General features: G+C 43.1%; 3 protein-coding genes and 1 long non-coding RNA gene across 9 annotated transcripts; 2 read left to right on the forward strand and 2 right to left on the reverse strand.

Annotated features, from left to right (window-relative positions):
• The first annotated feature begins 8,694 nt into the window (after positions 1-8,694).
• SPAG9 (sperm associated antigen 9) lies at positions 8,695-159,560 on the forward strand. 6 transcript variants are annotated; one of them, XM_059047186.2, is made up of 30 exons: positions 8,695-9,255; positions 54,835-54,955; positions 82,673-82,743; positions 88,579-88,673; positions 94,395-94,545; positions 112,051-112,258; positions 112,769-112,868; positions 117,623-117,744; positions 124,170-124,227; positions 125,897-126,049; positions 126,512-126,563; positions 128,788-128,918; positions 131,285-131,341; positions 132,705-132,878; positions 133,423-133,552; positions 134,264-134,353; positions 134,604-134,771; positions 135,237-135,408; positions 137,126-137,344; positions 137,625-137,820; positions 139,339-139,464; positions 140,661-140,741; positions 141,443-141,510; positions 143,428-143,576; positions 144,812-144,983; positions 147,119-147,232; positions 148,596-148,634; positions 149,549-149,725; positions 153,433-153,582; positions 155,910-158,486. In XM_059047186.2, the coding sequence occupies exons 1-30, from the start codon at positions 8,953-8,955 to the stop codon at positions 156,023-156,025; spliced, it is 3,963 nt and encodes a 1,320-aa protein (XP_058903169.1). In that variant the 5' UTR covers positions 8,695-8,952; the 3' UTR covers positions 156,026-158,486. The 6 variants fall into 6 exon arrangements, with proteins under 6 accessions (XP_058903169.1, XP_066878264.1, XP_058903172.1 ...); XM_067022163.1 differs by having other exon boundaries at positions 137,670-137,820; XM_059047189.2 differs by lacking the exon at positions 148,596-148,634 and having other exon boundaries at positions 155,910-159,560.
• An 85,089-nt stretch (positions 159,561-244,649) lies between these two features.
• On the forward strand, positions 244,650-245,877 carry TOB1 (transducer of ERBB2, 1). Its single transcript, XM_059047230.2, has one exon. It carries the CDS (start codon positions 244,749-244,751, stop codon positions 245,787-245,789), a length of 1,041 nt encoding a protein of 346 aa, XP_058903213.1. The 5' UTR covers positions 244,650-244,748; the 3' UTR covers positions 245,790-245,877.
• A 12,447-nt stretch (positions 245,878-258,324) lies between these two features.
• On the reverse strand, positions 258,325-260,042 carry LOC131746174 (uncharacterized). The gene is made up of 3 exons (XR_009332538.2): positions 259,818-260,042; positions 258,970-259,054; positions 258,325-258,539 (listed from the first exon to the last, which is right to left on the reverse strand). It is a non-coding gene; the product is annotated as an uncharacterized lncRNA (long non-coding RNA).
• Positions 260,043-265,203: 5,161 nt separating this feature from the next.
• WFIKKN2 (WAP, follistatin/kazal, immunoglobulin, kunitz and netrin domain containing 2) lies at positions 265,204-270,219 on the reverse strand. The gene is made up of 2 exons (XM_067020642.1): positions 269,681-270,219; positions 265,204-267,116 (listed from the first exon to the last, which is right to left on the reverse strand). The coding sequence occupies exons 1-2, from the start codon at positions 269,882-269,884 to the stop codon at positions 265,596-265,598; spliced, it is 1,725 nt and encodes a 574-aa protein (XP_066876743.1). The 5' UTR covers positions 269,885-270,219; the 3' UTR covers positions 265,204-265,595.
• Between the last annotated feature and the right edge of the window lie 18,139 nt (positions 270,220-288,358).

The raw sequence follows: 288,358 nt of genomic DNA on the forward strand, positions 1-288,358 counted from the left end.
GTCTGCCCGCTCTCCCCTTGAGAGTGTACTATCACTTAATAAATCCTTGCTGTGCTTTTTCGAGGAAGAAAAAAACTACTTTCCTTCTTGAATTAACTCTCTCTTTCTCTCTCTCTCTCTCTCTTTTTTTGGCTGCACCAGACAGCTTGTGGGATGTTAGTTCCCTGACCAGAGATTGAACCTGGGCCCTTGGCAGTGAAAGCTCTGTGTCCTGACCACTGGACAGCCAGGGAATTCCCCTGAATTAACTCTCTTGATTGGTGATGCCACCATTTACCCATTTGCCCAGACCAGAAACCTGTGGGTCCCTTTCTATCATCCTCTAAATGTACCAAGTTCTGTCCACTGGATTTCTAAAATATTTTTCACACCCATACCATTGCCATTACCTTAACATAAAGGATGGAGAGGCAGGGAGGGAGATTAGGCAGATACAGATGGAATGCGAAGAGTAAGATCTAAGTAAGACCAATTTAAGTGCGTGCACCAAGACATTAGTCTGGCAAACCAGACAAAGTTCTTGACCCCTACCCATAGCACTCTACCTCCACCACCACTTTTTAAATGTATTTTTTTGTTTTTGTATCAGCTTTTTTTTCTTTTTTCTTTTTTTAGATGTTGGGGATAGGAGTTTATTAATTTACATATTTATTTTTGCTGTGTCGGGTCTTCATTGCTGCGCGAGGGCTTTCTCTAGTTGTGGCAAGCGGGGGCCACTCTTCATCGCGGTGCGCGGGCCTCTCACTATCGTGGCCTCTCTTGTTGTGGAGCACAGGCTCCAGATGCGCAGGCTCAGTAGTTGTGGCTCACGGGCCTAGCTGCTCCGCGGCATGTGGGATCCTCCCAGACCAGGGCTCGAACCCGTGTCCCCTGCATTAGCAGGCAGATTCTCAACCACTGCGGCACCAGGGAAGCCCCTCCACCACCACTTTTTAACATATCAGTAGCCTAGCCTGCAGGGCTCCCAAAATGTAGAGAAAATACCTCTGTTCACTATTAAGATTTAACTTGCGGGCTTCCCTGGTGGCGCAATGGTTGAGAATCTGCCTGCCAATGCAGGGGACACAGGTTCGAGCCCTAGTCTGGGAAGACCCCATATGCCACAGAACAACTGGGCCCGTGAGCCACAACTACTGAGCCTGTGCGTCTGGAGCCTGTGCTCCGCAACAAGAGAGGCCGCGATAGTGAGAGGCCTGTGCACCACAATGAAGAGTGGCCCCCGCTTGCCACAACTAGAGAAAGCCCTCGCACAGAAACAAAGACCCAACACAGCCAAAATTAAATAAATAAATTTATTTTTTTTTTTAAAAAAAAAGATTTAACTTGGAGTTGAAGTTGAGATGGAGAAAGAATATATGGGAAAAGGCCTCACATTTCAGACTGAAAGATTGGTAAGAGGGGGACAAGGAGAACAGGAATAGAGAATAAAACGATTAGACAGGCATCCACATTTTTGGAAGTCCAGGCTTTGTCCCAGGGAGTAGGAGGAGTGTTGAATAAATGAAAATAACATTGAGGGCTCTACCCTCCTCTTATCTGGGGCTCAGGATGATGCTGCCTTGAAGACCACCCCATGTCAACCTAGGGAACAAGTACCTCAAGTTGGCTGTGTTGTGGACTTGGGTGGTGGGAAGCTTAGAGGTTTAGCTTTCTTTTTTTTAAGTTTTATTCTTTATTTATATATTTATTTATTTTATTTTTGGCTGTGTCGGGTCTTAGATGCAGCACCCGGGATCTTCGTTGAGGCATGCAGGATCTTTCATTGAGGCTTGTGGGCTCTTTGTTGTGGTGCATGGACTTCCCTCTAGTTGTAGTGCGTGGGCTCCAGGGCGTGTGGGTTCTGTAGTTGTGGTGTGCAGGTTCCAGAGCACGTGGGGTCTGTAGTTTGCAGGAGGGGGGGCTCTTGTTGAGGCATGTGAGCTCAGTAGCTGTGGCATGCGGGCTCAGTTGCCCCATGGCATGTGGGATCCTAGCTCCTTGATCAGGGATCGAACCTGCGTTGCCTGCATTGCAAGGCAGACTCTTTACCACTGAACCACCAGGGAAGTCCCAGAGGTTTAGCTTTCTTAATCTGGCCTGGGAACTTGGGGTGGGGATGGGCAGTAGGCAGCAGGTATCTCTGAGGTGAGGGCTGCAGGGAAGGCTACCATCATAGCCAGACCTCAGAGATGTCTCAGGTAACATCAGAGTCAAAGAAGGCCAAATTAGATGGGGAGTGATGCCAAAAGAATGGACCCTGTGTTCCAGTAGCTCAAAACTTCAATCCTTTTTTTTTTTTTTTGGCTTCGCCTCATGGCATGTGGGATCTTAGTTCCTCAACCAGGGATAGAATCTGCGCCCCCTGCAGCGGAAGCATGAATTCTTAACCACTGGACCACCAGGGAAGTCCCTCAAAACTTCAACTTTGAAGGCCAGCTGGATATCTAGAGACTAGGCAAGCAAGGAACATTGCTTAGAGACCAGAAGAAAAGAGCAAAGGTCACTTCATGGATCCAAAGACCCCAAACACCTTTATCTACCTTGATCAAGTGGCTGAAGAAATGCTTCTTCCCTATAATCTAAATAAAGGGGAGGACCAGGAAGGGGAGAGGTTAGCTGAAAAGACTCATCATTCTTATCCAAGAGAGACTGCACATGACCTAAAGTTACTGTTTCAATAATCCCTTTAGACCAAGCTTTCCTTTGAACTTGGTCAATTCTGTGAGTGAGGTTTCAGAAAGTAGGCCAGATTAGGTTTAGACAAAACAAATAAATCATTTTTCTCTGCTTATCTGAATCTGTGAGTTAACTCCCAAGCCAATCCTCTGCTGAGATTACCTTCCCCTTGGCAAAATCTTCCAGGAGAACTTCACCTAAATAACCTCCAAACAGAGTTAACTATTCTTTCTTCTTTATCACTGCACTTTATACATATTTAGATTGTTGCACTTGCACAAGACTTATGCTTCCAGACCTGCCTTCTTCACTAGACTGCTTGTCTTGGGGGAAAATATTGTGCCTGACTCATCTTGACCTTGGCCTACCACCTTCAACTTGGGCCTCACACAGGACCAGCATCTAATAGGCAACAAGTGCTGGCTGAATTGCACTGAGTTCTTAAAGATGGTGGATTTCAGGTGTAATGTTTTGGGTAATTAAGACCTTCCCCTCAAATCATATACATAAACTAATTGGTATTCAGAAAAATCAGACGGTTTCTTCTCATCTCCATTCCTTTCCCAGCATGACTGTTAAAAAGTATGTCAAAATTAATTTCTAAACTAGAATGGATTGATAGTGTCATCCCCAGTGAAATCTGTTTAAAGACTTTTGGAAATGGGCTCTGGGTTTGTCTGATGTTTCCTAAAAATCTAATGTATACGTTTCTCATCTATTTACCTAGGAGACTCAAGTGAGGGGTGATGGGGTGGGTGAACAAAATTCAGATTTCTTGCTGGTGAGTCTCACTGGATGCTTACTTGCTCCAGACAAAAAGGGTCCCCTTGCACTTGACTCTTCTCCCACAAGAACAATGATTTCCTGGATCACCTTACAGATTGTTGAATATTAAGCATGTGATATCTTGGAAATGGGATTTTCTGGGTGGTTTTAAATTTCTTTGTGCTTTTCTGTATTTAGCTAATTTTCTATAGTGAGTATACATTTTGTCTATAATTTGGAGAAAAAAATCCAACTAACCCACTGTTTTGAAAATATGTCTTTTATTCCCAGAGTGAACTTCAGCTGTAAAAAGTATACCGAGGGAATTCCCTGGTGGTCCAGTGGCTAAGACTCCACGCTACCAATGCAGGGGGCCCAGGTTTGATCCCTAGTCAGAGAACTAGATCCCACAGGAATGTTGCAATTAAGAGTTCACATGCTGCAACTAAAGATCCCACATGCTGTAACTAAGGAGCCCACGAGCTGCAACTAAGACCTGGTGCAGCCAAAATAAATAAATAATTAATAAATAAATATTTTTTTAAAAAAGTATACTGAGAGGTGGGTGATGGGCCTCCTTTTCCACTTCTTCCACCAACCCAGGTCAGAAGTAGGTGGAGAGAAAATAGACCTGAACACAAATATGACCAACATACCTTGGTCCCATCTAAAACAGACTCTATAATGGGATTCTTGCTTCAGCCAAATGTTCAGCCTCCTTATTTTAGAGGCATTTCTGGTAGTCTGATGTTCTGGATGGGGGGGTTGGAGGGTGGGGGAGGGTGCTACAAGGGAATAGGCCTTCTTGCAACTTCAACCTGGACAGATTTAGCCATCTTATCCTGACACCTTAAAAGGCTTTCAAAGGAAAAACTGAGGGCTCAGAAAAGTCCTCTGGCACTTTTCAAGAGTCCTGAATTCCATAGTTGGACTGCCTCACCGAGCATGTTCTAATTTGTAAGGGGTGATAAATCACTTATTTCACATTGCCATAGATGGAGGGTTTTGTGCACTAGTAGCCCTCTTTTCCTCTTCCAGCGACCCACTCTCCCCATGTGGGAAAATGTAGTTTGTGAAACCAGAGAAATTGAGTTACATAGAAACAACTGTAAAAGTTCCAGAAGTCTAGACAAACAACAAGACCAGCAATTTCGCTCTTCCAGTGATTACAGTAATTGAGTTTAGGAAGAAACTCCTCCCTTCCTTCCCTCGTCAGCTCCTCCCCTCTGCTGCTCCCATTAGTGTCCTCACTATTTGTGCAAGGCCAAAGAATCTCTTAAAATGGAATTTCCTTCCATGTAGGAACCAAAAGTAAACATGTACTCTTTTTTTTTTTTTTGCAGCGCCGCACAGCACATATGGGATCTTAGTTCCCTGACCAGGGTTTGAATCCATGCCCCCTGCGGTGGAAGCGCAGAGTTTTAACCAATAGACCTCCAGGGAAGTCCCGTAAACATTTACTCTAAATCCACAACATAACCTGTTTTCCTGAGTGACTCTTGGTCTTTAACAATAATCTCAGCCCGTGGGGTTAGAGGTGGGTGCTGGAAATTTATCCAGGTGGTTGAGTATAGGAGGTAGTATTACTGCTTACAATGTTAGGAGTCGACTAAAGGAACTCAGTCTCAAGGCCCTCTCTCCCGTCTTTCACTCCCACCTACAAACCAGAATCATAGGATTTAAGAATTGCAAGAGGTCTTTACAGATTCTGTAACACACCTCTCCATCATACAGACGAAGAAGCTGAGGCTCACAGTCCTTATCACAGTGACTGGTACCCAGTAGGTATTCAGTAACCATTAGCTTATTTTTTTCTATTTTTTTTTTACTTTTATTTTTGCGGTACGAGGGCCTCTCACTGTTGTGGCCTCTCGCGTTGTGGAGCACAGGCTCCGGACACGCAGGCTCAGTGGCCATGGCTCAAGGGCTTAGCTGCTCCGCGGCATGTGGGATCTTCCCGGACTGGGGCACGAACCCGTGTCCCCTGCATCGGCAGGTGGACTCTCAACCACTGCGCCACCAGGGAAGCCCACCATTAGCTTTTTTTGTTTCTGGTCTAAGTTCTTCAAAATGACAAGTCCATACTAAGGGTATAAGGTTCCCAATTTAAAAACTGTTTTCTTTACACTCTATCACAATGAGTTATGTGGTTCTATTGGGTTTACTAAAAGTCATTATAGCCATAAATTTAATTTATAACAGCTTCATTGAGATACAATTCCCATAGCATATAATTCAACTATTTTTTTTTTTTTTTTTTTTTTTTTTTTTTTTTTTTTTTTTTTTTTTTTTTTTTTTTTTTTGCGGTATGCGGGCCTCTCACTGTTGTGGCCTCTCCCATTGCGGAGCACAGGCTCCGGACGCGCAGGCCTAGCGGCCATGGCTCACGGGCTTAGTTGCTCCACGGCATGTGGGATCTTCCCGGACCAGGGCACGAACCCGTGTCTCCTGCATCTGCAGGCGGATTCTCAACCACTGCGCCACCAGGGAAGCCCACCATTAGCTTTTTTTGTTTCTGGTCTAAGTTCTTCAAAATGACAAGTCCATACTAAGGGTATAAGGTTCCCAATTTAAAAACTGTTTTCTTTACACTCTATCACAATGAGTTATGTGGTTCTATTGGGTTTACTAAAAGTCATTATAGCCATAAATTTAATTTATAACAGCTTCATTGAGATACAATTCCCATAGCATATAATTCAACTATTTAAAGTGTACAATTCGATGACTTTTAGTATATTCAGTTGTTTATCTATCACCATAATCAATTTTAGAACCTTTTCATTAGCCCCCAAAGAAACCCATGCCCATTAGCATTCACTCTTATTTTCCCTTGTTCCTCCAGCCAACCCTAGGCAATGATTGATCTTTCATATGTGGTCCTTTGTGACTGGCTTCTTTTACTCAGTATATTTTCCAGGTTCATCCATGTTGTAGTATGTGCTACATTTCTTTTTATTGCTGAATAATAAATATTCCTTTATATGCATACACCATGTTTTATTTAAGAGTCGATGGACATTTGGCAGAATTTTATTTTAAACAAATGTGATCACTGAGCTAGCAGAAGCTTAAAATCAAGATAAATATGTATCTCATATATTTCTATCTTGAATTTATACCTGAAGAAGCATACTTACTATGAAGACTTTATTATTATCTCAGACCTGAAAATCAACAGACATTTTTTCTCTAAATTTTCTGATGTGTATGATAATACTGTGGAAAGACAAAGTAAAGCCTTGGCCTAAGTCTTCCTGCTCCTCTGACTCCTAGGAAAATAGAGGCATATATATAGGTATATTGCCCAAGTAAGCGCCCTCAGGAAGAGAAAAAAGAAGAGAAGAGAAAAGAAAAGAACGATTCAGAGTAAGGCTCTTCTGGTTTTCAAATGTGAGATTTAGAAAAGAAGGGGCATTTTGGGCACATACCTAACGAGCTGATAGGTGAAACTAAGATCCAGACATATACACAAACAATATAAAGGTGACTGTAGGGTGAGGGTGAGAAAGGGGGACAGTACAGGGCACAAATTCAGTCATGTCTGAGCTCGTAAGGCTTCGTATTTTCATTTTTGTCTTTTTATACCTTGGTCCTTGCCCAACCTCCATAATGCTTTTGTGGGTCTCCATGGTACTTATGATCCTGGGAGGTAGCTGATTCCCCCAGTGAACCCTTCTTTATCCAAATCTTGCCTTCCCTGGCCCTATTCTTAGAGGAGTTGAGGCCACAGTACTCCTGAATCACCTACTGTGGAGATAAGTGGCTTTTGGGAGTGTCTTTTGCCCCATTTGCAGAGGCTATGATGCCAAAAGCTCAGCTTCTCTATACATCGGTGATGAATTAAATCTCGGAGACAAGAGTTTTGGGTGAAGTAGAAAAGGATAGTTTCATTACTTTGCCAGGCAAAGGGGGACACAACGGGCTCCTGCCTGGAAAAACTGTGTCATAACTTGGAGACGATAGTGAGAAGTTTTATGGTAATGTTTCAAAGAGGGCGTGATCAGCTCGTGGACATTCTTCTGATGGGTTGGTGGAGAGGTTAAGTAGGAATCAGCATCATCAACCTTCAGGTTCCAACTGGTTTGGGGTCTAAATGCTTGTGGGCCACATACCATCGTTAACTTCTCCCACCTGGAGGAGGTTTCAGCATCTGTAAAACAGCTCAAAGATATTATTGTGTGTATCCCTTGATGGGTAACCAGGACCTTGCCCCAAGGCTCCACTACTGTTTCTCTCTTGAATTGATGAATCCCCTCCTTTCCCTAATTAACAGCTGCTTGAAACTACCCATTGGAAATGTGGGAAGATCTTGGAGGCTAAATGAAGCCTGTTTCCTGTAATCAAAGAAATGGGGGACACAGAAAGGCTTTTGTGCCCAGGAGCCCCAGAGGGCCCCCCTCGGTATCAGCTAGAAGAGAACACCAGAAAGTGATCCTTGACTCAGCCCGCCTGAGGTTTGGGTGTTGTCATTCCCCACACGTGATTCTCTCCCAGGCGGCTGAGACCTCACGTATTATCGGACTTACCCCAGTGACTCCACCTCTTTCCTCCTCTACTCCCCAACCCCCCATCAGCCTGCCCTGCTTCAAGATTAGAGGAAAGGAGGGTGGCTGGAGCCAGGAAATGCCACTCTCCCAAGTTGGCCAGAGAAAGCAGAGAAGCCCGTTTGCCAAAGCACAAGATGTGGCGTTCGTTTTACCCTTCTGCAGAATGCTTTGCAAGGCCTCTGTTTAAGGCTATCCATACTGTCTTTAACCCCAAAATAATTCTATCCTATTCAAAACCACCTTATCACCGAGGCAGACCTTGTCCCAGTTAAGGTTGCTTTCCCTTCCCATATGTTTTCCTCTTCTCTGAGTACGGAATTCTCAATCAGAATTGGTTTGAGTCCCTGATCAGCCTCCTTCCCGTTCTCGCTGCGTGACCTTGAGTGAACCATAACTTCTCCGGGCCTAGTTTCCTTGTCTGTGAAACGAAGGCCAAACGTCTACCGCACCAAACATCCTTGTGGTGAGGAACAAATGTGAAAGCCCTTTGTGAGCTGTAAAAGGTAATAAAATTCTGGCTATTCTGGACTGCTGGTCACTCTTCCAGAACCTCTCCCTTTCCACTGCGGTTCGCCCTACAAATCGCGCCCGGGGCGGGCACTTCTCACCACCCTCCTCTCGCAGTCTTTCCTATTGGCTTACGGAACGACCTCGCGGCGCCGAGAGTTGACGCCATGCCGCCTCCGCCGGCGAAGGGTGACGCATTGGTCCCGCCCCCGGCCGCTCCCGGCCTCCCGCGGGGCCCCGCCCTACGGGCCGACGCGGCGCGGATCCCGCCCCGCGGGTGACGTGTGGCGCGCGCGGCTTAGCCGCCCCGGCAGTTGGTGCAGCGGCAGTAGGGCTGAGTGCGCTAGCTTCACCCCTCCCCTCCTCCGTCCCGGGCCCCCACCCAGCCGGGCCCAGCCGCAGCCCCAGCGGCCCGTCCCGTGCGGGCCCTTGTCGTCCCCTCAGCCGGCGACGCCCGGGCCGGCCGCCCGCCACCATGGAGCTGGAGGACGGTGTGGTGTACCAGGAGGAGCCCGGCGGCTCCGGGGCCGTGATGTCGGAGCGGGTGTCCGGCCTGGCCGGCTCCATTTACCGCGAGTTCGAGCGGCTCATCGGGCGCTACGACGAGGAGGTGGTCAAGGAGCTGATGCCACTGGTGGTGGCCGTGCTGGAGAACCTGGACTCGGTGTTCGCGCAGGACCAGGAGCACCAGGTGGAGCTGGAGCTGCTGCGGGACGACAACGAGCAGCTCATCACCCAGTACGAGCGAGAGAAGGCGCTGCGCAAGCACGCCGAGGAGGTGAGGGCCGGCCGGCTGGGAATGCGAGGGCCCGGCCGAGGGCGGGCCGGGGGCCGGGGGTCGCGGTCTGTCTCAGGATGGGAGGCGCGCCGGCCTCCTGGAGGCAGGCCTGAGGCCGAGGCCAGCCAGACCGAGCCCGGCGGCCGCGAGGTCCTGGGACCCCTGGCTGGCGTTGGACGCCCAGGCAGGCTAGTGAGTGTCCAGGGGAAGAGAGTGAGATGGGGGAAGCAAGGCCCGGGGAGGAAGCCACAGCCTGGCCTGAGGGCACCTGGGATTGGCTGAGAGCGGAGATTTTAGGGTGTCTGCTTGCCTCTTGTAGTTTAGGGAAGTTTTTGACCACCGTGGGATAGTCAGATGGCGGTTCAAACTTTTACCACGGGCCGGGGGGGGGGGTGCGCATTTAAACACTACTGCCCTGGATATGTAACTTCCGCTGGTTCCAGCACCTTTCCTGGGGGTTGCTGCTTTGGGAAGTTAAGAGATCTCCCTCTTTCGGCCAGTTTCTTGTTGACGTTTTAACCCTATTGAGAAAGAGGTTTTATTTTATGTTTTAAGTGCTTTGCTTGACACTTTGTCAACAGTTAGATGTTGTATAACAATACTCTGTAAATATGGAGAGTATGCAATTTTATTTTATTGGTATCCCACATCAAAGCTTTCTTCATTGTCAGGTGGTAACCTTGGACAGTTCCCTTTAAAAACCCTTTGTTTAGTTATAAAGAGGACGGGAACGGGGTGAGGGGCAGGTTGAGGAGGTGTGGGTGACAGTTGGCAAGCCTTTTCAAAGACTACAGTTTACAGGTGCTCTTGGCCAGCTTTTAACTTTAGTGCCTCAGCAGTGTGACCTCGGTGCCCTAACCTTGAGTCTGTGAACCTTTTGCAGCTCTGGAGTGCAATTGATAGGTCTTTGACTTCTTGAGACAGTAGAGGATTTTAGCTTTCAGGATGTGTAGGCATTATTTCTGTGGAACTTACCTAATACAGGTGAAGTGTCCTATTCATCTTTGTTTCTTGAGCATCTAGCAAACCTGGTTAAATATATGGTGATTGAAAGAAGCTAAATAACTAATTATTGAAGGAACAACATGTTGTATTTCAAAAATACTTGAAAAGTTTTTTTTCTTTTTTAAAATAAATTTACTTATTTATTTATTTTTGGCTGTGTTGGGTGTTTGTTGCTTCACGAGGGCTTTCCCTAGTTGTGGTTAGTGGGGGATACTCTTCGTTGTGGTGTGTGGTGTTCTCATTGCGGTGGCTTCTTTTGTTACGGGGCACGGGGTCTAGGCGCGCGGACTTTAGTAGTTGTGGCACGCAGGCTCAGTAGTTGTGGCTCGCGGGCTCTAGAGTGCAGGCTCACTAGTTGTGGTGCACAGGCTCACTAGTTGTGGCACACAGGCTTAGTTGTTCTGCGGCATGTGGGATCTTCCCCGACCAGGGTTCAAACCCGTGTCCCCTGCATTGGCAGGTGGATTTTTAACCACCATGCCACCAGGGAAGCCCCAATACTTGAAAAGTTTTAAGGATATGCAGCTCATTTCCTAAGACTAAGTAGTACCACCATTTAAACTTTTTGTCACTTACACCTTTGTACCAGGTCAAATAGTTCTTTTTTTTTTTTCTTTCTTTTTAAAAATAAATTTATTTATTTATTTATTTTGGGCTGCGTTGGGTCTTTGTTGCTGCGTGCGCGGGCTTTCTCTAGTTGCAGCGAGTGGGGGCTAGTCTTTGTTGCGGTGCACGGGCTTATCATTGCAGTGGCTTCTCGCTGCAGAGCAGGGCTGTACGGGCTCAGTAGTTGTGGCTTGCGGGCTCTAGAGAACAGGCTCAGTAGTTGTGGCACACGAGCTTATTTGTTCCGTGGCATGTGTGATCTTCCTGGACCAGGGATTGGACCTGTGTCCCCTACATTGGCAGGTGGATTCTTAACCACTGCGTCACCAGGGAAGTCCCTGTTGTTGTTTTTCTTGAGTTTGACTGTATGATGAATTTTAGTTCTGATTTTGTGATCCATTTGTCTCAAAGGAACGCTATTGAATTTGCCAAACAAAATTGACTTTATTTCAAGAGTATTTCCAAGTATATAGGGAAGGAAGGGTTGAAAAAGAAAATTTAAGGATGGAATCAAAATTCCCACTGGTTTGTTAGCTGTTTACGGGACTGTTTATGGAACGGAGGTTATGAACTGCTACTCCTGAGATGACTTGCCATGTCTTCATGCTCAGACAGGTCCTTGCCATTGTGCGGATGTAAATGGAAAGACTGTGGAATTAACCGAATATACACACAGGTGAGGAACAGGCCCAGCATGACCTGCTACTGCAGATAAAAGAAATTACTCCTTTAAGCCTTAAACTCCTGTCAGTCCATGTAAACACAGGCAAAATGCCAGGGTCGCACGTGCCCAGAAAACCATCTGCCACAGGTTGCAGAATCAGAAAATAAAACTAAGCTGCTAGACTCTGGATTGTATATTAATTTCTTAAGTAGATGACTTTAAAAAAATAGATTATCCAATGACTTTCTTTGTAATTTATGCTTTTTCAAATATGTCTATAAATTTTCTATAATGAAACCTTTGGGCAAAGGGCCATGATCTGAGAATACAGAACATTGATGTAATGCTAAATGAGCCAACTTCCAGGCGACAAATGTAAAACCATCTTATCAGTTTTCATGTAAGATCATAAATCAAGTTTTACCCAAGTACTCAGAAATTCAGTCTCTCTTAGGCCAATATGCAGAAATGATTCTGTGTTTAATTTTCTTTCAGTGTTTGTGGCTTTTAATATGCAGACTATTTCCATAAACAGTCTGGTATTACAGCAAAAATGCCTCAGGGTATTTACAGCAAGAATATTTGAAAGTATGGAAATTGACCATCACCAGAGAGAGTTAAGTAAATTCTGAGCACCTGTGTGGAAATTTAGGAAGATATGTAAATAATGAGGATGTTTTAGGAGGTGTGAAGTGCTTTAATCTCTTGCTTGCAGGAATTCTCAACAAGGAATCAGGAAGTTAATCTTTATTATAATGGTACTACTTAGTTTGAATACCTTCTGTCTTTTTAATTGCTTATTTGAATTTGTTAGCCTGATGGTTATGAGTCTATAAAAACAATCTGAAGGTGGGCTGATTTTAGATAGATTTGTAACCAGCTTCAAATGCTAATCAAGAAATCTATCATTTTATAGCTCTCACCATTCTCCCCTTTGGGCTCCCTGCTCCAGCCCTGTATATTTTTTCCATTCTTTAACCAAGTCCTTTCTGATGTCTTTGCCCATGCTGTTTCCTTGGCCTAGAGTGCTTTTCCCCCAGAGCTTCACCCTGGCTAGCTCCTCACTTTTGGCTCAACTTAAATTTCACTTCTTCTGCTAGACTTTTCCTGTCTACTCTATCCAAAGTAAGCCTTGTGAATCCATGAACAATTTACCTGTAAATCAGTAATTAAAAAAAAAGTCTGGAGACGGAATTCCTTGGCAGTCCAGTGGTTAGGACTCAGTGCTTTCACTGGTGGAGCCTGGGTTCAACACCTGGTTGGGGAACTAATCCCACAAGCCGAGTGGTGCGGACAAAAAAAAATCTGGAGAAAGATGTTATTCTTGGGGAAGAATATATTACTGATTTTTACGTTTTTGTTTGTGTAAGTTCTGATTCTTTAAAAATAGACATGATTTGTTTTGAGTAATTTTAAAAAAAAAGAAAACTTCCCTGAAGTAGGCAAATGAATTAAAGAACTTTTTTTTGTAGGAATTTAGTTTTTAAAAATTAAAAAAAAAAGTTTATTGACATACAGTTGATTTACAATGTCCTATTAGTTTCAGATGTACAGCAAAGTGATTCAGTTATACATAGGGAATTTAGTTTCAAAGTGAGAGTTTATTTAGCATGATTGGGTGGTGGGAGATTGCACATAAAAATGAAGATGTACCCTCTTCATCCTCCGTGAGTTGTAGGAGCATATATGAACAGAGAATATCTTTGCTGGGAAGATGTTGTGATTATGTGATTTTATGACTGCTTTTCTGTGGCTTTTTGTCTGAAAAAGACTGGGGGTGATTAAGTGCAGAGATGAGAGATATTACTGAGAATATTCTAATTAACTTTTCCCCAATGAATCACCACTTAAAGAAGTAACAAAATGGATGTTTTATATTAAGACTTTAATCAGGGTGTTTTCTTTGGAAGTCTATGAACATGGGAGTGAGTGATAAGACTTGTGGGCAGGAAAGCAGGCATTGATATTAATTCTTTTAAAATTGATGTTATAGTTCTCACTGATTCATAAAAATATTTTAATCAAAAGTTAAGGAAATTAGGGGCTTCCCTGGTGGCGCAGTGGTTGAGAGTCCGCCTGCCGATGCAGGGGACACGGGTTCGTGCCCGGGTCCGGGAGGATCCCACGTGCCGCAGAGCTGCTGGGCCTGTGAGCCGTGGCCGCTGAGCCTGCGCGTCCGGAGCCTGTGCTCCGCAACGGGAGAGGCCACAACAGTGAGAGGCCCGCGTACCGCAAAAAAAAAAAAAAAAAAAAAAAAAAAGTTAAGGAAATTAATTTTGATTTGTTTGCAAAATAATTTACAATAAAAGTTCACTTCTTTAATAAACGCTTAAATAGGAATATTTGAAGTCTTTTCAATTTAGTTTTATGATTTTTTTTAATCAAGACAGGAGTGAAGAGTAATTTTGAATACTTCAGCTTATATTTGTTGATGGTGGCTATTGAGGACTTAGGATGCTAAAAGTGGAAATTCCCTATTTGCTTCAACATTAAGTTTATTTTGTGTCTTTAGCACAGTTGTTATTTAAATTGGTAATTATGATGTTTATTCAGATTTTTAGCCTTAATTCTATTACTCTAGTGTCAAAAGAAATTTAATTTTCTGTTAAGTAGATGGGGATTCCCTGGTGGTCCAGTGGTTACAAGTCTGGAGCTTCCGCTGCAGGGGTCATGGGTTCCATCCCTGTTCAGGAAACTAAGTGGAGCAGTAGGGGAAAAGTAGTTTGTTTATATGCACAGATGATCTGTTAGTAGGTCCATTAGTTGTTAACATTTGACATAAAGTTTTCAAACACTTTTAAAAAGTGAAGTCTCTCTGTGGCACCTGTTAAGTGTTTTTTTTTTTTTTTTTTTAAACATTTATTTATGCTGTGCCGGGTCTTTGTTGCGGCACATGGGATATTCATTGCGGCTTGTGGGATCTTTAGTTGCAGCATACAGGATCTTTTTTTAGTTGCGGCATGCAGGTTCATAGTTGCAGCATGCATGTGGGGTCTAGTTTCCTGACCAGGGATCGAACTGTGGCCCCCTTCCTTGGGAGCGTGGAGTCTTACCCACTGGACCCCAGGGAAGTCCCTGCATTTGTTTTAAATAGGCTAACTTGATTTTTCCTTCTGTGAAAATTTCACTTTATATATTTGCCACCATATTCTTTTCCTTGAAACCAGTATCTTGTGGTATCTTCAGGGAATTAAAGATTTTTGGTCCAAAGATTGACTGAGGTGCTGACTTCATTTCTCTCTTGATTCAGTTAGAGCAAGGGTCAGCAGCTTTTCAGAATGTTATGTTACCTCTTAATTTCTAAGTTTTAGAATGCTCAAAATACACTTTAGTGCTTCATTGATCTCTGTATGCCCAAATTATTTTGTATATAAAATGAGTACATTTTAAAACACACTTAAAATACATATTTTCATATTTTAAAAAATACCATTGCTTTTTCTTGCAGAACTATTTGAAATAAGCTTCACACTGCCCCTAGTCAGAGTAGATATGTCCTTGCGTCTAGTGAATCCCTTCTTCCAGGCACTTTCTGTATTTGTTCTCTAGGGGAATGTGTGTACATTGGTGGGAGGGGGTGTGTGTTACCTTGTGAAATGGTAATCAGTTAGTTAACCATTGTTTAGCTATTAAGACAGATCTTACCCTTTACCTTTAGAGGTTTCTGAATTTATAAGCATCTAACTGAGATACATTATGTGTCCTTGGGGTGGTGACATTCACATTTTACTTATTTAAAATCACAAAAGAGACTATCAAAATGGGTAAGGTACCAAGTTGGATTAGTAGAGTAAGAACTACTCACTAGATTACTGTGGTATAAGCCATAGGTCACTGATCCAATTCGGTGCCTATGTTTGGTACGTAAGTTTCTTGGACTCCTTAGCTTACCTTTAACTACACACTGCATACTTAAATCACATGGAACCTTTTGGTTCCCAGGAGAGCTAGTATTAGACTGTAGCCAAATACCTGTTCTTTTGTTCCCTTGACCAATGGTTGAGTTATTTTAAAAACACCTTTTGTTAAATTTTGCCCTGCTCAGTACTCATAATGAATATAGATGTTACCTAAGTAAATTACTAGGTTGAGGTAAGAAATATCAGCATAGACCCAGTTTAAAAATGTATGCAATGTGTTTATTCAAAAAGCTGACATTTAGAAATATATGTGTGTAGGGCTTCCCTGGTGGCACAGTGATTAAGAATCCGTCTGTCAGTGCAGGGGACACAGGTTCGATCCCTGGTCCGGGGAGATCCCACATGCCGTGGAACAACTAAGCCTGTGTGCCATAACTGCTGAGCATGTGTTCTAGAGCCCGCAAGCCACAACTACTGAGCCCACGTGCCACAACTACTGAAGCCTGCACGCCTAGAGCCAGCACACTACAACAAGAGAAGCTACCATAATGAGAAGCCCATGCACTGCAACAAAGAGTAGTACCTGCTCTCCGCAACTAGAGAAAGCCCGCACACAGCAACGAAGACCCAATGCAGCCAAAAATAAATAAATAAATAAATAAATAAATAAATAAATAAATAAATAAATATATATATATATATATAAAAAAGAAATATATGTGTGTAAATTCTATACATTTTGAAGTTTTGGCCAGTGATATTTTGTTATTAGCTTCAATACAAGTCTGTGGAATTCACTTAAGAATTCTGGTGTCTACATACAGACTGAAAGTGAGGGGATGGAAAGAGATATTCCATGCAAATGGAAATCAAAAGAAGGCTGGAGTAGCAATACTCATATCAGACAAAATAGACTTCAAAATAAAGAATGTTACAAGAGACACAGAAGGACACTTCATAATAATCAAAGGATCAATCCAAGAAGAAGATATAACAATTGTAAACATATATGCATCCAACATAGGAGCACCTCAGTATATAAGGCAAATGCTAACAGCAATAAAAGGAGAAATCGACAGAAACACAATAATAGGGGGGGACTTTAATACCCCAGTCTCATCAATGGACAGATCATCCAGACAGAAAATCAATAAGGAAACACAGGCCTTAAAGGACACATTAGACCAGATGGACTTAGTAGCCTAATACACTTTCTCCTCAAGTGCATACAGAATGTTCTCCAGCATAGATCAAATCTTGGGCCACAAATCAAGCCTTGGTAAATTTAAGAAAATTGAAATTGTATCAAGCATCTTTTCTGACCACACGCTATGAGATTAGAAATCAGTTACAGGAGGGACTTCCCTGGTGGTCCAGTGGTTAAGATTCTGCATTTCCAATGCAGGGGGTGCAAGTTCCATCCCTGGTCGGGGAAACTAAGATCCCACATGCTGCACAACATGGCCAAAAGAAAAGAAGAAAAGAAAATCAATTACAGGAAAAAAAACTGTTAAAAACACAAACACATGGAGGCTAAGCAATATGTTACTAAGCAACCAGTGGATCACTGAAGAAATCAAAGAGGAAATAAGAAAAAAATACCTACAGACAAATGATAATGAAAACACGATGGTCCAAAACCTCTGGGATGCAGCAAAAGCAGTTCTAAGAGGGAAGTTTATAGCAGTACAATCTTACCTGAGGAAACAAGAAAAATCTCAAATAAACAACCTAAGCTTACACCTAAAGCAACTAGAGAAAGAGGAACAAACAGAACCCAAAGTTAGTAAAAGGAAATAAATTGTAAAGATTAGAACAGAAATAAATGAAATAGAGACAAAGAAAACAATAGCAAAGGTCAATGAAACTAAAAGCTTGTTCTTTGAGAAGATAAACAAAACTGGTAAACCTTTAGCTAGACTCATCAAGAAAAAAAGGGGACAGGGCTCAAATCAATAAAATTAGAAATGAAAAAAGAAGTTAAAACTGACACAAAGGAAATACAAGGCATCATAAGAGACTACAACAAACAACTATGATGCCAATAAAATGGACAACCTAGAAGAAAGGGACAAATTCTTAGAAAAGCACAACCTTCCAAGACTGAACTTGGAAGAAATAGAAAATGTCAACAGACCATGCATAGGTACTGAAATTGAAACAGTGGCTAAAAGACTTCCAGCAAACAAAAGTCCAGGACCAGATGACTTCACAGGGGAATTCTAGCAATCATTTAGGGAAGAGTTAACACTTACCCTTCTGAAACTCTTCCAGAAAATTGCAGAGGAAGGAATACTCCCAAGCTCATTCTGTGAGGCCACCAGCAGCCTGATACCAAAACCATAGAAGATATCACACACACACACAAATTACAGGCCAGTATCACTGATGAACATGAATGCAGAAATCCTCAACAAAGTACTAGCAAACCAAATTCAACAATACATTAAAAGGATCATTGACCATGATCAAGTGAGATTGATGCCAGGGATCCAAGGATTCTTCAGTATCCACAAATCAATCAGTGTGATATACCAGATTAACAAAGTGAAGAATAAAAAGCATATGACCATCTTAATTGATGCAGAAAAACCTTTTGATAAAACCCAACACCCATAATAAAAGCTCTCCAGAAAGTGGGAATAGAGGGAACTTACTTCAACATAATAAAGGCTGTATATGACAGACCCACAGCTAACATCATTCTGCACTGTGGCAAGCTGAAATCATTCCAAGATTGGGAAACAATCCTATTTACCATCACATCAAAAAGAATGACAGGTTTTGGTAACTACAGATGTGATGGGAATAGGGAAAAATGAAGTATGGATAAAAATGGGTCCAGGCATTGGGAAGCTGTGGTTTCTCAAGTAGCTGCTTTAGTCATTAAAGCCTAAATGTCCATTCTCTTAATCACACATCTGAATTTCTAAAGTAGCAGTATTTTGATTCATCCCTCTTGTTAAGTGTGCTGATAGGATCATCCCTTCAAAACCACAGACCCAAGGGCCAGGTTTTGGGCAGGGAGGCTCTTGCCTACCAGACCTGTGGAGACATCCCACCGCCCCCTCCACTGCCTTGCAGGGTAGGGTGTAGTAACATCAGACTAGACATCAGGACAGTAAATCCCAGGGTTTGCTTAAGGGGTAAAATGGTGATAACTCAGTTGGTTTACACTTCTAATAGAAGCCCATGTAATCTAAAAATAAAACTGCCTATATCAAGTAAAGAAAAAAAATATATATATAATACCTAGGAATAACCCTACCTAAGGAGACAAAAGACCTCTACTCTGAAAACCATAAGGCACTGATGAAAGAAATCAGAGATGACACAAACAGATGGAAGGATATACTGTGTTCTTGGGTTGGAAGAATCAGTATTGTCAAAAGGACTATATTTCCCAAGGCAATCTGCAGATTCAATGCAATCCCTATCAAATTACCAATGGCATTTTTCACAGAACTAGAGCAAAAAATTCTAAAATTTATGTGGAAACAAAAAAGACCCTGAATAGCCAAAGCAATTCTGAGAAAGAAAAGTGGAGCTGGAGGAATCAGGGTCCCTGACTTCAGACTGTACTACAAAGCTACAGTAATCAAAACAGTGTGGTACTGGCACAAAAACAAAAATAAATCAATGGAACAGGATAGAAAGCCTAGAAATAAACACATGCACCTATGGTCAATTAATCTATGACAAAGGAGGCAAGAATATATAATGGAGAAAAGGCAGTCTCTTCAATAAATGGTGCTGGGAAAACTAGACAGCTACACGTAAAAATATGAAATTAGAACACTCTCTAACACCATACACAAAAATAAACTTGAAATGGATCAAAGACCTAAATGTAAGGCTGGACAGTATAAAACTCTTAGAGGAAAACATAGGCAGAACACTCTGACATAAATCACAGCAATATCTTTTGATCCACCTACTTGAATAATGAAAATAAAAACAAAAATAAACAAATGGGACCTAATTAAACTTGAAAGCTTCTGTGCAGCAAAAGAAACCAAAAACAAAATGAAAAGGCAACCCACAGAATGGGAGAAAATACTTGCAAACAAAGTGACTGACAAGGGTTGCTACGACACAGTCAAAAAATGCAGATCTAAATATACAGTTCTCCAAAGAAGACGTACAGATGGCCAAAAAACACATGAAAAGATAGTCAACGTCACTAATTATCAGAGAAGTGCAAGTCAAAACTACAATGAGGTAACACCTCACAGCAGTCAGAATGGCCTTCATCAAAAATCTTCAAACAATAAATGCTGGAGAGGGTGTGGGGAAAACGGTACCCTCCTACACTGTTGGTGGGAATATAAATTGGTACAACCACAATGGAGAACAGTATGGAGGTTCCTTAAAAAACTAAAAATAAAACTACCATATGATCTAGCAATCCCACTCCTGGGCATATATCTGGAGAAAACCATAATCTGAAAGGATACATGCACCCCCACATTCGTTGCAGCACTGTTTACAATAGCGAAGACATGGAAGCAACCTAAATGTACATCAACAAAGGGATGGGCAGAGAATATATGGTACATATGTTCAGTGGACTATTAGCCTAAAAAAAGAATGAAATTATGCCATTTGCAGCAACATGGATGGATCTAGAGATTATCATACTAAGTGAAGTAAGTCAGACAGAGAAAGACAAATATATGATATTGCTTAAATGTGGAATGTAAAAAATGGTATAAATGAACTTATGTACAAAACAGAAATAGAGTCACAGATGTAGAAAACAAACTTATGCTTACCAGGGGGGAAATGGGGTGAGTGATAAATTGGGAGATTGGGATTGGCATATACACACTACTATATATAAAACAGATAACTAATAAGGACTTACTGTATAGCACAGGAAATACTGTCTAATGACCTATATGAGAAAAGAATCTAAAAAAGTGGATATATGTATATGTACAACTGATTCACTTTGCTGTACAGCAGAAACTAGCACAACATTTTCAATCAGCTGTACTCCAATAAAAATTAAAAGAAAAATAATAAACAGTACATTTCAAGGGAAAAAAAAGAATTTTCGTGTCTAGTAGTTTGGCATAGTTCTGCTGAAAACGTTTGAACTGAAAATGTTTGAACATGGGAATTTACATGTTAATACAATAGAGAAGTTTGTAAGTTGAGGATTTAGAATTAATATTGGGAACTTTAAAAATACCATTTTTATTTTCTAAGAGGAAGGTGGTGAATTAACATTTTTGAGTACCTGCTCTGTATCATGTACTCTGCTACGTACTTTATTTTATTATTATTATTTATTATTTATTTTGTGGCTGTGTTGGTTCTTTGTTGCTGTGTGCAGGCTTTCTCTAGTTGTGGTGAGCAGGGGCTACTCTTCGTTGTGGTGCACGGGCTTCTTATTGCGGTGGCTTCTCTTGTTGTGGAGCACGGGCTCTAGGCGCATGGGCTCAGTAGTTGTGGTGTGTGGGCTCAGTAGTTGTGGCACACTGACCCTAGAGTGGGCAGGCCTCAGTAGTTGTGGTGTGGGGGCTCAGTAGTTGTGGCTCGCGGGCTCTAGAGCATAGGCTCAGTAGTTGTGGTGTACGGGCTTAGTTGCTCCGTGGCATGTGGGATCTTCCTGGATCAGGGATTGAACCCATGTCCCTTGCATTGGCAGGTGGATTCTTAACCACTGTGCCACCAGGGAATTCCCCCCTTTTATTTTTGAGGTCAGTAAACTTTTTCAGTAAACCACCCCCAGCTTTTTATTAGGAAAATTTTCAAAAATACAGAAAAATGAAAAGTATGTTTATTATCTATATATTTGTTACCTGGATTCAGTACTTTTATTTATCTACCTACACACCACATACATATGACAAAATATATATATATACAAATGCATATTTTTAAATTGCTGAACCATTTCAAAGTAAATTGCAGATGTTATGACACATCACCCTTCAGTACTTAAAGTACTTATCCTAAGAATGAAAGCATTGTACCATATAACCACAATTTTATTTACATAGGAGAACATTTTCTAATATCTAATATTCCATTTGAATTAATGTTTAGGAACAGAGTATATGTCAGTTGTAGAGGTAAGTTAATATTTTTATAGTGAACTAATGTCACTCCTCTAGAAGGAAGAAATGATTGCAGTTTAGCTACTTTTCTATAAGAAATTTAAATCTGAGATTTATAAAACAAAATTGGTTAAAAATTTTTATTTAGGATTATAGTATAAAAATATCACGGATTATTTTTCCCCTTGGAAATTTAGAGATGCAGAAATTGAGAAACTACCCTATATTTAATGTTTTCTCTATTAACTTTTTTTACCTTGTTTCTGACTGCTCCGCTAGGATTTATAGAACCTGAGAAGAATTTTTTCCTTGTAATTTGAGGTCCTGCTGATTGGATTCTCCACAGGGGATGGGTCTAGGATTTTTGTGATTCTGGATTCTGTTATTGTCCTTTAATATGTATTTTCACTTGCTTTTCCTGCAGGTATTTTTTAATGGCTGGGCAGAAACTCCATGATCTTTTAGTTCTTTCCTATCCCCTTCCCATAGGTAGATAAACAGGAGACATGAATAATCAGAAAGAACAAATATATACTGAGCCAGGCACTGTTCTAGACTCTGAGAATGTGGCCACAAATAGACAAGTAAGGTAGCGCTTGCTTTCTTAGAGTTTATATTGTAATAAAGAATAAACAAACCAGTTAATTACAGCTTGTAATAGGTGTTACATGGGAAATAAAAAAGGTGAGGTGATACAGAGTAAAGAGGCAGGCACTTTAGATGGAACAAGCAAGTTTATAAAAGGGAAGCTGTCCATGCAGGAAATAATTCATCTCATTATTTAGATATGAAGAGTAATTATTTAGATATGAAACTTTAGGTATAATAGAATTTCTCCTATTCAAATTCCTTTTTTTCATTTTTATTTTATTAGTTATTTATTTACTTTTGGCTGCATTGGGTCTTCGTTGATGCATGCAGGCTTTCTCTAGTTGCGGCGAGCAGGAGCTACTCTTTATTGCAGTGCACGGGCTTCTCATTGCAGTGGCTTCTCTTGCTGTGGAGCACAGGCTCTAGGTGTGCAGGCTTCATTCAGTAGTTGTGGCTTGCAGGCTCTAGAGCACAAGCTCAGTAGTTATGGCGCATGAGCTTAGTTGCTCTGCGGCGTGTGGGATCTTCCCAGACCAGGGATTGAACCCATGCCTCCTGCATTGGTGGGCGGATTCTTTTTTTATTTCATTTTTTGTGGGTAATTCTTTTTTTTTCTTTTTTTAAAAATTACTTTTGGCTGCAGTGGGTCTTTGTTGCTGCGTGTGGGCTTTCCCTAGTTGCGGCGAATGGGCTACTCTTCCTAGCAGTGCGTGGGCTTCTCATTGTGGTGGCTTCTCTTGTTGTGGAGCATGGGCTCTAGGCACACAGGCTTTAGTATTTGCAGCATGCAGGCTCAGTAGTTGCAGCACACAGGCCATACAGCATGGGGGCTTCAGTAGTTGCAATGCGTGGGCTCAGTATTTTTGGCGCGTGGGCTCAGTAGTTGTGGCTCGTGGGCTCTAGAGTGCAGGCTCAGTAGTTGTGGTGCACAGGGTTAATTGCTCTGTGGCATGTGGGATCTTCCTGGACCAGGGATCAAACCCGTGTCCCCTGCATTGGCAGGCAAATTCTTAACCACTGTGCCACCAGGGAAGTCCCAGCCTACTCATATTCTTAAAAATTCACAAAAGTGATGGGAATTCCGAGGCGATCCAGTAGTTAGAACTATGTGCTTTCACTGCTGAGGCATGGTTTCAATCGGTTTCAATCCATGGTCGGGGAACTAAAGTCCCGCAAGCCTCATGGCGCGGCCAAAAAAAAAAAACCAAGTAAGAAAATTCACAAAAGTGAATAACTCTCATAAATGCATTTCTTCTATTTTCTGTCTTACACATTCTTAAACTTGACTTCTCAGCAACATTTGACTCTTTTGCTCACTCTTTCTTTAAGAAACATTATATTTTGGATCTCTGACTTTGAAATCTCTTGATTTTCCTCTTACTTATCTGACCACTCTGTGGATTCCTCTTAGTCACCTGGTTCTCTTTCTAAGATCCCTGTAAGTTCTCACTCTGCACACTGTGTAGCTCATGTTATCCATTCTGATCAGTTCAATTTACCATTTGTTGAGTATTCCAGAATGTATATCTCATTCATTCATTTAACAGATATTTATTGAGTGTCAACTGTGTGCCTGGTACTGTGTCTGTTGGGGATACAGTGGTGAGTAAAACAGACAAGATTCTTCCCTCACGGAGCTGACAGGCTATTAAGAACAGCCTGTTAAGGCTAGATCTCTTCCTGGGGTTTCAGATCCATATTACTGTTGATTATTGGACATGAATGTCTCCTGACATGTCCAAAACTGAACTTAACTTCCAAGCTTTCTCATCCTCTGTTCCCAGTCTTCGTGAGGGATACCACTGTATACCTAGCCAGATACCAGGTCACCATTCTTAACTGTTCTCTCTCCTTCATCCACATTGCTGCCTTCTTTTGTTTTCAACTTTTAAATGTATCTGGAATCTCTTTACTTTTTTTCAAATCTATTTTTACTACTCTGAAGAGCTGGATCTTCTTTCATTTACACTGAATACCAGGTCTGGCACATAGGAAGTAACCATTGAAAATTTCTTTCTTTCTTTATTTTTAAAAATTATTTATTTATTTATTTATTTATTTATTTATTTATTTATGGCTGCATTGGGTCTTCGTTGCTACGCGTGAGCTTTCTCTAGTTGTGGCGAGCAGGGGCTACTCTTCATTGTGATGCATGGGCTTCTCATTGCGGTGGCTTCTCTTGTTGCAGAGCACAGGCTCTAGGCGCTCGGGCTTCAGTAGTTGTGGCACTCAGGCTCAGTAGCTGTAGTATGCAGGCTCTAGAGTGCAGGCTCAGTAGTTGTGGCCCATGGGCTTAGTTGCTCCATGGCATGTGGGATCCTCCCAGATCCCACATGCCGTGGAGCAGGCCTTGGACCCGTGTCCCCTGCACTGGCAGGTGTATTCCTAACCACTGCGCCACCAGCAAAGTCCCATTGAAAATTTCTGAATAAATGATTGTACAACTGAAACTGTCCTATAACTGATCTGTCTGCTTCCCGTATTGCCAACCTATAATCTGTCCACCACACTGTACCTGGATCTCTCCAAAATGGCAGATCATTTCCACACTTAAAAGCCTTTAGTGGCTCTGTCTAAAGTTCTTGAAATGACTAAAGTTTCTAACGTACAGGGCCTTGTAATCTGGCTGCTCCTTATTTTACCAGTCTAATCTTTTGCTTTTAGAGCCATACTGAACACCTTGAGTTTGTTATGCAAAAGGCATTCTCTCCAGGCATTCTTAAAAGCTGCCTGTTTGCTTGGCACTCTTTCTCTCTTCTATTGCCTGGCTACCATTATCAAGTTTCAATTCAGGAATGCCTTTTATGACACCCAAGTTTGTATTGTACCCATTTTATGTCTTCCCACAGCATACTGTCCTTCTCCTCTCATAGTACTTTCAGTGTTTTACCTAACTAACCTATTGCTTTAATTCCCCCACTAAATACGGGGATGCAGTAGGTATTAGATATTTGTTGGTTGGTTGGATGGTGGATAGATAAGTATGCTAAAGATCAAATTGCAAAGCCTAGCTGTTTAAAATTCTCTTTTGTGCATTCAAGTTATTGTCCTTACTGTTAGAGCCAAGTTATGCTAAATAAAACTTCCAAAAAGTTCCAAAAAGTTCTTCAATAAGTCCTTTGACTTAGGCATATACAGAAAAAGTGACTTCTCCTGAGTATAGTTATTAGAGACACTTTATCTACATTGTCCTATACATAGTAGATAGTCTAGAAATATTTAGGCTTTTTTTGTGTGTGTGTGTGGTACATGGGCCTCTCACTGCTGTGGCCTCTCCCATTGCGGAGCACAGGCTCCGGACGCACAGGCCCAGCGGCCATGACTCATGGGCCCAGCCGCTCTGTGGCATATGGGATCTTCCCGGACCGGGGCATGAACCCATATTCCCTGCATCGGCAGGCGGACTCTCAACCACTGCACCACCAGGGAAGCCCTAGGCATTTTAAAAATTGAAATATTAAGATCATTGGAACTATTTTCAGAGTACTGTAGAGATTACTTCTGCATTAGCAAAGGTTGGCCTAGGTGATCTTAAAAGTCATGTTAGCATCATGATCCTCTGGTTGTCTTTTTTTCCTTTTGGCTGTGCTACGCAGCTTGTAGGATCCTACTTCCCTAACCAGGGATCGAACCCATGCCCCCTGAAGTAGAAGCTCACAGTCCTAACCACTGGATTGCCAGGAAATTCCCTCTCTGATGTTTTTTTTTCCTCACAGCAAGAAATTTGGAGATAGGGAGTGCTGGTATCAAAGTCCAGGCCAAGACTCTGAGACCTCTTGTAATATACTTCATGGTTAAAAAGTAGTTTTCAGAACTCTGGACATCAAGTCTGCTTTCAAGAGAAAAAGAGGGGAGAAGAAGTGGTGTCAACCACATCTTCTCTCTTTGTCTGCTCAGGCTGCTATAACAAAAATACCATAGTTTAAGTGGCTTTAACAACAAATATTTATTTCCAGCTGTTCTGGAAGCTGGGAAGTCCAAGGTCATCATGCTGGCAGATTCGGTATCTGATGAGGACCCACTTCCTGGTGATATTCTCACTGTGTCCTCACATGACAGAAGGCTCTGATTGTTTTTAATTTATTTTAGCCACAAATATTTTTTTCTAAGTTACTGGTTGAGAAATAATTTCTTCTATCTGAATAAACTTGCAACAGAAATGACAGCTAAGTGCCAAAACTTAATTTTTAATTTTTACTTAGAACTTTTGATAGACACTTCTAATTAGCATACAGCAATAGTACCCTTTAGTAACAAATAAAATGGTTAGTAAAACAACATTGATATTTTTGAAGACAAGTTTATTCTGAAGAATAGTAAACATTTATTTCTTAGGCATTGAGATCTATATTGAATAAAAGCATCTTCTAGGCTAATAATGGAATAAATAAACTTTCTAATTTTAATTATCAGATATTCAATTTAAATTTTCTTTCAGTTACTTTGTTCCCTTGCCTCATTTTTTGGTTACTGCTGCCTATTCAAAAACAAATACCTTTTAAAAAGTTAAACAGGTTGCACAGAATTATGGAATCAAATAAATAGGCTTTTATAAAACCAGAAAAGTAACTTTATAAAGACTAGTGTTTGTCTTTGGTTCTACTGTGAAAATAGTCTACTTGTACTTATTTGCTATGATTTGATTTGGGAAACATTTGACAGAAATTACCCAGTCATCTGTTGCTCTGCTTAGCAGGTACTCTATGTACAAGATGCTAAAAGCCTAAGTCAACCTGCGGGACACTTCACAGAGACAGGGTGGCATTTAACTGCGTTATGTGTCTCTGAGTCAAAGTATGGCAGGTTTGAAAGTGTGTGATGTATTCAGAGAACTATGAAACATAATATTTATTTTTTTGATATATTTAAGTAGTAAATACTAGTTATCCATATGTTCTTTAAGAAATACATACATTCAGGCTTCCCTGGTGGTGCAGTGGTTGAGAGTCCGCCTGCCGATGCAGGCGACACGGGTTCGTGCCCCGGTCCGGGAAGATCCCACATGCCTCGGAGCGGCTGGGCCCGTGAGCCATGGCCGCCGAGCCTGTGCATCCGGAGCCTGTGCTCCGCAACGGGAGAGCCCGCAGGAGTGAGAGGCCCGCGTACTGCAAAAAAAAAAAAAAAAAAAAAAAACACAAAAAACCACACATTCTTCTGTGTATTTACATAGGTGAGTGACAGGAACTGAGGTTGAATGCTAATCAGGAGTCAGAAAGTAAAGGACAGTGCTGTCAAGTTTGGCTTTTTTTTCTGGCCGTTCCATGCGGCCCATGGGATCTTAGTTCCCCAACCAGGGATCGAACCTGCGCCCCCTGCATTGGAAGCTCAGTCTTAACTACTGGACCGCCAGGGAAGTCCCTGCATTTGTTTTAAATAGGCTAACTTGATTTTTTCTTCTGTGAAAATTTCTTTGTATAGTTGCCACCATGTTTTTTTTCCTTAAATTTTTTTTATTGTGGTAAAATATACGTAAAAAATTTTGCTGTTTTAACAGTTTTTTATTTTTGATGTGAACCATTTTTAAAGTCTTTATTGACTTTGTAATGATATTGCTTCTGTTTTATGTTTTGCTTTTTGGCCCCGAGGCATATGGGATCTTAGGTCACCAACCAGGGATTGAACCCACACCCCCTGCATTGGAAGGTGAAGTCTTAACCACTGGACCGCCAGCGAAGTCCCCCGTTTTAACAATTTTTAAGTGTATAATTAAGTGGTATTAAGTACATTCACATTGTTGTGCAACCTCACCACCCTCCATCTCCAGAACTTTCTCATCATCCCAAATTGAAGCTCCATACCCATGAAACAATAACTCCAGTTTCCTCCTTCTCCTACCCCCTGGAAACTACCATTCTATTTCTGTCTGAATGAATTTGACTATTCTAGGAACCTCATATAAATGGAATCATATAGTATTTGCCCTTTTATGTTTGATCTGTTTCACTTAGCATGTTTTTAGAGCTCATCCATTTTGTAGCATGTATCATAATTTCATTCCTTTTTAAGGCTGAATAATTTTCCATTATGTGTATATAGAAGTCTCTTATTAGATATACGATTTACAAATATTTTCTCCCATTCTGTGGGTTGTCTTTTTACTTTCTTTTTGTTTGTTTGTTTGTTTAAATTAATTAATTTATTTATTTGTCTGTGCCAGGTCTTAGTTGTGGCACGTGGGATCTTTGTTGCGGCATGCAGGATCTTTAGTTGTGGCACAGGGGATCTTTAGTTGTGGCATGCGGTCTCTTAGTTGCAGTATGAGGGAACTAGTTCCCTGACCAGGGATCAAACCCAGGGCCCCTGCGTTGGGAGCAGGACAAATTCTTGGAAAGGTACAACTCTCCAAGACTGAACCAGGAAGAATTAGAAAATATAATAAAGATCAATCACAGGTAATGAATTTGAAACTGTAATTAAAAATCTTCCAGCAAACAAAAGTCCAGGACCAGATGGCTTCACAGGTGAATGCTATCAAATATTTGGAGAAGAGTTAACACCTATCCTTCTCAAACTCTTCCAAAAAATTGCAGAGGGAGGAGACTCCCAAACTCGTTCTATGAGGCCACCATCACCCTGATACTGAAACCAGACAAAGATATCACAAAAAAAGAAAATTACAGACCAATATCACTGATGAACATAGATGTAAAAATCCTCAACAAAATACTAGCAAAAAGAATCCAAGAACACATTAAAAAGTTCATATACCATGATCAAGTGGGATTTATCCCAGGGATGCAAGGATTCTTCAATATACGCAAAACAATCAGTGTGATACACCATATTAACAAATTAAAGAATAAAAACCATATGATCATTTCAATAGATGCAGAAAAAGCTTTTTACAAAATTCAACACCTGTTTATGATAAAAACTCTCCATAAAGTGGGCATAGAGGGAACCTACCTCAACATAATAAAGGCCATATATGACAAACCCACAGCAAACATCATTCTTAATGGTGAAAAACTGAAAGCATTTCCTCTAAGATCAGGAACAAGACAGAGATGTCCACTCTTGCCACTATTATTCAACATAGTATTGGAAGTCCTAGCCATGGCAATCAGAGAAGAAAAAGAAATAAAAGGAATACAAATTGGAAGAGAAGTAAAACTGTCACTGTTTGCAGATGACACGATACTATACACAGAAAATCCTAAAGATGCTACCAGAAAATTACTAGAACTAATCAATGAATTTGATAAGGTTGCAGAATACAAAATTAATGCACAGAAATCTCTTGCATTCCTATGCACTAACAACAAAAGATTAGAAAGAGAAATTAAGGAAACACTCCCATTTACCATTGCAACAAAAAGAATAAAATACCTAGGAATAAACCTACCTAAGGAGGTGAAAGACCTATACTCTGAAAACTATAAAACATTAATGAAAGAAATTAAAGATGACAGAAACAGATGGCGAGATATCCCATGCTCCTGGATTAGAAGAATCAATATTGTGAAAATGACTATACTACTGAAAGCAATCTACAGGTTCAGTGCAATACCTATCAAATTACCAATGGCACTTTTCACAGAATGAGAACAAAAACTTATATTTGTATGTATGTATAAACACAAAAGACAGAGCTGGAGAAAGAAAAACAGAGCTGGAGGAATCAGGCTTCCTGACTTCAGACTATACTGCAAAGCTACAGTAATCAGGACAGTATGGTACTGGCACAAAAACAAATATAGATCAATGGTACAGGATAGAAAACCCAGAGATAAACCCACACACCTATGGTCACTTAATCTATGACAAAGGAGGCAAGAATATACAATGGAGACAAGACAGCCTCTTCAACAAATAGTACTGGGAAAACTGGACAACTTCATGTAAAAGAATGAAATTAGAACATTACCTAACACCATGCACAAAAATAAACTCAAAATGGATTAAAGACTTAAATGTAAGACCAGACACTATAAAACTCTTACAGGAAAACATAGGAAAAACACTCTTTGACATAAATCACAGCAAGATCTTTTCTGATCCATCTATGCGAGTAATGAAAATAAAAACAGAAATAAGTGAATGGGATCTAATTAAACTTAAAAGCTTTTGTACAGCAAAGGAAACCATAAACAAGACAAAAGACAACCCACAGAATGGGAGAAAATATTTGCAAATGAAGCAACAGACAAAGGATTAATCTCCAAAATATACAAACAGCTCATGTAGCTCCATATCAAAAAAACAAACAACCCAATCAAAAAATGGATGGAAGACCTAAATAGACATTTCAGCAAAGAAGACATACAGATGGCCAAGAGGCACATGAAAAGATGCTCAGCAGCACTAACTATTAGAGAAATGCAAATCAAAACTACAATGAGGTATCATCTCACACTGGTCAGATTGGCCATCATCAGAAAATCTACAAACAATAAATGGTGGAGAGGGTGTGCAGAAAAGGGAACCCTCTTGCACCGTTGGTGGGAATGTAAATTGACACAGCCACTGTGAAGAACAGTATGGAGGTTCCTTAAAAAACTGAAAGTAGAACTACCATATGACCCAGCAATCCCACTACTGGGCATACACCCTGAGAAAACCATAATTCAAAAAGACACATGTGGGCTTCCCTGGTGGCGCACTGGTTGAGAATCCGCCTGCTGATGGAGGGGACACAGGTTCCTGCCCCGGTCCAGGAAGATCCCACATGCTGCAGAGCGGCTAGGCCCGTGAGCCATAGCCACTGAGTCTGCGCGTTTGGAGCCTGTGCTCCGCAACGGGAGAGGCCACAACAGTAAGAGGCCCGTGTACCACACACACACAATAAAAAACCAAAAAACATGCAGTGCTTTTTACAATAGCCAGGAAATGGAAACAACCTAAATGTCCATTGATAGATGAATGGTTCAAGAAGACGTGGTATATATAATGGAATCTTACTCAGCCATAAAAAGAAATGAAATTGGGTCATTTGTAGAGATGTGGATGGACCTAGAGACTGTCATACAGAGTGAAGTAAGTCAGAAAGAGACAAACAAATATTTTATATTAACGCATATATGTGGAGTCTAGAAAAATGGTACAGATGCAACTATTTGCAGGGCAGGAATAGAAAGGTAGACATAGAGAACGGATGTGTGGACACTGGGGAAGGGCAGTGTGGGATGAATTGGGAGATTAGGTTTGACATAAATACACTACAATGTGTAAAATAGATAGCTAGTGGGAAGCTGCTGTATAGCACAGGGAGCTCAGCTCGGTGCTCTATGATGGCGTAGTTGGTTGGGATGAGTGGGGAGGGAGGTCCAAGAGGCAGAGGATGTGTGTATGCATATGCCTGATTCACTTCACTGTGTGGCAGAAACTAACACAGCATTGTAAAGCAATTATACTCCAATAAAAAAAATAAAGTGTATCTTTAATACTGTACATACTAATGTATTTGTAGTGAAATCATATGATGTTGCGGTTTGTTGGGGGAAAAGAGGATGAATACAGATACAACAAGATTTGCCATGTGCTGATAATTGTTGAAATTCGGTGGTGGTATGCAGGGGTTTATACCATTTTTCTCTCCATTTTAATGCATTTTTGAAAATTCCCATTAAACATTTAAGAAAATAGAAAAACAGCTGTCAAATGATTATTCACTATTTTTTTCTTTGTAGATGTTTTCTAAATGTTCTTCAATAATATTAGTTTTTTTCAGGATGACATTTTTTGATTATTTTTAGTAATAGAAGAATATTTTCTTAACAGTCAGGTTTGAAATAAACCACATTGTCAAGCTTCAAGATCTGCAAATTAATGTCAGAAATGTAAACTATTGATCACATGCCTGTAGAAGCACAAAACTGTAAAACAAAGTCAGTAAAGCATTACTTGGCTAATGTAGCCGACTTCATTGTTCTGCAGTTTTTCAAGCTTTATCAGTGTGGTAATCAATTCCTGCTTGATAGTCTCTGTCTTAGGCCAGTGAGTTTCTCTTCTTGTGTTTTTGGGTAAGACAGTAGAAAATAAATTGTTCTCTGTTTGCTGTGATGATTAGTCACAAGGACTATAAGGAATATAAAATACACAGATGCAAGAATAGTGAAGCTCATGTTGAATAAATGGTTGCATTCTACTACATTTATACAATTATGCGTGATATTTTGGGCAGTGAGTAAAATTCCTTCACATGGGGTACTTGTTTGGCTATTATTTCATCTAATGGTTTATTTGTTTTAATTTACTTATTTTTCTTGTTTACAGACAAAATATTACATGCTCTTATAAAAAAAGAAACAAAACAAAACAGAAACATTACTGAAATACTTCTAGAATCCTGCCTGTTAGAGAGCTTACTACTAATGGCCTGATACACAGTCTTTCAGATACTTTTTCATATATGAGTATATTTTAAATTAATGAAATCATAATGTATGTAGTATGTTTTTTTTTAAAATTTATTTATTTTTGGGTGTGTTGGGTCTTCGTTTCTGTGCGAGGGCTTTCTCTAGTTGTGGTGAGTGGGGGCTACTCTTCATCGCGGTGAGCGTGCCTCTCACTGTTGTGGCCTCTCTTGTTGCGGAGCACAGGCTCCTGACGCACAGGCTCAGTAGTTGTGGCTCACGGGCCTAGTTGCTCCGCGGCATGTGGGATCTTTCCAGACCAGGGCTCGAACCTGTGTCCCCTGCATTGGCAGGCGGATTCTCAACCACTGTGCCACCAGGGAAGCCCCTGTAGTATGTTGTAACATGACTTTTATTTTTTATTTATTTATTTATTTATTTATTTATTTATTTATTTATTTATTTATTTTTTCTTTGCGGTACGTGGGCCTCTCACTGTTGTGTCCTCTCCTGTTGCGGAGCACAGTTTCCGGACACGCAGGCTCAGCGGCCATGGCTCACGGGCCCAGCCGCTCCGCGGAATGTGGGATCTTCCTGGACCGGGGCATGAACCCGTGTCCCCTGCATCGGCAGGCGGACTCTCAACCACTGCGCCACCAGGGAAGCCCACTTTTATTATTTTTTTTAAAATACTTATTTATTTATTTGCCTGCACCGGGTCTTAGTTGCAGCGTGTGGGATCTTTGTTGCCGCATGCAGGATCTTCAGTTGCAGCATGTGGGATCTTTTAGTTGTGGCATGTGAACTCTTAGTTGCGACACGTGGGATCTAGTTCCCTGACCAGTGATCGAACCCGGGCCCCCTGAATTGGGAGCACGGAGTCTTAGCCGTTGGACCACCAGGGAAGTCCTTACATGACTTTATTTTTAACTGATAAGACATCTTGGACATCTTTCCTTGTCCACACTGAGCAATTTGATCATAACCATCTGTAGGCAAAAGGTAGTTAGGAATTGGTTTAAGGCCTCAAGGGGGAGTTTGAAAGTCAAGGTCCATCCTGGGTTCAGCTGCCCTTCCTGACTTCTCATTACAATAGGAAGTACCCCCAACCACCTGGGGGAAGGTTTCCAAATAATCAGTTCTTTAAACCTTCCCACCCACACCCCCACAGGTGTAGCAGACTGGCTGTAAGAAGTGCTGCTGTGCTGGCCTGTAATATTTGGAAAAAATCTGTCAGGGTATTTGTGATTATAACTGCCTCAATCCTAAGATGGAGAATGATTGCTTAAGAGAAGCTTAGACATATGCTTACTAGAAGCGTAAGACATTCGTCATTCTTTTAATTTATTTTTTTCCCCGCTCCCACCATGGACCTTTCTTCATTCTTTAAAAAAAAAAAAAAATAAAGTAAATAATAGAAGACTAAATACATTAATGTAAAAAATAACCATATACATACTATGAAGGGTAAAATTTTAGCAGTTTATTTCTACTTAAAATATTTATCTTAAGTAAAAGATACAGAACATTAAAGATAAAGGGAAAATCACCTTCTGGGAGAGAAGTGGTACTGGAAGGAGAACAAAGGTGACAGCATGAATTTGGTTTATGTCCTTCTATTTCTTATTTTTAGACATTCACTACATATAAACTATGTAGAGTATTGCTTTGGGATTATTTTGGCGATAAATATTTTTTTCTAAATCCTATTACATTTTCATATAATTTTGCAGTTTGCTTTTTTTATTCAATGTTTTTTAGATCCATCCATGATGATACATACATATGTATCTAGTTGTTTTAACTGCTGTGTATTCCATCATGTGAATATCACTGTTCATTCTTCAACTGATGAAAGTTTTGAGTTATTTCCTATATTTTACTACATAATGTACTACAGACATTGAATATGGTAACATTTAGTGCATACCTAAGAGCTTCTCAAATATGTATACTTTATTAATCTATTTATTTATTTTTAATGTTTCAGATATATAGCATTAATAGTTCAACATCTGTATATACTAGAGTGGTCACCACAGAGTGGTCACCACAAGTATAACCATCTATCACCATACAGTTGACCTGCTTCACCCATTGCACCCACCCACAATCCCCTTGCCTTGTGGTAACCATAATCTGTTCTCTGTATCTATGAGTTTGTTTTTATTTTATTTTGCTTGTTCATTTGTTTTGTTTTATTTTTTAGATTTTACACGAGTGAAATATGGTGTCTTTCTCCATCCAACCTATTTCATTTCGCATAATACCCTCAAGATCCATCCATGTTGTTGCAAATGGCAGGATTTCATTCTTTTTGTGGCTGAGTAGTATTCCACTGTATGTATATGTGTGTGTGTGTGTGTATGTATGTATGTGTATATATATATATATATACACACACACACACACACCACATCTTTTTATCACTTCATCCATTGATGGATACTTAGGTTATTTCCATATCTTGGCTATTGCAAATAATGCTGTAATGAACACAGTGGTGCATTTATCTTTTTGAAATAATGTTTTCATGTTCTTCAGATAAATACCCAGAACTGGAATAGCTAGGTCATATGGTAGTTCTATTCTTATTTTTTTTGAGGAATCTCCATACTGTTTTCTGTAGTGGCTGCATTGAAGATGTATACTTTGATGAAGAAATAAAGATGCCAGTTTTTAAGATATGTATTTGTAAACTTAAAAAAATATAGTGACATTTCTTGTCAAAAGGGGTGTAGTGATTTTTTTTTTTTTTGCGGTATGTGGGCCTCTCACTGCTGTGGGCTCTCCTGTTGTGGAGCACAGGTTCCAGATGCACAGGCTCAGCAGCCATGGCTCACAGGCCCAGCCGCTGGGCGGCATGTGGGATCTTCCCGGACCGGGGCACGAACCCATGTCCCCTGCATTGGCAGGCGGATTCTCAACCACTGCGCCACCAGGGAAGCCCGGGTGTAGTGATTTATATTCCCACCAATAGTGTATAAGAGTTATTTTCCTGTATTTTTGCCAACACTCAATACTGTCAGACTTTCTGGGTTTTGCTGCCACTCTGATGTGTGTGAAATAACCTCTTGTTTTAATTTGCTTTTCTCAGATCACTAATGTGATCCTTTTCTATGAATTGCTTGTTCAGTTTCATTTACTCATAACTGGCAACAACCTGTATCTGGATAGATATAAATTATTCTTTACAATAGTTTTATAGTATTCCCTCTAAGGTCATCAATGGCTACTAAGACCATTGGGTGAAAAGGACTGGGGAGTCTGTAGTTTAAGAGAGTCCTAAGAGATATATCATCCAAATGCAACATAAGGAGTTTGTTTGGATCCTGACTCTAAAAGCATTTGTGAGACAACCAGGAGAATCTGCATAGCGACTGGATATTCCCTGTTATTTCATTAAGGGTTGGGAAATGGTTCTATTCTAACTCAATTATTCATTCAGCATTTTAAAACTTAATTTTCTTTTCTTTTTTTAAAAAAATATTTATTTGTTTTGGCTGCACCTGGTCTTAGTTGCAGCATGTGGGATCTTTGTTGCGGCATGCGGTATCTTTTTTTTCAGATGCAGCATGCAGACTTCTTAGTTTCAGCATGCGAACTCTTAGTTGAGGCCTGCATGCAGGATCTAGTTCCCCGACCAGGGAGATAACCCGGGCCCCTGCATTGGGAGCACAGAGTCTTAACCCACTGGACGACCAGGGAAGTCCCTAGCTGAATTTTCTTATAAAAGAAAACTTCCTCCTCATCAATGGTTTGGTTACCCTAAGGTATAGTGTGTACAGGAAAGACAGAATAAGTGCTAGATTCTTCCTTCCTTCCTTCCTTCCTTCCTCACTCCCTCCCTGCTGTGTGCGGGCTTTCTCTAGTTGAGGCGAGTGGGGGCTACTCTTCACTGCAGTGCACCGGCTTCTTCTTGTGGAACACGGGCTCCAAGAGCACGGGCTTCAGTAGTTGCGGCACGTGGGCTCAGTAGTTGTGGCTCATGAGCTCTAGAGCACAGGCTCAGTAGTTGTGGTGCACGGGCTTAGTTGCTCTGCGGCATGTGGGATCTTCGTGGACCAGGGATCAAACCCGTGTCCCCTGCATTGGCAGGCAGATTCTCAACCACTGTGCCACCAGGGAAGCCCCCAAGTGCTAGATTCTTCGATTCATGCTTTTGTAGTTTCTAAGAGCCCTCCCTTGTTTTTGTTTCCCCTCTTCGCCGATTCTTTTGAAAATAGTATACTGTTCTGGTTTCAGGGATGCAATGACTTTTCTTTGGTCTCTGAGGATATTAATTATAGCTTTTGTTTGTTCCCTGCTTTGTCTGTTTCCTCAGGGTACCCCCCCCCTTTTTTTTCCCCTGATATTAGGTCTCTCTTTTTCAGGTTGGAGCTTCAAATGCCTGATAACCCTTAATTATCCCTTCACGTTTTAAGAGTAAGACACTAAAAAAGGGTGGCCAGAAGTTTTGTGTGCCTAAGCACAATTTATTTTGTCTTGGGAACTCAGATTTCGGTATTATCCCATGGTCTTTTCTCAGAGACATTTGAGTTTTTCCAAGGAAAGGTTAATCTCTCTGGGGGGCGGGGGAGTGGAGTGGTAGATAAACCTAGTAATTAGGAGAACCTGGGTGAGAGCAGGAACTGAAAGGGGACTGTCAGTATTACTGTTTGGTATATAGATTTTCATTTAATTTCTCTCTTTTCATTTGGCACCTGGCTGTGCTTGGTATCTCTCCCCTAGTCTAGAATCTCTCTTATTGAGTTTATTAAGAAAACAAACTTCTTATTTTCTGTGTGGGTGGGTAAAGAGGACCACCTGGCTGCTCTGGGATGATACTAGGGACCTGCTAGGGACGTTACTTACTAGTTCTTTTATTCTCCCAGTCATTTCCCCCTGTTTTCAGCCTTACCCTCCCTCTAATTCTCTAATTACATGGTTTCCATAACATGGATCTATCATAATTTACTTGTTCACTATCTATTGATGGACATTTAAGTTATCTTCTAGGTTTTTTTTTGTGTGTGTGGTACGTGGGCCTCTCACTGTTGTGGACTCTCCTGTTGCAGAGCACAGGCTCAGCTGTCATGGCTCACGGTCCCAGCCGCTCCGGCACAAACCCAAGTCCCCTGCATCGGCAGGTGGATTCTCAACCACTGTGCCACCAGGGAAGTCCTATCTTCTAGTTTTGAACTGTTACAAATAGCACTTCAGCAACTATCCTTGTACATGCCCCTTTGTGCATATTTATTTGATTTTTAATGACAGGAAGCTCTTACTACAAAATTTCATCATTCACTTAAAGGCTACAAGTAATTCTGTTCCAAGTTATTTCTTTAAACTTTTTATTATGGAAATATCCAAGTGTTAAAGTAGAAGGGAATAGTATAATGAACTCCCACATATCCATCACTCAACTTTAACAGTTATCAGTATCAAGCCAGTATTGTTTCATCTGTCCCTCCCCACTTCCCCTCACCATCTCCACCATAATTTTAAAGCATATCAAAGACTGTACACCAGCGTATCTCTAAAAGAGTTTTTTAAAAAAGCAAACATTATCATACTTAAGTTATAAATGATTATTCTTAATAATAGCTAATATTTAATGAGTGTTCACATTTCCCCAATTGTCTCATAAATGTAATTTTATAGTTGGTTGTTTCAATTAGGGTTGAAAGAAGATGGTCCACACATATTTATACTTGGTTTAAGATGCTTCTTAAGCATCTCTTAATCTCTAACTGTTCTCCTTTTCTGCCCCCTTGTTATTTAGTTTTGAAGAAATGGAGTCATTTGTATTAGAAATTTTTTTCCACATTTGGGATTGGGGGGGTGGGGAATCACATCCCTCAGGTATTGTTTAATAATATGGTTTATCCTCTTATTTCTTAAAAGATACTACATTGAAAAAGAATTACATTTAACTGAACTTAACTGATAGCAATAATTATTTAAAATAATGGAAATATTTTCCTTCCCCCACTCTGCAGAGTAAATGGGGGGTGGATAATATCTGGGTGGATTCTGAACAGTAAGTCAGCCTTTTATTTGGTGGTAGTTTTTAGAGAACTACTATATTCAAAGTTGCTATTTTAAAGGTTGTGGGTTTTTGTTTGTTTTTGTTCTCTTGACGTCTTTCTCCAATAAACAACAGTGTCTAGGGATTTTTTTTTTAAACTTAGGGAGCTTGCCTTTTCAGAGTATTTGTTTTTCTCCAGAACAGTAGGGCAAAACAGCCCCTATAAGCCATCTGGGCTTGAAACCATTTTGCTTGTTCTTTTTAGATCCTGACATGAGTGTGTATTATCTACTGCCTTGTTTTGTTTTGTTTTATTTTAAACAGTGTCTAGTTGCTCCCAGGAGAGTTCTGTCTGGAGTTACATTTGTTGCTGGCTAATTAGTTATTGAGAGGAGAAAGGGTATCCGGTGAAGATGTATTTATAACGCGTGCTAAAAAAGCCCATGAATGGGCTCTTATCCCACTCCCAACACTTTTCTTTAAAAGCGTGAGAGAGAAACTGAGAGAGGGAGAGAGACAGACAAACAGAGGGGTTGGGGGGAGATGTGTACTCTACACCAGCATATCTGAGGGATCTAACAAACTCTCTATGCTTGGAGGGAGTAACCAGAATTCTCCAGGGGTAGGACGGTTTTGTAATTTGAAAAACTGCCCCTCACTTGCCTTGATTTTGATTTTGCCCTACCTCCACCATTTGCCAAATGTAGTGGAGGGTGACAATCTTTATAAAGTTATGCCTCTGGCAGAAGTTGTCACATTAAATCAATTATGAATGTTTATAGGCTTCTTATGAGCATTCATTTACTTTTTTTTTCTTCTTTAAAATGTCTCTGGCTAAGGTAGAGCCTCCAAAATCCTAATTACTTTGCCTAAAAATACTGGGTTGTTTGTTTGTTTGTTTTTGTTTGTTTTCTTTCTTGGCTGCGATGCGTGGCATGCAGGACCATAGTTCCCTGACCAGGGGTTGAACCTGCATCCTCCGCAGTGAAAGCATAGAGTCTTAACCACTGGACTGCCAGGGAAAGACCCTACATTACTTAAGAATAAGGCTGTTAAAGAAAGATAAAGTCATCCTAAATCCCACCACTGCTAAACAGCAATTTTAATATATGCCTCCAAATCTTTTATTTTGCCTATCTACTTATTCCAGTTTGTAAATGTAGGATCATACTATATATAACGTTATACATCAAAGCTCTTAAAGTATGATAAAAGTAGCACTCTTTTTATACGTTCTTTAAGGACTTTGATCCATGTTGCTAACTTCCACGTGGGTTGTACCAGTTATACTCCTAATAATGAGATACCTTTACAAATAAATATTCCATATGGTGTGCTTGAATACCTCACAGGTAGCTCACCTTGATATTAAAAATCAGTTCTATTATATTACCCATACCTCTCCGCCATTGGTTTATCCTAGATAAGCGATACCACCATCCTCACCATTGGCCAAATCAGAAAGCTAGGCTTTTTCCTGAGCTTTCCTTCTCTCTTCTCCTTTACATTCATTCAGTCATCAATCCTGTTTATTTACCTCCAAAATATCTTGAATTCTTCCTCATCTCTCCATCCTCACTGCTACTGCATGTAATCATCTCTCATTACTGTGGTAACCTTTGGTCTCCCTTCAAATACTCTTGTTCCCTTCTCAGCACAGCCCATTCTCCGTATCCTCACAGACTGAGCTTTTCAAGGTATGAGTGGATTTAAACATCCTTAATGTGATCCAGTATCCTGTAAGGCCCTATATGATTTGTTCTTTATCTACGTTCCATCCTCATGTCAGGCCATTCTTTCTCCCAAATCTCTAAGCTTTGCCATTCTGGACTTCCTTGGTTTCTTTCAGCTTGTTGAACTTTTTGCTCTTTACTTTATAAACTTTTTTTTTTAGCCTTCAGGTCTCAGTTTCAACGTCTCAGGAATGTCTTCCTTGAGTCATATCAAGTTAGTTTCCCATTATATGTATAACTTTTCTGATATCTTGTACTGTTTCTTGTGTCATGTGATTACAGTGTGGTTGCATTGTGTGTGAACTTGAACTATGATTTTTTAAAGTCTCATTTTGTATTCAGAGTTTGAAATGTTAACTCCTCATTTCAGAAAGTCTTGGCAAGTATCACATCATATATAAGCCTGAGCCTGAGACTGAGTTGTAAACCAAGGTTGTGTTGTTATCCCATGTTGATGTCACTTAGAAAGTAACGGACTCTACTCAATACTCTGTAATGGCCTATATGGAAAAAGAATCTAAAAAAAGAGTGGAATATATGTATATGTATAACTGATTCACTTTGCTGTACACCTGAAACTAACACAACATTGTAAATCAACTATACTCCAAAAAAAAATTGTCTCTCTGAAAATAAAAACAAACGGTTAAAAAAGTGTTTTGCAATTTTCAACTTTTAACTCTATGAATACAATTCTCTGTATTGTGAAACATGTAATATAGTATAGTGTACTAATTTGATTTATTTACCAAATAAACTATGACTGCTGCAAAAAAAAAAAAAAAAAAAAGTAACAAATACCAGCCATCCCTCATCAGCATTAACCTCAGGAGGCAACTTTTGTGTTAACTTATCTTCACAAATCAGTCTTTTGTCACTTTTTTTTTGGGGGGGGGGCTGTATCACACAGCTTGAGGAATCTTAGTTCCCTAACCAGGGATGGAACCCATGGCCCCTGCAGTGAAAGTGCTGAGTCCTCACCACTTAGGCCACCAGGGAATTCCCATCAGTTACACATATTTAATATCTGTTTTCTTCTGCCAAATTTCAAGCAATGGAGCATAGGGAGCAGATCTGTTTTGTAATCTACTACATTCTCAGCACCTTAGAATACTCAAGTTGTGTGTTGAAAGGGTGGATGGATAAATGGAATCTTATTTGCCCACTTATTCCCTTTGTGAGTCAGAGGAGAGATTCCCCAACATATTCTTTGGCTAATGGTTTACCCGTTACATCATTTACTGAAATTCCAATCCCGAATTTTATCTCCCTGGACATGCCGGACATGCCGATCTTTATGCCTCTATGCCTTTGCATGTGCTGTTACCTCTGCCTGGAGTGTCTTTACCCCACTTTGTTAGATAAACTGTTTCTTTTAAAGTCAGCTGAAAGAGCTTCTCTTTTTTTAAAACAGATTCAGTTGCTTATTTCTCTATGTTTCTATTGCCCCTTATACTTGCTTCCATTGTAGTGCTTAACATGTTATGCTGGTAACTGTTTACTGTGTTTCTTTGATGGCTATCATGAAGTAAGTGCTTGGACTGGTTGGGTGGATAAAGAATTTTTAGTTAATATGTTATTTAAGTTAAGAGTAAATCTTATGAATGTCATTACTTAGTAGTTTGTAATAAATATCCTTGTACTACCTACTGCCTATTCTGTATTTCTGCCGGCATCTGGAGAACAGTCATTGTAAATAAGTGTGTGGTTTTATTTAATTGTGACAACAATTTTTCTTTGACTAGAAAGTGACAGAATGGGCTATGTTCCTATTTTTATATTATCTCAGTTTGTGTGTTAAGTTGAAAATATAGGAGTAGAAAGCGGACATGTTTTTTGAAGTAAGTTAAGAAGACTTTAAAACAAGAGTCAGACATGTTTGTAGTTACAAAGAGGTTCAGCAGTACTCACATATGCTAACTAGCCCACCTAGGATCTCTGAGCGTAGGAGACAAGTAGAAAGGTTTGTTGGAGAACTTTCTACGTAGTGTAATCCATGCCAGCTATTGCCTGATTATTTTCATTATAGTATGAGAAGGTTAGGAACAGAAAAAAGAAACAGTTCTCATTACCTCCCTTATGCTCTACCTGTAACCCACACCCAGGAAAAAGGACTCCTATTAGGACCAGGAATCTAAACCTTTTTCTGCTAACAGTCTTATTTTAGCAGCTGATTGAATTTCAAGCTACCTTCTCTATTTCTATTCCAATTTTCTTTTTCTTAAATTTTTATGTTTCTCACTTTCACATTATTGTGAAGTGCCATATAGAACCAGGTCATCTTCTGAAGTTTTTTGTACTTATTATCAGTATTGTGTATTTGAGTTACCCTACACTATAGCAACGTCTGTTCCCAAGATTATCTGTGTTATCAGGGATATTTCACAAAACAATGGCGAAAAACTAGCCTGTTTGACAGATATGTTTCTTGGATGACAATTTAGATAATTTCAATCATTTGTTACTTTTTCTTGATTACTCTTTGAAGGCTATTAAGAAGTGTTTTATCAGGACTAACCTGGTGGTCCAGTGGTGAAGAATCTGCCTTCTGGTGTGGGGGACACGGGTTCGATCCCTGGTCGGGGGAACTAAGATCCCACATGCTGAGGGGCAGCTGGGCCTGTGCACCACAACTACTGAGCCTGAGTGCCATGAACTACAGAGCCCACGCGCCACAACTAGAGAAGAAAACCTGTGCGCCACAACTATTGAGAAGCCCTCGCGCTGCGATGAAGAGCCTGCGTGCTGCAACTAAAACATCCCACCCTGCATGCTTCAACGAAGACCCAACACAGCCAAAAATAAAAATAAATAAAATAAATAAATAAATAATTTTTTTTAAAAAAAGTGTTTATCTTACCAGGCTTTCAGTGCCCTGCGTGATCTATTAACATACCTTATCAGAACTGAGGCATATTTATTTTTGTTGTGCAATATTGATTAGCATTTTTTAAAAATTTATTTATTTATTTATTTATTTTTTTGCGGTATGCGGACCTCTCACTGTTGTGGCCTCTCCTGTTGCGGAGCACAGGCTCTGGATGTGCAGGCTCAGCAGCCATGGCTCACGGGCCCAGCCGCTCCGCGGTATGTGGGATCTTCCTGGACCCCGGGGCATGAACCCGTGTACCCTGCATCGGCAGGCGGACTCTCAACCACTGCGCCACCAGGGAAGCCCAGTGATTAGCATTTTAAATGAAGGCAGCAGCTGTACATTTCCAAACAAGATTTAATACACATTTAAAATTGGGGGGCTTCCCTGGTGGCGCAGTGGTTAACAATCCGCCTGCCAATGCAGGGGACACGGGTTCGAGCCCTGGTCCGAGAAGATCCCACATGCTGTGGAGCAACTAAGCCTGTGCACCACAACTACTGAGCCTGTGCTGTAGAGCCCGTGAGCCACAACTACTGAAGCCTGCGTGCCTAGAGCCTGTGCTCTGCAACAAGAGAAGCCACCGCAACAAAGAGTAGCCCCCGCTCGCCACAACTAGAGAAAGCCCGCAGGCAGAAACGAAGACCCAATGTAGCGAAAAATAAAATAAATAAAATTTTAAAAAAAATAAAAAATAAAATAAAAGTGGGATTTTCTGGAGTTCCCTGGTGGTCTAGCAGTTAGGATTCGGCACTTTCACTGCCGTGGTCCAGGTTCAATCCCTGGTCAGGGAACTGAGATCCTGCAAGCCGCGTGGTGCAGCCCACCTCCTCCAAATAAACAAACAAACAAAATGGGATTTTTCAAGAGAGAAATTTTAAAACTTACTTTAAAAAATTATTCTTGATTTCTTATAGAGCTTGAAGATGCACTGAAATTGAATGAATAGTTTGCTTCATATATATTTTTTAATACTTTGTAATTCTTCACATTTATTTATTTATTTATTTTTGGCTGTGAGGGTCTTCGTTGCAGCGCACAGGCTTAGTTGCCCTGAGGCATGTGGGGTCTTAGTTCCCCGACCAGGGGTCAAACCCGCATCCCCTGCATTGGAAGGCAGATCCTTAACCACTGGACCACCAGGGAATTCCCTGCTTCATATATTTATTTTCTTGGGGGAAGGTCTATATTCATAAGATTCTCAAAGCAGTTCATGATTCCAAAAAGCTTAAGATCCACTGTTTAGAATAAGAAAAGAAAAAACATATATACTCTTGAGAGAAACAGTTCATTTTGAAGTCTCTAAGTTTATCTGTTTTAATTTGCTTGAAGGAGAGGTCTGGGATTATGTATTTGCTTTGGAATATTTTCATTATCTCCAGTCATTTCCTGTGAAGGGAAACTGCAGAAACAAGAGATTTCCATTTGAAGATAAATAACCCTGCCGGTCCAAAAAACGGTCACATCATTTTGGGGGGAAAAACATCTCTCTTCTTTTTGCCCTGTTTACTTAAGGTGATATTTACTTTAATAAAATGTGAAAAAAGCAGAAGCTTGAACCATCTAGGTGTAGGTCGGCTTGAAGAGTAAGCATATAATAGTGACTGCTAAATAGTTTTGGATTATTCATGCCCTTATGCAGCCAAACTGGGTCGCTAAGAAATGAAGCTGTGTGTCTGTGATGATATTTCTTCTATCATTCAGAAAGGAGTTTTGAAAAGGCGGGATAGTGGTAAAGTTGGATTTTTTACTAGCTTTATGGAGAAATAATTGACATATGGTGTAAGTTTAAAGTGTACAACGTAATGATTTGATAAATGTATATGTTGCAAAATGATTACCACAAAAAGTTAGTTAACACATTGCCATCACTTCACATACTCTTTTTGTGTGTGGTGGGAACTTAAAAAAAAATCTACTCTTAGCAACCTTCAAATATACAATACAGTAGTATTTTTAACTGTAGTAACCGTGCTGTGCGTTATATCACCAGGACTTTTAAGTGGAAGTTTGTACCTTTTGATCACCTTCACCCATATCCTCTACCTCCTCTCCCTGCCCCTGGCGCCCACCAACCTGTTAGGGATAAAAGTTTTGTTAGGAGTTTAATTAGCACAGCATTTTAGGTGTTACTTGGTAAACATCTGCTGTATGTTCTTTAAAACAACATTTTAGGGCTTCCCTGGTGGCACAGTGGTTGAGAGTCCGCCTGCTGATGCAGGGGACACGGGTTCGTGCCCCGGTCAGGGAAGATCCCACATGCCGCGGAGCGGCTGGGCCCATGAGCCATGGCCACTGAGCCTGCGCGTCCGGAGCCTGTGCTTCGCAACGGGAGGGGCCACAACAGTGAGAGGCCCGCATACCGCAAAAAAAAATCCCACCAAAAAAACAACATTTTATCCATAGCACAAAAGCCTGAAATGAGACTTTCTGGTTATTTGCCCAGATATGGGAGTTCCATTAGCCAAGGGAGCATCATTTTCAAAGCAGGCCAAAAAATAATTACATGTCCTTGTTAATTCTTAGTCTTTGCTTCTGTCCCCAGGTGAAATGTTGAAATAAATTACTCAGACTTCATCAGCAACATCCTGTTACATAATGCTACTTTTCTGTTCAGTGTAAGCTTTGTATCATCTGCCTGCATTCAATTTGTAGGCAGTGAACACCCTTGGAAGGCAGGGATAGTGTGATACTCACAGTCATATTCCATGTGCCTGGCACATAGTAAGTAGTTTAAGTAAGTAGTTTATTTATTTATTTATTTTTCCACTGCGCCACGTGGCATACAAGATCTTAGTTCTCCGACCAGGGATCGAACCCGCGCCCCCTACAGTGGTAGCGTGGAGTCTTAACCACTGGGCCGCCAGCAAATCCCACCCCTCCCTTTTTTAAATAGTAGTCATTTCCTGAGTGAATGATTTGTCAAGTTTACCTCTTTTCTTACATTTACTATAACCTTTACTCCTTTATGTAATCCTTTTTAGATTAATATTCTATAAAAAATAAACAATGACAAATATGGAATATTTTCACAGAAAAGTAGAGGACAGGTGTGCTAAATGTGGGGTTTGTGGAAGGGCTTTAAGGGTGTCTGAGCCTCTGAGAAAAATAGGTAGAATTTGGGTTGGGTAAGGGCATTTCTTCTGGGGAAACATGGTTCATGTATATATCAAATTCCCATATCAGTCTGTGGAGCTCCAAATGATTAAGAACCAGTGTTTCAGATGTTGGAGGTTTCAAGCTTCAAAGATAAGGAAAATATTGGCTAATAAAATGAGAAAATAAAATGGTTCTTGAGGGAAAGTAGCTGAATATATTAGGATGCTTTTAGTTTCTTGTGATAGAAACCAACTCAAGCTTATATAAAATAGAATTTCTTGGTTTATGTCACTGAAAAAATAAAACAATTGGGAAATGCCAGCCTCAGGAAATATTGAATCTAGGAACTCAAATAGTATCTTTAATTAGGGTTCCCCCCACCTTGTGGTTTTCCTTTAACATTGGCTTTGTTTTCAGGCATGCTCTTTCCACCTGTTGAAAAGGATGTCCCTCTGCAGCTTAAGCCTGCTAGATTCTTAAGAGTTTGGGATTCCAGAGGAAGAGAGATAGTATTCTTCCTAAAAACTGGCAAATGTCCCAGGGAGGACTCTGATCAATCTGGTTCAGGTCATATGCCCACCCGTAGGGAGATGGAGTCCTCAGGAATCGAATTGCATGGACTGAATAGATTTCTCATGAAACTGGGGAGAAGTTCCTCAAAGGAAGACAGTGTGTACAAGACAAAAAGCAATGTCCACTACAGTGATTAAAAAGTTTCAGGACAGATAAAGTAGGTAATAGACAGCAAATTTCATATTAAAACTAGAGTGTATTTAGTGATATCTAAGTTTATTTGTGAATTATACAGTTTTCTCTATGGGTTTTAGTTTTTTTACTGAGAAAGTTTTTTCATTTATTTATTCATTCATTTGTTTAACAAATATTTGAGCACCTGCTATGTACCATCATCATTCTTTGCACTGGGAATAACAACAGCAAGCAAAACAGATCCCTGCCCTCATGGAACCTACATTCTAGTGAGGCAAGGCAGATAATAAATAAGATAAATTACTAAAATATATAATATGTTAGATGAGGATAAGTGCAATAGAGAAAAAAAGCAGGAAGGGAAGTAGGGAGTGGGTATTGCAGTTTTAAATATGATGGGCAAAAAATGTCTTAGTAAGAAGCTGACATTTGAACAAAGATGTTAAGGAGGTGAGGATGAGCAAGCCACTTGGATATCTGGGGGAAGAGTAGTAGAAGATGATGTCAAAGAAGTAAGAGGATGATAGATTGTATTTGTCCTGGGGAGCTCTGGTAAGGACTTTGGGAGAATGCAAGCAATCAGAGGGGAGTACACTGATCTGATTTTTTTTTAAGGGTCACCCTAACTACTGTATGGAAAATGCATTGTAGAGGTACAAGGGTGGAAGTAAGGAGGCCAGTTAGGAGGCTATTGCTACTGCATTAATCCAGGCAATAGATAATGGTGGCACAGACCAGGATGGTGATGGAGATGATGAAGAGTGGTCGGATCTGAAGGTAGATTTGCTGTTGAATTGGATATCACGTATTAGAGAAAGAGTAGAATTTTGGACCTGAGCAACTGACCACAGTAATTTAATGAGCTAGGTAAGACTAGGAGGAGCAAGCTTTGACATGTTAAGTTTAAGGTTCTTATTAGACATTCAGATGGAGTTGTCCAGAAGGCAACTGGACATTACAAATCTGGAATTCAGGTCTGGGCTAGAGACTGGGCTAGAAATTTGGAGGTTGTCAGAATTCATTTAGTATTTAAAGTTTTGAAACTGGATGAGATCACAGGGAATAAGAATAAACAATGAAGAGAAAGAGTTGTCTAGGGACTGAGCTTGCCAGTGTTAAGAAGGTGGGGACAAGAGGAAGAACAAACAAAGACCAAGAAGGAGCAGCCAGCAAAGTGGAAGGAAATCAAGGAAAAAACCCAATTGGGAGAAAAAAAAGTTGTAAGGAGGAGCAAGTGATCGGTTGTCAAATGATGCAGATAAAACAATTTAAACAAGATGAAGACTGAGATTTACTGATAATCTCTCCATGATGAGAATGATTTTAGTAAATTAATTTGATTGGTGGAGATATTTCTAGCACATGGTTCAGGTAATTTAGAAGACTTTTATTGATATTCCATCCTTTAGTTTTCTCTTTTACATATTATATACAAAATTATGTAAAAAATTATGTATTGAACTCAGATGAATATGTAAGTATACTAGTTAAGTTAAAGGATTTACATATTTGGAGTAGGTATATGTTTTTTTTAACACAGTAATTCTGCTTTTTTAAAAATTTAATTAATTTTTTTATACAGCAGGTTCTTATTAGTCATCCATTTTATACACCTCAGTGTATACATGTCAATCCCAGGCTCCCAATTCATCACACACACACCCACCCCCCCCACTTCTTTCCCTGCTTGGTATCCATACTTTTGTTCTCTATATCTGTCTCTCTGTTTCTGCCCTGCAAACCAGTTCATCGGTACCATTTTCCTAGGTTCCACATATATGTGTTAATATATGATATTTGTTTTTCTCTTTCTGACTTACTTCACTCTGTATGACAGTCTCTAGATCCATCGATGTCTCAACAAATGACCCAGTTTCATTCCTTTTTATGGCTGAGTAATACTCCATTGCACATATGTACCACATTGTGTTTATCCATTCGTCTGTTGATGGGCATTTAGGTTGCTTCCATGACCTGGCTATTGTAAATAGCGCAGCAATGAACATTGGGGTGCATGTGTCTTTGAATTATGGTTTTCTCTGCGTATATGCCCAGTAGTGGGATTGCTCAGTCATATGGTAATTCTATTTTTAGTTTTTTAAGGAACCTCCGTACTGTTCTCCATAGTGGCTGTACCAATTTACATTCCCACCAACAGTGCAAGAGTGTTCCCTTTTCTCCACACCCTCTCCAGCATTTGTTGTTTGTAGATTTTCTGATGATACCCATTCTAACTGGTGTGAGGTGATAACCTCATTGTAGTTTTGATTTGCATTTCTCTAATAATTAGTGATGTTGAGCAGCTTTTCGTGTGCTTCTTGGCCATCTGTATGTCCTCTTTGGAGAAATGTCTATTTAGGTCTTCTGCCCATTTTTTGATTGGTTTGTTTGTTTTTTTAATATTGAGCTGCATGAGCTGTTTGTATATTTTGGAGTTTAATCCTTTGTCTATTGATTTGTTTGCAAATATTTTCTCCCATTCTGAGGGTTGTCTTTTCATCCTGTTTCTAGTTTCCTTTGCTTTGCAAAAGGTTTTAAGTTTCATTAGGTCCCACTTGTTTATTTTTGTTTTTATTTCCATTACTCTAGGAGGTGGGTCAAAAAGGATCTTGCTGTGATTTATGTCAAAGAGTGTTCCTCCTTTGTTTTCCTCTAAGAGTTTTATAGTGTCCGGTCTTACATTTAGGTCTTTAATCCATTTTGAGTTTATTTTTGTGTATGGTGTTAGGGAGTGTTCTAATTTCATTCTTTTACATGTAGCTGTCCAGTTTTCCCAGCACCACTCATTGAAGAGACTGTCTTTTCTCCTTTGTATATGCTTGCCTCCTTGTCATAGATTAGTTGACCATAGGTGCATGGGTTTATCTCTGGGCTTTCTATCCTGTTCCATTGATCTATATTTCTGTTTTTGTGCCAGTACCATATTGTCTTGATTACTGTAACTTTGTAGTGTAGTCTGAAGTTAGGGAGTCTGATTCCTCCAGTTGCGTTTTTTTCCCTCAAGACCGCTTTGGCTATTTGGGGTCTTTTGTGTCTCCATACAAACTTTAAGATTTTTTGTTCCAGTTCTGTAAAACATGCCATTGGTAATTTGATAGGGGTTGCAGTGAATCTGTAGATTGCTTTGGGTAGTATAGTCATTTTCACAATATTGATTCTTCCAATCCAAGAACATGGATCTCTCCATCTGTTGGTATCCTCTTTAATTTCTTTCATCAGTGTCTTATAGTTTTCTGCATACAGGTCTTTTGTCTCCCTAGGTAGGTTTATTCCTAGGTATTATATTCTTTAGTTGCAGTGGTAAATGGGAGTGTTTCCTTAATTTCTCTTTCAGATTTTTCATCATTAGTGTATAGGAATGCAAGAGATTTCTGTGCATTAATTTTGTATCCTGCAACTTTACCACATTCATTGATTAGCTCTAGTAGTTTTCTGGTGGCATCTTTAGGATTCTCTATGTATAATATCATGTGATCTGCAAACAGTGACAGTTTTACTTCAGGTTTTCCAACTTGTATTCCTTTTGTTTCTTTTTCTTATCTGAGTACCATGGCTAGGACTTACAAAACTATGTTGAATAATAGTGGTGAGAGTGGACATCCTTGTCTTTTTCCTGATTTTAGAGGAAATGCTTTCAGTTTTTCACCATTGAGAATGATGTTTGCTGTGGGTTTGTTGTATATGGCCTTTATTATGTTGAGGTAGGTTCCCTCTATGCCCACTTTATGGAGAGTTTTTACATAAATTGGTGTTGAATTTTGTCGAAAGCTTTTTCTGCATCTATTGAGATGATCATATGGTTTTTATTCTTAAATTTGTTAATATGGTGTATCACATTGATTGATTTGCGTATATTGAAGAATCCTTGCATCCCTGGGATAAATCTTACTTGATCATGGTGTATGATCCTTTTAATGTGTTGGATTCTGTTTGCTAGTGTTTTGTTGAGAATTTTTGCATCTCTATTCATCAGTGATATTGGTCTGTAATTTTCTTTTTTTGTAGTATCTTTGTCTGGTTTTGGTATCAGGGTGATGGTGGCCTCATAGAATGAGTTTGCGAGTTTTCCTTCCTCTGCAGTTTTTTGGAAGAGTTTGAGAAGGATGGGTGTTAGCTCTTCTCTAACTGTTTGATAGAATTCCCCTGTGAAGCCATCTGGTCCTGGGCTTTTGTTTGTTGGAAGATTTTTAATCATAGTTTCAATTTCATTACTTGTGATTGGTCTGTTCATATTTTCTGTGTCTTCTTGGTTCAGTCTTGGAAGGTTATACCTTTCTAAAAATTTGTCCATTTCTTCCATGTTGTCCATTTTATTGGCATAGAGTTGCTTGTAGTCATCTCTTAGGATGCTTGTATTTCTGCAGTGTCTGTTGTAACTTCTCTGTTTTCATTTCTAATTTTATTGATTTGAGTCCTCTCCCTTTTTTTCTTGATGAGTCTGGCTAATGGTTTATCAAGTTTGTTTATCTTCTCAAAGAACCAGCGTTTAGTTTTATTGATCTTTGCTGTTGTTTTCTTTGTTTCTATTTCATTTATTTCTGCTCTGATCTTTATGATTTCTTTCCTTCTGCTAACTTTGGGTTTCGTTTGTTCTTCTTTCTCTAGTTCCTTTAGGTGTAACATTAGATTGTTTATTTGAGATGTTTCTTGTTTCGTGAGGTAGGCTTGTATAGGTATAAACTTCCCTCTTAGAACTGCTGTTGCTGCATCCCATAGGTTTTGGATCATTGTGTTTTCATTGTCATTTGTCTCTAGGTATTTTTCGATTTCCTCTTTGATTTCTTCAGTGATCTCTTGGTTATTTAGTAACGTATTGTTTAGCCTCCATGTATTTGTCCTTTTTATGTTGTTTTTCCCTGTAATTCATTTCTAATCTCATAGCGTTGTGGTCAGAAAAGATGCTTGATATGATTTCAATTTTCTTAAATTTACTGAGGCTTGATTTGTGACCCAAGATATGATCTGTCCTGGAGAATGTTCCATGCACACTTGAGAAGAAAGTGTAATCTGCTGTTTTGGGATGGAGTGTCCTATAAATATCAATTAAATATATCTGGTCTGTTGTGTCATTTAAAGCTTGTGTTTCCTTATTAATTTTCTGTTTGGATGATCTGTCCAATGGTGTTAGTGCGGTGTTAAAGTCCCCCACTATTATTGTGTTATTGTCAATTTCCTCTGTTAGAGCTGTTAGCAGTTGCCTTATATATTGAGGTGCTCCTATGTTGGGTGCATATATATTTATAATTGTTATATCTTCTTCCTGGATTGATCCCTTGATCATTATGTAGTGTCCTTCCTTGTTTCTTGTAACATTCTTTATTTTAAAGTCTATTTTATCTGATATGAGTATTGCTACTCCAGCTTTCTCCCCCCCCCCCCACGGTACGTGGCCCCTCACCGCTGTGGCCTCTCCCGCCGCAGAGTGCTCCAGACGCGCAGGCTCACTGGCCATGGCTCTCGGGCCCACCTGCTCCACGGCATGTGGGAGCCTCCCGGACCAGGGCATGAACCTGCGTCCCCAGCATCGGCAGGTGGACTCCCAACCACTGCGCCACCAGGGAAGCCCCCCCAGCTTGCTTTTGATTTCCACTTGCATGGAATATCTTTTTCCATCCCCTCAGTTTCAGTCTGTATGTGTCCCTAGGTCTGAAGTGGGTCTCTTGTAGACAGCATATATATGGGTCTTGTTTTTGTATCCATTCAGTCAGCCTGTGTCTTTTGGTTGGAGCATTTAATCCATTCACGTTTAAGGTAATTATGGATATGTATGTTTCTATTACCATTTTCTTAATTGTTTTGGGTTTGTTTTTGTAGGTCCTTTTCTTCTCTTGTGTTTCCCACTTAGAGAAGTTCCTTTAGCATTTGTTGTAGAGCTGGTTTGGTGGTGCTGAATTCTCTTAGCTTGTTTGTCCATAAAGCTTTTGATTTCTCCATCGAATCTGAATGAGATCCTTGCCGGGTAGAGTAATCTTTGTTGTATGTTCTTCCCTTTCATCAATTTAAGTATATCATGCCACTCCCTTCTGGCTTGTAGAGTTTCTGCTGAGAAATCAGCTGTTAACCTTATGGGAGTTTCATTGCATGTTATTTGTCATTTTTCCCTTGCTGCTTTCAATAATGTTTCTTTGTCTTTAATTTTTGCCAACTTGATTACTATGTGTCTCAACGTGTTTCTCCTTGGGTTTATCCTGCATGGGTCTCTCTGCCCTTCCTGGACTCTTTCCTAGGTGGCTATTTCCTTTCCCATGTTAGGGAAGTTTTCAACTATAATCTCTTCAAATATTTTCTCGAGTCCTTTCTCTCTCTCTCTTCTCCTTCTGGGACCCCTATAATGCGAATGTTGTTGCGTTTAATGTTGTCCCAGAGGTCTCCTAGGCTGTCTTCATTTCTTTTTCATTCTTTTTTCTTTATTCTGTTCTGCAGCAGTGATTTCCACCATTCTGTCTTCCAGGTCACTTATCCATTCTTCTGCCTCAGTTATTCTGCTATTGATTCCTTCTAGTGTATTTTTCATTTCAGTTATTGTGTTGTTCATCTCTGCTTGTTTGTTCTTCAATTCTTCTAGGTCTTTGTTAAACATTTCTTTCATCTTCTCGATCTTTGCCTTCATTCATTTTCCAAGTTCCTAGATCATCTTCACTATCATTATTCTGAATTCTTTTTCTGGAAGGTTGCCTATCTCCAGTTCATTTAGTTGTTTTTCTGGGGTTTTATCTTGTTCCTTCATCTGGTACCTAGCCCTCTGCCTTTTCATCTTGTCTATCTTTCTGTGAATGTGGTTTTTGTTCCACAGGCTGCAGGATTGTAGTTCTTCTTGCTTCTGCTGTCTGCCCTCTAGTGGATGAGGCTATCTAAGAGGCTTGTGCAAGTTTCCTGATGGGAGGGAGTGGTGGTGGGTAGAGCTGCCTGTTGCTTTGATGGGCAGAGCTCAGTAAAACTTTATCCATTTGTTTGCTGATTGGTTGAGCTGGGTTCCCTCCTTGTTGGTTGTTTGGCCTGAAGCGACCCAACACTGGAGCATAACCTGGCTCATTGGTGGGGCTAATGGCGGATTCTGGGAGGGCTCATGCCAAGAAGTACTTCCCAGAACTTCTGCTGCCAGTGTCGTCCTCACAGTGACACACAGCCACCCCCTGCCTCTGCAGGAGACCCTCCATCACTAGCAGGTAGGTCTGGTTCAGTCTCCTATGGGGTCACTGCTCCTTCCCCAGGGTCCCGATGAGGACACTACTTTGCCTGTGCCCTCCAGGAGTGGAATCTCTGTTTCCCCCAGTCCTGTCGAAGTCCTGCAGTCAAATCCCTCTAGCCTTCAAAGTCTGATTCTCTAGGAATTCCTCCTCCTGTTGCCAGACCCCCAGATTGGGAAGCCTGACGTGGGGGTCAGAACCTTCACTCCAGTGGGTGGACTTCTGTGTAAGTGTTCTCCGGTTTGTGAGTCACCCACCCAGCAGTTATGGGATTTGATTTTATTGTGATTTTGCCCCTCCTACCGTGTCATTGTGGCTTCTCCTTTGTCTTTGGATGTGGGGTTTCTTTTTTGGTGAGTTTCAGTGTCTTCCTGTTGATGATTGTTCAGCAGTTACTTGTGATTCTGGTGTTCTTGTAAGAGGGAGTGAGAGCACGTCCTTCTACTCCGCCATCTGAACCAATCTCTATGTATTTTCTTTGGAATGCCTATTATAATGAAGTGGAAACACTTTCATAAATATTGTTTTGTCATCTTTTCCCTTCTATATTTGGAGATTTTAAACCTTAATCATTACATTTGTTTTTTTTTTTAAATTTTTTGGCTGTGCTGTGTGGCGTGTGGGATCTTAGTTCCCTTGACCAGGAATCGAACCTGTGTCCCCTGCAATGGAAGCACGGTTTCTCAACCACTGGACCACCAGGGAAGTCCCCTAAACCTTAGCTTTTATAGAGAAAGTAAAAACCTACGTTCATGATTCTGAGATCTTCTTGAGTAGTTAATGCCTAGTTGTGATTCTTGATACCAAGAAACACAGGGGTTTATAATGTTAAAAATTTTTCATTTATCTAATGAAAATAATGTATTTTTCTTCTTTATTAGAAATTCATTGAATTTGAAGACTCTCAAGAACAGGAAAAAAAGGATTTACAGACCAGAGTGGAATCTTTAGAATCTCAAACAAGACAACTTGAACTCAAGGCCAAAAACTATGCTGACCAGAGTAAGTAAAATATGTTAAAGAGTGGAATGACTCATCCTGACATTTGACTGCGGTTCCAGATATATCCTTGGGATTGTCACCCCACACTCAAGAGTGAGACCTGGGAGCTTGGTTTATTCTTTTTTGTTCACATTTTCATGTGGTACCCATGTCTGCAGAAATGACTAAGTTAGACACCTGTAGGACTCTCTTCTTCAATTTAGCTCTCAGCTTTTGTTTGTAGCTTACATTGTATAGTAGTTAACATTATGCTGTATCCATTGTGCAGGTTTCTGGGGTGTGTACATGTGAATCATTTCTTCAAATTTTGATCAGTTACACAAAGTTCCATTGGTTTCTGTGTTGCTTTGAAATTTTAAAATGTAAGAGAAACTTTAGCTTTGAAGTGTGTATAAAAAAATTACTGAATTCTTTTTCATTCCTTTCTTATGGAAAACCGAGGACATTTAGGGGAATAGAATGACGTTTTTCAGAATCATTTCATTTTTAATATAATTTCATATATTCTTGATTCAAAAATAGTTATTGTTTCAAATTCCAAGGACTTCTTCCCCTTTTTGTCTAATGAAAGTGGACCTAATTAAGTCAAAATTAAAAAAAAAACTTTATGGCATATTTTCATGTTTGATTCAGGCAGATCACTCTCCAGTTTTCCCTCCCAGGATTGTAAACTTCTAGATGGCTCGCAGTTACTCTTCCCACACCACCCATGAAGGTTACATAGTGAAACCTGCTGTAAAAGGACTGGCATTCATGAAGGATAACCTTCACTACCAGGCTTAGAGTGTGTATGATAACTGGCTGCTCCCTTTAGGACTCTGGAAGAGTCCAATAGAGCTAAACCTAGAATCCCTGGGAATCTGGAGTTTAGGCATTCTAGAATTCAAGGAGAACTCAAATGGCTATTAAGCAGCTGTCATAGAAGGGAGCCAATGGATGTTTGGTAATGGAAGGCCACCAGAGTGAGAAAAAATGAGCCATGTGTCATGTCTTTGTTCTTTTAGGCTTGTAGATACCTAGAGTGCTGTACCCTTCCTTTGTTAACAGTGAATCCTAACTTGATTGTGTTTTCATATCAGGGACTATAGTATTTTAGAACAAAACACTAAAGGTGCAGTTGTGACAGAACCAACCTCATACTTGTACCAAGTACATTTACCTCTTGACTTCTGAAGAGTATCAAGTTTGGATAAGGAAATTTTCTTTTGACTTAGAAAGGAACTCCTTTTCTAGAATCTTTTGATGTACTAAATAATCTGCTTCTATGATAGGAAAATATTAAAGGAAGAATTACCTTGTACTTGGTATAGTAGCTTTTTAAATAAAGATCGTTATCCAGTCCAGTGAGTCATACCTACCTTTCTTGGAATTGTCATGTTCTTTGGTGTCCATTCTCTCATTTCTCTTTCAGAAGTACTGATTACCATGTTTCCTATTTTAATTCAAAATAATTTCTTAAAAATAAGGTGTCATTTAAAAATAATTGATAATTCTCTATGGAAGTGATGAGTAAATTACTCACCAAGTATTAGATATGGTCTTGAGCTATATTTGATCTGAGAACTTTATTTTTGTTATTAATATAATATTCTTTCAAGAATTTCTCCCCATGGATGTCTGCTATCCCCCCTTTTCCCCCTGCTATTCCATTTTGAAATAAATCTTGTTGTCTAAGTAACAGTTAAAGAACTTAAAACTGTGGTTCGTCAGAATTGACCGTTGAGATGCACAAAGCTGATCATCTCTTGGTCCATGAGCTAAGGCTATAATGAGTCTCCTTTCATTTATGCTTTGGAACTTACTCCCTTCTCCTTTGATACCTTGGAATCTTTTTCTCTTTTCCTTCTAATTGTTTTCTTTGCTCTTCTATTTTTTTCTAAATGAATATAATATGTAATCTAAATATATCTAAAAATTTTCTTCTCAGTCTTTATTTTACCACATTTTAAACATCTGAAAAAAATTGGTGGGGGTGGAAATAGTTTGACTTTTTTCATTTTACCGCCTTAGCTTTCCCTTTCCCAGATCTCCAATATGAATCAAAGCCCCTTTATTTTTTAAAAAGGTGGTGGTAGGAGGTAATCTTTAAGTATCAGTGCCTTATCGTATTGGAAAAACGGGACTGGGAATATGTTTTTTAAAAAGATGAAAACATATTTAAATGGATGTATGTCAGAATATATTCTTTTTTGTATAATAGGATACAGAATATCTGGATTTTAATATTGTAATTTTGGTTTTTTAAGCCTGTATAGTGATTTTTATTAGATTTATTATAACCCAACTTTTTAAACTTTTAAAATGTTTTAAATGTGCTTTTTAGTGTTCTGAACATCTGTATTTAAATAAGCATTTAAGGTGAAAGAAATTACTGATGATGATACCTATAGAGAGGAAGGATGCATGCAGTTTTTTGTGTTTAGTGCTATTTTTTGAGTGCTGTATGATAACAATATCATCTAATTTCCATGTTTGTTTTTATAAATATGTTAGAGTCTTTAACTTTAAAAGACTGTCAGTTCTGATTGATGTGTTTTAGGTCACATATCCCTTTTAAAAAGTAGCCACAGTGAAAGTCCAAGTTCTGCTTTGGGACTACTTCTTATGTTAAAAGGGGAATTTTGGTTGTAGTTACTTGCTATTTGAGAAGCGAAGAAAAAGTCAAGAAATAGGAACTGAATTAAAGAACACACTTGACAGCTTTTAATAGTATGGAATCTATCAGGTTGTGATATGATTTTTAAATTTTTGATGATATAAAAAATTTGTTATAATTTTATGGTCATGTTTGATTTTGGAGATTTCTGGTTGCTCTCTTTTCAAAATTTGAACTACATAAGAATTATTTTGGCTTTTCCAACATAAATAAAGCAATTTTTAAAAGGCCACATATTGTTCCTTATCTGGGTATAATAGTAATACTTCTTGGTAGTTAACATCTTGTAAGCCTTAAGGAAGAATCTGAAATATATGTGGAGTGGAATAAGGAAGTTGTGGGTTGAGGCCTTTAGTGCTTTTCAGCTATGTAAGGTGTAAGCAATCAACCTGGCCATTCATAGTGTGGCAGCAATGAGTTCTTCATCAGAAAATACTTTTTGTATTCATTATTTCTGTTATGTACGGATTATTTCTATTCTTGTAAGCCAAATACTATCTTAAGTAAATACAGACATTTTAATATGTTAAAAATAAAAAAACTACTACTATCTGCCTAGCATTCAGCCTCTAGGCATGGTTTTGGCAGAGAAGAATATGATATGGTCATTACAGTAAAAGAAATCATAGTTTTGTGGGGAAAAAGGTTATGTGTATGACCGTCTCGTCTTTTCCATATGTACCATGCTTTTATATCACTGCAGAGTGTATACATAATTTTGCATCTTTCCTTTAACATTATCATAAGTATTTTCCTTATTGTATAATCTTTATTTTTTAAATGTGTCAACACCCATCATCCAGAAGCTATGCCGTCTATTAACAATTCTTGTTTTTCCTGAGGAACTGTGCTTTCTCCTTTTCTCTAATGAGAATTATTTAATGGCTACTTTGTTTTTTTTTAACTTGGCTACTCAGAAACTCAGAACAAATTTTGAAGTACAACCATAACAACTGGTTTGGGCTTTACTTGGGTGGCATCTTTAAATTGTTTTTTTCCTGTTCCACATTTTATACATATATAGTGAATTGTTAGGATATGTTCTTGTAAACTATCTCAAATCCTTTGTGGAATTAAGGAATGAATGAATTGGTAAAAATAAATATAGGCGAATTTTTTAAAAAACTCAAAAAATTTCTGTTGGTTGGTTGGGCATTTTTTCCAGTGTAGTGAATCATATTACAATGAATATTTTTTTACACCTGTAGATTGTCCTCTTTTGGTAATTTTCTTAGGATATAGTTACGGAAGTAGGGCAAGGAATATGAACATTGTAGTGGTTCTTGGTATTTAGTAGTGTTTGGTCATTTTTTATATGAACAGAATTGGAGAAGGAAGAATTAGTAGCAAATTCCACATTATTTATCATAACTTATGAATTTGAATCATTATTTACAACATATTAGCACCCAGAGCTGATGTAGAACCATTTATTATTTATTTGATTTTCTCTTGGGAAAATTCTGTTGCCCTCAAGCTACTTGAGTTTATAAGAGATGACCTTTTCCTTGAATTGTGGAGAAGATGGCAAGATTTAGATGGCAGTGATTGTTTTTTTTTTTTTTTGCGGTACATGGGCCTCTCATTGTTGTGGCCTCTCCCGTTGCGGAGCACAGGCTCTGGACGCACGGGCTCAGCGGCCATGGCTTACGGGCCCAGCCGCTCCATGGCATGTGGGATCTTCCCAGACTGGGGCACGAACCTGTGTCCCCTGCATTGGCAGGCGGACTCTCAACCACTGTGCCACCAGGGAAGCCCTAGATGGCAGTGATTTTAAGCTACTTAAATAATCTCCAAATCTGCCCTTTCTTCCTTTGAATGAAAATCCATTTTTAAAAATTAAATGGGGGCTTCCCTAGTGGCTCAGTGGTTAAGAATCCTCCTGCCAATGCAGGGGACACAGGTTCGAGCCCTGGTCCTGGAAGATGCCACATGCCATGGAGCAGCTAAGTCCGTGTGTCACAAATACTGAGCCTGCTCTCTGAAGCCCACGAGCCACAACTACTGAGACCATGTGCCACAACTACTGAAGCCCGTGCTCCTGGAGCCCGTGCTCTGCAGCAAGAGAAGCCAGCACAGTGAGAAGCCTGAGCACCACAACGAAGGGTAGCCCCCGCTCGCTGCAACTAGAGAAAGCCCGCAAACAGCAGTGAAGACCCAGCGCAGCCAAATAAATAAATAAGTTAAATGGAAAAATATTTTTGACACCTGAAGACATTTGTGCTAGAGTTTTATACGCTGACTTTTCTATACTTCCCATCTCCCATATAACATTAATTTGCTTTTTAAACTTAGTATAGATTTTAGTCTAATAAAATACCTTCAAGCCTTTACCTTGAAACATTATTGGAAGGAAAACTCTCCTTTTTGGTCATAAGAATTAGCACACCATTATGTGGAAAATAATGGGAAAGTAGTATAATCATAAACATGTTTTCAATTTTAAAGGAATAAATGGCTTAAAACATACTTCAGATTTGGGAGTTATTTATAAACGAGGGCTGTGTTAGTGATGTGATTGATAAATTGAGAATTTTCACAACACAGAAGAAAAATAATCTTTTTCAGTTAACAGGTATAGCTTCACACCAAAGTTAATAGTTGAGAGGGCCTAAATATTTTGTCACTATTTTTAAAGTTATTTAAAAAAATACCTTCAGGCCAATCTTTATTAGCTCCTTTACTGTACTTTGCAATTGGCAAAGAATGTTAATACTCAGAATTTCCATAATACTGTAATAGGTTACTTCTTTCATTTTAATTTTATGTTGTCAAGAGGCAGTCCCTTTCTACATTATTTTTAGAATGATGAAAGTAGACAACTGATTATTGATATTTTTGTTGAAAGCATGCTTATTAAGGCAGCTTTAGGAGATTCAGATTTATATCTCCTTATTTTAAAAAGTTACAAAAATAAAATTTGTTATATAGAAAGTTAGTTTTTTAGTTCATTTAACTTGACTCTAATATCTTTGCGATATTAAAAATACCTGTATATTTAATAAACTTTATGTAAGGATTTTTTTGAAAAAATTATTTATTTATTTATGGTTTTTTGGCTGCGTTGCGACTTTGTTGCTGCGTGCAGGCGTTCTCTAATTGCTGCGAGCGGGGGCTATTCTTCCTTGCAGTGTGTGGGCTTCTCATTGTGGTGGCTTCTTTTGTTGCGGAAGCACGGGCTCTAGGCACGTGAGCTTCAGTAGTTGTGGCACGTGGGCTCAGTAGTTGTGGCACAGGGCTTTGTTGCTCCGCACCATGTGGGATCTTCCTGGACCAGGGCTCGAACCCGTGTCCCCTGCATTGGCAGGCAGATTCTTAACCACTGTGCCACCAGGGAAGCCCAAGGATTTTTTTTTAAAGAGCTTGTGTATGAGAGGGAACGCAGATAATTGGGCACAAGATAATTTATGCAAACACTAACATTTTATTACTTCTGCTTCATTAGGTAATATCTATGTGGTCTTCAGACCTGTTTTATTATCTGTATTTGGACTGTTCATTTCTGAAATCTGCTGTTGTTTACTGAGACACTTAAGGTTGTAGTTCATAATTAATATCTAGAACTAAAGGTTTCATGGAAAATTAATTTTATGAGTAAGAGTTAAAGGATTGATGGTGATTTAGCTTAGAGAACAGAATAAACATGAGTGATTTAGTTATTCTTCAAACATAAAGGAATGAATAAGGAAGATACGAAGTTGTTTTTTTGTAAATTTGGAAGATTAAATGAGTGAAAATGAATTTGTTGTTTTTGGTTGATCATGAGGAAGTATTTTTTGACCATGAAGGTGATACATAGGAATATGTGCTGAGGGAAAGCATGGACTCTCCCTACATAGACTTTAGGTGGCATATAATATCTGTCTGAAAAATCTTTTTAAGTTCAGGGACATGGTGAAAGACTTAGTTGACAGAGAAGAGGTTTTTATTGCTGTTTTGATGTGGTTGTGCCTGCGATTCATTTGCTCTTAAGTGAGCACTTGATTCTTGCTTACCTGTTGAGATGTTTGGTGCTAAATTGTTTAAGGAAAGCTTCTGAAAGACCAATGTCAATCTTCTGAGGCCAAGTAACAGTTGGATTATCTGCCTTCCTCGATTAGTAAGAACTGATGATTCCTTTTGAGAAGGCAAATAATGAGTTGGATATGGCATTCTAGAAGGTCTGTTTCTCTTTCTTCCCCCCATAGGCCTATCAGCAGTCTGATGGGGCAGAAGACAACAGAGATGGAAGGTGTTCCAAACTTGGCAAAGGCCATCAATCTAAGGAGGTAAGCTCTGATTTTGAGCAGGTAGAGCAGGTAGCTCTTCCTGCCTTAATCATATCCTCTTGCTCTTTGGAACGATGAATGGAAAGAAAGAGCATTTAAAACGAGGCTGAAGTATCTTCATTAGCTATTATAAGGGGAACATTTTGAATTAGTCTTTTGACTCTTTTATCTTTCCCCCTACCCCCTTATTGTTTTCAATGCCTTGATTTGTTTGATTTTTTTTTCTCCCTAGAATAATAGCAGCTTAAAAATATTGGCAGATTATCTGTTGTTTGGGGATAGGAAGGATGAGCAGAATCTTGTTTATTTCAAGTTAATCTCAGGTTGTAGCTAGTTTGAGTAAAATCATATGATTTGAGGATTTTTCCTGAGATCATTTTGAGGTTTGGGTTCACATGGGAACTATTAAACAAGAAACGATCTTTTCTTGTTTAAACATTTCAGATATATACAACAGTATAGGTATAGGTTAACTTTATGATACTTGAGGTTTTGGGGAATGTCTACCATCTTTGCCCTGGTGGGCCTTTCTTTCCCAACTTTCCCTTCACTTCTACTTCTCTTTTCTTTTCCCCTTACTGATTACTGGGTAGCATTCAGGACTTTGAAGATAAGGCTCTTCCCAGCATTTAAAGGTACTTTTCAGTTAAACACTATACCATCTCATGTGACTTAGGCCTTCAGGAAACTTGAGTCCATTGACTGTGTTGTTGTACTGATGTAAGTATTTTAAGAAAAGAGCGAGAGGTTCTGAATTTGTTTTATATGATTGTGGTGGTTAACTCATATACCTAAAAATATAATACTAATATTCAGAATCACAGCACAGATAAAGAAGACATGAAATATGGGAAGTCATAGATAGTTTCTGTCAAGATACTTGCTGGAGATGTTAGGTTGGAGAAAATAATGGCCAAAACAACATTCAGAAAATCATCCAGAATAACAAAGATATAAACTATTCTTAAGCACCACGAAGTGACACGACTTTGATAATTTAGAATGCCTTTTAAAAGGTTTTTAATGTGTGTTTACAAGCTAATATATGAGTTAAGGTAACTCTAGCCAACAAGCTGCAAAAGACGTATATAATGATTCAGATGTTGTTATTTCTTGTAAATGTGAAACTTCCTTCCTTCCTTCCTTCCTTCCTTCCTTCCTTCCTTCCTTCCTTCCTTCCTTCCTTCCTTCCTTCCTTCCTTCCTCCCTCCCTCCCTCCCTCCCTCCCTCCCTCCCTCCCTCCCTCCCTTTTCGTGGCTTTCAGGATCTTACTTCCCAAACCAGGGATTGAACCCAGGCCACAACACTGAAAGCGCTGAGTCCTAACCACTGGACTGCCAGGGAATTCCCTCCCTATGTGAAATTTAAATTGGATGTTTCTGATACATGGGTGGCTCGTTTGGAGACACAGGCCCTTTCCAACTTTGCTCCAAGTTTGTCATACCTACATTGAGTTGGAGGAAGGGGAAAGAGAATGGAGGATTTTGTGTGGAAGGTTTTTATTGGGCCAGGCCTAGGAGTAGCACACATAACTTTCACTTCTACTTCAAAGCTCACTTACAGAGGCTGGGATATGTACTCTAGCTATGTGTCCCAAGAAAAAGAGAAACTGCTTTGGTTAGTATTGGCTAGTCTTTGCCTTAGCCTAACAGCCTTAATAGATGGTACATGATTTTGCTCAAGTATTGAGGCAAGGGAGGGAATGTAACTAAAGCTTAGCAACCATGTGCCGATTCTTTCTACTGTGAGTAACCTGAGGAAGAGAAGGTGAGGAAACTTTAATGAAAATATAGCATTTATGATTTGTACTCTCTGATTTTTTAATAACTTCAAGGTTACTCTGGTTTAATTTTTATTATCGCTTTAAAACTCTTCACTGAATATTCATTCATTTATTCAACAAACATTTAGTAAATGTTGAGATTTTCTTTTTTGTTCCCTTAACTTCTGACTTTTACTTTAAAAAAATAGGTTACTGTTAAATTGAGATGCAATTTTCTGATGCTTGTGTTAAGGAGTAGACTTTGAATGACACCTCCTGCCCCTTTAAAAAAATGTAATTTCCATACCATAAAATCCACCATTTTATAGTATACAATTCAATGGTTTTTAGTATATTCATAAAGTTGTGCAACCATCATCCCTATCAAATTCTAGAACACCATCATTCCAAAAAGAAACACCATACCTGTTAGCACTCATGGTTCCTGGCTTTCCCTCAGCCCTTAGTACCCACTAATCTGCTTTCTGTCTCTATGGATTTACCTATTCTGGAATTTCATATAAATGAAATCATGTAATATATGGTCTTTTGTGACTGGCTTCTTTTGCTTAGCATAAGGTTCATCTATGTTGTAGCGTGTATCGTTACTTAATTCCTTTTTAAGGCTGAATAATATTCCATTATATGGATATATACTACATTTTATGGCTACCCTCGACCCCTTTAATTGCCTGTTTATCCTGCTGGTCTCAGAACTAGAATCAACCAAAACTCTTCCTTGGCTGTCTGAAAGCCTACCTAGTTTTGTAGAGTTGAAAACAGTGAACATCCACTTTAGGAAGATATCCCTTGGGTTTCTCATTGGCATCCTGATTTGTCTAGTTACTAGTTCATAAGTAGAACTAGTAGAAGTAGATAACTTAATATTTGAACTATCTTTGAATCATATTCTTTTGAATATGGTTGTCTACTAGTTAACTGGTAATATATTAGTGGTCTTGTTTTGATTTGTATAATACATCTGGGTGTAACTATACAAAAGAAAAAACCTATTTAATTTTGTGTGTGTGTGTGTGTGTGTGTGTGTGTGTGTGTGTGTTTGTGTTGGGTCTTTGTTGCTGCACACTCTCTAGTTGCAGTGAGTGGGGGCTGCTCTTTGTTGCGGTGCGCGGGCTTCTCATTGTGGTGGTTTCTCTTGTTGCAGAGCATGGGCTCTAGGCACACGGGCTTCAGTAGTTGCAGCACGTGGGCTCAGTAGTTGAGGCACATGGGCTCTAGGGTGTGCGGGCTTCAGTAGTTGTGGCGTGCAGGCTCAGTAGTTGTGGCTCGTGGGTTCTAGAGTGCAGGCTTAGTAGTTGTGGTGCACTGGCTTAGTTGCTCTGTGGCATGTGAGATCTTCCCAGACCAGGGATCGAACCCGTGTCCCCTGCATTGGCAGGTAGATTCTTAACTACTCTGCCACCAGAGAAGTCCCAAAACCTATTTAATTTTAATGGGATAGAGAAATAAATTATTTTAGGGGCTCAAGTAAGTAGACTAAGTAGTTTTACTGGAGTGAAGAGGAAGATGGAAGTATATAATACATATGCTAGAGAAGCGTATTACCATTTCATTAATTTTGAAGTATAATCGATCTAAAATATATTAGTTTCAGGTGTGCAGCATAATGATTTGATATTTTTATGTATCACAAAATGATCACTACTCTAAGTTGTTACCGTCTGTCACCGTACAAACTTATTAAAATTTTATTGACTGAATTCTCTTTGTTATAATTGCATCCCCATGACTTATTTATTTTTTAACTGGAAGTTTGTACCTCTTAATCCCCTTCACTTATTTCACTCCTCCGCTACCACCCTTCCCTCTGGCAAGCAGTAGTTTGTTCTCTGTATCTATGAGTCTACTTCTGTTTTGTTATATTTCTTTTGTTTTTTAGATCCTACATATAAGTGAGATCATACAATACTTGTCTTTCTCTGTCTATTTCACTTAGGGTAATATCCTCTTAGGTTCATTCATGTTGTCATAAATGGCAAGATTTCATTCTTTCTATGGCTGAGCAATATTCCACTTCATATATATATATGCCACATCTTCTTTATCCATTCATCTGTTGATGGGCACTTAGGTTGCTTCCATATCTTAGCTACTGTAAATAATGCTGCCATGAACATTAGGGTGCATATACTTTTTGGAATTAGTAGTTTCATTATCTTGAGATAAATATTCGGAAGTGAATTACTGGATTGTATAGTAGTTCTGTTTTTTATCTTTTGGGGAACCTCCATACTGTTTTCCATAGTGGCTATACCAATTTACATTCTCACCAACAGTATACAAGGGTTCTCTTTTCTCCACATCCTTTCCAACACTTGTTATTTCTTGTCTTTTTGATAATAGTCAATTCTCACAGGTATGAAATTATGTCTCCTTGTGGTTTTGATATGCATTTCCCTGATGATTAGTGATGTTGAACATCTTTTCATGTGCTTACTGGCCATCAGTATGTCTTCTTTGGAAAAATGTCTGTTCAGGTCTTCTGCTTATTTTTTAATCAGATTGTTTGGTTTTTTGATATTTTTATGTGTTCTTTATATATTTTGGATATTAACCCCTTATCCAACATATCATTTGCAAATATCTTCTCCCATTCAGTAGCTTACCTTTTTGTTTTGTTGATGATTTCCTCTGCTGTGCAAAAACTTTTTAGTTTGATATATCCCTACTGTCTATCCATGCTTTTGTTGCCATTGCCTGAGAAGATAGATCAAGAAAAAATTACTAAGACCAATGTCAAAGAGCATACTGCCTGTGTTTTCTTGTAGGAATTTTATTGTTTCAGGTCTTACATTTAAGTCTTTAATCCATTTTGAATTCATTTTTGTATATGATGTAAGAAAATGGTCCAGTTTCATTCTTTTACATGTAGCTGTCCAGTTTTCCCAGCATCATTTATTGAAGAGACTGTCATTCCCCCATTGTATATTCTTGCCTCCTTTGTCGTAGATTAATTGACCATATAAGTGTTGGTTCATTTCTGGGTTCTCTATTCTGTTCCATTGACATATGTGTTCTTTTTTGTGCCAGTACCATACTGTTTTGATTATTATAGCTTTGTTGTATGGTTTGAAATCAGGGAACATGATACCTTAACTTTTTTCTTCTTTCTCAAGATTACTTTGGCTCTTTAGGATTTTCTTTGGTTCCATACAGATTTTAGGATTATTTGTTCTAGTCTGTGAAAAACACTGTGGGTATTTTAATAGGGATTGCACTGAATCTGTAGATTGCTTTGGGTAGTAAGGACATTTTAACAATATTAATTCTTTCAATCCATGAGCACAGTATATATTTCCATTTATTTGTGTTGTCTTCACTTTCTTATAGTTTTCAGAGTACAGGTCTTTCACCTTCTTGGTTAAATTTATTCCTAGGTAGTGTATTCTTTTTCATGCAATTGTAAATAGGATTGTTTCCTTAATTTCTCTTTCTGATAGTTCATTGTTAGTGTATAGAAATGCAAAAAATTCTGTATGTTAATTTTGTATCATGCAACTTTACTGAATTCACTTATTCTCATAGTTTTTTGGTGCCTTTAGGGTTTTCTATATATAGTATCATGCCATCTGCAGATAGTGACAGTTTTACTTCTTCTTTTCCAGTTTGGATGCCTTTTATTTCTTTCTCTTGTCTGATTGCTGTGGCTAGGACTTCAAATACTATGTTGAATAAAAATGGTGAGAGTGGGGACTTCCCTGACAGTCCAGTGGTTAAGACTCTGAGCTTCCACTGCAGGGGGCATGGGTTCGATCCTGGTCAGGGAATTAGGAATCCCGCATACTGCAAAGTGCAGCCAAAAAAAAAAATGGTGAGAGTGCCTATTCCTTGTCTTGTTCCTGATCTTAGAGGAAAAGCTTTGGCTTTTCACTGTCGAGTATGATGTTAGCTGTGGGCTTGTCATGTGTGGCCATTATTGTGTTGAGGTACATTTCCTCTATAACCACTTTGTTGAGAGTTTTTATCATAAATGTTGAATTTTGTCATACTTTTTCTGCATCTATTGAGATGTGTGATCATGTGTTTTTATTCTTCATTTTGTTAATGTGGTATATCATATTGATTGATTTGCCTATATTGAACCATTCTTGTATCCCTGGAAAAAAATCCCACTTGATCATTGTGTATGATTCTTTTATTGTCTTGTTGAATTTGGTTTGCTAATATTTTGTTGACGATTTTTGCATCTATTGTTCATGAGGGATATTGGCCAGTAGTTTTCTTTTTTGGTGTGGTGTCTTTGTCTTGTTTTGGTATCAGAGTAATGCTGGCCTCATAGAATGAGTTTAGAAGCTTTCCTTTCTCTTTAATTTTTTGAAGTCCTTTGAGAAGTATAGGTATTAACTCTTCTTTAAATGTTTGGTAAAATTCCCCTGGGAGGCCATCTAGTTGTGGGCTTTTGTTGCGTGGAAGTTTTTTCTTTTTTCTTTATTATTGATTCAGTTTCTTTACTAGTAATCAGTATGTTCAGATTTCCTAGTTCTTCCTGGTTTAGTCTTGGAAGATTGTATGTTTCTAGGAATTTATCCATTTCTTAGATAAGTTTTCTAATTTGTTGGCTTATAATTGTAGCAGTCACATTTGATTCTTTGAATTTATGTGGAATCTGTTGTAACTTCTCTTTCATTTCTGATTGTATTTATTTGGGCCCTCTTTTTTTCTTGATGAGTCTGGCTAAAGGTTTATTAAGTTTGTGTATCTTCTTTTTTCTACTGTTTTTTAAGCCTTTGTTTCTTTTATTTCCACTCCATTTTTTTTTTTTTTTTTGCACAGTATGAGGGCCTCTCACTGTTGTGGCCTCTCCCGTTGTGGAGCACAGGCTCCGAACGTGCAGGCTCAGTGGCCATGGCTCACGGGCCCAGCCGCTCCGCGGCATGTGGGATCTTCCTGGACCGGGGCATGAACCCGTGTCCCCTGGATTGGCAGGCAGACTCTCAACCACTGTGCCACCAGGGAAGCCACCCCCCCTTTTTAACATCTTTATTGTATAATTGCTTTACAATGGTGTGTTAGTTTCTGCTGTATAACAAAGTGAATCAGCTGTACATATCCCCATATCTACTCACTCTTGCGTCTCCCTCCAACCCTCCTTATCCCACCCCTCTAAGTGGACACAAAGCACCGAGCTGACCTCCTTGTGCTATGCGGCTGCTTCCCACTAGCTATCTATTTTACATGTGGTAGTGTATATATGTCCGTACCATTCTCTCACTTCGTCCCAGCTTACCCTTCTCCCTCCCCTTATCCTCAGTCCATTCTCTACGTCTGAGTCTTTATTCCTGTCCTGCCCCTAGGTTCTACAGAACCAATTTTATTTATTTATTTATTTATTTTTTAGATTCCATATATGTGTTAGCATACGGTATTTGTTTTTCTCTTTCTGACTTGTGTCACTCTGTATAATAGTCTCTAGGTCCATCCACCTCACTACAAATAACTCAATTTCATTTCTTTTCATGGCTGAATATTAGTCCATTGTATATATGTGCCACATCTTTTTTATCCATTCATCTGTCGGTGGGCACTTAGGTTGCTTCCATGTCCTGGCTATTGTAAACAGAGCTGCAATGAACATTGTGGTACATGACTCTTTGAATTATGGTTTTCTCAGGGTATATGCCCAGTAGTGGGATTGCTGGGTCATATGGTAGTTGTATTTTTAGTTTTTTAAAGAACCTCCATACTCTTCTGTATAGTACAGTGGAGAACAGTATGGCTGTATCAATTTACATTCCCACCAGCAGTGCTCCCTTTTCTCCACACCCTCTCCAGCATTTACTGTTTGTAGATTTTTTGATGATGGCCATTCTGACCGGTGTAAGGTCATACCTCATTTTGATTTGCATTTCTCTAACGATTAGTGAAGTTGAGCATCCTTTCATGTGTTTGTTGGCAATCTGTATATCTTCTTTGGAGAAATGTCTGTGTAGGTCCTCTGCCCATTTTTGGATTGGGTTTTTTTGTTGTTGTTGTTATTGAGCTGTATGAGCTGCTTGTATATTTTGGGGATCAATCCTTTGTCAGTTGCTTCATTTCCAAATATTTTCTCCCATTCTGAGGGTTGTCTTTTCGTCTTGCTTGTAGTTTCCTTTGCTTTGCAAAAGCTTTTAAGTTTCATTAGGTCACATTTGTTTATTTTTGTTTTTATTTCCCTTTCTCTAGGAGGTGGGTCAAAAAGGATCTTTTTGTGATTTATGTCATAGAGTGTTCTGTGTATGTTTTCCTCTAAGAGTTTGATAGTGTCTGTCCTTACATTTAGGTCTTTAATCCATTTTGAGTTTATTTTTGTGTATGGTGTTAAGGAGTGTTCTAATTTCAGTCTTTTACGTGTAGCTGTCCAGTTTTGCCAGCACCACTTATTGAAGAGAGTATCTTTTCTCCATTGTATATTCTTGCCTCCTTTATCAAAGATAAGGTGACCATATGTGTGTGGCTTTTTCTTTGGGCTTTCTATCCTGTTCCATTGATCTATATTTCAGTTTTTGTGCCAGTACCATACTGTCTTGATTACTGTAGCTTTGTAGTACAGTTTGAGATGGGGAACCTGATTCCTCTAGCTCTTTCTCAAGATTGCTTTGGCTATTCGGGGTCTTTTGTGTTTCCATACAAATTGTGAAATTTTTTGTTCTAGTTCTGTGAAAAATGCCAGTGGTAGGTTGATAGGGATGGCATTGAATCTGTAGATTGCTTTGGGTAGTGTACTCATTTTCACAATGTTGATTCTTCTAATCCAAGAACATGGTATATCTCTCCGTCTGTTTGTATCATGTTTAATTTCTTTAATCAGTGTCTTATAGTTTTCTGCATACAAGTCTTTTGTCTCCTTAGGTAGGTTTATTCCTAGGTATTTTATTCTTTTTGTTGCAGTGGTAAATGGGAGTGTTTCCTTAATTTCTCTTTCAGATTTTTCATCATTAGTGTATAGGAATGCAAGAGATTTCTGTGCATTAATTTTGTATCCTGCTACTTTACCAAACTCATTGATTAGCTCTAGTAATTTTCTGGTAGCATCTTTAGGATTGTCTATGTATAGTATGTCATCTGCAAACAGTGACAGCTTTACTTCTTTTCCGATTTGGATTCCTTTTATTTCTTTTTCTTCTCTGATTGCTGTGGCTAAAACTTTCAAAACTATGTTGAATAAGAGTGGTGAGTGCGCAACCTTGTCTTGTTCCTGATCTTAGTGGAAATGGTTTCAGTATTCCACCATTGAGAACGATGTTGGCTGTGTGTTTGTCATATATGGCCTTTATTATGTTGAGGTAAGTTCCCTCTCTACCTACTTTCTGGAGGGTTTTTATCATAAATGGGTGTTGAATTTTGTCGAAAGCTTTTTCTGCATCTATTGAGATAATCATACGGTTTTTCTCCTTCAATTTGTTAATATGGTATATCACATTGATTTGCATATATTGAAAATCCTTGCATCCCTGGGATAAACCCCACTTGATCATAGTGTATGATCCTTTTACTGTGCTGTTGGATTGTTAGCTAGTATTCTGATGAGGATTTTGGCATCTATGTTCATCAGTGATATTGGCCTGTAGTTTTCTTTTTTTTTTTTTTTTTTTTCTGTATGCGGGCCTCTCACTGCTGTGGCCTCTCCCGTTGCGGAGCACAGGCTCCGGACGCGCAGGCGCAGCGACCACGGCTCACGGGCTTAGTTGCTCCGCGGCATGTGGGAACTTCCCGGACCAGGGCACGAACCCGTGACCCCTGCATCGGCAGGCGGATTCTCAACCACTGCGCCACCAGGGAAGCCCAGTTTTCTTTTTTTGTGACATCTTTGTCTGGTTTTGGTATTAGAGTAATGATGGTGTTGTAGGATGAGTTTGGGATTGTTCTTCCCTCTGCTATATTTTGCAAGACTTTGAGAAGGATAGGTGTTAGCTCTTCTCTAACTGTTTGATAGAATTCGCCTGTGAGGCCATCTGGTCCTGGGCTTTTGTTTGTTGGAAGATTTTTAATCACAGTTTCAATTTCAGTGCTTGTGATCAGTCTGTTTATATTTTCTGTTTCTTCCTGGTTCAGTCTCAGAAGGTTGTGCTTTTCTAAGAATCTGTCCATTTCTTCCAGGTTGTCCATTTTATTGGTATGGAGTTGCTTGTAGTAATCTCTCATGATCCTTTGTATTTCTGCAGTGTCAGTTGTTACTTCTCTTTTTTCATTTCTAATTATCTTGATTTGAGTCTTCTTCCTTTTTTTCTTGATGAGTCTGTCTAATGGTTTATCAATTTTATTTATCTTCTCAAAGAATCAGTTTTATTGATCTTTGCTATCATTTCCTTCATTTTTCATTTATTTGTTCTGATCTTTATGATTTCTTTCCTTTTGCTAACTTTGGGTTTTTTTTGTTCTTCTTTCTCTAATTGCTTTAGGTGTAAGTTTAGGTCGTTTATTTGAGATTTTTCTTGTTTCTTGAGGTAGGATTGTATTGCTATAAACTTCCTTCTTAGAACTGCTTTTGCTGCATCCCATAGGTTTTGGGTCACTGTGTTTTCATTGTTATTTGTTTCTAGGTATTTTTTGATTTCCTCTTTGATTTCTTCAGTGATCAATTGTTATATCTTCTTCTTGGATTGATCCCTTGATCATTATGTAGTGTCATCGTTGTCTCTTCTAATAGTATTTATTTAATTTAATTTTATTTATTTATTTATTTTATTTTTTTATAGTATTTAAAGTCTGTTTTGTCTGATATGAGAATTGCTACTCCAGCTTTCTTTTGGTTTCCATTTGCATGGAATATCTTTTTCCATCCCCTCACTTTCAGTCTGTATGTGTCCCTAGGTCTGAAGTGGGTCTCTTGTAGACAGCATATATACGGGTCTTGTTTTTGTATCCATTCAGCCAGTCTATGTGTTTTGGTGGGAGCATTTAATCCATTTACGTTTAAGGTAGTTATTTGTAAGTATGTTCCTTTTACCATTTTCTTAATTGTTTTGTGTTTGTTAATGTAGGTCTTTTCCTTCTCTTGTGTTTCCTGCCTAGAGAAGTTCCTTTAGCATTTGGTGTAAAGCTGGTTTGTTGGTGCTGAATTGTGTTAACTTTTGCTTGTCTGTAAAGGTTTTAATTTCTCCGTTAAATCTGAATGAGATCCTTGCTGGGTAGAGTAATCTTGGTTGTCAGTTTTTCCCTTTCTTCACTTGAAATATGTGCTGCCACTCCCTTCTGGCTTGCAGAGTTTCTGTTGAAATATCAGCTGTTAACCTTATGGGGATTCCCTTGTATGTTAATCGTTGCTTTTCCCTTGCTGTTTTTAATATTTTTTCTTTGTACTTAATTTTTGATAGTTTGATTAATATGTGTCTTGTGTTTCTCCTTGGATTTATCCTGTATGGGACTCTCTGCACTTCCTGGAGTTGATTGACTGTTTCCTTTCCCATATTAGGGAAGTTTCCAACTATAATCTCTTCAAATATTTTCTCAGTCCCTTTTTTATTTCTCTTCTTCTGGGACCCCTATTATTCGAGTGTTGGTGCACTTAATGTTGTCCCAGAGGTCTCTCAGACTGTCCTCTATTCTTTTCATTCTTTTTTCTTTATTCTGCTCTGTGGTAGTTATTTCCACTATTTTATCTTACAAGTCACTTATCCGTTCTTCTGCCTCAGTTATTCAGCTGCTGATTCCTTCTAGAGAATTTTTAATTTCATTTATTGTGTTGTTCATCATTGTTTGTTTGCTCTTTAGTTCTTCTAGGTCCTTGTTAAACTTTTCTTGTATTTTCTCCATTCTGTTTCCAAGATTTTGCATCGTCTTTACTATCATTACTCTGAATTCTTTTTCAGGCAGACTGCCTATTTCCTCTTCATTTGTTTGGTCTGGTGGGTTTTTACCTTGCTCCTTCATCTGCTGTGTATTTCTCTGTCTTTCCATTATGCTTAACTTACTGTTTTGGGGGTCTCCTTTTTGCAGGCTGCAGGTTTGTAGTTCCCATTGCTTTGTTTGGTGTCTGCCCCCAGTGCGAAAGGTTGGTTCAGTGGGTTGTGTGGGCTTCCTGGTTGAGGGGACTGGTGCCTGTTTTCTGCTGGATGAGTCTGGATCTTGTCTTTCTGGTGGGCAGGTCCGTGCCCAATGGTGTGTTTTGGGGTGTCTGTGAACTTATGATTTTAGGCAGCCTCTCTGCTAATGGGTGGGGTTGTGTTCTGTCTTGCTAGTTGTTTGGCATAGGGTGTCCAGCACTGTACCTTGCTGGTTGTTGAGTGTAGGTTGGTCTTAACGTTGAGATGCAGATCTGTGGGAGAGCTTTCTCCATTTGATATTATGTGGAGCCGTTAGGTCTCTGGTGGACCAATGTCCTGAACTCGGCTCTCCCACCTCAGAGGCACAGGCCTGACACCCAGCCGGAGCACCAAGACCGTGTCAGTCATATGGCTCAGAAGAAAAGGGATAAAAAAAGGAATAAAGAAAAAAATTAAATGGAATAAAATAAAACATAATGTATTAAAAGTAAAAAATATTAAAAAGTAAGAAAAGAAAAATCAAACAAAACGAACAGACAGAACACTAGGACAAATGGTAAAAGCAAAGCTATACAGACAAAATCACACAAAGAAGCAAACACATACACACAAAAAGAGAAAAAGTTAAAATATAAATATATATCGTTGCTCCCGAAGTCCACCGCCTCAATGTTGGGTTGATTCGTTGTCTATTCAGGTATTCCACAGATGCAGGGTACATCAAATTGATTGTGGAGATTTAATCCGCTGCTCCTGAGGCTTTTAGGAGAAATTTCCCTTTCTCTTATTTGTTCGCACAGCTCTTAGGGGTCAGCTTTGGATTTGGCCCCGCCTCTGTGTGTAGGTCGCCTGAGGGTGTCTGTTCCCCTCCCAGAGAGGATGGGGTTAAAGGAGTAGCTGATTAGGGGGCTCTGGCTCACTCAGGCTGTGGGGAGGGAGGGGTTCGGAATGCGGGGCGAGCCTGTGGTGGCAGAGGACAGCGTGACGTTGCAACAGCCTGAGGCACGGTGTGTGTTCTCCTGGGGAAGTTGTCTGTGGATCGTGGGACCCTGGCAGTGGCAGCTGCACAGGCTCCCAGGAGGGGAGGTGTGTATAGTGACCTGTGCTTGCGCACAGGCTTCTTGGTGGCTGCAGCCGCAGCCTCAGCATTTCATGCCCGTCTGTAGTGTCCTAGGTGATAGCCGCGTCTCACGCCCGTCTCAGGAGCTCGTTTAGGTGGTGCTCTGAATCCCTTCTCCTCACGCACCCCAAAGAATGGTCTCTTGCCTCTTAGGCAGTTTCAGACTTTTTCCCGGACTCCCTCCCTGCTAGCTGTGGTGCACTAGCCCCCTTCAGGCTGTGTTCACATAGCCAACCGCAGTCCTCTCCCTGGGATATGACCTCTGAAGCCGGAGCCTTAGCTCCCAGCCCCCAGCTGCCTTGACGGGTGAGCAAACAAGCCTCTGAGGCTAGTGAATGCTAGTCAGCTCTGATGCTTTTTGTGGGAATCTCTCCGCTTTGCCCTCTGCACCCCTGTTGCTGTGCTCTCCTCTGTGGTTCCAAAGCTTCCCCCAGCCCACCTCCCATCTCTGCCAGTGAAGGGGCTTCCTAGTGTGTGGAAACTTTAACTCCTTCACAGCTCCCTCCCAGAGGTGCAGGTCTCGTCCCTATTCTTTTGTCTCTGTTTTTCCGTTTTTCTTTTGCCCTACCTAGGTACGTGGGGACGTCTGAGGTCTTCTGCCAGCGTTTAGTAGGTGTTCTGTAGGAGTTGTTCCACATGTAGATGTATTTCTGATGTATTTGTGGGGAGGAAGGTGATCTCCATGTCTTACTCCTCTGCCATCTTGAAGGTCCCTATTTCCACTCTAATCTTTATTATTTCCTTCTTTCTCTTAACATCGGTTTTTGTTCTTTTTCCAGTTCCTTTAGGTGTAAGGTTAGATTGTTTATTTGAGATTTTTCTTGTTTCTTGAATTTCCCTCTTAGAACTATTTTTGCTGTCTCCCATAGATTTTGCAATGTTATGTTTCCATTTTCAGGGTCTTAAGGTATTTTTTCACTTCCTCTTTGATTTCTTCATTGACCCATTGGTTGCTTAGTAGCATTTGTTTAGCTTCCACATGTCTGTATTTTTTGTGGTTTTTTTCTTGTAGTTGATTTCAAGTCTCATAGCACTGTGGTTGGAAAAGAGGCTTGATACGACTTCAGTGTTTTTAAGTTTACTGAGACTTGTTTTGTGGCATAGCACATGATCTGTCCTGGAGAATGTTTCATGTACAGTTGAAGAGAGTGCACAGTTTCTGCAGCTTTTGGATGGAACGTTCTTAAAAACATAGTTACAGGTGAGAGAAAATCAGAATACAGCAGTGATGCATCAGACTAATAGGCTGATGTAAAGTACAGTGTGGTCAGTTTACATTTTGAGGTGAATATGTTCTACTTTTAGCCTGGATCTTTTGCTGCCTTAAAAAATAAAATTAGTTGTGTTAAATACTGCAATAGGTAACATGTATTCAAACAGAAAGCTGAGAGCTTGATTTAAGTGTACTTGTAATTTATTTTGTATTAAGAACAGTGAAAATATGGAAATCATCTGTCCGTGTAGAAATGTGTAATATGCAGCAGTACTAACTGACAATATTTGTAGATTAAGAAAATTAACTCTAGTGCTTAGATGAGATGATGCGCATTTAAGGCTTATAGTTTTAGGACTGTAGCACTTATGAAAATAACAGGAATAAACTGTGGTGCATCCATACAATGGAATATTTTTCAGTGCTAAAAAGCAGTGATGTATCAAGCCATGAAAACACATGGAAGAACCTCAGAAAGGTATTACAGAGTAAACGAAGCCAATCTGAAAAAGGCAAAACTATAGAGACAGTAAAAAGATAAGTGTTGCCATGGTTAAAATGGACAGTGGGAGGGAGCGAGGGAGGGAGGGATGAATAGGTGGATTTTTAAGAGGATTTTTAAGGCAATGAAACTACTCTGTATGAAACTCTAATGGTGGATACATGTCATTATGTATGTGTCCAAATCTATAGAATATTCAACACAAAGTTAATTCTGATGTAAACTTTAGTGTTCAGGTGATTATGATGTGTCAGTGTAGGTTTATTGACTGTAATATATGTACCACATTGGTGTGGGATGTAGATAGTGGGGGAAGATGTGGGTGTTTGGCGGTAGGGGTGTATAGAAACTGTACTTTCAGTTTTTCTGTGAACCTTAAACTGCTCTAAAAAATAAAATCTATTGAAAAAAGTAACAGAGTCAGGGGCAAGTCACATGTAACCATATGTAATTTGCATGTGTTGAATGCCATTTCTTTTTTTTTTTTTTGGTACGCGGGCCTCTCCCATTGCGGAGCACAGGCTCCAGATGCGCAGGCTCAGCGGCCATGGCTCGCGGGCCCAGCCACTCCACGGCATGTGGGATCTTCCCGGACCGGGGCACGAACCCGTGTCCCCTGCATCGGCAGGCAGATTCTCAACCACTGCGCCACCAGGGAAGCCCAAATGCCCTTTCTTGTATGATACAGGCTTGCTAAGAAATAATACAGATACAGATAATTTATATGAGATTAGTAAATATAATGTAAAATGGTTGATTAGAGAATGGGTTGATAGTTTATCAAATTTACTTTTGAGGTGAAAGTAAGACTATGATGCCAAATGGAAATAAGTAGAACATTAAGTCTAATAGGTTAAAAAGCTGTGAATGGAGGATTAAGGAATTATCGATAGAAATGATACAAAATGCTTAAGGGGACAGAGTGATTAATAGAAATTTAAGAAATTTTTGTAGATTTCTACAAGATTTTATTAGTTTTGTAGCCAGTTTAAACAATGATCATGTTCGTTTAGATAAATGGTAGATTTCCCGCAATTAGTGGTATTTTGGAGCTTTATGTCTCCTTTCCCACATTCTTACGATTAAGTAGTACATTACAACAAAGCTACACAAACCAACATCGGTTAGCAAGCTGCCATAAAGTCAGTCAGGACCAGTTTCTATGAGCTACAAGCTCAGCTGTCTGTCCCAAGTCAATTGATAAACATTGTGTATAAAAGATTCTCTCAAAGGTTAACTTAATGATATTTATCAATAGTTCTTGTAGGGCTGCCATAACAAAATACCTCAGACTGGGTGGCTTAAATTACAGAAATTAATTCTCTCACAGTTCTAAAAGCTGGAAAGTGCTGGCAGGTTTGGTTTCTTCTGAGACTGCTCTCCCTGGCTTGCAGATGGCCGCCTTTCTCTGTGTTCTCACAGGACCTTTTCTCTTTGCGTGTGTGGGGAGAAAGAGCTCTGTTAAAATTTCCTTTTCTTAAAAAAGATACCAGTTCTATTGAGTTAGGACCCCATCTTTATGATCTCATTTAACCTTAATTACCTTTTTATTTTATTTTTTTTAATTTATTTTTTTGGCTGTGCTGCGCAGCTTTCGGGATCTTATTTCCCCCACCAGGAATTGCACCCAGGCTCCAGCAGGGAAAGCTCCAAGTCCTAACCCTGGACCACCAGGGAATTCCCCTTAATTACCTTTTGAAAGCCTTGTTTACAAACATAGTTACATTGGTTAGGGGTTCAACATATGCATTTGGGTCGGAGACAATTCAGTCTGTAACAGTTGGGTGGGGAGACAAGAATTCTCCATGGGAACAAAAGCAGTGTGGCCTGACACATCCTGAAGGGTCTTGCAGGCCAGAGTAAGGACTCCCTCCTTCACTCCTTCCTTTCTTTCTTTCTGTCATGGGAAGCTGTTGAAGGGTTTTGAGCAGTCAGTCACTATCTGACTCCAGCAAGGTTACCATTTAAACACAGGGGAGCAGAGACTAGAGCAGAAACACTAGTCAGGAGATAATTGTAATAATCCAGGCAAGAGATGATGTCTTATATCAAGGTGGGAGTGATAGAAGTGTTAAAAAGTTGTCAGATTCTAGATCTATTTTGAAGGTAAACTGGACAGAATTTGCTGATGGATTGCAGTGTGGGAAAAGAGAAGAGCAAAAGGATAGTTGCAAGATTTTTCCCTGAGTAAGAAGATTATGGGAAAGAGGAGGTTTGGGAGAGAAAATCAATTCGTTTTGACTTTGTAGACATCTTAGTGACATCATACTATGCATTGTTTTATATTTTTAAATTTCAGTATAGCAGTAATATTCAACATTCTTCCATTAAGTTCTAGGCACCATCCCATATCAGCATTTGTGATAATACTGCATTCATTTTAACAGTACCTTTAATTGTTGTATTTGAAAGACACACGTGTGTGAGGTCCTGTTCTACCGACCCTTTTCAAATGAATAGTAACAATGGGTCAAAGGTTATACACATTGTTTATTTTAATACATATCACCAACGTGACCTTCATAAGAGTAATTCCAGTTTATCCTCCAATGATGGCAATCATTTTTTCTTTCTTTCTTTTTTTAAAAAATTATTTATTTATTTTTTTGGCTGCATTGGGTCTTTGCTGCTGCGCGTGGGCTTTCTCTAGTTGCGGCGAGCGGGAGCTACTCTGTTGCGGTGCGCAGGCTACTCGTTGTGGTGGCTTCTCTTGTGGAGCACCGGCTCTAGGTGAACGGGCTTCAGTAGTTTTAGCACACGGGCTTAGCAGTTGTGGCTCGCGGGCTCTAGAGTGCAGGCTCAGTAGTTGTGGCACACGGGCTTAGTTGCCCCACGGCACGTGGGATCTTCCCGGACCAGGGCTTGAACCCGTGTCCCCTGCATTGGCAGGCGGATCTTAACCACTGCGCCGCCAGGGAAGCCCTATTTCTTTTTATAATTCTCCGATCTGGTAACATTTTTTGCTCATCTCCCTATACGTTTTAATGATGAATCAATACAGCTTATTTGTTATGGTCTGAATAGTCTGTTTAAATCCTGCGCTATATGTTGAATTTATAGGAGTTGTTGGAGGACATAAAGAATGATGAGTATTCAAGCCAAGGAAGGTGCTTGTGTGAATGAGTACACATGATGTTTGGACTGGGGTGGGGTTGGGCTGTATACACAGTAAATTCATCAGGTCATAACTCCTCCCTAAAGGTAACCACTGTCCTGACTTCTAACACGTTAGATTAGTTTTAGATTAGTTATGTATGTATTTGAACTTTGTATTCTTTTGCTTCTGCTTCTCTTCCTCAATATCCTGTTTGTGAGATTTGTCCATGATGTTGTGTACAGCAATAATTTTCTCGTTCTCATTATTGTATAGTATTCCAGTACATAAATATTTATCCATTTTGCCGTTGGTGGATATTTGGGCTGATTCCAGGTTGGGGCACAAATAGTGCTGCTTTGAGCATTGCCTTAAATGCCTTTTGGTGGACACATAGACATATTTCATAGTAATGAACTTGTTTTGTCATAGGGTTGGCAAATATTAACTTTATTAAATCTTGCCAGTTTTCAAATTGGGTGTACCAATTTATACTCCCACCAGCAGTGTATAAAAGTTCCTTACTAGAACTTGTTCCTTATCAACACTGTTTTTCATTTTAGCTATTCTGACAAGTATGTAGTAGTGTGGTGTTTTGTTTTTTTACTTTTTTGTTTGTTTGTTTGCCACGCCACCTGGCTTTATGGGATCTTAGTTCCCTGACCAGGGATCTCAAACCCGGGCCCTCGGCAGTGAGAGTGCAGAGTTCTAACCATTGGACCACCTGGGAATTCCCACATTTTGGTTTTAATATGCATTTCATCATGATTAATAAAGTTGGGTACATATTTTACTTGGCAGTTTGATACCTTTGAGTTGTAGTATCTGTGATTAGGTTCTTTTCAGACAGTAGGGTTTTTATTTCAAGTAATAAAGGAGTACTCTCTATACTTTTTTTCCCCAAAGTGAATTTTTTTTTTTTTTTTTTTTTGTGGTATGCGGGCCTCTCACTGTTGTGGCCTCTCCCGTTGCGGAGCACAGGCTCCGGACGCGCAGGCTCAGCGGCCATGGCTCACGGGCCCAGCCGCTCCGCGGCATGTGGGATCTTCCCGGACCGGGGCACGAACCCGTATCCCCTGCATCGGCAGGCGGACTCTCAACCACTGCGCCACCAGGGAAGCCCCCAAAGTGAAATTTTAAAGTAGACTCCAATATATAAAACAAATTAAAAGAGTATCTCTTGAGAGGCAGAATACCATGGTAATTGAAAGCTGATTCTGGATCTAGTGTCTTCCATTAGGAATTGTAGTTTTGCCATTTACTAGCTTTGTGAATTTGGGCAAGTTACTTAACCCCTATTTACTTCAGTTTCCTTATCTCTAAAATGAAATGTATTAAACTTTCATCATAAGGTTAATGTCAGGCTCAAGTTAGTTAACATAAAGTATGTAGGACAGTGCATGTTACATAACAAGTACTATATAATGTTAGCGGTTAGTAGTAGTGGTGGTGATGGTGATATAAATTTATCTTATGAATTTATACCAAGTTAGTTGACAAGAGTAATGGGGCTCTACTATTGAGCACAAATTTGAAATTGAGGGTTATGAATGATAGTTGGAATTTTATTTTAGTCTCAGCCTCTAATTTTTTGTTTTGGTTGCACAATACCAGGAAAATTTTGATTCATGCAGATGAGCAATTAAAAATACTTATGGTTCACCCAGTAGTTTTAGGATTATGCTTTTAGATTAATTTAATTGGTAAGTTGCTTGGATTTCCTGTTTTTAAATAAAAATCACAGAAGCTGCACTAAAATTTATTATGGTTTCAGTGTCTGTTGTGTTATCACAAAACAGCTGCCTTATAGGTTTGCTTTTTATTGCTTTCAGCCACAAGATAAGATGAACAACCCATGTCCTCAAGCCTTGCCTGGCATGATAAAGTGTGACTCTATGGATACTGTAGTGTGTTTACTCACTGTTGCAAATTTAATGAGCTAACACATAGGCTTGATTAGAAACAAATCAAAAGTCAAAGCTACAGGTTTCCTAATTAATGGTATATTTTCAGTATATTCAAACAAAGCTACACAAACCGAAAATGAGTTTACCAGGCAGCACAAGTTATGTGATATATGGTGTCTGGTATGTTAATATTAGGCATATGAAAACATTCATGCATGTGCTGTTATAGTTCATAGTAGTTACTTCTACAGCCAGCTGACATAGTCACTGGCTGTCACTTACAAACAGCCTTGCATGTATGTAGCTAGCTGACCCTTATACCAAGAGACCATTTCCAACTGCTCTCATGCTTTCAGACAGACTTAAATGAGTATCTTGAAAAGCTTCTTTAGCACCAGCTTTACTTCTCCTTAGCCAGTATGGGCTGCTCCAAGCTGGCTGGTCTCCCCTCTTCCTTGCCACCTCCACGGTTTTGTGTTCCCTTCTCTGTGATAACAATGCCTGCCTGCTCTACTGTCATCACTATCTATCTTCGGTACTGTAATTTCTTCGTGGTCCTGCTTGGATTCCGTCTTCTCTGAGAATCATTCCTCTCTGATACCATTCTTTCCTGTGAAATCCTGTTCTGACATTCTGTATCTCAGGAACTTAAAACTTAAAATTTTTAAAGTTTCAAAGTTGTACTCCATGAGCCACGTAGTGGCTCACACAAACTCCATCAGCAGAGGGAGCTAAATAAAAGAAGATGAGTCCCTGAAATTAAGACCTGACGTAGAGAAAGTACTTATAAATAGTGACATGTTCACATACTGCTCAGTAGTGAAAAAGAGCTGGAATAATATTAGAAGTCAATGATTTGGACCCTAGTCCCAGGTTAAAACTTCTATGAGGAGATTTGTAAAGTGTTTTTCCAAGAGGTAATTCTGTATCATGTTAAAAACCTACTTAGATGGGGATGACCTGATAAACATAAACATATTAGGAGAAGCAATCAGATGTTTAGTTTTTAAAAAAATTCTGTTTATTCCCTGTCCAAAAGTTTTATTAAGGATGATGAAATGAGGTCACTAACTTTGTGAAGAATTTCATATGGAGCAATGAGTTCTGAAGTTATCAAGGATTATGGATAACCCATTCCAAGTTTTAAAGATAGAATTTTCAAGTAAATTTCTTATATTTTGTTTTGATTAAGTGTATGTATCTTAATTTCAGTTAGCAGACTTGAAGAAAGAGAAGCAGAACTGAAGAAGGAATATAATGCATTACATCAAAGACACACAGAGGTGGGTTTCTAGGTTGTTCTTACCATGCTAATATTGAGATAAAGAAATTAACCTTAGAAAATGTGTCTTAATTTCTCTTTGAAAATCAGCTAGTATAATCCTTGGGGATTATTTTGAGAAGACTTTAAATTTCATGTAGCATGTACTTAGTTACCAAATGTTGACTTTTAATGTCCTTTATCTGGCATTAACTTTATGTGTGGTGAATTAGTGTGCCACAGAATAATGTAATTATTAAGACAGTTCCAATACTTGTGTCTTTGGCTGGTTAAGTAAAAACTTACTGTGTACATAACAAAAAGTATACGTGATACTAATATGAGAGGATAGATTAATTTGTTTTGTTACCTGTTGGGAAATGATGGATTGGTAAATTGTTGGTCAGAATCTCTACATTTATAATACAGTATAAAGGACTTATTTGCATCAAGCTCATAACAAATAACAAACAAATTGTAATGTCTTAAAGTGACTCTAAAACAGGTTTTCTGCATGAAATTTCAGTATTTTAGATGAACAACTCTAGCACATAATCTCTTCAAAGCAATTTAGAAAATGTACTTGAGGGATTTTTAACCTTCTTTTTATGATTCTCTGTCAGCCTTTTATATGTTTCCTTTGTTTCTTTCTATCTCCTTAATGTGAAAATTGTTTCTGTGTATCATGGTCATTCTGGGGTTCACATACCTAAATAAATAGAATTTTCATAGATGGATGCACTGTTACCTGAAAACAATAATTGCTCTCTTTCCCTTTCTAGTCCATGATACAGATGGTTCCAGTCTTCAGCTTCCATTTTCCTTTCACTAGTTTGGGTGATCTCTTATCCTGCCTCTGGTAGGGACCTATATTGTTGCTTTTAAGGAATGTAAAACCCCACTGCACTCAGTTTCATTTGCTTTGGAGAGTAGTGTGCTTAACACTTTCTTGGGGAGATGTTGGAATTTCTTCCTGACATGTGAGGTTTGATTATTACTGTTTTAACTTACATAACCACACACTAAGCATGAAGTGTCACAGAATTGATATTTAGTGGTGGAGGAAGATTGGCCACAGAGGGCTGGAACCATAGAGCTCTTGAAAAACAGGAATAGCTTACATAGCAGCCTTTTCAGTATGTAAAAAATAACCACATTTTAATAAGACTGTTAAAGAACAATTGATTGTTAAAGGTCTATTGTTGGTTCTTTTCACACCATTCAATTCAAGCATGTTTTGGGGGAATAGGTTTATGTGCCATAAATAGTTGATAGTGATGAATAATGAATAGTCATTTTGTTTTTTCATTGAAGTTTTAACCTTTGTAATAGCTGAGGATTGTTAAATTGAAATATGTATAAAATATGCGGTCTAGAAAAAAATCATTGTAAAGTGAAATTTCATATTTTCTCTCGTACACGTATTTAGCAAAAGTGAAGATGTGTTCCAGCAGAAAAAGCAACCTGACATCTTAATTTCAAATGAAAAGATATAATAATTTTTCTATTTCTGTTCCTTCAGAGAAGGACAGCCCAGTAAGAAGAAAAGATCTCAGGAAAATCCTGAATACCAAGGCAGAGATTTGGGTTTCTCTAGTAACCAAGGCAGATCTCACATGTAGCATTTTCATAGGGTCCCCACCCTTAGTCGTTAGCAGCTTCTATCCTCTGCCCTGATAGGCTCTCTGTATTTCGTTCTGCCTCAAGGAAGGTTTATATAACACAGATATGGCTGCTTTAAAATGTGGGTCTTTTCTATTCTAGCCCACATTTTTCTGTGTTTATACAGCTGTACTAGAAATACAATTCAATTAGCAATTATAAATAGCTACCCAATGCTACAGAACTAGGTGTCCTTTAAAGGTAAATTCTGAAAACCTTCAGGGAAAGGAAGTCTGAAGGATTTAACCTTAATCTTTCCACTGTTACTTCTAACTAAGGTAACCTTTGTTATAGGCTACAAAAAAGTTGTTTAAAAAAGCACTTTTATCAAAAGCATTGTTTGCTGCTTAAGGGAAATCTCTGGCTCTTTTTGTAATGTGAATAACTGTTCTCTAATTAACTTCAAAATTTTATACACATTACTGAATTTGCTTGAAAGAAGACATACCTTGAAGAGGGCATTGGAGGAAATATACATACTCTTATATTAATCACTAAAAACTTGAACCCGGGTCTTACATCAGGGACTGTTTAAATGCATTTTCATGTCATCCTCTGAGTAAATTCTTATCATCCACCCCCATTTTACAGATTGAAGCTTAGAAAGAGAAGATGGAGTGATTTGTCCCAAATGCCATGCTAGTATGTGACTGGATTTGAACCTGGGTCTGTCTGATTCCCTTGCCTGAATTTCAGTAATGCTTTTAGGTTATGAAATACATGGACGTTAAATGCAGTAGAAAATTTTCTTTGCCTCTGTTTTATGCCATCTCAACCACTTTAAGAATAGTGGCTTTGTGGATATACTTATAGGATTTTGAACTGCATATGGAAGGATTCAAGGCCAACAGAATTAAAAGGATTCATGCTACTTTCTTCAAAACCTCTGTTTTTGCTTTGCTTTTCTAATAACTATTGCCTTGCATTTCAGTTTTAGCCAAAGTTGACAGTCAACCTCTGCTGTGAAGATTTCTCTAAGTGGGAGGGGAGTTGGGATGTTCTAAACAGTGTGCTTGGGACCCTTCTTCATGACTCCAGCTACTTGTTGCTGAATTGACTCCTGGATATGTGTGAATTAATGTGCATACCTGAGAAAATTGAGAGTTGCCATTCTGAGACAGGAGGGATGGGGCTGGTGGACCCAATAGTAGGTTATCTAAAGCATATCCTATTTTACTCTACCTCTCTTTTCTACCTGGCAGCATTGCCCCCTACTCAGTTTTTTATTAAAAAAACCAGAGCTACTCTGTGTAGCCCTATAATTAAAACTTAAATTTTTATGTACAATTTATTATTTCTACTTTTTTGTGCATATATAGAATATAGTGCATATTTTATTTCAGACATCAGGAAATGCTTTAGGATGTGGGGTTTTGTTGTGGGTATGAGGAAGAAAGGACAATGAGCTTATTGCCTGCCTCCAGAATTGACTGAAAGGGCAGATACACCATGAGTCCTGTAATGCTTAACTACTCTGATGACTGAGTCAGATGGACCTGAGTTCTGGCCACAAAGCCAACTAGCTGACAGTTAGAGTACAGTTAATCATTAACTAGCTGGTCAAGTTGGACAAGTTATTTTAACCTCCTTAAACTGGAGTTTATCTAGAAAATCATATTGTTGTTGTGAGGATTAATTGAAACAATGTACATACATGCACTGGCTGATTTGTAGTTGGTGCTCAATAAACATTAGCTGCCATTTTGTTGTTGTTGTTCTGTCCTATTAAGTGTTAGTTTAATTGGGTTGAAACCAATTTCATTATGTAGACCATTTTGGAATGTCAGAAATAGTTACTTGGGTCAGTCATTTGAAGAAGGCTTGGAATTCAACATGTTCTAAATTAAAAATTTTGTAACGTATTCATTTAAGACAAGAATCAATCTATAGAATGCACTATTTGGGGTAGAACTGATTCTTTTATCTTTGCATTTTATTTAATCTTTTTATTTGTCTATATTGAATAAATATCAATAGATTATTATAAAAGCATTCTAGGGGAGATTTCTATTCATTTGAATGCTTAAAGAAACAGGTTCTTCCATTTGAATGAATCAAATTCATATAATCACTCTCCATTATAAAAGAATTTGACTTAGATTTTCTAAAATCTTTTGAAAATTTAAATTGGTATCTATTTGGCCCAACCATCACTTTGTTATACTAGTCTCATTTAAATTTTTTCCCTTAAAGTTTTCCCTGATACAAGAAGGAAACAGCTCATTCTTTCTGACTCACTGACACAAAGACAAAAACTGTATTTCTAGGGCTTCCCTGGTGGCGCAGTGGTTGAGAGTCCGCCTGCCGATGCAGGGGATACGGGTTCATGCCCCAGTCCGGGAGGATCCCACATGCCGCGGAGCGGCTGGGCCCGTGAGCCATGGCCGCTGAGCCTGCGCGTCCGGAGCCTGTGCTCCGCAACGGGAGGGGCCACAGCAGTGAGAGGCCCGCATACTGCAAAAAAACAAACAAACAAAAAAAAACTGTATTTCTGCAAAACTGTTATTTAAATGGTGGTAAAGAGAAAATCTTTAAATTTAAAAGTTTTTAAAATGCTTTCATATATCATATCCATGTGATTCTGTATTCATTTTTCCTTGTCTGATACATTTCTTATTTGGGCTAGTTTTAATTGGGGAACAGCCTGATTGATTCTTTTATATTTGATTTGATAGAATTACCCATCTTAATCCAGGCATCAGAGTTCATCTTTTTATTTGAAGTAAATAACAGTTTCAAATTGATTTACATACTTCTTAATTTTTGTATATGCACATATGCCAAGTAAAATTTTCACAACACAAGCATACTTTAAAAAATATATATTTATTTATTTATCTGGCCACACTGGGCCACTGCGGGATCTCAGTTCACCGATCAGGGATTGAACCCTGGCCACAGCAGTGAAAGCGCCAAATCCTAACCACTAGACCACCAGGGAACTCGCAACAAAAGCATGCTTTTTAAAAATAAATTTTAAAAAATTGTTTAAAATTTTGTTTCTTTCAGTAGTTATCCTTTTAATATGCTACAATGCATATTTTACGTTATATTGAGATTGAAACCCATCTTCATACAGCTAAAGGTTAGCAACTTACAAAGCTATTCCATGCTGTAGTTTTAAGAATTCTAGGAATATTCACCTTTTCTTGCCTACTCTTAATATTTACATTTCTTTAAACTGCTAACATAACTTTTCTTACTCTTTTTTTTTGCGGTACGCGGGCCTCTCACTGTTGTGGCCCCTCCCGTTGCGGAGCACAGGCTCCGGACGCCCAGGCACAGTGGCCATGGCTCACGGGCCCAGCCGCTCTGCGGCATGTGGGATTTTCCCGGACCGGGGCACGAACCCTCATTCCCTTCATCGGCAGGCGGACTCTCAACCACTGCGCCACCAGGGAAGCCCGCATTTAAAATGTTTCAGTGACAGATTTGGGTTTCTTAAAAGTGGAACTGTAGGTTATCAAGAATCAAATCAGACTAAAATTTCTTGATGGGTTATATACTTGATATTCTTGAAGTTTTCACTTCCATATTCAGCTTGTTCCTTATCTAAGACTCAAAGTGCTCTGATTTTTCATTTGTTTTAGTTTGTTGGTATTATATAATTATATTAAGTAATGCTTCCAGTAAATTAGCAGTCAAGCAAAGGAGAGAATATTTTAGCATTCTTTGAACTAAATCTGTAGACAAAAGAAATAAACATCTTGGTATTAAATTGAAAATGATCTTTACTCTGTGAATCCTTTCTAGAATGGAAAAAATAAGGGTATGATTTCTTCTCAAGTTTCATGATAATTTCTTTGTTGTTTCCCATTTTAGTAATGGATTTCTCAAATGCCCTCTATATCACCTTTAACCAGTAATCTCTTGTCAATTCCTTCCCAATGTCTATATCCTGATTTGTGTTATATGTCAAAATTATTTAATAGCATTACCATTTACATGGTAAAAAAATTTTTTTGCTATGCTAAGCAAGACGTTGGCTACTTTTGCGGACACTAGCATCCTTTGTAAGCATTTGCATATTCCTTTGCCGTTAAAAGAAAATTTCATCCTTAATATTTTTTTACATGGAACTGTAGTCTGATAAATAAGAAATTTATATTAAAAGGTTTCCCTTGCTATAACAGTATGTTTTTATTCCAGCTATTAGTCTTAAACTTTTGTGTATTCTTTTCTTTCTTCAAAATAGATGATCCATAATTATATGGAACACTTAGAAAGAACAAAACTTCATCAGCTCTCAGGGGGTGATCAACTAGAGTCCACAGCTCATAGTAGAATTAGGTAAGCTTTTACATACATTTTTGCCTTGGAAAAAGCAAAATAAAGTAATCTGTTTGTTTCTGTTTCTCTCTGTTCTTTAATCCTGGAACAATAGTTAAGCTGATTCAAAAAGCTCTCTACTGTAGTTGGAATGCTACAGGAGAGAGTAGCATGGAAAAACAGAACAGCTTTCACTAATGAAGAGGTAAATTGTGAGCCATGCTATATGGCAACATATCGAGGTATTTTGATTGATTTCTGATATTTAATGAAGATTACACTAGGTTTAAAATTGTCTGATTTGTGAGAATGCTGAAAAATGTTCATTTCTCCTGTATAATTGGTTTAAAAGTCCTTTTTGTTACAGAGAGGCATGTTTGAAAGGGTTAGTTAGCTAAGACTTCTGTTTGATGTAGGAGTGTGAATAAATTATGTAGATCTCCAAGCATTGTAGCCAATGAGCTAAGCCAGGACTCTTAGTGGAGAGGAAAACAGTTAATAGGCTTGCCGTCGCTCTGGATTGCTGCATAAATGCTAGGAGCAGCAGCTCTGTGGTTATGAGGTGGGGAGAGCGGGATGACGTCATCGCTTCGGAGCTGCTGCAGGATGGAGTGGAAAGCTGCTGCTGATGGCATTGTTTTTGTGGCAGCAGCTGAATGACAGATCCTCACTACAAAGATACCCCTTTGGCCCCCGTGTAGGCCTCCTGGTTCCGGTGTTTCACCATGCCAGCACAGCGCCATGAGTCCTGGATGCATGCTGCTGTTTGTGTTTGGCTTTGTTGGCGGGGCGGTGGTCATTAATTCTGCTATCTTAGTGTCTCTCTCTGTTTTGCTGCTTGTGCACTTTTCTATTTCTACTGGAGTGCCAGCTCTGACGCAGAACCTACCAAGGATACTCAGGTACTTTAGTCTCTCTTAGAAGTCCCTGTTTAGTTGGTTTTTCTTGAATTTTTAGCTTCTCGGATCTTCTTTGTAACCATTTCTGTTGCAGATTGAAACAATGGAAAATGGACTGAAGCTGAGATTTCATTTCTTATTTATAGTAATTTATGGGCTACCACTTAGGGATACTGCTTGGTGTTTGGAAAGCACCGACTTAAGAAAAAGATTTTCAGATTGTACTTATACACAAGTACAAGATCAGTGTGGTCTTGTTTTAAGCAGTGTTCAAAGAGTAAAGGGAGAGCAGGAGTCGAGCATTGGGTCTAGATTTACACAGTCTCTTCGTTTAGTATCTGAGTATTTGGGAGCAAATAATCTTTTATGGTGGGACTTGTAGTTGATTAGACACAGGCCATAGGTGTTTATTTTGTTCCAACTATCCTTTGACTGATGGAGGGCCAGGCATCCTTTTTGCAGATTTTGCAATTTTTGATAGCAGCTCATGGGAACTGACAACTTAAATATTTTCTTCCTAAAACAAAACATATTTTAAAGCGAAAGGATTTAAACCTTTTAGGGCAAGGAATTCATTTTTTTCCCCCAATTATTTACACATCAAAGTTATGAAAGCTTTACAGAGCCTATTCACTATTGTTTTGTCAGATGTTGCCTTTTCTTTGTAGACTTGGGTGACAAATATCCATGCCCGCTTGTGGGGGTAGTCATTAATCTCTGTAGCTTTTCTGCTCTTCACTCTACTTGCACGCTCTAAGAACCATCTTCTATATTTTAGAGATTTAATGTTTTGGTTTCTTTTGTTTTCTAACTCATCAAACTAAAATTATCTGATTTGTTGAGATTTTTGCTTTGTGCATCGTTTTAAATGAGGGTTCATAGTGTATAGCTTTTTATAAGTGTTTACTTAAAACTCAACTCCTAATTGTGGACTTAAAGTAAGGTGAATTAAAGTAGTAAATTCCCTCAATGTGTCCTTTTTTAATTCATAGGTCCATTCATGTTCAACATTAGTTTAAGGTCCAAAAATTAAATTTCATCTATAGTCTTAAAACTAGGTACTTGGTCATTTTTTTCCCCCAATTTTATAAAAATTGGGAGCAAATCTTATTACTTGTGTATATTTTAATACATAAAGGATTTGTATGTATGTATATATAGGCCTTTAGGAAATTGAAAAATACCTTGACTCAAGAATATTTAGACTATTAAAATAAGATTAGTCTCAAAGGGCTGGCTTAGGTTTCCGTTCCGTTTAAGATGCCAGTGCTGTGCTGTGCCATGCAGTGCTGTGCAATGGGTGAGAGATTTGGAGTCGGACTGCCTGGCTACAAACGCTCTGCCACATGCGAGCTGTGGGGCCTTTGGCAAGGTGCTTACTCTCTGTGCCAGAGTTTCCTCCTCTGAGATTCTTATCCCATTGGGTAGTTTTAAAAAACACGTGAGATGATTATTTTGTATTCAATCAGTCGCAAGGTATATTGTAAATTAAACAATTTTCATAGTCACTTATATCTACTACATTTTTAGCAAAACTATTTTAGCTCTAGCTGTTTTATTCATAAAATAACTTATGATTAAATTCAAAAAGTTCCTTGACATAAAAGTTGCTGTTGATCTGATTGAAGAAAGTCTTCCATATTCAGTCTTTAATATTAAGATTAAATTGTCAAGAAATAGGTAGTTCCAAGGAAAGTACATGGGTCTTGAAGTCAAAACAGGCCTGACTTTGAATCCGATTTCTACTGATTACTAGTGCCTAAAGTCTCTGGGTGTCACTTTTCCTAATCTGAAACCAGGGAAAATAATTCCTATTTCCTTATGAGAATTACATGAGATAATGTAAATAAGTCATCCATCTGAGTGCTTGCCACATGGTGGGTGTTGAACAAATATAATCTTTTTACTGCTCTTTATAATATGTACAGTAGATTTTATTAATTATTATTTGTTTTAAATGGGAATAATAAAGCTGTTTCAAAACATATTTGCCAAGTTATTTATGCACATAAGGTAACATTTAAATAACCAATTTAAAAATGGATATATGGCAGTTTTAAAAAATATGTAACAAGGATTCTGATAGCTGATGATAGCTTTGTTTCTAGATAGTAATGCATTAGTGAAACACCTGGGGTTTAAATCTGCCACTTGATATTTTCCCACATGTATTTCATTCTTTGGTTTCTTTTGTGAGTTTTACTGAAGCGTTTAATATATAGAGTATCAAACATGCATACCAATATAGTACAGGACTAATGTTCACTTTTCAGGGTTTCCTTTTGAAAATAGGACTCTACTTATCGTGCATAATTACATGTCCTTCTCCCTCCTCGTCAAGTCTTACGTAGTTTATCAGCAAAAAAAGGAGAGAAAAGATGTGTGTAGTAATACAATTTTTCCAGAGTTGGAACAGTATAACCTAGAGCATCGTTGACCCTTTTGACAGCTATCAGTCTCTGAAGAAAAATTCCCTCCCTGTCAAGCAGTTTCTGAAGGATAAATATAAGCAGTATAAAGGTTTGAATTCTACTTATATTTTGGATTGTAGATTTAGTATTTAACAGGAGTAGGAAAGTAAAACTTGGACCCACAGCTGACTCCTTCCCCCAACTTTTCCAGTATTTGACATGTGTGAAAATGATTGTGTTGTCATTCATAAAGGAAGATAATTCTCATGACTGGCCTGTATTTTGATTTCTGTTGGCAGTGTGATGAATTCGAATGAAGTTTGTATTGTCTTTCTTTGCACTTGGGGTTTGAGAGCCTTCCATTAAATTCCATCTGATTAAATTCCTGGTCACTTTTTGCTAAAGTCATTAAGATATGTTAAAAAAAAAAAAGTATTCTAGTAGCTCTTAGACCCTTAGATTTTCAGTTCCCAAAATACGTTCCCCACCCAAAATTTCCAGTCGTTGTCACCATCATTTGGTGAAATAAAGGGCATTTTAAAATCAAGCAGAAAAGATGTGGCAAAGGGGTGAATCATTCTCAAGAAAGAACAGGTTCTATGATATGTGGAAGCATGTATGTGTATAACATGTTGTGTATTATCCAGTAAGGATATAATAAATAATGCCTCTTCGCTGTGGACTTAGGACAACTTTCTTGCTGAACCAGCGTTTGGGAGTAACTGGTATAAAGAATAGCTGACTACTTTGTTATTTGGTTGTTCTGGCAGGTTGTGGAGACAAACTTAGATTTGGTTTTAAAATCTAGCCTTTTATTACGCTGCCTACATGTGTTTGAATTTTCCTCCCAAATCAAATAGGAAAAGTACCCCAAGTGTGAAGAAGTTATACATAATTAACTCTTGATAGAGAAAAGTCCTGTTCTATTTCCTTATGCCTACAACTTTAATAAAATGCAGTCTCTCAACCCTTTTGCTTCACCTAATCTTTAAGAAGGTGTTTGACAGTTGTACTAATCCTTTCTGATTGTCATTAGGAATGAAAGCAGTGTACCCTTTGTGTTCAGTGAGGGCGCATTTCAAAAGTGGCTTAAGTTTCTTGGTATGAAAATAAGCTTACAGAATAAAGACTTATTTAGAAAAACAATATTTTCCAACGTTTATTTATAACCTCAGTGTTTCTGTTCTAACTTACATTTTTTACCAGCAGCACTATGGTTCCTAGAAGCTCCAAACCTTTAGTGTCTCATTTCTTGCTAATTTCCATTTGAGTTAATGACCCAGGATGACCCAGGCTTGTTTCTACCCTCTAAAAGTCCTTTGCATTAACAAAGGATGTGTTTCTTGTTAAAATTCTATTATTAAAATTGAAACTCTTGTTCACTGGGATTTCCCACAAAGCATTGGAAACTCTACAGTCTTTCATAGAATTTTTTGGCCTCCTTGTTTGGAAAAACTGACAATCGTTTTCTCATACATAATGTGGTGGAAAGGGTCTCATATTGGTTCTGTAGAACAATACATCTTTCCTACTTTAGGGGATAAAACTCTGAACACACACACACACACACACACACACACACACACACGCACCCTCTAAAAGTTGAGAATTATGTTTTATTCAGAGACATTACTAAGGACTATAGCCCAGCAGGGTAGCCTCTCAGATAGCTCTGAGGAACCATCCCAAGCCAGCAAAGGGAGGAACCAGAATATATAGGAGTTTTTGCTGAGATAAATAAACCAATAAATAAAAAACAACATATAGTGGAACATCAAAAGATTTCTGCTAATCACAAAAGACAGACATCTCAAGTTAATGCTTTTAATGCTTTTCTATGTATGGGAAGATGCCGGCTCATTGAAATTATTCCTTTGATACGCGTCTTAACTATCTAGGGTCAGTATACTGTTTTTCTCCATCCTGAATTCCCTTCAGGGCCCTCCATCAGGGCTGGCTGCAGTGGCTGATGGCTGAATGGCAGGCAACGTTGTTTGTTTACTGAAATGGCAGGCAACATTTTTTGGTCCACATGTTCTTTTTACCATTTAATCAGTAGCCCTGATTTAGACCATATATTGATTTTCCTCTAGGCAGAAAAGAGATACCCTGAAGAGGCTTGGTAAATATTTAAGGATTAATGCGAGGAATTGGGAAGTCTAGAAGCAGGAGTGGGGTAAGGGACTCATCAGTAACTTAATAAGATTTCCTAAACTATATTTTACTACCTTTCTTAGTTGATTCCCTGGGGCTAATTTAGCTTCTGAGACTCTGTCCTTTCTCTTTGGTAAGTCTGCTTGTTCAGATAGGCAGACAGAATTATTTAACAGTGATAATTCTGAAGCAAAGACAGCCCAGGCTTATTACTTACAGTCATGATGAATAACAGTTAAAAACGAATTAATGCTTAATTTTTCTCCCTCTCCAAATAGAAAAGAACGCCCTATATCATTAGGGATTTTCCCATTACCTGCTGGAGATGGATTGCTTACACCTGACACTCAGAAAGGTGGCGAGACCCCTGGATCAGAGCAATGGAAATTTCAGGAGTTAAGTCAACCACGTTCTCATACCAGCCTGAAGGTAAGCTTTATTCTGTGAAAATCTTCAATTTATGTTTTATAAGCTTTCTTATCCAAATTGAAGTGCTAGACAACCAGAACATAATAAAATGAAATAGTATGTACACATTTTAGTTCGTAAAACAGATGAGCTCTTCCCAAGAGTTTTAGTTTTTTATTATACTTTTTCAAGTTATATAGGAAAACAGAGTCAAGCGTTGTTACATCTTGGTTGTCATACTAATGACCAACATTTCTATTTAATTTAGGCTATTTCTATTTAATTTACATTATATGAATTTAGGATGGGCTCACCAGTGAACCTAATTATGTTTTTTAGAATTGAAAATTATTGCCACCTGAAATCCTTGGTTCATTGTTAGGAAGCTTCACAATTTGGTAGGGCTTCACTTAAAAAACAACAAAAAAAAACCATGATATTTTCCTCAAAACCTTCATAAAGCAATATCCAAAAGTGCATTGTGTTTAGCTAAAATGGCCTGATGTGAGTTCATTATAGATTATGTTCTTTATCAAGATCTTGTCACCAAATAAGTTATAAATATAAATAATATATTCTAAGAGTGGAGATATACTAATAATTGAAAATATTTGAAGTTATAGTGTATATCTTATAAAGTGCAATATTTATAAAGGGAACACTGATTATAAAGGAACCTTGTTACATTAGAAAATCTACTCTGTCATGAAACAAACAGGCCATCTACAATGAATACAATTGAGTTACTTACGTCTTTATCTCCTTTTTCTGGTCTCTTTTTCTCCAAATTACTTATCATGGTTTAAGTATTTACATAGATAGCTCTTATAATACTTCTAAATTACAAAGTCATTTACGTATTTACTTTGTTTCTCTCCAAATCCATGCGGTTTGTTTAGTGCTGTATCCCTAGCATTTAGAAAAGGTATCTAGCACATAATCGTCACTCAGAACATGTTTGTCAAATGAATTACTTGTTTTAGATGTTAGAAAGACTGTTTTGAAGATAATATAAATGGTCTGTTTTTCAGCTCTAGTAGGTGGATGCATTTAGAATCATTCCATTGACCTTTGAAATGTGCTCAAAACAGTAAACAGTCAATAAATATTTCATAGCTTTGCTTCCGCTGAAAAGTATTTTTAACAGTAGGCCTAACCTCACCTTTTTCTCATTCTCCTTTCTTTTTTGCTCACTTTATTAGAAGGTAATTATGCAGCTGCTCAGTATCAGTCCACAGTGATGCCACTAGGAAGTTTTCTCATTCTTACCCCTATGGCCACACTGACTTTTTTAGCCTGGGTGTTGGTTTAATAGATCTTCCAAAACACCCAGCTCTCAATCGCCTACTTGCCATGTCCCTTTCCCAAAACAAAATTAAGTAGGAGGGATACTTCTAGGACATCATAAATGTATACCATATGGTAACTGTATTTAAACTACTATCCAGAAAGATACCTTAAAGAGAAGATTGTTATTTAATCCAGTGTTATGCTGTGATAGAACTCTGCTGACATGTTATAAACTGATCAACAGATTATTAATATGGATTTAAACAGGGGAGTTTTTTGTATCCTCCCTAGAGATACTAAGGCAAGTATTCCCCAGAGAGGTTTTTAAAATAAAATCCAATCGGTCTCTACTGTGGACATGGAGCCAGTAAATGAGATAAAGGCTCAACAGATAAGGATTTCTGGGAATGGAATGGTACATTACAAGATGGTAGAAGTCCAGTTTGTGAAGTATGTCTCATAATTAGGACATATTTTACTATTTGCCTAAGCCTTGTTATTAGTCAGATGTCTTTCTCTAACTTTACAAAAGCCTGGGAGTCAGGGGTTTAGAGTTCACTTGTGGATTGCATTGAACATGCACACTAGTCTCGGTTTCCATGTCTGACAGGAGTTGGACTAGACCATTTCTAATGTAAGGTGTTCTTCAACTTTCATTTCTCTGAGAACTTTGGGGATGACCTAGCTATATTTAGAGAATGCTTTGCCTTTGTTATGAAAGATTGAAGGTGAGAATTATAAGTAATATTAATTTTACTAGCACAATTTTTCTGCGAATTAAGGTTAAGGTGAAAATGTTCTGTGAGAAAACCACATGATGGGTTATAACCAAGGAAACAGAACTATAGGGAAACTCTGTGGCAGAAGAACGGCAGTAAAGGCGATTTGCCCATGATTGTAAAGTTATGGACCTTTTTTGTTGCTTTATTGCAGATTTCTCACGGAAAGAGTTGTAGTCAATAAGGTTATATCTTCAGGTATACTATACCATTTTATATAAGGGACTTGAGCATCTGTAGATTTCGGTATGCACAGGGAGTCCTGGAACAATCCCCTGTAGATACTAAGGGACAGCTGTACTGGAAAATCTGCCAGGACTGATGCACCTAGAAAAATATACAAGTTGTTCTTAAAAAGACACGGGTTTGTGCCCCGGTCCAGGGAGATCCCACATACCGCGGAGCAGCTAGGCCCGTGAGCCATGGCCGCTGAGCCTGCACGTCCGGAGCCTGTGCTCCGCAATGGGAGGGGCCACAACAGTGAGAGGCCCGCGTACCACAAAAAAAAAAAAAAGAAGCGTTTGTACATGTTATTCCTTTACTTATTGTATTTTTGTGGGGGAAATCAACAAACAAACAAATAAATGAAATCATGGAATTTCAAGTAGTGTTATGTACTATTTTTAAAAAGCTAAGTAAGGGGCTAGAGAGTAATTAGTAAGGGAGGAGTGTTTATTTTAGAGTGGTAAAGGAAGGCCTCTTGGAGATGGTGACTTGTGGCCTGAAAAGAAGGAGGTAAAGGTACATGGAAAGGTCCAGAGGACTGTGTGTTTCAGGATGATCAATTAGCATCTGTAAAGACCCCGAGGTGGGGACAAACTTTGGTGTGTTGAAGAATGTTTTTTTTTTTCCTCTTCATCCCATTCCTCTGAGACATCAGTGCTACCTACTGCACCAATGCGCCTTTTTTCACGGTTACCCAAAATATCCATCACTCTAAATAGTATGATGGGGACTTCCCTGGTGGCGCAGTGGTTAAGAATCTGCCTGCCAATGCAGGGGACACGTGTTTGATCCCTGCATACAGCAACGAAGACCCAACACAGCCAAAAATAATAAATAAATAAATAGTGTGATGGAAAATTCTCATTCCCATCTTGCCTTGTAGCAGCGTTTGACACATTTGAATACTTTCTGCTTCTTTTTTTTTTAAATAAAATTTGTCTTTCCAACTTAGTTTTCTTCTAATTTTATTTTTTAATTGTTTTTTATCATTCTTTTGTAAAAGAATTTATTTATTTTATTTTCGGCTGCATTGGGTATTCGTTGTTGTGTGCAGGCTTTCTCTAGTTGTGGTGAGCGGGGGCTACTCTTCGTTGCAGTGCACAGGCTTCTCATTGCGGTGGCTTCTCTTGTTGTGGAGCACGGGCTCTAGGCACATGGGCTTCAGTAGTTGTGACACGCGGGCTCAGTAGTTGTGGCTCGCAGGCTCTAGAGCACAGGCCAAGTAGTTGTGGCACACAGGCTTAGTTGCTCCATGGAATGTGGGATCCTCCCGGACCAGGGCTCGAACCTGTGACCCTGCATTGGCAGGCGGATTCTTAACCACTGCGCCACCAGGGAAAGCCCACTTTCTGCTTCTTGAAATGCTTCTTCACTTTGCTCCCAGGATACTTCTCTTTCTCTTTCTCTCTCTCTCTCTCTCCCTCTCTCCCCCCTCCCCCTCCCCCTCTCCCCCTTCCCCCTCCCCCTGTCCCTCTGTCTCCCATCTCCCCCTCTCCCTCTCTCTCTGGTTTTCTTCACAGGTCCTTTTCCATTGCTGCTTTTGCACCTCTAAATGTTGTAGTTCTCTAGGGCTTAAATTTCAGCCCCCTCCTCTACTTAATGTGGGTAGCTCAAGTTTCATGTCTGTAAATACCATCCACCCATCAGTGTTCACAAATTTGAATTTCTGACCTTGACCCCTTTCCTGAACTCCACACCTGTGCATACAATTGCTTTTCCATATAATTTTCCCACATACATATTTGTATCCTGCTTAGGTTACCACCAGTAGAAGTATTCTTTCAAGGCCAATCTAAATGCCATAGCTTACATGAAGCTTCACCTGACACCTTTTGATGGTCCTCAAATCGAGTTTAGAGATCAGTTTAAGGCAGAAAGCACAGAAATTTTATATTGTATCATTAACAGAAATTTCTTAATGGGGGGCTACTAGCAAAATTGGTAAAAAGGAACTTCTTATGTTAAATGACATTTTCTGTTGAAAATGTATTATAAAAATGCTAGGGTGGAAATGGGCAAAAGGTAAGGTTGTTCATCCAACTGAATTATATTCACGAAGGAGGAAATAGAAAGTGTATATTACTCAAGAAAGGTGGTTGTGGTGGGAGGACAGTGAAAAGGTGTTTTCAGTTGGCAGGGTGAAGGGAAAAGCACTCTTAGAAGGGGCTTCCCTGGTGGCGCAGTGGTTGAGAGTCCGCCTGCCGATTCAGGGCACACGGGTTCGTGCCCCGGTCTGGGAAGATCCCACATGCCGCGGAGTGACTGGGCCTGTGAGCCATGACCACTGAGCCTGCTCTTCCGGAGCCTGTGTTCCGCAACGGGAGAGGCCACAACAGTGAGAGGCTTGTGTACCGCAAAATAATAATAATAATAATAATAATACAGAGTACTCTTAGAAGGCACGAGACTGGGTTGTTTGTGTGCTTAGAAGAGGAGTCTGATAGAAAAAGAACTTGAAAACAACGGAGTGTAGGACAATGAATGATACATCAGAATTATTGAGGAAGGGCCAGGGGAAAGGGATCACATATCCCATCTGCCATTAAAATCTACTTTATTGACAGGACATCTCAGTTTTTCCTAATCTTTTGCTATTACAAGCAATGCTGCATTGAATAACCTTGTACATAATTTTGTACTTGTATTTATAATTCCCATAAGTGGGATTGCTGGATTAAAGCATGTATTTAAGATTTTGCTAGATATCACCAAATTGCCTGCCAAAGGGATGGTAGCTGTTTGTATTCTCACCAGCTATGTTGTATAAGTTCTTCATTTCTCTCCCTTGTGCCCAAATGTAGAAAGAGAACAAAGTGTTTTAAATATCATTTAAAATATCCTACACATAAAATTTTCATGCTGTTTTCTAGACCTTGGTTAGTATCACTTTGGCAATGATTTCATAGATTCCATCTAGTTTCACATGTACACATATATATGTATATATACACCTATGCATGTATATGCATCTACACATGCCTAAAGACGTGTGTGAGTGTACACATATGTATATATACTCTGAAAAATTATTATTTTTTCCTTTAGAGTCTCCTGGGTTGTTGGTTATTAGTAGAATGTGACTTTTAGAACCGAGAAAAACAATTTTAGGTAAAAAGCAATTGGATTGTGAAAGTTTTGAAGAGTACTTTTGAAACCACATGACTTGAAATACTTCAGTGGAACTGCTGTGAGAAGGTCTTGTTAGCAGGGTTTGGTATATAAAGCCAGTGGTCAATGTGTGCTGCATTCGTCAGGGGACGTGCTTAGCATGCAGAATGGAAAATTTCTGAACAGAGCCAGCATTATTGTTTAGAAGAACTTTCCGTCCTCCTCCATTTGTGTTAAATTGTTCCTATTTAGTTTCCCCAAGCTTGAACCTCTATAGTAGTTAAACCTCATTCCTGTGTCTTTTGTGATTAAAGATCCTGTTGTAAAACGCATGTGTGATTTTAAATTTCAAAACAATTAAAGCTCTTGGTTTGTTTTGTCTTTAACTTTTCATTTTGAAACATTTTAGACTTATAGAAAAAAATAGTACAGAAGGAAGGATACCCATCACCCACCCAACATTGGTATGTTAACTAACCATGGTAAGATTATCAAAACTAAGAAATTAACATTGGTACAATACTATCAGCTGAACTACAGACTTGTATTCAGATTTTGCCAATTTTCCCACCACAGTTCTTTCTCAGTTCCAGGATGCAATCCAGGATCCCACATTGCATTGAGTTATGTTTCCTCAGTCTCTTCTAATGTTTGACGGTTTCTCAGCCTTTCCTTGTCTTTCATGACCTTCAGGCTTAAAGAGTACTGGTTAGTTATTTTGTAAAATGTCTCTCAGTTTGGGCTTCTCTGATGATTTCTTATGATTAGATTGAGGCTATATATTTTTGGCAAGAATACTGTAGAATGCCATAGTGGTGATGTTAACCTTGATTGCTTGGTTCAGCTGGTGTGTGTTGGATTTCTTCACGGTAAAGTTACTGTTTTTCTGTTTATAATTTAATTAATATCTTGGTGGATATATTTTGAGACTGCGCCAATATCCTGCTTCTCCTCAAACTTTCATTTACTGATTTTAGTGTGTATCAGTGAATCTTACCTACAATAATTATTACTGTGGTGTTGTAATGCTTATTTTCTATTTTCTTCATCCTACATTCATTAACTGGAATTCTTTGTGAAGGGAGAGCTGCTCCCTCCCTCCCTTCTTTCCTTCATATTTGAACTCAAAGGTATTATTTTGTTCTGTAGGTTATCCAATGCTATTACAATTAATTAATTAATTAATTAAGGCTGCTTTGGGTCTTCGTTGCTGCACGTGGGCTTTCTCTAGTTGTGGCGAGCAGGGCCTACTCGTCCTTGTGGTGTGTGGGCTTTGCATTGCGGTGGCTTCTCTTGTTGTGGAGCACTGGCTCTAGGTGCGCAAGCTTCAGTAGTTGTGGTGCACGGGCTCATTATTTGTGGCTTGTGGGCTCTAGAGTGCAGGCTCAGTAGTTGTGGCACACAGGCTTAGTTTCTCCCCAGCATGTGGGATCTTCTCAGACCAGGGATCGAACCTGTGTCCCCTGAATTGGCAGGCGGATTCTTAACCACTGCACCACCAGGGAAGTCCCATTACTATTGATTTTGTTGCTCAGAGTGTTTCAGCCTTGGACATCAGGAACTCTTTCAGGAGTCATCCTATACCCTTTTGACATGCCCATACTCTTTTGAGTCCTTCCTTCCTGACACCATCAGATGCTCCAGGCTCTTTCATTTTCCCTGACCCTGCTGTGCAATCAAGAGCTTCTCCAAGAAGCCTTGGTTCTGTTTATTGGAGAATGGTATTTAGGAACCAAGATCTAGGCACTAAATGTGCTTACTGGTTCGAATGTGATTGCTTCTACTAGGCCCTTTCTTCCTTTGATGCTTATGTTGGGTTTTTCCGTTAGTTTATAGTATACGTTACCTCCTTTTGGATTTTTATATTAGTGTTTACAGTAGGGTAAAATAAAAATAGAATTTTAAGAAAAATGGATTATATGTTGTAATATTCAGGTTGGTTTTGCTTGGGACAGAGGGTAAGGAATTTCTTCTATAACTTCAATTTTTATTTACAAACTTTCCCACTCACATATATCCTTATTAGATAACTTCAGGAATCATCCACAGCTGACAGTTGCAGTTTGAAGGGGAAAGGGAGTTAAGATTTACTCTTCTTAATATTTTGGTACTTGCCCATTCATTTTTATTGATGTATAACTTACAAATAAAATTATAAGATACATACTTTCTCCCCTTTTAAACTCTTTTGGAGAAGAGGCAGTGGAATTAGTTCTTTCTTAGTGGGTGCTAATCAATAGATTTTTTCCCCTCTTTTTGGCATATTTATTGTGTTGTTTATTGACCAAGATGCTAGTGTATATTGAGAATGAAAAATGGTAAAACTCCAAATAAACAACACTATTTAAAAATGATGGTATTTAAAGCTTTTGTTTCTAATGTGACTTTCTTTGAAGTAATTGGCACATGAGTATTTATTACTATTGATATTTAATGTTTAAACAAGCTCTTAGAATAGGAAAAATAGCTTTAAGTATTTTCTGTTGAAGAATAATTACCTTGCTTTTTGCATTAAAAAACTTTGATGCCTACCAGGTCATACACAATGCCAGATGCTAGAAATGTTATAAAGTAGCTCAGAGTCCAAATATTTTAGAAAGTAGGCTTAATAATTTTTTTAAAGTTATATTAATAATGTTTCACAATCAAATAATATCGAAAATCTAGAGTAAAAATGTCTAGTTGTCCAACTCTAAATTCCATTCCTTTGCCTCAGTCATTGTGAATAGTTGGTGTATCATTCATACCCTTTTCTTTATATATGTACATAGATAATACATACTCATATATGTCTCTGTAAGATAAATGGGTTTAGGGACTTCCCTGGTAGTCCAGTGGTTAAGACTTAGCCTTCCAATGCAACGGGTGCCAGTTTGATCCTTGTTGGGAGAGCTAAGATCCCACATGCCTTGTGGCCACAAAAAACCAAACCAAAAAAACCCAAAAGCAACATTGTAACAATTCAATAAAGACTTTAAAAATGGTCCACATCAAAAAAAAAAAAATGTTAAAAAAAAAACCAAAACGAGAAATGGGTTTATGCTCTAAGTATTTCCTGCAGCTTGCTTTTTGTTTTTCATTTAAAAATGTATATTCCCAATCTTTTCATTTTTATTTCGAGAGTTATTTACCTAGCTTTTGATGAAATGATAGTTGAGAAGAGTTGGAGATGAGAATCCAGAATCAAAGATCATGTAAACAGATATTAAGGGAGAGGCAGTCTGGTTTATATAAAGTGAATCATGCTATATATTAAATGGAATATCATCCAACTATATAACAGAATGAAATCTTGCCATTTGTGACAACATGGATGGACCTAGAGGGTATTATATGCTAAGTGAAAAAAGTCAGAGAGAGAAAGACAAATACCATGTGATTTCACTTATATGTGGAACCTAAAAAACCAAAATGAAAAGGCATAACAAAACGAACAGACATAACAAAACAGAAACAGACTCATAGGTACAGAGAACAAATTGGTAGTTGCCAGAGGGGAGGGGGCATGAGGTAATGAGTGAAATAAGTGAGGGAGATTAAGAGGTACAAACTTACATTCCTGAAATAAAGAAGTCAAAGGAATGTAATGTACAGCATAGGGAATATAGTCAATAATATTGAAATAACTGTGTATGATGACAGATGGTACTTAGACTTATCGTGGTGATCATTTTGTAATGTCTAAAAACATTAAATCACTATGTAGTACACCTGAAACTAGTATAGTATTGTAAGTCAATTAAATTTCAATTAAAAAAAATGCATCATGCCGTGCTCACGTGTGGGTTTTTTTGTGGGAATTAACAGAGAGCTAGGAGAGCTGTATTTTAGACTTTTCAAAAGACTTTGATGGATTTCCAGACTAAGAATATTTAAAACTTGAAGTTGCTTTGTGTTTAAGAGAAACACTTTTGTCTCAAAGAAGGCAAATGTACAGATAGAAATGAAGAATATGAGTAAATAGATGTTTTTGTGGAAAAGGACTTGCATCCTGGTTACCCTTCCATTGTTAGTGTTCTCTTAACAGTTTCAGAAATGAGGGTGGGGGAAGAAGAGTGTGGTTAATGTTTCCAAGTATGCTAAACTGGAATATTTATTATGTTAATTACTCAATGATTAGGATAAATTTCAGGAAGATTTCACACAGCTGGGTGAATAGAAAAAAGGGTTAAGTGATAAACTGCTTATTGACAAAGTATAAGGTAAGACAAGACCCAAGAGGGCTTTTGAGTCATGATATGGCTTAAAAAAGAGGCTTAAAGAGATGATTTTAAGTCAAAACAAAACCAAACCCCCAAACCCTCATTTTAACAAAGTAGATAAAAGAGATGGATCTTGTTATTCTGAGCAGTAGCACAAGCCAAAGATACTTAGAAATATGCTAACACCTAGTAAATACATGATTTTTTTTTCTCTTTTATAATCTTTCCCTCTTCCCAGGTCAGCAGTAGTCCTGAACCTCTGAAGGCTATAGAACAGGAGGTGAGAATGGGGTTTCAAAATGTTTTGTAAAAAGTAAATGAAAGTTATTAACTTTTGGTTACTTTCTCAGTTGCTATTTTCAAGACATCAGGTGCTCAGTTTGGAAGACTGCTGATGTTATTCCCTGAAATAAAAAAGAAAATTATTTCTTCTACAGTGGTTGCTAGGGCTTTACTGTAATCTGTAATTTACTCCTTCTCTAAAGTCAGCATTTTGAAGTAAAGGATAAAATAATAACTAAATCCAGCCTATTTCTATTTATCCAGCTCTAGGTAAGAAAGCTTGTATGCTTTGCACAAATATCTTCCTCATGGCAGAATGTACATAACTTGTATGTATCCTGGAGACAGCCTAGTATGTCATTTTACCATGGGCTGCCTCCCTATTTAAACAGATTTGTTCAGCCCCAGTCAGGGCACCATTCAGTTTCATTCAGCAAATATCTTTTGAGAGCCTACTTCATGTCAGGCTTGATATGCTGGGCCCTGGGGATGTAAAGACAAAATAAGACTTTATCCTAAGCACTAGGTCAGGGTTAACCAGGGTAAGGCCTTCAGCAGGTCCATGACAGCGGAGCAGTGTCCTTTTCAGAAATATCTTCAGAGGTAGGTCATCCATGCCTCTCTAAATTTTTTTAAGCCTACAGTATAATTTACATCCAGACTTATTTCACCTAAATGTGTCTAGAATTATGCTTCTCAGTGTTTCTTTGGGTCACGGACTCCTCTAGGAATCAAATTAAAGATACGAAGCTCTCCATAAAATACTGTATACACAGAATTTTGTGATTCTCTTCTGATGTAGAGTTGTAAATCAAAAGAGTGTTAAACCTACTGCTTTGGACACAACTTTAACTTGGAGAGAAAGAAATGTAAACATAGAAATTAAATATAAGGTGATAAGTGTTAATAGTGGGTATCCATTGGGCTAGTTACTTTCTGTAATTTTGTCTCTTACTTACATTAGGCTTAAAATCTTTGAAGCTAAAGACAAACTTATGTAGCAGAGTTGCTTGCCCCCCTTTTAGCTTATTTCAGATGCAATCAGATGGCTACTTAGGAACACACTGTATTGGAACATTTCTAAGTTGTCCTTAGTGGGATAATTTATTTTTATAGTTGTGGACTTACTTTATAGTCTTTCTGAACATAAATAATAATGGGGCAATGCCAGGTAACACATGACATATGTATTCTCTACAGCGCTGGGTACAGGAGGCATTTGATGAATGGAACATCTGAAAGTATCTTGTAAAAGCCTATAGACTTTTAGCCTGATAATCTAAAACCAGTAGGAAAATAGCACAAAGACCAGATTGTTTTCACTATGGTATCTCAAGTGAAGCTAAAAGTAATGACACCTGTTCTGTTTTATTGTGTGATAAAAAATGTATAACATAAAATTTACTATCCTAACCATTTTTAAGTATACCGTTCAGTAGTGTTAACACTATTCACATTGTTGTGAAACAGACCTCTAGAACTTTTTTGTCTTGCACGTCTGAAACTCTATACCCATTAAACAACAACTCCCCTTTCCCCTCTCCCCTCAGCCCTGGCAACTACCACTCTACTTAGTGTTTCTATGAATTTGACCACTTTAGATACCTCATATAAGTGGAATCATGTAGTAGTTGTGCTTTTGTGACTGGCTTATTTGACTTAGCATAATGTCCTCAAGGTTCATCCATGTTGTAGCATGTGATGGGATTTCCTTCCTTTTTAAGGCTGAATAATATTCCATTGTATACATATACCACATTTTGTTTATCCATTTCATCCCTCGATGGACATTTGGGTTGCTTCTACCTCTTGGCTACTATGAATAGTGCTGCTGTGAACATGGGTATACAGATATCTCTTTGAATCCATTTTCAAATCTTTTGGTTTTATACCCAGAAGGGGTAGTGCTGGATCATGTGGTAGTTCTAGTTTTAATTTTATGAGGAAACTTCATACTGTTTTCATAGCAGTTGCACCATTTTACAACCCCACCAACAGTACACAAGGGTCCTAATTTCTTCACATCTCACCAGCACTTGTTATTTTGTTTTGTTGCACAAGAGTGCCATTCCTTTTAGTTATAACACTGGAACCCCAAGTCAGGTTGCTCGTTTTTGTGGGCATTTTCCAGTGACGTGAAGGCCTACAATGTAAGAGTTTCTTAAAGACTGAAAGAGTGGGAATGGGGTTACAAAACAAGTAACGTTTATCAGAAAGAGACTTGACCACGTGGTAAGTCTCCATTTTTGGCACCCACCTGTGTCATTGAAGAGGATATCTTAATGGCATCAGGCAATTGAAATTGATAGGCCAGTGGTCTTCAGATAAATAAGGCAGCATTTGTAGTCAAAACTATTAGCCAGAACAGTACACCTGGCATATGACCAGCATAAAATAGGAATTAGAGGTCTCCAGAAGTCACAGATTGAATGCGAAACAACAGCATGCAACTTCCCTATAACTTTATGTTGAATAATTTATGTAAATGCTTCCAGTTTCCATTTAGGTCCTAGTAAAAAAAATTTCCCTCATTTTGTACCTGGTATCATGTGTACTTATTGTTGACCAAAAGTGATACATTTTATCTTTCAGCCGGCTAATATTTAGGTTTGTCTTTTTTCCTTCTATCTTTAGTTGGAGGCATTGTTAGTGACAGAATTTCATAATTTCTTCCATAGGAGATACAATATAAGAATATTGTGCCCTTGGCCAAACACATGACAGAGACTTCCCACCTCATTGCTTTCCTGCTAATCTTGGGAGCTTTATGTCTCCACTATCTGGGAGACCAAGGAGAAATAAATCTTTTGAAAACTATTCCCTAAAATTCAGAGCTTTTCCGTCTTCAGCTCTCATTGTCTATCCCTGGGATCCAGCTGTCAGAAGTACAGCCCACACTGTGAGCTATTTTAATGTTTCTAAAATATTTTTATGTGGTAAAAGTATAAAAGGGAAGTGAGTTACAGATCAATAATCTCATGTTATTTGGATAGCATTTTAAAATATCATCTTCTAAGCAGATCCTAATTTACCACTTCCTTGTAGCCCTAAATCTTGAGATCCCCTGAAGTGTCAGAGTCCTTTTCCTGTTTTAGGTTAAGCTCTCTCCTGGTTACTTTATTTCATACTCCCAGATCCACAAATGATTTTGGGGAAGAGGGCTTTTGCCAAGCTGTTTATATTGTGAACTTTTAAATTACTACATAATTTTTTTAAAGGTAAAAATAGCTAGACCTTGTGGGGTAGGGTGATATGAAGGACGAGGAAATAATTTCTCTACTTGACTTTTATTTGAGAGATAAATGACAAGGTCAAGATCGACCTCCAGTTAAGCTTCAAAGGCATATAATTTTCTCATTGTAGATGAACTTGATATTCTCTAGGGCTTTCTGAATCCATAGTCTTGATGGGTTTAAGCGCTGTCCATCAATAATTCATCAGAACCTGGACTCTTTATATTAATTTTAAAATGTACTTTATATTTTAAACTTTTAAAGCTTGGGAATTCATGTATATGATAACATAAATGTGAATTAGCCAGGCTGTTAGATTAACCAAAATAATGCCACTTCTATTTTTTCTGTTAAATAGAGTACACATCAAAACAAAGACCAAGAGAGTGGTACTCAGGGTGACTTCTAGTTGTTTTCAGTATAGTCCTCTTTGGCTCCAGAAATATTATTGTCAGTTTTCCAGACTCAACTTCTAACAAGCTAATTTGCTTGATGAAATTTTTATCAGATACTTTTATATTAGGTGCCAGTCTCCAGCTCCAGTAAATAGTCAAATAATTTTGTCTTTTAATTTTAACAGGGGAGGAGGTGATAGAGGATTGAACTATTAATGTATTTGATTTGTCTTTCTTCCCATTGAATATCAGCTCTGTATTTGAGATGCACAGAAAAAAATAGTTGGCTGCATAATTCAGCTGATTTTATTAGCATATGGTTAATATTGCAATATTTGTAATCAGTTTGTGGGTTTTTTGTCGTTGTTGTTGTTGTTGTTGTTGTTGTACGCGAGCCTCTCACTGTTGTGGCCTCTCCCATTGCGGAGCACAGGCTCCGGAGGCACAGGCTCAGCGGCCATGGCTCATGGGCCCAGCTGCTCCGCGGCATGTGGGATCTTCCCGGATCAGGGCACGAACCCGTGTCCCCTGCATCGGCAGGCGGATTCTCAACCACTGCGCCACCAGGGAAGTCCCAAAGTTATTTTAAACACAAGGCAATAATGAATGGATAGTCCCAACTCATAAATAGTATAAATGGTTTTCTTTTTCTCAAAACTTTCAAATTGAAAAGAGAATTTCATCTAGTTATAGTAAAACTTACTATCTGTAGTCTCTTTATATACCTAGAGAAATTGTTTTTGAGTGACTCCCCTGGTGGTGCAGTGGTTAAGTATCCACCTGCCAATGCAGGGGACACAGGTTCGAGCCCTGGTCCAGGGAGATCCCACATGCTGTGGAGCAACTAAGCCTGTGTGCCACAACTACTGAGCCTGAGTGCTGCAACTACTGAAGCCCACGTGCCTAGAACCCATGCTCCACAACAAGAGAAGCCATAAATAAATGAATGAATGAATGAATAAATAAATAAGGTGATGAAGACCCAACGCAGTCATACAAATAAATAAATAGAAATTATTTTTGAGACCATACTTCATACATAGATTTATATTCTGAATTTTATAATTTTCTTCTACTTAAAAATATATTTAGAAGTGCTAACAAGAGCATAGTAAAAGCAAAAGTCACTCATTATCAAACTACCCAGTGGCAACCACTTTTAGAATTGTCATGAGTGTCCTGACATAGCTCTTTCTAGCCATTCTTAGTTGATTATGCTATACAGAACTGTTTTAGTCCTCAGTCTCTTCGCAGAATATTGTGAATATTTTTCATCTCAGTAGGTATTCTTCTACAACACAGTTTTTTAAATTGCTGCATAGTATTCTGTTGTGTGGATGTTCTATAATTTTCTTAATTTCCTATTTTGGAGCATTTAAGTTGTTTTCAGTTTTTTGCTGTTATAAATGACATCATCTATTCATCTCTGATTATTTCCTTAAAAGTATATATATATTTTTTCCAATTTAACATAACATTTTCCTGTGTCATTGAAAATTCATTTTAAGTAAGTATTGTATGCTAATATGGATACGCCACTTTATTTTTCTTTTGATAGATTCTGAATCTCAGATGAGATTTGTTTTTGCTAAATGGATCATCTGTCATGGATATATATGTTTCTTAAAATGATGATGAGCAATAAATAATCAGTAGCTGACCAACTATTATAAAAGTCCAAGTACAATATAAACTGTCAGAAAATGAGACTAGCAAAAATTTACTAGGATGACGGTCTTCAGCAAATATTTGGGTTTTATCCACGTGTTAGAGCTTAAACCCACCAGAAGAGCTAAGATATTCAAGACTCTTAGTGAGTACAACATGCTAGGTCACAGTCTGTGACTTTATAGATTTCTCATTATTAAAAACAAAAATAAGGGGGGAAAACCTCCAAAAGCCTGGGATAGGGATGAAGAGTGTGGGTTGGAGGACTATTGAAGGGATAAAGAGCTCTCGGTTTTGCCATAGAAAATATATTTTCTTATGCATGCCCTTTGTTCTCATCTGGTAATTGATTTATTTTAGTTCAGCCATACATCAAAATGCATTATAGTAAATTAAAATATTAAGAGAAGAAAATGGAGACGAAACATTTTAATGTTGTAAAACTAAGAGGTTTGGTAATGGTTAAGTTCTCCACGTGTGATTACTTTCATTGTAGTTGCTGTCCATCATAGCATGTGTAAGTTGACTATATGTCAAAAAATGTTTTCTTATACTTGAAGAGAGTCTTAAACTTGAACACCCCCTTACTTTTCAGCACTTAAAATAACCTAAATCTCTCAGACAGTGTAAGATTGGTATAGTGTTAGTTATTTTTAATTGCTTGAATTCTATTCCATTACTTTTATAGCTATAATATATTTTATTTTATTTTTATTGAACTATAGTTGATTTAGCTATAATGTATTTTAAACCATGTTCTTTAAAAGTTAAGAAAGATAGGGCTTCCCTGGTGGCACAGTGGTTGAGAGTCCGCCTGCCGATGCAGGGGACACGTGTTTGTGCCCCGGTCTGGGAAGATCCCACATGCCGTGGAGCGGCTGGGCCCGTGAGCCATGGCTGCTGAGCCTGTGTGTCTGGAGCCTGTGCTCCGCAACGGGAGAGGCCACAACAGTGAGAGGCCCGCGTACCACAAAAAAAAAAAAAAAAAAAAAAAAGTTAAGAAAGATAAAATTTTAAAGAGGGAAATAAAAATCACTAATAATCATCCCCTACCATAGCACAATTTAATATTTTTATATATTCTTTTTTTCTCCTTAGGCCAAAAACATGCATCGCAAAATTTTCAAAGTTGTGCATAATGTATTGTTATAAATTGTACTAAATAGCCAACATTTTAAACACTTAGTATGTGTGAATACACCACTAAGTCTTTATCTAGACAAATTTAGAATAATCCAATGAATTAGGTACCATTATCTCTATTTTACAGATGAGAAAACATAGCTATAGGAAGAATACGTAACTTATCCAAAATTATACATTTGCTAAATTCACTAAATTCACCCTAATCATCATCATCATCATTGCTAGTACTAAACATTTTGTCACATTCTCTTTAAGACTTGGGTACTTTGCTGTAAAGAACTGCCTCATTATTGGTAGCTATTGGACAGCTGTTTTTGATTATTTTGGAGTCACAAACCCCACTGAAAATCTGATAAAAGTTGTAGATTCTTTTCCTAGAAAAATTCATTGTACATAAATGTTTGCATAAATATTCAGTCTGGGCATGTACTTCTTGAAGCCTATTGTGGATCTTAGAAGTAGTTATCAAATTTTAATGATTATATAAATGACCTGGATTGCTTGTTAAACATGCAGATTACCTGATCTCACTGCCCAAAGTCTGGGCTTGGACTTAAGAATCTGTCCTTTTTACAAGCACTTCAAGTTATCTGGATGCAGAATTTTTTTTTTTTCTTTTTTTTTTTTGGTGACGCCTTGCAGCTTGCAGGATTTTAGTTCCCCGACCAGGGATTGAACCCGGGCCATTGGCAGTAAAAGCACGGAGACCTAACCACTACACTAGACCACCAGGGAATTCCCTAGACGCAGGATGTTTTAAGAACACTGTTTACAAAACTGTATCCTGAGATTAAGAATCTTGTTATTCCATTGCTATTTTAGAGTAGCTACCACACAGTACATGCTCTAAGTGTTTGGAAACAAGTCTTTATTATCAAATGATTTTACAAATTAGGACTGCCGTTACAAACTCTGATGATGACAGTAATGTATGATTTTATTGTTAATACTGCCACTCTACTTTTATCTTCAGGTCTTCTATTTAGAAGAATCTCATGTATGTCTGGAAAAATATGATTGCTTAAATATTTCCCAATTACTTGAAAATAATCTGCAGAGATTATTTATTGATTTCCTTTGGTAATCAGTGACTTACTGTTTTTAATAGAATTTTCTTTCAAGTTTCTTAACCCATTTAAAAGATAGTTTTAAATAAATTACTTATCAGAATGTTTTCCCTAATTATATTTATTCATAGGATGAAATTTCTGACGTTAGCCAGGGAGGATCTAAAGCTACCACTCCAGCATCAACAACTGCTTCAGATGTGGCAGCAATTCCTAGTGATACTCCCTTACATGAAGAGAATGAAGGATTTGTGAAGGTTGCAGATACACCAGATAAGTCAGAGAGAAGCAAGCATATTGAAGTACAGGTAGTCCAAGAAACTAGAAATGTATCAACAGGTAAGTGACCCTAGTTATTGACATACTGACAAAGTATTCAATAAATCCAGATGTGGATATGACATCTTTGGGGTGTTGCTGCCATAGATTTATAAAACTGTTCAATTGTAAATAAGCTTTAAGATGTGATGATTAAATAAAGTTTTAGAGAGAGAAGTGGTGGGGCAGTGGCTGAGGGGTTGAGAGCCTGAAAGGCAGGAGGACATTCTTTTTCTGTTCCCTACCTTAGGTCATTAGTCTTTGTCTTTAATTTCTCTGTATTTCACCCCTTAAATACAATGAAAACAGTGAGTTCTGGCCTGGTGTACACTGAACTGTGTCCAAAGAAACACAAATGAAAACTTTCTTTGGTTATTTTTTAGTTGCTCATATTTACTGTTAATTGAATATATGACATATTGTCTATCTAACCTTGTGTTTCCTAGAATCAACTTTAAAACATTTTTTATGATCAAATGATGTATTTACAACCCATATGCATTATTTTTTTTTATCTTGTTCTTTCCTAAGACTCTGCTGAAAATGAAGAGAAGTCAGAAGTTCAGGCAATCATTGAATCCACTCCTGAGTTGGATATGGACAAAGATCTCAGTGGATATAAAGGCTCAAGGTACTGTAAAAGCCCGATTAGGACATCTTATCCTTCCCTTTCCCCTCTCCCAAAGCACACTGTTGTCCCCTGGTCTCTGACCAGATAAAATGCATTCAAATGTTTTGCTGAAGAAATGTTGATATTATTTTTCAGTTTTCTCTTTTTTGAAGCTGGGTATTGTACATAGTTTAAATCTTCTGTGAAGTGTTACCTTTACAGCATCAGGGACTAGGAGCACGTGGACGGATGGGGAAAAAAGACAGCCAAGGAGCAGTCCCTACTTTGTGGAACTTGGGAAAAACATAACAGCAAAAGTGGGGAGAATATAATTTGAAGAAAATTTATTCCTTCCCCCAATCAGGAAGAAGGCAATATATTCTCTTCAAAACTGTAATGTTCTCATTACTAGAAGAAATTAGTCTCATTTTAGTCTCATTTTATATGGGGAGGCTATTTAGAGGTTAGAAGAGAATGGTATGTATCATCTTAATGAAGATCATCTGAAATATGTTCAAGAATGTCACACAAGAGCTGCTGCCTTTTAATTTCTTCCATAAATTTTATTTTTTAATTAATTAACAATGACCATAAAAATATATGCCATTTTTTTGATCACTGCTAGACATTATATGCAGTAGTGGTTAAAAAACATGAGCCTAGAATAAGACTACATGCATTCAAATCCTGACTTGGATTTGAATCTGAGGTAAGTTTCCTCATCCATAAAAGAGAATTATGATAATACTTCAGATGTTTGTAAGGAGTAAATGAATCAATATATGTTAAATCATTGGCAAAGTGTCCAGTTCAATAAATGTTAGCTAACATTATTGTTACCTTCATTATTGTTTTATATAATTTTATCTTAATTATATAACCTTATGAGGTTGATGTCTTCACCCCCATTTTACAGATAAGGAAGCTCAGAGTTGTACAGTAATTTGTCCAAGATTACCAAGCTGGCAAGAGGTGGAGCTGGGATTCAATCTAGGACTCTGATTTCAAAGGCTGTGCTCTATTGAAATATTTTTTTTCTTTATTGTTTATGTAAGAAATTAAACAATGCAGAGTGTGAAAAGTGAAATTTGCTTCTTATTCATCCTCTCCTAAACCTAAGAGATGCAGCTACTTACTAACAGTTGTGCACTCTTGTCATTCTGAACCTGTTTTTAAAAAGCAAAAACATTTTTATTAGACTAAAGCATGAATGGCATTATTAAGGTCAAATCGTAATACAAAATATGAAGGGCAATAGTAGGCCCTTACCCCTACTGACCCCTCATTCCCATTCCCAAAAGGCAATCTCTATCACTTCTCAGATCTCTTTGGGTATTTATCTTTAGGTATCTAGATCACATCCTTATGCTGTTCTTCCTTGGTCTCTCTGTTTCTCAGTTGGGATTCAGTGAGAAAATCAAGTCCTAAGGCCCTAAGGCACCTCTTGTATATAATGAGTTAGCTATACTCCTGTGCAGGGACTTCCCTGGTGGTCCAGTGATTGAGAATCCGCCTTGCAATGCAGGGCATGCCGGTTCAATCCCTGGTCAGGGAACTAGGATCCCACATGCTGTGGGGCGGCTGGACCCATTCACCACAACTAGAGAGCCTGCGTGCTGCAACTACAGAGCTCACACGCGCTGGAGCCTGTGCACTGCAACTACTGAGCCTGCACACCGCAGCTAGAGAGAAGCCCACGCACTGCAACGAAAGATCCCGTGTGCTGTAACTAAGACCCGATGCAGCCAAAAAATAAATAAATAAATAAATATTTATACTCCTGTGCATCTAGATCAGTACTAGCTATATACTTTCTTTGGGAGAATTGAGCAAATAGTCACTCAAATCATTTTCTGTATTCTGTGGATCATATGAGGAGTCCTGGTTTTAAAAAGGCTTCAATATTAGCTATTAACTTTATAGTGGAAGATGACAAGGATATAGCTCTTTAAACCATCATCTTTCCTTTCATCCTCCCAATATAATTATATCTCAGTTTATGTTAAATTAACACTCATTGTTTATATCATTACGATTATATAAATACTAATAACAGCCTAGCCACAGAATACACTATGATTACATTTCCTTTCTTTTACAACTTTGTTTTTCTTTAATTTAGTAAAGCCTCGGGGTTTTTTTGATTTTGTTCTGTTTCTTTTGCTTAGGTTTCTACATAACCTATCACTAATTCACTAACAGATACCCTGCAAATCATAAATGTAAACATTCTCAAAATGGCCAAATAGAAATAAAACCAGTTTCCTGGAACCTTCTATTACCATTCTCCAATGTAGACATTTTTGTGTTTGCTCTGGTCCTGGAATTTGCTCTCATTTTCGTGCTGGGAATTCTTTTCACCTCTCTCCTTTGTTCCATCTTCTGTTTCCTGGATACCATGACATCTAGCTTCTTGATTTATGCCTTTGTTTTGACAGAATATATTCTTACTAGCTTTCCTGGCAAAGGCTGTTTTGGAAGTAAGTTTTTTGAGAACTTGAATGTGATAAATGTCATTTAAAGGAATGATAGTTTGGCTGGATATAGAATTCCAAGTTGGGAAATCTTCAGAAGTTTTTCTTCAGAATTGTGAAGACATTAATTCATTGTCATGTTTAGTGGAGTGTTGCCATTTGGATTCTTGCTTTTTTAATATATTCTCTGTAAGCTTTTAGGATCTTTACTTTATCCCTATTTGTTGTTGTTTTGTTTGTTTGTTCCTTTTTAAAAATTCATGATGACATGTTCGGTGTAGGCATCTTCTTTTGTATCTGCAGTAGTCCTTTCATCTGGAAATTCATATTTCCCAGTTGAGAAATTTTCTCTTATTTCTCCTTTTTGTTGTCTTTTCTTCTCTTTTTCTGGAATACTTATTAGGTAGATATTGAACATTCTGGACTGACCCTCATAATTCCCTTTTTCCCCTCTTTTCTGTCTCTTCTATTTTTGTTATATAATTTCTGGATGATTTCTTCAACTTTCTCTTTCAACCCTCATCAGTTTTTTTTTCTAAAAGTTTCTTGTTTTTCTTGGATAGTTACTTTTTATAACACCCTATAGTTCTCTTATGGATGTAACTTTATTATGAAAATAAAATTAATTTTTTTTAAGTTTTTGCTGCTGTCTACATTCACTGTCTCCTTTTACTCTGAGTGTTTTGGACTCAATTTTATGATACAGGCTTTCTTCGATTGTCTGGCTGTTTTGCTCATACGTAAGTAAATGACATTGATTCTCCAGTTTTCATTTAACCTTGGCTTCCATTGTTCAGGGAGCAATGCCAGAGAAGGGAGGTCTCACTGTCCTGGAGGGCTGGATTTAGGTCTCATATAGCTTCTTGTGCTGTCTTTCATCACATCCCTCTATCTTATGTTCCCTCTTGCATGCTTCTCTCTGCAGATTGCTGGTTCCTTCAATTCCTGAGCCTTTCAGGGGTTCTGGCAGCAATCTGACTTCCTTCCTAAACACTAATGGCTTAAGTTGAAGCTTTGTCTGGTCTGTTAAATCAATTTCTACTGTTTGCCCATCTGTTTTCCATCTTATATAATTTTGTTCACATTTCATCTGCTGTAGTTTCTTTTTCTGTTCCCTGTGTCCTTGTGGGTGTATACTTTTTAAATTCCTTTACTGTCATTTTAGTTGAGTTTCTGAATTATTGGGTGATAAATGACTATGTCCATCGTATTTAACTGGAAATCCTGTGCAGACGTTTTTCTATTAATGTAACACTAATGCATAAACATGTACATTTCCCCATTCTCCTCCATACCCCTGCAAAAAGGGCTTATACTATACATACTGTATTGCAACTTGCTTTATAAAAAGCACCTTTATATAATGGGTTTCTTTCATTTCTAAAGCTGTATTTTAATGTTTTTAAAGTTGAAACTTTTAGGTATATCCATAACTTATTTCATCTGTGCCCTGTTAATGATCACTTGGGTTGTTTCAACTTTTTGCTGCTCTGACCATCCTTTTACATACATAATTGCCTTCTTGTGACAGGGGCTTTGTAGGATTTTTTATTTTTTATTTTATTTTTTTATTTGTGGCCACGCTGCACAGCTTGTGGGATCTTAGTTCCCCAACCAGGGACTGCACCCCAGCCACTGCAGTGAAAGCGCCAAGTCCTAACCACTGGATTGCCAGGGATTTCCCTGTAGGAATTTTTTTAACATCAAGTTCTTGGGTCAGTGGGTATTTACATTTTAAATTTTGATACTGCCAAGTTGCCCTTAAAAGAAAAATAAAATGGCCATGCTAATTTATACCCAGACAACATGGACCATGGTAGTTAAGATCATGGATTCTGAAGCCTGGCTGCCTGGGTTTGAGTTCTGCCTCTTTGACTCACTTGCTGGATGATCTTGGCAAATTCCATAACCTCTTTAGTTTCCTCTTCTGTAAAGTTGGGATAATAGCAGCAGATCTTTTGTAGAGTAGGTGTGAAGATTTTAATAAAGTAGTCTGTGAAAGGACTTAGTCCAGTGCCTGAACAATGCTGAGTAGTGCTCTCTTTTAGCTGCCATTTATTGTTTGTGTTTGCTAGGATCTCATCACAAAAACATTCTATATATTCGTCAACAGTTCTCTCTGTGGAGTTTAATGGGAATCTCTTATGAAACCCTTGAGAAATCCTTTTAAATTATATTTTATATTAAATGTAAATTACAGGTAAAAAAATTCCTATGTAACTTAGCCTTTTGTATTCATTTTGCACTGTTGAAAACATCTTTGACATATTTGTTGATTTGGTTTTGGTTTTTTCTGCCTAGCACTCCCACCAAAGGCATAGAGAACAAAGCTTTTGATCGCAATACAGAGTCTCTCTTTGAAGAACTATCTTCAGCTGGTTCAGGTCTAATTGGAGATGTGGATGAAGGAGCAGATTTACTAGGTATGATAATTTATCTGAAGTAGTATCATACTGTTTTAAAAATAGATTTTTAAAATGATTTAATTGAAAATTTCTTTAAAATATCTCTAACTGTCAGGTGGGGCAGAGTTATTCCACTTTTACATAATTAATAAGAATGTATTATTTGAGATAATGAAAGTTTTAAATGAGAATATCTTCACTTATGGATGTGCCTAGAATTGAATTGCATTTTAGTTTGTATTTTGAATTCATGTCACACAATTTATTGAACTCCTGCTATATTCTGAGAACAGTATTACATAGAAGAAGCACAGTGATATATGTATATATGGGGTATATGTATAGATGTATAGATTTATGGATTGATGGATAGTTAATTCCTGTCTTAAATAGCGTTCATTGAATCCTCTTGACCTTAATTAAATAAGAAATTATAACACTTGATTTTTCTGAGATTTCACAGAGTATTCTGTTTTAGCTCTTTGGGAAATGTAATTATTTTAGAGTTTGTATTGTTGAAGAATATCTGGTTTGAAAAGGATAATGCATTTGGCTCTTCTCCTATTTATCTGGTGGCCTTTGCCAAATAGCTTAACCTCTCTGGACATTAGTTTTTTTGTGTATAAAAAGAAAGAGTTGGGCAAGAGTTCAAGGGTTGGACAAGCTACGGCTCCTGGGTCAAATCCAGCTCACCTCCTATGTGTATGAATAGAGTTCATACAGCCACACTCATTTTTCACAGATTGTTTATAGTTTCTTTTACCCCACAACAGCAGAGTTATGTTGTCTGTAACAGATTATGTGGTTTACAAAGCCTAAAATATTTACCATCTGGCCCTCTACAGAAAAAGTTTGCTCTGCTCTAGGTGATCTCTAAAGTTCCTTTCAACAATAATTACATGAATGGGACTTCCCTGGATGTCCAGTGGTAAGACTCTGTGCTTCCACTGCAGGGGCACAGGTTCAATCCCTAGTCAGGGAACTTAAGATCCTTCAAGCCATGAGGTGTGGCCAAAAAAAAATATTACATGACATGTCAATTAGCTTTGGTGTGCCTTTCTTACAACTTAAGACCTTACAGATATTGAAAATGTTATAGTATTAAAAAAAAATCTATGCCTTTGGGATAGATTCTGGTCTCCAAACATTTTTTGTATCCCTTAGTGTAAATTCAGTACAGATTACACTGTTCTCAAAAGGTGCTGTTTGTCAGTTCTTGTGAACCTAGAGAGGTGTTACTTGCATTCATTGGTTAAATTTATTGATTACTAGTTACGTCCCCGACAAGTATTTTTTGAAGGAAATACAAATTCTGTCTAAACAGACCTCACAGTCTTATGTAAAGTAAGAGAGATTGAAAGTACATAAATAAAACTTACTTAGACATAGACTCCCACCATTAAAGTCTTAGTAAAACATTGGATGCAATTGAATGAGCTTGCATTTCTCAAGAAAGGCTAAAAGATTAATTCTTAAGGAGCACTCCATTTTTACATTTACATTTATACTCTTTGTTAAGATTAAATTACGCATGAAAAGTTCCTTTTAAGATTTGATTGGTTTAAGAAACTGATTCCCTGGCAAAAATTGAGGGGCAGATGCAAAAAAATGTTAGAAAGAAGAATTTTTTAATATTTAAACTTATATTCAGATTTATATACAGTGAAGTTCAATTTTTTGTTTTAACAAATGCATAGAGTTGTATAACCACCACCAGAATCAATATACATCATCTAAAAAAAAATTCCTTCTTGCTTCCCCTTTGTTTTTAACCAGAATGAAGTACTTTTTAAATGTTCTTTGTACACTCTGCTTCCTTATAATCCAATATTGAATAATATCATTATTGATGTTATTGGCCCCAAACTTCCTTCCCTGTAGAGTTAAGAAGCCACATAGTACTTAGAAATAATTGTGGTCTTTTAAATCAAGTATTTTCCAAAAGCTTCCATTCTTTAAGTCAGAAAATGAAGCATAATAAATAGGTTAAAAGCAAAATTCTGATTTCCTTTCCACTTTGAAAAAAAGAAATAGACTGTAAACTACTGTCTTTTCCCTTTTGCAGATATTGATATATTTATCTTTAGAATGTTCCAGATTAGAAGTTTTAATATATCACCTTAAGTGTAGTGACTTAAGCCTACATGAATACTTTTGGTCAAAGATGTTAAATGACATCTCCAAGGCACATAGTTTTTCCTTGGCTTCTCTTCTGGTCAGTTCAGCAATAGTAATTGCAGTGTAATACTCACTAAATGGAACATAGTTAAACTAGTAAAATTGTTTCTCACAAAGTTCCTTAAATGAACTTTGGTTGATAAATAAGTACATAGTCCATTTCTATAACTCATTATTCATTTTTCTAATTGCTGTGTTGTTATAAAACTCTTCCCTTGTTTTTGAAATCATTATGTGTGTAGTCAGTATTTAGATTATTTTTTTCAGATTTTAATAATTTAAAAGAGGTGATCCCCCACAGTTGGTCCTTTATCTTGATTGATGTCTCATCCCTTGACTTTATTTCCAATGATCCTTTTCTCTATTCACTTTAGTCACTTAGCCTCCATGGCCACGTTCTAGAACTTGAAAATCATACATTCATACATCCTACTCTTGAGATTTTCTTTCTCTTGATTAAATTCTATTTTTTCAACTTCACTATTTTTACTAACTTCTTCCAGTTATCATTTTTTTTTTTTTTTTTTTTTTTTTTTTTTTTTTTTTCCAGTTATCATTTAAACATGTTCATGTCTTTTCCATTTTAAAATAAAACTACTGCCCTCCTCTGACTCCCTATCTTTAGTACCTTTCCACCCTATCACTTACTCTTCTCCCATTTCCAGGCGTGCTTTTTTGCAGAAATATCGGTGAGGTAGGCGTCTGTTATGTGCCTGGCACTATTCTAGATGCTTGTGATACACCAGTGAACAAATACTTCTTGAAAGGGTGGCTACTTTTAACTGGGAGGATTTCCCCAGTCCCGCTTGCACCTCATCTGACTACAATCTGGCATTCTGCCCCACACTAACCTTCCCTGAAACAACTTCTTGTTTGCTATATCCAGCTGTTCCTTCTAAGTTATTTCACATGACTTCTCAAATAGCATTTGTCTTTAAAATGGTCTTTGCTGGGTTTCTGTGGTATCAGGCTTCCCTGCTTTCTTTCCTGCCTCTGACTATTTCTTTTCTGTCTTCTTTGCAGGATCCTCTTTCTCCACCCATTTTTCAGATGTTCCTAGCCCAGTCTTGCTTCCATGTTTGGGAGGTCTTATTTGCTCTTGTTTCTTGGCTTTCATGGCTAATTGCTCCCAAGTCTTTCTCTCCGTCCAAGATTTTTTTCTACAGCCCCAGACTATTACTTCCAAACAGCCCATTAGACATCTTGAAGATGATTCGTAGAACTTTATAGTTGATATGCCTAAAGCTCAGTTCATCAACATCTTTCTTTATTGTCCTGTCCCCAAAGGCTGTTCTTATACCAGCATATACTAACTCAATGAATGACCTCACCATCAACTCAATTCTCCATCCTAAATCTCTCTCACTTCCCTCAAAACCAGTCATGAAGGATTGTTTGCTTCCTTCCTTTTTTTTTTTTTTTTTGTGGTACGCGGGCCTCTTACTGTTGTGGCCTCTCCCGTTGCGGAGCACAGGCTCTGGATGCACAAGCTCAGCGGCCATGGCTCACGGGCCCACCTGCTCCGTGGCATGTGGGATCTTCCCGGACCGGTGCACGAACCCGTGTCCCCTGCATCGGCAGGCGGACTCTCAACCACTGCGCCACCAGGGAAGCCCTGCTTCCTTTCTTAAAAATGAAAATCTATGTATCTGTCTCTGTATCTCCTTCTTGCCTCTGATTAAATGGAATATCCTCCTCTAGGAGTTCTGCCTTGATCCCCTAGTTAAAGCTCAGTTGTCTGGAAACATATTCCCATAGCACTGAAGTTTATTATGCAACTCTTCATAATACTTTATTGTAGTTTTTTAGTGTGCCTGTCTCCCTGGCTAAACGATAAGCTCAGTGTGGCAAAGACAACTATATCTTTTGTTTGCTGTTGAGTCTTTGGCACATAGCACAGCAGCTAAGCGAATGGATTGTTAAATAGTTTTAATAGTTTTGTTTCACCTCTAAACCTATGCTTCTTTACCTTTTGGAATTAAAACTCCTTTACAGGAGAATTTGTAACAGAGTAGTGTAGTTTTGGAAAAATACACATACAGAAATAGATAAAACTGCATATTTTCTCAAGGAAGTGACAGATAATCCAGAGCCCATCTATGGACCAGCTTGAGAATCAGTGCTAAAATCTAAATGAGATGTCTATTTTTAAAACCGTCAGGCAGGTTTTTTTTATTGTTTTAATAGGTAAGGTTTCCAAATATGTCAGACCTAAGTTTATGCTTAGTTGAAGTCATGAATAGAAATGGGGCCACTTCAAGTTATGTTTTTCTTGTAGTTATTAGTTAGTTTTTATTGATACATTTCAAAGTGAAAATTTTGGACAATCCTATTGGTTATATATTAAATTTATACACTAGATTTTAGGAGAACTCTTCATTGGGAAGGTATAAACTCTAGAAACTACATTATAGGATATGATTTCCATAGAGTACATATTTCAAAAATTTTTCCTATTTATAATATTTATAATTTATTGTATTTGGTTTCTCGATATCTTTTCAATTTTATTGGCTCCTCTCTCATTTTGAAATAAGTGAGTGTAGATCTTGCTTTCTGAAAACAATCTAATTGAGATTCTCATTCGTTTTTTCTCTTGGGCTGCTTACCCAGGGGAATATTCTGGTGTGTATGCTTTTAAATACTTTAATATTACTGCTTTTTAAGCTAGGTGGTCTTGGCTGCTGTTTAATGCTTTCTCTTTTTTTTTTTTTCTGCTCAACTATTTTTCCCCCTGCAAATATTTTCAGCTTTTGTGCTTATCTCCCTATGTGCTTGAGAGTTTAGCAAACATAGTCATTATATAAACTTTTTTTCACCCAACCTTAACCATATTTCTTTTGACTCTATAACTTTATTGAAAAGTTAACATTAGTGTTTAAAGCAAATATTTCAACGTATCTTGTCAAAATTCATTTTTAAGTTGGAATTTGGAAACTTTTAGTTTGTCTTTATTTTCAGCTTTTGGAAATATGTAGATGATTAAATAAGCTACTGTTTCTGATATTTATTCTTCATGGCAGAAGTACCTTCTTCTTTAAGAATATTTGAGGTAATTATAATACAGACAAATTATGAGTCCATATGTGAGCATTGAACTTTTAGCATTCCTAGATTAGTTGCGTTTAAAATTATCTTTAAGTTATTTGAAATATTACCTCTTTTTTAAAATAAAGGGACATGTTAACTCCTTTAACTTACATTGTTTTCATTAGAGACATTTACTTCCTTTTTTAGGTGGGTTATGAATATTACTTCCATTGTATGTGATTTACCAATATTAGTGGAGTGATGGGTTTTTTGTTGTGCTTGCTTTGCTCTGTTGTAACTTTCTGAGGTATATTCCCTAGTGTGTTGTTTGATTTCTTCAGTTTCTTGTGAGTAGCAAAGTAAATAGCTTTCTTCTCCCTAAAGATCACTACATTGGATCTTGCATTGAATGCTCTACCGCCTACCTTATAGTACTCATTAAATTATTAAGCATGATTGTATAAATTGATCCCTAAGCATCATTTCAGAGGTGGCACTTTGAAGAAGTCTTTATATTATTGATCTGGGATTTTCACTCTAATTATATTCAATTTTATTTTGCAAAAGAGTTGGTAACATATCAGAACATCCTTATGAATGAAGGAAATCATCTTGATTTCTGTCTTTTGCACATCATTATGCATTAAATCATGACATTGTGATTTCAGATGTTTTTCATATCATGCCTAAAATTACAGATTAATGATCTGTTTTCATTCTGTTTCTTACATAAAACATTTCTTGTTCTTTGTTTTTGCTTTACATGGAATGCATGGGCTTTAAGACCATAATTTCTTTGGTAAGGTTTCATCTGCATTGGGGTCTTTCTTGTTTCTTCCTGTTCTCTATTAATAAGACCTAATTTTTAGGCAAAATCCTGCAATAACAGGTGTGATTTAGAAATGATTTCTGATCCATATTAATGCTACTCTTTTTTCCCCCTAAATACTGTTACTTTTTAGACTATTTGGCAGAAAAGTCTTCATTCTTTTGAAATATTACCTATGAGAAGCAAAATACCAACTAAGAAAATCTTTAGCTTTGTTTTGTGGTAGATAATTATTTATAATTTTATAATCCATACAAGTAGATACATAAAATGAAATTATAGACAAAATGAGATTACTAAAGGACAGATAAAATTTATAAAATAATATTTGTGACTATAGCTTATTATAAGTTTATATAATTTTAATAAATTTATTTTCAAAGTTTTAATCTTTTTTCTTTGATAGGAATGGGTCGAGAAGTTGAGAATCTTATATTGGAAAATACACAACTGTTGGAAACCAAGTAAGTATATGCAAAATTTTAACAGGGAACAAAAGATACTGAATTTTCTTCTCATCCAATTCAATGGCACATCTTTAATTTAACATAGCACGAATGCAGTCTCACTACCCCATGTCCTTCCCCTTCTCTGTGTATGGGCTTGTGCATACACACGTACACAAGCAAATAGTTAATGGGACCTAATTTCACTGATGGTATGTTTCATTACTCTGTTCTTTTCAGAAACAGATTTTGATCTCCTTTCTACCCTGCAAGTATCCATGCCTTTCTCTTAATCTTCTGGATGTGTCCTATGTGGTTTTTGCTCCCTCCCCTGGGATATCTATTTTCTTCTCTCTCCTCCTGGGGCTTCTTTTATTTCTGCATAAATGTTTTTAATCTATATGCGGTTCACCTCTTCAGAACTCTCCTCCATAGAGGCAATTTGTGGAGTCTTACTTAAGCCCTCAAACACATTGGAGTTTTGTTTAGTGCAGCGGGGTCCTGAGTTATGTGGAAAAGCAGATCAGGCCCCTTTGTTAATTTGCTGTGTCAGAGCAACTTTGTAATATCTGTGTATAACCAAAACAGAATGTAGCTCTAATGAGGTTCTATATCCACAATACCCAAAAGGAGCTAGATCTTAGATTTTTTTTTCATTTTTTTCAAGGTTAGACTTTCTTATTAATTATTAAAGGTAAATTCAAGGATTAATTTTACTTTGTTGATTAGATAATATCTTTTCAGAACTTATTAAGAACGGTACCCTTATGGATACTGTTTGTTTGTTTGTTTAATTAACCACTTTATTTATTTTCGGCTGTGTTGGGTCTTTGTTGCTGTGTGCGGGTTTTCTCTAGTTGCAGCGAGCGGGGGCTGCTCTTCATTGCGGTGCTCAGGCTTCTCATTGGGGTGGCTTCTCTTGTTGCGGAGCGTGGGCTCTAGGCGCACAGGCTACAGTAGTTGCGGCGCGTGGGCTCAGAAGTTGCGGCACGCAGGCTCTGGGGCACACAGACTTCAGTAGTTGTGGCGCACAGGCTTAGTTGCTCCACGGCATGTGGGATCTTCCCGGACCAGGGATCGAACCCATGTCCCCTGCATTGGTAGGTGGATTCTTAACCACTGAACCACCAGGGAAGTCCTGGATGCTATTTGTTAAAAGTTTAATTTTATTTAATTCTGACTTTTTAATAATTTAGTGGTCTGTCTTGCCTTATCCATTTAAAATATATATATATATATATATATATATATATATATATATATATATATATATTTATTTATTTATTTATTTGGCTGCACTGGGTCTTAGTTGTGGCACGCGTGATCTTCATTGCAGCTTGCAGGATCTTTAGTTGCAGCATGTGAACTCTTAGCTGCAGCATGTGGGATCTAGTTCTCTGACCAGGGACCTAACCCGGGCCCCCTGCATTGGGAGCATGGAGTCTTAGCCACTGGACCACCAGGGAAGTTCCTCCATTTATTCTTTGTTTGATAAGAAAACAGACCATTGCTTTGTGGGGTTTTTTTAAAACCTTTATCTACAGACAACACCAGGTAGAATACCTTTGAAGGTTTCAGTCATTATTTAGCTTTATGATTGTAGTTACTTTAGTCTACAAGAGAAATAAGCTGTGAGATAGAAAGAATATTTACTTGTAATGGTGCTCTTGAAATATGTGTTTCTTAGAAATGCGTTGAATGTAGTGAAGAATGATTTGATAGCAAAAGTGGATGAACTTACCTGTGAGAAAGACGTGCTGCAAGGGGAGTTGGAGGCTGTGAAACAAGCCAAGCTGAAGCTAGAGGAGAAGAACAAAGAATTGGAGGAAGAGCTTAGGAAGTAAGTTTTCACTATTTTGTTCTAAACCAACAAGCTTTGCCAGTGTGCCATCAAGGTTATAGGTGTAACCCTGAGACTGCTGCCTTTAGCGCTCTCATGAATGCCCCAGAGCTGCCTGGGATAGGGTTAAGTGCTTGGCTGGTTGCCTCTGCTCTGAACAGACCCTTCCATTTATTGAATATTATAATTTTTTGTGCATGTCATGATGCGAAAGAAGTTAGAAGAACTGTTCAAATATTGCTAATCAGGAAACTGTAAACATTCATTATTTTCCTTTTCTTTAATGCCTGGTTTTCTGAGAACAGTGCTATAATAATGTTCTCCTAAATGAAAGCAGCTAAATACCGTTTGGAAAAAGAAAAATAATCGTTTAGTGGTACTTAAAATTTTTGACCTGTTCTTTATTCTTTAAAAAGGTGAAGTCAACTCAAATAACATGTTTTGTTTTTTACCCCCCACTAGAGCTCGTGCAGAAGCTGAAGATGCAAGGCAAAAAGCAAAAGATGATGATGATGTAGGTTTATAATTTTGGACTTGTTTTCTTAACTTACCATATTTTGGTATTTTGGGGAAATCTTGTTAATTAAGCTTTGGGTATAGCATTATAAAGATGAAAAGAAAAAGTTAAAATCATGTTTATGATCATGAATAGGATAGATCATGCTCCCACATAGTATCCAGATGCTAAGCTTTCTAGCTACACGCATTGTGCTCATTTTTCCTCCGTGGCTTTGTGCTCCGACTTGTGTTTGCATATTCAAGCTCAAGGACCAGGTGGCATATTTTGGAGTTTTTTGTTTTTGTTTTGTTTCAAATTTTAACTTAGAAATATATGAAAGCTTTAAGAATAAAAATAGTTTAATGGTATTAAACATAAAAAGATGAAGTCTAGAAACTTTAATACTAGGCAATTAGCCCATATTGTTGTCAACATATAAATACAAAAGAATAAATATGAACTTCTTGCCAATGTTATTAGCATGCTAGTTATTCTGTCAGTAGCTATGTTATCATTCCTATCACAGGTGTTTGCTGGTCAAGCATCAAACTTGAGATATATGGATGTCCTCATCAGAATGATTATTTTGTGCCCCTTCAATCTCTTATTTGTGTTTTTATACAATATTTGATACATTTAAAAATATATGTAACATGTAAGTTATGAATGATAACTTATCAACATTATAATAAATTAACATTATGAACCTACCATTTAACCTAAGAACTAGAACATTATCAAACATTGAAGATACCCTGTGCTCTTCCCTCTAGAGGAAACTACTATGCTGTATTTATCATTTTCTTAACTTGAAAAAAAAAAAATTTTATCATACCACACATGTATGTATGCTTACAAGGTATGATTAATTTTCACTATTTTTGTGTTTTATATGTATTTAGCCTTGGAGACTTGCTTCTTTTTCTCAGTATTATGTTTTTTATATTTACCCTAGTTGTAGTATAGTGGTATAGTTCATTCATGTTTACTGCTTTATAATATCCCATTATGAATTACTACAATTTCTGTATCTGTTTTCTTGTAAATGAATATTCAGGTTATTTTCAGCTTTTTACTACCACCAACAATGCTGTTATGAACATTACAGTGAGATTCTCCTGGGTATATACCTAGTAGTGGGATTGCTGTGTTGCAAACTCAAAATCCTTTGATCATTTGTTGTTTGACTTTTTTTTAAAGGAGAGGTTAAGTTCTGCAGCAGGAGGACAAAGGAGACTGCTGAGGGATAAGCTAAGCTCAGCCTCTTTCTTACTGTCCCATGCCTTTCAGCTTTGATTCAAAATGTGCATACCGCACTCAGCAAAACAAAAGCCCTACAGTTAACCCAACCTTCCTCTCCAGAAGAGCCTTTAGAAATCAGCAGTAGAAGGAAGTTGACTTGAGCATGCCCCTTTGGGGTCTTACCATGCTCATATTCCTTATTCTCCCTAATCATAATTCTGGTTAATACAGTTGTCTCCATCTTGTTATATTCCTTTTGGTGTTTTAGTGACTCCTAGCATTGGGTACCTTGGTAGCTAGCCAACCTTGGTAGCTAACCAACAAGTTTTTATGCTTTTCTCTGGCTTTGAGTGTGTATGTAGATTGGTAGTTTGAGATAAATGAACCCCTTTAGGAAATTACTTGTAATTGTTTTCTGAATAACTAGCATTTGTTATAGAACATGAACTTAAAATACTGTTGTGAGAACAACATTTCCAGGCGCGTGTATTAAATCTATAGAGATAACAGCTTTTTTGTTTTTCTTCAAAATCTGCACTATTCTTTTTTTTTTTTTTTAAATAAATTTATTTATTTATTTTTGGCTATGTTGGGTTTTCGTTTCTGTCCAAGGGCTTTCTCTAGTTGCAGCAAGCGGGGACCACTCTTCATTGCGGTGCACGGGCCTCTCACTATCGTGGCCTCTCTTGTTGCGGAGCACAGGCTCCAGACGCGCAGGCTCAGTAGTTGTGGCTCACGGGCTTAGCTGCTCCGCGGCATGTGGGATCCTCCCAGACCGGGGCACGAACCCCCATCCCCTGCATCGGCAGGCAGACTCTCAACCACTGCGCCACCAGGGAAGCCCCATGATTTTATTTTTATTAGGCCATTTTTCTTTGTTATTCATTAGATTAGAAATTAAGGGATGTTAAAAGCTTAAAAATTTTACTTAAGTCTGCGATAACACTAAAACAGTTACAGACTCTCAGAGTGATCTGTAGTCTTCTTTTCGTTGTAGAGTGATATTCCCACAGCCCAAAGGAAGCGGTTTACTAGAGTAGAAATGGCCCGAGTTCTAATGGAGAGAAACCAATATAAAGAGAGATTGATGGAGCTTCAGGAAGCTGTTCGATGGACAGAGATGATTCGGTTTGTATGAGAAGTACCTCTGGTGTTTTTCTCCTCATTGTTCACTAGGTTACTAATTGTTTACTAATATTCATTTCTTTATTCAGAACTAGAGTCCTGCCTTGGCGATCCAAGCGCCTTGCTCTCTTTACTAGGAGAGGTCTAAAGAAACACTGGCAATTAGTAACAGAATGTGATCAAAGTGGGTCCCTTTGGGGCCAGTGAGGCCTCTTGGAGAATATTCCCACAGCCTCTAAAAGGCAATTAAATGATGATCTGTCGATGAAAATAATCAATAAACAATCTATAATTGGAATGAAAAGAATTTTATTTGAGCCAAGTGGAGGACTATAGCCTGGGAGACAGCCTGTTGGATATCTCTGAGGAACTGCTCTGGAGAAGCATGGTTTTCAGCACAGTTTTATATCTTGTCAGAACAAATAACATCAAACAAGTCACAGATACATTCCTTCAAGGTTTCAAAAAAGCCAGATCAGCATGTACACAGTGAGTCAGTATGGCCTTGACACCTGGGAAGGGAGTTTTATCATCAAGAGAGTGAGTTACCAGCATTGGTATCCCAGGAAGGGAGGCATTTCACCTTTATCTTTAACAAGGACATTCTTTACTTCTGGTCAGTGCATCCTTTTCTTAAATAATTAAAGCATATGTACAGTATATGTTTGATAGGCCACAAATAGGCTGTTTTAGTTCGCATAACATTTGAGTTAAATCATGTATAAGCCAGAATACTTCCCCACACCTCAATATGTGAACATTTCTTTCATCATTTTTTGAAAGAATGTAGAAATTGACACTACTTTTGCAGTGATGTCAGGAAGAGATAAAGTTTTCATTTGCCACATAGGAAACGAAATCAGTCTTACCCGCCTTTCTGAGTAGTCATGCAAAAAGCAACCTTCAATTGACGTCTTTGTCAGTTGGATCTTAAATCTCACCTAATGCTGCCATCTAATGGTCATATCTTCAGTAACAGCATTCCTTATTTTAATTTTAGAAAGAGCTCATGAAAAGTTTGTAAACTAGTTGCCCCCTAATTTGCCCATATTTTTCAGTTTGGATTGTCACATCAGATTTACCAGTAACAGTACACACTGATACCTTGTTTTAAAGTTTATGAAAATATTTTCTAACCACCAACTTTTCCTTCCTTATGATTATGTCCTTAACAGTAATAAAAACATTTTGTATAGCACATTTACAATTTGCCAAAGTTGTAATTCCTTGTAGCTGCTAAGAAGGAAGAAGATTACTATCTTAATCTCTATTTATTGGACAGAGAAACTAATATACTATCAAATATGTTCTTAACTCCAGCTTTTAAGGGATATGGAATAAATAATGAGTGAAAAAAAACTGAGGCATATAGTCAGGTTCCACTTTTCATTACTATTTTTAATTCTAGCAGTGAAATGGTAGTCAACAAGTGAATAAAAATGGTAACTTAACTTTCTTCATTGAATTAAAAGATGTTTTAAATTCAGTCCTTAAAAAGAGAAATGTAAAGGGGACTCTGACAGTGATAGTAGAATCCTTACAACCTTACTAAATCAATTTGCAGTGCCTTTTTTTTTCTTTTTGAAATTTTGTCAAATTATTGAATCAATGCAGTTTCTTTTCTTTCCATTTTAAAAATTATTTATTTATCTATTTGGCTGTGTTGGAATCTTTAGTTGTGGTGCCCAGGCATGTGGGCTCCAGTGTGCACGGGCTCAGTAGTTGTGGTGTGTGGGCTTAGTTGCCCCACGGCATGTGAGACCTTAGTTCCCTGACAAGGGATTGAACCCTCGTCCCTTGCACTGGAAGGTGGATTCTTAACCACCGGACCACCAGGGAAGTCCCAATGCAGTTTATTTTCTTCCCTGCTCAGCTTTTCAGTAATGGAAAAGTTTTAGTCCTGTGAAAAATGACCCATCAGAACAATAAAGTTACAAGCTAATTTTTGAGAGCTGGAAGTATAAAACAAATGGTACCTTTATGTAGAGACAGGGAATTACAGTGCAATATTTTAATAAAAAGGAAAGTTGGAGGATATCTCTTCAATAAAAAATTGAAATATTAACATTCAGGCTTGTTGGCTATCTGTCTAGCCCAGATAATAATTTTGTCTCTTATCAGTAGTCTGAGCTCTTTGAGGGAGGGATGGAATTTTATTTATATTAGTTGTATTGGCCTTAACAGACTGACTGACACAATAGGTCAAAGTAACTATTTACTGAAATTGTTGACTGTCCTCTATGTATTTCATGAACTTCTTGGGTCCCTTGTTCTTCAGATAGAAAGCGAGACTACCTCACTAATCACCTCTCTCTCTCTCTCTTTCTCTCTCTTCCTCCCTGCCCCCTTCTCTTTCCCTTTCCCTGTAGTGCATCAAGAGAAAATCCAGCCATGCAGGAAAAAAAAAGGTCAAGCATCTGGCAGTTGTAAGTATCTAAAAACACACAAAGACATTAGATAGCACTTTGAGATGAGATTAGAATCAAAATTTATTTTCACAAATGATTTCTTTCTTTCTGCTTTCTTTCTTAAATTTAGGGTATATAAGCTAAACTGAACTTTTTCTTTTTGGTATGTAGTATGCCAGCTCGGTAAGGCTGTTCTTGAGGACTATCGTAAGATGCATCATGTTGGTTATGCATTTGGTGGAATCCTCTACTAAATTAAATACAATAATGGGGAATTATTTTTAGAGTTGATAATTTTCTGGATCCCCATTAAAGTTACTGATTCACTGGTTGTGTGATTGTAAGGAACTTTACAAAGTGAAGATTAGAAATTTAGTGTTTGTGGGGTTGGAGTTGTGTGTGTATGTGTGCGTTTTGGACTTGAACTGTGTTTGTGCTGGAAGTACTGTGCATTTACTGTGCTTAAAACTTGCCCTTTTTTGATGAATTTTTTTTGCTATTTAATAGAAATAGGTTTTTTTCTCTTTTTTGAGTGGATGTGAAAATAGTTATTTAAATTGAGGTTACTAAGAAAATGTATAAGGTACGTGTTAAAATGGTAGTATGTGTTCTAGTACTTTATTATGACTATTTTTAGAAGTGTCTTACTAAGCTTCTGTTCAAACCATGCAACCATAACCTTGCTGTTTAACAACCACTGGCTGGCTAAAGGAACCGTCTTTTTTTTTAAAAAAAAATAAATTTATTTATTTTATTTATTTTTGGTTGTGTTGGGTCTTCATTGCTGCACGCAGGCTTTCTCTAGTTGTGGAGAGCAGGGGCTACTCTCCGTTGTGGTGCATGGGCTTCTCATTGTGGTGGCTTCTCTTGTTGCAGAGCACAGACTCTAGGCACATGGGCTCAGTAGTTGTGGCTTGTGGGCTCTAGAGTGCAGGCTCAGTAGTTTTGGTGCACAGGCTTAGTTGATCTGTGGCATGTGGGATCTTCCTGGACCAGGGCTCAAACCCATGTCCCCTGCATTGGCAGGCGGATTCTTAACCACTGCGCCACCAGGGAAGCCCCAGGAACCGTCTTATTTTATTTCTTCATTACGAGAAGTTCCCTGTACTCAAGAGCTCCTTCCTTTCATTATGAGGGTTGCTAATTAAAGAACAAGGATCCTGCCATTCTAGGCAATAGTTTCTCTTTCCTTAACATCTGAGTTTGGCTGTGAGTTATTGCTGAGGTTGCAGTGTGTAACTACAGAAAATCTTTTTGCTGGTTTCTAACTCATTTCCTTGTAAAAGCTCTGGAATTTGCGGAAAATTATGGATTGTTCTTAACCATGCATGTAATACATACACACACTGCACACACACATCCTCTCTTATTTTCCTTTTAGTTTCAGCAGACTTTTCAGCTCCTCAAGTAACACTACTAAGAAGCCTGAACCACCGGTTAATCTGAAGTACAATGCACCCACCTCTCATGTTACGCCTTCCGTCAAGAAAAGAAGCAGTACCTTATCTCAGCTCCCTGGGGATAAGTCCAAAGCCTTTGATTTCCTTAGCGAAGAGTAAGTATTTTTCAGACTAGCGGTTATACCCTACATAACTTAACAGTTCAGAATATTCTTGCCCCTTATCAGATCAGCTATAAGTGTTTGGATAAATCTATAAAGAAACTATTCCTATAACTTGACTGCCTTTAAGTACGTTGCTCCTAGTTTTCATAAAGAGGAGAAATTTTTTAAAATCTCCTTTTGCTAGTTTGACTACATTGATAAATATTAATAGAAATGTTGAAGACCTATATCAGCCCTTGTCCTAGTTGTTTGATCATTTCTTTTGTTGTCAGAAGGAACTGGCTTTCCATCCGGACCCTGCTCCTCACTAGGTAGATGAACTTGGGAAAGTTAATCTCTCAGAGCCCCAGTGTCTCTACCTATAAAATGAGTATGATAACCTACCTTAGAGGTGTTAGGATTAAATTATATAGTGTCTGTAAACTGCCCGACACAAGGTAATATTTCTTGTTATTTATGCTATTTTAGTAGGGGAGGGGAGATAAGCTGTTGTTATATTCACTTAATTTAAAAAGCATATTTCTTTTCCTTTTAGAACTGAAGCTAGTTTAGCTTCACGCAGAGAACAGAAGAGAGAACAGTATCGTCAGGTAAAGGCACATGTTCAGAAGGAAGATGGTAGAGTGCAGGCTTTTGGCTGGAGTCTGCCTCAAAAGTACAAACAGGTAATGTTTGAACATGGCAAGAGCATCTAATGGGAAATTCAGGGGGGAGGAGTAGGCCTAGGCATGAAAGACTCAAACTACACATCCCAAGCCTGCTCAGTTTCAAGTGGTGTGGATTTGGCACATGTTTAGAGAAGTATTGAGGGTAGTGGGTTTTAGGCGGTTTTCTAGAGCCCTTCAGCTCAAGAGAAATGCCTCTGAGTTCTGTGAGGAAGGAGAGGGGTCAGTAGGAGGTGGCTGAGTACATGTGACTCGAGGTATCCTATTCTATTTTAATATTTGAAGATTTTGTTTTAAGAAACCTTTGTCATGGAGCTTTCAGACTGTTAACTTATAACTCAATTCAGGTCTTCAGGAAGTTTACCATATTCCCTACCCCTAACACACACACACACACACACACACACACACACACACACACACACACACACAGTCACAGTCACAGTTACAGTCACATCACATCACATGTGTGCAGTAACAGGTCTGTGAATCAGTGTATCTTTAATGAGCTCCCAAAGCAGCATCTTATTTTCTCTAATTGCCACTTGATTTTCTGCTTATTTTTCAAATAAGAATGACAAAGTTAACTTGAACTTGACTTCATAAAGTAAATATGTTACAGCAGTGCTTGTCCATGGCTCAGTGGTTCTGTAAGTTCACTTTTGATGAGGCTTACCCAGTGTGTCTTTCTCTCCCCTCCCTAATTATTAGGTAAACAATGGACAAGGGGAAAATAAGATGAAAAATTTACCTGTACCTGTCTATCTCAGACCTCTAGATGAAAAAGATACTTCAATGAAGGTAAATTAATTTTGAAGTTATTGATAATATTACTTAAAATCTTGGTGGATTTTTTTGTAAAACCAAAAAAGTTTAAATTCTACTTTTGTGGGCAAGGTTATTGTTCATTTTGTAGTTTTAGACTGGAATACTTTGAATATTTTTAGAGCCCTCTGTTTGTAATCATTAGATCTTTTAAAGAAATGTGAAAAGTTGTAAACATTTTTAGAGAGAAAGTGACTTAATACCATCTTTTTTTAACCCCCAAAAGCTGTGGTGTGCTGTTGGAGTCAGTTTGTCAGGTGGGAAGACCAGAGACGGTGGCTCTGTGGTTGGAGCAAGTGTCTTTTACAAGGATGTTGCTGGTTTGGATGCAGAAGGCAGTGAACAGCGAAGTGCATCTCAGAGCAGTTTAGACAAGTTAGATCAGGAACTTAAGGTAAGTGCTTGCACTAACATTTGACCCAGTTTCTGAGACTAATCACTTAGCTCTTTGGTCTCAAACGTACTTCTGGGTCCAACTTCTACTTGGGGTTACTACGCCCTTGCTTACTCCTCATCCCCCCCCCCCCACTCTCTTTTAAATCAGTTTTATTGGAGTATATTTTACATACAATAAAATGTATGCTTTAAATGGGTACAGTTCAAAGAGTTTTGACAAATGTATGCACCTATGTAACAATCATCACAGTCAAGATATAGAACAATTTTAACACTGATCTGCGTGAACTGCTAGTTTTTAGTCTACTATTTATTGTTGAAAGGTGGTTATTCTTTCAGCCTTCCAAATAATCTGGAAATAAATTTGAAATAGTATTGTCCTTTACTGTAGTTGTACAGCCATATGGATATTTACACATACGTCTCATTTGAAACATTCATCGTCCTTACTTTGCCTCTGCAGGAGCAGCAGAAGGAGCTGAAAAATCAAGAAGAATTATCCAGCCTAGTCTGGATCTGTACCAGCACTCATTCAGCTACAAGAGTTATCATTATCGATGCCGTCCAGCCAGGCAACATCCTAGATAGTTTCACTGTTTGCAACTCTCACGTTCTGTGTATAGCAAGTGTTCCAGGTAAGAATACCATGCTCCTCTCTTCCCACCGTCCACAGCTCCAGGATCCGACTGGTTACTGGAGATAGTTATGTACCACTCTCTCATGGAGTTTATTTTCTAGTTGGTGAAGACCAAAAATAAACTGGAAATAAATGACTAACAAAGATATTTTCAGATACTGTGAAGAAAGTAAAACAATGGAAATTTGAGAAGATGAGTGGGTGGCAAAGGGCAAGGGGCTATTTAGATTGAATAGTAAGGGAAGGCCTTCTAAAGTTCTATATTAAATATTATGTGATGTTAAAACATTGGTTTAAAAATTAAAGGGAATTCCCTGGCGATCCAGTGGTTAGGACTCCGTGTTTCCACTGCAGGGGGCATGGGTTCCATCCCTGGCCGGGGAACTAAGATCCTGCATGCCACGCGGTGCAGCCAAAAAAAAAAAAAAAAAATTAAAGAGGTTGATGTTATGTCTACACAGTGGAATATTATTCAGCCGTATAAAGGAATGAGATACTGATACATGCCATAACGTGGATTAACCTTGGAAACAACTCAGACACAAATATTGTATGATTCCACTTACATGAGCTATCTAGACTAGGCAAATTCATAAAGACGGAATTAAATTAGAGATTACCAGTGGTAGGGGCTCAGGGAGCAGAGAGTTATTGTTTAATTGGTACAGATTTTCTGTGTGGGGTGACAGAAAAGTTTTGGAAATAGCTGTGATGGTTGTACAACATTGTGAATGTAATTAATGCCACTGAATTGTACACTTAAAATGGTTAAAATGGCAAATGTTGTGTAGTATATATGTATATTTTACTACAAAAGAATTTTTTTAATGTGATAGGAATAAAAACAGCTTTCTAAATAAAGAGAACTGAAGAGATTTATTTTTTTATGGTAAATGCTTGGTTTTAAAATGCATTACTAATATCTTAAGGCACTGTATACACCTAGGCTGTATTAATTTTATTTATTTATTTGTTTATTTATTCATGGCTGCGTTGGGTCTTCATTGCTGCATGTGGGCTTTTTCTAGTTGGCAGCAAGTGGGGGCTACTCTTCGTTGTGGTGCGCAGGCTTCTCGTTGCAGTGGCTTCTCTTGTTGTGGAGCACAGATTCTAGGCACCTGGGCTTCAGTAGTTGTGGCACTCGGGCTCAATAGTTGTGGTTCGCGGGCTCTAGAGCACAGGCTCAGTAGTTGTGGCACACGGACTTAGCTGCTCCGCGGCATGTGGGATCTTCCCAGACCAGGGATTGAACCCGTGTCCCCTGCATTGGCAGGCGGATTCTTAGCCACTGTGCCACCAGGGAAGTCCTGTATTAATTTTTAATAGTGGTGGAAGTTCATATTTCAGATAGTAATGGAGATAATTAAAAAAATTTTTTTGCTACCTTGTCAGATATAATTAGATTTCATTGTTTTTAATTTCATTAGGTGGCTGCTTAAGAGCTCATATTAAGAACAGAAATGTCATTTCTGACATTTTCAGGTTTACTTGTGCTTGTGTTAATAGAAGTATTATCTTAATTTTTTAAGCTACTTTCTCAAACTGTGAATTGAGTTTAAATTAAATAAAATTTAGTTACCATCTTGGCATCTTGTATTTGAATAGCTCTTTGTCTCACCTGCACTCTTATTTCAAACCTATTGTTGCCTTAATGGAGAAAATGCTATTTATAGGAGTTTACTGAGCTATTAAACAAGGTTTATCTTGTTTTTCAGGAGCACGAGAAACAGACTACCCCGCAGGAGAAGAGCTTTCAGAATCCGGACAAGTAGACAAAGCATCTTTATGTGGAAGCATGACAAGCAATAGCTCAGCAGAAACAGACAGCCTGTTGGGAGGCATCACGGTGGTTGGTTGTTCAGCAGAAGGTGTGACAGCAGCTGCCACTTCTCCTAGTACCAACGGAACATCTCCAGTGATAGAAAAACCACCAGGTATGTCTGTCCTCCTTAGATACCATCTGTATAGAGTCTGAGCCTGTCCCAGATGCCTCATTATGGACTTAACTTAGACCTTAAAGTAACAAGGATGAAAGCTTGGAAGAAGATCCAGTGATGAATGTTAAATGAAATCAAGAATCCTCAGTTTTATTATATAGTGTGGAGGAAAAGGGAGTAGTAGAGTGGAATTCTATAGAGGGGATTTGTGTGTGGGGAAATTATTGGAAGAAAAGCTCAAACTTAGGATAGTTAGCATGTTTTATTTATTTTGTAGAAAAGGAAACAGAAAATAGTGAGGTTGATGAAAATGTTCCAACAGCAGAAGAAGCAACTGAAGCTACAGAAGGCAATGCAGGATCAGCTGAAGATACCGTGGACATCTCCCAAACTGGCGTGTACACAGAGCATGTTTTTACAGATCCTTTGGGAGTTCAAATCCCAGAAGACCTCTCACCAGTGTATCAGTCAAGGTATACAAATTGGATAACAATTTAGGAAACCAGATAAGTGCACACATAAAAGGAACCAAAATGATCTCAAGCAGTCAAAATATTCCTACTATTTGACATTGTTGTGGCAGATTTAGATGTTATTACTTATTCCAACTATGTCTTCATCTTTTCCTTCCACTGCATTCTCTCTAGACATATTTTTCCCCCATTTGTTCTCTGTTCCTTCCAACTTAAAAAATCTTGCTTATAAAGTATATTAGTCAAAATCTTCCCAGTCATTTTCTCTTTTGGTATGATTTTTTGTTAATTGTTGTACTCACTGTCTTCTATTCTATTAATAACTCTCTGCCATTTTAATCCCTTCCGCTGTCACACCCACTCTATCAGTGAAATTGGCCATTTAAATTTAAATTTTCCATGTGGGTTTTAATGACCTTTTAATTTAGATTTCTGGCAAACATTTTATTAGAAAACTATTTGTTTTAGACTCTTCCTTCGAAAAGAAGGCCCATTTAGCAAATTCTTTAATTTTCTTTCTTGCCTTCTCTAGGCCTTATAGAAAGCTGATGGGAGTCTGTCAAAACTGGAGTCTTTTTACAATTTAATGTTCTTCCTCTTAGTGAATAGAGCAACCAAGTGTCTATTAACATTTAATTGTTAATTTAAGAATAAAGTCATCTTTTTGGACTTACTGATTTGTTTGTCTGTTTTGAATTTGATATCCCAGTTATGCTTGCTTTTTTTTTTTTTTTTTTTTTTTTACTAAATGTCCTCTGACAGTCCAAAGAATGAAGGTTTTGGGGTAGAATACAAGCATGTTTCAGCTTATTAATTTATTTTAGCAAATTCTTTATAATTCACCCTCCTGTGTGTGTGTGCGCGCGTGTGCGTGTGTAGTTTTTAAACAAACTATCTCTCCTCTTTCTCTCCCCACAGAAGAAACTCATAAAATTCAAAATAACTGTAAGGGAGAACCTTAACTATAGTCTGGATATTCACTGCTATATTTCATCACTGTGTCTTAACTCCATTCTCTGTACCTTGAGCTTCCTAGTATCTTAATGTTACTTCTGGTACAATTGCTGAAATATATGTATTTATATTTCTTTCATTTCTTTCTTATCTCTCCCTCCCCCCTGCACCCCATTGCCTTGCCTGTCTTCCTTCCTTCCTTCCCCACTTTCTCCCTCCCTCCCTCCCTCTCTCTCTTCTTCTCTTTCTTCTCTCTCTTTTCTTTTTCTTTCTTTCTTTCTTTCTTTCTTTCTTTCTTTCTTTCTTTCTTTCTTTCTTTCTTTCTTTCTTTCTTTCTTTCTCTGTCTCTTTCTCTCTCTCTCTGTCTCTTTCTCTCTCTCTCTCTCTCTCTCTCTCTCTTTTGAAATGTTTAATATAAGCATTTAACTTGGGCTTTACTGGAATTTAGTGTTCGATTTTTTGATTTTTTTTTTTAAACTGTAAACTAAAATATAGAAATGTTCAATCCCTGAAAACTGTAGCCAAATATATTCAGATTTTTTTCCTTTGTCTCACCTTTTCCAGTAATGATTCAGATGCATATAAAGATCAAATATCAGTATTACAAAATGAACAAGACCTGATGAGAGAGGAAGCCCAGAAAATGAGTAGCCTTTTACCAACTATGTGGCTTGGAGCTCAGAATGGCTGGTAGGTACCAACTCTTTTAATATTAGAAATCTTTAGTCTTTCATTTTTGCTTTTGAAATCAGAAGATAACTAAAATGTGGTACATACAAATACAAACAAAAAGTGTTTATTAAAGCAAAGAATTTTATATACACACAATTTTGAGGTTATGTTGCAACTACCTCATAAACTGGACTTTGACTTGCATTGGTTCTGAATGGTAAACCATATGTTTGTCACAGGATGTTCCTTTTATATAATATTCTTGGAAAAAGAGGTAAATAAAACTTTAAAATCTGGGTGATCTAGAAATAGGAGATCCTGAACAACAAAAGGTTTATATAAGCTAGAGTGTTCAGGGAATATTAAGGATTAAACAATCTCTTTGGCTTCAGGAGGGCCCAGTTGTAAACATAACTTCTAGGAAAACCAGGACAAATCAGGAGATGTCCTGATTAGGAGATGATAACAAACATTATAGGACTTTGTAGTAGTGTGGGGAGTCTTACAAACTTGTGCTTTTCTTAAGGTTAAACAGGATCACTAGTACATCTTTTCCATAAAGGTCTCATCCTACAAAATGAAGGTCTGACACACTTTTTCTATGAAGGGTCACATAAGAAATATGATCTTTGTAGCAACTTCCCAACTATGCTGTTGTGGTGCAAAAGCAGCCACTGCATTGAAGTGATCTGGTGTGACTATGTTCCAATAATAATAAAACTTATGAACACTGAATTTCATATGTCTCATATGTCATGAAATACTCTCCTTTTGATTTTTTTTCCAACCATTTAAAAATGTAAAGACCATTTTTAGTTTGCATACTGTACTAAGACAGGTAGATGGCTAGATTTGGCCTATGGGCCTTAGTTTGCCACTCCCTGATATAAACTACTCTGTCATCAGAAAGCTCAGTATAGTAGAAAAGTAAGATTATTTTTTATAAAAGGTTTATAGCCAAGGATTCTGAAGTATGGGGTAACCTGAAACTAACTAACCATGCGTTAGTTCTGGCTTTTCATTCTTTGTATGTTTCTGTTTGCTTAAGCAGCTTATTTCTCTGCTTTAGGCCTACCCTTACTCTCATTATTGTTTTTTCCTAAAATTTTTATGTTACTCTTCTTTACTTCTGAAAGAACTTTGTGTTCATTATTAGATATAAACAACTACTTGATGTTCCCTATGCCTTACCAGTCTTGATTTTGTTCTTGCAGTTTGTATGTCCATTCATCTGTAGCCCAGTGGAGGAAATGTCTCCATTCTATTAAACTTAAAGATTCGATTCTCAGTATTGTGTAAGTTTTATTTTAGAAATTCTTCCATTCAAAAATATGTATTTTGGTATAAACTAGATTCTAAGACTATTAAAGTTAACATGTGCTTCATGACTAAATCAGTATCCATATTTTTTTGTAACCCTCTTTATGAGTGAGATTGAAACTCTAACTAGGAAGTAAACCAGAGAACTTAAAGTATAAGAGAAAACTTGCCAGGTTGATTCCTCACCGTACTGAGAGTTCTTTAGTACTTTGGGGGAGAAAACCAATTAAACCCCATTAATTTATATTTGTTTTAGAGTATTCTTTATACTTTGTGAATATGTTGATTGGGGCATTGATTTACTAGTCCTTTTCTGTATGTTGACTATCAAAAGTCAGTTTGTCTGTTAGGTCCACAGAGCTGACTCTGTTAGTTCTACTTGGGGTGTGTGTCTCTGGTCTGTGGACCTTTTGTTGGTAGTCTGTGATGAGAGGAGGAACTTGGGCTAGAAAGTGAAACAACTGAGTCACCACACATGCTTTTTATTTAGTTGAGCTGACATTTTCATAGCAAGACTTTCTCAGTGAAGAAAAGAATGATGTTCATTTAGGTTCTCGTGTAAGCTCCTAATACATCACAGATTGGCCTTCTAAGAAACTCTGAACTAGCTCAGTAGCATGCAGTGTCTTCCATTTTCCCAAATGGAGAGTTCTAAAATCCCCATTCCTGTTTGCAGACATGTGAAAGGAATTGTATTAGTGGCCCTGGCTGATGGTACCCTTGCAATCTTTCACAGAGGAGTTGGTGAGTTGTTATGAATGTATAACATGTGTGCTAATTTGTTGCTTTGCAAGAGCATTTTCAAGCAGATTGGCTTCTTACGTTTAAATGAAATGATACTTAATAGGAGAAAGAATAAAGGTTTAAACAGAATACTAATTGTGTATGACATCAGTCAATATGTGAGTTCTTGCCTGCAGACATACATTAATAGTATACCTCAGTGAGAACCTGTTTACCATAACGAGCAAATAGTCCTCATGGTCCTCTTATATAATGTGCAATGGAGATGTTTGTTTTTCACTCATATTCAGTTAGGAGAAATTTAGTGAGAGGATATGTTTTCTTTTGCCCAGTATTTTAAAAATAATTTGCAACCACTTACATTTGTAATGTTTTTAAAAAGAATTTTTAATTGGGTAAGGTTTAATCATTTTCATGTTACTTTTTTATATTCTTCCCCTTTAAACCAGTGTTTCTACCATCTGCACACAGAAGGGTGGTGGTGTCAGAAAACTGCCTTGAGTGAATTAAATTAAGGGAATCAAGCATGTAACTCCTTGGTACATGTATCAAACAAAAGTGATATTTCATTTCCTACCTACTAGAATGGTAGATCAGGGAAATGTTATAAAAACATAGATCCACTAAATTCAGATTTTCACAAGTCTTTTCCCAAAGTCTCATGTCCTTTGGGGCCTCAAGAAATGTGAGGGAGATGATACGCAGGTGCTAAAAATTGCTGCTTAATGACTCCATAACAAAAAGAGAGGCCTCTGTTTTACCTTATTCAGGCCCTTTATAGACGATCTGAGTTTAATCCTCACAACAACTTAAGAAAATTATATTGTCATCCTTACTTTATAGATGAGGAAACTGAGGCACAGAGTATTTTAGTCACTTGTTCATGGTCACTCAACTAGTGAGTAGAAGAACCTAGAAAAAATGGAATAATAAATATTTTGGTAAACTGAATCCCAAATTATATTGAACAAGATAAACAAAATACATTTACTAAGGATACATGTAAAGTCCTACATTTAGGTTCAGAAGAGTAGATGGAGGAGGTATGTCTGAAGAATGATATCAAACTCAATACGAGTTAACATCCTAAGCCTCATAGAAATTAGAGTCCAGAGCAGGGCTGGTGAGAATCCTGCTCCACTCTAGTAGATCAACATGAAATGGATCTGGACAAAGTGGAGTTAGGATGAAGTTTCCATAAACTGTGGTGTGCTTGGTTTTGAAAGGAGAAGACAGGGCAGTAGCAATGAAGTGGGACTGGATTTATTCTGTTTCCATTAGGCAAAGCTATAGATTAATGAGTGGTTACATACAAGAAGGCAGGCAGACTTTAGCTAGGTATGGGGAATATTTAATAAGACAATTATAGCTTTCTTACAATGGAACAGCTGCTTTGTGAGGTAGTACGTTTTCTTTCACTGAAATTGTTCAAGCAAAGCAAGCTTACAGTGGTTGGTTCTCATTTGTATGTATTTCTGTCATCACGAAAATTATAGTATGCATAATTCCTAAAGTGCTAGCAATGCATTGCCCTTGACTTCTACCCAAGAAGATACATCAAAATGCAAGTAAGCGAGAGCAGTATTATCCCCAAAATAACCTTAAATCCATTCTAATTCTTAAAATATTATTATAAACAGGTAACTTATAACTGATCTATCACATCACTGCTGTTGAGAGCATGGGTGTCCAGGTACTGGGTGACAGGTTGAACCATATGACCTTTGAGGTCTCTTCCAACTTTGCAGTTTATAGAACAAAAGAACTCAATCTCTGTAAATATACACTGAATACATGTTGTCCGGGGGATGCTTCATCAATAAATTTAATTACTCACCCACATAGAATGTTTCTTGAATTAAAATTGAGTAAGAGGTATAGTGTGCATAAATGAATCATCTGTTTCTTATTTTAAAGATGGGCAGTGGGATTTGTCAAACTATCACTTGTTAGATCTGGGACGCCCTCACCATTCCATCCGATGCATGACTGTGGTGCACGACAAAGTTTGGTGTGGCTATAGGAACAAAATTTACGTGGTTCAGCCAAAGGCCATGAAAATAGAGGCAAGTTAACCCATGTTTTCTGTTCTTATTGAATTTGTATTACCTGAAGACCCTAAGACTTAATTATTTTCTTCTTTGGAAATCGTTATATGAATCTGCGTGTTTTGGGGTACTCCGGTGATATTTTGGATGAATTCTCAGCTTTCTGTGTTACTTTATTCTCCTTCTGCTTTTGACTATGAGTAGGAGAAGTGGTTTTGTTTTTGTTTTTTGGGGTTTTTTTTGTGGTACGTGGGCCTCTCACAGTGGTGGCCTCTCCCGTTGCGGAGCACAGGCTCCGGACGCGCAGGCTTAGCGGCCATGGCTCACGGGCCCAGCCGCTCCGCGGCATGTGGGATCTTCCCAGACCGGGGCACGAACCCGTGTTCCCTGCATCGGCAGACGGACTCTCAACCACTGCACCACCAGGGAAGCCCGGGAAGTGGTTTTTTAAAAAGGAAGGAGGATTCACACATGAATGACTAAATGTGTGTCTGAGTGTCCGTAGATGCATACACGTATTATTTGAATACATGGTTCTTGAAATGTTTAGTTATGTAGAGGTGGTCTGAGAGCAGGACTCTCAAGTGTCCCCCACTACTCAGTGTGTATCCAGGCAAATCCGTGTATGTGTCACAGACTGAGGAATAATATTGCAGTGGGAATTTGTTGTAAAAACAAAAACCTCTTAGCATTAGCATTGTTTTCTTAAAGTTTTGCCACAATACATAAATTTATTCTAATTGTTTAAGAAAAGAAAAACAGTAGGAAATTTTTAAGATGAAAGTTCTCTCCCAGTTCTGTCCCAAATCCTGCTCCCAACCCTAGAAGTTCCATTTGGCATTTATTTTTTAGATGTATTCCTTACATGCAGATATCTATACACACACATACAGCATTGTAGGTTCCTTTTTGTTTAATTATAAACAGGATCTTATTTTGTGTATTGCTCTGTAACAATACAAAATCCTGAGGTTAAATTCAGTCTTTTTGTTGAATGCTGTTACATAGAATGGATGTGTTAGCATTGCTTTCATAAGTTGATATCCTACACAGTGCTGAAATCCAACATCCTTTAGTTCTTCTTCATTTTGTTTTGCAGTCTAGGATAATAATAATTGTGTATATAAGAGTAAACATATTTAGGCTCCTCCTTTAATATGTAGTCTGCCAAATTATTGTGTAAATTTGCACAGTTTTTAAACACGAACTCCTACATAATAAAAGTAACATCGTGATTGAACAATCTTTTCTAGAAATCATTTGATGCGCACCCCAGGAAGGAGAGCCAAGTGCGGCAGCTTGCCTGGGTGGGTGACGGCGTGTGGGTCTCCATTCGTTTGGATTCCACACTCCGTCTCTATCATGCACACACTTATCAACACCTGCAGGATGTGGACATTGAGCCTTATGTAAGCAAAATGCTAGGTAAGCTTCTAAAGCATTGTATCTTTGTCAGTCAAAATGGTTTATTTTTAAATTGTCTCAAATGCTGCGTTGAACCAGAGTAAGTTGCCTCAGGAATCGTGAGCTCTTATCACTGAAAGTGTCAGGCAAATGCTCCATCTACCCTCTGGTTCTTGACAGAAACTTGGGATCATTTTTGACTCCTCTCTTGTTCCCCACATCTAATCCATCAGCAGGAACTGTCAAGTCTTCCCCCAGAATATCTTAAATCAGTTAATGTCTTTTGTTTTGTTTTGGCCACGCCATGCAGCTTTCGGGATCTTATTTCCCTAGCGAGATACTGAACCCAGGCCCTGGCAATGAAACTGCTGAGTCCTAACCACTGGTCACCAGGGAATTCCCTTAAATTAGTTACATCTTTATATCTACCACTATTCCCACGGGCCAGGTCACCATTCTTTCCTCTCCAGACGACTATGAGCCTCTTAACTGGTCTTCCTATCTCCACTCCAGTCAGTTTTCTGCATAGTAACCAGTGTGCAGATATCACCGTGACATACCTCCACTTATGTAATGCCAGCCACTTTCAGAATATTCTTGTCTTTAGGTGAGATGACATTTTGTGACATTATCAGAAGAACTTAAATGGTCTGGACCACTCTCCTTGCTCACTCTGTTCTGCCCACACTGACCTAAACTCAACAAGTTCTTTCCCATTTCAAGGCCCTCACATGTGCTGTATCCTCTGTCTGAGAAGTTTTTCTTAGTCCCTTTTTTTTTTTTTTTTTTTGTGGTACGCGGGCCTCTCACCGTTGTGGCCTCTCCCGTTGCGGAGCGCAGGCTCCGGACGCGCAGGCTCAGCGGCCATGGCTCACGGGCCCAGCCGCTCTGCGGCATGTGGGATCTTCCCGGACCGGGGCACGAACCCGTGTCCCCTGCATCGGCAGGCGGACTCTCAACCACTGCGCCACCAGGGAAGCCCTCTTAGTCCCTTTTTACTTGGCTTTCAGGGCATAGCTTATGTGTCACATCCAGAAGAGACCTTTCCTGATCTCCCAGTTTTATTTAGGACCTCTTATACTTTTTCTTCATGGGCTTATCATTAATGTGGTTGTACCAGTATCATACATACTGTCTCTCTCCCCCATAGAACTTAATCTTCATGAAGGGCAGGGACTATCTTTGACTTGTTCCTTGCAGTATCCTTAGCATCCCAATCCAGTGCTGTATGACTACCAGGGATGTCACAAATGATTTCTTTATGAAGAGAGGTTGAACTGCATCACTGGTTTTTAACTTTTTTAGAGTCATCACCCTCAGGAAACCTGATGTGCCCTCTCCCTTGAATCAGCCATATATATACATAGACATAAACTAATTTCAGGAATATACTTTGCCCATGAGTTAAAGATCTCTAGCTTAGACTATTTAAGGTTCCTTCTAACACTGTGATTCTATGATCGCACTCTCATTTCTAGTAAGTAGAACTTATGAGTAACTAGATGCTGTTTGTCTTAAATGTATTATCTGTTTAATAATTTTGCCTCTCAAATCCCTGAAAATAAGACAGTTTAAAAATTCCCTTGAAATAAAAAAGTGCATTTATTCTCCCTAAATTACATGCATATGGTATCCTAAAATTTTTAAACTGCTTTAGACTCAAATATATAAACAAGGAAAGAGTATAGGTTTTGTTAGCAAAGATTGTTTCTTACCTGTGCAAAGAAAATTAAGGCAAGCAAGAACTCTCTTAGTTTATAAAATGGAAGGACATTTAATTTACCCAATCTAGTAAATTTTTTTGTTGAGGTTTTTTTTGTTTTGTTTTGTGTTTTGGTTTGTTTGGTTTGGTTTTGCAGCTCCTTAAGTAAATCCTGTATCATATTTCCTGATCCACAGCATCTTCCTTCTGAATGATAATGTAACGCCAGCCACTTTGAGAGTTTTCTTTTTCCATTAACCATGAATTGTCAGATAGATGATAAAGCCAAATGAGTGTTTGCCTTAATTGATGTGCACCTTCTTCAGGAAACATCCAACTAGCCCTGGTCACATTTCCTCTCTGCCATATTAGTCCAGCTACTCTTAGGGACTTGGAACCTAGAACATCATCTGCTCTAGTTTTTCAATAAAATGTTTTCTCTCCCATCATACAGGTACTGGAAAACTGGGCTTCTCTTTTGTGAGGATCACAGCTCTTATGGTGTCTTGCAATCGTTTGTGGGTAGGGACAGGAAATGGTGTCATTATCTCCATCCCATTGACTGAAAGTAAGTACGTTTTTAGGTAACTGTCACAGGAGAGTTGTGGGGAACAGCCTTGTCTGGAATTCAGGTAGAAGGAATTGTTTAGTTATTGTCAAATCTGTGGTAATTCAGAAAGTCAGACTGATGGCAGAGATCTCACTATTGTTCCTTCACTCTTTCTATGAAATTTATAGACTCTAGCAAGTATATCAGGACCAATATTTACAGTTAAAAGTTTTTCATTGTGAGAAACTCTTTCTCATTTCAGGAATCATGGTCCTATTTCATCTCAAATAATGGTTGATGTCCATTTTTTCTTTCAGCTTTATTGTACTAGTATCCAGAAACATTACCTAACTATCTAATATCCTAGTTTTCCATATCTCTGTGGCAGTTAGTTTAGGATATTCCATTTGGCTTAAGAGTTGTGGGAGAAGTTTCTTAGGAGGTCAGCAAATCCTTCCTGACATTGGAGACAAGCCATCTACCTCTATTTGAAAAGAATGTGAACAATATGTACATTGTATGTTTTTTATATTTGCTTCATTATTATCTTTGTGAACAAAATGTGCATTGTATGTTTTTCATATTATGTTCCATTACATTGATCATTCATTAAATAAGTGTTTTTGTGTTGCAAAATTCATGGGCAGGGAATGATTTGAAAAAAAAGTGCCGTAAGTCCATAAAATAGATCAATAAATAAACACCTCCGAATTTTCAGGGGAAAGGACGAGGACTGGATGGTGGTATATCTGGAGCCTTTAAAGAACCTAAATTCTTTTTTTTTTTGGCCACACCGCGAGGCTTGTGGGATCTTAGTTCCCCAGCCAGGCAGAGAACCCGTGCCCCTGGCAGTGGAAGTGCAGTGGAAGCAAGGAGCCCTAACCACTGGACCACCAATTTAAAGAACCTATATTCTTAATCCCAACTGTATTTTCTACAACTACGTATAAATCTACATGTTTAGATCACTTCTTATATCTTAAGAGATTCCAGGATCCCCAGAGTTCATTTCAGTTCTCTATAGACGAGAGTTCCATTTTAGCATAGTTACTTGCACAGGATGTCTTAAAGAAAATAAAATATTAGCATTTAGAAAATGTTCCCCAGTAAGTTCTCATTCACTTAAATTACTTTATAATTAAGAAAAGCAAAATCACAGTAAATAAAATTGTCCTTTTCGAGCAGAGATATTCTTTAGAGGCTTTGGTAAGAACTTTGTGTGTTTCTTGGTATTATACCAAGTTGGATTTTGTTAATTTAGTTAGGAGCTTTGAGCTCCCGAGTTGCCAGATAGAAGATGCTGAGAGTGGCATCTCATAGTAATCCTTCTCCTCCCTGTCATGCACCTCTCCATGTCCCCTTTCCTCCTTTCTCACTTTAGCCGTAATCCTCCACCAGGGACGTTTACTGGGGCTGAGGGGTAAGTGCAGATCCTGAACCACACTCTTCTTTCTGGCTTCTCATGGCCACCGTGAGGCCGTTCTCACGTCTCTAGATACCCTCTTGAATGTTCCTAAATGTCATCCACTTGCAGTCACTGCATTGCAGCAGGTGTTTTTTTGTTTTTGTTTTTTTTAATATTTGTTACATGGCCACCAAGCTACTGCTCAGCAGCTTAGTCTATTTATCATCTTTTGTTGCAGCTGACCTTTCTTTCAGACTCTGTTTTCCCTCCAGTAAAAACACGAAACATCTCTGAAAACAGTCATTAATCTACATTGTTTACTCCTGTTACCAATCATGTTTCTTTCATTTACTTACTGGTCCATGGAATGGGGATGTTTTGTGAGTCTGGTCATTCTAAAATAATTCAGCAAACCATCAGTCTGGCGTAAATAAAAGCAACTCTATTGTACTGGATGGATCCTTTTAAACACAACTTTTTACTACCCCTCAAGGGAGATATTCTTACCACAAGGGAGAAAAAAATCAAAAGATAAACTATAACTGCTAAAAAATATACCTATTTACTTTAAGCTATATAACTGGTTAGTTTTCTAAAATGAGGATTAAAAAACAAAACAGACATACCTAAGAAATCTTTTCTTTTATTAACTAAAATGATTTTTTAAAATTAATAGATGTGTTTAAAAAGTAAACTTAGCTATTGCTAGACTGGCAAAATCCCCTACTCCATTTACTGAGACACTTAAAAATAACTAGCATGCTGTATATCTTTTTTTTTCCAGCTTTGTCTTGAGTTGGCATTGCTGCCCTTGTTTTATCTCAACTGGCTGTAGCTTTTAGATAATATCATAAGGATTAACCAGTAATCTCTTGCATCATTACTGTTTTTCTAGGGGAAAATATTTGGTGTTTGGTTTTCTATTGCAGCAAATAAAACCTCAGGAGCATCAGGAAATCGTCCTGGAAGTGTCATCCGTGTATATGGTGATGAAAACAGTGATAAAGTGACACCAGGGACATTTATACCCTATTGTTCAATGGCACATGCACAGCTTTGCTTCCATGGGCACAGGGATGCTGTGAAATTCTTTGTGGCGGTCCCAGGTGAGTTAGATTGTTCTATTGAGAAGTGGTATGTCCAGGTGACTGTTGAACAATGTGCATTTGAACTGCACTGATCCACTTATACACAGATATTTTTCAGTAGTGAACACTACAGTACTACAAGATCCATGGTTGGTTGAATCTTTGGATGCAGATTGTGGACACAGAGGAGCCATGAATATGGAGGGCTGACTATTAATTTCACTCAGATTTTTGACTGTGCAGAGGGTCAGTGCCCCAACCCCTGCATTATTCAAGGGCCAACTGTAATTGTCTGTCCGTTGGTTCGTCTACCTAGTCTAATAATACTACGTACTGAAATTACGTATAATTCCAATGTAACGCATGAAATGTTCTATAACGGAGGTATGAATAAAGTGCTATAGAGATACTTGACAGAAGCTGTTTTGGAATCTCTCCTCTACCCCCAAAACAAACTTGATTTTTATTTAGGAGACTTTACTTTTGAAAAGCAATGGTATTATTTTGTCACTGCAGAATGCCGTAAATGGTTTTGGCCTCATAAAGGAGATTTCTAGAAAGAAGTCCCTATCATCAAGGCTATATTCAGGAAGAGATGGAAAATGTGCTCTGATACCTTTAATGCTGTGGCAAAGAACAGCAGGAATCTGGGGGTCTGGGCCTTTGCCACTTGCCTTGTTGTCTTGAGCAAATTTCTTAACCTCTGATAACTCATTTCTTTATTTCCTAAGTGGATGTGATTAATATCTGCTCTGCCAACCTCATTTGTTGTAAAGATTAATGAAAGCGCTTTGGGAACTATAAAGTACCATCCAGATGAAAGGTGGCAGTGATGACGTCCAATGAAAAATGTTCTGTCCCTTGAGAATACTAAAGTGATGTTACTGATCATCTGTAAGCAGGACCTATGTTTTGGATTTTTTTTTTCCCTGTAAGAGGCAAGTTTAGGAGTTAGACAAAGTTCAAATCTGGCTTTACCACACCAACTGTGTGATGTTGGACATGGTGGTATCTCAGTGTATTAGTCAGGGTTCTGCCGAGGAACAGAACCAATAGGGTATGTGCGCGTGCTTGCGTGCGTCTGTGTGTGTGTGTGTGTGTGTGTGTGTGAGAGAGAGAGAGATAGAGAGAGAGAGAGCGCAAAGAGGGGGAGGGAGGGAGGGAGAGAGAAATTGATTTAATGTAAGGAATTGATTCATGTGATTATGGGGGCTGGCAAGGCTGAAATCGGCAGGGAAGGCTGGCAGGCTGGAGGCCTAGGAAAGAGCTGATGTTTGCAGCTCAAGTGTAAAGGCAGCCCGGAGGCAGAATTCCCTTTTCCTGAGGGACCTATCTTTTTCTCTTAAGGCCTTCAGCTGATTGGCCCACCCACATTATGGAGAGTAATCTGCTTTACTCAAAGTCCACTGATTTAAATGTTCATTATTTCTAAAAAATACCTTCACAGCAGTATCTAGACTAGAGTTTGAGCAGATGTCTCGGCACCAGAGCCAAGACATTTGACACACAAAATTAGCCACTATAATTTTTCCCAAGGATGTTCCAAAGATTAAATGATTAAATGTATATAGTATAGGGTTGGCACATGGTACCTTAACCAATTATTCAGTATTCTTAACAATATGGTAATGAACTTCTTGAAGTGTACATGTATATTTTTGTATAGTTATTTCCTCAGAATAAACTTCTAGAAATGGAATTTTTTTTTATTATTTATTTTTTGGCTGCGTTGGGTCTTAGTTGTGGCACGTGGGATCTTCCGTTGTGGCTCATGGGCTCTTGTTGCAATGCTCAGGCTTCTCTGTAGTTGTGGCATGCGGGCTCTCTAGTTGTGGCATGCAGGCTCCAGATTGTGTGGGCTCTGTATTTGTGGTGCAGGGGCTTCAGAGCACGTAGGCTCTGTAGTTGTGGTGTGCGGGCTCAGTAGTTGTGGCACATGGGCGCATGCCCGGCGGCATGTGGGATCTTAGTTCCCTGACCAGGGATCAAAACAGCGTCCCCTGCATTGCAAGATGGATTCTTAACCACTGGACCACCAGAAAAGTTCATTTTCTTGCTTTTTTTTTTTTTTTTAAATAATGCCATAGAGTCCCCTTTGAGTCTCCTTTGTATTTCTCTAATCCCCTTCCCTTCCTTCTTTCCTATCCATCTATAACCACTATCCTGAAGTTGAAATGTATCCTTCTGCCCATGTTTTTGTATTTTTACTACATTGGAATATCTATAAACAATATATAGTATTTTTTTTGTATTTTTAAGTCATATGTTACATATATATTATTCTGCAACTTATTTCTCATTTTTGAGATTTGTTAATATTTATGCATAAAAATGTAGTTCATTCATTTAACCGTGGTATTCTAATATCTGAATAAATATTTAGATAGCTTTTATCCATTCTCCTATAGATCAACTTCTAGGCTTTTTCTCTGTTTTCCCTCCACTATTTAAAAACAGTACTGCAGTAGACCTTCTTGTGCATGTGGGAGAGACTTTTCTGTTGGGTATAAATCTGGAAGTGAAATTAGCAACATTGTTGTTTGTTGGCCAGTTGGCCCTAAGGATTAAACCATTCAAGATGGCGTTAATATCATACCACTGTGCTCTTGCTTCTGTGGCAAAACTAACTAGTCTGCTAACAGAAGTTATCTCTAGCAGGCTTGATTTCTTCTAGAGTATAATTGAAAAACGCATGAATGAGGCACTGTGAAAATAAATCAAACTGTCCTATCCATGTCCAACATAAATTAATTGTTTATAAAGTGTTTCACATCATGGGACTCTGTCCTGTTATCACCTAAAGGCATGGTCTTGTGTAGTTTGACCAAAGGACAGCAGACCTGGCAAGAAAAAATACCCCACACTCATAGAGGTTATAGTGTGAATGATATTTCAAGGTTTCTCTCTATCATTTCATGCTTAAAGATTCTACATTAAAACTTAAATGTTAGAACAAATTACACATTACCCAGTAATTTTATTTGCATAATCTAAATTAAAAATAAGATGTACAAAAAGAAAAAAAATTTTTAAAGGGCTTCCCTGGTGGCGCAGTGGTTGAGAGTCCGCCTGCCGATGCAGGGGACATGGGTTCGTGCCCCGGTCCGGGAAGATTCCACATGCCGCAGAGTGGCTGGGCCCGTAAGCCATGGCCACTAAGCCTGCGTGTCCGGAGCCTGTGCTCCGCAACGGGAGAGGCCACAACAGTGAGAGGCCCGCGTACCGCAAAAAAAAAAAAAATTTTAATTTTAAAAAAGATGTTATTTTCTTATATATGAGGAAAACATGGATTTGAAATCAATTCAAATATTAATTATGAATATCCAAATTCATAAGGCTTAAGTTGAAGACTTTTCTCAGTCTCTTACATAAACACACATGTACCCTTCCAGGGGAGAGATCTTTCCACTACCCCTCAGATAAAACAATGTAGATTATAATAGTCTGAAGCAGGCAGCTAAGACCAGCCGAGCCATATACAGATTTCATACTGGATTCTGGACCTATTTCTGTTTTGGTACAAAATACCTTTACTTGGATTTCAAATTGGGCTTTCATGACCTTTATAGATGTTTTCTGATCATGCAGAGGCTAACATCCCCAGTGCTTTGGCTGTATTAGAATGTACTTACCTTGTTCAGCTTTCTGAAAATATTCAGAAAAAATGAGTGTCTCCCACCCTAATCCTTGATAAGTAATATTCACTTCTGTTCCTGTATAAATAGGTCAAGTCATCAGCCCACAGAGTGGCAACAGTGGCACAGATCTAACAGTTGACAGAGCAGGGCCATCTGCACAGGAGCCTGGCAGCCAGACACCCTTGAAGTCTATGCTCGTCATCAGTGGAGGAGAGGGCTACATTGACTTCCGAATGGGTAGGTCATTGGTTCTGGGGGCTTCATTTCCACTGTTCCGTGATGTGGATTTTCACCCACAGTAAGCAAGAAACTCAGATACATGATATCTAAGAGGTTTTCTTTGAACTCTTTACTTGGAAAATGATTTTTTTTTCTTTTTATACCAAGGTGTGTTTATTTGACGAACATTAGAAAATAGCAGGGTTTGGTCGTATGTTGAGGTATATGTGAAGAGCATATGGAGTCAGAAGGCCTTGGGTAAATCATTCAACCTCCCAGAACCTCAGTTTCCTCACCTGCAAAGTGAAGAAATAAAAATACTTCATAAAGTGTTGTTTATGACCAAATTCATTTCATTTGTTCATTTTCTCACTTAATAAACAATAATTCTCTACTTGTGTGCCTGTTAGCCTTGAGCTTGAGATACAAAAACAAATCAGACAAAGTCTCCCGCCAATAAATTATAGAACAATACAGAGATAGAAACATGTTAATAAATTACAGTGTTACAGATTACAGTGATGTAATCTGATGGATTAGTCTGATAGCTCTGATGGGGAGTAGTCAGTTTTTCCTAGGGGTAGCGGAAGAAGGAAATCAAGAAATGATGCTTGAGATGACTCAGTACTGAAGAGCATGAGTCTGAAGAATTGGGGTGGGGATGGTATGGGGAAGGCTGGGGAGACTGGCATTGACCAAAGCTTAGAATGTGAAACCACCTTAGTTGAAGAAAAACTACTTAAAAATGACTGGAGTGTGCAGTAGAAGCAAATATAAATTTGACCAGAGATAAATCTAGAAATGGAGGGAGGGACTGGATTATGGAAGGCCTTTATATACCTAATTAAGGAGTTTGCACTTTAAAGCAAAGGAAAATTATTGGAGGACTTTAAATAGAAGAGCAATATGATTATATGTTTGTATAAATGGACTGGAGGTATAAGACTAGAGGTAGGGGATGGGTTAGGAAAAAATAAATGAGTAAGGTAGAAACAGTAGGAGTAGACTAGCACTATGATGGGGAATTGGTAACTAACAGGATGTGAAGGAAGAGGTAGTGATCCATTTACTTAAGAGTTAATGACTATCAGAACAGAAGCAGCAAATCTGGAGGGAGTGGAATGAAGAGTTCTGTGTTGGACATATTGACCTTGGAGTGCATGGAAGTTGGGAGTTATCTAGGTGGACGATGTCCCCTGAGCTTTTGGGTATAAGGGTTTCATATCTCAGGAGGGAGGAATATGAGGACTACTGACATGCAGTGGTGCTAAAAGTCACAAGGGTTGATGAGTTCACCCAAGGAGAATATGTAGGGGCCAGAAGAAAAGGTTCTAGGATAGAACCCTGTTTTAATACTCCATTTAAAGAATCATTAGAGCTTATGAAGGGATCTAAGAAGGAATGGCCAGAAAAGTTTCAAAGAAAGCACAAGGAACTGATGTTTGTGAAAGTGTAGTGCTTTGTAAACTGTAAAGCACTGTGATGTAAATTTATTTATTTGCTATAAATAAAGGAACCTTTTGGACTGGCCTAAAATCACAATGATTGAAAAAGTTTCAAAACGTAAGGCTTTAGAGAATATAATGTAGACTGATGACTAATACTTTAATTTTAATTCTGTTAAAAAAAAGAATATAAAATTTAGGGTCATATAAATGACAGTGTGCCGCATGTAATTAGTATAAACTAAAATTTCTGATGCAGAAGACTTGTTGACACATTCTTAAGGCAGGGCTTTTAATGTTAAGTTTAGAAATGGTGATGTCAGTAGGAATGGAGTCACTTCAAAGTGAACTGACTGTTGGTGCAGAATTCCTTTATAGAGAGAGATGGCCTTCACTCAGCTGGGTGATTTTTGGAACTTTTTCTTCGATTGCAACATGGTAGTCTGAACCGTACTAAAGAGTATGTCAGTAAAGTCTTTATGTGGTCTTTTCATTTCCACTAAAAATTTCTTCCATTTTGGATCCTAAAAATAACATAAAAATTGTTTAACCAGGTTTGTCAGTATCTGTAGGTAATCCAGCCTGAAAAGCAGAATTTGTCTTAAAGCATAGGTTGATTTTAATAGTAAGTATATTTTTTAAAAATTGAATTTGATCTTTTTTTGGTTCCATTTCCTTTTTCATGTCCTGTAATATTTTAACTATGAGAAATTGATCTCAGTAGTCTTTTTCAGAAGTTAGGCAGTGAAGATTGTGACGCATGGCATTTCTTTTATTGTGTTCTCTGAAATGGGCGTCAGACAAGTTTTATGCATGCTGCTCATGGACTAACCACGAGTCTGATGTGCATCAGCCTGTATCTTCAAAATGCTTAACCGGAGTCTCCGTTTCATCCACCAGGTGATGAAGGTGGAGAATCAGAGCTTCTTGGAGAGGATCTTCCACTCGAACCTTCTGTCGCCAAAGCGGAAAGGAGTCACTTGATAGTATGGCAAGTGATGTATGGTAGTGAGTGAACCCATAGGAAACAGGTGGCGACGGGGAAGCCATCTCTTCTGCATGGTTTATTTTCCCTTTTTCCCTTTATTTAATGCTCTCTTTGTGAAATAAGTTTCACCACATAATGTATGAGCATTTTTTTTCTGTTAACTATGCTATAAAATCTGTCCTACTGTAACAATACAGGAACTAGCTGTTTACTGCACCAGTGTTATAGGCAATTTCAGTATATTATGAACAAATCAAAGAATGTTTACTTTCTGCAAACTGGTGAATTTTAGAAAGCAATCCAGTTGTGGTTCACTCTGCCACAGCTAATGTCACTTACTTCATTTGATGGGGTCACTTTTTAGCTATCACTAATAATGGAATTAATGGAAACACTTGATAAATGAAACTGTACCATTAAGTACAATAGTAAAGTTTTCCCCAATGTATTATAAAATTGACACAAACTAATATCAGGTAGATTATCAGGATTTATCTAAATGTCCCAAGAGGGCTAAAAGCTAACTGTAAATTACTTTAACTTTCACTTTCAAATCTGACAAATCTTGTTTATATGGTATATAAAACTTTGTTTTCATCAGATTTTGCGGGGGGGGTTTTATATTAAAGAAATTAAGACTACACTATTTAAATAAAAGTTTCTTGTTTCTGACTTATTAGAGCTCTAAAGTTTATGAGGCCTGCTTCTGTGAATAGTCTGTTTTTTTTGTTTGCTTGTTTGTTTGTTTTTGAGACTAGTCTCACTCATTTTCATACTGACATGTTTGAAAAGTTTATTATTTATAAGGCTTAGAAGATACACTTCAGCAATGGGAGGATTTTTTTTTAAGGAAATTGTGTTTTGGATTTATTGTATCAGTGGATGATGGTGGTTGGATGAGTTTTTTTCCGTGTAAAAAATTCACTTGTTTGCCAGTTGTTCTTGGACTGCTCTTATCAGTTAGTAAGAGTAAAGCTGTAGTTGTGATGGAGTATGGCCTAATGAACTGAACAAGAGATTTAATTAAAAACGGTATTTTCTCTTGTTCTGTATAAAACTACAAAACTGCCAGTACTTGATATTCTGTATGTAAATGGTATTTAAGCTTTTGTGCCCTTTTGAGATTAAAATGCCATCCTCAATGAAGAAGACCTTGAAGGAGAAGAAGACAAAGCCAAAATTGCATAAAGTAAAAGTTGGCATTACAATCTTTTCACTCACAATGCCCATTTAAAAAATAGAGTCTGGTTATCATTGATTTTCTTGTTTTAATAAGTTTTGAAAAACCATTATGCTGCAGTTTTTTCTCTCTCAGACTTCTTGAAAATTTATGATTTATCATTCTTAATCCATTACTTTAAGCAAAACTAAATATAAGTTTAAGCACTGTCTTAAAATATGAAGTTATTGGACAAAGGCCCCCCCCAGTCATCAGAAGGATTACTTCAGGAAAAGGAAGCAACAAAAGTCTGATTGTCTAAGCATCCTTAAGGACCAAGGACTTTTTTTCTGAACTGTAATGGAAAGATATTTGTAAAAAGTACTACCAGTGTCTTTTAAGCATATAGATGATTAGGCTAGATTATAAAGTACACGGGATTTAATGCGTCAGAGGAGGCCTTTGGATCCATTTGGCCACAGGTGTCTATAAGCACATTATGTACACAGTACAATTGTGGCCACTTTAGATGGCTAGGAGAAAAAAAACTCTTTTGGTAAAAGCTGTATTAAAAGGATAATTTTTTTACTTGAGCTACTTAGTCACTTTTTTCAGGGCACCAAAACTTAGGTCACTTTTCCATAGCTTGTAAGCTATGTTTTTATTTTATTTTATTTTATTTTATTTTATTTTATTTTATTTTATAAATCTGAGCCATTGTTGGCAATACCTTAAAAAAAAACCCACATTATTAAATATTTTGGAGGAATGTTGTATAAATTCACAAAAAAGAAACACCAAAGTGTTCGGGAATTTTAATCCCAAGAAGTAAACATCCCAGAATCAGACCCCATGTACTGTTCGGTCTTTTACATGTTTCTATGACTGACTGTAATTTAGGAAATTAGGAGTTAAAGATGAAAAATGCAAACATGTTACAATGGTTGTTTATTGCTCTTTTTAAGCTTACCGGCTTTAACTTAAGGAATGTAGGTGTGTAGTTATTTTATCTAAAATTGTCAGATATCTGTGGCCCTGTTAACTTCAGGGACTAGAGAGTACAAAAATGTCTGTAAAATTTGTTTTAAGAGCTTGTCTTTATGTTTGTAATTTCAGTTAAATATTTTTTACAGATTGCTTTACTTCCACCTTTTCCCCAACAATAGGCTTATATTCTTGTAGCGTTCACTTTGGTCAAGGTGGTAGCCTTAGGAAGAAAATGCCAAAATGTAAGCTTCTTGTAAGCAGCGAGTGGTTGGTGTAATTGCCTGTAGCTACCACATCAGTGGTAAAGAAGAGGCTTGAGTACCTCAGGTTGGTCTCTCCATGTAAAAAAAAAAAAATTACCCCTATTGGAAGAAATAAGGAATACCTGAGAATTTTCTCATTCTGTTATGTTTGGGTTATGTATGATGTTGAACCATGTGAAATTGCCGATGTTCAAACATTGCTGATTTACAAAAATGACAGTATCATATACATCAACGTAATACTCACTGCTCAATGCAGGTTAAAATCCCTATGAGGCAAAAGGATAATATTCTTTAAGAACTCAGTTTTTAGTGTTTGTTTCTAATTTGTGTGGATCTAAATATTTTAAATAGGAATGAATATCTTAATAGCTACAGCTTGTTGAGAGTGTAAAACATTTTGAGTACAAAATATGCAGCACATAACTTTTCACATGAAGCGTGTTTGCATAGAAAAGGTTAAAATACGTTCAGTTTCTGTGTTGTTCATTTCTTGTAAAGGTCTTCCTACATGTGAGAATGGACCCTTTAACATAGGTTGCCTTAGTGACAAAACAAAGCAAAACAATTGTCTCATAATACTAACTGTCCTAAAGAACGTGTGTCTTGCAAATGCTGTGGAACTGAATATTTATTTCCTTGTGAGTATTATGACCATTACCAAAGGATTCAGCCAGATTTAGGGCTCTTCTTAATTGATCATGCTGAGAAAGGGACTTGTTTTTGTCCCAGTTTATACTGAGGGAAGAGAAGAGAAGAGAGAATTAAATGTGGAAATCATAAATGCTTTTCTAACAGGGTTATGCTATTTTGTAACACTAAATGTCTTTTCTTTTCTTTTAAAAAAATTAAGTTTTTATTATTAATTTTGTCATACATTTCTCAACACTTGAATATATTTTAGCCATTTTATGGTCTGAATTTGTTTTTTGTCCAGGACATTTTATTCAGAATTTTACTTGCCTCTATAATCTTAAAAATGGGTTCTAGAGGGTCCCACTTTCTGTTTCTTTAGAGGCTGATGCTTCATTTCTATGAGCAAAAAGCTCATTTAGCAATGTAGTTATTTCAGTATTTATTTCTATTATGGAATCCCTGGGGTTCGGAATGTAACTTTGTACATGAAATATATATAAATATGTATATGAAACATGTATGAGGAGTGTGTTTTGTTTTTGCCTTTCCTAGGGGTCTGACCTTGATTTATATTTGAAAGTCCAATAATCATCTCCCATCAAACATGTCATTTCCAAGGGTCAGGACTGTCGCCATTTGGCACTGGCTGAGGGTGAGCAGTGAGCAATACACGAAGATCATGTTTGCTTGGCTCACGTGTTTAAGTGACATATGAATAATAGACAATAGGGCTTTCTAGAAATGTGGGTGAGCTGAGTAACAACCCATACATGATACCAAGGCATACCATTCGCCAGATTACTCAGTAATAAGAGGCAGGCTGTAATGTAGATGTTAATAATATGGTGTGCTTATTGTGATCCATTTGCTTGGGAAAGACTCTGGAAGGAAGGATGATTATAAAACTAATCATGTGGTAGCACAATGTGAATCCATATTCAGTACAGTGGTATTTAGTCTAATGTCATGTGCTTTGTTTACAAGATTGTGGGGTTCTGACATGATAGTAAAAGTAGTCCTGATTGGCATGTGACAGGACAGTTCACTAGATGAAGGCACAGCCATCTATCCAGTGAGGTTGGATGCTCTAGAATGCAATGAATAGCCTGTCTCATTCCTACTTTACAGGACCTAACCTAACTGCCCCTTAGTCCTTTGGGGCCTGCCAAGTCACTGTTTTGGAAGCTTCTTTTGAGCCTCATTTAATCATGTTCCTGATTCAACCAGTCTCTAGTGAGAGACTAGAGTAACAGCGCAGGACAGCAAATGTTCATATTAATTTTATTGAGGGAACAGGACAGGAGTCCTATAGTCTTACCTGGAACTGTAGCCCTCAGTCGCACCCAGTGGTGAGTCTCTCTTTCAAAACTTAGTGCAAAGATACTGCCTAAACCTCCAAGCTCTTCCTCACCAGCCCCAAGGCCTCTCACACTCAGTGTGGGCAGGAGAGCCCTGGTGACCACAAAAGCACGGACTCCATCTTCATCAGTGGCCAATATGTTAGGAAAGGTATTGTAGTTAGGGAACTTCTCAGAATACCTTAAATATTTGGCAATTAATACAGTTCAGTTTTACAACTCACTTCCTTTAGAGACAGTGTATTAGTGGGAAAGAAGGCAGTAGACCTAAACAGGCCCTGCCCCTGCTGTGACCCTCGGCCACTCAGTTTAACACAGTACTCCACAGCCACCCACAAAGGCATGAAGCTACCCCAGACCTGTTGAATTGACTCTCTTACGGGTTCTGGACCCAGGCATCTGTAAAGTGTGGAAGGTAAGCATGATGTGTTGCTTAGGTTGAGGACTACTTTAACATCTTTGGACCTTAGTTCTCATGTGTTAAAGGAGGGTTGGTATATCCAGGTGATCTTAAGAAAATCCTAGCTCTAACCTTTCTGATTCTGTGACCCTGGCTCTAATTTGCCTTGGTGTGTTGTCTATACAGACACCAACCATACCTGCTTGCAGGTCCAGGGTTGCCCAATCCCGGTGGAATTTGATTAGTGTGAAAATCCAATTTATCAGAACGTCACTGTGCAAAAGGAGACAGTTTAGCTCCTTGCTTTTTTTTTTTTTTTTTTTTTGGCGATACGCTGGCCTCTCGCTGCTGTGACCTCTCCCGTTGCAGAGCACAGGCTCCGGACGCGCAGGCTCAGCGGCCATGGCTCATGGGCCCAGCCGCTCCACGGCATGTGGGATCCTCCCGGACCAGGGCACAAACCCACGTCCCCCGCATCAGCAGGCGGACTCTCAACCACTGCGCCACCAGGGAAGCCCTAGCTCCTTGCTTTTATGTCCAGGCAGAACATTGGCTCCCACCCACAGACAGAAAGTAGTTATGGTTTGATTTGAGGCCTCAAGGGAGAAATGGACCAATAAGTCACAGCTCAAGGTGGGCAGCAACTTCACAGAAAAGCTGCAGTTCTCAACCAGGCCAGGAGAGGGAGGTGTGGCCAGAATCACCCAGGAGCTAGTTCCAGAATGAAATTATTTCCTTCTTCCTCTTACCTCAGGAGTATTAGATTCTACTAGTGTGTTTGGTAAAACAGTTACCCTGGTGATTCTGATCCTTCTATTGAGAATAGCTGCTTGAGAGGAACTCAGGCAGCCCAGCTGGATTCACAAACATCTGTTTTCCAGGAGCGCAAAGCTTCTTCATTCTTAGCCATTTATTACCAGCACATGGTGACCTGCTAGCAGGTTCACCACAGACTCAACCCAATGCCAATGCTCTTTCCTTTTTGATTTATGGGTAATTGAAGTTTAGGGTACTTTGAACTTAACTGCTACATTAAAAGCTTAAAGGGAATATTTCATCTCCGTTCATTTGTTAAGGCTATTTTTTTCATAGAAAAAACTATAACCTTTTAGTTGTTATGACTAGCTTGCATATGCATAACATCTAATAATTTTCTCAAGGTGTTTACTCCATAAATTCACAGATGATCCACAGAGCCACCCTTTGGACTATATTATTGTCCTCAGGTGAACCAGAGGCCTAGCCACAGGAGGGGCCTTGCCCGTTGGTAAACAGGTCTAGCTGAGATAAGTGAAGTCCCAGGGTCCTCATATAACCAGAGGTATAACCAGACTAACTCCACACTAGAGGCTACTGCAACTGTGTTGGGAAAAGTATTAGATCTCAGATCAGGAGATTTGGAGTTAAGTCCTGAGTCTACTGTTCCCTAATTTTGTGACCCTTCACTAGTCACTTAACTATTCTGTTTCCTTACTATAAAAGGAGAGTAACATCCCAAAGGGTTCTTGTGATGGTAATGAAGTAATGGTGTGATGGCAGTCGGCACATTACCTACCCCCACTAGGCACTCAACAGCAGGCTTTGGCAGGCAGTCCCTACGTATCAGGTGTGTGAAGATGAGTAAGACACCTTCAAGGAGATTAGGGTAAGAGGAAAGTAGACACGAAAATGGTAAAGTGGAGTCAAGTATTATGGCCATTCGTTGAGGCATTAGCTGAAAAATGACACTGGTATGGTGTCTGCTTGGCTATTTTGTAATGTAAAAACAAGGGGGAAACTGTCTTAAGTGCTTAATGTAGTACAGAAGATTCTTATTTCCAGTCTTTTTACCAGTGTTCTAGACCTTGGCTGTCCTAAAGGAACTGTGTTAGGAAACAAGAGTTACCTCACGTCTATTGGACCTTTCAGGGAACGCCTTTCTCTCTTGCCCCAACACTCCCCAATTGAAGGGAAAGAAGTGTTCCATGAAAATTAAACACAGGAGGAGATCCATATTCTCTTTTTCATCTAAGAGTGCATTTCATTCCTGTGCAGGCACACCGAGGGACATGTTGAAACATGAAAACAGTGGTAAGCTTGACATTTTTAGATGCCATCAGAACGTACTTTTTCAGTATCTGTTGCTCATAATGCTTTATGACAAGAATTAAACTCCTAGTCACTGCATATAAACAGGTAGAAAGAAGACATACAGGGCTAAATAAAATATTAACATCTGATGCACAACAGGGTGTGGTATGGTGGCAAGGAGGATTATATGCTTTCTACATGATTAAGAAGCTTATGGGACTTCTCTGGTGGTCCAGCGATGAAAGACTTCACGGTCCCAATGCAGGGCGCCCGGGTTCGATCCCTGGTCGGGGAACTAGATCCGCGTGCCACAACTAAGAGCCCGCATGCTGAAACTAAGAGCCCGCATGCCGCAACTAAAAGATCCCGAGTGTTGCAACTAAGACTTGGTGCAGCCAAATAAATAAACAAATATTTTTTTAAAAAACTAAACTAAGAGGCTTAGCATTACTCTGCCCAAGGAAGCTCACAAACCCTCATCTGTTAAGATTTTTGCGGGCCATCTCAGGTACAGAAATCCTCAAAGAGAGTGGAGCAATCTCTTTCAAAAACTTGAATTTTGGTCCTCAGGAGTATTGTAGTAATGATATATCATTCAAAGGATTGTTGGAAAGGTTAAATGAGATAATGTACTACTCAACAGTAAACAAACATTGTGTCCTTTCCCCACTGAGGCCTCAATTTCTTTTCCTATTGTCCTTTCTCATTAAACTTACTTTTCTTTACCTTTGGCTAGCCCAAAGTGACAAATCCTGGAGTGAATTTTCAGCTGCTGGCCTTTTGCTGTATTTTGGTCCATTATGCTTCTGTGGAAACAGGCATTTCTTCTTTAGGAAATCTACATTTCTATCTTGGAGAGTTTGCCTGGGACTGTAAATAAGGAACTAGGAGCAAAAGTTTGGCATGTTCTTCACCAGAAAAGACTCCAATATTGATTCTAAGAGGCATCTCAAACATCCTTCCTTCCTGGAGGAGCCTGGCTGGAGATAAGCGGAAACTGGGCAGATGCCTCAAGGCAGACCTTGGCTGATGTAGACCCAGTCCTGGGCTTTTCCCCAACTGAGGGTTTATCAGACTATTCTGCCTCATATTATGTCCATGTTTCTGGGGCACCAAGGTGACAGCCCTTTCTTTTTTTTTTTTTTTTTTTTTTTTTTTTTGCGGTACGTGGGCCTCTCACTGTTGTGGCCTCTCCCGTTGCGGAGCACAGTCTCCGGATGCGCAGGCTCAGCGGCCATGGCTCACGGGCCCAGCCGCTCCGTGGCATGTGGGATCCTCCCGGACCGGGGCACGAACCCGCATCCCCTGCATTGGCAGGCGGACTCTCAACCAGTGCGCCACCAGGGAAGCCCGACAGCCCTTTCTTTGAAAGACCACTGGTGTGATACGATGGTAGCCAGAAAACATCTCAAAAGCTGAGTCTTCATAAAGAACCAAAGGTTCTAGCCTTTCCCTGCTACTGATCCATCAAAAGTCATCACTCTCTCTGGACCCTCAGTTTTCCTTATCTGTAAAAGTTGGGACTTGGCTCAGATGAGCTCTAAGCCTTCTTCTAGGGTGATATTCTGTGAGGCTGGGTCATCTGTGCCATGTGCAGTTTGAGTTGTGTGGACTAGTAGCCTTCATGCCCAGCCAGACCCATAATGGAATTCTTGTAGCCTACACCACTCGGTAAAACCAACTGCTTTGATGCACCAGTTTGTCCCTGTGCACCAGTGTGTCTCTGAGGCATCAAAATATCACTCCCATGAGTGGAAGGAATATGTCTTATTAAGAAGAGAGACACTTGAGTTCTATGGGTCCTGAGCTTCCCTTGGGTGTCCATCTTTCCCTTCCTGAACCTGGGAACAGGTCTCCAAAAGTCAACTTTAGAATGTCAGCTAAGCCTTCAGAGAGTTTCTCCCTAGGGCCCTTTTGTGGCATCACTTGGGGAAAAAAGAGAAAGGCTGAGAAATGATGCTTAATTAGGGAGGATCCTTGGCTTCCCAGTACCCCCCCCCCTCCCTTCCCAGAGCAGGAAAGGGGTGGGGGAACGGGAAATGAACTTGTTTGGGAAAGTGGCCTTGCTATGGAGAGGCTGAACGCAAGGTGGCGCTGTGGTGGGCTTAGCCTTCCAAAGACTGCTGGCCCCTCATCCCTCCCCTTCATCCTCACCAGGCTGTCCATCCCAGCAAGGCAGGCTGGACCAGATCAAGGAGGGTGCCTACTGGGGGTCAAAGTGTACAGATAAGGTAAACTGGTTCCCTTTACTAACAAGCAAGCAGAGGCCCAGAGTGGCTGTTATCCAACAGCAGAGATTGAAGTGTTCCTTCTACTAGCTTGTCTCTAGATTCTCATAGCCCTGAGTTCTCACTCCTTTCATTCACCAGGGGTAGGGAAAACACCGTTTCTGAGCCTCCCCAGCCAAGGCAACCTATAGACCAGGAACCCAAAGGGAAGGCAGGTGGTCTAGAGCCTGGGACCCTGCTGAGGTGAGCAGGGGTTTTTATGGGTAAGAGAGAAACATTGGCCCAAAGGATTAAAGAAGAGAATTTTTTTTGAAAGTATCCATACCACCAATTTCTGGTTTTTGAAGTTGCAAAGGAATTTCTGCTACTGCCACCTCTGAACAAGGCAAAAAGAAATGGCATGGAATCAGCTTAGTGAGCTGCTTCAATAAGAAACTTCATCCAAGGCTGGTAATAAATAGGAGTTACATAACTCAGTAGGTCACAGCACCAACTAAGCCCTTTATAGGCCATCAGTCCACATTTATTTCCTGGATTTTATAACCACTGCTGAAAAGGAAACGAGGAGGGCGTGAGGATTGGAGGGAGAGAATCTGTGTGACTGGAGTAAATCTCCAATTGCCTCTCCTGCACACCGCCACTCAGTTAACTCTTGGAGGGCCTTGCTGAGTTACAGTGCATCCAGATATTCTGGGCCTCGTGCCAGGAAACTCAGACCCCTGTCCCAAGCTGCTGTGAGTAGCCATGAGCGTTAGGCTGTCGTTTTCTCTCCTGCTCTCATTTTTCTCTTCTGTAAAATGTCAGGGGGTTGGGTGAGTTCAAGGTCCCTTTCTGCCCCCATGATTCTAAACATTAGGAGCAAAAGAGTGGAAATGAGGGCTTATTACCCCAACACCACCACCAGAGTTGCAAGATGCTGTCGGATCCTCTTGATGGGAAAGGGGTATTGTGAGATATTACTGCATTCATGGAGGCAGGTGAGGGCCCCAAGGAGGGAGATAAGGACGGCCAACACTGATGGTGGTGGGTGGGGCGTGGTCACAGCTGCCCTGGATGGGGCAGGGAGTGCGCAGGGTAAAGGACCCGTGCCACCTCCCCCTTGGCCTTCAAGTGCTGTAGACCAGTCAGTGTGTGCGCACACACAGGTGAAACGGGAACGGGAGTAGCCACAGACCTGGAGAAGAGGGATATTTGCCGTCCTCAAGCCTGGGGAGTTCAGTGCCTGAGAGGGCTCAGGGATGCTCCAGGGCCTTTGGATGGGTATGAGGGGCCGACAGGCCTCATACACAGTTTCTGTCGCTCACTCCCCCTCTTCCTGCCTGGGGTCAGAGAGACAGACAACTCCTACCATCCACATAACCACCCGGAGCTTGTCCATCTTTGCCCAGCCACCTGTGCCAAGCTACAGGCCAGATCCCACCATCTGGGAGCACCTGGGAGTGTAAAGCCAGTTGAGGAAGGGAAACGCTTTGGAGAAAGCTTGGTTTGGGAGGGGAGGATGTCAGAAAGTTTGTGGCATTAGAAAGTGACGGGAAAGGGACTTCCCTGGTGGCGCAGTCGTTAAGAATCCACCTGCTGATGCAGGGGACACGGGTTCAAGCCTGACCCCGGAAGATCCCACATGCTGTGGAGCAGCTAAGCCCCGTGCGCCACAACTACTAAGCCTATGCTCTAGAGCCCACAAGCCACAACTACTGAGCCCACGTGCCTAGAGCCCATGCTCCACAACAAGAAAAGCCACCAAGATGAGAAGCTCACGCACCTCAACGGAGAGTAGCCCCCGCTCGCCGCACCTACAGAAAGCCTGCGCACAGCAACAGAGACCCAATGCAGCCAAAAGTAAATAAATAAATTTATTTATTTATTTTTTTAAAAAAGTGACAGGAAAGCTGGAAGCTGGAACAGCCAGAGGGATGAGGGTCCTTGGAAGGAACTTTTGGTGAGCAGCTTGAGCCTAGAATTTTCATGATGGGCTCCCCTCTTGAGCAGGAAGGCCATAAATGTTTCCCCAGAGGGAATTCCCTGGGGGTCCAGTGGTTATGACTCTGCACTTTCACTGATGAGGGCCCAGGTTCGATCCCTGGCTGAGGAAGTAAGATCCCACAAGCCTAGCAGTGCAGCCAAAAGAAAAGGAAAAAAACAGTGTTTCCCCAGGAAGGAGATTCCTGTGGCAGGAGGCAGCTCTGACCTGGAGACTCACAACAGATCCTTCGTTAGGCCCATTTAATTGTGCTCAATCAGTTGGAAGTTCTTGGGTCTCCTCTTTCCCCTCTTCTCAGTGTGTTGCCCTTCCCCCACTGCTGCTGCTTCCTTTTTGAGAACAGCTGTGTGTCTGGGCTTGTCCTGGAGTCTGGATTTCCAGACTCAGAAACCCCACCCCCAGCTTGGCCTACTGCCATCAGTGAGGTTTGGAAGGTGGTGGTGTCCCCCATTGAACAGGTGCCTTAAACTGAGACCCAGAGAAGGAGGGTGTGATTTTAATCCCCCAGGTCCCCCAGACCCCACAAATGAGCAGTGCCAGAGGGGTCTCAGGGTCCCATCTTTATCAACTGGCCTGACCCTTCCACCCGCATCGGGGCTATAATCCGATAATCTATTATGCTTGAGCTGGTAGACCAGCAAAGCAGAGCTCAGGGGCCAGGGTGTGGGGATTCTGATCTGGGTTCACCAGTCCCATCCCAGAGGAGAAGGTGATGACTTATTTGGGACCGATTTTTGTAGAGAAGACACTTGACCCCTCGGCTGTTAAGGCTGAAGAGAGCCAGGTGCCAGCTGAGGCGAGTGGCAGGGAGGGCTGGCCGGCTCCTTGACCCTGCTTCGCAGCAGCCTCTGCGCGGGGCTGCTTCTAAACAAATCTTCCTCCCTGCTGGGCATCTGCTAGGTCTGAGGACAGCTTGGAGGAGGTGTTTTTTGCCTCCTTTCCTCTCCCCTCTCTCTGCCTTACAGACTCAAGTGAAAGGCGTGGGTGGGTGGGTCACAGGGAGACTTGATGAGCCCAAGGGCTGAGAGGCACGGGTGGAATGGCAAATGCCCCGTTTTCCCTACAGAACTCACTTGCCGAAACAGTGGGCTTCTCCTCCAGAGCCTGCTTTGTTTGTTGAAAGGGCTTGCAAGTGAGCACCAGGCTGTTCTAGAAACTCTGCCTCAGGCTGGGTGGGGCAAAAGCACCAAGATCAATTCAGAAAGATCAATTCTCATGTGAGGGGTGTGCCCACTCCACCTCTGCCCACCAGCAAGGGTATCCCAGGCCAAGAAAAGGCCTCAGCAAACAAAGGTCCCTTGCAGACATGTAGCAAGAGCTAGGTCCAGTCCTGGTTCTTCACATGCATTGTTTCCCTCAATCTTCAAGGCAGCTCTGAGGCAAGTGTTTCCCCTGCTGGACAGATGGCTCTTAGACCAGGGTTTCTCAACCTGGGCACTGTTGACATTGGGCTGGATAATCCTCTGTCGTGTGGTCTGTGCTGTGCATTATGGGATATTTAGCAGCATCCTTGGCTGCTAAATATCTACCCACTAAATGCCAGGAGGGCATGCACACCACCCCTCCCCAGTTATAACAACCAAAACTGTCTCCAGGCATTGCCAGATGTCCTCGGGAACACAACTATCCCTCTTCCAGAGCCACTGTCTTAGACAGTAGGTGTCCAAGGGCCCTAGGATAAGCCCACGTTTGAACCTGCGTCATCTGCTTTTCTTGCTGCTGCTTCTTTGTGGGGAAAAATCCCTTTGAGGGACTTCCCTGGTGGCTCAGTGGTTAAGAATCTGCCTGCTGGGCTTCCCTGGTGGCGCAGTGGTTGAGAGTCTGCCTGCCGATGCAGGGGACACGGGTTCGTGCCCCGGTCCGGGAAGATCCCACATGCCGCGGAGCAGCTAGGCCCGTGAGCCGTGGCTGCGGAGCCTGTGCTCTGCAACAGGAGAGGCCACAACAGTGAGAGGCCCGTGAACCGCAAAAAAAAAAGAATCCGCCTGCCAGTGCAGGGGACACGGGTTTGAGCCCTGGTCTGGGAAGATCCCACAGGCCGCGGACTAAGCCCCCATGCACCACAACTACTGAGCCCACGCCCTAGAGCCCACGCACCGTAACTACTGAGCCTGAGTGCTGCAACTACTAAAGCCCGTGCACCTAGAGCCCGTGCTCCACAACAAGAGACGCCACCATAGTGAGAAGCCTGTGCACCACAACAAAGAGTGGCCCCCACTCGCAGCAGCTAGAGAAAGCCTGCATGCAGCAACGAAGACCCAAAGCAGCCAAAAATAAATAAATTTATAAAAAAATTAAAAAGTCCCTTTGAAAATCTCTTCCCAGAACAAGGCTCCCACCTTCCATTTTAATGAGGCTGTGGATGCCAGGTGCCCATTTGTGCCTAGATGGAAAGCTGGCTGAATCAGCCTGCCCTCCCTCTGACCCCCAAGCGAAGTCCCAAGCGAAGTCCCGAGGGGCCTGGAGGTGGGGTGGGTGTGAGTCAGCAGAGGGACGTGAGAGCGGGGTTGCAAGAGTAGGAGCCTGCCCTCCTCTGACCTCTGCTGTATGGCCACAGCCCTGCATGTCCGGCAGCCCCAAGGAGGCCAGGTCAACGTGCCGGACCTCACTCAGCACCTTGTAGATAGGTCGCCCTGACTCACAGCCACTGGACATGATCTGTAGTTGTCTCATCCCAGAAAATATTTGCTATGGCTGAGTGACCTGAACTCTTACCAGGCATACCTGCCCCTGAAGGAGGCAGGTGGGTCCAGTGAACTCAGAAGGTGGCGTTTGGTTCTAGCTTTAGAACATGATGATGGGGGTGGTGGTGGAGGAGCTTCAAGACTCCAGGAACTTCCACCCGCCCTGCACTGTAGCATGCTGTAAAGGCACTTGGAACTCAATGCCAGACATTAGCCCTCATTCCAGCCTCTGACCTCAGTTTACTTGATTTAAACTGGAGAAGTTGGACTGGATGGATGATCTCTAATAAGTCACATGCATTGAGCATTTCCTATGTGATAGGCTCTTTATGTACCTTCTGTCGTCTAATTTCTGCAATGCTCTGTGAGGTGGGGGCTGTAATTATTATCCTCATTGTACACCTGAGGAAGCCGAGCTCAGAGAAGATAAGTAACTTGCCCAAGGCCACACAGCAAGTAAGTGGAGGACCAGTCACATACCCAGGTCTGACCCAGAGGCATTGTTGAGGATAGCAACAGCTCGGGCGATAGGCCGACTAACTGCGGCCGCGGCCATGAGTACCAGGGAGAAGGGTGTTAAGGGTGACCTGCAGAGTGAGGAGGAGGGGCAGGACCCGGCACCCAGCACAGTGCGGGGAGGAGTGGAAGATGACTCGGAGGCTCGAGGTTCTGAGCCTGAGGGACTGGGAGGGTGGTGATGCTATTAATAGAAACAGGGAAGTCAGGAGGAGGAGTAGTTGCAGGGCTAGCAGATGAGTGCATTCTTAGACATGTTGAAGCTGATTTGCCAACAGTGGGACCTTTAGGCCTAGATCCAGCCACAGTTCAATTAGGAAAAATCAGCACATCCAAAAATACTTCCAAATGCCAACAGCCCTCTTACCAAAATCAAATCCCTAAACCTTGCACACCCCGGAGTTCCCCAGCCACTGCTCTGGGCTGAGGCTCAGGGTTGGGTCTGCAGTAGCCCAAGTTTAAGTCCCACACTAACCACTGGAGGTCACCACTGGTGCACAGACCACGGTGCAGCTGCCCAGGGCTTGCCCGCTGGAGGGTGGACCCGGCGGGACGCACTCGGGTTTTAGGGAGCCGCCACCCCCCCCACCCTCTGTAGAGAGGGCGGAGTTCTCCTCCTCTCTTTTAGGCGTGGGAGGGAGAGGGGCTCACAAGATGCTGAGCCGCTGCTTCTCCCCAGGCCCCCAGGCATCGGCAATGCCATGTCACGGGAATTTCTGATTAACCTCCAATCAAATTCGGTTCACCTTAGAACCGGGAAGAGGGAGAGGCAGTGGACCCCCTTCCCTGCATGTACACTGGGCTCTTGGGCCCTGGCCTGGAGGACGCTGTGCCCAGGGCACTGGGGTGGCAGAGCCCGGGGAGCAGGATCCCAGCTGTTCCAAACCACCCGTCTCCCCTGACATTTGCGTCAGCAGCTCTGCCCTTTGACTTTTAATTCCCGGGAGTGGAGGGTGGAGGCAACCTTGGCGATCAGGACTAATTATTCGCAGTTCGACTGAGCCAGCAGTTTATTGGGGTTTGGCCTGGCTGCCTGCCCTCTTCTCTGCCTCCCACCCGGGGTTTATGGCCTTGGTCTCCTTCGGAAGCTGGGCAGAAAGGAGGGCAGGAGTGCTCGTACCTGGGAGGCACCCACTTCCTCTGTCCCCTGAGTCTCCTGATCTCAGGCACAGCCTGTGGGAAATGACGCCTATAAAAGCGCTGAGAGACCCCAGACGGAGGCCGTGCCCCCGCGCTCACACCCAGCCCAGGCCGGTGCCCCTCGGCCCCCCTCCAGCTCCAGTCAGGACTTGTTAGGACATGTCCCTGGGCCTCGGCCAGGCCAGGAGGCACTGCCTCCCAGCTGCCTGGGTTTAGCGGGTACGGGGCTCAGCGCAGGTGGGGTAGGGTAGGCATCTCGAAGCTGGTGTGGCTCCCCAGGCCCGGAGTCCCCCACCGGTGTCCTGGGTCCCTCTATATTTGGCCTTGGCATTACCAATGTGCCCTCTCTGAGCGGCAGGCAGCCAGCCTGACCCATGACGTCTGCTCCAGGGCTTGGGCTATTTCGGAACCAGCCTTGAGACGGCTGGGGGAGACAGGGGTGAGGTTTAGGGGAACACTGGTGCCTGTCTCTGGACCCCAGAAGAAGCTGAGGGTATGTGGCATGGAGAATTAGCCCGGAGGCTAATTCTCAGAATTAGCCTCTGAGAATTCTTTCTCAGAATTCCCTGTGGGTGACTCAGATGTTCCTTCTGCTTGGGTTTCCTGGGGATACCTGGGCTCGGGGGCTGTGGGGCTGAGTCTGGGCAGGAACCCCGCCGAGCCCCTTCTGCCCCCTGGGCTTTTCCAGCTGTTCAGATATCATCCCTCAATTAAAAAACAACTTCTATGCCAGGTCCCACCAAGAACTAGGAGCTGGCTCAGCGGCTCCCAGTCTTAGGATTTCTCAGGTCACTAATATTTCCAAAACAACAATTTAGATTCTGACATGGTCATCAGTTCTTCATTTTGCTGAGTTAAGGACATTAAAAGGAAATGTCCAAGGAAAAGTCCTTTTAAACACACAGACAAACACACAACTCAGGTAAGAGGACGGTCCTTCAGATTGAGTAGGTTGACCTGTATGAAAACCCCACTATATTGTCCTTATTTTTCTCATTTTGCCACAAGCAGATGGGAACATGGCAACAGCTGGTACAGGGCTTATGTTCCAGGAACCGCTGGTCTTTTCCACCCCTCTGCTGGGCCCAATGCCAAGGGCAGTGGGGACCCCTCCCCAGCGCCTATCTCCAGCTCTCTTCTGCAGCAGTCACTTTTGCTTCTTTACATCTTCCCCACCATCCCAGCCCCCAGTATTTGCAGGAGGGGAGGATGGGGACCAGTCTTCACACAGCCCCAGATGAAAAGAGCACATTGTCTGGTCTCAGTGCAGGGAATGGGGCAGGCTTGCCTCTGGAGAAGTCGGATGGTCGCCACGCTCCTCTGGGAAGGGCTGCTGCTGTGGAAGGAGCGGGTCTGGACAGGGGTCAGGAAGGCTGGGTGGCTGCTACTTCCTGGCCATGAGAGCTGAGACTAGAGCCAGAACCTCCTGTGCTTCAGTTTCTGGGTCCAAAAAATTGGTATATTAACTCCTCACCACGGGGCAGGTGTGAGGATTAAATGAGAGAATGCTTGTGAAAGTACTTTATGAACTATAAGGCATAGGCAGGGGTCGTTATTATTATTATATTATTATTGTTATTATTATTATGAGAAACTAGTAAATGGCTGAAGAAACAGCACCCCAAAAGGTGATCTCAGCTTCTGGGTGCAAAGATGGTACTCACACCCACCCCTGGGGCTGTGATCTCGGGGCGCCTCTAACCCCACAAAGGAGCAGTGCAAGCCTGATCCCTGTGAGTCCAGGCAGCCTGGACCAAGGCACTGTGCTCAAACTAGGGCCCAGCCTCTCACCTGTGCTTAGAGAAAGGCTTCTGATTACTTGTGGTGGACCCACTGCATGGTGAGTGATGTCTACTGTCCCCCAAATTGTAGAGAAGTATGTGGAGGGTCTGAGGGTTCCGAGAAGGTCCAATGGCTAAACTTCAAGGCCTTCACAGAGGGGCAGTTTAAAGGGTTACCCCTGCCTCCGTCCCATGTCGCGGTGGGGTGGAGCGGGAGACACACCGACCCACGTTTCTAGGCCACTTCCACCACGTACTCTAGCTGCGTGGCTTCAGATACTTCCATCCCTTTGCCTCTCTGAGCCTCAGTTTCCTCATCTGCAAAAGAGGAATACGAGTCCGTACCTCATGGGGTTGCTGTAAGCTTATGGGATGGCTTGTGAGAGCCCCTGGAGGGTGCTCGGTGCTCCACGGTCCCCCCTCCCCGCCTTCCTGGGAGACCCTGGCATGACCACACCCCCCACAAAGGGAACCAAGGGATCCCCAAGAAGTGTGAGCCTGGGGCTGGGCTGCCGCTCCCAGCCAGAGTGGGTCCCCGGGCCTTTTGCTCCAAACAGGGGCCAGTGGGGCAGGCTTCCTCAGTCCAGCCAGGCCCAGCTCCCCTCCGCCTCCCCGGCAGCCAGTTGTCACGAAGTCATTGCCACCTTCCTCAGCCTGTACCCCTACCCCTGCCTCTGTGCTGACATCTCATTTGGCAAAGAGGTAGGAAAAGCTGCTGACTCTTCCAGACCCTGAGTTCATTGACTGGTCAGGGGCCCATCGGCCACAGGCTGACCATATGGGCAGAGGAAGTTTGCAGAGTGAGGGAGTGCCCGCCAGGCTTTCATCCTGCGCCTCAAGCTAAGCCCGGCCAGGACACACGCTGCCCTCCGTGTGCACACCCGGACCGACACGAGTGACCCCACACACTCCGCACTCGCACACACACCATCCCATCTCCTCCCCCACGTAAACAGTTCCACCCACACACCAGGACATACACACCCTTCTGCGCACGTGCTTTATACAGCCACCGGCCCACCAGGCACACTCCAACGCACGCAGCTGCAAGCATGTCCCGCACGCTCACACAGGCAGCATGTGCACGGTACCTCTGCAAACATGGTGTGGGGGGCTGGCCAGCACTGGCTACCCACGGCCACTTGGCCACACCCAACTCCTCCGCTGGCCTCTGCCCTGCTCTTCATCGGGCAAGGGAACACTTGCAGGCTGAGCCTGACTCGGGGTGGAGGATCTCTGAGTCCCCAGAACAGGACCCCAGGCAGCCAGACCCTTTCATTCCTACCTGTGGAAATTGCGGCCCAGAGAGGGCAAGGAGATGGTGAAGTCACACAGCCCAAGTGCTTCCAAGTGTCTGCGAGCATGGCAGAAAAGGAAGGAAGCATCCAGAACCCCTCCTCCCTCACTGCTGGCCTCTTCAAACCTCCTGACTCAGGTCCTCTCTGCACTGGGCAGAGCCAGCTCCTCGGCTAGTCCCAGTCCTGTGGCTTCCCCCAGGACGACCACCTCGACTGGGCGCTGTGTGAGACCTCACCCTCTGCCCTGGGTGCAAGGTCATTTGAAGCGGTGTTGGGGAGGGCGCCCACTAACGAGACAAATCCTTCGTAGCTTGGGATGTTACACTCACTTGGCCTTGGCCACCTGCAGTCCCACAGCGCCCTCAGCCTGGCCCTCTCACTCCCTGACCCAGTCTCCCTCCCTGGACCTCAAGACCCTCAGCGGCTGCCTGGACTACGGCTCCATCAAGAGAGCCCAGGCTCCAGGGAGTCAGTGACCCCGTCCCCTAGACAAGGGGAAGGGTTTCTGACTGGAACGGTGCCTGGAACCTAGTAAATGCTCAGCAAAAATGTGTCGAATGAATAGGCCGATCTCCCCATCCCCAACCTCCTTTTACAATGGCTACTCGGGGTCAAAATTCGGACATCTGACATCTGGGTGCTTCCCTGTCAGCCAGGAGCAGGGGATCTGCCATGTACGGCTGTGTGACCCTGGACCAGTCACATCCCCCCTCTGAGCTTCGGCACAGCCATCTAGGAAGGTGGGGCCCTGCTGGGAAGAATGCCGCTTGTCTTGTGTGACTCCAGAAACGTTTGGGAGGAGGGGGTCCAGTCACCAGGGCTGCCTCCTTCCCACCGGCTTTGAAGGGGGCACGCCTGTGGGCAGACCCAGGCCGGGGAGTGGGGGGGGTGGGGTGGGGCGGGGAGCCTGGGGTGCCTGACTCTGGGCCAACATCCTGCTTCCTGCGGCCCTGTGGCGAGGCCCTGCGCCGGGAGGCACACAGAGGGGTATTTGTTCGCAGTGCGAGGCGAGCGAGGAGATGCTAATCGCTGCGGATCGCTGGGCTCCAGCTGGAGGTCAGGAGGTAACGCGACCCGCGGTGGTTATTTATAACCTCACTGGCGGCCATGGCGGAGGGCAACGCTGGATCTGCACCCCTCCCCGGGCTGCCGCTCGGCTAGGACTGATTACTGCCCTCCGCCGTCCTGACTGTGGCGACCTGAGCCCCTAGAGCCCCGATGTGGTGACCTCTGGGGGCTAAGTACAAGGTCAGATGAGGTCCCTGGGCTTCCCTTGCCCTTGGGTGCAGGGAAGCAGGTGCCCTGCTCCCTGTCCTCTGCTGGAGATGAGGGTTGTGATGGAGGCACTGAAGGGTGACAGCCGCTCCTGCCAGGCTGCCCTACAGGGATGGGAGGGTGCCACGAGGCTGCCAGATAGGACTCAAGGACCCAGGAGGCCCGTGCTGTGTTCTGCCCTCCCACACGAAGCATGCCCCCTGCCCCCAGCCCCCAGTCCCAGCCCTGCTTCACAGCTGGTGGCTGGTGGCAGGGAGGCACAGAATAACCCAGGCAGGGAGGGCCAGCCTGTAGCCCCCCAGAGCCCTGCTTCTAGGTCCTAAATTGTGATGGTGGGACTTGACCCCAGAGCTCTGGGCATCCTCTAGGCTTGATGGAAAAAGAATCTCTGAGTCTGGGTGTTGGGTGTCGCAGAGACTGGAGGGGAACTCTGGAGGCACCGGTGAGAGGCCAGTACACCAGGGACCCTGGACACCTGCACTCTACCTCCCTTTGGACAGAAAAGAGAGGCGGATTTAACTCATTCCAGGATGCATGCCCTTTTCTTTCCTTAACATTTTTACTGGAGTTAATCATACATACAGAAAATTGTAAAGCTCAAAAGTGTACAACTGCATGAATTTGCCCAAGCTGAGCATGCCTATGGAAATAGCACTCAGACCCCAAAACAGCACCTCACCAGCACCCAGAAGCCCCCCTCAGGACACCTTCACTTACTATCCCCAGAGTTAAACTAACCCCCTAGGCCTGCTTCTAAACTGTACACACTAACTGTCCAGAAACGGAGCCATACGGCATGTGCTCTTTTGTGTCTAGTTTCTTTTGCCCAATATTATGTTTTATTTAAGTCTTTTAAAGTCCTCATGGCTGGCAGCTCAACACCAAGTGACCCCGTCATAACGTTTTTACCCATTCTACGGTTGGTGGACGTTTGGGTAGGTTCCAGTTCCCGCCTGCCGTGAACACTCTAGTCTTGATCTACTGTGACTTCAGGGCCACATCTCTGTTGGGTATACACCCACAGGAGGGATTGCAGGGCAAGCGGTGTGCGTCTCTTCAGCTTTGGAAGATACAGGAAGTGTTACTTTTTTTTTTTTTTTTTTTTTTTTTTGCGGTATGCGGGCCTCTCACTGTTGTGGCCTCTCCCGTTGCGGAGCACAGGCTCCGCGGCCATGGCTCACGGGCTTAGTTGCTCCGCGGCATGTGGGATCTTCCCGGACCAGGGCACGAACCCGTGTCTCCTGCATCCGCAGGCGGATTCTCAACCACTGCGCCACCAGGGAAGCCCAGGAAGTGTTACTTTTTAATCAACATTTTAATAAGAATGATTTCTCAAGGTTAGTTTTTGTTTTTCATTCTAAACATTGAGGGATGTACCTTATTTTAAAAAATTGGAAAATACAGAAACATAGAAAAGAAGAAATCACTCCAAGCTACTACTTGGAGTCAACCATTCAGCCAAACAGTTAATGGATGTTTCCTAAGAGCCTCTTCTGTGTCAGGCCCTGGAGCAGAGAGACCCAGTCCTGCCCACGGAGCCTAGGGTCTGGCGCCAGGTCAGCAGTGGTGACGCCGAGGGATAGACCAGGGGCCTCGGCACCCATCCTGGTCTCCTCCTCCTACGGTCTCCCCTCCACCGCCCCCCTCACCCATCACAGCCGCTCTTGGCAAACATCCAAACAGGTCAGCCAGCTTGCCGAGCAAACAGGACTCAAGACAGAGCCCTGAGAACTCAAAGTGGGAAGGCAGGATGACAGTTACACCACTAATTGCAGTCACTGAAGAGAGGGCTGTGGAGAGGAGGCGGGGTGGGAGGGCACCATGGGGCCGATCCCCCACAGGAGCTCAAAGGAAGGAGAGCCCAGGTCAGGGGGTGGGGGCGTGGGGGGCGGCGGCTGGAGAGGAGGTGGGGCTAGAGGCAGATGCATCCAGACTTTGGACTTTATCCTGAGGACCACAGAAGGAATTTAAGCAGGGGCAGGGAACAGGCCTGATGCACTTGTTAGCAAGACCACTCTGGATTCCCGTGCAAGCTTTGAGGCTTTGAGCTGATGAGCGAGGGGGCAATGGGGCCGGACAAGAGGGGGACTGAAGAGATGTTTTGGAGGTGACCTATAGGATCTGGGGCCTGGCTGGCTGGAAGGCTTAGGGGAGGAGGACGCTCTGCGAAGGTGTGAGGTTTCAGCCTCACCGTGGAATTGCAGATTTGCAGGAGGGTGTGACTGGCTCTGTTGCGGTTTTGGTGCATTTCCTTTCCATCTTTAGCAGGTTCTACTTAGGTCTAAGAACTTCTGAGAGCCGAGTGGTCAGACCTGATGAGGACGGCCTGCACCAGCCCTGGGGGACTCTGAGGTGAGAGATGGCCATTAGTTAATTTGACAGATATTATTATTATTATTTTTTTTTTTTTTTTTTGGTGGTACGCGGGCCTCTCACTGTTGCGGCCTCTCCCATTGCGGGGCACAGGCTCCGGACGCACAGGCTCAGCGGCCATGGCTCACGGGCCCAGCCGCTCCGCGGCATGCGGGATCCTCCCGGACCGGGGCACGAACCCGCGTCCCCTGCATCGGCAGGCAGATTCTCAACCACTGCGCCACCAGGGAAGCCCTGACAGATATTATGAAGTGCCGACCCGTCTGGGAGTTGTTCCATGTGCTGGGGATACATTGGTGGCAATACAATGCTCATTGGGGAAATCTTAAATTTAAATATATATATGAACCGGTGATAAGTATTAAGAAAAACTAAGCTGGGTAAGGGGGGTAGTGAGCAGCAGGGGTGAGGGGTGCCCAGGGAAGGCCTGAGGTGACATCTGAACCGAGACCTGACGAGAAGGAGGGGATAAGGCACGTGGGCAAGTGGAGGAAAGTGGTCGGGCGGGCAGAGGCCAGCACAAGTGCAGATGTCCCAAGGCAGGCACGGCCTGGGGGTGTCAGGGGCACTTAGGAGGCCCGTGTGAGAGGCCTGGAGGGAGGCCGGGAGGGTGGAGGCAGGTCGAAGAGGGCCAGGGGGAGGCCTCTCCATTCCAGGGTTTTTGAAGGGATGGCCTGACCTTGTTTTTGTTTTAGAAGCAGAGTTCTGGCTGCTATGAGGAGAACAGACCATAGAAGCAAAAGCAGGAGGAAGCTCTTATAGAGGCGCAAATAGGAGAAAGTGGTGGCCTGGACACGGTGGGGAGAGTCAGTCGGGGGAGGGCTGGTCTGACTGTGTGTCCAGGCGTGGGTGAGGCCCACAGCATCTGCTGACGGGTAGGAGGGTGGGTGAGAGAAAGGGAGAAGGCGAGAAGGGCTCCTGGCGGTTGCCCACTCCCCAGGCTTCAGAGTCCTGAGAGGCCCAGGGCTGCCAGCCTCCCCTGTGCCCCCTCTCTTCTCCTTCTCCCACCACCCCTGCCCCGTGTCTAGGACCCTCCCCGCCCCCTCCCTCCCCCTGTCTCCTATCCCCTCACCTCACCCCTCTTCTACTGCCTTCTCTCCCTTCCTCCATCCCTCCTGTTTCAGGGGTCCAGTGACCTCTGGCCCACAGACCAGAGATGCTGCCCTCCAGAGTTATGTCCTTTATTCACTTGGCAGATCTGATGGCTGGCTTGGGGCCCAGAGGCTGGGTGCGGAGGAAAAAGTAAATGTGGTTCCCAAGTCCCGCCCTGGGGAGCACGCAGCTGGAGAGAAAGCCCACCCCCACTTTGAGCCTTTCCATGCCCTGAGCCCCAGATATGTGTGGTAAATCCTGGTCTAAAGCAAAGCCAAGGGTTCTTTGGGAACTGACCAAGCCCTCACCCAGATCTGGGGCCACTTCCCTCGGGGACTCCTCCGCCCCTGCACGGTTGAGGGCTGGCTCCTGGTCCTTTGTTCAGCTTGGGCTGAGTGACATCAGCCCCGAACAGGCCTAAGCCCAAGGCCTTGAGGCTCCGACTGGCTAAAATCAATGAGCATCTTAGTGCTGGGCTGGGAGGCTGGAGACCCGGCTCTCGCCCGGGCCTTGTTCTCATTTCATATCTCCAACCCACGCTTCCCCTGAGCTCCAGACTGGATGGACAGTGGGCATCTTAAACGAATGTGTCCAAAAGGTGAGCTCCTGAAACCCTGCCAAAACTGTGGCTCCTCCAGTCTTCCCGAAATGGGACGAGTCACAACGGCCTCCTTCCAGATGCTCAGGCTCCCAGCTCTCGCCCAACATCCAATCTGTCAGAAAACGCTGTCAGCTCTGCCTCAGAATTTCAGCCCCTTACCCCACCTCCATTGCTTCAACCTGATCTGAGCCAACATCATTGCTTGTTGGATTCCTACAATGATATCTGCTCGTCCCCTTCATTCTATTCCTGACATAATAGCCAGAGTGATTTTATTAAAAAATAACTTAGGGGAACTCCCTGGCTGTCCAGTGGTTAGGACTCTGCACTTCCACTGCAGGTGGCACAGGTTTGATCCCTGGTAGGGAACTAAGAACCCTCATGCCACGTGGTGTGTCAAAAAAAAAAAAACAACCTCAAAGTATATCATTTTGTCCGTCTGCTCCCCTGTCAGTCTGAGGAAAGCCACAGCCCTTCGTGATATTCTATCTACACCTCCCCCACCTCTCCCACATCTGGCTGCAGCCACACAAGCCTCCTTGTTCCTTGCATATACTATGCACATGCCTGCCTCAGGGCCTTTGCACTTGCAGTCTTCCTCTTCCTGGAGTGATCCTCCCCCAATATTTCTATGATTTGTTCTCACCTTCTTCAGGCCTCCACTCACATATTACCTTCTCTGAGAAGCTTTCATTAACCATCATATTAAAAATTACACAGCATACCTAGTACCCAGATCTTGGTTTCTAGTACCATTCCACAATAAAAGGATCCAGGGTTTCTTGGAGAGATGGCTGATTCTAGGACTGGGGCAGGATGTACATAAGATAAGCCTGGAGCATCTTGTTGTGCCAGAGAGTAAGGAAGTGCTAAAAAAAAAAAAAAAAATTGATGGGGGCATGTCAATGGGCCACAGGAGCTGGAACAATTTGAGCAACAAAATAAAGTATTACTGGATTATAACCCAAATGTAGAATAAATATCTGTGAGTCCATTCATTACAAATGTGTTGAGTAAATTAATAAATGGGAGAGAAGAGACCAATCGCTCATGCGGAAGAATTCCAAATAATTTATGTTGATACTTCACGCTAAATGGAGGCAGCGGAGCATAACCTTCACTCCAGTGTGGGCTGCACTCACTTCCCTCCCAAGCGACTTCTTTCCCAAGACGTCAGTATGGAAAGAGGGGAGGGGAGAGTGGAAAGACCTGACAAGTACTGCTTCAGCCGGGTGAACAGGGCCAACATCAAGAGCCATAAATCATGTTGATAATATGTACCCTTGATATGATATGTGATGAAAATGGCACTTTACCTCTCTGATCTTGCTCCTGGAAACCCATAGCCCCAGTCTGATCATGAGAAAATATTAGGCAAATTCCAACACAGTATACCTGACCAGGACTTCCTACTTCTGTGGAGGTCATCAAAAACAAAGAAAATCTAAGAAACTGTCGTAGCCAAGAGGAGCCCAAGGAGACAAATCAACTAAGTATAATGTGGTGCCCTGGATGGGATCTTGGAACAGAAAATGAAAATTAGGTAAACTAAGGAAATCTGAATGAACAATAGACTTTAATTAATAATAATATTGGTGGGGCTTCCCTGGTGGCGCAGTGGTTGGGAGTCCGTCTGCCGATGCAGGGGACGCGGGTTCGTGCCCCGGTCTGGGAGGATCCCACATGCCGCGGGGCGGCTGGGCCCGTGAGCCATGGCAGCTGAGCGTGCGCGTCCGGAGCCTGTGCTCCGCAACGGCAGAGGCCACAGCAGTGAGAGGTCCGCGTAATGCAAAAAATAAAATAAAATTAAATAAAATTAAAAAAATAATAATAATAATATTGGTTCATTAATCAAGCGTTACAAATGCACCATTCTAAGATGTCGATAACAGGAGAAACTGTACAGGGGGAGGGATTTGGGGGAACTCTCTGTACTATTTTAATTTTTCTATAAATCTAAAACTGCTCTAAAAAATAAAATCTATTAAAAATTACAGCTCCCCAGTGACCCATATCTCTTCTCCTTGCCCTCTTCCCATTGCGCTTATCACGGTTTAACTTTAACATGCTGTATATTGAGCTTAGGTGTTTGTTATTGTCTGTTAACTCTCAGGAATCTAAGATCCCTAAGGGTTTTGTCTATTCACTGTTATAACCCGAGCACCTAAAACAATCTGACAAATACTAGGTGCTCAACAAATATTTGTTGAGTGATAAATTTCTAGAAATAATTACTGTTAGTTTTTCCAGTTTTTTCTCTGCCTAACTACATTTAGTATTGTTTTAAAATAAACACAAGGTCATAATGTTTTGCTTATCTGCTATCCTCACTTGATAGCTCCTGATTATTTTTCCTTGCTATTATTCTTTTACAGCGTCATTTTTTAGAAGGTGCTGATGTTTGCAGGCCTAGCGTGAAGCAAATGGTTGTGATTCACAAGGTGAGGCTTTGGGGCTCTTCTTTCTCTCTGTCAGCCCCGCCACGCTCATGTGGGCAGGAAGGATGGAGCTGTGCCAGGGCCGCCCTCTGACATCAGATCCGTAGGCACTAGATCCTGCTTGGTGGTGAACTGGGTGTGTCAGAACCCAGGGATTAAATAGCTTTCGAAATCCACTGGCTTGTCTGCAACCAGCCAGAGGGCTGGGGCATATGCCCAGACCTTCTGCCAGCTCAGGAGTAGTGGAAAACACCATCCATGCATACATTTGGGGGAACTGGGGAGAGACCTCCCACAATCAGCCACAGCCCAGGCCCAAGGCTGATGGTTATGGCCCCAGGTGCTCTGGAGACCTGAGCTCCTGAGGGTGGGGGGGGCACGGGGCTGGCTGACGCTCTCTCCAGGCATCTGGGTGGGGGCTGGAGAATCTGCCCTGCTGGCTGTTTTCCTGGTGGGAAGGGGGCAGCCCGGGCAGGCTTCTGGAGAACCCAATCGGTTGGGGGAGGGAACACTGTGGTGTGTGTGTGGCGGGGAGGGTGACGAGGAGCAAGGGGTATCCTTTCTCTGCACCCAGAGGCCATCTGCCACTTGTCCTCCTTCCTGGTAGCAATACTGAGCCACCCAGACTCTGCTAGACATATGAGTGCTAAAGATAAAAATACTCGAAGGACATATGCCTCTGTGAACTGCTTTGCTAAATGTGCCTTAGGAGTCCTTCAGCTTCCCTCTAAACCACAATTTCACTCCACACCTGCTGGCCCCCCTTGCAAGAAGCAGCAGGGAACCTGCTACGGCCTTAAAAGCCACCACGTGTATGAGGGCACGAGTGTGCAGATGCAGGCGCGTCCTCTGCGTGCACCTGCCTGAGCAGCTCCAGAGAGCTGGCATCTGTGTTCACCTGCACTTGTGTGTACGTGGGTGGGTGCTGGCGTGTGTGTGGACGTGTGTGCCCCATTTGTGCTTTGGTGTCTTTTGTGTGCTTGCCTTCTTGTGCGCGAGCACCCATGGGTTTGGCTGGGCACGAGGGTTTGTTTGGGTGTGTACTGGGAGTGTGCACGGACGTGTGCTCTTCTTCTCATGTGTGGCGAGCCTGTTTGTATGGGAGGGGATGTGTCGGAGTGTGCACGAGTGGGCGTGCTCGTGTGAGGAGCTGTGCGCCTGCCTGCACGCCTGCTGTGTGAGTACAGGCTTGTACGTGAGCTTGTGATGTGCGTTTGCAGGGCGTCAAGCCCTGAGGAGAGAGATTAATGTTGGCTCCCTGCGCCTGCGCTGGCAGACGTGCCCCCCGTTGGCAGGACCGTTAGTTTTCATCTCTCACCGATGAGGTGGCCCCCGTGTCCCCCACACATCCCTGTACCTCATCACGCTCATCTGAAGTTTCCCCAAACCGTGCCAGTGCCGTCCTCCACCTCCCGTCCATCTCCTGCCTTCACCAGCTCATTGCTTTGTACTGCTCCGAGCCCCGGAGAGGTTCTGGAAGGAAAGGGCTCCCGAGTCACCTATTTTTGGTAAAAGCTGCATTCAGTACAACTTGTGAAGAGTCTCCACGTGCCTGAGCAGACTGAAGGCCTCAAGAAGTAATGAAATAAAGACACTTGATCAAGCTAGTCCCACACAGCGTTTCCTGGTTTGGAAACACCTTACTGGAGGAGTCAGTGCCCACCCGGGGAGGTCTGCAGCACACCGTAGAGACGCCGCGTTGTGTACAGGCAGCCTCCTTGCTTCTCTGGTGACGGTGTGGGTGCCTCCACTGTCTGGCTGATTAGTGCTGTGCAGACACAGACTGGGCCTGTCTTAGGCCTGGGAAACACGTGCTGCCCTCTGCATCTGGGGCCTCAGGGAGCCCTGGCCTTGCCCAGAGAAGTCAAGTCAGGGGACACTTCTCCGGAAGTGGCCGAGGTCTCACATTCGGCCCCAGGCCTCAGAGCTGGTGACCAGGTCGCCACACCTTCTCACCCAGCCCCGGGCCTGGCCATCAGGGCAGTGGATGCCAGAGTGGCGGGCAGAAGGGAGACTGGGCCATCCAGCCAGACCTTCAGGACTAGAAGTCGAGTTTCTGGTTCCCAGTCCAGTGCTCTACCCCTCAGCATTTGCCCTGCCAGGCCAGGTGCCCATCCGGCCCTCAGCCCCAAGACTTCTGGCAGCAAGACCTCAAAGCCCAGTAGCCCTGCATCTTGAAGCCCCAACCAGGGGCAGGTAGAGAGCAGATGCCTTCCTGCCAGTCTCACTCCTGATCTGACCCACTGCTTCCAGAGACTAAGATGAGTCAGGGAAGCTCCCTGCTCTTCTCTCCCGCTCCACTGTAACACTGAAAGCAAATTAAAACTATGGGAGTAATACACGAATATAGTCTCTTTGTATGATTCAAAAAATGCAGAAGTAGGATGAAACCCAAAAGTCTCTTTCACCCTCCCCACCCCCAATCTCAGTCTGCCCGCCAGAGGTGACCACCTTACAGTCCATTGTAGCCTTCCATTTTCACACTGATGATTTTTTTAAAACACAATTAAAACTGTACTTTATTTTTCTGTGACTTGCCTTTTTTTTAAATTTAATTTTAATTTAATTGAATCCACGTCAAGCCATCTTGATCAACCCATTATTATTATTATTTTTATAAATTTATTTATTTATTTTTGGCTGTGTTGGGTCTTCGTTTCTGTGCGAGGGCTTTCTCTAGTTGCAGCGAGCAGGGGCCAGTCTTCATCGCGGCGCGCGGCCCTCTCACTATCGCGGCATCTCTTGTTGCGGAGCACAGGGTCCAAACGCGCAGGCTCAGTAGTTGTGGCTCTCGGGCTCAGTTGCTCCGCGGCATGTGGGATCTTCCCAGACCAGGACTCCAACCCGTGTCCCCTGCAGTGGCAGGCAGATTCTCAACCACTGTGGCACCAGGGAAGCCACAACCCATTATTTACTAGACGGATCCCCATTGATAGAAGTGCTGTTTCCAATTTTTCGCTATTCCAGAATAAACAATTGTGCAGCAAACATATTTCAACAGATCTCTGGGTGGTAAGGGCACAGGCGGGAAAGACGGATTCCTGCTCCTGGCACAAAGGAATGAGAGCCGGAGAATAAAAGAAAAGGGAGGAGGCTGAGGTTCCGAGAAGAACCCAGGCGCCGGCGACCAGAGCGCCCACCCGGCGCGTGCAGGCGCCCCAGGCCGGCCCTCGCGGCGCTGCCCTCCTTCCTCCCAGGCGTCCCCGGCCCTCCCCGCTCCGGGCGGCTCGGTGGCCTCTCCCTCCTGCGTCCCCCACCGCTGCAGAGCTGCCGGCGCCTCGCAGGAACCAAAAAAAAAAAAAAAAAAAAAAAAATCCGGAGTGTGGTGCGCGCGCGCGCGAGCGGCGCGGGGCCCTGGCGCTGCCGTTTTTAGTGTGCCTGGAGCCCAGAATACAGACTTAGTCACCCCCAGGAGCCGCGGCCATAATATTTTTGGTTGCATAAGCAAACTAAATTAGAAATCTGGAGCGTGTTCAAGGCCCTTAGATGCTAGCGCTCGGCGAGCGCGGGGGGGCGACCAGGGGAGAGACAGATGGGGATTAGGCGAATTGAGCATCAGGAGAATAATTTCCTTTTTAAATTTGGGTTCCACCGACCATGAAAGCAGCATTAGCGGCCCACTTACATAACCGCACCAGAGCCGGGCCGGGGAGCACAGCAGCCAGAGGCCGGGCCCTCCTGCCTCTGCGGCCGCCTGCCCGGAGGAGGCAGTCGCTGTGTTCATCGGCTTCTCTGCGAGTTCTCAGAGAGCCCAAGTGAGGCGTCCCAGGCCACACAGCTCCGGACTTGCACTCAGGATTTGAACTGGATTTGCCCGGAAAGAGCCTCTCTGCATCACTGGGCAGAGATGCAGTGTTGCACAGCCCTGCAAGCCCCGGGGGTGCTGAACACAGCCTGAGGATGTCCACTGCAAGATTGCATGGAATAATGGAAAACTGAAAACTACCAACATGTTTGACAATAAGAAGAATAGGCAGGGCTTCCCTGGTGGCGCAGTGGTTGAGAGTCCACCTGCCGATGCAGGGGACACGGGTTCGTGCCCCGGTCTGGGAGGATCCCACATGCCGCGGAGCGGCTGGGCCCATGAGCCGTGGCCGCTGTGCCTGCGCGTCCGGAGCCTGTGCTCCGCAACGGGAGAGGCCACAACAGTGAGGCCCGCATACCAAAAAAAAAAAAAAAAAAAAAAAAAAAAAGAATGGGCAAATGAACTATGGAGCATTCTTGCTGTGGTATATTCTAGAGGAGTACAAAAGACTTGGGGGTGATCTCTATTCAGAGATGTCAGAGATGCAGAATTCAGTGAAAAAGAGCAAGTTGCAGAACAGCATGAACAGTATGGTCTCATTTATGTTAAAGAAAAAGCAAACCACATATCCCCAGCAAAGCTATCTCTGCATCTGCAATGTACAGGAAAGCAGATGCTTTTAAAAGGGCCACGAGGGTGGTCACTGCGCTCATGGCGCTGATGCCCTTTGAAGAGAGGCAGGGCCTAAAGGAAAGTCAGAGGGAAGTGCACATTTTACTCTGTATACTTGTGCACTATTTGAATTTCTCACACCAGAATGTATTGTGCATGCTTATGTCATTTAGAAACAAACCTCCTTGCAGACGGAGACTGGACTCCACCTCCAGCCACCTTCTCAGAAAGCAAGAAGGAAGGTCTGGATGTTCTTAAAGTTAGAGCAGAGAGGGCCTTAGGGAGACGTGGCCCAGCGCCTTGTTATCTGAGCAGGGAAACTGAAGCCCAGGACTAGATAGGGACTGGCCCCACCATTTCCCAGCAGCTGGCAGCAGGCCATGGGCTGTTAACCAGTTGGCTCTTCCACCACCAGGCTGCTCTGCCCTGCCAATTCTCAGATAGCTGGTGTCATGGTGGGGCAGGCGAAGGAGGTAGGATAGAAAGAACTAAGTACCCATAGGACAGGATAGGTGGGGAGCAATTTGGCATCCATCCACCCAACCATCCATCCAACAAATGTGTTGAGGGTTATGGAGGATTTAAAGCATGTCTTCAAATTCTTCAACACTCTTCCCTTTAGAAAGTGGGGTCCAGGTCTCTTCCCCTTGAATCTAGGCTGACCTTAGTGACTCACTTATAACCCGTAGAATGCAGTGGAAGTGACACTGCCTGACCTCCAAGGCTGGATCAGAAAAGGCCAGGCAGCTTTCTTCTGGCTCTCTTGGGATGCTTGCTCTAGGGGAAATTAAGCTACGTAAGATGTCTGACTACCCAGAGACTGCCATGCTGGAGAGGCCACATGTAGCACTTTAGTCGAAAGACCAGCCGAGCCCCCAGCCAACTGCCAGCATCAGCCGCAGCCGTGGGCATACACCATCTTGTGCATCCATCCCAGTGGAACCTTCACATGATTGCAGCCCATGGCAGTGCCCAAGTGAGAACTGCCCGGCTGAGACCATCCCAAATTCCAGATCCACCAAACCATGAGCAAAACAAAATGGCAATTTTAAGCCACTAAATTATGGGGTGATTTGTTCTGAAGCAGTAGTATGTGAAAAGGGGGGTTACTCTGTGACAGGCACTGTGTGCACAGAGGAGTAGACTGATGAATAAGAATGGTCTCTGCTCCCAACATAGTAACAATTTAATGGCAAAGCTGAACACATAGGCAGATAATTACAAAATAATGTGGTAAGCACACCAGTGGAGGCATGCTCTGGTAATATGGAAACAGAGTGGGGGTCTATAATCTAGGCTGGGTGGGTTCGGAAAAGCTTTCCTGGAGGAGGTGACGTTGACCTGGTTCTGAAAGGTGAGTAAGGGTTGTTGTTTGGGTAAGGGGTAAGGTGAGGAAGGAAAGGCAATCCAGGCAGAAGAGAAGCACGAGTAAGCCCCGGAGGTGAGGGACAGAATGACATCAGCAGGGAGGCCCCTTATGAAGCAGCAGACAGAGAGGGAAGGAGACGAGGCTGGGCAGGTGGCAGCGACGCCAGATCGTGGGAGCCTTGAAGGGCAGGAGAGCAACTGGGAGGTGGAGGCAGGAAGCGGAGCCTCTGGGGGCAGCAGCTAGGAGGATGGAGAAGAGGAGAGGGCAGGGCTGATAGACTGGTGAGGAGGCAAAAACCTCGGAATAGAAAGGAGAGCGTGGCGATCTATCCCAAAGCTAGAAAAGGCGGGGCGGGATGAGATGTGAGAAACGTTTGGGAAATAAATTGTCAGGCCTGGGTGCCCGGCTGGGAGTGCCGAGGGCAGCTCCTGGGTTTCCGTGTTGTGGGGCGCAGTGGACAGTGGCATCAGCAGCTGAGAGAGCCCTGGAGGAGAAGTAGGTGTGATTTGGCCTTTCTGCTGCATTTTGGCAGGTCCAAGGGGGGGATGTGCAGCAGCTCGTTAGATGTTCAGTCCAAAACTTGGGGAGAGATCTGGGGAGGAGGTGTGGTGACCACAGACTCTCCATAAAGTGTGTTGGATGAATGAGTGAATGAATGAATGTGTGTACCAGGAAGTCACTGAGTCCAGTAGGGTAGATGAGGTGTTGAGGGGATGAGGTAGGCAGGCCCTGGGGACTGGCTCTACTGCTGAAACTGGCTGAGGAGGCATAGGTGGGAGCCAGATGGGATAATCAATGGCCTGGTGATCCATGGTCAAAGTTCCTGGAATGTGTCCCAATAGTGGGCCATAAGAAAGGACAAGGAAGAAAACACAGAAGTCCAGGGAGTCAGGAGGTTCAGATCCAAGAAACATTAATGTAGCCCCTGTTGTGTGCCTGGTACTATGTTCCACATATATGACTAAATTTAATCCATTCATTGATTCAACAGATATTTGTTGAGTACCTACTATGTGCCAGGCACTAGACTAGGTGCTGGGTATGTACTGGTGAGTAAAACACTGTCCCAGTCCTCATAGAGCTTAGGGATATACAGTGGAGGTGATTATTCCCATTTGACAGAAGCTCAGAGAGGCCCAAGGCCACGCAGCTGGTTGCGGGGTGGGCCGTCTCGCTCCATGTCCAGCATGCTTCAGGGCACCAAGACGTGGCAGCCGGCAGAGGGGGGAGTCGGGCTAGGCCTTGGGTGCAGAAGTCAGCCCGATTCCAGGGGCCTAAATCTGCAGGGAAGCTGGAGAACCACCCAGGTGAATTTGGCCTGGGCCAGAACCCCATTTCAGGGAACTTAGGCCTGAGATTTCAGGGGATGAACAGGACCCAGGGTGCAACTTGAGTATCTCCTCGTGGTGATGAGGATGACGATGAGGATGGTGACCCTTAGTATCTACCGCGCCCAGGGCTCTGTGCCACATGCTTTCCACGCTTCAGCCGTTTGATAGTCAGAGCAACCCATCACTAGCCCATTTTACGTGTGAGAACACTGAGACTCCGGGAGGGCAGAGAAACTGTCCAGGGCCTCACAACCAGGGAGGTGGCAAAGTCACAGGAAAAGACCCATCTGGCAACCCACAGTGCCTCACATGAGAGTTGGTATAGGACTAAGTGGGCCTAAGCCCACAGGTAGGGGCCCAGGAAGCCCAGCTTGAGGGAAATGGGGATGGATGGCGAGATAGGCACAAGCAAGACTGCCCAGCCTGCAGCCGGGGCCCTGCTATCTCTCCTCCCTAGGTCTCCTCTCAACTCATGATGGCTGTAGGACCCGGGGTCTCTTCTCTTAGCTCCTAGAGTGGGAAGGACCCAGCAGGTCGGCAAGTCTCGCACTCTCACCTGGCAAGTGAGGTAACTGAGGCATAGAGAGAGGTTGTTAGCTGTCTAAGGTCACCCTGCAAATTGGTGACAGAGCTGGGATGAAATCCTGGGTCTCCTGAGTTTCAGTCTGGAGCCCCCCACCACCCTGACTTTCCAGGCTAACAGCAGGGCCTAACCTCATTCCCCAACATGCAACACACACCCCCAATAGACAGACACACACACACACACACACACACACACACACACACTGCCACAGTCCTTTCCCCAGGTCTCCTGTCTCCAGATGAAGGTACCAATCTGGGTTCCCATCCCTAGGTCACCTGTCCACTCATACCCACCCACTAAAAGGGGAGGGGTGTAGATGGCTCTAAGGAGCTAAGATCAATGGGTGTCTCAGGCCCAGGGCCGCTAATTCACAGGAAGTGATGGGAACTATGGCGAGATGTCAAGTGCGTGCCTATCTGAAAGGGTGGCCATTCTCAGCTCCAGCCAGACACCGCCACGTGCCCAGATGCTTGCCCAAAGGGACCAGAAGGCTTGGTGGGTTTTTTTGTTTTTTTTGTTTTGCGCTACACAGGCCTCTCACTGCTGTGGCCTCTCCCTTTGCGGAGCCTGTGCTCCGGACGCACAGGCTCAGCAACCATGGCTCACGGGCCCAGCCTCTCCATGACATGTGGGATCTTCCCGGAACGGGGCACGAACCCGTGTCCCCTGCATCGGCAGGCGGACTCTCAACCACTGCGCCACCAGGGAAGCCCAGAAGTCTTGGTTTTATGACATCTCCTGATTTATACGTGGGTAATAGGCTTATACATTTTTTTCCAGCATTAGCAAACAGTTTATTTGGTTTCAAAGAAACAGGTATGGAAGTGTGGCTTGCATGAGACAGCTTCCCTTTAACACTCAGAGACCCACTACCTGGCAGGCCCTGACCTAGGAAGACTGAGCAGGTTGTCCCTGAAATCCAAGGAACCCTCCAGACCTGAGGAACCTGAATCATGTCTGGTGGCTTTTGCCATAAACCCCGGCGGCTCTCAATCTTGTCAGTACATTAGAATCACAGGGGAGCTTTGCTAATCTCGCTCTCCAGGCTGTACCCAGAGTCCTCGGGGAGGGCCCAGGCACCAGCATTTTTAAAAGCTCCTCAGGCCATCCTCAGGCAGCAGCACCAGCAGCACGGATAGCTTGTTAGAGATGCACATTCTGGAACCCCACCCTAGACCAAGTGACTCAGCACCTCTGGGCTGGGGCCCAGCAATCTGCGATTTAACCTACCATCCAGATGATTCTGATTCTCAATCATCATAGAGACTCATTATTTCAGACTGAGGTGGGAGGCACAGGTGGTGGGCTGCCCATAAATTGGCATCTGAAAACAAGCAGCTTAACAAGACACCTTCAGTTTAAAGATGCTTTAAAAAAAAAAAAAAAAAAAACACCTTACCCTGGCTTATTGATTCCTGAGGGTCAGGGAACACCACAGGTTGGGTTACTCTCCCTTGGAAACCTTCCCCACTCTGACCTCAGAATTGTTAAACACCCCTCCTTTATAACTTGGGGCCAGAGCCCTCCTCGTTCCTCAAATTCCCCAACACAAGGCTGGCACAGAGTACTGCTCACTTAAATGTCAGTTTCTTTCCTTTCTGTTTCCTCTTGGAATTTATAAATTGTGGCTTCCATACGTTCCACTGCTGTTTTGATTTGTGTTGAAGTTAATCACTCACCCGAGTGCTCCGTGTGAGGGTAGCAAGCCAGGGATTATGATATAGTCCAGCATCCAGCAGGAGCTGGAGGTCTTTAAAACTTTTGCTGATGTGGAGAGATCTACAGAGAAACGAATGGAGTGGGAGGCAAATCACACTGACGGTTTTATTATATCTCCACAAAATGACCTACGTTATTTCTTTGATTCTATGACATAAGAGATTTACCAAGAGCTTTTATGTGCAGAAAAAAAAAATACAGGTGCATTATGTGTATACGTCAATTATAAATGCATTTATATTTTAGAAAAGTAAAAAATGCATATCTCAGAGGCATTGAAATAGGAATTTCCTATGACTAATGGTTGGAAGGAAATGTGGAAATACAACTGACTTCTTTTGGTTACAGATTATCTTTTGGTTTTGGGGGGTTCTTGTCATGGGTATTAACATGGGGTTTGTGTAATGATTACAAGATAAAATTTACAAAGGGAAAGAAATCCCACTAGCCACAATAGGCGCAGTCTCCTGGGGGAGATATGACAGGACAGGGCCTTTGGGAAATCTGCTATAACGTGGTCCTAGTTCTTAGGGCTTGAATTTCTTCCCTGTGCAACCTCTGGTAATTTATCCTTCGAGCCTCAATTTCTTCACTTGCAATGGGAATCGTGGCCTCATTCATGGTTGGTTAGAAAATCAAATGCAGGGATTATTGAAGGCAAGAGGAGGTGCAAACCCTAATCTACTCAGTGTGGGAAGGGGGTGTTTCTGGGACCTCCCAAGAATCCCAAGCCCAGCCGTGCAGTGGACCCCCTCTCTGCAAATGCAGGACACGGCTCATGTTCTCTCCTTCCACAGAGGCCCCCACCTTATTTGCTGGCAAAACTCAATGCCTCAGACTGTTGACAAAATCTCTAATCCACTGGTGCCTAAAACTGCATTATGGGGAGATAGGGTCAGTCAGCACAGGACACACGGATGCCTGGTGTGACCCAGGGGCAGCCAAAGGGCCTGCGATTCCCTCACAAATGGTCTCTTTTTTGGGAGGAAAGGCCCTGATAAAATGCAAAGGTGTTATTTTAGCAAGATTAATGCTGAGATTTAGAACATGGATTGTAGCCTACAGATGGACTTTTGGCCTTCACAGGGTTTTTAAATGTTTGAATTTCCCACAAGACAGCCATAATCCCTTTCATTTCTGTGGTTGCTGCTTGGGGTGTGGTGGGACTGGACGTGGCAGTCCCAATGGGTCTGCCTGGGCCCCAGGGCACTGGGGAAACTTCCAGAGAGCTGGACACCAGGGCGTCTTCAGCCTTGGGCTTTGTGCTGCAGCCTGTGCTAGAGAATGTGAGGAGTAGCGAGGGCTTCTCACCCGGATTATAAAAGGTCTACAGCTTCGAGGTAAAAGTGGGGCGGTCCAACCCAATAAGGGAGAACAGCCAGGCTGTGCTGTGCATTCATCCACTGAGCGGTGGCGCCTACCGTGTGCCCGGTGCCCTCTCCGCGCCCAGGAGCCACTTATCTCGTTGAATTTCCCCTGTCAGTGCAAGAGGTATTATTGTCCTCATTTACAGATGACTAAACTGAGACTGGGAGAGGCCTGGTCTCATCGGTGCCTCTCCCCTTCAGGAAAGCTCTACCCCCCATCTCTCCCCTCTGCCCCCTGAGGCTGGCAGGCCCAGGGAGGAGGTTAAAAGGCCTGTGGTAGGAGTTGCCCTCTGTGCCTTGCTTGTTCTGCATCGTCTGGCTGGGGTCGGAATCTCCAGGGCCCCATGGCCAGGTCTCTCGGCCCAGGCAGCCTCACCCTCCCTGCAGAGGCGTGGCTGGGGAACTTATCACTTGTCTGGGCGTGCCCCTGTGGGAGAGGGAATGGCCCACCTGACCTCCGACCTGTCCTCCAGACCCAGAGGCTGTAAATGATACGTTCTTAATAGGATCCCAAGGAACACTTGTGTTTACCGGGGCAGCTCTGCTTATGTAACGTCTTACAGAGTTTGGAAAACACGACAAAGGTACTAAACGTTCCCCCAAGACGCCACCAGCTGAAGATGACCATTCTGAGTAATTCGGAGGTAGCTTTCCTTTCTTCCAAAGTGATATTAAACATGAGTTACAACTAGACTCCATTCTTCTATGGGGGCAGGGATCACAGGTATTTAGTTGTTTGGGTTTTTTTATCCTCGTCAATCTTTTTTGGCTTGTTTGGAAACTTTCTTTTTTTCTTAATCCTTCCTAGTATGTAGCACAGACTTCAGGAAATACTTGTTCAATGAAAGAATGACAAGCAGAGCTGGGTAATGGTTGGGGCCGGAACGCTGGCTGGCTTTAGGTACACCCAGCACAGGGCTGAGAGTCCTGTCACCGTTCACCATCCAACAATTTCTGGCATCCCTGGTGTGTGTTCGGCCCTCATCCAACATCACTGGTGTTCGTTGACCTTTAATGCAGGAGATTCAGGTGGGGAGGAGGGGCCCCAACCCGGTGGCTGTGGCATCAACCAGGGTCTCAGCCTCCTCCCAGAGTTACCAGCAGAATAGAACCCCAGGACTAAAGTCCCTTTGAGCACCGTGAGAGGTTGAGAGGGAGACAGCGCTGGAGGAGCCAATATTCAGAGAAAGCAGGAGGGGTGAAACTGGACAAAGGAAGGCTGTTGGCTGTCAGCACAGAGGCAAAGGTCACCGAGTTTCTCTTCCTGGAGACTTCCAAGAAGGGGGCATCTCTGTGGACTGGGTCAGCGGCCACCTACCCCAGGACAGGGGGAGAGACCGGGGACTTGAGGATTCCTTCAAGGGAGCAAGGATGTCGGGGCAGACAGTCGGGAAGAAGAGGGTGTAGCGGGGCTGAGAGGGGGCACAGCATGGGTTTCCTCATCGGGCAGGGCGGGCCGCCCGACGCAGGCGGGGAGGCACCGGCTTTGTGGTTCTCCGTTGGCTCAAGGCCCTCTTAGATCCGGGAGCATGTGGGAGGCTCAGGACAGAGCTGGCCCGCTCTACAAAGGTACTTTAGGATCCTTCCTGGAAAACCAGCAGGAGGAGGAAGCTAACGATGCCAGGCTGCTGGCCGTGCCATTGGCCCCGGCCAGCGGGGAGGCCACAGGGTAGGGCCTCGGACCCCTGAGTTTGAATCCAGACTCGGCCATGTTCAAGTTGGGTGATGGCAGGCAGGCAAGAGATTTAAGCTCTCTGAGTTTTAGTAACTCCCACTGTGAAATGGGGATTTAGAAAGACCCACCCAAAACCCATTTCCTCTGTTCCCCTCCCCCTCTCAGCATTGGCGAGAGGATTATGCAAGATAAATTAGGGCCTAACACAACTAGGTGCTCAGTAAACCTCATCTTCCCTAAATGGCGGTTCTCAGAATTGACTGTACACCTGAATTGCCTTGGCACAAGGTCAAACTGAGGCTCATTCCCACCCCGTGCCGAGTAGGTCTGCAGTGACCCTGGGCTTTGCCTTTTTCACAAGACCCTGGCCCGGGTGATTCTGAAGTGGCAGGACCCCAAGACAGCACTAAATATGCTGAAAGCTATTACCAGGCTGGGGCCATAAGCAGGGGTGCAGGGTCTCCCCCCACACCTTCATGGCCTTGGCCGCCAGCCCAAGACCCTAGACCACAGCCCCTCCCTCGTGAGGGCACCATGGGCTGTGTTGCTGGGATGCAGTGTGGGTTTGTCTGCCTTCTCCACCCCATGCCAACCCTCCAGCAGGCCCCACTGCCCTGGCAACGCATTGCAAAGTCCACACAAAGGGAAACTGCGCCGGGGAGGCTGGTCCTGCCCGACACCAGGGGAAGGGTTTCCATGGCAATGCTGACATCACTAGGCTCAGCCGCCTGCAGAGACAAGCCCTGAATGGAGGCGCCTGGGTGTTCCCGCCACAACCCCTTAGAGGAGGGTGACCCAGGGGCCCTGCTGGGACCCAGCTCCAGGCTGCATGCAGGTCTGGGTTCAAAACCCAGCCCTGCCCGTGACTTGCTTGGTGGCTTTAAGCGAAGTCACAGGGCCTGAGACAGTCTTCTCATCTGTAAAACAGAACTAACAATATTTACCTTGCAACGAAGGTGAAAGGAAATCATGGATAACAGACAGGTGCGTGGTAAACCGTAAAAACCTAGTCCAATGGTGAGTGTCAACTTCAGGTGTTTCCAAGGGAGTCCCCCTGACCGCTGGGCCCCTTGACGTGGGATCTGGGAGAGACGCCTCGAAATTGGGGAGGAGAAGGCACAGTTATCCATCAACTCCCCTTGGATGAGGGGCAGGGAAAGGATGGTATTGGTGAGGAAAGTCACGGGATGGGAGACTGTAGGGTCTGCATGGCTGCTCAGGGGTGTTCTGGTCTCACGCCCTCAGTCAGCAGATGAGGATTTAGAGGTCAGGGTAGCAGGTGTGACTGGCCCCATCATAGCCTGCATTATGATGGAGTCGGGTTGTCAACAAGGGTCCCCTGTGCCCAGAGGGTGGGCCCTGGGGGTGGAGCCACCGCTGTTCTCTCCACACAGTGGGAATAACAGACTGCTCTGCAGGAAATCAACAACAGAAAGTCAGGAGCACAAAGTGGGAGAGGGTGTGACCTTCGAGGTGGGTGGAGCTGCGGGTTGGAGTCCACCCCCGCTGTGCCTGGCAGCAGGGAAGCCAGGCAGCAAGGGGCTGAGAAAGGTCCCTGGGGTTTTCTCTTTGCTGCCTCCCTCTTCAGAGACTCTGGGCAGGGGCCAGGCAGCAAGCTCAGAAGGTGCCCTAGGCCAGTTTCCTTCCTAAGCTCCGGCCAAGGGACCCCATGTGTTCTCCAGCAGCGCGCCCCTGCGTACCTCCGCACGCACCCTAGCCTGCCCCCGCACACGTGGTGAGTGCCTCCCCAGGCCTCAGACACATGGCTGAGGGCTATTCTAGGAAGAGGCCTTGGGCCCCACAGAGCTTGCTGCCTGTCCAGCAGCCCCCTACCAGCTTTTCCCCTCCCAGCCAGTGCCCTGTCAGTCTCTCCATTTCCAGGGGAATTGCTAGGGCCTGTCCCCCAACAATGACTCAGCCGGTGCTCTGGACCCCGTTCTGCCAGACTCTGCCCAACATCCATCCAGGCTGCCCTTTAATCCAGGAGACCTCTCAGGGCTCTCGGCGCCCTTGGCGGGAGGACAGACTTCCCACGGAGCCAGGGGTCACTGGTCAGCCTCTCAGCGTGCTTCTATAAGATCTAGACAGCCAGTTGGACCTACATGCTCCTCTCTCATGTTAGGGAGGCCACAGCCCCTCGTGCTGTTTCCCCCCCTTCACCCCCCAGGGCGACGGATAGGCCTTCTGCTGTAGAGAGGAAGGCCTGTGCTGCTCAGCAGCTCTGATAGGGCCACAAGGAAGAGAAGGGACCCTCGGGTTACTTTGTAAGACTGCGCAGTCCCTGCAGACCAGGGGAGGACACATACTGCACACGTGCCGTGGTCTACCCTTGGGTCTCTATGGATCTTTTGCCTCTCTTAGCCTTGAACTGACTTGTGCGGACCCCACTGTAGCCTCCTGCTCAGTTGGACTGGGACATGTCACTGTTTGGCTTCAAACTGGTTCAGAAAGGGCAGCCCCAGTCCAGTGTCCTAGGAGTGGGAGAGTTACCCACTGGGATGCCCTGGAGGAGGCAAGTGTCTGGAAGCAGGAGATCCAGAAGGTGCAGAGAAAAGGAACGCCCCTTCTGAGATAGAGGTCCCAGCACCCCTGGAAATGGAACTCGGTGCCCCCTTGAGGCACACTCTCTCAGCAGATGGGAGCTGCCTGACCCTGTTAAGGGCAGTGGCCAGACATGGGTCCCTGGAAAACCAGCCACACCCTTTCCCATCTGGGTCTCCTGAGGGAGGGAGAAGTTGGATCAAGGGTCGGAAGTACCTGGCAAGAGGGTCTCTCCTCCCAAGCCAAGTGATGGGCGTTCCAAGGCTACATCCTTCAGCCTCCTCCCTGCAGGAGGACAGGCCTATCACTGGGGCCAGAGGCCTAGTGTCCCCTCCCAGAACACGTTGGGGAGGAGCCCAGCTCCTTGGGCCACCTGCTCTGGCCTTAGAGAGGTTTCCAGAGCGGGCTAAACAATGATCCACACTGGGACAGGCCTTTGGACACCCTGGGTGCTCGACTCTCCACGCTCACTTGTGGGCGCTCAACCCAGCACCTATTTACATAACATGCTTTTGCAGGAGGAAACAAGCCAGCCTTCAGCGTGGGGAGAGCCCCAGCCGTGGCCTGCCATGGGCAGCCGCCCTTCGCCTACCTGCCCTGTGACCCTGGCTCCTGCCTCCCTCTGACCTCTGCACATTCCTCAGCAAGATCCTCTCGCCCCAGCATGGCCGCAAGTGGCCTTGATGAAGCAGGAGCCAGCTGCTGAGGGTGAGGACACCATGCTCCCTCCTGGGGAAATCCTGGAGCCTCCCGTTCCTCTGAGGCTGAAATCACAGCAGAGATGCCCAGGGAGCCCTGGGGGAGGGGGCTGCTGGGCCCACACTGTGAGCTAGGCCCTGCCTGAGGCTCCTGCACACACCTTACGTCATTGCACCTTCACAAGACTTGCTGAGGAAGGTAGTGTCTTTTCCAGGGAACCAAGGAAGAAATTCAGGAGTCACCGCTCAGGCCTCATGGAACCAGGATGACCCAGGCCTGTCCTGTGTTGCACACAGTCTCTGACTGGGGAGCAGCGCCCACCCTGGGAGCGGGGGGGGGGGGGGGGCGGGGGGCGGTGGGCACCTCTCTCCCCAGGGTCTCCAGAAGCTGGAGAGAACTCCCTCTGACCACCTGGGATTCTGGGCTGGGGGTGGGGATCCTCCTTCTTTCTGCTTCTCCCTAGAATGTTGACACCAGGTGAGCACACAGTGACAGGTGGGACCCTACTTGAGAAATGACCAAACTAATGCCAGTAAGCATGGCAGCACTGACGCCCTGGGAGTGAGCTGACAGACTGTCTCAGGGCTGAGACAGGCCAACCCAGCAGAAAGGGGAAAACGGAGGGCCGGTCCACTCCAGAATGGACCCCTGCGGGTGCCCAGCCCTCAAGCTTCCCACGCTCAGACCGCAAGCGCTGCGTCCTGAGGTCCTTCCTCTGGAAGCCGGGGCAGGCCTGGAACAAGCCTGGGAGCCTCAGACCAGCCTGAATCCTGAGCTGGCGCCTGGAGGCCTGGTCTCCTTCAGGCTGAAGAGCTGCAACACCCTGAACAGGTCCCTAATCTCTCTGACTCTAGGTTCCCTCATCTGCAAACCAGCCCTGCCTGCAAGGGCTGTTGTGGGAGCAGATGAGATCTGTGTGCCCAGCTCTGTAATCAGGCAAATGTTGAACAAAGGGAGGATGGTGGCCCCACCCCCGACCACACAATGCAGGGGTTGAAGGCCAGTAGGGACAGTGGGCTCTGCTGGAAAAATCGGAGACCATAAGGAGAAGCCCCACCCCCACCTGGCCCGCTTGGCCTCTTGGACCAGCCATGTTGAGCCAGGAAGGCCAGTGACTCATAGTGACCTCACTCCACTTGGCCTTTTTTTGCTCTTTCTGTAAAATGGGCACAGTGGCTATTGGTTAAGCAGTCTCCCCAAGAAAGGCCTGGGTGGCTGTGGAACTCTGTTATTATCATCACCACCCCTCCTTGCTCTTACTCATCTGGGAAGTTGTGTGGAAGGGGGAGGTCCCAGAAAAGAGTAAAAAACAAAGAAAATAAGTTTCACTGGCAGTCCAGCACCCACAGCTAGCTGGGTCTCACACAGCTCCTCATCAGAACTGGTGGCTCCTTCTCTGTCACTTCTCCACAAACAACCAAAGACAAGTTACCATTTAACCAGCCCATGGGAATTGGGGCCAAACTCTCCAAATGGCAAACCAGCAGGACCTGTTCGCTGGAATGAAATGACCCCACTGGACCTAGTACATGGCTGCCCTCACACAGCCCTCCACCTCCCCCTTGCCCAGCCCAGCAAGGTGACCTTCCTTAGCTTCCGGGACTTCAAGGGCCAAGGTGGGAGGAGGGGCTACTGGGAGCGGCCAGAGCCAGGGCTCAGGGAAGAAGACACAGATAATCAAATGAGTGAGCAAGCAGTGTCCGCCCGAGTTGGCTAGAGGAGTCCAGAGCAATCCACAGTGCAACGGAGAGGCAGGCTGGGATTGGAGGGGGAACTTCGTGAGAACTGGAGAAGAGGGGGCTCCCTGAAGTCTACAGACTGGGAGCCCCAGGAGCCAGGCAGGGAGAAGATCCCAGCCTCCTCCCTCAGCACCCCCACATCCAGGACCAAGGCCAGGGGCCATGGGAGGTCTCCTTTCTTAGGCTTCTTTCGAACCAGGTTGGGTCTTAGTCACCCCAGGGGTCGCCCGTGTCTGATAGCCATAGGTACAATCAATGCTTATTGCATAATTGCTTGGCTCTAGTCCTTCTCTCCAGGACCCCAACCCTTGGTCAGTTCAGCTCCTGGATTCCTGGGCTATCAGAGGAGGAAGGGTGGAAGGGGTCTTAGGGATAATGCAGGGGTGGGGGTGGGGGATTGTGGCTGGGGGGGGGACTTACATTTTACTTTACTATTAAAAAAATTTTGTTTTGCTTTAAGTGACATCAAATTATGTATTTTTACCCTTCTTAAAATTTTACATAAATTTAAATTATAAAATATTTCAAACATACAGAGAAGTACAGAGTAATATTTTAGACAGCCACACACCCACCACTAAGCTTGAACAAATGTTAACATTTTGTTGTGTTTTCTTTAGGTCTCCTTTGGTCAAAACATGAAATGTTGACAATAGAATTGAAGTGCCATCCCTATAGCCCATCTCCTTCCTCCCTCCTTCTTCAGAGGCCACTAACTTGAGAATGATACATTTTCCCATGTGTTTTCATACTTTTACGATATATTTGGGTCTATAAGCAACGTACAGTGTAGTTTTGCATGTTTATAAAATGATGTGTGAAATGTGAGTTGCAGAGTGGTGCGGGGCTCTCCTCCTTGGTATTCTGGGGCCTGGTCAAGCATTTCCCGATCCAGGTCCTACCCTGGAGGAAGCAGGTCCCGAGTCCCTCATCATCTTGAAACAGATAGAACAGCAACTCTTTCTTCTGATGTATACATTGGGCTTCTGCATAAGATCTCCTTTGAAAAACAGGTTCCATTGCTTGAAAGTCACAAGTCTGATGAAAACCCCTCACCTGACAGAGGATTAAACTAGGGCCCAGAGAGGGGAGGTGACAGCTTCCCCACGGGCCTCCTTTGTTCAACAAAAGAAAAATAGATGGGCACCCAGACCCAAAGGCTGATTTGCTCCTGGGTCAGGGAAACGCAAAAGGGTCTGGACCTGGGACCTCTGAGGAGGCCAAACGATGGACCCTTTGGAGAGTGGCAGGGCACAAGGAAAGTCCTAGACCTGGGCCTCCCAGTGTGGCAGCCACGAGCGCCCTGTTGAGCCCTGGTATGGAGCAAGTCCAAGCTGAGAGGTGCTGCAAGAGTGAACTACACACCTGATTTTGCTTTTTATGGATTTTTTGCGGGGGTGGGGCTGCATTGGGTCTCCATTGCTGCGCGCAGGCTTTCTCTAGTTGCAGCAAGCGGTGGATTCTCTCGTTGCGGAGCATGGGCTCTAGGCACGCAGGCTTCAGTAGTTGTGGCGCACAGGTTTAATTGCTCCACAGAATGTGGGATCTTCCCGGACCAGGGCTCGAACCCGTGTCCCCTGCATTGGCAGGCGCATTCTTAACCACTGCGCCTATGCACCTGATTTTGAAGACTTAGTACAAAAAAAGAATATATAAGATCTCACTTATTTTTATATTGATTACATAGTGGAAGGATAATATTTTGGATATGTGGGGTTAAGCAAAATATATTCCTAAAATTAATTGCACTTGTTTCTTTCACACTTTAAAAAATGTGGCTATAGAGAAATTTTAACTTGTATATGTGCTGGCGTATTTCAGCTGGACAGAGCTGCCCTGGGCCCAAGCTCAGCAGCCAAAGGCAAGCCGGACCACAAGAGTGAGGTCTGGGTTGGGGAAGGTTGGTCTCCAGGGGCCCTGAGCTGAGGGCTCTTTTTACAGACCACATCTGGGCACTGGGTTCTGATCAGGGTGGGGGGTGAAACCAGTAAGTGACTCCCCAACCTCACTGTCAGGGGCTCCTCTTTCTGAGGCCCTCCTACCCTGGTCCTCCAGGATCCAAGTTTGCCCTTGTCTCTGGCCTTGAGAGCCGAGTCTGAATCAGAGTAAGCCATCTCCACCTGGCATTTCATCCTCCACCTGCAGGCCCCCTGTGTGCACAGACCCCGAGGAATCAGGACAGCAGGATAGCACCCTCGCCTGGATCTCTGGCCTCCCTCTTCTGTAATGATGACAGGGACCTTTGCTGCTCCCGTCCCATCTTCCCCTCTGCATTTGGGCTCTTCTTTCTGAACTCCTCCCACCACAAACATACAACTTGAGCTCGGGGAAGAGGGTCCTTGGAGTCTGGTGTGGGCTGCAGAGACTCTCCCACATGTCAGCGGCACACACTAGGGCCCCTGGAGGTGAGAGGGGCCACTGAACGGCTTGGGCCTCTGGACACAACGCCTCTAGTCTGGCATCGTGGAAGATGACCAGCCCACCTCTGGGGGACCCCTCCCCAACCAGCTCTGTCTTCTCTTGCACCGTCACCCAGGTCTGTGATTCCAGCCAGTTATGCCGTCTTCCCCAGAGTTGGCAAAGCATGACACTTCCCTATTAGAAATTCTTAGCCGTCACCCTGTGTAGATGGGAGCTGTCAGCCAGCAGCTTTTCTCTGTTAAGGTAGGGTGGAGAGTAGGGCGGAGGGGGTTGCACTGCCTATCAGAACGTGAGAAGAATGTCAGGCGCTTAAGTGCATATGACAGAGAGCAACGTTTTCTCCCCATGGGGGAGATAGAATCCAGGATGTAACAACTTCAGAGTTTTCAATGTATCGGGGAAAAAAGTAGCATCCTCCACTACCACAAAATAATACAAATGCACATAGTAAAATATTCAAATAATACAAAAGCCCCCAAAGTTTTTCAAACATTGACACATAATTCACCTTTCATCACTGGCCTTTGCAAAGTCCAAGGTGGGCGCTGGCGGAAGCTCTGAGACTCTCTCTCTCTCCACCTTGCTTCACCTCGCTTTGGGAAATCAAATTAACGGAATTTTACAAGCCACTTCCCTGGAAATATGGCTTCTAATTTAGAAAAAGTTGTCAGCAGAGGACTGTGCTCCAGAAACTAACAGACTATGAAGAACGAGCATACACATTGAGAGTTCACTGTTTTAATCAAATAAAACCTACAACAAAGTTAATCTGACACATAGTTAATGAGATAATCATTGTTGCGCTTCATGGGAATTAGGCGTTAATGGGAAGTAGTTTTTATAAATGATGGTAATTATACTGTTGCTTTTACTCAGCCAAAATTTTAAAGTTTTTTTCTTCTTGTTTTGATACATCCCTTGCATATGCTGTCAGTCTCTGTGATGAAGTTTCCTGTGGTTTCTCTGCCATTTCATCACCGTCCCCTCCTCACCTTGCCCCCACCCAGGTCACAGGCAGTCAGCAAGGTTTTCTTGAGCACCTGCCATGGGCCACTCTGCGAAGCACTCAGTTCAAACTACCTCGTTTAATCCTCAGAAGAATCCCTAGAAATAGGTTCACAAAAGGGAAAACTGAGGTTCAGGTTGGTCATAGAAGCAGGAATGAGCCAACCCAGGCAGTCTGACCCTGCCCCCCGGAGCGAAGCCACAGTGCTGGGCAGCCCCTCTCCTTCGTCCTTGGCTGGCCTATGCTCCCCGGGGACATCAGTGCTGGGCAGCTGAGGGCCTCAGAAGCGTCAGGCTCCGTCCCTGCCCAGAGGCACAGTTCACGGAAAGGGAGTCAAGGTTGCACGGGCTTTGTAGCCACACGGGCCAAAGTTCAAATCCCAGCAGCTCAGCGAACCCCTCTGAGCCTCGGCATCTTCATCCATCAGATGGGGTGGAGAGTTCAGGGCTCCAGTGCTGATCAAGTGAGCTGATGTCTGAAGGCTGAGTGCAGGCCTGGCACACAAGATGGGGTGAGTGCAAGCAGGCCCTGTGTGGGGAGGGGGACAGGAGTAGCAGCAGGGAGAGGAGGCTGTGCAGGCCCCATATCTGGGGACCTCCGCACAGGGACTTGGATCCAGTGAGGGAAACGAGAGAGAGCACACTTTCCCACTGGGCTTTGTGACTGGGGGGCACTCAAGGGGCAAAACAAGCACAGGCTCTCTTTGGGACCAGTTCTTGGTGGGTCCAGATTCCAAGAACAAGGAGAAAGCCCCACTTCATCGCAAATCTCCCCAAAAGCCTCAGGTTCCCTCAGCAGTCCTTTCACACCACTCTGAGTTATAAACCAGTTAAACTGCAGCATGCAGTCTGCAGCAAGGGGAGGGGGCAGCCAGCAGGAAACCCCAAGTGGGAAGAGAACAGAACAGAGAGGCTGCAAACACCGTCCAAGACAAACTTCTGCCACCTTACCATTTTGCCCTGGGCCTTCCCTATTTGCCGTCACCAGCAAAGAGAGGTTGTGTGCAAAGGTACTTTGTGTTCCTGTGGCAGGGGGCCAGTGGAGGACTCTTGTCACCTGGCTGGGCTCAGGATTCCAGGGCAGGATCTAAACTACCAGGGTCATCCGCAAAGCAGGTCTCAGTGGAGCCTGTGTCATGAAGCTAGAAAGGCCACCTGGGGCCGGCACTGTGTTGGGGCCCTCACCAACTGCTCACCTGGGCCGGCTGCACTGTCATCTGGGCTACAGACAGAGCACAGACATCCAGAGTCACAGGGCTGCATCAGGCTTTAGAATCAGCCACATTGAGGTCGAGTACCAATTCTGCCACCTTCTAACTGTGAGACCTGGACAAGTTACTTATTTCCTCTGAGCCTTAGTCTTCCTACCTGTGAAATGGGGCTAATCATCAGGGCTAATCATTGTGAAGACACATGCGCTCTGACTTGCATACTGAGTCCTGTGGCTTATTCAAATGAAGGCTCTGTCCATGCCAGACATTTATAATGACAATATAAATATAATGATAATTCATTCCAGAAATACCTGTTGAGCACCTGTGACAGGCCAGGCACTGTGCAAGGTGCTCTTGGAGATATGAAGGTGAGTAAGACAAGTCCCACCCCTCCTAGCGGGCACGCACAGGAATAATTCTAACCTAAGTCTGAGAGTGTTGAGTGACGTAGAGAGAGGTGTACCAGGACAGGCATTCAGGGAAGGCTTCCTGGAGGAGGGAGAATTTCAGCTAGGCTTGGGCAGCTGGCTAACTGGAGGTGGGGAAAGAGAGGAAGGGCACTGATGCATGAAGAAGGAAGCAGAGGTGTGAAAGAGTGTGCAAGATTAGGGCACACGGAAGCTCCAGTATCCAGTGGGGGCGCCGGGGGAGAGGGGTGGTCAGCTGCCCTGGTGAAAAGAAAGCACTACTGTCCCCCAAACATGCCACGTTTCCTCTGCCTTGCTGGGTGACCTTGAGTCAGGCACTCCCTGTTTGTGAGTCTGATGAAGGGTTCCCCATCTTTTCCTCCAAGAACTCCCACCTTTCCTTCATTTCTCCTCATTCTGCCTTCCGCACATATGCAGAATCTTTGTAAGATGAAGTCACTCAAGGTTTTGACCAAGGTTGTGAGTGATTGGTCATAAGTGAAGGGAATGAGTCCCCTCTGACTCTAGTGTGGGGGTGGGTTGGAGTCTGGGAGACCACCACCGTGCTCTAGGGGGGCTAGGATGAGGCCTGGGCTGAGAGGGGGAAGAGTAGCTGGTGGCAGGTTCCCTGGGTCACAAGGCAGAGCCTGGGTGATTGGTGGCCAGGTGCAAAGCTGTGAAACCCAGCCAGAGGGGCACCTCCCCCACCAAAGGGGGAAAGTGGGTTGGTGTGAGCAGGTTGAATTGGAGGCACTTCTAAGATGTCATGTGGAGTGTCCAGTAGGGAACAAAGTTAGGAGCAGGGGCTACAGACCTGGAATTCACTTTGGGTCCCAGATTGGAAACCCAGGTTATCCCATCCAGCTCAGTGCCTTTGAACTATTCCATGAGAACCTGGGATGCAGGGCGGGCAGCAGTGGAGGGGGGGCGGGGACAGAGAAAAAAAGAGAACGGCAAGGAAGTGATACTCCTGGGCTTCAGTCCCCCTCCTGTGGAACCAGGGGAGGTGTTTACAGCAAGGGTACGGAGTGGGCGGCTGTACCAAGGGGACCAGCTCTCCTTGCACATTCGCTTTAAGCCCCTCGAGATGGTCTGGTATACAGGCTCTGCCCCCAAATGCTGTCTCCTTGCCAGGGCAACTGGCTTCTTTCCCTTGGGAAAATCCTGAGGCGCTCCTGACGACCATGGCTTCTTCCTGCTTCCGTGATCACTAGCTCTGAATTCTGGGGTTACTTGTGGGTTGGGCTGGCAGGTGAGGAGCGGAAGGTTTGTGCTGTGGGCGGGTCTTGGGGCCCAGACGCTGTCCTGCTGGCGATTTTCTTTGTTACCTGATGGGAGGCCAGGCATTGGTAGGCGGGACCAATGATGTTGATGCCTAATGAGTGACTGATATGAGAGCCAATGAGACACACTCGGGCCTACTACTCCGGCAATACAAGGGGTCTTAAAGATCACCTATCCTTGGCTGCCCACTTCGCATCTGAGATCAGAAAAGAGCGGGGAGGAAGAGACCTGGAGCTGATTTTTATCTTTCCAAAAGCCTAGCAGAAATAGAACATTTATCTGTGTGAAGGCTACACAGGCTTAACTAAAATGTCAAGTTTCTTTGCTGGAATTATAATGGAAAATAGGATAAACGCACATTTATTCAGTAATTATTAATTCAGGATCCCGTGTTATGTGAAACAAAACCATGGCCTGCTGCTCAGAAGCTTTGGTTGGTTTTGTTTCATACAAAATTGGCTCCTGAATTAATAATTACTGAAAAATATAATTTGATAGCTCGAAACTTTTAAAACATGGAGTGTGTGTGTATGCTGGGGAGTGGTGCAGAGCTGGGATAGTAAAAAGGTAGGATGCTCTCATTTTTCAGATGATAAAACTGAGCTGCAGGGGACAAGGGCCCAGCTCATGGCACATGATGAGGCAGGGAGGGCCAGACCCCAAACTTCCTGAACTCTAACCCTAGGCAGCCCTTGGTGCTCTGTTGCTGCTGATTGTCTGGAAATGCAGTGGGTGAGAGGAGAGGAAGAGTTAACTAATCCTGTACCTCCAGGCCAAGGCCAACAGCTGCCAGGAAGATAAGGGGAGGGGACCCCTGGGAATGAACAGCCTGTGGATTGGAGAGATTGAGCAAGGCAGGAAAAACAGGGGCAGGTGACAGCAGAGAATGGGGGAGGGGAGGCAAAGACAGAGAGAGGCAGAGAGACAGAGACAAGGAGAGATAGATGGATCCAGACAGAGCAGAGGAGGTGGGGCTCCTGGGACCGTTGAGGAGCCGGGCGGTCTGGAAGGCCAGATCCTATGGTGAGCAGACTCTGGTCCCAGGCCCCACTCCCCAGGGGCCGCCAGCCATTGCAGGAGACAGTGCCTTTGTTTTCACAGGCCTTGCCCTGGAGAACTCTTGTTCAGAACCAGCCCCATTAAAAACCCTGGCCCCAGAAAGTAACTGGGAGCCCAGTCTGAAGTGGCGGAAAGGGCACTGGGCTAAGAGTTCAAAGTCCACGCCTCCAGGCCCTGTCCTGTCACCGACTCCCTGCCTCTCTGGGGGCTGTTAAACCATCCCCACTCAGAGTCAAGGTCTGGGTGACTCTCTGGGACCCCTGGCCCAGAGTTTGTTTGGGGGAGCAGGTTGAGTGCTGGGGCCTTGCTTCCTTCCCCTGCAAGCCTGCTCTCTAGGCAGAGGCCCTGCCACTGTGGTGCGGTGTGGGGGCAGAGGGCGGGCTGGGCATTGGGCGGTCTCCCACCTCTGCCCCTAGGGGGACCTGGGCCCGTGCTTGGGCAGCAGGCCGGTGCCTGCACGAGGAGTGGCTAGGCGTCCTGCCCCGAGCTGAGGAGAAGCTGCCCAGGGATTGGGCCCAGGCCTTCTTGTTCAGCCAGAAATTCCAGACTTTTACGGATCAAGGGCCAGAGAGAAGCCTTTTCCAGGGCACCAGGGAGCTGTTTTTCCTGCTTGGCGGTATTACCAGGCCTTGAGGGAGACTGTACTGACCTGATCTTTGCTTAGGCTTTCTGGGAAGACATTTGCCTGCTCGTGGTTAAGATTATTGTAGGACAAGCTTCAGCCTTGTGGTCACCCTGACAAGATGGAGGCTTTGGCCCCTCATCCAGGCTCTTGGGAAGGAATTATTTTTCTAATCAACTTTATTTATTTATTTATTTATTTATTTATTTATTTATTTATTTATTATTATTAATTTTTTTTTGCGATACGCGGGCCTCTCACTGTTGTGGCCTCTCCCGTTGCGGAGCACAGGCTCTGGACGCGCAGGCTCAGTGGCCATGGCTCACGGGCCCAGCCACTCTGCGGCACGTGGGATCTTCCCGGACCAGGGCACGAACCCGTGTCCCCTGCATCGGCAGGCGGATTCTCAACCACTGCACCACCAGGGAAGCCCTCTAATCAACTTTATTGAGATCAATTTACATACAATAAAGTATACCTACTTTATACACAATAAAATGTACTCATTTTAGATGTACCATTCAATGAGTTGATAAGTGCATATACTTGTGTAGCTACCACAATAATCAAGGTGTAGAACATCTCCATCACCCTAAAAGATTCCCTCCAGACCCCTTTCCAATCACCGCCCCCTACACTGGCCCCAGGCACCAGCCCCAGGCACCCACTGATCCACTTTCTGTCCCTATAGATTAGATTTGATATCTATTACCGTACTGCTTGTCCTCGTGTGTCTGACTTTTTTCGCTCTGCATAATAATTTTGAGATTCATGCATGTCATCGTGTCTACTGGTCGTTCTTTCCTTTATATTGCTGACTAATATTCCATTATACGGATATATCATAGACTGCTTATTCATTCTCTGGTTTTTGGACATTTGGGTTATTTCTGGGTTGCAGCTATTATGAATAAAGTGGCTATGAACATGTATGTATAAGTCTTTATGTGGACGTATGTTTTCATTTCTCTTGCATTAGTACCTAGAAGTGGGATTGCTGGGTTGTATGATAAGCGTACATTTAACTCTTTAAGAAACCACCAAACTCTTTCCCAAAATGGTTGTACCATTTTACAATGGATGAGTGGGAGGGATTTTGAATGCAGCCCTTCCGTGTTCTACATCTTGGCCTTTTCTTCTTCCCAGGGACTGAGCTGGTTTTGTAAGATGGTTTGGTGCTTCCGGGAGCGAGAGGGAGCCCCCTTGCCCCTCCAGGAAACATTCCCTTGCCCTCCCTCCCCGCAGAGCGGCTGCTCAAGGTTGAGATTAATGGACTGTGCTGTGTAGAGAAGGGCTTAACGATCTATTTATACCTGAGTTTAAGCAGATGCTTTGTTAGCTGAAATGCCATAATTATTTTCCTTTTGCTAGTTCTTACCATCCCGTGAGAGTGTTTTTAAACAGAGCTACTGCCACACTGGCAGCCTCACCCTGATTTCCCTGCCTGCCACCCCCAAGGTAAAACCATTTCTTCCCCAGGCCGGGGGCGGTGGGTGCTTCTGTTCCTGAGCCCTCCCTCTTCACCAGCGTGGGCTGATAGCTGGAGCAGGCAGCCTGTAGCTGGAGAACTTCACATTTTTGCTGTCAGACCCACCCCAGCTCTCACCTCCCTGTCACATTGTTCCACCTTGCCATCAGTTACCAGAGAGCTCTGGACACCCCTAACTCCAAATGATGCAGCTGTCCAAAGAGAAAGGATGAACCTTTCTTTCTTCCTTTTTTCTTTCTTCTTTCTTTCTTTCTTTCTTTCTCTCTTTCTTTCTTTCTTTCTTTCTCTTTTTTTTTTTAACATTTTTTGATATGGACCTTTTTAAAAGTCTTTATTGAGTTTGTTACAATATCGCTTTTGGTTTTTTGGCCCCGAGGCATGTGGGATCTTAGCTCCCGGACCAGGGATCGAACTAGCACGCCCTGCAAAGTCTTAACCACTGGACCGCCAGGGAAGTCCTGAATCTTTCTTTTTGTGTTCAGATGCTTTGCTAATTGCCAAGAGGTAGGAAAGTACAGGCAAAATAAAGATCTTCCATTGGAGCAGGAGTTTAAGGAAACCTATGAGCCTGGCACTGCACATTTGCTGGGCTGGTCCTATTCTCCCCCTGTTCTAAAGGTTTTAGGCCCAGGCCAATAAATGGCTCTTTAAGGGTCAATTAAGATCTTCTTCATAAGAATCTCGGGCTGTAATGTCTCTCAGACCTCAGGATACCTTAGAAACCTTTCTCCCTGCTTGGGAAAATATCACTACCCATTTAGGAGTCACTCACTTAGTTGTTTTCAAGCTCTGACTCTTTAGAAAGCACTTACTGGCAGGGTCCTGCCAGTCCGCGCATGTTTTAATCAAGGCCACGGGTGATATGGCCCCAGACCCTCAAAAGTTTGACTGGGTTGATGACCCTGTGATATCACCCCAGTTTGAGCCATGAAAATATCATTCAACTCCTTATTATTATCACTGTTAGCGTTTATTTTATTCAAAGATTGTAATATAGCTGTGAGGTGCTAAATCTGATACAGGTAGGCTGCCTCTTTAGGATAACTTTTATTCTAAATTGGCTTGATCCAAACCTGTGCTATCTACTATGGTAGCCACTAGCTACATGTGGCTGTTTAAATTTAAATTAAGGCTTCCCTGGTGGCGCAGTGGTTAAGAATCCGCCTGCCAATGCAGGGGACACAGGTTCGAGCCCTGGTCCAGGAAGATCCCACATGCCGTAGAGCAACGAAGCCCGTGCGCCACACTACCGAGCCTGCGCTCTAGAGCCTGTGAGCCACAACTACTGAGCCGGTGTGCCACAACTACTGAAGCCCACGCGCCTAAAGCCCGTGCCCTGCAACAAGAGAAGCCACCGCAATAAGAAGCCTGTGCACCACAACGAAGAGTCGCCCCCACTCACCACAACTAGAGAAAGCCCGTGCGCAGCAACAAAGACCCAATGCGGCCAAAAATAAATACATAAATAAATTTATTAAATAAATAAATTTAAATTAGTGAAACTAAATAAAATTAAGCCTTTAGTTCCTCAATTGTACCAGTCACATTTCAAGTGCTCAATAAACACAAGTGGTTTAGTGGCTGCCATGCTGGGCAATGTATATACAGGACATTTCCAATATCACAGAAAACTCTAGTGGACAGCAGTGGTTTAAACACTTAGCCATGTATGCAGCAGCAGCTTTATCACATAGAAAACATTCCTGCACCATCTACATAGGGCCCTTATCTGGGCTGGGCATCAAAGAAAAAAAAAAATCTCAGAGGTAGAATCCCTGCCCAAAATGCATCTACATTTCCAGAATGACACAATGACACACAGGATTTAAGACAGTAGAGGACAAATATTAGACCAAGCAATGATGGACATATAAGGGCAAGAGAGAGAACAATTAGAGAAGTGAATGTAAAGTCCAGTGGGAGCTCCAAGGAACGGTGTCTTTTGGAAGGAGTTCAACAAGACTCATTGGAGGAGAAGGTATTTGGACTGGGCCTTGAAGGGTGGATAGAAGTTTTCCATGTGAAGGAGGCAGAAGGATATTCAAAGAAAAGAGATTACATGTGCAAAGGTCCAGGGGTATGAGGGGCTGGCCGTGTTTGGGATGGTCTTGGAGTGGTACAGCAGGAGTGTGGGGGTCAGATGGGCCAGATTATGAAAGGCTCTGTGCTCTGCTAAGGGGAATCTCGTTTGTCCTGGAAGGCAGGGGCAAGACATGGAGAGATCTGCGTTTTAGGAAGATCATGTTAGAGAAAGTGAGATGCATAACATGGAGAGACCAACCAGGACTATGGAATAATCTAGGTGCAAACTGAGTTGTCCTGAACGGAAGCCTGGACAATGGACATGGAGAGAAGGGGATAGATCTGAGGGACCAGCCTGCACGAGGCAGGTGGGAAGGAATGTATACCATGCCCAGGGAGGTTTCATGTAGGAGATGTGACTTCTGGAATTGATTTACTGCTATGGGCTGTAAATTCAAAAGGCTGCTACAATAAATACCCAAGCTAATTAGCGCCTAGAACATCAGTCTTGATTCCTCCCAAACAATGAAGTGTGAGGCTTCCCTGAGACCTCAGCTTTCCGTTTGAGCCAATGAAGCAACAAATCTCTTGTTGGAAAATGGGTTCTCCAGGGAGGGGGTGGGGGATGGGGGGGCAGGCTCATTACAGCACAGAATGCACAGCTGTTGGTTGTCCAAACTCTCCACTGGCTTTATTTATAATCATAATGACACCCTCCAGGAAGAACAATTGCTAACCAACCCAGTTAGGAATTAAAGTTAATAAAATGAAGAGACTGCAACAAATAATCAATGCAAATGCTGCCAAAAGCCATGATCAATGGCAGAGGGGCCTGCAGTGATCAGTGACGGTGGCCTGCAGCTGCCTGGTCTCCTCCTCATCACGCCCCTCCCCTCCCCTGTTTCCTGCCTTCTCCTGACTCAGTCGACCTGCTGTCATCTCCCATCAGGGGCTGTCAGGCTTCAAGTGCTCAAGTGGGTGCCCCGCTCACCGCCGGCTGTCCCGCCACCACTCCGCTCCAGCCCCCTTGCCGAGGGGCCACGTGGAATGAGGCCGCTGTAAGCAGAGTAAGAAGCAGAGACAGGAAACAGGGCCTTGGCTTCTATTCTCCTTCCCAAATCTCCTTTTTTCTCCTTTGCTGCTCCCTTTCCTGTCCATGGTGTCTCTCGTTTCCCATTATCTTCTTCTCTACCGGCCTCCATACGCCCTGAATGTTCTGAGCAGGGCCTGGATTCTGGGGACATCCCAAACAGGCCAGCAGGCACTGTCAGCTTTTACTCAGCTTAAACACAGCCTCCAGCTCTTGCTGACCCTGTTCATTTCTTTTTCTTTGTGAAGAGGGCATTGGAGGAGGGGGTGGGGGGGCGAGCCTCCTCGCAGGCCCTGTTGTCTGTGCAGTGGCTCCCATCTCGGCTTCCCTTGGTCTCCGGCAGCGTGGCCCTGCTCTGTGGTCCACAGCAGGCCCAGATGAATCGGCATGGCTTACCTGGGAGGCAGGCAGCATGTGGGGACTGGGCCACTTCTCTGCCTTTCTCTGTAGGAAAGGCACCCTGGTTGATGTCCTACCTCTGATCCTTTTGCCAGCCCCCGGAACCCATGCACCATGTGTTTACCAGGCAGCTGCAGGCCAGGATCACTGATCACTGCAGACCCCTCTGCCATTGATCATGGCTTTGGGCAGCATTTACATTGATTATTCGTTGCAGGCTCTTCATGCACTAGGGAAAACAACAAATCTCCCCGGGGTTTGTGACAATCATCCTGGGAGTTCCGGCTTCTTTTGGCCTCACGTTTGGCCAACTCCAAACTTTTGGCTCTGCCTCCCCATTCCTGGCCCTTTGGACTAGGGGTTTCTATCTAGTCCTCCTGGCATTTGGCTCTTGGATTTCCTAGATGGGCATTGACACGGCTCACAGGCTGGGATGCCCAATTTCTGCATTGCCTTAATAGGAGCTGTGCCTTGGCTCCAGCTCTGCCAACCCCAAATATCTAAGCCGGACTCTTGGTCTTTGCCCCGGGGAAACCAGGCTGGACAACCCGAGTGACAGGGAGGTAGAGTGACCAGCAAAGGAACAGAGAAGAAACTAGTGCTGCCTCCAGGGTGGGCCATGCCAGTCAGGACTGATGGAAAGACTTCATCAGCAGACTTCAAGGACTCAATTCTGTGGGTGGCCCACTCACCCCTCTGTATTGTAATCAGTCTGTTTACTTGCCTGCCTCACCCACTAGACTGTGGGCTCTGCGAGGGTGGGTTTGTGTCTGATTGGCTGCTGGATCTCCACTACCTGTGTAGGTCTTGGCTCTCTGACCAAGTGTTTATTGACAAGTGAGCTCTTCTCCTTTATTCCTGCCATGGTTAATGTCAGCCTATCCACATAAGGCCCAAGCGAGAAGCATAAAGTCATTAAGTCCTGTTGATTCTACTTAAAATACTTCTCCAGCCAATGCCTTCTTTGGGGGACCGTGTGTTTCTTGCCTGGGTAATTCCAGCCAGGAATTGGTGGACTGATTTTGCTGGCTTCCTTTTTTTGACTCTTCCACTTGTCTACCTTCCCTATTGCTTACAGGTATAACACAAATCGAATCATGCCATTCCTCTGCTAAAACGCCTGCCATCACTCTCCAGTTCTCACAGAATAAAGTACAGTTCCTCTAGGCCCTCCGTGATTTGGCTCAAACTACAATTCTAGCCCATTTCTTGCCATGTTTCCCTGTGGATCCTGTAAGCCAACCCCATGGAACTGTCTTCAAGCAAGTCATTCTTCCATCTCCACACTTTGCTGCTTCTGTCCCCACTGCAAAGGTTGCTCTCTGCAACAAACGCCAGCCTTTCTGATCTCCTTAACATAGTAGTCCTTTAAGACTCAGCTGAAATGTCACCTCCTCTCTGGTTCCTCTGATGGCATCAGCTAGCCACCAAACATCCCTTTCTTATTCTTCTTTTCATCTTGCACATGGAAGATCACAGAGTATTACAGTTCTAGGCTCCATATCTTTTTTGCAGGAGCACATAAATTCCTTGGGGGCGGGGCCTCACACTCACCTCCATGTACCCAAAGATGGCAGGTAATGTTGGGCGTGGTGGGAGAAGCATATACCATAGGCTGTGTGGCCTTGGGCAAGTTAGTCTGCCTCTCTGTCTCCCGTGTTGCTCATTTATAAAACTGTCAAAATAATAGTTCCTGCCTGAGGGAATCTTCCACCAATGAGGATTAAATGAGTTACTGCACGTGAAGGACATAGAGCAGCGCCTTTCACATATTAAGCCCTCAATAAATGTTAGCTACTGTTATTAACTGTGATTATTAGGCACTCTAAGTGTTTGTTTGAATGAATGAGTGGATGAGAGTCTACAGAGTCTAACAAAGCACTTTTCCACCCATAAAGAACATTCAGTATCAGAGTCCTTCCATTCAGATCTTAAAGGCTGGTTAAAGTACTAGCTATGTCACTTGAGTCGGTGGTAATTCACTGGTGAGTAACAATTCCCCACCTCTTCCAGTGGAGCTGAAAACATTTGGTTAAGGAAAGATGACTGCAGAAAGTTTTATCATACTTGTGAGAAGAAGGACAGAGAGGGTCAGGGTTTGAGCAACTTGATGACAGTGGTGATACTGAAAGTCAGTGCCAGAGTCACCCACCAATCCATGAGTTAGCCATAAATTCCCTCGCTACCTTTGAGAAGGTTGCAAACCCATGATTATCTGTCTGTTAAATTACAAGGAACCAGATGGGGAAACACATTTCTACATGCAAAAAACCTTAAAGAGAATCAACTCTCAATCATTTCTTCAGAGAATGGTGATTATTTTGACCTTGGTTCAAATTCTGATCCTGTTATTTACTAGTCATAAGATACTGATATATCCCGGAATCTTGCTGATCTATAACATGGAAATAATTCTTATCTCATGTGGTTATTGTGAAGTTGAAATGATATTAAATGGGATAATTTACATATAATGTAAAGCATTGTAATCATAAGTATGTACAAACTTAGTGTCAGAATCAAATTTGAAGTGTTAGCTGTACTTGGGTCTAATAAAAATGCTTACTTCCTATGCAAGGATAATATTGGACACCTCCAGGTATGTTTCTCATTGTACCATTCTAGTAAGAAAAAAAAAATTGAACCATGGGCCAGACATTTTGTTAGTGGCTAGAAAAACACAGTTAAAAAACACAGTGCTTGCCCTCATGTAAGTCATGATCTAGTGAGGGAGATAGACAAGACAGCGGATTTTCAGTCATGAGTCAAGTTCTACAGGTAACACAATATGTCCTCACAGAGAGGAAGCACTGAACTGAGATGGGACAAGATTGGAGGGGAGGGAGTTAAAGAAGCCTTCTGGAGGAGGCGATGCTTGAACTAGGTCTTGAAGGAAGAGTAGAAATCATCCAGACAGATGAGGGGGAAGGGAAGCTCATTCCAGGCAGAGAGAGCAGTGGATACAAAGATCCTGGGGCACAAAAAGCCATCCCACTCTAGGAAGAGCAAACTGCCTGACGAGGGTAGAGAGCCGATACCTTAATGGGGAGGCAAGCGAAGAGACCGGAAAAGCAAGCCATGTCACGAGAAGCCACTGGATCCAGGCTAAGGAGTCCTGATTCCATCCTGAAGGAGATGGAAAGCCACTGAAGGCTGCAGGCAGAAAAAGGACCTGGTGGCATTAGTGTCTTGGTCTGCTCACTCTGGAGGCCCTGTGGAGGACAAGGCAAAGGACAGGAGACCAGGAGGGGGCTATTGGAGAAATGTAGGCCAGATAGTCCCACCTGGAGCTGTGCCCAGGCCATGAGGAAGGGGACTCCACAATCTCAATCCATGTATAAGCTGACAAATGTATCCTGTCCTATAGTAGATGCTCATTAAGAAATGGCATCTTGGGCTTCCCTGGTGGCGCAGTGGTTGAGAGTCCACCTGCCGATGCAGGGGACACGGGTTCGTGCCCCGGTCCGGGAGGATCCCACATGCCGCGGGGCGGCTGGGCCCGTGAGCCATGGCCGCTGCGCCTGCGCGTCTGGAGCCTGTGCTCCGCAACGGGAGCGGCCACAACAGTGAGAGGCCCGCGTACCGCAAAAAAAAAAAAAGAAATGGCATCTGCATACTTTCAGTACACCAGGCTGGCAGGCTGGGGGGGACAAATCAGAGGTACCCCAGCAAGGAAGGGCACAGAGGTCAACTTTGAAATGTGGGGAGGTAGGTCTAAGAAGATGTATCCCCCAAAATATTTATAGAGATTATTTCTGGGTGGCAGAATTATGCGAGATTTGTATTCTTTTTTCTACAATAAACATGAGTTATTTATATATATATATATATATATATATATTTTTTTTTTTTTTTTTTTTTTTTTGGTACGCGGGCCTCTCACTGCTGTGGCCTCTCCTGTTGCGGAGCACAGGCCTCGCACGCGCAGGCTCAGCGGCCATGGCTCACGGGCCCAGCCGCTCCGCGGCATGTGGGATCTTCCCGGACCGGGGCACGAACCCGTGTCCCCTGCATCGGCAGGCGGACTCTCAACCACTGCGCCACCAGGGAAGCCCTATTTATATATTTTTTAAAAGAATTAATTTAAATACATCAACCCCAAAACCTTGGATCAAAGGGGAATTGGAAGACCCAGGACATTCATTAGACACTAGAAGGTGGATACTTCAGAGGTCTACATGCAGTTTGGAGTCAGTGAGGTAGAGAAGATTTAGGAGGGAAAGAACAAAATCTGCTCAGGCAGGCGAGTAAGCGCCTCCATTGTAGGGGATCCTGGTGAGCAGAGTCAAACTCAGCAAGAAGGCAGTGAGCTACCCATCAAAGATGGGATGACATGCCAGTCAGGCATCTGGTAGAGGGATGGAGAGCACACACTCAGTGCAGGCAGATTTTCAGTAGGAGGCTGAAAGCCACGAGGGGAAAGATTGTGTAACCGAATTGTGGGGAAGAATAGTGGCTTATTGTTGGAGACCCAATAAACAAATTGAGAGCATTCATCCTGGGGGTGTGGGCCTGAAATAAGTTCTAAGACAGCTTAATGATCCATCACAGGTCCTCTTCTGGGATGAGTCACTGGAGAATTATATTAACCCAGTTCAGCCTTCATTGCCCCATCACCTGCAACAAAGTCACTGAGATGCCGCAGCTGAGCTGCTCTCAAGATAGAGCCTCCTTTCTGTGCAATAGGGGAGATGACACCAGCCAGCTCACCCGTCAGCCCTGGGCAGGCCGCAATCTCCCCTTCGTCTCGACTGTTCAGCATTTACATAATTAGGCCCCTGATGAAGGCAGATGCCCTCGCCACTGACACCCAGCACTCTGGGGGTAGGTGGACAGCTGCTGAATGGCCCCAGGTCTGCTCTGAACAGCAGCAATGTCCTTTTGCAGAAGCTGATTAATGAGATTGGAAACTGGTGGCTTGGGAATCAGGGCCAACTGAAGTCATATCAGAAATGGAAATGAGAAACTACTGGAAGAAAGGAAGGAGCTCACAAGTCTTCCACCAGAGGCTCCGAACTTCAATTCTGGGTCCACCCCACAAAAGCCATGTGATGTTGAGCATTTCATTCAACTCCTTGGAGTCTCAGTTTCCTTGACTGTGAAGTGATGGTAAAGTCCCAGTTCTCTTAGCCCAGAGGCTAGCAGCGCACCCTCATGTCGAGCTTGTTGTGTGTGTCTGGCACTGTTCTAAGGGCTTTACACATAGATAGATAGATAGATAGATAGATAGATAGATAGATAGATAGATAGATAGATAGCAACAACCTATATGAGGTAGGTATTATTATGATTGTCATCCCCCTTAAAGTTGAAATAACTAAGGCTTGGGGAAGTTAAGAAAAGTGCCCAAAGTCAGACACTATTGTGGAATCCAGACTTAAACCTGGGCAGCCAGACTTGGGAGTCCATGCTTCAAAACACTGCATTCACCTCCTCCATCAGACTCAAACTGCTTTACAAATAGATGCAGGTTTTGTTTTTTTTAATTTTTATTTATTCATTTATTTTTGGTTGCATTGGGTCTTTGTTGCTGCGCACAGGCTTTCTCTAGTTGTGTCGAGCGGGGGCTACTCTTCGTTACGGTGCGCGGGCTTCTCATTGCGGTGGCTTCTCTTGTTGCAGAGCATGGGCTCTAGGCGCATGGGCTTCAGTAGTTGTAGCACACGGGCTCAGTAGTTGTGGCGCACAGGCTTAGTTGTTCCTCAGCATGTGGGATCTTCCCGGACCAGGGATCGAACCTGTGTCCCCTGCATTGGCAGGCGGATTCTTAACCACTGAGCCAGCAGTGAAGTCCCTAGATGCAGGTTTATTCTTCTTAGTTGTGACTGATATTTCCAGAATGCTGAATTAAATGCCTTGGGCCCCATTTGTGACAGGTTTATGGTTGCCAGGGTTTTAATGCAGGAAAGAATGGGGCTGATAGTTGTGTCCACCAGATGTTACCATAAGTGCTTAGTGTCTATTCTCATACAACCATGGAAGATACAGGAGTGGAGACTAGGAGGACTAGCGACTTCCCACAGACTTGGAGCTCATAAGCCAAAGAGTCTTGTTTGATTCCAAACTTTCCAGCACAGGGCTTCTTAGGCTTTAAACGAAGACGGGCAACGTGGTAGTTAAAGCCTGGGTCTCTAGAACCTGAATTCAGCCCATTCCTGCCACTTCCTAGCTGTGTGACCTTGGGCAAGTTTATCTCTCTGGGCTTTGGTTTGCTGATTTGTAAAATGAAGATGGCAATAGTATCTACCTCATAAGCTTATGGTGAGGTGCACATGGGTTAATACAAGAAACGCATAGAACATTGGCACATAGTATGCTCTCAGTGGTTATTAAAGCAACAACTCCAGGCCTGGGACAAAAGTATAGTATTTGACTCAAGATTTGCTTTCCTTAGAGAAGGCATGAGAAGGGCTATACCCAGAAACCAGAAGATTCACACAGTGGTGGGACGTTTGCTCAGGGAAGATTCTAGCAGGACACAAGCAGTAAAGTCAGACTTCTAGGAGGGTGGAATAAGGACCCAGGAGGGTCGGACACAGGTAAGTGGGGAAGGGTCCAGTTGGACAGGGGGTTAGCTTGGGGGGCTCAAAGTTGGGCAGCAGGTGGCTCTCCTTCCAGGGATGGTACTCAGTATCCAGAGGGTCTGACGGTGTCTGGTAAGAACCCAACCACATAGTCAGCATAAAGGTCTGGTGTGGACTTGGCAGCAGGGAGTGGAGACACAGCCACCAGCTAGGAATTTTGAGGCAGGAGTTTACTTACTAGGTGGCCAGGGGTCAGGGAAAAGACTGTGAAACTTGTAGTAGGGGAGCCAACAGAACTGGGGTTCAGTTGACAGTGGGCTAGGTCAGAGTAGGGAAGGCCAGATCTAGATATTAGGCAGATATGGGTGAGCAAGATGTCAAAACAAGAGAAGGAGTTAATTAACATATGCAAAGGCTTAGGACAGTGCTTTACATGAGTGTTTTTGTTGTTGTTGGTGATGGTGGTGGTGGTAGTGATGGTGATGATGATGATGATGATGGTGATGGTATTTTGTTGGCCAGGATCTGGGGTTCAGGGTCAGGATTTCAGTTCCTTAGAGCAGAAGTAACCAGACTGGGCTTCAATGCTTTAGGATTTTTCCCCATATGTCTAGGAGCAATATTGCCAACTTTTAAATTTAGCCAAGTGAGGCCATTTAAACAACCAAAAACTTATTACTCACCATCACCATGATTTCATAAAAGAAAGGCCATCTCATCACCCAAAGTAAGACTGACATAATTTCAAAATAGACAGCCATTTAAATTGGAAATGAAAAGTAACTTGACAAAATACATTGTCTTTTTCTCAGTGGGCAGCTGATGCAGCACAGAGCAGGATTGGTGGGCAAAGCAGAGTTTAGAATGCATTCATTTCCAGGGCTCCCCTACCTTAGGGGGCTTGTTTGCAAGGAACATGACAGAGGCTCTGCGGCTACGTGCAAGGTGTCTGTCCTGGCCCTGAGCCTTCATGCTGACCTAAGCCACCCACATCTTCACAGCTGGCACCTCTGAAGTCCTGTGCAGACGCTCCAGGACACTTACTTCCTGCCCAGCCTGCTCCCACTCCATTCCAGGGCCACCTGGGTCCTCTCCAACGTACAGTCCTCCTCCTGCCCTTTGGACCTGACACCTGAACTTGCTTTCTCCAGTTTAACCCTTGGCACTCTCTAAGGGCCTTGGCTGGAACCTACCTTCTGGATCTTCCTTCTCCTACTCACCTTTGAGTAGATGCCCTGCCCCATCCTTACCCCTGGACTTCAGCCTTGGCCCTTGTCCTCAGTTGCTGGGGACCTGCATGGAATGCTGGAGCTTAGATCAGCCCTCGCAGCCACTGCAACATGGATCCAGCACTTCTTCCACCCACTTTCTCCTGTTCTCCTATGTTTGGTCTAGAGACGCCCCATGGGGGAGAGGGACAGAAGGAGAAGATTGTGTCTCAAGTTTGGTCACAGTCTGTGGAAATTAATAGGCCCCAGGGCATGGAGCTAAATGGGTAATTAACCCACATCCGTGTCAGATTTATCTGGAAGCTCTTTGAAGCAGGGACATATCCTGATCATCTTATTTAATCTTTTATTTTCTACCCACTCCCGACTCCTCATGCCCAGTGCTCCGCCCAAAACCAACTAGCCAAGTCCATCTGCAACATATTTGTTGCCTTGAATTTGATTCCTTCATGTGATATATGCTTGCTGATCACTTGCCAAGAAGGAGCCACTGTGACAGAGGCACTGGGAGAAACACCAAGGCAGACAAGATGTGGCCACCACCCTCAAGGAGCCTTCTGCCCAGCAAGGAAGAGGGTGCACACCCAAAGAACTAAAAATGAAGTAGGAAATACAGAATGTTTCTAGAAAAGTATGAAGGCTGAGCTGAACTTGTTTCACCTCCAAGTGCTTGGGTGGTTTGGCCTCTCTGCGTCAGCCCAACCTGGGAGAGGAAATCTCCCTACAGGGCCTCCAACCACGTCCCAGTGGGCCCTGAATGCAGCTCTGAGCCGAGAGCCTGCATTGCAGTGATTTGTTTTGTTTCCAGATAGGTTTTTCCCTTCAGTTCCCCATTTGCCTTGGTCAGCTAACACTCCTCCCTGACCTTCCTCCCATGCTCATCCTAAACAAGACAAGACCTTTTCTTAAAAGCAGTGTTGGGCTTCCCTGGTGGCGCAGTGGTTGAGAGTCTGCCTGCCGATGCAGGAGACGTGGGTTCGTGCCCCGGTCCGGGAGGATCCCACATGCTGCAGAGCTCTCGGGCCTGTGAGCCATGGCCGCTGAGCCTGCGCGTCCGGAGCCTGCGCGTCCGAAGCCTGTGCTCCGCAATGGGAGGGGCCACAACAGTGAGAGGCCTGCGTAAAGCAAAAAAAAAAAAAAAAAAAAAAAAAGCAGTGTCTCCATCTTCCCATTGCAAGATAAGGCTGCCCTTTGTGTGTCATTTTCATTAATTTACTGATGCTTGTTTTCATACTGCATTTAATTGGCCTTGCACTTACTTTGTTGAAGCCCGAAGGTTAAGCAAATGGTCACAAGAAAGGGGAAAACAAATCAAAGAAACCTAAACTCTCCAAAAAAATACAATAAAACAAAACAGTCAGCTGATTTAGTACCAGTGATGAAGCTTCCCAAGGAGAGAGTCCAGAACAGGTTGGGTAGGAGTATCTTTCAGGCCAATGATACAGATCAGGGATTTCTATAACTTGCTTTACTTCACTGTTAAATGACACTAGCAGTGAGTTGGACTTCCTCTGGGGCCATAGGGTACGTCTGTCTCCAAGGGGGTCTGTGCTGTTGCCCTTTGATGGCCTGACAAGTCTGGAAGCTACTCCCAGTGGGTTGCCTTCTGATCTGTGCACAGTCCTTCAGGGTAAAGGCTTTCCAAATTTCCACACGCTTTTGGTTGTGCATCTATCACTTCTTCCTCATTTGTAACTGTATGGAGTGGGGCAGCCTGAAGGTTGTGAGGAAGAATTTTAAATTCCCAGATGGGGAGACCTGGGTCCTAGTCTTGAGCATGGCAAATTCCCTAACTTATCTGGAATTAAGTTTCCCTGAATCAAATAGTCAGTAAAGTTCAATGAGTCTATGTATGCTTATTTAATTTTAATTATTTAATTATAAATTGAATGCAATTCACTGTAAGAAAGTGAAGATGGGTCCCTCACATCCACCCACCATCACCTCCAGAAATAACCACTCTAGTTTCATGAGTATCCTTCCAGAAATTGTCTATGCCCACACAAAGGTATCACTAGGTTTGTTTAGATCCCATCTAGTTTCCAAGGTTGCCACAGCCTGCCTAATAGTGGTGGAATTCTTCACTTTCCAGGACAAGACTCTGTCTTCTTAACACATTTTTTTATTTTGGCACCAAGGAAGGTTTATGCTTTTTGTTTTCCGTGGTTTTTAAAAATATGTGTTCACTTTTTCTAGAAAATTCCAGAGATAAGGAACAAGTGTGGAGCTGGCTTGTACAGGGCTGAGAATCAATTACATGTATCTATTCCAAACTCCTCATTTAGTGATGTCACATTAGTAGCTTGAAATCAGCCATGGTAGGAGTATTTATACCACAGAAACTGGAAAATGCTACAAATCAGGGTTCCCCCATCCCATCCAGTTTACCAGCACATCGCTGGGCATGGTGAAGAACATGCTTTAGCAACTGAAGAGGGTCAAAGAGCACTATGCAGCAGTTTGACGGCCTTTGTAGAGTCAAGTGAACTAGATTTGTATGCTGTTCTTGCTGACAAAAGGTAACAGAACCCTAGTTAAGATCCTGGAAATCCCTTGTGGTGCAGTGGTTAAGAATCAGCCTGCCAATGCAGGTGACATGGGTTCGATCCCTGGTCCAGGAAGATCCCACGTGCTGCAGAGCAACTAAGCCCGTGCGCCACAACTACTGAGCCCATGCACCACAACTACCGAGCCCACGTGCCACAACTACTGAAGCCTACGCGCCTAGAGCCCATGCTCCACAACAAGAGAAGACACCACAATGAGAAGCCCATGCACTGCAATGAAGAGTAGCCCCCGCTTGCCCACAACTAGAGAAAGCCTGCGCACAGCAATGCAGACCAATGCAGCCAAAAGTAAATAAAAAATAATAATAATAAAAGGTCACAGAAATAGAAGAATAGGAAACTTACAACTCCTCTACCCTGCTGTCCTGAAGCAAACACTTCACACTTTACATCTTTTAGGTCCCTGTGGTAGATTTAGAATATTGGCCTCCATGAATCACACCCCATGTGCAGTGTGATGTTGCTGCTTCCCCCCCAAAAGGTCAAGGCTATTTTTTTAAATTTATTTTTTACTGAAGTCTAGTTGAATTACAATGTTGTGTTAATTACTGCTGTACAGCAAAGTGACTCAGTTATACATATACATATATTCTTTTTCATATTCTTTTCCATTATGGTTTATCACAAGATATTGAATATAAGTTCCCTGTGCTATACAGCAAGACCTTGTTGTTCATTGAGGTCAACTCTATATTGACATCTCCTTGAATATGGACTAGCCTCATGCCTTTTTTTGACCAATAGAATATGGCAGCAATAATGTGCAAATTCTGGAGCTTAGGCCTAAAGGGGTCTTTCAGTTTCTACTATCGCCTTCTCATAACCTTCGGACCACCATAACTTGATGAAGTTCAGTCAGTCTAATGGAGGATGAGAGGCCACTTGGAGGACTGACAACCAGAATCAATTGCCAGACAGGTGAATAAGGCCATGTTGAACCCTCCAGCCCCAATCAGATGACTGAGGCCACATGAATGATCACAGATGAGACTAACAGAACCGCCCAAGTAGACAACCCACAGCATGTGAGATACAATAAACCATTGTTTTAAGCCACCAAGTTTTGCTGTGGTTTGTTACAGAGCAATAAGCAATAGCTAACTGAAACAACCTCAAAATCTCGAGAACGAGGAGGGCCTGGAAGGCTGGCTGCCTCTCCCTGTTGTAGACACATCCCCACTAGAGTTGATAAATGGTCAGGATTTATTTAAGGCATCATTCCTCTCAGGGCTCGTCCATCTTCAAAGGAATAAAGTTCTAACTGTGAAATCGTAGGACCTTATCAAGGATATATTTATGGCCAGGGACCCTCCTGCCTGCTCTTCTTTTTTTTTTTTTAATTGAAGTATAGTTGATTTACAATGTTGTGTTAATTTCTGCTGTACAGCAAAGTGATTCAGTTATACATATATATATTCTTTTTCATATTCTTTTCCATTATGGTTTATCACAGGGTATTGAATATGGTTACCTGGACTATACAATAGGACCTTGTTGTTTATCCATTCTGTATATAATAGTCTGCATCTGCTAATCCCAAACTCCCAGTCCATCCCTCCCCCACCCTCACTCCCCATGTTATGTCTGCTCTTCAGAAGCCACACCTTGGCTGCTTCCTTCAGCAGCTTTCAGCTCACCTGTTAAAGGCCTGCCTTTCCCAGGTGAGGAGGGGATGGGGCACACCTAACTCAGAGGAGACAGAGCTGGTCAATGATGCAGAGGAAATCTTGAGGAGACACTAAGGAACATCTCACCTTCTTTGTAGCCAAACAAAGCAAAATGAGCCCAACCCCACAAGAGTCCTGGAGGGGAAAAAAAAACAAGGATTGCAAAGATGATAAAATGTTGGGTCATGCCTCTAGGTCATGAATTATATATGGCAGTTACATAAAGAAAGTAAAAAGTCAGGTGGGGTCCATAGAGTTTGACCTCTTCTGAGGTCTTTACATTGTTCTGAAAGTTTCTGTTTGTATCCGTTTCCCTCACTAGACTGGAAGCCTCCTGAGAGCAAGGGTCATGAATTATTCACCCTCATGACTGAGAGCCTGGCACAGGGCTTTGCACAGAGCAGGCATTCAATGAATGTTGTTGAACTGAAGTACAAATTCAAGGCCAAAGAGCAGGCTTGGGAACGTTGAAGCCAATAGGTCCCATGGTTTTAACATTTTGAAGGGTTTGAAATGTCTGCAGAAGTACCAGGAGAGCAGGGGTCTGAACCCTTGGAAATGGCTGCAGGCCTGGCCCTCTGAGCACTCGTCTCCCCAAACCCACCTCAGGCTCATGCCCTCACCTGGCACACTGGTAACTTCAAGGTGAGGCTGCAAATCCTCAGAGCGTGGTAGCAGGGGCATGGTGGAAATTGTTTGTGCCCCAGAGCCAGAGCCCTGGAGTTGTGGCCTTCAACTGCCTTGTGGCAAAGCCTACAATGCAGAAGAAACACTGGAAGGTGGCATACCCTCAGGTACCCTCCCCAGACACTTGTCAGCAGCCTCATCAATTTGTCATTCTCACTGATGGAAACCTGCCCTCTCAACTCCTCCCTCTAGCCTCCACTCTTGGGGCTCAGGATCCTGGGTGCTTCAGAGGCTTCCAGGCACCTCTCTGCGTGAATGTGGTTGCCCTGGGGAGTGACTTTCCCTCTTCCTACTACGCCAGCTCTGCTTTATACATCTGGGGACAGGGCCAAGAAAAGGGGTTCCTTGAGCCAAATTGCCTGACAGCACCTTGTCACTTTATTTCCATCCAAAAACTTACTGTCTGGTACTTGGAGGTTCCCTGTCTCCAGAAAGAAGAGCAGGGACGGAGGGATAGAAAAAAGAAGAGAGTAGGGGAAAACATTCCCTAACAACCTTCCCAGTTTCCCCCATTACCTGCAGAATAAAGGTCAAGTCCTTTTTTGGTATGCAGAGCCCTTCCCAGGCTGAGCTCACCCACAATTGCAGCCTTATCTCTGCCTCTCCCCTCTCTGACTTGACAACCACAGTGGAGTCTACATCAGGCTTCTGCAGCTTCTAAGTCTGGAATGTCCTTTTCCCTTCCCTGTCCGTGAAGTGATACCCACCCTTCCAGGCCTCCTTCTTCTCTGTGATGCCTTCCCCACCTCCCAGGCAAAGACCGTCTCGCCATGCCCCAACAGCACCACAGTCTGTCTGGTAAGGCAGCAGGATCACTCATTCAGTTACTCATTGACTCATTCATTCATTCACTCAAGTGCTCATTGAGCCCCTGGATGAGTCAGGCTTTGTGCTTGTTTCCAGGGATACCACAGGGAACAAAACAGACTTGGCTCCTACCCTTATGGACCTTACAGACAGTTGAGTAAATAACTACACGGGAGTTATGGAGGTAAAGAGGAGGACTTTGCTCTAATAGTGAGGGTTGGGACAGCTTCTCCTGAAGAAGAGCAATAACAGCTGGAAGCTAAGTAGAGGTGAATGAGGGGAGAGGTGGGGAAGGGGGTTGGTGAGAGGCTCCAGGCAGGATGAGTAGTACTGAGCAAAGTGAGAGGGAACCTGGCATATATGAGGAAGTAAAAGAGGGTGGAGGAAGGTCGTGCAAGCTCTGGGCTGTGGCTGGACAGGCAGGGCAGGTCCTCCAAGGGTCTTGTAGACCTCAGTGAGAGTTTTGGTCTCACTGAAGAGAAATGGGAAACACTGCTGGGTTTTCACTGCTGCGGGTAAGAGGTAGGAGCATGTCCTCTTTGCTTTTTATAAAGCTCTCTCACCTGTGCAGTGGAGAATGGGTTAACAGCGGGGGCAGGAGTGAAGGCAGGAGGGCCAGCAGGAAGCTGGTGAAGTGGTTCAGAGAAGGGGTGCTCAGTGGCCTGGCGAGTGCTAGATGGACTAGATCAGCTCAGTGGCAGGTTGGAAATAGGGATGAGGTGAGCAAAAGGGGTGGCCAAGATGGAGCCCCAGTTTCTGGCTTGGGAAGTATCTGTAGCTCCCACTAGCCTGGGGTTTGCTCAGTCTTATGGCCCCTGCACTCAGCATGGCATCGTACAAAAAACTTGTGGAAGGGAAATCTAGACGCGGGGAACAAAAAGGCAAACTCTCTTTTAGGGAGTATGTTAAATTTTATCCAGACCATTTGCAAAATTCTTGCAACAAATAGATATTTTAAAATGCACAAAATCAGATCTCTTCCAAAGTGATAAATTAATGCTTTTGCAGTGTAGGCAGATAGATGAGGCATGAACATTCTGTTCTCATTTTTACTAGCTAAGAGTTTGAACTGAAGGAAGCTTCTAGAAACAAACACTATATAAACAAAGAAGTAAAACCCAAATGTAAAGATAATTTAAGACTATAAATCATATATAATATATAATACGTATTAAAATATATTTAATACTTGAATTGCAAAAGTAACTGCTCACTGTGAAAAATTCAAGCAATATATGAAGAATGGAATCAAAGTGAAGTGTCCCTTCACCCAACTCCAAAGCCACCACTCACCAAATGTTAACCACTTGTTCCTCTGCACCAAGACATGTTTTCCACTTTTAATGAGGATGAGATTCTTCAGTATTTTTCTGATGCTTTGCTTATATCCCCAGTTATAGTCATATGGAAGCATGATTTAGGGTCATGGTCAAGCCACGGGCTCTGGCGCCAGACCACGAGGGTTCAAATACCAGCTCTGCCACTTACCAGCTCTTTGATCTTAGATGGATGACTTATCCCACTGCACCTCAGCTCCCTCATCTGTGATACAGCCCAAATTATGGTATCTTCCTCAGAGGATTTCTGTGAGGATTAAATGGATGTAAAGCACAGAGAATAATACCTGGTACATATTATCTTCTGCCATCCATATGGCTTCATCTCATCCACAACTTCAAAGTACAAGATTTAGCAACATTATTCAACAATCCTTTATTGATGGACATTTAAGCTACTTCCATTTTCCTTGCAATTCTAAACAGTGAGTGTCTTTACAAGTAAGTATCTTTAAAGATATATCTTTCTGTACACTTGTGGGCATTTTTGTTCTCATTGCAAAATGGCATCAATTTTCACCCTCACCCTCATACTTAACCAATTTGAATTCCTGTTAAGAGTGCCCTTTCCCCCACTCGTTGGTCAACAATTAGAAATTTTTAGTAAGTTCCGTCAAACCAGTGGACAAGATAAAATATCTCATTGTTTCATTTTTGTTTTCCATATTATTAGTGAGAGTGAATGTCATTTTATGTTTATTAATAAGCTGTATTTTTTTCCCTCAGTGAATGGTTCCATTTTACTGTGGTCAATTTCCATTGGGTGTATATATCTTTCCGTTGTTGATTTGTAAAAGTTCTTTATATATTATGAATATTAATCTTTTGTTCTTTGCTTAAGGTACAAATAATTTTTCTCAGCTGGCCATTTGTCTTTTGATTTTGTTTATCAAAATAAGTTAGACCAGGGACTTCCCTGGTGGTCCAGTGGCTAAGACTCTGTGCTCCCAATGCAGGGAGCCCAGGTTCAATCCCTGGTCAGGGAACTGGATCCCACATGCTGCAACTAAGAATTAGCATGCCATAACTAATGATCCCGCATGCCTCAACTAAGACCCAATGCAGCCAAATAAATAAATAATTTTAAAAAATTATTTTAGAAAATTATCTTTAAAAAAATTAGTTACACCAAAGATTTAAATGCTTATCTGTTAATCTTTACAAATCTGTTTATCTGTAGTATATCTGTTAATCTTTCCTTTATGGCTTTAGGATTTGCGCCTTCCTTAGAAAGGAAGATTTTTTTAAAGTTTGTATATTTATTTCTTATTGACTTTTAAGCTTTAAAAATGTTTTAATCTTTAAACTACCTGGTATTTTTGTGTATGATGTGTTATAACTTCTTCCCCTTAAAATTGATAGCCAGTTGTCCCAACACCATTTTTCCCCACAAATTATAATTGCCATCATTGTTAAAAACTAAGCTCCTATTTAGATAGGATATACTTCAGGACTCTGTTTTGTTTCCTCATCCATTTGGTTATTCCTACGTCAGTACCACAGTTTTTATTATTAGATCTTTGATATCTTTGTTGTATGTCTTGATATAGAACAGGAGGAGCTCCTCATTTCAAACACTTCTATTTCAAAGTGTTCTTGGCGATTCTTATATTATTCTTTTCCAGATGAATGTTGGAATCAGTATATCCATAAAATAAAAAGTCCTGCTGGAATGTCAATAGGGATTAATTTGAAGAAGAATTAATATCTTTTAAATACTGAATCTTTTCATTCAGGAATATAAACTGTTTCTCCATACTCAATATTTGTATGCCCTTCAATAAAGTTTCATAGTTTTATTCAGTATAGGTATATTATTTGATCATATGTTCCTAAGTCCCTTATAGTTTTTTTAATTAATGTAAATTATATCCTTTTTCTATTATACTTCCTAATTTATTATTGCTGTTGTATAGGAAAGCTATTGATTTTTTTCATATGTTTATTTTCTAATTTACCACATTGTTAAACTCTTTCATAAGCCACAATCATTTTTTAAGGTGTTGGCCTTAGAAGTTCTGGATAAATAATCATATCACTGGTAAATAATGCCATTTTATCCCTTCACATGTTGATGTATACCTCTTATTTCCTTTTCTTTCTTATTACAACGACTAGGTACTCCAGGCTTGTTTAATAATAAAGATGGTATCAACTAGGTTTATCTCAATCCTGACTTTAAAGAAAATGCTTTTAATACTTCACCATTAAGTAATACTACTGTAGGTTTCTGATGAAGACTTTATCAAGTTAAGGATGTTTCCTTCTCTCTTTTTTTTTAAAAATAATTTTTTGGCCACGCTGAGCAGCATGTGGGCTCTTAGTTCCCCAACCAGGTATCTAACCTGTGTCCCCTGCTTTGGGAGTGCAGAGTCTTAACCACTGGACCGCCAGGGAAATCCAGGATGTTTCCTTCTCTACTTCACTTAAAAGAAGTTGTTGTTGGGCTTCCCTGGTGGCTCAGTGGTTGAGACTCTGCCTGCCAATGCAGGGGACACGGCTTTGAGCCCTGGTCTGGGAGGATCCCACATGCCGCGGAGCAACTAGGCCCGTGAGTCACAACTACTGAGCCTGCACGTCTGGAGCCTGTGCTCCGCAACAACAGAGGCCACGATAGTGAGAGGCCCGCGCACCGCGATGAAGAGTGGCCCCTGCTTGCCACAACTAGAGAAAGCTCTCATACAGAAACGAAGACCCAACACAGCAAAAATAAATAAATTAATAAACTCCTACCCCCCAACATCTAAAAAAAAAAAAAAAAAAGAAGCTGTTGTTGTTCTTTCCAATCATAAAAAGGTATTGGATTTTATCAAAGGCTTTTTATTTTTTATTTTTTTTGGTATCCAGTGAAATGATCATTTCCCCCCCTCTTTGGTGTATCAATGTAGTGAATTGCATTAACAAATATCCTAATGTTGAATCATCCTTGCATTACTTTTAATACACTGATTCAATTTGTTAATATTTAATTTAGGATTTAAAAAATTTATGTTTATAAGCAAATTTAGCCTTTGGTTTTCTTTTTTTTTGTTATTGTCCTATGCTTGCTTACTGTAGTATCAGCATTATGCCAGCTTCATGGAATGAGTTTGTTAGCTCTTACCATAAGACCACCCTGGCCTCTTTTTTGTGGGTAGATCTTAAACTATTTTTTTTTCCAACTTTTTTCGATGGTTGGTGGTCTATTTAGGTTTGATACTATCTTTAAGTCAATTGAGATAATTATATTTTCCCTGAGAAATCTAAATTTAATACAGATTTAATCCAGTTGTACATAATATTCTCTTAATTCTTTAATAACCTCTGTTTCTGTAATCATGTTTTCTTCTTATTTCTAGTATTGTCAATTTGAGTCCTTTTCCCTTGAACAGACTTGTAAAATTTTAATCTATTTTATTGGTCAATCATCAGCTTTTGATTTTGGACATCTTGATGTTTGTTTTTTATTTTATCAATTTCTGTTGTATCTATAAAGAATGAATAACAGTTCTTACATTTTACTTAGGTTTATTTTGCTTCTCTTTTTCTAGCATCCTGAATTGAATGCTCTAATAACTTCATTTCAGTTTTTCTTGTTTTCTAATAAATGTGTTTAGGTTAATAAATTTTCCTCCAGTTATCACTTTTTCTGCATCTATCATTTTTGTAGCATTTGGTATATAGCATCCACATTGTCATTACTCTAAAATAATCTGGGACTTCCCTGGTGGTGCAGTGGTTAAGAATCCGCCTGAAAGTGCAGGGGACATGGGTTCAAGCCCTGGTCCGGGAAGATCCCACATGCTGCGGAGCAACTAAGCCCACGCACCACAACTACTGAGCCTCCACTCTAGAGCCCGAAAGTCACAACTACTGAGCCCACGAGCCACAACTACTGAAGCCCGCGCACTGCAACTACTGAAGCCCACAAGCTCTAGGGTCTGGGTGCCACAACTATTGAGCCCGCGTGCTGCAACTACTGAAGCCCGCACAGCTAGAGCCCGTGCTCTGCAACAAGAGAAGCCACCACAATGAGAAGCCTGCGTACCACCATGAAGAGTAGCCCCCCGGCCGCAACTAGAGAAAGCCCGTGCACAGCAACGAAGACCCAGTGCAGCCAAAAAATAAATAAAATTTTAAAAAATAAATAAAAGATAAAATAATATGTTGTTTCTGTTTTACTTTCCTATTTAACTACAAATTACATGAAATTTCAGTTTTGATTTCCTCTTTAACTTAAAAGGTATTTCAAAAAGTGTTTTTAAATTGCTTTTAAAGCGAATAGATTTTTTTTTGCTATATTTGTTGATTTCTAGTGTTAATGTTCTGCAGACAGTTTAGGTCATAAGATTTCTAGTCTGGGGAGTTAATGGAAATTTCCTTTGCAATATATTACACAGAAAATTTTAAATTATTTCATGGACATTTGAAAATAATGTCTATCCTTGGAAAGTCCTACCAGAATACAGATATCTATTAAATCAAGCTTATTATCCAAATCTTTATTTTTCATCTAATTAATATATCAATTTTTCTATAATTTAATTATTCCCTTATGGTTGTTCTCTCCATTTGTAACTTCTGGAATTCCTACTTGGGTCAGTATCAGAACTCCTAGAGCTATTCTACATGTCATTTAATATTTTTTCGTATTAACCATATGGAGAATAGAAGAACAATGATTTAACTTTAGAATCCAAATGCCACTGGGCATGTGAAATCACCTGGTGATTCATTGCATAAGTACTGGCCAAATGATAAAATTTAATAGGTTAAAAGAACAGCATATATTGCGATGCAAATGACCAAATAGCAGAACACTGAATTTTATGAAACTTAAAAAGTCAGCTCAGCCAACAATTTATTAAGCATCCTGTGAATGGCACAGGCACGGGGTAGTAGAAGCTACTTCCCTGCACTCACACAGATCTCTTGTAGAGACAGGACACACACCAATGCAAGACAGTTAAGTAACAAAAAAGGCAGCACACACTTCCATGCCAAAATGAATGGCCCAGACAGTGAGTGCTACTGCATTTCAGTGAGTGGGGAGATGGGGGTTGTGGACACAAGATTGCTTATGTAGAAACCTAACCCCCTTTGTTTTTGGCCAAAAAGGAACTTATTATTAGTTCATGAGTATCTGATACCTCTTAGGCACAACCTCAGGTTCTCTTGGCCTCACCTCCTCTCCTTCCAGCTGTCACTGCTGTGACCGGATCTCCACAGGCTCTGACTAACATCACACAGGCACAGTCTGACAGCTCCTTACCTCACACTGTACCTCTTGCCTCCTGCGTAGGGACCTCCCAGTTGACACCAAAGTGCAAGACCCTTAGTTGGCTTCCAATGTCCAAGACCCAGAAATATGGGAGAGTTAACGTGTCATGATATGAATCTTGATCAGTGGGAAACAGCAACCAGTGTATAAATTCTTCACCCTGGGCTTCCCTGGTGGTGCAGTGGTTGAGAGTCCGCCTGCCGATGCAGGGGACATGGGTTCGTGCCCTGGTCCGGGAAGATCCCACATGCCGCGGAGTGGCTGGGCCCGTGAGTCATGGCCACTGAGCCTGCACGTCCGGAGCCTGTGCTCCGCAACGGGAGAGGCCACAGCAGTGAGAGGCCGGTGTACTGCAAAAAAAAAAAAAAAAAAAAAAAATTCTTCACCCTTCCTTTCCTCAAATGGACTTTCCTCGGGTGCAGTTTATGTGGCTTCTTGGAGGACCAGCCCTTGTGATCAAACAATTGTTCTTCACAGCAGCCGGCTCAGGAATGAATGCAAAATTTGATTTGTTCTCCCTCCTCCCCTGCCTTATTCCCCTTGTCCCTCACTCCTGCTCCCTGGTCTTTCACTCCCAATTAAAGTGGCAGCACAAAGCTTTTTGGCTCTGCTCTTTGGGGGATCCATGCTTTGACATCCTGAAGCCGAAAGTCCAAGTAGAGGTGATACAGGGTCTCAAAGTCTGTTTCCAGGATTTGGCTTTTCTCCATGTTTTGCCTATGTTAGTTGCATACTCTGGCAGTTCTCTACTGATGGCACTGAGATGGCCCCAGGAGCCTCAGATGTGAGCCTTCTAGGCTCATATTTCATGGGAAAGAGTCCTTATCCCTGATACCTCAGATAGAAGTCCCAGAACTGAGAGTTATTGGCTTCAATTGGCCTAATAGATCAGTAGCCATCCCTGAACCCATCACAGTGGCCAGGAGAATGTCATGTTCCACTTGTCTTCAGACTAGATGGTGGGTCCCAAAGGAAGTACATGGATAGAGAGTGGGAGAGGAATGGATGCTCAGACAAAAATCAGGACTGTTGCTGGAGGAATGGGAGTGGATGTTGTTTAAAGTAACAACAAATATCCAGCACAGACAGGAAAGGTAGAGGCAGAAGAAACCACACTTTCTGGAGCCCCGATAGAATTCTCCTCAGAGAATTTTTAGGTTTTTCAGAAACCAAAAGATTTTGGCTTATACTGGGCCAAAGAATTATTTTGTTCCAAGGTGGATAGAAATACTGGTCTTTAGGCAGGGTCTATTTCCTTCCTAAAAGACAAAGTATTTCATCTTCAGAATATGAAACAATTGAAGAACACTCCATTGAGTGATAAAAGCAATTGCACACAAACTGACAGGGCAATTCCTGTGTGCAAAGCACTATACCAGCCTCTGGGTTTCAGTGTTAAATAAGATAGGTTCCAAACAGAATTCCAATAACGTCATTTTCCAACTGAAAAAGCACTCAATATCTTCCCATCTATTAAAGGCAAAATCTCAAGTTCCTAACCCAAGGCCCTTGGTAATCTGTCTTCTGCCTACCCAGCCTCCTCTCTAGAATCTCACCTTCTGAACCTAAACACTAGCCACTCTGATCCACTTACCTTTTCTCAAATATTCTGTATTCTTTCTTTGGATTAGGCAACTGCAGAGCAAAGCCATCAATCAGTCTATGTTGATTGACTATAAGGCACTATAGAGCTCCTGTTCAAAGGTACAAGAAAGTGTAAGGCATGGTACCTGCCCTAAAAAAGCTTGGAATCAATCCAACATAGGAGACAGGACACAAACCATGGGAAGTTAGATAACCTAAGAATTAAATAACACCAAGGCATGAGATTCTGAGAGACATTTTGAAGGAGGAAATGACAAGTTGGGGAGACTGTATCTAACAGAAGAGTGTGTTAATAATATTTGTTTATAGCTTACTCAGCCATAAAAAGAAACAAAATTGAGTTATTTGTAGTGAGGTGGATGGACCTAGAGACTGTCATACAGAGTGAAGGAAGTCAGAAAGAGAAAAACAAATACCGTGTGTTAACACATATATATGGAATCTAAAAAAAATAAGAAATTTAAAAATGGTTCTGAAGAACCTAGGGACAGTACAGGAATAAAGACGCAGACATAGAGAACAGACTTGAGGACACGGGGAGGGGGAAGGGTAAGCTGGGACGAAGTGAGAGAGTGGCATGGACATATATACACTACCAAATGTAAAAAAGATAGCCAGTGGGAAGCAGTTGCATAGCACAGGGAGATCAGCTCGGTGCTTTGTGTCCACCTAGAGGGGTGAGATAGGGAGGGTGGGAGGGAAACGTAAGAGGGAGGAGATATGGGGATGTATGTATATGTATAACTGATTCACTTTGTTATACAGCAGAAACTAACACACCATTGTAAAGCAATTATACTCCAATAAAGATGTTAAAGAATAATAATAATATTTATTTATAGCTTAAAAGTAATTTCACATATTTTCTTACTTGAGCTGAATCAAATTTTCATCAGCTATAAGAAGCAAAGGAAGAGGAGGAGGAGGGGAAGTGAGAGGTCAGGAGAGGAAGGGAAAGGAGAGAGGAAGGGAGGAAGGAAGCAAGACAATGTGAACATCTGTGTAGGGTTTTACCTTTCACAAAGAATTTTCACCACCATGATGAGACATCATCTCATTTGATTCTCACACAGATCAGAGGGTAATTAGTGCATCTATTTAGTATATGAAGGCTAAGACCCAGCACAGCCATACTCAACTAATATCTGGCAGAGCGGGACTCAAATACAAATCCTCTGGTTTCAAGGTCCTAATTTTTCTACTACACTCAACTACAGCTGAGATATTAGGAAATGGGAGCCACGTTGAGTACATTCTATGTCAATGCAAAGAACGTGCAAAGTGAAAGGGGAATATTTCAAGTAGTTACCAGTAAACAGAGTGAAAAGTGGCAAAACGATCAAGGAGAAAGAGCACTGAGGAAAGATGATTAGAACTGTTTTGTTTTGCCTTTTTTTTTTTTTTTTAAGCATTCATTGGTAACCTTTGAGTCAGACCGAATGTCAAAAAATGAAGCAATAGGTTGGAATCAAGGTTGTAGGCATCAATATAAATCACATGTGTAAAACATCTGGGCAAATTCTAGAGTGAAATTTAAGATCAGAGTCATGATCAGTGACGTATTTGGCACACAGTATGCAGGATACTCACACAAATTGAAGAGGAAAACACAAAGACCTCTAATGGAAACACAGAGAAAAGGCGTGGATAGAAAATTCATTGAAAGAGTAATACAGGTGCTGATAAACACGTGAAAATATGTTTATCCTACATCTATTCAAAGAAATCCACATTAAAACAACAAAGAGATGACATTTTACTTATCAAATTATCCAAGAATAGAAAAATGTAGTGAAACAGACATGATTATACACTGGGAGTATTAAGTAATACAATCGTTCAGGAAAGTGGAGCATTATGTATTAGGAGCCTTAAAAAAATTATCTCCTCTCTGACCCAGTAAGTTCACGTGTAGAACTATCCCAAGGAAATAATCAAGGATGTAGTTAAAGACATATATTAAAATGTTTGATTAAATATGATTGTTTTTAACACAGAAAAAAATTCTCAACAACCTACATGCTAAGCAATGATTAAATAAATTATTCTAAATCATAGAACGTAGTCGTTAACAATGATGATTATGACAATACTTAGTGTAAGGAAAATAGAAACAATGTAATGCTAAATGAACTGCAGATACAAAAACTGCATATGCAGTAGAAACTCATTCAGAAAGAAATGGAGCAGAATACTTATAATGGTTATCACTGTGGGGTGAGATTAAAGATGATTACTATTTTCTTCTTTATTTCTATTTTCCAAATTTTCTACAATGAGCATTTCCAGGTTTTATAATGAGAGAGAAGCCCTGATATTTTAGACTCAAAAACATTTGTTTTTTTAAGAATCAAGTTCAGGTTTCCTTAAAAGATGTTAAATTGGTATTTTTGTGGAGAATATGCTCAGCTGTAAGTCATGAATCATTTAACATGGATTAAAAAGTAGGCCTAACCCAGGCAGTTACTAGGTTTGGTCAGAGCCCTTATCTCTATGACTATCTTGCATTCTCTTCATGCTTATAAGAAGGCTGCTGCAACTCCTGTCATTAGACGCATGTGAAGGCAGGGAAAAGGTGAAAGTGTCCCAGTGATGATTTTTAAAAAGATCCCAAATTATTTGACATTCCTCCCTTGAGAGGTAAGGATCTATGTGCTTTCTTCTTGAATCTAGGCAGGCTTATGATTACCTCAACCAATAGACTATAGCAATAGTGGTGCTTTATAACTTCTGAGGCTGGTTCATAAAAGGTCATGCAGCTTCCACGTGGCTCTCTTGGAATGTTCGCTCTCCAGAAACTCCGTCTTGGGATGCTTCCTCTCAGAACCAGCTGCCGGGCTATGAGAAGCCCAAGCCACAGAGAGAGTTCAGAGGCCATGTGTAGATGCTCCAATCAACAGTGGCAACTGAGCCTAGCTTTTGGGTCACCCCAGCCCAAATGCTACTCATGTAAGTAAAGAGGCCTCCAGGACTGCCCTGGTAGCGCGGTGGTTAAGAATCGCCTGCCAGTGCAGGGGATACGGGTTCGAGCCCTATTCTGGGAAGATCCCACATGCCACGGAGCAACTAAGCCCGTGTGTCACGACTACTGAGCTGGCGCTCTAGAGCCCGCTAGCCACAACTAATGAGCCCATGTGCTACAACTACTGAAGCCCATGCGCCTAGAGCCTGTGCTCCACAACAAGAGAAGCCACCGCAGAGAGAAGCCCGTGCACCGCAACGGAGTAGCCCCTGCTCACCGCAACTAGAGAAAGCCCGCACGAAGCAACGAAGACCCAATGGAGCCAAAAATACATAAATAAATAAATTTTTTTTTTTAAAAAAAAGGGCCTCCAGATCCCTGCTGTCCAATTCAGGAGCCACTGGCCACTATTTAAATTTAATTTAAACGAAATAAAATAAAAGCTTCAGTTCCTCAGTCACACTGGCCACTTTTCAAGTGCTCAATAGCTACATGGGAATTGTGGCTACCATACTGCACAGCACAGATATAGCATCTTTCCATCACTGGAGAAGTTTCTATTAGATGAATCTGCTCCCGGTGATTCCTGATTGTTTTCCCAGCTGATGCCTGTTTATGTCTCATTGGCAGAACAGTGTCACGATGCCACCCCTACTGCAATGAAGTCTGGGAAGATACGTATTTAGCTCTTATAGCCTCTTTAGTCAGGCAGACAAGAGGAAGGGGAGAGGGCATGGGAAATGGGTGAGCTAACAACAGTGTCTGCTACAGTTGTGTGTGTGCGTGTGTGTGTATTTCTCTCTCTCTCTCTTTCTCTCTCTCTCTCTATCTATCTATATATATATCCAGAATTGCAGGACCATAATATCTATTTTATAAAATAGAATTATGTATATATTTCTATTTCAAGCAGAGCTGCATAATAACAGATGCAATCTACGCTTTAAATTTATGTATCATTACAATAGAGCATTTTCAATTTTCCTTAACATAGTGTGCAATGGATGAAATCCAGAACTCATATATTTAAAGTAATAACATTGGCTCACAGAGACTTTAAATAAATGTTCTTTGTACTTAAAATGTTGTGAACACTGTATCACTCCTAGGATTTGCAACTATAATCTCTGGGTGAGATCAAAATCCTCATTCTTGGCTAATGGAAAGAAATTTCAAAATTTTGTTTGCATTTTTGTTCATCGAGATAATAGGGAGAGAGCAAGTTACAAGAAGACATTCTCCTATCAGACCAAGTTGCTTCAGTGAAATTGCCTGTTCCAAAGATAAATGGGTTTGTTCAATGTTATCTAGTTATCTTGTAATTACAAATGTGTGTGTTCCCATCTCTCAGAGGATGTATGGCCTTCCTCTACTAATCCATATGAGAAACCACAGGAAACCACACTGAGGTTCCCTAAGTCATAAGTGAGTGCCTTCCTTTGAGAAATGTTTTGTAAAGAATTGGTATACTTGGCTTTTAATAACTAATGATTAGTTTTTACTTGTTCCTTAACCATAATTTTTTAAAGGTGCATGCTATGGTTTATGTTGCATGACTATCTAAAAGAAATGAATAACCATAATGATAAGAACAACATTACATTTGTATGTTGCCTAATTCTCAAAAAAGGTAAAAGGTTGATTCCCTAGAAGTGAAATGAGCCTTAGTAAATACAGATGATGTGATGGTGATTCTTCCATAATCTTGTCTCAGTTTACAAGGAAACAGAATGAGAATTAGAAAGTTTAGGACACATCTCTCTCAGAAATCAAGGTGAGCTGTGTGTGTGTGTTTAGTTGTGTGAATGAGGTAATAATTCAGGACACTTTCAAGAACTGTTGGAACTTATTCTCTCTCTCTCTCTTTTTTTCTTTTTCCTGTGCCACGGGTTGCGGGATCTTAGTTCCACCACCAGGGACGGAACCCAGGCCCCAGCAGTGAAAGCACCGAGTCCTAACCACTGGACCACCAGGGAATTCCCTGGAATTTATTCATTTACCAAACAACCATTACCTTTATTGTAAAGTACCACTCCAGAAATTGTGCGGAATGCAATGATGTGAAAGGGAAGGGCTGTGATTTTCAGTGACAATCACTTGGCCAGAGAGAGGAATACCTGTTGGTTGTGATACCACCTGGAGCTTAATACCAAATTCTTTTTTCCTCCATAAATTTAAATATCCATTTAGCAGTCTACTCCCCTGCACAATTCTAAAGTAAATGTTAAATAGCAATAAGACATATAAAGGGTCCTTTAAAGGGCAAAACTTGAATAAAGGGAATTTTATACCATGTGACTAGCAAGGTTGAAAGGATATGAATCTGGTTTTCTTTTTATTTGCAATCTATATTTGAAAAAGAACTACACTGTTTACTTTAGGGACATTGAGTTTTAAATATGGAATTTTTTAATTGAAAGACTTAAGAGATTAATCCAATAAATATTTATAGATGAGAGAACTAAAAGTTGAGAAATGGGTGAAATTCAGATTTCCCAATATCTGCTCTTCAGTACTTTTTCCTGTGTGCCACGGGGCCTCACTGTGTGTGTGTTTGTATTTATATTTGGTTTGAAACACTCTCATACCCTTGAGCTGAGCAGCAATAACTCATAAATGTTTTACATCTAAATTTCTGATTTAAAAATTCTTTTTACCACTACGAATATTTAATCAATACCTATTTAATCAATATTTGACTGCTCTCAAATTTTAAACCTGGGATTATAGATTGGGGGCATTCAGAAAAGAGAATCTCTGTCTTCCCTTTAGAGAATTCTTGAAAAGTATAGATAAACTTTACAAAATTACAACTCATTTATCTTTAGTTAGACATATTAATCTCAGACAAGCATATGCTCCTCTAATATGCTCTTCTAATTATAGTGATATATTTTCCAAATTACAAATCAAGACACATGGCCGATTCTTGGTCCTGCAATTCTGGATGTTTGGTACAGTAATATTACTTGCCTAATGGTAAGGGAAATTATGCTCTGGAGCACACGAAAAATCAAGTGTTCTTCTGGGTAAACCATTCCCAAAATATCCTATATTCTTGCAATTTCTGTGCTCAACTAAATATAAAATTTTAAAATAACTCATTTATTAAAAACAAATGGAATTATTATTCATTATAGAAAACAAAAAAATACAAATGAGCAAAAAGAAGACAATACTGAACGAATAATATAAATTTTTTTGATGCAGAGGAAGGCACGTTTTCATTTAAAATGCTTCCGTACTTTCACAACCAAATCTCACTCTTCCTCGTTTACAACTGAAAAACCCAAACACTAGGAAAGCAGAACTTGCGTAAAACTTCTATGTTCTTTAAAAACCCTGCCTTAGTTTTAAGAATCTAAACTAGTACAATAAACCAGTCACCTGACCACTCCCACCCTCAGCCTGTTTCCCAAACCCATCTTCCCTCCTCCTCTCACACATTTGGGACTTTAGAAATAAATATCCGTTTTTCAGTTCGGTTTCTTCTAAAAGGGGAGGAGAGGGGGACAAGAGAGTCAGTTTGGCGGGGGGGGGGGGGGAAGCTACGACGAGATTTCGCGTCCATAAAACGAGTTTGTGCCCGAGGAGCACAACTGGTCTACACAGCTGGCTTCGCGAACACCCCACTCCTTGGTGAACTGCGGCTTAACTTCCTTATAGCAGGTTGAGAGTGTCGGCCCCTCCGTTTTGAGGGGAAGGCAGCGCCCCAACTGGTGTTTTTTCCAGGAAGCACTCCTTGAGTGCAGAGGAAAGGGGAGAGGGGAAGGCCAGGCGACGGGCGTCTCATTCATTGCTCCTCTTTCTCCCCCTCCTACCCTTCCCTCCCCCTAGATTTTCTCTCCCTTTTCCCCGAGTGAGTTTGACGTCGGTCTCCTGGATACCAGACAGCCAATCGCCTGGTTGCTAAGGGAGAAGCGTGGCCAATCAGGCGTCGTTGCTACCTGTGAGTAATATTTTTAGCCGAGAGGGAAGCTTGGTTCCGCTCCCAGTGTAACTTCGTGTATTTCTCTGCTGCAGGTTGTGGAAGAGAGCGCTTGCTCGCCCCCTTTGAGTCCCTCTCTTTCCCCGCTCCCTATTTACTCGCCCATATTTGAACTGAAAATTATCTTAAATGTACAATAACAGGAAGGCACCGTGTTTATTATGTGTATTTATGTTAAAGTAGGCTCTTGAAATACACGCATGCTTACATATATATACTTAGATACGTACGCAATTTGGCATGGAGGCCTGGATTGGGACATTCGGAATAAAATGTGATTCTTAGTCTCAAGCCACCCCCACGTCCGAGTTGCTGCCGGGTCGCACGGGGAGGTCTGATGTGGGAAGTGGAGGCAGTTAAACTGTCACCTGGGCGGGAGATGTGGCCAGGTGGTCTCTTCCCCACCCTCAACCTGGCACGGCAGCTCTGGGTTCTGCAGTTGCCCCCCCCCCCCGCCCCGGATGGCAGTTGGACTAGGCCCTTGAGGTGATTAATATTCAATTAATCGGGTACACGAGTCCCCGTCACAGTTCGTCCTTTTTCTAGGCTCTCCTGGGTGCACTGGAGGCCGATTTGGTAACACGTCCACGAGTGGGATTTTCCTCAGCCACAGTCCAACTCGGGTGGGGCATTCTTTGTAAATTCTCCCCTCCCTCTCGGGGTCTTGGGCTCTCCTCCCGGCTTTCCCCAGCCGCTTCGCCCCCAGCTTCACTCCCCTCCCCCCTTCTCCTCTGCCTAGACCGAGTCAGCCGTCCCAACCCACTTCTGTTGCCCTCACTGGCACCTCTCTCCCCCAATCCCTTTCCAAACCTTCTCTTAATCCCGCCCACAGTGACTCCAGATCATCGGCTCATTGGCCACCCTGCAGTCCGAGAGGTGTGGCCTTGTCCACCCGGCCCTCCTCCGCCCGTCAGGACATGGGCCGGCGGGACCTGGCCAATGGCGTCCGGGGGCAGGGCAGGGGCGGAGCCAGGCGGCCAGGGTCTCCGTTGCAGGTTGGGAGGGCGGGGAATGGTGACACCGCCCGGAGCTGTGTGACGCTGGGCGGGCGCGCGCATCCCTACGGGAGGGGATGGGGGCGGGGAGGAGAATATAAAATGAGAGGCGGGGCGCGCGCCGCGGCAGAAAGAGCGAAACTCTGGCTCGGCGCGGAGTGTACGCTCTACGGGGACGCTGGGCCGGGCACCGGGCTGTGTGGAGAAGTGGGCGCGCTCGCCTGACCCTGTCCTCGCCACTCCGAGCCAGAAGGGGCGAGCTCCTGAGGCCCTTGTCTTCCGCAACCTCCGCCCGGCGGCGTCGGCGTGCCCTCGGCCCGGCCAGCTCGCAGCCGCCTACCCTCCCGTGCCCCCGCCCTGCCGCCCCTTGTCCGCCCAGCGGCCGGGTCTGTGGTGTTAGCAGCCCGTAAGTATCGAGGGGCGGCGGGCGGGGTCAGGAGGAGGAGGGGCTGCAGCGGCGTAGAGCCCCGGGCCTTCGGGGCTCGGGACGGAGGCGTCGAGGCCCAGGCGTGGAGGGGAGCGGCTCCCGACACCTGGCCTGAGGCGGCTCCGAGGGTCCCCGGTGCGCCCGGGGGCCGGAGGTGGGGCCGGCCGGCGCGTCGGGCTCAGCCGGGCCGGGTGACCGGGGAAGGGCGGCCGGGGGCGAGCTGACGGGAATCGGGGATTGGGGCGCCCGGGAGCAGCGGCTAGCTCGAGAGGAACGCTGGGGTCTGCGGGGCCGGTGGCCGCCGGGCCCGAAAATGGTGCCGGGGATCCGGTGCTCCCCGGGCTCTGGCTGGGTCCCAGGAGCCTCGGGGCGCGGGGGGTGCAGGGAGCGGCAGGTCGGGTTACGGCGGGGGGAGGGGAGCGGCTGACCCGGTGCGGCCGGCGCCGCGACCCGCCCGGTGTCCGGCCCCCGGGCCCCGAGTGGTTGCTTTTCCATTTCTCGTGGCCTTCCTCCTCCTCCTCATTGGGGGAGGAGACTTGCTTAGGCTCGGAGGGCTGTGAGCAGAAATCTAATGAGACCCAACTGGCTGTTTATGTAATTCTTCACGCTCCTGTCTTTAAGGCGTTGCTTTGAAACTACCTTCCGCCGAATCTGAATTTCGCTCGACTGCACCTTCAAGCATTTTGGCTTAATCAGCTGCCTTTGCCAGCACTTGGGCTTTCGGCTTGGAAAGTGTAGTTTGGGGGAAGCCGGGAATTCTTTTCCCTTTGTCACCACGAATATGGAAAATGAGACAGATGGATTAATACCAACTTGATTTTTTTAAATGTCCTTTTAAATCAACCTCAGTGTACAAATAGATCTGCAAATATCTTGTTTGCCCTTGGTCTTTTCTTATCCCCACCCAGTGCTGATCCAGCAAACGTTTAAAGGTCGACCTTATCGTACATGCCTCTCCGGCTGTTCTCTTACATGAGGGAGGGAGGTGGCTTTGAAAATCAGAATAAAACTCAGAAACCCAGCCCTTTAAACGGAATAATCAATAAAGTTTGAAATTAATTGTTTCTTTTGTTATACTTGATACCCAAGAGGTATTTTCAAATTTAGAAAAATACACATTAATAAGAAAAGTATACAGAAGCTCGAGTATTACATTATGTGCCCTTAGTACATTTAAAACGGCAACTGTGTAGGATAATTTGGTTCATAATTGTTGTTCACTAGCATGGCGATTCATTTTGTATTTAGTTCCTTTAATTTCACTATCATGAACTTTGGAAATTAAAATAATTTTCCTAACTTCTCAAATTTTGAAATGTTTAATGATGAAGCAGATTTAAGCAGTATATATCCAAAATGAACTGAAATACAGAATTCACTTCTAAGTTGATGAATAGGAGTATGACCAACTTCTAAAACTAGCATATATCTATATGTATGTATGTATATAGATAGGTATGCTGAGTTTAGTTTCCAATAAATATTCTTTTGAGAACTGCAGGAAGAAAAAGAAGAAATATGCTGTATATTCTGGGAATATTTTTCCTCTTAGAACTCTATTCAGAAACAAAGTAAATAATAGGGTGGGTTTTTTTTAATGTTGTTTTAACTGAAAATCCTGTTTTCCCTTGAGATTTGGATCTTCAATAAATAATTTTTGACTGTAAGTTCCTATGTTTTGTGCTGATTATATTTTTCAGACTTTCTAGCCTATTAGACTTTTTCAAAAGTGAAATTACTCTGAGGGTAAAAAAAGGTTGTGGGACTTAACATTTATCTTATGTGGCCATGTCTCCTTTTGTTTTGTTTGTTTTAAGGAACAAGACCACTCAAGGTGAAGGATATCTACTAATACCAGCACTTTGAATGAAAATTTGTTCCTCTGCCACAAACTGAACACTTTTTTGTGTGTCTTGGGGAGGGGAGTTGAAACACAAACCTGATTTTGTGGCATAGCAGCTATGCAGCTTGAAATCCAAGTAGCACTAAATTTTATTATTTCATATCTGTACAATAAGCTTCCCAGGAGACGTGTCAACATTTTTGGTGAAGAGCTTGAAAGACTTCTTAAGAAGAAATATGAAGGGCACTGGTATCCTGAAAAGCCATACAAAGGATCAGGGTTTAGATGTATACACGTAGGGGAGAAAGTGGACCCAGTGATTGAACAAGCATCCAAAGAGAGTGGTTTGGACATTGATGATGTTCGTGGCAATCTGCCGCAGGATCTTAGTGTTTGGATCGACCCATTTGAGGTTTCCTACCAAATTGGTGAAAAGGGACCAGTGAAGGTGCTTTATGTGGATGATAATAATGAAAATGGATGTGAGTTGGATAAGGAGATCAAAAACAGCTTTAACCCAGAGGCCCAGGTTTTTATGCCCATAAGTGACCCAGCCTCATCAGTGTCCAGCTCTCCATCTCCTCCCTTTGGTCACTCTGCTGCTGTAAGCCCTACCTTCATGCCCCGGTCCACTCAGCCTTTAACCTTTACCACTGCCACTTTTGCTGCCACCAAGTTCGGCTCTACCAAAATGAAGAATAGTGGCCGAAGCAACAAGGTTGCACGCACTTCTCCTATCAACCTCGGCCTGAATGTGAATGACCTCTTAAAACAGAAAGCCATCTCTTCCTCAGTGCACTCTCTGTATGGGCTTGGCCTGGGCAGCCAGCAGAAGCCACGGCAACAGCAACAGCCATCCCAGCCACCGCCGTCACCACCACCACCACCGCAGCAGCAGCAACAGCAGAAAACCTCCGCTCTTTCTCCTAACGCCAAGGAATTTATTTTTCCTAATATGCAGGGTCAAGGCAGTAGTACCAATGGAATGTTCCCAGGTGACAGCCCCCTTAACCTCAGTCCTCTCCAGTACAGTAATGCCTTTGATGTGTTTGCGGCCTATGGAGGCCTCAACGAGAAGTCTTTTGTAGATGGCTTGAATTTTAGCTTGAATAACATGCAGTATTCTAACCAGCAATTCCAGCCTGTTATGGCTAACTAAAAACAGAAAAGATGTATTGTACAAGTTAAAATGCTCGGACCCAAGGGGGATTTTTTTTTTTTTCTATAACCTCCTTGAGATTTTTTTTTTAAGCTTATAGTAAAGATACATTCAAGCTTGGTTACAAAAATAAAACATGCATCATTTTTCATTGCCAACCAAGCACAAAGTTATTTTATACTGACTGTATATTTTAAAGTATACTCTCAGATATGGCCTCTTACAGTATTTAAGATATAGCAAGGACATGGCTGATTTTTTTTTTTAATAAAAAATTGGCACTAATAAGTGGGTTTATTGGTCTTTTCTAATTGTATAATTTAATTTAGTACAAAGTTTGTAAAATATCAGAGAATATATATATTGTTTCTACGACATGGTATTGCATTTATATCTTTTTACTACAGTGATCTGTGACAGCAGCAGCTTCATGTTGTATTTTTTTTACTGAAATTGTAAAATATCCATCTTAAAGACATCAACTATTCTAAATTGTGTACAGGATATTCCTTTAGTGGTGGAATTAAAATGTACGAATATTTGCTTTTTCAAAAAAATGTATTTTCTGTTAAAGGTTTAAAGATTTTTGCTATATATTATGGAAGAAAATGTAATCGTAAATATTAATTTTGTACCTATATTGTGCAATACTTGAAAAAAAGGTATAAAAGTATTTTGAGTCAGTGTCTTACATGTTAAGAGGGACTGAAATAGTTTATATTAAGTTTGTATTAAAATTCTTTAAAATTAAAAATGTTTATCGTGGTCTTTGTTTTTAAGCCTTTGCCAAAGATCTAATTCTGGAATTATGATGTTGTAAATGCTGATAAGGCAGAAAGATCTGACTCATTGAATCACAAAGGAATAATGGAAAGCTATTGCTCCACTAGTGCGTAGACAGTAGTTTGTCACATAAAAAGTTGTCCTAAAGCCTGCTTGGGACGGCTTTATTATGTTTAGCAACTAACTCTGTTCATCCACATCTTGTCTCCCCACTATAGGGATGGTACGCTAAGGCGAGTCAACCCTATTAAAATGTGTCATGCTGACATCTAAGACAGAGTCAGGTGATAAAATGAAATTCACTCATGTAAACTGAGAGGATTTATTTGAAATGTATATGGAGAAAGAAACCATTGGATCAGTTTTCTATTTCTTCGTGGGAGATGAATAGCTCAGAAAACTTGCTTGACGAAGCAGCTGACCTAACTATTTAAAAAGAAGATTTAGGTCTGTTTTTACTAATCCTTAACACTGAGTTTAGTCATTGTAGGTAGCTGGAGAATTGATGATTAAAATCTATTCAAGATTGGACAGGTATTTATATTAGTATTTGTGTGCATTTTCCTAGCAAAAAAGTTGACACACAGTTTTGGGGTTGGTTTTGTTTTTGCAAGCAGATAGCCAACCTGCTGGTTTGGGACGTCAGAGATTAGTCATAAATCTGTCAAATTGTGGTGGCTTGTTAAGGATGGAGTTTTTTTTGTAAGTGATGAGTTGGAAGGGTGAGACTATCTTTAAACTAAAATAATGAGTCATTTCACTGTTTAGATGTCCATTGATACAGTGTTGACATCGTATTGGGGAGAAAATTGTCTTGAATTGGAAGAATAACTTTCTCTGCTTTTTTAGTAAGAAACCAGCACTGTCTGGGTTACTTGTGAAATAAATTTGGTCTCAAATGAGTTTTTTGGACACCAGTCTACAAAAGCCTTTTGTCTGTTACCCTCTCGGTTTAGAGCAATAAAAAGTTTTAAGGAAACAAGCACTGGAAATAACAGAGCTAAGCTGTTCTGTCAGCTCCATGGTGAGGCCTTTGTCCTTTAGTGGACAGAATGAGGTTATGAAGAAGGATTGGGATAGTGACTGGAACCGGCAGAGATTGGTCTGCCTATGCTATCAATTATGTGCTTTTGTGATCACAAAGTTTGAATAGCTGTAAGAACAGAGTAATGGTTTTAAGCACTAGTTTCTACTAGAAACTTTTGGGTGAAGTTATCATAGGCTTAACTGGAAGAAAACTGCCTTTTTATAAATGAAGAAAGGCTCAAGTTAACTTTTTCTAAAAATCAAAAGGCAACTGGCCAATAGATAAACAATAGGATTTGTAACAATCTGGAACACTAGTACATATATTCAGACTTTAAATAATTGAGCTTGATGTAAGTATGAGTATCAGATCTTGGGGATGTGTGTACTGGCAAAAAAAATCTTAGGGAAATTAAATATTGGTACATATGTTGGTTTGGTGCTGAAAAAGTTAACTCAATTTTATCTTGATTGGTTTCCTAGCACCCCTTAGAAAACCTTAGAAAAGTTTACCTCTTAGTCCCAAGTCTTTTTTCCCCCACTGCCATCACACTTTTGACCCTCTGTGTGGAGACTTTTAGTTTACAATTTTGATGAGTTAGTTATCTTAAAGGTGTTTTTGCATTTTTTTGTCTTCTATACCTACAGATACTGTGGCAGCCTCTGAATGGCCCTATCCTGGTGTCCCTTTGTTTCCCATCTTCTAAAATCAGGTGTATTGTTAAATCTCCTTTGAATAACTTTAACCTATATTAGATGGCAGATGTAGACCTTCACTCAAAATGCCTCCTTAAAGATAATGCTGTTTACTGTGATTAACTTTTTAGTTTTTGAAAGTGAAACTACAGTTGCCCTGAATTTAAAGTGTTTTTCTAATGTGTATTGGTGTTAATATCATTCTCATATGTACCCACATTTTAACAGATTTAATCTAACAAATCTTCAGGACTTAAGTTATTTTAAAATAAGTCACTGTAACATACAGAGAAAATAAAGTACAGTTGAGCCTTGAACAGCACGGGGGTTAGGAGGGGCACCCACCCTCCGCTCAGCCGAAAATCCATGTGTAACTTACAGTCAGCCCTCCATACCTGCGGTTCTGCATTGAGGATTCAACCAACCACAGATCATGTAGTATTATAGTATTTGCTACTGAAAAAAAATCCACATATAAGTAAGTGGACCCACACAGTTCAAGCCCATATTGTTCAAGGGTCAACTGTACCTCTTTTTGCACTTAACTTTAATGAAGTAAAATGCTGGTTGGAGACCTTCCTACACAAACAGAAAATAGCATAGGTATGGCACATCAAATATATTTCCTTGCTTGCCTGTAATACATGCATTTGTCAGAAGCAGGATAACAGTACTCTAGTACAAGATCAGATAAGAGGGGAAAAACCTTATTAGAAGACAAGGATGTAAAATTGCCATTGCTTAATAAAACCCATTATAGTGTGTCAATCAGCTCATGCTTAATCCATTTGGCCTAGGAGGTCACTTTAGATCAGAGTGTTTCAGGTTTTTTTGTTATATTAGGAAGATATCGTTGGGTTTTTTTCTTAATTATGTTTTATTTTTTTATTATATATTTTTTTGACTGTGCCACACGGCTTGTGGGATCTCAGTTTCCTGACCGGGGACTGAAACTGGGCCACAGCTTCCAAATCCTAACCACTAGACCACCGGGGAACTCCCACAGGAATATATCTTCATGTTTAAAAGACCTAGGACTGGGAATTCCCTGGCGGACCTAGGGAATAAAGGACCTAGGACCAATATCTGGGTGCATACAGTTGGAAAATTAGTACAACACTTGTACTTTTTTAATGTTTTAAATCATTCAGTTAAATACTTATATATCATTTACTATCTGCCATGCACAGTTCTAACCCAGTTTACAGAAGAAGGGCTGAGACATGGCTTAATATTTCATGGCCAGTAAGTGGTAGAGTTGGGATTCAAACTCAGAGAGTCTGGTTCCAGAGTTCTTGGTCTTAAGCTCTATGCTTTGTTCCATCCAACAGGTTGCTCCTCTAATTTGAAGTCAGGGGAATAAGACCATTTTTGATGTATTAGCCACATGACTTGTAGAATCTCTCTACAAGAGTGTTAATGAGAAGGGTCTAGTGGAAGGCTCTTGGCCATTCTCCAGTCATGATGTTTTGAGAGAGATGCTTTGTATTTCCAGTGGCCATAAACTATAATCACAGGCTATCTGGAAATGTTTTTAGAAATCATTAAGTTATATCAATGCTCTAATTTTGTTGATTTTCTTAATTCTGTTGTGTTGATTACTTCTCTTATTTTGGAACCACTGGATGATTCCTTCAGATTGAGTAAGAGCTGTAGATTCAGTGGCCCTATTACTTCTAAGTAAAGTTGTAAACATTGACCTCCTGGAGCTATTTTCACACACATTCCTTACCTGTGCTGTTGATAAACGATATAAGGAAAGGCCAAGTAAACTATCAAAACAGTCTTCAACAATGTGTTTCCAGTACCTATGATTTAAGTTGCTTTGAAAAACTGTCTTAAGGCACACCTTTGTAATTCATGATTTCTATGTGTATGGATGTGATAACTAGTCTTTTTGCTTTTATTTTTAAACCTTAAGGAAACCAAATGACCTCTTATTTCAAACTGATTCTGAAAGACTTTCTTAAAAAAGATCAATATATTTTGGTTTAAAATAAGAAGTGGTCACATTTTAGAAGCATATGCTGTTATGAATGAACTTATATTCCCTTTATTGTTGCTATTAGTTTTGAACATGTTTAAACTGCACAATAAACAAAACTCAGTTTAAAAATAGCTCAGAAGGGCTTCCCTGGTGGCGCAGTGGTTGAGAATCCGCCTGCCGATGCAGGAGACACGGGTTCGTGCCCTGGTCCGGGAAGATCCCACATGCCGCGGAGCAACTAAGCCCGTGAGCCATGGCCGCTAGGCCTGTGCGTCCGGAGCCTGTGCTCCGCAACGGGAGAGGCCACAACAGTGAGAGGCCCGCATACCGCAAAAAAAAAAAAAAAATAGCTCAGAAGGGACCTCCCTGGTGGCGCAGTGGTTAAGGATCTGCCTGCCAATGCCGGGGGACACGGGTTCGATCCCTGGTCAGGAAAGGTCCCACATGCCGCGGAGCAACTAAGCCCGTGCGCCACAACTACTGAGCCTGCGCTCTAGAGCCCACAAGCCACAACCACTGAAGCCTGCGTGCCTAGAGCCCGTGCTCTGCAACAAGAGAAGCCACCGCAATGAGAAGCCCGCGCACCTCACCGAAGAGTAGCCCCCACTCACCGAAACTAGAGAAAGCCCGCACAGCGACAGCGACGAAGACCCAACACAATCAAAAATAAAATAAAAATTAATCAATTAATTGTAAAAAAAAAAAAAAAAAAAAAAGCTCAGAAGAAGTTCTGTAGTTTCTATATGGATTAAATCTTGTTATGCTAAGTACCTACTATTTTGATTCTGGGTTAGTTAGAATTTGATTGGACCAAATATTGCTGAACCACTAGATGGGCTTTTGGAGGTTTAGATTAGGCTAAAAGTCTTGTCAGTAATGGTATTTGACTTGTGAATAGTAAACCTCCGCTAACCATTTCTCAATATTTGAGTTTCAAGATTTCTATTTTCAAAGACGTGCTTTATACATATAGTCTGTAAGTGGAGCTTTGAGATCATCTTACAATTAGGCAAATCTTAGAAAAAACATTGGGAAGCAGCTCGTGTCTGGAGGCTATTGGAAATTATGGGTCTAATTCCTTCCTTAAGCGTATTAAGTAATTTGACTCAGATGGCTCCATTTCTTCATCTGCAAAGTAAGTACAGTGATATCAGTACACTTCCTCACAGAGTTTTGAGGAAGCAGTCACCTTGCTATGAAGAATTGTAATGTGTTCTTAGGGGCTTACAGTATCTAGAAGCCACAAGGTCCAGAATTTTACTCATATTTGTTCTGTTGCCCTTTGAAACCAAAAAAGTAAATGAAAACCATAACTGTCTTTATTATAGTCAACATTTTGTTGTCCAGTCTATTATTTGCATCAACAGAGAATTAAATAAAAATTTTACAGTAATATCCTAAAAGCTATTCTATTCATGTTTCAGTAATAAATACCACTGAGTTTGTCTTCTAGTTTTGAGTCGCTGATAGGAAAACCAGTGTTTCAGCATTCTTTTTTATACAATCAGCAAGTTGATTTAAACCCAGTATACAAGTTGGCGTTCCTTTTGGGAGCAGCCAAAAATGTTTGCTGAAGTGTCCACACTGCTGTGAAAAGTATTGAAATGGTTGTTCCTAAACAGTACGTAGCTCTGGTGGTAGATGTGTCATGTGGATAATGGTGCTAGCTTTATTTTAGTGCAGGTAGAAAAGGAGGTTTGCTTTACAGGAGGGAAAAGCATTGAGGACTTGGAAGGAAAAACACATTCCTCGTCTGGCATTATGAGCACTTTACTTCACTGATAAAATATGACCAGCGTGCAGAACACAGAACAGGTGTAAAATATTTTTAGACAAAGCTTGGCATATACTGTGGGTCGCATCCCTTCTGTCTATACACTCAAGTGTTTCAAAAATAATTGTGGAAAAACCACATTTACAAAATAAGCTAGACATTGCTTTTATGGGTTTTTTTGTACTAAATGTGAAAGTCAAACATAAACTTCTTTCCCAACCATGAGGTTGCAGCTGTTTTTAAAAACTGGTTCTCCACATGCCCTTTGACAGCTCTTGAGTCTCCTTTTCTCTTCCTTCCTTAGTGCTGTTGAGAGAGCTGGGAGAATATGGCACCATAACCTCTTTTGGAGCATGAAAGCTAGGTTGTGATATTTCCCCAAACTACATTCTAATTCAAAACAATTTTGTACTTCCTTTAGGCTAGAAAGAAATAGGACAAGCATGGACATGGTATCCGCCTAGCTTGGTTTCAAGAAGATGGGTATAAACTGATGATTTCTGGATGCTGATAGACAAGGACACTGGTTACTCCTATCAGTGTGGTTTAAGAAGTGGAATCATAGGACCCTACAATTGTCTCTTTTAATTCAGAGTCCAGATGCCCTGTGACATGGGTTCAGTAATTCTAAGCACAGTTCCTTTTTCTGTTTTGAACTAAATGCAGGTACTCCTCTCAGATGGCTTTTCCTGGCCACGCTTCCACTATCCATGGATTCATTTCTAGTAAGGATGAAGGTTGGATTTTGATTTGTTTTGTAATGATCATATCTGTTCACTGATAATCCAGATCTGCCTACTGACCTCAGAACTCTTTTTTTAAAAAAAGAACACTCCTTGTTTTGTAAACTACCTGCCATTCACCGCACCCCCTGCAGCGGAAGCGTGGAATCTTAACCACAGGACTGCCAGGGAAGTCCCAATTCATTTTAAAGCTCTATAGAGTCTCTGTGACTTACTTTCTGCTAACTCCTTTCTATTTTCAGGAAACATGATGGGGATCCCTAAACCATTTCAATCCAATGCTTAAGATAGTTGCAATCCCTGGGCAGCCTTTCTAGAAGCTAAGGTGTCACCAGAGGCCCTTTAACTAAAGACTTTGAGAACAACCCGGTTTTCACAAGGCTATAAAGGGTTTTGCCTGGAGAAAGTTCACCTTTTTGAATCTTACAATAGGTTGGAAAATAGATTGGAAGAAAGGCAGGAAACTTTTTTTTTTTTTTGTAATTTAGGAAGAAATGTTTTTTGGAAGGAGACTTTTGTTTATTATCCGAGCCACAAAAGTTCAAAGAACTTTTCGGGTTCTGTATAAAAGGAATAGAGAGACAAAGGTAAGACCTTATCTCCCCAAGAGCCTCTACCAGAGGAGAAGAGTCTGGTAGCAGGTAGAAAGGAGATTAGGGTTTGTCTCCTCCATCTGCCCTTCCTTCATATGTGGGAAAGGTGAAAGAAGGGTAAAGGAGGGAGCTTGTGTGTGTGAGCCGTGGGACTCATCCTGGAGGTCATTTCCCCTAATGGACGCTTTGCAGAAGTTTGGAGACCCAGGACAAGTTTCCTAGTCCAGGCACACCACACTTTCCTGATGATTACGAGTTTTCTTCCAGGCTTTGACAGTGGGTAGGTAGCTGCACCAGTACCTTACATGCTATCTATCTGAATGACGATGATTTTAATATTATCAAAAGTCTTGTGGAGTCCAGAGGCAATAACAAACCTCAGAAGCTCAGTAATAATCGTCAACATTTCATAGTATGTACTGTGTGCAAGATACTGTTCTAAGCATTTGTACATTTTAGCTCACTTAAATTTCATAAGAAGCCTCTGAAGGTTATGCTATTTCCCTCATTTTCAGAGGGAAGCAGAGTTTGTGACATAGTTACCCCCAGTAGAGTCAGGACTTGAATTGTGGGATTCTGTTTCCAAAGTCCACGATTCTTAACCTTCTGTAGGAAGGCTTTATGAAAGAACCACACTTGATTACATAAGAGACAGTATCTATAAACTGCACTATGTGCCATTTCCCTCCCCACACACCTAGCCTGGTCCTGTAAGTGGTCGTTTGCTCAGCAACCCCCAAATTGTGTTAATATCAGCCTTTGCCGGGCACAGTTAGGAAAGGGAAATATACTACAGAAACAGAATGGGGAGTGGGTTATAAGAGTCTGCAGGTCATGGGCTGTTTTTATGTACCCACATCCTATTGCTGTCTGGATGCTCAGGTTCTCGGAGAAGTAACTCGACACACTTCACGCACCTGAAGTCTTTGGTCCTGGGCTTTACTAGTCCTTATGATAGGTGGCAAAAGGGTCAGGTTGACTCGAGGGTCAGATTCCATTCAAGTCCCTAAATTGTATCAAACAAAGTGAGGTAGCATTTAAAACAACCCCTGTGTTCACCCCCTTAACACATTTATCGACCATCTACTAGGTTAGGAGCTAGTGATGACATATATAAACCTTTAGGACCTTTCCAATGGCTTACACTCTAGCAAACGATAACACACACTGAAATAATCATACACGGGAGAATATGGAAGTATGAGTGAAGAAAGGGAGAGATCATGTCCATCTGAGGGGTTCTAGATTGGGGAGGAGTAATCAAGTTATGAAGAATGGGTCACCTGGGGAAGCATGGGCTCTCTCAAATTCCCAGCTGCAGTGGAGGAAAATCTTGGTCCTGGTTCTTTTTCTTCATCTTACATGTCCACAGTGGGAGACTTTGTGCTAACTCTTAGGAAAAAAAAAAAAAGCAGAGGAAATCTGGCCCTGCTGCCAGCCCATCACTCCCAGGAAAAGCTGCCTTTGACTTTGGACATTGCAATTTTTTTTCATTGTTCCAAGCTTTGAACAGAATTATTGTTAAAGAGAGGTGGTTTAGAATTTCTTTATTCATGAGACCCAGGGGTGGGATGGGGAGGTCGGGGAAGAAGTCCAAGGAAGAAATAGTGGTAGTGAGGGAGGGGAAGTACAGGAGGGGCAGCTCCAGTTCCTATCCTAGTTTCAATTTAAATGCTTATCTTAAAAACCTCCTCAGGGGCTTCCCTGGTGGCGCAGTGGTTGAGAATCCGCCTGCCGATTCAGGGGACACGGGTTCGTGCCCCGGTCCGGGAAGATCCCACATGCCGCGGAGCGGCTGGGCCGCTGAGCCTGCGCGTCCGGAGCCTGTGCTCTGCAACGGGAGAGGCCACAACAGTGAGGCCCGCATACCACCAAAAAAAAAAAAAAAAAAAAAAAAAACCTCCTCAGGCTAGAAGCTCCCTCTAGGGGTCATCTCATTTGTTTTCCCACCTTTAGAGACAAAACCTCTTTTTGTTTTTGTAATTATCAGGGTTCACAGCAGATAGTGCCTTTCCAGAAGCTGGTGTCGGTGGAATCTGTGTGTTCACTGCACAAATTCAGACACCCCCAGCTCCCTTCCACTTGCTGTACCTATCACCACATTCTACTCCTGGCCAAGGTTCCTATCTTTTCAGAGCTCAGCTGTTCGGCTTTCCAGTTTGGCTTTTTCGATGCTTATGATATCTTCCAGTTTGAGCATAAATCAAAGAAAGGACTTTGGCAGGGAAGCTTTGTAATATCTAAGCGAGAAATTGACAGCCACAAATAACTTTTCCCCTGCGTCACTTTCCCTGAGCAACGCTTTTCTAGAGTCTCCGCTAAGCTTCCCTTGCAGCTGAGCACTCTGTCATCTACTGAAAATACTGCCACATGCTGGCCAAGCCCCTTCACGTGACCTGGGACTGTTCAGAGAGCATCACTGTTCTTTATGAAATGTGGATCTTGCATTGGAACAGAAAACATCAGTGTCTGATCCCTGTCTCACCCCCACTTCACCAGTAGGGATAGAGGTCTAGGCACCAGAAGTTTGCCTCCAGACTCCTTGGTAACTGCTAAGAACTAAGCAAGAATGTTCTATGGGAGTGTAGGGGTTTCATTAAGCCTCCAAACAAAATTACTCCTGGTAACTCTGTACAGGAAAAGAGTATGGGCCTTGGGGTCAGACTTCGAATTGAATCCCAAACTCACCCTGGTATAGCTGTGCCCTGTTAAACTTATTCAGCCTCATATTTCTTATCTGAGAAAGCCTACCTGTTACATTTAGTGTGAGGACTGTGTAAGGGATATGAAGCATTGAGCGTAATCCTCTTTCCCACAGGGAATAACCTGAACTCTCTCTGCTCTTCTGTGAGAGGGGCTTGCATTCCCATCTCTTTCTGTCTCTCGGCCTGTGGCTTAGCCTTAAGGGCATGTGATCAGCATATTTAGGGGAGGTCAGCTGGCCTTAAACGTGCCTTTTCATAAGAATCCTACGCAGTGAAACTTCCTGGTGGGTTAGCAGGAAGAAAGGAGGAAGCAAAAGAGAGAAAACTGTGCTTCACTATTCTTGAATCTGTGGTGGAATATCTTATACATGTGGTTATACATAGGCTTTGGAGTCACGTAGACCAACCTAAGCTTGTATTCCTGCTTGGCCAGGGACCTTGGGCAAATTATTCAATCTCTCTGAGCCTCAGTTTCATCATCTCTGAAATGGAGAGAATATTAAATGGAGGTGAATGATATACACACCACAGGTGTGTAAATATTTAATGAGATAGTGTATGTTGAGCACATATTAGGTGTTGCAGGCTATTAGTAATGGAAATTATTAACCCTGCCATCAGGGCATCTAGGTGGTAAAGAGTGGGTATCTTCCATGAGGCCTGAGATGGGGATGGGTTGCCATCTGTGTAAGTCTCACTGAAGCTGCATTCCGCTCATCCATGAACACCAGCTTTTCCTCTTATTAGGGTCACAGGGTGAAATTGTTGGTAGTGATGACTGAGAGGATTACTTTGAGTCTGAGTTACTGGTCACACCAAAACTCTGAGGCTGTTTCCCCTTTTATTCTGTTGCCCTTTTTGGTACATTGAGATGGGGAGTGGTACTTGAAATAAAGGGTGAGAACTCAGCTCCAGGGACTTCCCTGGTGGTGCAGTTGCCAACGCAGGGGACATGGGTTTGAGCCCTGGTCTAGGAAGATCCCACATGCCGCGGAGCAACTAAGCCCGTGCACCACAACTACTGAGCCTGCACTCTAGAGCCCACGGGCCACAACTACTGAGCCCTCGCGCCACAACTACTTACTGAGCCCGTGTGCCACAACTACTGAAGCCTGCGCACCTAGAGCCCGTGCTCCGCAACAAGAGAAGCCACTGCAATAAGCCCACGCACTGCAACAAAGAGCAGTGCCTGCTCGCCGCAACTAGAGAAAGCCCACATTCAGCAACAAAGACCCAACGCAGCCAAAAATAAAAATATAATAAAATAAAATTTAAAAAAAAGAGAATTCAGCTCTACACTTGGAGCTATTAAAGCCGGGAATGGTGGGGAAACGCTCTTAGGGCCTCTGTGGAGGTCTCAGAGGTTCCCCATCTCTACCTCATTACTACACTTGTCTCTGCTTGCTTCCAACCACCCAACCCAGAGTGTGTGTCTTCCTTTCCCTTCCTCTCGCTTCTCTCCTCTCTGGCTACCCTTATCCTGGACTCTTCCTTTGTCAGCAAAGGAGACTGCATCTGTTCTTACTTCGCTGTCCAAGAGCAGCTTTGGGGAGAGGGGCCTGTTCTCATCTCCTGCTTCTTTCCATCCACAGGTGGGAACATGCAACAGCGATTATTCCCAACCAGCTGGAGCAATCAGGCCCTGGGCTGACTACTACTGGAGAGACACTATGGAAACCATTATTATTCCATTTTATAGATGAAGATACTGAGGCACGAGAGGTTAACTTAACCCAAAGTCACAGAGCCAGGATCTGAGCCCAGGTAGTTTGACTCAAGAGCCCATGCTCTGCAGTGACTCTGGCCTTTCCTCACGGCCACTCAGCCTGTATACCAGGGACATTTGGGGGCCCTAAGGCCTAAAACATCTGGTGCCTCTTTTTAAAGTCTTATGCAATTCAATTCTAACAGCAATGACCATAACAAACAAATTAATTCTTAGCCCTTTATTCAGCACGTCCACAGACGTCTCTGAAGAGCTGTGGAGCACCTGGCCCACTGGTGGGGGCACTTTCACAATTGTCGTGGGCACTGTGCCATGCCATGAGAGGATTTGGCCTGCAGGCTCTACTGTCTCCCTCCCATCAGCAACCCCTCTCTGTCATACTTAGCTAAAAGTTTGGTAAACTCATTTTCCCCTGAGTGCCACAACTGTTGGGTCTTGGTGTGTATGTACTACTCATTTGTGCACCTCTTTAGGAAATCTGGGATATTGAGAAAGGCCATCAAGAACTTTATTTGCAAGAAGGCTTAACGGAAGCCTTCTGGGAGAAAAGATGAGGGGATTTTTCTGAGGCTGAGATTAGAGTCTAGAGACAGTAGGGCAATTCCAAAAGCCCTTGTGGCAGTAGGATCCATGAGACCAAAACCAGGAACAGGAATCCCTGGAGTCCTTGGCAGGGCAGGAGCATAGAGTCAGGGCCCGCACCCCTACACAAGATCTCTGCCGGAGAAAACAAGAATTTACGGTTTCATACTTTGTAACAGGGCTATCCAACAGAATTTTCTGTGGTGATGGAAATAGTCTATGTCTGTGTTGTTCAATATGGTAGCCACTAAGCACATGAAATGTCACACTTGGACTATAGCTAGGGGGGCTGAGGAATAAATTAAATAATAAATAAATAATAATAAAAATAAAAATTTTATTTCCTATGAATTTACTTACATGAATTCAATACTAACTATTGGAGGGTGCAGCTTTGTGACTTTCTGTACAGCCTTGGCACTCCTGGAGGTCAGGGACCAGTTAGAAAATGTGGTTATGGATGTTCAGGAGGGGAACAGCCATTTGGGGCCCTCAGCCTTTAGCTGAAATGGTTAAAAAATATATGTTACCCTGGAAAGAATATGGGCACTAAAGTCAGACAGACCTTGGTTTGAATCCTGGTTCTTCCATTAATTAGCCTTATGACCTTGGGCAAGTTTCCTTTAAACATTTAGATTCAGATTCAGCATCTGTAAAACAGGGACAATAATACCTATGAGGTCCTCTCTTCCTCCATAAGGTCTGGAGGGCTTGCTTCATTCAGTCATTCATTCATTCCACAAAGATCTGTTGAAACCCTCTATGGTCATGCCTTGTGCTATGAACAAGGCCCTCCTGAATGTTGTTGCCTACGGTGAGGTCTATCAAATGGTGAAATAGTAAAAGATGTAGATGAGAGAAGGTTGTGAGGGTTAAACTGGACAACAATTGTAAAGTGCCCGATCAAAGTTGTTCACACTCGGGAATTCCCTGGCAGTCCAGTGGTTAGGACTCAGCGCTTTCACTGCCAGGAGCCTGGGTTTGATCCCTGGTCAGGGAACTGAGATCCCACAAGCCCCACCGTGTGGCCAAAAAAAAAGTGGTCCCAGAAGAGCAGCATATTAGCAGAACCTGGAAACTTAAAAAGAAAAAAAAAAAAAAAGACTTGTTCACCCTCAAATGCCCATCCATTCTCTCCTGGCACACGGTGCTCCTCCCCTGCTGGGGTTCCTCACCACTACCCCAGGCCCTGTTTCTACTTCCTGGCTGTTCACACAGAAAGGAGACAAAACTGTCACCATCCTCGGCCAGAACTGGGTGTGTCCCTCACACAAAGACAGAAAACAAATGATCTGGATGGGTATATCTTCATCCTGCCAGGTCTCTAGCCGTCTCCTGAAGACTTGAAAAGGACAAGAAACACACCCAAGTACCTCACCTCACCCCAACAGACATGCTGGGAAGAGGCCCTACCTCCGGGAGGGTCCAGTCCAGGAAGCATTGGAGATGCAGCCTATTCTCCCCTTGTCTGGGTGTCCAGGGTGTTGCTGGAGACCTGGATGCCAGAGCTTCACGTCCTGGGGTAAGCTGGGGTGGGACACAGAGACTCCAACCCAACCCCGAAATAGGAGCCAGAGAGGTGGGAAGGAGAGGGTGGTGGATGGCCCACCTGCCTGCCCTACCCGCTCCCTCAGGGCAGTGCTAGCTAGAGGGTTAGGCTTCCTTCCTCCTGACAGCTTGAGTGTCACTTGACCTCAGGGCACATTCCAGAATGAGGCCACAGCCAAGAATAGGACCCAGGAACCCTGCCCTCCATCCTGCCTATATTAATCACACACTCCCAGAGCAGGAGGGAGACTTCAGACTCCTTGGGGAGGTGGGAGGAGGAGGAGGAGACCGTATCAGGAAGTGGAGTTGGGCAAAAAGAAGGAAGACCCCAAAGGAGCCCTTCACAGCCTTGTGGTCTCCAGTGCACGGGGCGTGACCCTTGGTCCCAGGACCATTTGTTCATCCAGCGAATCCCTCTGGATCTCTGCAACCTGGGCCCACAGGCCTCCCAGAGCCCTAAGCAGTGACTCTGGCCGGGCATCCGTGCAAGTGCAGAGGGAGATGGAGACTTGGAGAAGAGTGTGCAGCCTGGGAACAGCAGAGGCTCCCCGAGGAGCTGAGTCTTGAAGGATGAGCAGGCTCAGGAATCTAGGCCATGACTGCTCACGTGTGTGATAGAAATACCATGTGACACGTAACCTCATAAGCATGGGGTGGTGTGCCCGTGGCTGACGGAAGACAGGCTCTTTGGAGACATGTGGGGTCCTGATGGGATTCCACACTGCCCAGCCCAGAGCCGTGTGTGTGTGTGTGTGTGTGTGTGTGTGTATGTGTGTGTGTGTGTGTGTGTGTGTGTGTGTGTGACATGCTGGGAGAAATAGCATAGCATCAGCGTTAAGAGCCTAGAAGTCAGACTGCTTAGGTTCAAATCTTGGCTCTGCCACTTAGCGGCTGGGTGAACTTGGGCAAGCTTCTCGTCTCCTCTAGCCTCAGTTTTCCCACCTACAAAAGAGCATTCTGTCTCCCACAGGCGTGACGGAGATGACAAGAGATCCAGTACCCACCCTGCAGTAAGCGCCCACTCAATGTTGATGTTATAGTGGGACGGTGGGACACAGGGCGCAGTCCTCGGTCTGAGGAAATCGCCATGTAGCTGTATATATTCGCCCCCTTCACTCATCAGGTTCCGGCCCCGGTCCCTGCTCTCTGGCCCCACTGTCCAGGGGTGACATCAGAGTATGGAGGAGTGTGTCCTAGGAGGCTGGAGGGGCTGGGGGACTCAGAGGGTGGAAGAAGCCAAGCTGTCCTGCCCCTGTCTTGTCCTCCTCCAAGCGGAGGCCTCAGAGCTGCTCTGGAGACAGCCGGCCCCAGAACAAGCCTCTGAAGGCAGAGGGCTGGGCTAGAGGCGGAGGAGGGTGGGGAGACGGAGACGACAGACGGAAGCAGGGGAGGAGGGAGCAGCCAGCGACAGGAAAGCAGGTGAGCCTGACCTCGACCTGAAGGAGGGCTCAATCCCCCTATATCCTGGGGCCAAATCTCCCAGACTGGGTAGGCTGGCCTCCCTAGGCCCTGGGAATTCAGTTCAGCCTGCACTCAGCACCTCCCAGAAGTCAGTTACTCTGTAAGGCCTGGGTGACAGAGAGAGACACAGACTCGGTTTCAAGGACAGAAGATAAATGCCATGTGGCAGGTCCACAACGATCACTGATACTGCATCACCCTTTCCCCAAGTACCCATATTTTCCAAATCCCAAATCAACCTGTGCAGAGTGGTCAGTTTGGGATGTACTCTGAGCTGCGGAATACAATGTTGGAAGCTGCGTGGTCACTGAGCCTGTGAAACCCGAGGTCTGGATGGAAGGGCGAGGGGAGGAGAGCAGTCCTGGGGGAGTGCTCTCAGCCAGGGAACTGCTGAAGGCGCAGAGGGGGCCCAGGGGCGGCCATCTGTGCCAGGTTCTGTTTCTTAGGCTTTTCAGTTTGACACAGTTAATAGGGTCGAGCGCCCCAAGTCTCCATGAGGGGCTCTGTCTTACAGATGAGGAAACTGAGGCTCAGAGACATGGCGGATATGTGTCAGAGCCCGAATTCAGCCCTAGGTGGGTCTGATCCACAGGCTGGGCCTTCTTCCCACCCTGCCAAGCTGGGGATGGAGTGTGACAAGGACCCCAAGTCTGCAGCTGTGTGCGGGCAGTGCCTGAGGTCAGATCCCCTGAACCTCACACCTCCACCAGGTAGTCACACGGCTCAGCCCCACATCTCTGCAAGTGGAGGGAAGAGGGGAGGTGACAGGTGCTGGCATGTGGACACTTGCCCCCTCGGGCTCTAAGGTGATGTGCTATTTATTGGGGCACCTCAGCCTAGAAGCAAGTGCAACAGCGTGCCCCCACTCTGAGGGAAGGTAAGGAGTCACTCCCTGGTTCCTGGACCTGAAAGGGGCAGGGCCTGCGGTTGCTGCTCACATGTTCTTGTTTAAGTTCTGTGCTCAGCATTTTCCCAGGGGTGACTTGAGAAGCTCCCACTCCTCTGGCTTCTCTTCTCTCTCAGGGAGGAGCTTGTCTTCTCCATCCTGGCCCCTCCTTATTGCAGGGAATTATCTCTAAGGAGGGATTGACCCGGGCTGGGCTGGGCTGGGCCTGGATTCCTCCTTGGGGTTATGGCCCGGGAAGACCAGGGAAGTGGACAGGGGTCAGGTGTCCCTCGTGCTTAGCTGGCTCCCAACCTAGGGGACAGACAAGCTGGGAGCACGCCCTGGCTGAAAGCTCCTGAACACGTCTCTGGGGAGGGGAGCAGCCAGGAGCCCCTGGCACCAGAGGTGCTGCTGCCTCAGCCTGGGAACCCAGCCACGTGCTCTGAGCACCCAGGGCTTTGGGACCAAGCCTCACCCAGAGGCCCCCTAGGGAGTAACAGCAGGACAGCATGGCCCCCTGCCCACTCCTGTCTCTTCCACCTTCGTGCCCCTGAACTGACCATCAGCGTTGGGGTCCGGAGTCTGCCCTGGCCCACCGTGCTGTTGTGATGGGGCAGGGGACCGAGATACGAGGCAGAACACCTGGGCCTACACCCTGTGCCTTCCTGCCCGTGTTCCTGGGTGAGTTACCTGGCCTCTCTGGCCTCAGCTCTCCTGTGCCTAATGTACAGAGCTGGGGTGGGCGCCACAGTAAGAAGTCGTAGAGCTTGCAAAGTGCACCAAATGTTAGCAGTGTCCCGTTATCACCTAAACAGGATCCAGGTGGCCAGACTAACCCCCCCACCCCCCAGCTCCCCCCCAACCACCAGGTCACCAAAGAAACGACACTACCCACCACCCCCATCCCGCCCACACATTAGCCCAAACGAACCACACAGGAACGGCTGTTGATACTAGGAGCTTTGAATTGGTATCTTTCCCCCTACATTTGAGGAAGAAACAAAAATGCCCCACAAAGACCTTCTTCAGCTTTGGGGGGCGGGGGGCATGGACAGAATGAAGGGCTGAGGAGGGAATGGGGGTAGAGGAAGAGCTGACGGTGGGTTTCCCCAAAACTTTATCTAGTGGTGTGGTGGCAGACCTGCACAGGAAGTCCAGAAACAGAAGTCACCAACAAGCCGCCGCACACCCAAACCAGCCCTCCCAGGCCACACCTAGAGCCTCTCCGGGTCCCTGCGGTTCCCAAGGCCACCACCAGATGGGAGCATTGAGCAACATTCCTTTTCCTTCCCAGGCCTGTCTCCCCTCTTCCCTCCTTTCTTATTCCTTCACCAACCCCCTTCCCTGCCCGCTTTTCCTCTTCATTTCTCTTCCCACCAAAACAGATCCTGGGACTTCTATCTGCTTTATGTCCAAGGAAGCCAGTGGCAGCTGAAAGCACGCTGTCTGTTAAAAATGGGATTTTTGACAGCGGAGAGAGCCAGCCATTGGTCTGCTTCTGGAGGAGCCCTGGGATCTGGACATTTGTGTTCATTCACTATGAGCTGGGCGGTGACTAACATCTCTCTGTGATCCTAGCACCTAGAACCCAGTAAGTATTCAGAAAATGTCCACTGAGTTGGATTGAACAGAACTGAATCTATAAATCGACAATCAATAAACCAATCAATAAAGCCAAGGGAGAAGAAACATGAGAAACATGCATTCTTCACCACACGTGCTGTGGTGGCCTCAGAGACTGCCAGGCCAACTTGACCGAAGCACGGGCTGACCACCACCCAAAGGCACCTGCCCGGCAGCCTCCGCTCAGGGCAAGCCTCCTGCTTCTCACTTCCCACAATCCCCACAATCCCCACCATGACGTGGGTTCTGCTCATAGCGCTAGGGGTTGGGGGGCGGGCTGTGGGAAATCTGTCCAATCAGTTCCTGGGCCCTTCTTTCTATCCCCACCTACTACTTCTTTTGCAAACCAATTCATTCAACTACTCCTGTGACCATCATGCAGCCTCCATCTCTAGAATCCTGGCTGGGAGGCTGGCTAGGGGCAGGGAGGCTGCGAGAGCCAGGGGAGGGAGTGGCCAGCCAAGAGAAGATAAGAAGGCCAGAGCAGACTGGTCATCAGGAATAGCCTGCAAGTGTCTGTTGACTTCTCCTTTTGTCCCCCGCAGCTAAAAAAGACACGGAACCCTCTTTTATTTTTTTATTTCTTTTAACATCTTTATTGGAGTATAATTGCTTTACAGTGGGGTGTTAGTTTCTGCTTTATAACAAAATGAATCAGTTATACCTATACATATGTTCCCATATCTCTTCCCTCTTGTATCTCCCTCCCACCCTCCCTATCCCACCCCTCTAGGTGGTCACAAAGCACCGAGCTGATCTCCCTGTGCTATGCGGCTGCTTCCCACTAGCTAGCTATTTTACGTTTGGTAGTGTATATATGTCCATGCCCCTCTCTCACTTTGTCACAGCTTACCCTGCCCCCTCCCCATATCCTCAAGTCCATTCTGTAGTAGGTCTGTGTCTTTATTCCCGTCTTACCCCTAGGTTCTTCATGACATTTTTTTTTTCTTAGATTCCATATATATGTGCTAGCATGCGGTATTTGTCTTTCTCTTTCTGACTTACTTCATGAAAGGATGCTCAACATCATTAATCATTAGAGAAATGCAAATCAAAACTACAATGAGATATCATCTCATACCGGTCAGAATGGACATCATCAAAAAATCTAGAAACAATAAATGCCGGAGAGGGTGTGGAGAAAAGGGAACCCTCTTGCACTGCTGGTGGGAATGTGAATTGGTACAGCCACTATGGAACCCTCTTTATTGAACTCAAAGAATAGAAGTTGATCTAAGACCCTCGGGTGGCTTTTTTCTTTTCTTTTCTTTTCTTTTTCTTAACATCTTTATTGGAGTATAAGTGCTTTACAATGGTACATTAGTTTCTGCTGTATAACAAAGTGAATCAGCTATACATAAACATATATCCCCATATCTCCTCCCTCTTGCGTCTCCCTCTCACCCTCCCTATCCCACCCCTCTATGTGGACACAAAGCACCGAGCTGATCTCCCTGTGCTAGGCGGCTGCTCCCTCTAGCTATCTAGTTTACACTTGATAGTGTATATATGTCCACGCAGTGGCTTTTTTTCTGATGCATTGATTGATATTCCCCTGCTGGCCATCTAATCTGACCATCTAATCTGACCTTGCCCAGTTTGCTGACTGAGGGGTGCTGGGGATGGGCCAATGGAAGAGGGTCAGGGACAGGACTGGGGAGGGGCGGAGGGCCTCACTGCAAGCCCGGGAACTCCTTGAGGACGTCACAGGTTTTCTTGTGCATGACCTCGCGCAGCTTCCGAACCCGCCGGGTGGTCGAGGCCCCCACGAAGCTGTCGGGCTGCAGCATGGCCATGCCGCCGTCCACCTCACCCATGATGATGAGCGGCGTCTCGCCCACCGTCACATTGGGGCAGGGGCAGGTCCAGTCCACGTGGAGCAGAGTGACCTCCAGCGGCTCCCGGCCCAGGAACTTGAGGCCCATCTTCTCATCCTTTAGGACCTCGTCCACAGTCACCAGGGCGCGACCTGAGTCGGGCTCCTCTGTCAGCTCAGAGACTCGGCCCAAGATGACAAAGTCGCTCCGACAGAAGCTGGTGACCAGCTTCTGCCTTGGCTTGCAGGCCCGGCAGCGCTGGTTCCCCCGAGGGAAGGGGCAGGACTCCTCGCAGGCCTCGCGGCTCTCAAAGTTGTTGCCGTTGCCCTCGCAGCCGCCGTAGACAAAGGACTGGCACTGGCCCGTCTGGCTGTTGTAGGCCCAGCGGGGCTCGTAGGCCTTGCAGGGCCCCTGCAGGGCGGGCAGGCTGCACACGGCCAGCGGCCCGCTCACACAGGCCAGCATGCAGGCCTCGTAGGTCTCAAAGTGGTTGCGGTTGCGGTGGCAGTGGCCGAAGGTGAAGGTCAGGCAGTTGTTGGCCTGGGCGTCGAAGTGCCAGCGGGTCTGCTCTTCGCCGCAGTCCTCACTGTCAGGGGGCTTCAGGCACTCGGCTGCGGGGAAGGCTGTGCTGTTCGGGCTGCTCTCCTCCGTGGCCGAAAGCCGACCCCCCCGGACCACCGACAGCGGGAAGTCAGCGCGCAGGACGCCGGCGGCGTTGCGGGCCGTGCAGGTGTAGATGCCGGCGTCCTGGGGCTGGGCGCTGTAGATGACCAGCTGGGCGATGTTGGTGACCACCACGTTGCCGCGCACGTGGTTGGGCCTCATGACCACGTTCTCCCGATCCTCGAGCTGCTTCTCCCAGGTGATCTCGGGCCGGGGCCGGCCCACCACGTCACAAAGGAAGCTCACTGTCTCACCCACGGTGACCGACTGGTGAGCGGGGTAGTTGAGCAGAGCTGGGGCCGCTGTGTCCAGCCCAGGGGTCTCTGGGGGGGCCGTGGTGGGGTGCACGGTGGTCTCGGGTGGTGGGGGGCTGGTGTTGGGCCAGGTGAAGTGATAGCGGCAGGTGACGACAGCCAGTGTGATGCCCTTGGAGCAGGCCTCGGCGTCCATGTAGCAGCGGTTATAGTAGGTGAGGCCGTCAGAGGCACAGGTGAAACTGGGCTCCTTCTCACAGCGGTCTCTGCACTTGCACACGGGCTGGCCGTCCCAGATGTCACATTCGGAGCCCTGCTGCAGACACATGAAATGGTCGCACGTGGCCTCCTTGGGCATGCCCACGGGGCCCTTCTTCCCCTTCACGTCCATGTAGCGGGCTGCCACACAGCTCTTGGTCCCACACACGTTGGGGCAGCACTTCTCATAGGTCTCACACTCCTGGGGAGAGCCAGATGGAGAGGTCTGAGCAAGGAGGAGAAGGAAGAGAACACAGGCTTCCCCCCACCCTCCCCCATGGGCTCCAGGGAAGGGAACTAATAGGTGCTCACCTGCCGTGAGAGAACCATTTCGATAATAGTAATAGCTAATGTATTCATAGCACCCACTATTTGCCCAGGCTTCTTCTAAGAACATTTATATCTGTCAGCTTATCTACTGCTCATCACAATGGGTACAACCATCATTCTCACTTCACAGGCAATGACAACTGAGGCACAGAGAGACTAGGTAACTTGCCCAAGGTCACACAGCTAGCAGTGTGGGAAGAGGAATGTCACCTACTGTAAGGGGGAAAGTCTTCCTACTACCATGAGATGAGATGAGGATGCAGAAACTAAGAGAGGAGCCGCTCAAGTCCACAGAGCTGGGAAGTGGTGGCAAAGGGCTTCAAGCTCCAGGTGGATGGGACTCTGATGAGGTATTTTTCTTCTACATCATATCGTTACCACGATGAGGTGTCGACTGGAACAAACGAGCCTGCCTTTTTGTCTCTTCCAATAGGGATGCCCTGGCCAAATGCTAAGGAGGAAAAGTCGGACACCACTGGGACAGCTGTTCAAGGCTGTCCACATACACATTAGGAGCGGCAGCTCTGATGCTGGCCCATGTTCATCCAGAGCCTAGAGGAAGGGCAGGCAGGACAGGCCCAGGACACCAGGTCTGGCCACTGTGGGCTGTGCCAGTTCCAACCTGTGGGACATTGCACGGGGAAATCAACGGGGATAGAAGTCCCTTTGTGTGGCAAAGGTCAGCGAGGCCATCAGCGAGGACTTGCCAGGCTGTAATTCCCTCTGATTCTCTGTGGAGCCACATACGGCGTTAGTTTAATTCCTCGAAATTAGCAACACGCTCTGGGGCTGACACAAACAAGGATTTCACGCGGTGTGTTCGCTGGGATGTGGGCAATGCCCCTCACCCTGAGCCCTGGTCGTGGCTCTGTGAGCTGCTCCCCACCAGGGCTGGCCTCCCTTCAGCCCCTCCGACATTCCACATCAACTAAGGGCTACGTGGAGGCTGCCTGCTCGACTTGTTTACTGTTTTCCCCTCTCGGCTCAGAATGGGGACTTTGTTTTGCAGCCCTTGCTTGGCATAGGCTTCTAGGCCCCACGAGGGAGGCTCTGGGACAGGGATGGACAGATCTCGGAGCTGGGGACTGAGGGAGAGGGACCCAGCAAGAGGGTGAGAGGAGGAGAGGGCTAAGCAGCAGAGAACCTGCTCCTTGCTGGAGGGTCCTTCAATTCCTTAAAGACTCTGGCCCCGGAAGCTCCTTCAGGACTCACAGGTCCAGGAAAGGCTGGATCCTTGGGGACCAGGGGAAGGTATTTCTGGGCACAGAAAACCTGGAGGGAATTTTTAGAACAGCTTTTGCTTAAGGGCTCAGAACATACCCATAGGCTGTCTATATCTCCAGCCCCATGGAGGTGCCTTCTCCCCAAGACACACAAAATCAGCAAGCGTCTCACTGGCTCCAAGCCACACCTCATTTATCAGGCCAGCCTGTGCCAGGGAAGCAGCCTTGCCCGCAGATGTAGCCAACTAACAGCGTGACCTCAGCCGGATGGGAACGCTCTGCCACCCCTCCCTGGTCCTTACCTTCCTCTCCCTCGGCTGCCCCACTGCTCCCTGCCAGTGAGAGGCCTGGATCGTCCCGTGGGCACGGCGAGGGGCAGGCCGCTCTCCCCAGGGCCAGCCTATGCTCTCGTAGGTTACATGCGTTCAGCAGAGGACCATCATGGTCTCCCACGGTCCCTGGTGATGACCGACCAAGCCCGAGCCCCAGGAGCTGCCAGACTGGCAGGACGTATCTCTGCCCAGGTGGGTGTCAGGTACGAGCAGGCGCTTCACCCCGGGGGAAGTGACAGGAACGGCCCTTGGACTCAGGAGCTGGGAGGGAATTGCCCTAGAACCAGGCCTGCCCTGAGTGCTGGGAGGATCGAGGGATTTGGCAGGTTGAAAGCTAGTCTACGTGCCCCCTACGGACACCCAGAGAGTCTATTCAGATCCACTCCTGTCCACCCTCCCCATCAGCCTGCTCTGATCTCAGGGTCAGGGTCCAAACCCCCGGGGAAGTGGCCCAGAGGCCGGATGAAGCCTCAGCTTTGTGGTCAGATGGGTGCGGTGTCCAGGCCCACCCCCTCCTCCCTGGCCTTGGAGCCTCGTGCTGGTCACTGCAGGGTCCTGAGTTCCACTCTCACCTGTCGACAGGCTGCGGGTGGGTCACGCACATCAGTCGCTCTGATGTGCCTGGCATAGTGCTGGCTCAGAGCAGCCCTCAGCAGACACGAGACCAGGAATCCGAAGAGTCCCAGTCCCTGAGGAGCTCTGACATCACACCCACCTCTTCTTCCAGGCCTCGAAGTCAGACAGACATCACACCCTGTTTATCTCCATGTGGCCCCGGGCTGGGCTCCTTCACGTTCCAAGTCGTTCCCACCACCCAGCTCCCACTCGCCCTCACTAACAAGACCACGTGGCCTATCTCAGGCTTCCGGATTCACACTCACCAGGTCCGTCTCACACTCCCGCTTGCAGGTGCTCTGGGCATCCACCCAGAGGTTGGGGTTCATGTCGTTGGGGCAGATGCCAGCGTGAGAGTATCGGATGGGCGGCAGTGCCAGGCCTCGCGGGGGCACCCCAAGCAGCAGTAGCAGCAGCGCTGCCATCTGCCCCCAGCAGGACAGGGAAGAGCAGCACCCCGGGGCCCGCATGGTGGGGTCTGCGGCGCCCAGACACCTCCCCTGAGATGGCGCCAGGGCTGGGGCCCCCAGGGCCACCCGTGCTCCTCGGGGGGCTGCAGACACCTGCCCTGCCCACCCCAGCGGGCCTCCTCGCCGCTGCTAGGGCTGCAGCTGCCGAGGCTGCCTCCACCAAGTCCGTGGAGCCCGCCGGGCTGTGCAGCCTCAGATAAAGGGGGCTCCCTCTCCGGAGTGCGCAGGGAGAGAAGCTGCACAGGGGCCAGAGCCTGGATTTATGTCCTGGGCGCGCCACCCGACTGGGAGCAAGCTAACCTGACGCCTGTCACAGGCAGGCTGCCGGCTCCTCTGTCCTGTGGCTGATCACAGACTTGTTGCAGAAGAGGAAAAAAAAAGCTGGAAGCAGTTTAGGCGGCGTATCTGGCACGGTGGGACACCTGCTTGTTTTTGACTCCAGGAGGCCTTTAACCCCTTCAGGGGCCAGAAATGGCATGTGCTTTGGGGGAGCTGGCTCCGGGACACGCAAGCTCACTGTACTGCACGAAGAGGCTTGCTTCCCTTCCCCCCACCTCTCGGCCGGGCCCCCTCCTCCCCTTGGCCACCTCCGAAGAACACACACTCGCTTGTTACAAGGAGGGACCTGCAGCCGCAGGGTTAGCATCGCCGGCCCGATAGTGCATCTGAGAGCAAATGACGTGGAAAAACAACAAGTTCACGGCCATTCCAGGGCGGGCCTGAGCAGCCTGTGCTGTGTAAGCTGACTCCCACCCCAGCACCAGGTCCCAGGGTGGGGGGGCGTGTGGACAGCTCCCTATCTCTCTGTCCCGGCAGTTTGCATCTCAAGTTCCAACTTCGGGGAATTTTCCCCAAATCATTCCAGAGACACATACCAGATATGCTCCGGCTCCCCCCGGCTCCGGGACGAATCACATTCCTGCTCCTCGACTGACACACTCCCGGCTCCAAGAGAACCTATGTGGTCACAGTGTCTTGGGACAGCGCTGGGCAGCCCAGCCGCCTCGCTAACAACCATGAAGGCTGCACTCAGGGACTGCCGGTCAGCTCTCGTCCCCCCGATTTACAAGGAGAAGGTCACCCCCAGTGAGCAGCGATAGGACGACTAATTGCTGATATTTACTGGGGCCTTAACGTGTGCCAGGCTGTGTGTATTGTCTCATTTAATCCTCACAACAAACTGTGCCTTCATTTTAGATTTGAGGAAAAGACACACAGAGAGGGTAAGCAACTTGCCTCGTGTCACACAGCTACGTGACCCCCACCATTCATCCAGGGACACCAGCTGGTGGGGCCTCTGGAGAGCACCCCTCCCCATCCAGCTGTCAAAACTGCTGTCAACGTTCAGCCCCAACTCCGGTCTTTACAGGCTGAACAAGAAGTTTGTGAAACATCAAGGGCTATATCTGTGGAGGGGACAGGAAAAGAGCCAGAACCTGCCATGGAATGGGGAAGAGAGAGATACCTTTTCAAGACCAACTGCAAAGGATTTGGGGAGCAGTAACCGAGCTGCTATGTCCCCGGGGCAGTCGACGGGGTGGGGCCCCAGTTATTTCACAGATGGGGAAACTGAGTGCCGAGCCCTGACCCACTCTCCCCCTGCGGCTAGACCTCACTCTCCAGTTGGCCTGTGAAAGGGCAGCGACCCTCTTTCCACCCTGCAGACTTTGCTTCTTCCTCGTGGGCGGCGTGTTGCCTCCTCCCTGCCTGAGCCAATTCCTTCCCGTCGTGTGGGTCATTCTGCAAGATCTGTCTTTTCTGCTTGTGTCAAAGAGTTAATGAAGGGTGTCAGATCCTAATCCCCTAAATGATTGGAATAAACTTCCCTCGGAGGCCGGTCCCAGTAATGAAGCCAGACAGCGGGCGGCGCCGGCTGCTTTGAATTCCCTGTAATTTCATAAACCCGTGTTCCAGCTGCCCAGTCGGGCCTCTGCACAGCACTTGATGAACGCGGTTTGTGCAGCCTCCTTGGACATCACAAAGGGAAATGGACAGTGACACATTTCTGAGCAGGACTTAGAAAAATGGTCACAGCCCCATTACATGAGACAGGTATCCGGGGAGAGGAGGCTGATTTCTGGGAAGTCGCTTGAGACCATTAGGAAGGAAGGGAGGGAGCAGGGAGGGGTACAGACCAGAGGTGGGGGTGGGCTCGGAAAAGCAGGGAACCTTGTCCATCCTTCCCGATCCTCCGCCCAGTTTGGTCCTGTCGAGAGCCATGGGCCTCTCCCTGCCCGGGCCCCACTCCTGGCCATTCTGCTCTGAGAGCTCTCAAAACAGCACTGTGGAAGAAGGGGCCCTAGAACACTCAGCTCTCCCTCTCAGCCCTTCCAAGTCTCCCACCAAAACACAGCTCAGAATAATAAATAACATCTGATCAGGGCTTGGCGCCTACACAGCACTTTCACCTACATCGTCCCACTGACCCTCACGCCAGCCCCGGAGGGAGAGAGAGGAAACCGAGTCACAGAGAGGTTAGGTGGGGCTGCCTGGGGCCCGCGAGGCTCACGCCTCCCCTCTCTGACCCCTGTCCTGTGCTCTTCACACAACCCCATGCAAGCTTCCGGCCCCTCCAGAAAGGCCCCCGCTGGCTGCCCCACCAGCCCAGCTTGTTTATAAGCTGTTCTGGGAGTGCTTTGAAGTCTCCTCCTCCTGGGCCCTCCCTCCCACGGTCCCTGGATCTGGTTCCCTCTGACTCTGTCTCCCTCACACTCTTCTCTGGAGGGTGGCACGGAACCCACGCTCACCAACTCCCCAGGACCAAAGGAGGGCTCAGCTGTCCGTTCCCACCTACGCAGGCCTCTGGGGAATGGAGATGGGCTGGGTCAGCCTGAGCAGGGGGCCTGAACTTGGGGGTTTCCCCTGCGTTTCACCCTCCCCAAGAACATCAGGCCCAGCTCCGTCAGGAAGAGGACTGGGGACTGACCTCGTCTCAGAAGAGCCCCACCACTGTGGGAGGGCAGAGGGCCCATGGACCCTTCACACCCTCCAAGATGGGTTCGAGGCCTACTCTAGGTGCAGTCAGTAGGAAGTCATCCAGGACAATGAACTCTGGGTGACCCTTGACCTCAGGTTCACCATTAGCCGAACAACTCCCGAACCACTAGAGTACTGACAACACACTGACACTGCTTCCTAAATGGGCCAGGTCTCTCCCCTCCAGACACTTCAGCCATAAACGTTGTGGAGACACCTGGAGATCCACAGGGACAGCATCTCAGATGCCATGTCCCTCACGCACAGACCAAACCTCTTACCTCTTGAAGCGTCTCCTCCCTCTCCCTTCTTGATGGTTTTTAAAGCACCTACTATGTGCTAAGTTGTGGGTACATAGGGAGAGACGGCAGTCCTCATCCACAGAGAAGACACAGTCTTGGCCAGAAAACAAACACGCAAAAGCATAAGAGTAGTATTTGCTGTCTTAGGGGTCCTTACAAGAGCCGGGGAGCAGAGAGGAGGGAGAGGCCTGGGGTGGCTGTTGTACTCATGTGACGTGGGCTGGGTGTTGAGGCCTGAGCAGGACCCTGTTTCCTACACTTCTCCAGGGACAGGCCTGGCCCACAACACGCCTCCTCAGCCAAGGCCCTCCCTCCTGGAGTGCAGGCCTCCAGAAACAGGTGAGAGGGAAGTACATGGGTTTAGGAGACAGGGTGGGGGTGAGAGCTGCAGGCCTGGCTTCCGCTTGGAGTGGCCCTAGAGAAGTCAAAGAGCAGCCCATTCTGGTCCATCCTGCTTGGGCCCCCAGACCTGAGGCAGCCACACTTTCACCCAGATGGATGGGGGGAGGCCAACCCCCTGGGAACCTCCCTGCCCTGATCCTGGTTATTTAAACATATCTGGGGAGGAGGAAAGATTTGAGGAGCAGGAATTGGGGTGTTGGGGAGAAGGACGTCCTTAGCGACGGTGCTTAGATGGGTTCTCAGAAGGCCGGGCAGCCTTGGCTAAGGCGGTGATTAGTCAGAGCCAAGCCAGGGAGTTCAATAAAGCCGGCGGCTCATTACCCAGCTGGGGACCCCCTGCCCGAGCAGCCCAGGGCCTGGGTTACATTACAGGGCTGTGTGAACTCTCCCCTCGGAGTGAGACTGCACCGGCCTTGGAATAATTATGGGGCCTCAGCAGATGGTGGAGGCGGACGGGGGAGACCTTCAGCTGTGGGACACGTGACCTGTCAGCATCTGTGCAAAGCAGGACATGGGAGGGTCCACGCTGGGCCTCTGGGGAAGCAGCACTGAATCAAGGTCTGAGAATGACGAAGCTGGCCGTGGCAGGGCCTAGCCAGTGCTCTGGGCCAGCCAGGTCTCCTTTACAGCCCTGCCCAGGCCATGGGGCCTGCTGGTGGGACTGAGTCCCTAGAAGCTTGAGTGCCAGTGTCTAAACGGATCTGTGTGTCATGCTGCAAGAGCAGAAGACACAACTTCTGGCACCTGTGAGTCTTTGAATGCCTTCCTGGAGCAGGTGGGCATCAAGGAACTCGGGGATTTCAGCCACCTCACCAGGAGGCTCCATGGTGCTGAGGCTGAGCACCGCGCAAGGAGTCAGAGGACCCCCCTCAACACCCCACCTGAGGCCCCTTCCCACTCCCTCCTCTGTGATCCCATGTGCCGAGACTCCTCCAGCTCGGCCTTGACGGAACTGGCTTCAAATATCCCCCGGCAGCTCTCAGCCAAGACAAACACGGAGGGAAGAAGACGGAAGGCCACGGGGCTCCACCTCTCCACTCTGCTGGGGAGAGCGAGGGCCTGGGGGTCCAGCAGGAAGACTAAAACGGGGCTTGGCCCCTCTCCCACTCAGGCCTCCTCTACCATAGAAGCTTCCTCTGGCTACTCAGCTCTCCTCACTCCCAAGCCCTCTGCCTCAGTGTTTCCTCCTTTTGGATGAAAGAGGAGTGAGGAGTTCCCAGACGTGGGTCTCCCTGCTCACCCACACACTGCTGAGCCGAGGGGGCGTGTTCTCCAGAGCCAGATGCAACCCTAGCACCCATTCCAACAGCACAAAATGTGCAGTGACCGAGAAACAGGCCTTTTCCTGACTGACCATTATTGCGAGACCCTCTGGCTTAAAGATGGCTTCCCCACGTTCAGGATGCAGGCCAAGCATTTAGCCTGGACCACCACAAACTTCCACTTCAGTTTACTTCTCCAGTCTTATCGCTGCTCCCCTTTCTCTCAAATTCTGGAAGCTGCCACATTGCTCTTTTGATCTTTAAAATCTTCACACAGGCTTTCCCTTTAGTCCTCGCCGTGGACGCCTTCCCCTTCCCCTGGCTGGTTCCATCTTCTCCTGGCCAACTGCTTCCCAACCCGTCTTAGAAGCTGAACCTTCCTGGTGGCCTTCCTGACCTCAGAGGCTGAGGGAGGCCCAAGTCACCATGGGAGTTCCTGGTATCGTTTTTAAAATGAAAAAGCAGGGCTTCCCTGGTGGCGCAGTGGTTGAGAGTCCGCCTGCCGATGCAGGGGACACGGGTTCGTGCCCCGGTCCGGGAAGATCCCACATGCCGCGGAGCGGCTGGGCCCGTGAGCCATGGCCACTGAGCCTGTGCGTCCGGAGCCTGTGCTCCGCAACGGGAGAGGCCACAACAGTGAGGCCCGCATACCACAAAAAAAAAAAAATGAAAAAGCAAAACAAAAACTGGGCTACAAAACCTGTGGCAATGTTTAAATATTCGACCTGGTCAGGACGTGTGTCTGTGCCTGTGTAGATGGTAAACTGGTTTGGATGATAATGTCAAAAATCTGCATTTGATGGGGGGAGGGATAAATTAGGAGTATGGGGTTAACAGATATGCATTACCATATAGAAAATATATATACAACAAGGATTTACTGATTAGCACAGGGAACTACATTCAATATCTTGTAATAACCTATAATGGAAAAGAATCCAAAAAAAGAATATATATATATATATATATATATATATATATATATATATATATATATATATATATATATATAAAATGAGTCACTTTGGGGTACCCCTGAAACTAACACAATACTGTGAATCAACTATACTTCAATTAAAAAAATATATATATATCCATACAATGGAATATTACTCAGCCATAAAAAGGAACGAAATAGTGCCATTTGCAGAGATGTGGATGGACCTAGATATTGTCATACAGAGTGAAGTAAGTCAGAAAGAGAAAAACAAATATCATATAATATCGCTTATATGTGGAATCTAGAAAAATGGTAGAGATGAACTTATTTGCAAAGCAGAAATAGAGTCACAGATGTAGAGAGCAAACTTACAGTTACCAAGGCGGGAAGCGGGTGTGTGGGATGAATTGGGAGATTAGGACTGACATATACACACTACCCTGTATAAAACAGATAACTAATGAGAACCTACTGTATAGCACAGGGAACTCTACTCAGTGCTCTGTGGTGACCTAAATGGGAAGGAAATCTAAAAAAGAGTGTATATATGTATACATATGACAGATTCACTTTGCTGTACAGCAAGAAACTAACACCACATTGTACGGCAGCTATACTCGAATAAAAATTAATTTAAAAAATATACACATTTGAGGCCCCTTGAGAGTGCAGCCTAGCCCAATGGCCCTCCTGGGATTGCCTGTGATACGCCCGGGCATAGTTTCTGTGGTATTGAAATTACTTTCTCCTCATCTGTTACCCAGACTGGCCTGTGAACTCCTGGCAAGAAGGGGCTGTGTCTGGTCCACGGTTCCAGCAGAGAGCACACACACTGAACCAATGTCCATTGGAGGAATGAATGGATGGTCCCATCAAGCAGACAGTGTGCTTGCAGGGCAGGGATGAGCATTCCTGGTGTCGGTCACACCGGAGAGAGACTGGTTAGTCCTAGGACAGGAAACCGGGACTCCAGAGACCAGCTTTAGTCAGCCAAGGGAGGATACACCCATCCCTGGGCCCTTCAGCCAACTCTGGGCAAAAAGGAGCCTGGAGTCTGCGAGGGGCAGGCCTGGACGGAGGGCTTGCAGAAAGCTTGGGCAACACGTGGCTAGCCTTAGGGATAGAAGGAAGGCGCCCAGTGGGAGCCACCACAGCTCTCACTGCTCTTCACGTTTGCATCCCTTGGCTTCTCCCCAGGCCTCCACGATGTTTATTTAACAGCTGAAGAGCCCCTATTCAACCATGTTTTCTCTGCTTCCAGAGTGATCTTTTCAAATTCCAAACTTGAAAATGTTGCTTCCCTGATGTAGTGGGTTGAATGGTGTGTCCCCCAAAAGATAGGTCCAAGTCCTAATGCCTGGAACCTATGAAGGTGACCTTATTTAGGAAAAAGGTCTTTGCAAGTAGGATTAAGTTAAGGATCTTGAAACGAGACCATCCTGGATTATCCAAGAGGGTCCTGAATCCAGTGACAGGTGTTCTTAGAAAGGCAGAGGAAAGGTGAGACACAGAAGAGGGAAAGGCCATTAAAGATGGAAGCAGAGGTTGGAGTGATACAGCCATGAGCCCAGGGATGCCTGAGCCATCAGAAGCTAGAATAGACAAGACAGGGATTCTCCCCTGGAGCCTTTGGAGGGAATGCAGCTCCACTGACACCTTGATTTAGGGCTTCTGGCCTCCCGAACTGAGAGAATAAATTTCTGTTGTTTTAAGCCACCAAGTTTGTGATAATTTGTTATGGAAGCCCTAGGAAACTTATACACCTGCCTCAAACTCTTCCACGGCCCCTCCTGGTCAGGATTAAATGGCCTGGGGAGCCCTCAGAGATCTGCCCCTGCCAGCTCTCCAGCCTCATTGTTCACCCTGTATGTTCTCGATGTACAGAATTACTGATGGTCTCCAAGCATCCCACCAGGGTGACCAGCCCTCCTGGTTTGCCTGGGACTGGCCTGGTTTTAGCACTGAAACTTCTGCATCCCAGGAAACTCCTTAGTCTTGGGCAAACTAGAATGGTTGTTCCTGTCTTTTCCATGCTGTCTATATCTTAGTTGAGGCCGTTCCCCCGCTTGAATTGTTCAAGAAACTCTACTTCAGGACTAGACCAAGAAAACTGCCAACGGGGGCAGGCCAGAGGTGAGAGTTGGGCCATCTACACCTTGGAGATCCCAAACCTAGACCACACAGTGAACCATGAAGACAACATTTACCTTGCCAGGGACCCAGAGTCAGCTGGCGACAGAGCCTCCGGCACCAGCAGCAGTGAGGGTGACGAAGGCCCAAGAGGGGTTGGCAGCCCTGGTGTGGCTCTAGCCCCATGGGAAGCATCACAGTTGGCATGGGTGCGGGTGAACTGAGGCAACGGTCCAGTGGAGGTGGCTGTGGAAGGGAGTCACTGCATGGACGCTGGGTAACGGGGGGGCACAGGCAAGGCTTTTTGGCAGGAGGAGTCCAGTGGTCCTGAGGGTTAGAGACAAGCAGTCAAAGTAACTGTCAACTACGAGTGCTTTTGGCAGCATTTAACAAACCCTGAGCAGCTGTGGCTTAAATTATTAGGAGTTTAATTTTCTCACAGAACAAGAAGTTCAAGGCAGCTTGGCTGATTTCTCAAGGTCCCGGTTCTTATCTTTTCTGTCACCCTCAGCACGTGACTTTTGGCCTTAATATCCGATGATGGCTGCTCCCCTAGATACTTCCTCATTCTGGACCCAGATTAGGGGGAAGGGCCAAAACCCTTGGAACTGTGTCTGTTTATGCCGGGAGGGAAGACTTCCTAGGAGCTTCAGGCCACAGCACTTTGGCCAGGACCGTGTCACATGACTCTAGCTACAAGGGAGTCTGGAAAGGTGATGATTCTAGCTTTGCAACAAGGGAGAAAGGAGTTGTGATTGGCTTCTGGGGGCGGCAATCCACAACATCTGCCACAGGGACCATTCCTAGGACCCAATGGCTGGTTAAGTGTCTCATCTTTTTTTTTTTTTGGCTGCGTTGGGTCTTTGTTGCGGTACGCAGGCTTCTCATTGCAGTGGCTTCTCTTGTTGCAGAGGTCGGGCTCTAGGTGTGCGGGCTCCAATAGCTGTGACTCGTGGGCTTAGCGGCTCTGCAACATGTGGGATCTTCCTGGACCAGGGCTCGAACCCACGTCCCCTGCATTGGCAGGCGGATTCTTAACCACTGCCCCACCAGGGAAGTCCCGAGGTGTCTCATTTTTGCAGCTCTTAGTCTTGTCTGTACTGTAAAGTAGTTCCTGCTCCTCAGGACAATGTGATGTTAGGGAAAGATGGATGAGGATTCTGAGACTCCTGCAGTTCTGTGGGATATCAGTGAGCTATGATACAGCTGGACAGCCCCACAAGCCTCTAGAAGCTGGCAGGGTGCTCTGAACAGTGGTGAGTGTGGTCAATTTTGTCATGCAGGGCTTGCTGATGACTGCAATCCCCAGGGAGAAGCTGGGCAAAGGGGTGACCTGGGGAAGGGATATTTAACTCACCTACCTTGACAGTGAACATCTCACAAACTGAGCCCTGCCCTAAGGAAGGAAGGGAGGCTGGTGTCAGGTGATGCCAGAATTTTGAAGATGAGTTCAAGTCTACTGCCCCAAGTCTGGACCAAGACTGAACCCAGACGCTGAGACAAGTGGTGGGAAGGTGGTTTAGGTGGGAGGGTGAATTGTTGTACAATACACAACATACCAAATATTGAGATGATTTTGGGGGGGTGCTGGGCCAGTCCCAGGGAAAGGGAGTTGTCATTCAATAATCATTCCTCAGTAAAAATTGATTTTATGCCTGCTGTGTGCCAGGCATTGTATGAGGCAGTGGAGATACAAACCAGGAATAGTCTTTGACCTCAGGAGGCATGGTCTAGGTAGAGAGAAAGGTGTGGAACAGCTCATTATATAGTCAAGAATCCAATTACAGCTGATGCCTGCTAGGAAGGAGTCCAGGAGGCCGGGGGGCATCCAAGAAGGGGAGGAGTGGGTCAGTCAGAAGAAACAGGGTCTAACTGAAGTGAGGAGAGCCTTAGGCAGATCAATGGCAATTCTGGTGTGGCTGGAGCCCAGAAAGAGAGAGAAGTAGCTGGTGGCCCAGGCTGCACAGGAAGGCAGGGGTTAGACCCCAACGGGCTTATAAACTGTGGTGAGGGGTTTGGACCTAATTTTAAGGCTGGACTATGTCACTGGGACTCTGAAAGGTGGCGAGTATCAGATGTGGAAAAGAGGCGATGGGTAGGAGGGTGAGAAACCCATACTTCCCGTGTGGGCCCCGGGTCACTGTCACACAGGACAGAGGAAGGCAGACTCTGCTCGCAGGCCAAGGCTGGAGAGGGTAATGAAGAAATGAGGACACACAGGCTGTGCCTGGTTCCTGGAAGTCACCGCTGGCTGGCAGAGAAACGGCCCCGTGGAAGCTGTGACTGTCAGGCCAGGGGCTGCCCTCTGCCTTCTTTCAGTTACTGAAAGTTATGTAGGAAGGAGCAGAGGGGGAAGGGAGATGGGGAGGAGGAATAGGTGCTGCCCCAGAAAGTGTAAAAGAGAGATTTTCCATGTAGGAAACTTGCCTAGGAGAAAATAAGCAACTGTTGAGTTTCATCACAGCTTCCTTCAATCAGCTGAGGCTGGTAAAGGGCCACAGGTTTGGGGTGACTCAGATGCCAGACACCTACCGGACCTCACTGAAGACTTTCGTGCCCAGTGAACAATGGCACTTGTTTTAGTCAATCTGTACAAACCTGTGAACTCATTCTACCAGATCCAGAAGGCCAGAGGTCAATGCCTCATTAGCACAGCTGCCACGACCTGGCCCTTTTAGCTCCTCCTAAACTACTCCGTTACTAGCTTCCCTGGAGTGAGTTCTCTTTGTTGTTTCACTCTTTTACAGAAACTGACGGTCAGGATGGTCTCAAAGTAAAGACACCCAACAGGCTTTGGGTGGCTAGAGCAATTGAGAACTGAACTCAATAGCAGAAGCCTTGCTCTGCTCCATAGGGCAAGAGGGCTGGTGGCATTGACCAACAGGAGGCAGGTGCTGCAGAAGGGGCTGAGCTGAACCAAGCCCAATTTTATTTTATTTTTTTAAGTTTTATTTTTATTTATTTTATTTGTTTATTCTTTTTGGCTGTGTTGGGTCTTAGTTGCTGCGCGTGGGCTTTCTCTAGTTGCAGCGAGTGGGGGCTACTCTTCACCATGGTGTGTGGGCTTCTTATTGCGGTGGCTTCTCGTTGCGGAGCACGGGCTCTAGGTGCACAGGCTTTGGTAGTTGCAGCACGTGAGCTCAGTAGTTGTGTCTCACGGGCTCTAGAGAGCAGGCTCAGTAGTTGTGGCACACAGGCTCAGTTGCTCCGAGGCATGTGGGATCTTCCTGGACCAGGGCTCGAACCTGTGTCCCCTGCATCGGCAGGCGGACTCTCAACCACTGCATCAGGGAAGCCCCAAGCCTAACTTTAATCTGTGATCCTTGGGAAAGAAAACTCCTCTTCTATAGGGACTTTGACAGCAACATATAGTAAGAAATAGTAAGAAATATATTCTTCTTCTGTGATGAAGAACACACATTCGTATGCATAACTGGAACAAATGTTTTACAAAATAATAGTTACTCCTTCTACATGTGATGCACTCTTCTATGTTCCAAAAGTTGAAGATCACTTGGGAAGGTTGGCAAGAACAAAAGACCAGGAATTTGAGGATTTCTGTTGTCTCTATCAGAAGGCTCAAGGCTGCAGGATACAAAGTTTATACACACAAGTCCATTGTTTTCCTTTACCCCATCAATGACCATTTGGAATTTGAAATTAAACAGACACTAACCACTTGGAGAGAAACACGTGACTACATGGAGAAGCATCATGGTACCCGACTTGTGAATGCCTTTTCTTGGACCTTCCAGCCCAGCCCAGCCACCAGCTGAATGCAGTTGAGTGAATATCCCAGACAACGCCACGCAGAGCAGAACAGACCCGCTGAGCCCTGCCCAAAGTCCTGAGCCACAGAACCATGAGCAAATAAAATGCCTAGTTAGTTAAAGCCACTAACTTTGGGGATAGTTTTTACAACAATTTATAAATGGAATAGGCATGCTGGGATAGCTTGGAGGCCAGTTTTAGGTGCTCAGTTCATGACAAGTCAGGAGTCAGAAAGAAGGATGCTACCAGAGTTCCCTGTAGAGTCTGAGATGGAACACTTGGGTGTGTCCCTGAAGCGATGTCGTTAGAGGGGCCTGGAGTGTGGGCTTAGAGGAGAGCACCATCAACAGACCCTAAGCCAACACACTCAAAGCAAAGGGTGATTGATTATTTGTAGTTTACTCAGCAAACATTTTTAAGGAGCTGTTGTGTGTCCTGTGCTATACTTTGAACTGGGGAGATGGTGGAAAATAAGACAGTTGTGGCCTCCATTTTCAAGAATTTTAAATTTTGGTGTGGGTTACAGAAACTAGACAACTACACAGATGAATATCAGTAACAGATGATGGAGGGTGCTTAAAAGAAATAGGCTGGTGGCTGACAGTGGGCGACAGGGCCCAGCCGCTCTCCCTCACTGGTCCATGGACTCCACCTGTGAAGGGTGAGAAGTCAGCTGGAGGAGGCTCTGAACACCTGGCCGGGCAGATTCCAGGGGAGAAGAGTAGGGGCAGGAGCCCTGTTTCCAATGTAGGCAGGGGTCAGGGAAGGACTTCCAGAGGAAGTGGTGCTGATGCTGAGCCCTGAAGGATGAATCTCATGTAGCTGGGCAAGGAGGGACCAGCACATGCAAAGGCTATGCAGAACATTCGAGGAGCTGGAAGGCAGCCAGGGTGACTGGAGAGGAGCAAGGCAACACAAGTCCAAGAGGGACTTGACTCAGAGGGGAGAATCTCTGGCCCGTGCTAATACCACCTCCTCCAGGAAGGAGGCCCTGATTTTACCTTCCATTTAAAACATGTTTCCTTTGCACTTTGGGTTCTGTTTTGGGCAGGTGTTGGGTGGGGAATCTGAGAAAACAAACATACGAAACAAATCCAGTCTGTGCTAAGTGAAGAGTAGACCACAGGAGAGCCGTTGGCAAGGCACTGCTTGCAGCAGATGGAAAGCATACTGCATATTTGGAAATCTCCTAGGAGCATGAAAGAGGTAAGTGGGGGAAAGCTACTACCCACTTCATGGCAGAATGGTTTGGGACACAGAGCAGGGGCAGAAAATGGGCCAGGCCATTTGTCAGGAACTACTAGAAGGACTTCCTGCCAGTGAGGGGTCCAGGGGCAGGTGCCTCTCTAATGCTGAGCCCGGCTGGCAAGCATCATGGCTGAAGGCAGAAGGGTGCTGTTTCCAACTCCAGGGCAGCACAGGGAAGTGGGAGTGAACAGGAAGATGGAGAGGGGGCAGGAGACAGCTATTCAAGGGGATCAGCCCTCCATACCTTCAGGTTTCAACCCACAAGCAGTGACCTTAAGCCTGCCTGCTGCCCAGTGTAGCCTCAGGTAGCAAAGATCAGGAGAGACCAAGACCCCGCCACTGAGGGCAGAGAGCATTAGTGTGTTGGGATGAGGGCTCGATGCCTGAACCCTGTGACTGATCCACTCCCCTGAAGGTTTTCCAAAGAGGGAGTGGGCACACACACAAAAGACAAGTGCCAACGGGACCAGCACATTCATCACCCTTAGTCCTTTTTTTTTTGCGGTATGTGGGCCTCTCACTGTTGTGGCCTCTCCCGTTGCGGAGCACAGGCTCCAGACGTGCAGGCCCAGCCAGCGGCCATGGCTCATGGGCCCAGCCGCTCCGCGGCATGTGGGATCTTCCCGGACCGGGGCACGAACCAGTGTCCCCCGCATCGGCAGGCAGACTCTCAACCACTGCGCCACCAGGGAAGCCCATCAACCTTAGTCTTAAGGGCTTAGTGTCTGAGCCACTGCAGAGATTCTCCAGTAAGACAGGCCCTGACTGAGAAGGGGGCTCGGGTTAAGGGCCTCGAGGCTTCACCTTCCAGCTTCCCTCCCCAAGGGTCAGGCTTTGGGGTCAAAGCTGGCTGACTGACCCAACACCCAGTCACACGTGGAGAAGGTACACCAGGAAGAGAGGACAGCCGGGGCTCTACAAGCTCACCCATCACTGGGACAGTGGCTCCAGGTCTGGCTACCACGAGGAGAAGAGAGAAGAAAGGGAAAGAAGCAGACTGCTTTCAGGGGAGAGATGGCATGGACAAGAGGGTGCATGTCAAGGCCTTTGAAAGTAGCCCCATCCATGAGTGAACTACTGGTGAATACATGTTCTTGGAAGCACCCAGTGAGATGAGCCCCCTCCTCTCACTTCCAGCCTCTCTGTCTTCCATCCTATTACAACCACACCGGTGTGTCGGGTCCGCCCCTCCTCTCCCCTTCCACCTTCTCAGGAACTTCCTACCATCAATTAACGCCTTCTCTCTTCCAAACATCCACCACCTCCTCTTAACTGGGTCATTTTTATTAGCATCTGGACACACTCAAGTCTCTCCCATCCTCAACAAATAACGAAATCATTCCCTCCACCTCCACGTGTTAGGGAACCATTGACCAAAACTGCCCGCCTTGGCCGGCACGATGAACCACTTGCCTGAGTTGTTTTGCAACAGGAGGTCCCAATACAGAATGCGGTGCCGCTCACCAGGAGAATTCGGCAGGGGCCAAAAGAGGAGGGAGGAGATGACATGTCCCGCCAACCTCCCAGAAATCCTCACGCCGGAATCCATCTTGGCTGAGAGATGCACGCGCCACCAGGGAGGACCCTGAATCAGACCAGGTATGGGCCGAGCAAGATGATTGGCCAGAGACAACCTGGAAACTAACCTCATCTCCATAAAACCTGAGACTGTGAGCCACGTGGCAGAGCCTCTCCTGGGTTCCCCTACCGTGCTCCTCTCCGCCCGTGCACCTCTTCCCAGTAAAGTCTTTTGCTTTGTCAGCACCTGTTTCTCCTCAGACAACTCACTTCTGAGTATTAGACAAGAGCCCACTCTCAGGCCCTGGAAGGGATTCCCGCTTCCTGCAACACACATACCCCCTCTATGGACAACACTCATCTCCAAAGTCAGTCTGCATTCTCTGTGTCCATTTTCTCACCGTCTGAGTCCTGACTCGCCTCTTACTCTTCTGCACACTCTGATCCAGCTTCCCACTCAGCACTCTGCCAACAAACCTGCATCTAAGGGCTTCCCTGGTGGCGCAGTGGTTGAGAGTCCGCCTGTCGATGCAGGGAACACGGGTTCGTGCCCCGGTCCGGGAAGTTCCCACATGCCGCGGCGCCTGCGCGTCCGGAGCCTGTGCTCCGCAACGGGAGAGGCCACAACAGTGAGAGGCCCGCGTACCGAAAAAAAAAAACAAACAAAAAAACTTGCAGCGAAAGCCACCAGTGGCAGGCACAGCCCTAAATGGCACACGCAGACCTGCTTCTTTCTGTCTCTGCAGCACGTGGCCTGTTGACCACTGCTCCTATGCTAGGACCCCTCCTGCTTTCCACCCACTTCCCTGGTAGCTCCTCCCCAGACTTTGTTCAGCGGGATGTGTCCAGGCTGCCTCCCTGGCCCCTCCCCCCATGGCCAGGGGTTTCCAGCACAGGCTGCACATTAGAGTCACCTGGGGAGCTTTTAAAAACTACCAGCACCTGAGTGCCCCTAATTAAAGCAGAGTCACTAGAGTGGGGCCAGATGTGGTAGCTTTAAAAGCTCCCAAGTGATTCTGAAAGTGCAGCAGCCAGGGTTTCAAGTCATTGCCCTGGGCGTGCAAGAGGTCGCTGTGTCCATCTGGGTACCAGTAGCCTTCAAAGCCCTATCTGCAGGCTCTGAGACATCCAGAAATACCTTTGCTTCCCCAAAGGCAACTAGCCAGACTTCACCACATAGTGGAAATTGATTCCTCTCAGCTTTTGTAAAAGCCATTCCAGAGTCTAACACGCTTACTGTAATGCTAAAGTGATAGGGTTCTTCCTTTTATCCATCTATAATCTGCATTCACATTTCCATAGTGAACTAATTAGGGAAGACATTTTCCTTCTGGCCTACGGAAGACCTTAGTAGCACATCCAGAAGCAGGTTTATTATTTTTATCTCTTGAATCATGAGTGAAAAAAATCGAGAATGCTAAAATGCCTATGACTGAATCATGATGCTTTGGTTTGATTCTCTGCTTCTCTCTCTCTCACAAGGAAAAAAAAGTCACTGCTTTCTGCCTCCTGATGCCCTGGGAAACAGTCCTGCCCCTCCTGCCAATCTCACTCATCACACTGGAATGTGATTAGATGTCTCTCCAACCAGACTCCAAGGCCTTCGAGGGCAGGGACCATGCGTTAGTCACCACCGCATCATCCATGCCTACCATGGTGCCTAGCATAGGGTAAAGGTTTAGTTGAATGAATAGATAAAATTTAACGGAATAAGCCACCACTCTGGTTGGTTCTCCTGAATAGATTCATAAGGAAGAGACACGAGCTCTCAGCTTAGAAGCTATAACTGGAAGGCAGACTTGTACTGTCTGCAGATAGTATAGGCTCCTCCTCTGGGCATGAACTTGAAGGAGGGTCTTGTAGAGAATCCCAAGCCTGGCACACGTGAGAGTCACTTGGAGGGCTGGTGAAACCTGTCCTGATCTCACAGGGATAAGGAACCTGTCTTTTCACACACTTCCACTGGCTGCAGACCAGAACTGGGGGACAGTCTGGCACTCCCCAAAGGCAAAGTTTCCTTCACTCAAATATCTGGAAAGAAAACTGAGGGAAAAAAGCACTGAAGCAAGGAGATTCACAAGTAACCCAGGTAGGAGACAACTTTCTGTAGCAAGACTTGTCCCAGCGCCCTTGGCTGGGGTGGGGAAGCCCCAGGTGGGCACAGAAGCAATGCTGCAGACGGTTCTCACCAATCTGGCAGCCTCCCTTGCAAGACAAGGAGACCCCCTGTCTCCCCTGGGGGAGAGCGAGTGATCTGGGTGGTTTGAGTGATGGCATATGTTGGGCTCAAAGGCATGGGAGTTGAGCCCAGGGAGCGATCTGTTTCTCCAAACCAGACCAGCCACCTGAGCCCTCAGAAGCAAGAAGCACCATTGTGGCTCCCAGTCACCCTTGACTGTGATCTGTTTCTACCCACAGAACACTTCCGACCCAAAGGTGAGTCCCGCCCCACCCCACCCCACCCCAACCAATTTTGCAACACGAGCTGAGTGTCCTACAACTTAATTCAGTTCTGACACTAAGTACCTGGAGTTAGCACCACACATTGAGGCTCAGTCCCACAAGATTGCCCCCACTTCAGACGCCGGTCACAAGTCTCGGACCACCCAGGCTTTTGACCAACCAGCTACAAACTTAAGGGGTTCCCACAACCTCCTCCTCAGGTTCGATAATTTGCTAGAATAGCTCGCAGAACACAGGAAAACAGGGAAAACAGTTTACTTACTATTGCCAGTTTATTGTAAAGGATACAACTCAGGAACAAACAGAAAAGATGCATAGAGCAAGGTGTGAGGGGCTTGCATATCCCTCCCAGCACTTGGATGAGCTGGAGGCTCTCAGACACACACACACACACACACACACACACACACACACACACACACACACACACACACACACATACCCGCCATAGTTTTTACAGAGATTTCTTTATGCAGGCGTGATTGTTCAGATCTCTTCCTGTCCCCTCCTAGGAGGTTGCGTTGGGGCTGAAAGCCCCACCTTCTAATCATGCCTTGGTCTTCCTGGCCCCCAGCCCCTATCCTGAAGCAAGTTGGAAGTCACCCCTCCCCTGATGCTATCCTGAAGCTATTCCCACTCCCCCAACACCGCCCCCTGACCTCTCCATCCCATCATCTCCTTAGCCAACAAAAGACGCTCATCACTGTAGAGTCCAAGGAACTGGGGACTAAGACCAAATGTTATAACAAAATATGCTTCTATCAGTCAGGAAATTACAACGGTTTCAGGAGCTCTATGTCAGGAATGGGGGACAAAGTCCTAGGGAAAGAAAAGTGGTGGGTGCTCCTTTGGAAGGAGTAGAGACACCCCAAAGTGTCTCCACTTTGCCCCCAGTCTCCACTTCCTCACTTCTCCCACTCAAGGCTCTTCACAGGCCACCAAGGGCCTCCCTGTCACTTACATCAGGGGTCTCATTTAACCATTCCACAGGTGTCTATGAAGCACCTGCTGGGTGCCAGATGCTGTGCTAAGTGCCCTGTGGCACTTGCGGAGCAGTGAGGCTGGACCCAGCAGGGAGGAGAGGGCAGAGGAAGCACAGGGTGGGGAGGGAGCCAGAACTGGGCAGCCCACAGACCACAGAGGGAGCAGGCTGAGAGGTGGGTCAATGGGTGAGGAAAGAGTGTTCCAGGTAGAGGGCCGGACAGGCTGAGGGTAGAGGGCAGAGGAGCCTCTGAGAAACCAGAAGATTAACACAACTGACTGGATTTTAGAGACCAAGGAGGTTGACGGAGAAAGATGTTTCCAGGGAGATGGGCAGGAGCCATGGCAGACAGAGCTGTGTGGTCCATGGTGAGGAGGAAAATCTGAGTCCTCTCTTCATCAACCTCTCTGTCCAAGTGACCACCTAGTTACCTCTAAGATAGCTGTTGCCTATTCAGTTCTCTGCGTCCTCCTTGTTCCG

This window comes from Kogia breviceps, chromosome 19, assembly GCF_026419965.1.
Source record: "Kogia breviceps isolate mKogBre1 chromosome 19, mKogBre1 haplotype 1, whole genome shotgun sequence".
In the NCBI taxonomy this organism is placed as follows: Eukaryota; Metazoa; Chordata; class Mammalia; order Artiodactyla; family Physeteridae; genus Kogia; species Kogia breviceps.

What these genes read in the sequence shown, in the direction of transcription:
- SPAG9 (XM_059047186.2), top strand. Translation starts at nt 8,953, where the DNA reads ATGGAGCTGGAGGACGGTGTGGTGTACCAGGAGGAGCCCGGCGGCTCC. An exon ending in CAAAAACTATGCTGACCAGA is followed by an intron (nt 54,956 to 82,672) that starts GTAAGTAAAATA and finishes TCTTAATTTCAG; the next exon opens with TTAGCAGACTTGAAGAAAGA. An exon ending in TACATCAAAGACACACAGAG is followed by an intron (nt 82,744 to 88,578) that starts GTGGGTTTCTAG and finishes TCTTCAAAATAG; the next exon opens with ATGATCCATAATTATATGGA.
- TOB1 (XM_059047230.2), top strand. Translation starts at nt 244,749, where the DNA reads ATGCAGCTTGAAATCCAAGTAGCACTAAATTTTATTATTTCATATCTG.
- WFIKKN2 (XM_067020642.1), bottom strand. Translation starts at nt 269,884, where the DNA reads ATGCGGGCCCCGGGGTGCTGCTCTTCCCTGTCCTGCTGGGGGCAGATG. An exon ending in GGGAGTGTGAGACGGACCTG is followed by an intron (nt 267,117 to 269,680) that starts GTGAGTGTGAAT and finishes GGCTCTCCCCAG; the next exon opens with GAGTGTGAGACCTATGAGAA.